Source organism: Panthera leo, chromosome B1, assembly GCF_018350215.1.
Source record: "Panthera leo isolate Ple1 chromosome B1, P.leo_Ple1_pat1.1, whole genome shotgun sequence".
In the NCBI taxonomy this organism is placed as follows: Eukaryota; Metazoa; Chordata; class Mammalia; order Carnivora; family Felidae; genus Panthera; species Panthera leo.
In genome coordinates, this window is record NC_056682.1 from 144,906,946 (window position 1) to 145,195,303 (window position 288,358).

At 39.3% G+C, this 288,358-nt stretch overlaps 4 protein-coding genes and 2 pseudogenes across 9 annotated transcripts; 2 read left to right on the forward strand and 4 right to left on the reverse strand.

The window, feature by feature from the left end:
• Positions 1–55,291: 55,291 nt before the first annotated feature.
• Positions 55,292–61,183, reverse strand: EPGN (epithelial mitogen). Of its 5 annotated transcripts, none has more exons than XM_042934000.1 (5): positions 61,141–61,183; positions 60,504–60,566; positions 57,651–57,771; positions 56,884–56,910; positions 55,292–55,346 (listed from the first exon to the last, which is right to left on the reverse strand). In XM_042934000.1, exons 1-5 carry the CDS (start codon positions 61,181–61,183, stop codon positions 55,292–55,294), a joined length of 309 nt encoding a protein of 102 aa, XP_042789934.1. The 5 variants fall into 5 exon arrangements, with proteins under 5 accessions (XP_042789934.1, XP_042789933.1, XP_042789932.1 ...); XM_042933999.1 differs by having other exon boundaries at positions 60,477–60,566; XM_042933998.1 differs by having other exon boundaries at positions 56,758–56,910; positions 60,477–60,566.
• A 6,381-nt stretch (positions 61,184–67,564) lies between these two features.
• Positions 67,565–212,458, reverse strand: MTHFD2L (methylenetetrahydrofolate dehydrogenase (NADP+ dependent) 2 like). 2 transcript variants are annotated; one of them, XM_042936196.1, is made up of 8 exons: positions 212,299–212,458; positions 194,979–195,163; positions 193,842–193,964; positions 163,979–164,131; positions 162,676–162,783; positions 141,908–142,000; positions 95,891–96,016; positions 67,565–68,282 (listed from the first exon to the last, which is right to left on the reverse strand). In XM_042936196.1, exons 1-8 carry the CDS (start codon positions 212,439–212,441, stop codon positions 68,170–68,172), a joined length of 1,044 nt encoding a protein of 347 aa, XP_042792130.1. In that variant the 5' UTR covers positions 212,442–212,458; the 3' UTR covers positions 67,565–68,169. The 2 variants fall into 2 exon arrangements, with proteins under 2 accessions (XP_042792130.1, XP_042792129.1); XM_042936195.1 differs by lacking the exons at positions 67,565–68,282; positions 95,891–96,016; positions 141,908–142,000; ... (2 more) ...; positions 193,842–193,964; positions 194,979–195,163 and adding an exon at positions 210,115–210,457.
• Positions 96,342–98,541, forward strand: LOC122217220 (annotated as a pseudogene).
• LOC122218148 lies at positions 116,619–117,268 on the forward strand (annotated as a pseudogene).
• Positions 212,459–245,412: 32,954 nt separating the features above from the next.
• Positions 245,413–247,589, reverse strand: LOC122218150 (growth-regulated alpha protein-like). Its single transcript, XM_042936197.1, has 4 exons — positions 247,414–247,589; positions 247,173–247,296; positions 246,982–247,065; positions 245,413–246,154 (listed from the first exon to the last, which is right to left on the reverse strand). Exons 1-4 carry the CDS (start codon positions 247,499–247,501, stop codon positions 246,139–246,141), a joined length of 312 nt encoding a protein of 103 aa, XP_042792131.1. The 5' UTR covers positions 247,502–247,589; the 3' UTR covers positions 245,413–246,138.
• A 10,259-nt stretch (positions 247,590–257,848) lies between these two features.
• On the reverse strand, positions 257,849–259,322 carry LOC122218151 (growth-regulated alpha protein-like). The gene is made up of 4 exons (XM_042936198.1): positions 259,149–259,322; positions 258,896–259,019; positions 258,700–258,783; positions 257,849–257,927 (listed from the first exon to the last, which is right to left on the reverse strand). Exons 1-4 carry the CDS (start codon positions 259,234–259,236, stop codon positions 257,912–257,914), a joined length of 312 nt encoding a protein of 103 aa, XP_042792132.1. The 5' UTR covers positions 259,237–259,322; the 3' UTR covers positions 257,849–257,911.
• Between the last annotated feature and the right edge of the window lie 29,036 nt (positions 259,323–288,358).

Sequence of the window (288,358 nt, forward strand, 5' to 3'; positions counted from 1 at the left end):
ACCATATTTAAGCCTGGGTGTTTTATTTTCTGTCTCTCTTTCTCTTTCTCTCTCATTTCTGTTTCTTTCCTTTCCCTTCTTTCTCTCAATCTCTCCCTCTGTCTTTCCTTCCTTCTTTTTTCTTCCTTCCTTCCTTCTTTGCTTCCCTCCCTCCCTCCCTTCCCTTTCTTCTTTTTCCCTTCCCTTTCCTTCCCTCCCCTCCCTTCCTTTCTCCTTCCTTCCTTCCTTCCTTCCTTCCTTGGTTCTTTCGTTCCTTCCTTCCTTCTAGAAAACTAGTATGTGAATACCATACTACATCATTACATTCTATCCATCACATTGATACAATGTTATCACCAAAAGCAATTAGAATAACTTCTTATTATTTATCAAGCACTAATTAGTGGCTGACAATGCCCTAAGTGCTATACATTCATTACTCATTCTATTCTCACATTCTCACATTGCCATTATCATCCTCATTTTATAGATGATGACAGTGAAGTACAAATGGGTTACATAAGGTCAAGTTCTGCCAGCTAGGATTCAGAATCTTCATTCATTCATTCGTTTGTTCAAGCTATCCTCCTAATATTTTGAGTTCATTTTCTACCCATTTTGGAGATGAGGCATGTAGCCTTGAGGAAACTGCACGTGTATGCTTAGTGGAAGAATACAATTTGAAAGCTTTTGTTTAGACACAGACACAGTTCTGCCACTTGCCAACTATATGAGCTGAGGCATGTCAAATGACCTCTCTAGGTCTCACTTCCCCAATCTTTATACAGGAAAGGATTGTAGTCAAAGATCTTTTAGGGGTATTTCAGTTTTAGTAGTGTTCAGTTCTGTGATCATAACTAATTAGGAAGGCGTTTTAATTTGATGAATACTTAGAATCAATCATGGGCAAAATAAATTTAATCTTATAAAAGTAGCACACTTTCCGACCTTCACAAGTAGAAGCACATTGCTTTCAGCAAACAAACAAAATGATATCCACTCAAATCTTCACTGAAAAATTTGTACCAGCTCCAAAATAAGAAGGATTTCATGGAGACAGTTCAAGGCAGCTATTATTAACTAATTCACCCTGTTCCCAGACCCTGGTCTTAAACCCTAAAACACAACCAACAGTCTGATACACTGTCAGTAATTTCAAAACTCATTGTATTTTTTTTTTTCTCAGTGATCAGCCTCCGTCAGTATAGTATTATACAACAGGGTGAGGTGTGACTGTTCTGGGAGATGGGAAAAAGTAAGCTCTTAACAACTGTCTGGAAATTCCTGTCTACAGGTCTGCCTTAAACTTTAAAATCCTAAGCCTCTAGGGTTATTAATTTACAAAGCACATGCTTTATGAAATACAAATTTTAACCTAATAATTAAATACAAATGGTTAAATATAACATTGACATCATGCCTTATGGTTTCTTTAACATGCGTGATAATACTCAATGCTGAAAATGGTCCTGTCATTAATGTGGAAGATTTCTATCTGTATATTATAGAAGAAAGAACTGATACTCTAAGCTTGGCTTGTACAGCTTATAGAGACTATAAATAGCAGAGCTAATATTAGAGTCAAATCCATATGACCTGCCACTGAAAGTTCTTTTTTGTAAATATCATCAGTGGGGGCGCCTGAGTGGCTCAGTTGGTTAAGCGGTCGAACTTTGGCTCAGGTCATGATCTCACAGCTTGTGAGTTCTAGACCCACAACGGGCTCTGTGCTGACAGCCGAGAGCCTGAAGCCTGCTTCAAATTCTGTGTCTCCAACTCTCTCCGCCCCTCCCCTCCTTAGAAATAAATGTTTTAAAAGATTAAAAAAATATGTATCATCTGTGCAGAGTCTATCGTATCCCTCTAAGTAACACTTTGTCCATAGTCTTACCCAGTTTGTTAGCCTGCATTGTATAAACATAATACGGAGAAGCAGAGTGCAGAAACCACCGGCTTACCATCTGCAGAAGTAGTACATGGAACCGGCAACGATGACGAGAAACAAGAAAACGAGAATCACAGTCAAAGCGACATATTCTTTGCTCAAGGGCTGTTGGACGGTTAAAAAGAAGTGCTCGCAGCGGACCCCAGTGTAACCCACTTCACACCTACAGGAACATGGGAGAAAAAGATCGGTTATTTAAAAAAGAAATTATCATTAAGAATTCGTTTTGTAAGGAGTCGTCTCACACTGTGATACAGGAAACCGACGAGGGTTGCTGACAGCTGTAAAGAGGAATTCAAAGACTGGCCTCAGAGCGGGGCCCACATTGATATCAGAGCTCCACACAGCTCTCAGCTTAACTGTGGTGCTAAGTGACAGGCTGGCCCAGCTGCCAGGGTGGCTGACAACCCACAAGGGGGTTTGGTAAGTTTTCATAGGGTGGAGGTGCATTTTGTCTAAATCAGTTCAATCAATCCTTAAAACAGGGGCTGATGTAGAAGTCCAGTGGAAAGACTAAAAGCAGAACCACCTTCATGGTCTATGAGAAGGAGGCATCAAAGCCTACCCGACTCTGTAGCCTGGAAATATCGGTACAATTTGAGAGCTACTGTTTCTTCCAGAACTTAAAAAAAAAAAAACATGCTTAATAACGTTACTAATAGCACATATAACTGCATGCTAATAGTATGTATAAACTACAGCCCCTGGAAACACATCAACTTCAAACAATTAAAAAAAAATAGAGTATACATCTAAAAAACACTTTTTTTTTTTTTTTTTGCGTATTACCTGCAATAATTTTCACTCATGTCCACCAGGTAGATGCACTGTCCATGCAAACAGAAGCCATTCATGTCAGAGCCACACTTTGTTATTGACACTTGAGCCACACGTGGATTGTCTTCTGTCTGAACTGTGAAGGAAATGGAAAGTTGGGTATATTCCGCTGCCTTCTTCGAAGCATGAATCACCCTTTCATATAGTCATTGCTGAGCTACTGTAGCAAAGCAGGGCAGGTACTAATCAGTCGAGGAGACTTTTCAGGACTAAGTCCCTCTAGTTATCACAGTTCCTAGGCCAATAAACAAACATTTGACCCCTAAGGAGAAAGACCAACAGACTAAACAAACAAAATAAGACCTAGGCATTTAATTCACAAAGGATAATCTCAAAGGATAGAAAAGGAAAGTTTACGACACACAAAAATCATTACCCTCCAAAGTTCTTCACTTAACCCGAGTGTGTCTGATGTTTTTCAAATCTCAAAATAATTCTGCAGTTCATTACTCCAAAAGCAACTGCAAACTGAAACCATTAATTAGTTCAAAGAGCAAAGTTTTATAGTGGGTTTTCTTTATTTTATTTATTAACTAACTCACACTGTTCCCATACCCTGGCCCTAATCCTAAAACACAGCCAACAGGCTGATATACTCTCAGTAGTTTCAAAACTCATTGTATTTTTTTTCTCAGTAATCAGCCTCTGTCAATACAGTATTGTACGACAGGGTGGGGTGTGAGTGTTTTGGGGGACTGCAAAAAAGTCAAAGATCTTTTGGGAAGGCATGTTTTGGTGTATATTCCCAAATTTTTGAGGGTACCATCAAAGAAATCAACCAAAGCCTCCCCAACATCTGTAACCATGAGAACTGAACTAGACAAATTTTGACTTCCAAATGCCCGGGGCTGGGCAAACACAACAGTGAAAATAGAAGCCTTTTTAGAAATAGTGTTGCAACCTGTATGTAAAATTCATTTTAGGATTTTTAGTTACTGAAATGTGAAGGATGCTTATGAAATAAACAATAGCATCTTGATTGTAATACTCCTGCTCAAAGAAATAAACAAGCAAACAATAACAAAAAAAGGGAGGGAGGCAGACCAAACTTCTAAAGAGTCCAGTGATGAAGGAAGAAAAGAGAACAGAAATACTAATCCAAAGGAATGCATACGTCCCAATGTTGAGAGCAGTGCTATCTACAATCGCCAAACTATGGAAACAGCCCAAGTGTCCATTGACTGATGAATGGATAAAGATGCGGCACGCGCACACACACACACACACACACACACACACACACACACTGGAGTGTTACTCAACCATAAAAAAGAATGAAATCTTGCCATTTGCAACAACGTGGACAGAGCTAGAGACTGTTATGCTAAGTGAAGAACGTCAGTCAGAGAAAGACAAGTACCATATGAATTCACTCATATGTGGGATTTAAGAAACAAAACAAATGAGCAAAGGGAAATAAGAGAGAGAGAGAGAGGCAAACCAAGAAACAGACTATACAGAACGAACTGATAGGAGGTGGGTGGGGGATGGGCAAAATAGGTGGTGGGGATTAAGGAGGGCACTTGTGATGAGCACTGAGTGTTATATGGAAGTATTGAATCACTATATTGTACACCTGAAACTGATCTTACACTGTATGTCCACTAACTGAAATTTAAATAGAAACTTAAAAAAAAAAAAAACCCTAAATAGTGGAGGCATAACAAAAAGGAGGGTAAGAGAGAAGGTAAAATTATTGTGGGAAATACCCTGGTTCCTCAGGATAACCTTTGACTCAATATTCAGACTGAGTCCAAAGAGCTCTCTTGAACCACATCCAGAGTCCTCAGGCGTCCCCGAGGAAAATAGACTATGCGTGACTTCTCTCTGTGTTCCTATGCCTATGCACAGTGTTTGGCATGTATTAAGTACTCCATAAATGTTTTCTAAATGAACGTTGTAACTGAAAGAAAGGACATCATTTGTTCCTTTTACAAAGAAAAACAACAAAATATATTGATTATCTACTGTGTACCAGGTTAAATTTGCCTACTTTGCCTGGGATCTAATCTCTAGCAATGGTTTCACAGCATAGTTCTAGGGAATGGCCAAAGGGCATCTGATTTTCCTTGTCCTATCTCTTTAAGATCCACTCATTCCAGAGAACTAGATGCCCAATCCCTCTCCCACCAGTTATTCTTTTATATCATTTTTCCAGATCTAGTTCATAAATAAGGTGCTAAAAAATTATCAGTATTATTATTTAAAAGTTTATTTATTTTTGAGAGAGAGAGAGAACACAAGTGAAGGACAGACAGAGAGAGAGGGTGAGAGAGAATCCCAAGCAGGCTCAGCGCTGTCAGCACAGAGCCCGACTCAGGGCTGGATCCCATGAACCAGGAGATCATGACCTGAGCTGAAAGCAAGAGTCAGACGCTCAAGTGACTGAGCCACTCAGCCCCCCCCAATTATTTTGTTAACACAGAAGCTGTTCCTCTCCCCTTTTCTCTACACTGTCACATATTCATAGTCTTTGAGTTCAGTTCTGTTAAATATGTGTGACCGTCCGGGCAGCACTGGCAAAGCCGGGCTCACCTAAAGCTGTACAGTTATCTTCGGATTCTCCTGGGATGCATGAAGGAATCACGGTGGTGCCGAAAACTGCTTGGAGAAGATGGCAACCTAATAACAGGGGAAACCAAATATATAAACAGTGCTTCAAGAAAAGAAACCTTGATCAGAGTTTCATGTAACCACACTACTTATAGGGTTGTTTTAATGATTTCAAGAATTTGATCCATTGAAACCATAAAAGAAACTGATTTGTAAAAAACAGGAAATAATTGAAAATCAATGAGCCCCCAGCTCTCGGTCTAGGGGTAAAAACCTTGGCATGACATTCCTAATTTCAGATTTGCCCTGTTCCCAGGGTCAAAGACCTGATTTTGAAATTTGATTTCCTAGAAGCTTAGCAACAGAAATTGTAGAAACTTTCCACTATTTTGCTCCATGATGTGTTTGGAGCAATGCTCCAAGATAGAGCTTATTACACACACGCATACACACACACACACACACACACACACACACACACAAAGGCTTAACTGACAATCAGTTTCTATTTACAGTAATAACTAAACAGGACTCTCAACCATCGATATGTTCCTTTGTTGATTTAAGTGCCCAGCTTACTGTTTGCATTGTATTATGCACAAAAGTAGATTTTAATTAATAAAATGTAATCTAAGTAAAGTCAGAATATATCTTATCTAACGTGGGAGCAAACAAACACGCTAGATGAAGCACTGAGCCCTAGAATCCAGTTTCTGTCAGCCCAGTAAAAGTTTGAACAAGGCATTTCATCGTGCGTCCCCACTTGATAGGCCAATGTTGGAAAACAGGCTCCGGAATGACTTAAGTAGTTTCTGAATTCCATAGAAAGTGTAAGAAGAGTCCTTTCCATTGCACAGATGTTTACTGAAGAGGGTTTAGCTGCTTCTGTTCAGGAGTCAGGCATTTGCGCTTCACCCCTCTTCTAGGCTAGACGAGTAACTTATACAATAAATACTAATGGTAGTGATGCAGTTGTGGATAGCAGTTAACATTTCTTGAGCATGTACTATATGCAGGCATGGCTCTTGTCCTCTTTATCTATATTATCTCATTTAATCCACCCAGTGACTCTTTGAAGAAGCTACTACGGTTATCCCCACTAAGCATATGATAAAACTGAGACTTAAAGAGTTTCAGTAACTTTCCCAAGGGTACATAGCAATGTTGTTAATGGGCCACATTATACAACCTGGAAAGGGGCAATAATACAGACATCACACAGACAAACCAGGGTAAATATGATTGAAGCAGAGTATTTTAATGCTATAGGGAGGCAACCAAGTGTGATGGAAAGGCAATCCTGGGGGAAAACTTGGGTTATGTGATTTTGGACAAATTAATTAGTTTCTCTGGCTCTAGATTTCCCCCACCTTACAGAGTTTGGGGGCGAATTAAATTAAATGATCTTTTTCCAAAATGCCTAACACACCAGAGACTCCCACAAATGCCCCAGGATACTCAGGGTCTAGCCTCTAGTTTTAGCAGTATGTGTGCGTAGTGCCCTCTCCTGGTCTATAACAAGATTACAAATCTCTTTGTAATTTGATATTTTAAAGTATGATTTAATCCAAGTAATAAAAGATTTTATCTTATTTTTTTTTCTCGATCAGAGGAGACATGGATATGTTAAACATACTGCATATTATTGCTAAAAACTACATTACACATCTGCATCATAAGTTTCAAACTTGACCCTTAGAACAATCCTATGAAGTAATTAGTAACCCCCCCCCCCAAATTTAACATCAGGGAAGTTAAATTAAATGTCTTGTCCAAGACCGATTACATAATGAGCATAGAAAATAAGAGTTGGAATCTACGTTTGGACAGCAAGTCTCATAATCTTCCAATGATCTGACAATGCCTTTTTTGAAAAGTTTAGAACTATCTCCTTCCCACCCCATATTTCTCCTACAATATAAATAACTGCTTCAGTTGCTCATAAAGGAAAATAAATCATCTTTCTTAAATAACAAAAAAATCCTAAAGTCTGGATTTCATTGTCATTTGAACAGAGATAGAAAAAGATAAGTTGTTCCACACAGATTTTTTTTTTAATATTTATTTTTGGGAGAGAGAGAGAGAGAGAGAGAGAGAATGCACTCGCGAGGGAGGAGCAGACAGAGAGGGGGACAGAGGATCCAAATGGGCTCTGTGCTGAGTGGCTGGAACTCAGGATCCCTGAGATCATGACCTGAGCTGAAGTCAGACGTTTAAACCGACTGAACCACCCAGGTGCCCCTCTCTATATATCTTTTTATGAAGATGAGCCATCATCCAGGCCAGCTTTGTTCCACTTCTCAATATAATTTGGCCATGCATTTTCCTATGGCAGAATTAAACCCTTTAACTTATACAGTCCGCTCAACACAAACAGGAGCTCTAGCTGTGTGTTTTTACACTCTTGGTGCCGGTCTTCCTCCATGCTTCTTCATCTGAGGAAGGCTTTGGAGAAAACGTTACCAGTGCTCCTACCAAGAATTTCGCCCGTCAGCCCCGTCCACTGTGCAAACACACATTTGAAGCTCATTTCTCTATCCTTTGTGGAAATCAGAAACTAGCCTTTCCTGTTTGGATCTGCCTACACCTGCAATCTGCAACTATTAGAGAATTCAGCTAATTGTTTTGGGGTGTTGCTTCTTAGTCTTTTTTTTTTTTAAGGTTTTTAGTAGTTGTTAGTTTTTCCACTGTTGGAAACTTTGTTCCACCTGGTCAGGCCACAGGTGACATATTTGTCTTTGTGAATTAAAGAATGTTCAGTGCAGGGCGTGTCTCCACAAAAACTGGGCTCTGGTAACCTGTGACGCTCCCTTGGACATAGTCCATCGCTTGGGATGGTTTCTGCGAGACTAGCTCTCGCTGCATGAATTGAACATCCGGGTCTTTTACAGATGAACTGGTAAATAATTTTAAATGTTTTCCTCAAATGAAAGACTGCAGCTCCATCATGGATGTACATAGCCAATAAAACAGCAAAATTGGTTCTAAAGCTGTGTCCCTCTGCATAGCTCTGTTTCTTTAAAAGAATGATTCTCGAGCTTCTGTCAAGTTCGTCTCTGCCCCAGGCCCTTGCAAACTCAAGTAGAGTAGGTGGAGGTGATCAAAATATTTAAAAAGGGAACCCATGGAGAATTCTGATATCCACCACCTTGTCACCCTTAGGAAACACTACTCATTACTTTAAAGTCAGACAGGGAAGGAATAGACGCTAAAGTCATATACATACATTTCCTTAATCTTACAGGTTTATTCCCTGCCTTTAGTGTTATTTGAACAATGATGGTCTATGATTCTATTGCAAATATTGTATTTGAGTTTTTGATTCTTGACCATGGGTCTCTGCTAAGAAAATATTTCACTAGGATATTAAGGATTTTGGATAGTGTCAGTGTGTCCAGAAAGCAGATCTGGTGACAAGCCGTACGTCGGTAACTGAAGTATAGAGGAACTGCGTGCAAGGTGGGATGGGGCAGACGATCTGTAAACTCAAAACGGGCTCTTGGCACTCTGTTTCAAGAAATGCAATAAAAGTCAAATTTCCATCAGAGGCTACTATTTCTGTCAAATTTCCCAAATGAGTTTTAGGAATTTGATGCACACCTGCTCCTCTCTGTACCTTCACCTTTCAGAGATTGTGTTTCAATGAAATCTCGAAGGTGCCAGCAGGAAGTGGTGTAGGTGATTCACAGGATACAAATCACCTCTACTCGGTGAGTCAGGGCCGAGCCCACATCCTTACACAATATTGGGGCACCGTGCGTGGGAGAAGAAGTTTGAGGATCATTATCTGAATGGGGGTAGCACGAAATGCCATGGGCCCTGAGGCGCTAAGAAGTGCTTGCCCAACAGTCAGGACGAACGCCAGATGTAGAAAATGTCTTTCTTATTGCATGGGGTTTCCTTCATCTTGCTTCCTTACGGCTACACCGAGGGGCTCAATTAGAAGGAGGCTGGGGTTTGGGGATTGGCTGACCAAGCCGATACTGCAAAGTCAAGGGCAATTCTCCAGGAGAAAATGGCTTTCCTGAATAGCAATGAAGCAAAGAAAAATGACCCCAAATAAAATGAGGCAGGTTACAGAATGAAAGAAATCATCTTATTTTCCCAATTTAACCTTTCAGAATATTTAGACCAGAACGGTAAACTCATAATGAATCATGATATTTGCCCATCCCAAGCAGGTATCAAAATCCGCTTTGTTCACGTTTTTGATGTGATCAGTGCCTACCCTGCTCACGGACTGTTAGTTTTCTACCTTCTTCCATGGCAGTCTATAATTTTAGAATTTGTCTGTAACATAGTAGGCTTGTTAGGTCTTGTATAATTTCAAAGAGTGAATATGCTTTCACCATTTCCAGATGCCTTGTTGTTTAAAATTAAAATTTACTATTAGATAAGGTGTGGCTTCACCTTGGCTAAAATAACTATAAACTCTTTATCACCTCAGATCCCAAAAAGAACTCTGTCAGTATTTTTGAACATAGTCTCCTTCCCAGATAACTACATGAAAAGAGAGAGAGACAGAGAGAATATAAACCTTGCCTTTTTCCAGAAATCATTCTCTTCCTACAGCTTTTCAGTGCTAACCTCATAACTAAGCTTCATTAAAAAATAAATGTAGGGGTGCCTGGGTGGCTCAATCGGTGGGGCGTCCGACTCCAGCTCAGGTCATGATCTCGCCATTCATGAGTTCGAACCCTGCGTTGGGCTCTGTGCTGACAGCTCAGAGCCTGGAGCCTGCTTCAGATCTGTGTCTCCCTCTCTCTCTGCCCCTCCCCTGCTCTCACTCTGTCTATTTTTCTCAAAAATAAATAAACATAAAAAAATAATAAATGTAAAAACCAACTATAACTGTTCAAATAAACAGGATGAAACCAGAAGTTGATATATAATAACAAGTTACAAATAAGTATTTTTTTAAGTTTATTTATGAGAGAGAGAGAGAGAGAGGAGGGGAGAAAGGGGGAGAGAGAAAGAATCCTAAGTAGGCTCCATGCTGTCAGCACAGAGCTCAATGTGGGGTTCAATGTCATGAACTGTGAGATCATGACCGGAGCCGAAACCAAGAATCAGGAACTGAACGGACTGAGCCACCCAGGTGCCCCAAATTAGTATCTCTTTTAATTTTGAGTCTTAAAAGGTCGCCATAGGATCCTCCTTGCCAAACGGCAAGAAAAGATTTATTAGGCCATGCTTTTTAATTCATAGGCATGAAATAACACTCTTCAATTCTAGTAGTAATTCCTAAATCATACTTCAATGTACTCATATATTTTAGTCATCATACAATACCGTACTTAAAGCTATTCAATTGAGAAGCAGTGAGTTAAAATGTGAAGGTATAGTTTACTTCACCCTAAAAATGGATTTAAAGATGAATATCTTATTCACAATGGAAGTATTCTCATAATGCAGGAGAATGCATATCAACTCTTGTGGAAAAGGTACAATTTATACTAACCTGGGTGTTTGGAATTTTTTGATGAAGAGCTCTAAATGTGGGACTTGCATTCCTTAAAAGCCAAAGTTTCATCTCTAGAGTATTTCAAATCTCCTATTGAAACAATTTTTTGTTCTTTAAGTTGTTACGTGGGAAGTATTTTTATGACCCTGTCTGCCTCTACTCCCTTTCATCTTACTTCTCACACCTATCCCTACTGATCCAATTCAGAAATTTAAATTACTATCACATTACTGTCTCAGAAGAAAGACCTCGGAAAGGAACAGCAGTCTGTACTGTAACTGTTCGCCATGAGCCTTCTTTTCATTACGGCCATATTATGGCCTGAAGCTTTGGATGCTTAATGGTGTTTTTAAATTTTTTTTTTTCAACCTTTTTTTATTTATTTTTGGGACAGAGAGAGGCAGAGCATGAACGGGGGAGGGGCAGAGAGAGAGGGAGACACAGAATCGGAAACAGGCTCCAGGCTCCGAGCCGTCAGCCCAGAGCCTGACGCGGGGCTCGAACTCACGGACCGCGAGATCGTGACCTGGCTGAAGTCGGACGCTCAACCGACTGCGCCACCCAGGCGCCCCATTAATGGTGTTTTTAGAAGCACGTTGGCTATCATATCATTCATTCTTTATAGATGCCTACTGCCAAAAATGAATTTGCCAAAAAACAGAGTTTTAATAAGTGACCATCAAGAAAGAAAGGAGAGAACAAATACATAAAAGGTAATTTTTAAAGCCTCAAAGTTAATTATACTTCATTCACAGGAACTGTGTCATGTAAGCAGCACATAGAAGCTGCTAAGAAATTTTATTTTGTGAAAATACATGGTTTTTTTTGGTTAACTTGGGGGACTTCAACTTCAGTGAAAAGCCCATTTGCATCGGTAGTCTGATAGGAAGGTGGAAAGGGCTTAGTTATACTCTATAAATGGAAAAGCAGGGGGTAGCTTACTTACTTTTAGTAACCATATATGTCAAATTCCATAAATATTGAGATTTTTCTCTATGCAAGGGATTGGACAAAATGCTGACAGGAAAATGAATGCAAAAGACATAGTTTCTGTCCTCAACAGAGTTAATAGGCTAGAGACCTGGTGGGGAGAAGCAAGGAGAGAAGTGAGAGGTGATGCCAAGTTCCTGAAAATACCAAGGATGGTGATGCCATGAAAAGAGTAGAAAACATAGGCAGGGCAACAGTTTGTGGTGGCATTTGTAGCTAGGGGACATGAAGGGGAGACAGAATGAATACAGGAATTTGAGATCGTATTTCATATATTACCTGTTTTTATTTATGAGGCATTTGGGAATACAGTTCTTTTTTTAAAGTTTGTTTATTTATTTTGAAAGAGAGAGAGAGAGAGAGAGAGGGAGGGAGAGGGAACACGAGCAAGAGAGGGGCAGAGAGAGAGAGAGAGAGAGAGAGAATCCAAGCTGGCTCCACACTGTCAGCACAGAGCCCAAACCCATGAACCACAAGATCATGACCTGAGCCAAAGAGTCAGAGTCTGATACTCAACTGACTGAGCCACACATGTGCCCTGGGAATATAGTTCTTAGATAAAAGAATAAGAATGGATTTGTGGAGTCTATTTGAAAGTCATATGTGGAAATACGACCTTTAAAGGCATAGGAGTGATTCAGATGTTCCAAGGTAAATCACATGGAATGGAAAATAATAGCACTTTGGGAAATGGGTGATGAGGAATGGATAGAAATGGCCAAGAAAACTGGAGGAAAAAAATAAGTTCAGTGTTGTGGGATCCAAGAGAGCACTGAGTTTTAAAAGGAGGCATGGGGTGGTCAGCAACACAGTGATTGTAGAAAGTCATTCATTATGATGAATGGCTCCATCGTAAATAAGATTCACCTTTATTCAAGGCAACTGGTGCTAAATCAGCAATAAAAATTGCTAACTTGATTTTTTTTTTTAAAACACTAGCATTGATTTTGTATTTGCACCTACCATTAATATTAATTTTACTTGTCTTGGCAACTCGAGCACTAATTCAAACTGTGAATTATGAGTGGCAATGTATTATAGCAATGGAAAATACATTAAGCTTGTGGTTCTCAACCTGGAGTAATATTGTCACCTAGGGAACATTTGGCAATGTCTGGAGACATTGTTGTCACAACTGCATAGGTGCTACTGACATCTAGTGGGTAGAGACCAGAGTCGCTGCTAAACTCCCTGCAATGCACAGGAGAGCCCACAACAAAGAATTAGCTAGTCCATAATGTAAATAGAGCCAAGGCTGAAAAAAAAACCCTGCACTAGACCTGTTAGGTATGGAGTCCACCTCTAGCTCAGATAATACTTTTATCCCACTGTAGCTCCTGCAACTGAGTTTCCTTATCTCTGAAAACAGAGACCTAAGGAGTGGAGTGGACTGGGGAGGGGGTGGGGGGAGATGGAACTTTTAGATTACTCTAAGGTTCCTTTCATTTCTAAAACAATACTTCTCTTTCTCTAACTATCCATCATCCAGTCATATACTGCTCAGTCCCTCTCTCTTGTTCTCTCTCTCTCTCTCTCTCTCATACACACACACACACACACACACACACAGTGCAGATATACTTAAATTTTATTAGGTATACCGTCAGCGAACACAGACTATATTAAGTGTTAGAAATGAGAAAAATAGGGAAGAAAAAATACTAAACTTTATTATTAAACACATTGAATTTTCAAAAACTATTGCATAGTCTCCAAATATTTTGCTTCTCAGACACATTTTCAAAAGACAGCTTCGAGTTCGACACACAGTGATGAGAACTTTGAATAAAGTACCATCCCAATTGTCCATCTAACAAACCTGTACTGAGTGTTGAAAATAAGTCAGTCATGAAGTGGATAGTCAAAGAGGAACATGGTAGCAGTAAGGCGACTTGGGGCTGACACAGACTTACAATGGGACTTGAAAAGGGCAGGACCCAGGATGGGCGTGGTGCAAAGGAGACAGAGGTAGGTTGCACATTTATTTTGGAGTGGTGGGAGGAAGGAGGAGGGGGGTAACTGAGAAGGTTTGATACTTCTCTTCAGTCTTTTTTTTTTAAGTTTATTTATTTATTTTGCGAGAGAAAAAGAGAATATGAGCGAGGGAGGGACAGAGAGAGGGGGAGAGAGAGAATTCCAAGCAGACTCCGTGCCACCAGCATGGAGCCCGACATGGCACACGAACCATGAGATCACGACCTGAGCCCAAATCAAGAGCTGGAGGCTTAACGGACTGAGCTGCCCAGGTGCCCCACTTCTCTTCAGTCTTAAAAGGTGAGGAAAGCTTTCGCCAAAAGGGAAGTGTGAGCTGGGGCACAGTAGAGGGCACAGCATATTCAAGCATGGAACCTTACACACTGGGTTACTCACTTCTTTTTAAGTCTGTTTTCTCACTTGGAACTGGGAATATTAATACCTTTCCCAGCCTAAAGGGAGTTATTGTAAGGATGCAACGAGCCTTTTTCTAAGAAAGCACTTGATGATGGTGATAATGGTGATAACAGCTTTAATTTTAAAAGTGCTTTTTATTATTTTATAATATCAGAGTAATTAAATTTGTATACAATTACCTGACAACATAGCTGCTATGATCTCCATTTTACAGATGAGAAAACTGAGGCTCAGAGAGGAATAAATCTTTCTGAAAGTATGAAATAAAGGAACAGGGGTATGGAAACTCTTCCATACACAATGTCTCTTGACTCAAAACTATAATGTTTGACATATGTAAACATGTGTGTTTATATATAAGTATGAGAGGGGGGCTTTTTCCCCTTCTTTGGGGGAAAGTTATATTTATATTCAGGATATATATATATAATATATATATATATATATCAGATATATATATATAATATATATAACATATATATATATATCTGATATATATATATATATTATATATATATATATATCAGAATATAACTCAGTTATATTCAGGAGGAATTATATTTAACTCACTTTCATGCCTCAAATTTAAAATTCAGGATTTTGGGGCACCTGGGTGGCTCAGTAGGTTGAGTGTCTGACTTGGGCTCAGGTCACGATCTCGCAGTCTGTGAGTTCGAGCCCCGCGTCGGGCTCTGTGCTGACAGCTTGGAGCCTGGAGCCTGCTTCATTCGGATTCTGTGTCTCCCTCTCTCTCTCTGCCCCTCCCCCGCTCATGCTCTGTCTCTCTCTCTCTCTCTCTGTGAAAAATAAATAAACATAAAATTTTTTTTTTAATTCAGGATTTTGACCTAAAAAATTAAGGGTTAATATTTTTTTTCATGACAATTATCAAAGCATCTTGCATATTGTAAATAGTAGCCTGGTTAACGAAATCATGACTTTAAACTAGAATGTCACTGAATCTTCATTGGCCCTATAATTAGACACCCAATTTTACATAAACCGTGTCACCAGAGGACACGGAGTCTGTTACGTTACTTCATTTTTTGCAAAGGTTCCAGAATTGCCATGCCAAGGTGATGGCTGCGAGGATCATTCTCCCTAAGAATCCCTCCTATTACAGCTTTGGGGAATCTTCCCATTCTCGTCCAAAGCAATGGTCCCCACGGCAGTTGCAGCCATATTACTTAAACAATTTGCGTAGGCCAATACCCAGAGCGAAGACTGACAGGTGTGGAAACCACACCTTCACTTCCAGTCTCTGTGAAGGGGATTTCTTACATGTCATTTGCATCTCTCAGCTTATCATGAACTAGGAAATGGAAGATTCTTGGGCAAAAATGGACAGAAGGCATTCAAGTTCATTTTTTTCCAAAACGACTTGGTGCGTATTGTACTTTTTTCTTCCAAGGAAATATGTTTATTTTCTCACTGTTGGCAGAGATGTGCTATAGATTAGATTAGATTCCATCTTAGTTCCTTATTAGTATTATGTTAAATTCACTATAATATAAAAAGATACCAGGAATGAAAAAAGGCATAAGTACCCTTCTCCTTACCTATACGTCTAGGTACATGCAGAAATAAGGCCTCAGTTGATTGGTATAATGACTCCTTGGGAATAAAAGTCATTTCCTAGAAATTGTGTTCATTAAAAATGCTGAATGTAGAGGTAAGTAAAAATTCAACATATTTTAGCACCGCTTAGGAAAACAGTGACATGTTTTCTGAGCTTGATTTTGAGTGACACCTTACAGATAACCATCTCTGTACATATGCTTGTCCCGATAACGGATTCTAAGCCTTGGGGCAGCCTCTAGACTACTCTGAAACATCTTTACTAGAACCTGTGATTTTTATTATGCTCCTGATGATCCTGAGACCCTCTGGGTCCTCCCACATCGCTCCCGAAAGACCATGCCATTGACTATCATCTCTAAGTCCTTGTAAGGTATTTGACTTCACTTAGGGTTAGTCTCTTCATTTGTCACAGGGCTAATCACACCTACCTCGCAGAGTGATTTTAAGGAATAAATGAGATGATTGTGCATGAAGCACTCAACACGCAACGTGGTTAGCTCACAGGTAGCATTTGGTAACTGTCCGTATCTTTCCCAACTCCCAGATTTGGGCCCCGGTGCTGAACCACACACCCCAATTACCCAAATTGTTTATATGGTAAGATGATGGAGGAAGGCAGACAGGTGATGCCAATACTCAGGCAGTTCATAAACTCTCAGGGTCAACAGGAAAGATCTGAGACAAGCCAATGTCTCACTGAGACGTGTGCTGCTTATATTTTCAGGAAAGAATGCTTATTCTGCTCAATTCTGTGGTTGTGCAATGAAGTAGGACTAAACTATCTTAGAGATGGCATTCGGGAACATGCTCAAAAGCGCATCTGGGTATCAGTGAAAATGCTGGATTTTAGATTAAGAGCCTTTCTAAACATTAGCTGCAGAACTCAAGATAAAAATTTCTCCTCTTTGTTCTGGGCCAATCACAAGATTAGAAATGATAGTTCAGCTCTAAAACGGCAGATTACTTATAAATGTGTTATCTAGTTTGGGGAATCTCAACCATGTACTTAGTATTCAGTAAGCTAAAAATGCTGGCAAATCCAGGTGTGACCTTCCTCAGTTGAGCCCTGCTTTTCTACAAGAACTTGGGTCACACTTTCCCAGTATATAAAGCAAGAACATCAATATCAAATATTTATAAAATTTAAAAGTAACCAATTGATTGTATGAATGTGTAGCAGTTTAAATCTGCACGTGTTGGAGGCAGAGGAGGAAACCGAAGGCATCTATATTTTTTCCACAGTCATACACATACTTTCCACCAAAAAAAGCAGGAATAAAATATTTGCTTTAGTCTGAACTATTCTTTGCAAGAACAGACATTTGGGAAAAGTACTTCTAGGTAATCTTTCATTGGGAGTGGGAGTCAATTTCAAAAATACCAGGTGGCCTTGTCTTTTGTTACATATGCTTTAGAATAAGACTATCGGACTTGCATACCTGATTAGAGTATAGAGATATGACAGAGAACTTCAAACAGGAACTTTCCTAGTGGCAGAGAAATATCTAAACAAACTGGGAAAACAGAAACTGACCTAGCTCATTTGGAAATGGGCTTGGCGGCTGATGAAATAGGTGAACTATAATTAAGTAATGCAATAAAGGAGTTAAACACTTTCATGACAACAAAAACACACACAACACACTCTCTAGGTGGGTAGTCACCAGGTTATTCATAGGCTCTTGCTGTCTCAAATTAGAATATTCAATGAGTGGCCCAGAACAGACACTTGCATTGTTCCCCAGGCAGCCCTACAGGTGGAAAGAAAAAAAAGCACGGAGCCTTTCTGACCTCTAGGTTCATTTCTAGCTCTAGGAAGACAGTCCCCTTTCCAACTGTATTTTTTTCACAGACCCTTCAAAGCAAAGATAGCCAAGCCAAATCATTTACTGAGAATCTTCTAGCAAATCACTCTTAGCACAGTTTTGGCAGAAACCACAGACCCAGTTTCTACTTCAGTTCCTAAACTTGTACAAGTAACTTCCAACTATGCATAAGTATGCATGTCATTAGGTCTCCCAAGCCCTGAGATAAGGTGTGTCGAAATAATAATTTAACTGTCACATCCTGCATAGGTAGAGTTAATTTGTTAGGGGAATTTGCCCCATTGCAACCCCAGAAGGAATGTGTGGCTGGCAACTTTTATTTCCTTATTAAGGTTTTCCTATACACCTCCAAATCCCTCTTGAAATTTAAGGAATTAGAGAGAAATGATATTTTTTTTTTGAAACCAGAAAGTTTACAAAGGATCCCCTTCTCCCCCCCCCCCCCCCTCCATCCGCAAGAACTAAATCATCTCAAATAGACAGGCATCCAACTCATCAATTTCAGGCTATGGGGTGCAATAAACAGCAAGAGAAAATTGCCTGACCGGTCTCCCGCGGTGCAGGCTGGGGGGCAGCGGGGATCGGAAGCCTCGGGCTTGGGGGTCCAAGGGCTGGTAACAGCTCCAGGACCCGCCCATGTCCCTCCAGCTGCTTGGACGCCAGACCACGTTTTAATTCCGTGGCGTCTGGAGCTCCAGCAAAGCTGCCACCTGCGTGCACCAGCGCCCCCGTGAACAACCAGACACGACAGAGAAAACCGAGGGCGAGACCGGAGGAAAAGCGCTTCTCTCCAAAAGGTCTCTTTTGCCCGGGTCCGGTCTCTACTCCCGCCCTTTGCCCCGGTCCCCACCCGCCCCCCTCCAACAAGAAAGAACAGAACTTGAAATGTTAACAGTGCTTTCCCGGCCTCTGGATTTCCAGAACTGGCAACGTTTCTAAAGAAAGAAACAAAAACTTTGCAACGTAGTCTGTGGCCTGTTAGGGAGCTGCATTAATTCAGGCATAACATTTGTGGCGATGGTTAATTCATCGATGACAGGCATTTTTAACACCGATCCCCCCCTTTCCCATCCCACCCCACTCGGTCCCCGGCTTGAGGACAAGACGGACTCGCGGAACCTCAGACGTCATTTTAAACGGGGTGCACTTCACCCTGGGGGGGAGGGGGGAAGCTCCCGGCTTCAGCGAGCCCCGCGGAGGGGAGGCGCGGGCGGGGTCTTACCCAGGCACAGCAGCAGCGCGGGGACGCGGCCCGCGCGTCGCGCCTCCATTGTCCTTCCCGCCGGGAGCAGGGAGCGGCGGCGCGGGCGCTCGGGCCGGGCAGCGGGCGGCGGCGCGGGAAGAGCGCGGGGCTGCGGCTGGAGCGCGTCGGGGAGCCCGGAGCGGTCGCGCGCCACGGCCGCGTCCCTCTGCCACCCGGTCTGTCCGGCAAGTGAGCTCAACCGGCCGGCGCTGCCACCTTTATAGTTGTGGGGAGGGCCCTCGGGCCGGAGGACACACTAGCGGGGTGAGGTAGAAAGAGTCCAGAGTTTCATAACAGGTCCGGGGGAGGAGCGGCCGGAGACTGTCCGGATGTCATCCTGTCATCCTCCCTTTCTGAGCACCTGAGAGTGCTTGAGGAATTAAAAAAAAAAAAAAAAAAAAAAAAAGCCCTTCTGCTTAGCCGGGGACTACTCCCCAAACTTTTCCATCCCCATCTCCGACCTCTGCGGGAGGAGGTGGGGAGCGTGGACCAGATGGATCGGTTTGCTCGGTGGGGTCACCTGCCCAGGAGCGGGTGGTGTTAGCCGCTTGGGTGACAGGCCTAACTTGAATCAAAGTCAGTCTTCCAGCCAGGGCTGGCGTTGGTCCAGCGTGCGCTTTTGGAGAGCCGCGCGTGCCAGTGAGTGACTTGTGGTCATCCTTGAGGTTTGTCAGTGGCTCAAGAGTCCTCCTGGCCTGTATTCGCCACTGCCCGGAAGCGCCTTTCGTGTCCCCACTCTCCTTCCCTGCAGCTCCGCTTCCAGCGTGGTGCCGGCATTTTCAGCTTCCAAGTCTAGTCATGAACAGAAACCCTAAATTATCCGATCTCTGTCCAGTTTGCTGTCCATCAGGCTGCCGCTTTTGATTTTCCTTCAGCAGATTGTGCCTTACTCCTCTCACTTCCCTCTACAAACTCTTTGCGTGACGCCAAAGAGACCTGCCGCAGTGTGGACCAAACCAGTCTTTTCAAACTCGGCTTCCCGCTGGTATACCAGACAATTGTCTCAGCTCTGCTGGGCTGCAAAACTCTCCTCCTGCCTCTGCTGATGGGGTCACAGTTTGGGGCAATGACGGCCTTTTACTGGAGCTGGCCAAGTCCTTCGCATCTTGCTGTTTCTCCAGAAGGGCCTGGACTTCCTGCGCCTCGGGGGATCTCTTTTCGCTCTGATCTCTTACAGCTTGTATTGTTTTTCTTCCCCCGGAGGTTCATAGAATTCTAGATCTCATACTTTACACGTGGTGAAACTACTTCGTGTTGGGTTTTTGGTTTGTTTTCTTGTTTGTGAGTCTTATGTTTAGATCTGTATGCATACATAAATTGTCTTACTTTTCCTTGTATTTCCCCGTAGGGCATAAGAAGTGAGTCAATTTAGCGGTGATGAAAACATATTTGAATAGAAAAATGGAATCTGCTGGATGGTGAGAGCCCCTTACCTTTCTACGTTTTGTTTTCTTGTTGTTCCTTTCCTTTTTTGTTTTGTTTGTTTGTTTGTTTTGACTTTTTTCTTCCTCACCCCAAGGGGTGGCTGGTAAGGTCCAGAACTCTCCTGTTGGCAACAACTACTTCGTCCTACAGGAATGAAGCTCACGGGTCTTGCATTTAGGCTGTCTGCATGTGAATCCCTGGACAAGTTCTTTAATCTCCCTCAGTTTCCTCATATGTAAAACAAGGATAATAATAGTATCTAACTCATAGGAAGATAATGAAAGTGCTTCCCACAGTGCCTAGCACAGAGTTCACATGTGTTAAAAATACTTATGATTGCACGTAAATACTGATGCATAGGATGATAGTACTTGGACAGTATTCATGACTTAAATGAATTAATGAACAGTAGGATAGAGATAGGATTTGGGGTTCCTAAGTCTAGCTTCTGAATCTACCAAGAAACGAGCAGTAAGTGACCTCTCACTTAACTCGTCTTTGGTAAAAGAACTCGTGGAACCAAGAAAGATGATCCTGGCAATGCGTTAATTTTATGGAGCGTTGAGAGTGATCCCAAGTTCGGTAAATTAGAATTTGGAAAAGGGACCACTGGCTACATAATGCCTTTTCAAGTTTTCCACCTAGTCTCTGGAAAAGAAATAGCTCTAATGCCTAAAAAACTAGAGCAAAACTTGAAAGAATGGGGTGTCACCTGGAAATGTTTCCTTATTCTGCACACAGATGCTGTCAGATACTTGCAAGGAGTGACAGGAAGAGGAATTTTATTAGTCCTGATTAATGTCCTGTTTCATCAAATACAGTGTTGCACTTTGTGCTCAAAAGAAGGATGGGGTGGGAACCCGTTGGGGAGAATGGGGTCATGCTGCAACAGTCAACTCTGTGGCATTGACACGTGGGGAGGAATTTTTTCACTTTGTAGCTGATGCCTTGCACGCATGAGATATCATCGTGAAAAAATCCCTGTGCTTATCCCAAAATTTTCCATGGCAGCGTGCTCTTCTCTGCGCTGATTTCACACGGCGTGAAGAAATCTCTTCTTTATTGCTTCTATGTTTACTCAATTTTCTAGCCATTAGTTTTTGAGAATGACTCCATCATGACACATCAGGGAATATCTGCCACTGCCTCCGCAAAACTGTCTTCTTCTTTTTTTTTTTTTTTTAAATAATTGGGAACAATTTTCATTAATCGTTCATTTAAATATATATACATGGTATGAAGTACAATCATGATTCCTCTTAAAGGCACAAGACATATTTGAAGATGGAACACTTTGGGAAGACAATACTCAAGTCATAGGGAGTGTTTTTAGCTAGGAGGTGACTTACAGACATCAGATCAGCAATTCTCAATCTGAGAGTCCTCGTGATTGTTTTTCCAAGGGGCTGGTAAATCTAAATAACATCTATAGACTAAATATATAGTATATCTATCTAAAGCTGTTTTAATGTATTGAGGTTCTATTGTGATTTTTAAAATATATTCATTTTAAATTGATCCTGAGTTCAAGGTGGCTTGATGCCATATGTTTTTCAGTTGACACATAACAATCATGTAACTGCCATCAGGCAGGGAATATGTTACAATAATAATGTCTGTACATGAGAAGGGGATCCTTTTAGAAGAAGTGAGGACATCTGGACTGACATCCACACACAGGCCCAAACTGGTATTAGGACTACAGACTGCAGCCAGGGCGAGTCCTGGGCCCAAACAGAGAGCCAAATGTCTAGCCTCAGACAAGAACTTGGAAAATTCGCAATTCTTTGATCTCTTGCTTTTTCCTTCAAGTTAGGGCTGTCTGGGACTGCAACTGGGACTTGTTTATTATGAGATCACTGCTTTTCAAACTGACAACTAAGGATACCTACTCTGGCGAATTAGCTTTTATATAACACAGGATGTTTAAAGTTGTTGATTAGCTAGTGCTTGGCAAGAACCACTGGGATGGGACGGTATCGGATTGCTTTTCTACAGGGAAGGCATTGACAAATACAAGAAAGTGTCCAAGATCTGATTGTTAAGTTTAATATTTAAAATTGGAGGCATCGAACATGAATTCTCTTCTGTCGGATGCCAACTTTTGGAAAAACCGATTTTATTCTAAACTTAATCATCTGGGGCCTTTTTAACAAGTTCCATTTAAATGAAGAATTTATGTTTTTTAATGATAAGTATTTAAATATACGTTTAAATTAAATAATATAAAGTACAGAAAAAGCACAAATTTCCAATCAAAATTCTGGTCTCCCTATTTCCCCATAACCTTCACAAAACAGTGACTGCTTTGCTTTTCTCCTTAACCAAAAATCAGCGGACTACAGTGCTATTTAGGGACGTGTCTCATTTGTTTTTGTGTTCAGCAAATATTTACTGAACATCTCTGTAATGGTATGATTACATTATTACATGATATAGGTAGATAGAGATATAGAGATATATCCCTAAATCCAAAGAACTTTTAATCGACTTAAGAGATAAAAAGAGGGGCGCCTGGGTGGCTCAGTAGGTTGGGCGTCCGACTTCAACTCAGGTCACGATCTCGCGGTCCGTGAGTTCGAGCCCCGCGTCGGGCTCTGGGCTGATGGCTCAGAGCCTGGAGCCTGCTTCCAATTCTGTGTCTCCCTCTCTCTCTGCCCCTCCCCCGTTCATGCTCTGTCTCTCTCTGTCTCAAAAATAAATAAACGTTAAAAAAAAAATTAAAAAAAAAAGAGATAAAAAGAGAAAAGGAGGAACATATATTGAATGTAGTGATATTCTTTTTTATTTAAATAGCCTCTATCATAGACTTTTAAAAAAGTGTCTTTTTCCTCTGGATTAATCCATTCTTAATAGAGAAGTAGTGTAAGAATTCAAAATGGAAAGTTCCCTTGTTTATGTTTCATTGTATAATTAAAGAAGTAGAAAAACTTAGATATTAAGGCATTTGGGTGGCTCAGTCAGTTAAGCATCCAACTTCGGCTCAGGTCATGATTTTGCAGTTTGTGAGTTTGAGCCCCATGTTAGGCTCTGTACTGACAGCTCAGAGCCTGGAGCCTGCTTTGGATTCTGTGTGTGTGTCTCTCTCTTTGCGCCTCCCCCTCTCAGGCTCTGTCTCTCTCTCAAGAATAAATAAACATTAAAAAAAATAGATGTTGGGGCGCCTGGGTGGCTCAGTTGGTTAAGCGTCCAACTTCGGCTCAGGTCATGATCTCACGGTCCGTGAGTTCGAGCCCCGCGTCGGGCTCTGTGCTGACAGCTCAGAGCCTGGAGCCTGCTTCAGATTCTGTGTCTCCCTCTCTCTCTGCCCCTCCCCCATTTATGCTCTGTCTCTCTCTGTCTCAAAAATAAACATTAAAAAAAAAAGAAAATTAAAAAAAAATAGATGTTGAGAACATTTTAAAGTCTACTAAATAGTAAATTATATTTTCTCATTGATTGACCAGATAATTTGAGGTTTTTCTTAAATTAAAAGTGATTTTGCATTTGCAACTACATGGATGGAACTGGAGGGTATTATGCTAAGTGAAATTAGTCAGAGAAAGACAAATATTATGTGACTTCACTCATATGAGGACTTTAAGAGAAAAAACAGATGAACATAAGGGAAGGGAAACAAAAATCATATAAAAACAGGGAGGGGGACAAAACAGAAGAGACTCATAAATATGGAGAACAGAGGGTTACCGGAGGGGGGGTGGGAGGGGGGATGGGCTAAATGGGTAAGGGGCATTAAGGAATCTACTCCTGAAATCACTGTTGCCCTATATGCTAACTAATTTGGATGTAAATTAAAAAAAATGTAATTAGGGGCGCCTGGGTGGCTCAGTCGGTTGGGCGGCCGACTTCGGCTCAGGTCATGGTCTCACGTTCCGTGAGTTCGAGCCCCGCAGCGGGCTCTGTGCTGACAGCTCAGAGCCTGGAGCCTGTTTCAGATTCTGTGTCTCCCTCTCTCTGACCCTCCCCCGTTCATGCTCTGTCTCTCTCTGTCTCAAAAATAAATAAACGTTAAAAAAAATGTAATTAAAATATTTTTTTAAATGTGGAAAAAAAAATAAAAAAAAATAAAAATGATTCTGGGGCACCTGGCTGGCTCAGTCAGTAGAGCATGCGACTCTCTTGATCTTGGGGTTGTGAGTTCAAGCCCCACGTTGGGTGAAGAGATTACATAAAAATAAAATTTAAAAACAAGTGATTCCAACATATTTGAAAATGTACATGTCTTTTAAATGTTGAATGGATGGTGTGTATGGCTAATTAACTGATTAGGTGAGTAGAGTCACTAAAAACAATGTCTTCTGTTTGTGGTTTAACTTAGATTCAGAACTATAGGTGGAAAGGAACATGAAAGGAGTTCATATTTGCTCTTAAATCTAAATGAGATGTGCCTAATAATGTTACTAATAATAGCAACAAATATTCATATCTAACATTTTTAATTCACTAGGGAGCTTAAAATATACTTGCTTACTTATTCCTCAAAATAACCCTATATTTTATTTCCATTTTACAGATGAGACTAAGGCAAAAAAAATATTAAGAATTAGTCCAAGGCCCTTCAGCTTATAAACAACAGAGACAGGATTCAAATGAGACTGACTCTAGCCAGCACTAAACTTCACCACACATTACGTTGGTTTTACCTGTAGCCAGTGCACCGAAAGTGCAGGGTTTGCTCTATGTGAGATGCTCTCATATATTTTCATTAAAATCGACGTTTCTGGAGGGCGCCTGGCTGGCTCAGTCGGTTACGAGTCTGACTTTAGCTCAGGTGATGATCTCGCGGTTCATGAGTTCAAGCCCCGCATTGGGCTCTGTGCTGACAGCAGAGAGCCTGCTTTGGATCCTCTGTCTCTGTCTGTCTCTCTCTCTCTCTTTTGCTCTCTGCCCCTTCCTGACTGCCTCTCTCTCTCTATCTCAAAATAAGTAAATAAACTTAAAAAAAATCCACATTTCTGGGGTTCTCTAGTCTCAGATTACTTACAAAGAGTATTCATATCCCTTTGTGGATAGTTTTGATACCCTTCCATTAGGAATAACATTCTATATTGTCATTCGCCCGTTAAGAAGAAAATCATGTGTACCAGTCTCCCAGCATCCAATGCCAAAGCATTTGTTAATCTTACTTTTTTATTATTCATTGTGCTTATGAAAAACATTTTATTCTAAAAATGTCACATTAAAATGCCATCCAGGAATCTCATCAACAGAATCCTCTGAAAAGTCGTTCAATAATCACAGAATGTAAAAAGTTCCAGATACTATTTGATCTTAGGAACCAGCTGTTTCTGAGGCTGCTACTTCTCGTTTTTGCCCCAAGTTGTGCCCTAATAATGGAAGATCTTCCCCTCCCATCACTTATGCATGCCCACAGAGCATTAATTACACACGTAGTGATGATGAATTAGAAATGCAGCTATCCTATTTAAAGCACTGCTGTTTCATGTTTGGCTAACACCTAGTTGCAGGGAATGATACGTTGCCTACATCCAGGCTGCTATTCCCCTTCAACTTTTTAGCGTCAAAATGTTAACTTTCGTAGTCGTTGGTTCAACAATCAGTTTATATTTGGTCATTCAACAAACATTTTATGTCTCTTATGACCACAGATCAGCCTTTGAGGAACTTTGCATTGTACTGCTAAGCCATTTGTGTGATTATTGCATGATTACATACAGGTTTACATGGTTTTATGAGTTTCTAATGTTACTGTTCATTGCAGATGTGGAAAGAAAGACGAAATATACACAAGAGACATTTTAGCTTGAAACTCTCTTGTCTTTCCATCTCCCAAAGACACCTGAATTACGTTCTAAATTGAAGTCTCCATAAACGTTACCTAGGATGGCCGAATTTATGTAGACCCTGGGGGTAAACATATCTAGGAGGCAGAGTGGAATGCCTCAAAAATCCTGGGAATGTTTTATGATTGGTACTTTTTTCTCTGTTTAGCACTACCACTAACAGACAAGTAAAAATTGCTGGTAAAAGCAATAAAACAATAGCTATTAAAGTCTTTGATTTTATTGTATTGTGTGTCACTGGGAATATTTGACTTAGAAAATATCACCAATAAAACCATAAATAAGATTATATTCTATCTTGCAATGCACCTTTTCTATAAAGAATTATTTATGTAAATTGTTAATATTTTGCTGTTTGGCTGGCTAGACACACATTCTCACCCATGGCTGTACTTGAAAATCACTTGGTCAGGTTCAGAAAAAGTAGATGCTAAGGCCTTATCTTCTCAGAGATTCTGATTCATTTGGTTTTGGAAGGGCCTCAAATAAGTGTATTTTTACAAACAGACAGCCTGAGGCTTTAACTAAAACATGGAAAGAGAGAAATAATACCAAAGCACATATTTTAGACCCAGGTTCTCGTCCTGACTGAAAATAAACTGTTGAGTGGTCTTGTATAGGTAATTTAACTATTCTGGACCAGACTCTTCTCATCCTTAAAATGCAAGTTTGAACTTCAGGATCTCTAATGGAATGGCTTTCTATGACCTCTGAAATACGGTACTAAGATGTAACCACAGTTTTATTATCTCTGGATTATATGTGCCTTTTAGCATTGAGCAATTTTAGGCAAGTGTGCAAAGGCATTGGCTTAAATATCCTAGAGTGATAGCAGAGATAATGTCCTCAGGATATGCGAAAGTAGTTCATCTTATAAACAGGCTTCTCCAGATTTCTAAAATCGTGTCTCAATCTCCCCTGGATCTTTGCTTAGGCCTTGTTTTCCTTTTATTAAAAAAATTTCTTCCTCCTTTTGCTCACAACTTAAGAATCATGAGCTCCACCAAAACAAAACAAAAACAAAAACAAAAAAGAGTGGGAATTTAGAAACTAGAAAATCTAGACTATATTCATATAATTTCACTGATATGTGGAATTTAAGAAACAAAACAGATGAACATAGGAGAAGAGGGGAAAAAAGAGAGAAGAAAGCAAATGATAAGAGACTCAACTATAGAGAACAAACTGAGGATTGCTGGAGGGAGGTGGGTAGGGAATGGGCTAAAGGGGTGATGGGCATTAAGGAGGACTCTTGTTGGGATGAGCACTGGGTGTTATAAGTTAGTGATGAATCACTAAATTCTACTCCTGAAACCAACCTTACACTATACATTAACTAACTAGAATTCAAATAAAAACTTGAAATAAAAAATTTTGTAAGTAGTTTTCAAAACAATAAAAAATAAAGGGGACTGTATTGTTTTATGACCCCAACCCTATATAAAGAAAGTTTCACCCTTTCTGTTGAAAAAAAAAAACGTAAAACTTGGAGACAGTTCTTCCTGTCTTTCGCTCATCTCAGTATCTTCACGGGACTCAAATGAGATACTGTTGAATAAAATCTTGGCATTAATTGTTAAGTTTAATAAATATCAGATATGTATTTAGTGCCAGGGTATATAGCAAAGTCACACGAGCTTAAAGGACGGCCACGCCAGTGCTGCATTCCCAAAGCAGAAGGAAGTGGGAGTTACAGAGACAACGCAGATGCGTGGGTGAGACAGTAGGAATGGAGGAAGAGATTTGGCAATAATGAGGTCACTGGTAACCTTTCAGGAGAAAGTTCAGTAGAATGGCGAGGACAGAAGTCAATACCAAATATTGCTCTCGGAAATGTGTTGTCTGTGAGTCTCAACATGGGAATACTTACAGCCTCTTATAAGTCGTCAGAACTAAGCGTAAAAGCCATGCGGTAGAGATGAATCATTCTAACATGTGGGCCTTTGTTTAATCCCCACGGTATTCCAATGAATGAGACAGAGAAGCTGCTGCTAGTGGGTTTCACTCTGACACACATTTCTTATCTTTTCCTTACTGATTTTGGATGGAAACATCCCAAATAATTTTTCTTTCAATATTACGTAGCTCTAAGAAGCTCTCCTTATACGTTGCAATAGGCAGTTAGGGACAAAGCGATTTTCTGCGATGCTGAGATTCTATACTTATTGTCTCACTCACTCCTTATTTAAATTTATGGGTCTCGCTTCTTATTTCCTTTTTTTGCCCACCTATCCCTATTCCACTATTTGTGTGTGTGGGGGGGAGAAATATACAATGGATATTTTATATACAAATATATTTATATGCATATATAGTATTCTGTTTTATCTTCAGTAGGGGCAATAGTTGCCTCTAGAGAAACAGACATACGTCAACATCCTCAGTCTTTTTATGATGCTGTGGAATATAAACTGATTCAGATTTCAGAATGACGTAAGATCAGAAAAATGATGACATGAAAGGAATATCAGTTTTATGACTGTTAGATGATACCCTCAAGTTACTGTGTCTTTTGGGCCATAAATCTAGACTCTGTATCCTTCAGAACTCCTGTCATCTCACCAAGCAACCCTACAAATTCCCTGGAACAGGATTAATTTTCCTTCCTCTAAAGATACCTCCTAACACATACCTATTTGTGAAATCCAGTTATCTTTCTGCCTTTGTACGAGAGGAAATAATATTTCAGATCTTCTCTTCTTGGCTTAATGCAGCTTCTGTGTGCCTAAGAGTTTATGAAAAATGAAGTTAAATAAAACCCAAAATCTCACCAGAAGAAAACCTGAGTTGTGTGGGGTTTTTTTTAATTTTTAAATTTGTTTTAATGTTTATTTCTGAGAGAGAGAGAGAGCGAGAGAGCACAAACAGGGGGAGGGGCAGAGAAAGAGGGAGACACAGAATCTGAAGCAGGCTCCAGGCTCTGAGCTGTCAGCACTGAGCCTTAGGCGGGGCTTGAACCCACCAACTGTGAGCTCATGACCTGAGCTGAAGTCGGTCACTTAACTGACTGAGCCACCCAGGTGCCCCGAAAACCAGAGTTCTACATGAATCTTGAGCCAATTTCCTAGGGGCCTGCTGTACTCCTCCTAGACGACAGAGTGTGTCTTTGGATTTGGAAAGCATATCACCCACATAACAGTAAGGTTCCAAAAGGAATGGCTGCAAACAGCCCTTCTCTCGGCAACTACCCTGTGCTGCTAGTCCCCTAGTTGACATTATGGCACCCAAAGACGAAACCTTCTGGTCTTTGTTACAATATCTGTGGTACCACAAACATTGTGGTACATGCATTTGCTTCTTTGCTTCATGCATTTGCTTCTTTGCTTCTCCCACTAAAAAATAAATTCTATGAGCAAAGGATCAACAATTATGCTTATTGAGTAATTCACATGCCAGGTCATGCTCTAAACACAAAGTTAAAAATTTTAGAACATTGCCTGGCATGTATAAGTTACTCAGTAAATATTGACTACTGTTATTCTTAGTGGTGATTCAAAAATTGTATTCTCCTTTTTAATTTTATTTATGTATTTTTTAATGTTTATTTTTGAGCAAGAGAGACAGAGTGAGAGTGGGGGGTGGGGCAGAGAGAGAGGGAGATACAGAATCTGAAGCAGGCTTCAGGCTCTGTGCTGTCAGCACAGAGCCCAATGTAGGGCTCAAACTCATGAACCACGAGATCATGATCTGAGACGAAGTCAGACACTTAACCGACTGAGCCACCCAGGCCTCCCTTTTCTATTTTATTTTTAAGTAATCTCTCCACCCAATGTGGGGCTCAAACCTACAACTCCGAGATCAAGAGTCTCATGCTCTACTGACTGAGCTATCCAGGCCCCCCATAAAATGTGTATTCGCAATACCAAATTCTGATACTCTTGAAATCAAAATGATGTCTAAGTTGTGTTTGGATAACTTGTTGTCTCTAGTTTAGTGTCTTGCATACAGTAGGGACCAAATACATACTTGCTGAATGAATTTGTTGATTACCAAACCTGAATTCCACATTATACATTATAGGAAGAGAAGGAAATTATGTTGGGACTCAGTTGTCCTATATTTGGTAGTGATCAGCCATTACGATGTTAATGATTATTGCCATTGCAATTCCTATTATATTAATGATGGGCATATTATCTCAGCTAGCTCCTGGACCAGTTTTGTTAGACATCTGTGAATCAGATTTAGGGCTGATGGTAAGGAAGACCTGACCATTAAACAGGCTTCTCTCTGCTTTCATCAGTACCCCTCACAATGCCATATGATGGATTAGGTGTGAACAACCAAAAGCCTATTGATCAGAAGAAATACTGCAAGCAATCTTCAGAGTCTGCTGCCTGTTGAAGACTCTGTGACATCTTGAGTCACGCTGAAAACGGGTCAGAGACGAGATGAGCTGTTTTCAGAAAACACTACAGCTTAAGGAGCCAAGGGACCGCTTCTATTGGCACCCTACCAATTAGGAGGTCCACCGACACAAGGTCCTGTGTTCCATATTAAAAAGACCTGTTGACATTTGGAGGCCCCCTACTATGAAAATTCACAGAGGAATGATTCTGAGACCGAAAAGATGAACATATCTTCAATGTTATTAAGAGAAGTGGCATCACTAATTCCATGGATTAACCAACTTATTGTTATTGCCACTTTTTACATTTTTCCCTACTTATAACTGGAAGCAATAGGATCACCATGTTTAAAAGATATTGTGGGTCTTCAGTAAGCATGTTTAGAACTGTGCTGGGCTCACTGTAAGAATTCTGTCAAGTTTAGCCACTTGGAATGTAGCAACTTGGAAACTGTAAAGCGTGCACAGTTTTTATTGTTTTTAAAAAGACCGAGATGGGATAAAAGGCTAATGTGATACAGTAAACCCATGGTATTTGATTGGTTAATAATTTAAGCGTGACTGCTAATGTTCAGTCCCAAAGGTAGGAACTCGGAGTAATTTGTAATTTTACCTATTCATGAGTTTCAATTGCTAGTACTGTTGGTCTTGCATTCGAGATGAATCTTTTCTCTGGAGAGTGTGCCCCAAAACATTGCCCTCAGCATCTGACACCTCCTGCAATTACATAGTCATTACCTCTTTTTCTAATAAGCACTATAAGGACAAGGATGATGCCTGTCTTATTTCTAGAGCCCAACACAATGTTAAAAATAGCTGGGGCGTCTGGGTGGCTCAATTGGTTGAGCGTCCAACTTGGCTCAGGTCATGATCTCCCGGTTTGTGGGTTCGAGCCCTGCGTCGGGCTCTGTGCTGACAGCTCGGAGCCTGGAGCCTGCTTCAGATTCTGTGTCTCCCTCTCTCTCTGCCCCTCCCTGGCTCATGCTCTGTCTACCTCTTTCTCAAAAATAAAAACATTAAAAAAAATTTTTAAATAGCTACAAATTATGGCACATGGCAGCTTCTATGCTAAGAGCTTATATAATTGACATCAATTAGTATCTCACCCAATACAACATCTCTTCAAAGTTGGCACTATTATTGTAACAGATTATTGTTCAAAAATGTTCACTCCCTTACCCCCATTTTCATGTGTAGAAGGTACTTGCCTTTTGATTGTGGGTGCAGCCATATGACTTGCTGGGACAAATGGGATGGAAGCAGATGTGATTCAAGCTGAGGCTCAAGAAACAGGCACACGGATGTACTTGCTCCCTGGCCATCTCTGCCATTATCACGACAAACAATTCTTGGTCTAGCCACTGGTCCCAGGAGAAGGGTGACAGACATGTGGAACAGAGAGCCAAGTCCCCAGCCAAAACCACTCAGGATCATCCCACCTCCCGACAAATTCCAGATATTAGGGAGCCCATTCCAAATCAATAGAACTTCCCAGAACCCCATAGAGGCACCGTAGCCTGCAAATTTTAGTAAGTTTTATTTTTATTTTCACTTAGTTCAAAATTGTTTTAATTTTACCTGAGACTTCTTTGACTTGTGTGTCATTTAGAAGTGTGTTAATGGGCACCTGGGTGGCTCAGTTGCTTAAGCATCCATCTTCAGCTCAGGTCATGATCTCATGGTCTGTGAATTCGAGCCCAGCATCAGGTTCTGTGCTGACAGCTCAGATCCTGGAGCCTGTTTGAGATTCTGTGTCTCCCTCACTCTGCTCCTCCCCAGCTCACACTCTGTTTCTCTCTCTCTCAAAAAGAAACATTAAAAAAAATTTTTTTAGAAGTGTGCTATTTAGGGAAGCCTGGGTGGCTCACTTGGTTAAGCGTCAGACTTCGGCACAGGTCATGATCTCACAGTTCCCAAGTTCTAACCCTGCATTGGGCTCTCTGCTGTCAACGCAGAGCCTGCTACCGATCTTCTGTGCCCTTCTCTCTCTGCCCCTCTTCTGCTAGCTCACAAGTGCTCTCTCTCTCTCTCTCTCTGTCTGTCACAAAAATAAAAATAATTAATAACATTTTTTAAAAAGTGTATTATTTAGGGGTGCCTGGGTGGCTCAGTTGATTAGGCGTCAGACTCTTGATTTTGCCTCAGGCTATGATCTCACAGTCTTGAGATCAAGCTCTGCATGGACTCTGCAGTGCTGAGCATGCAGCCTGATTAAGATTCTCTTTCCCTCTCTCTCTGTGCCTCCCCTATTCATACTCTCTCTCTCTCTCTCTCAAAAAAAGTGTGTTCTTTAATTACAAAATATTGGGGATTTTCCAGCTATTTTTCTGTTACTGATTTTAAGTTTAATTCCACTGTGCTCTGAAATCATTCTTTGTATGATTTCTAGTCTTTCAGATTTGTTGAGGTATGTTATAGGGACCAGTATGTGGTCTACCTTGGTGAATGCTCCATGTGAACTTCAGAATAATGTGTTTTCTGCCTGTGTTGGATGCAATGTTTTATAAATGTCATCTATGTCATGTTGATTGATAATGCTCTTCAAGTCAACTATATCTTTCTGCCTGCTTGACCTATTAACTACTGAAAGAGATGTTGAAGTTTCCAACTATAATAGTGGGTTTGTTTGTTTCTCTTGTCTATTTCTTCTATCAATTTTGCCTTACATTTTTAAATACAGTTATTAGGTGCATACGTATTTAAGATTGTTTTGTCTTCTTGGAGAATTGAACCCTCTATCATTATATAATACTCTCTCTATCCCAGGCAATTCTCCCTATTCTGTAATTGGCCTTTTCTGACATCAATACAGCTCCTCCTGCTATTTTTCATTAGTATCAACATGGTATGTCTTTCTCTATTTCCATACTTCTAATTTTTCTGAGTCTTTATATTTAAAATGAGTTTCTCATAGACAATGTGTACTTGAGTCTCTAACAATGTCCTTTAATTGCTCCATTTAGACAATCCTCATTTAAATTGATTTTGTTTATAGTTAATTTAATATCGACCATGCTTGTAGCTGTTTTCCATTCATTGCGTTTGTTCCTTGTTTCTATTCTTGGGTTCTACTATTTTTCTGTCACTTGCTTTGTCTGTGTTTTTCTTGCCTTTGATCATACCTCGTAATTTTTTGTTGAAAGTTGTACATTATGTATCAGGTAACAGAAACTGAGGTGAATAAACCTTTAGTGTGAGGTTTTATGTTACTCTGGCTAGGAGTTGGGGTGTATATAATGTTTGCTGCAGTGGTAGGAGTAAGACACTTAAAAATTCTTCTAGAGTTTGTGTGTGTGTGTGTGTGTGTGTGTGCGCGCGCGCGCGTGCGCTCATTACTTTGGGCTTCCCTAAGTACTAGAGTCTGTATATCTTTCAGCTCTTCCAGCTATAATCTTCTCTTTTATACTAGAATCCTACTGCATTGGTATAAGGCATATGAGAAGAGACGTGTTCTATAATCTTATGATGACATCTGCTTTTTCATGAGTCTTTGTCTCTGGTCTGTGAGCTTGACAAGTGTTCCTTAGCTTGTTTTTTCCTCCTTCGGATGAGTTAAAAGGACTAGAGGGAGCCAGAATGGTTTAAATGCCTTTGCCCCAGGAGGGATAAGGCTCTGGTAAAATATTTCCTATGGAAAATAGGTTTTTTTAATGGAGAATGCTCTATGCATATTTTGTAGGGTTATGCTTCTTGTCCCTAGTCAGAGCCAGGAAGGTCTCTTCCTTAGCTCTTCACCAGGAGAAACCTAAGACTTCCTGAAGATAAAATCCATTGAAGTATGAAGACCTCCACCCCCAAGACTATAGCCCCAGATGTTTCTTGCTCCCATAGTATTCCACACTCAGCCTCTAACAAGTCATCAAAATTACCATCTATTGACTATTAACATTTGATGAATTACCTGTTCATCAAAATTACCTATCAGTTTATGGCTCCAGGGTCTTGTACCTCAGATAGAAGCAGCAGATTTCAGCAGTGGTTCTCTAAATTTATTTGTCTTTTCATCTGTTTTTTTAGATTTGGGGGTAGCAGTTGGTCCTGCGACCTCAGTTCTCTGCTCAGTCAAGAAAATTTGTTGACTTTTAGTTTGTTTGGCTTTTTCTTATTGTCAGGATGGATGTGATACCTCCTAAGCTCTTTACATGTTGTAGCTGGACCCAGATAACCATCCAATCATTTTTCAAATAGTGAAGATGTTAGTCATCAATTACCTTCTGACTTGAAATAGATTAATCTCATTCTTAAAATTTTTTTTATGTTTATTCATTTTTGAAAGACAGAGAGAGACAGAGCACAAGCAGGGGTAGGGTGGAGAGAGAAGGGACACACAATCTGAAGCAGGTACCAGGCTCCGAGCTGTCAGCGCAGAGCCCGACATGGGGCTCGAACTTACGAACTGTGAGATCATGACCTGAGCTGAAGTTGGATGCCCAACCGACTGAGCCACCCAGGTGCCCCAGATTAATGTCATTCTTAACAGCATCCCTCAAGCCCTACTCGTGTATTTTCTAATTTGTAAAAGACCCATTAAAAAAAATCTGGGACTCAGCAATTTTGCCATTATCAGAAGACTATGTGTATTCAACTTTTATCTGTGAACTTTTTTTTCCGCTTGGGTCTTCCCCCTACCCAAGATAGAACCTGTGAATTTAATTGTGTGATAAAATTGTACAGTGACATCAGAGACCAGATAAAGACAGCATCCAGAGAAGAAGTGCCTATGAATCTACTGTTTGTACCTGGAAACAAAGACAACGTTGGACATTCTAAGAAACCATGTAAGGGGCGCCTGGTGGCTCAGTCGGTTAAGCATCAGGCTTTGGCTCATGCCATGATCTCATGGTTCATGAGTTCGAGCCCCACATGATGTTCTCTGCTGTCAGCACAGAGCTCCCGCTTTGGATCCTCTGTCTCCCTCTCTCTCTGCCCTATGCACTCTTCTCTCTCTCTTTCAACAATAAAAATTTAAGAAAAGAAACTATGTAAAAACGATTACCCTTATCATCACATCAGAATGAACAATAATTATGTCATAGGTATGGTTATAGGAATATCCTGGTAAGGATATAGGTAAAACTCATTGGATTTCTTTCATTGATCTATTTGGGGAAATTTTTATGTGTTTAACCTCATCCTATTATTCCTGTTCATCTCCTTGTTTAAATAGTCAGTCATGCAGGTATTTGTGATAGCCTGAGTGAGCTCCAAGAGAGCTAGCCCAACTTGGAGTCATTTCCATTGGAAATAAAAGCATGAATTAAGGCTGGCAGTTAGTCTGTTCATGTGAGTACAGATGGACTCCAAGAGTTTGCTGGAACTGTGATTTGACAGCAGGATCACCCAGGGAAGCCATGACAAAACCTGAGAATACACTCAGATCAGTGTCCATTTGGGAATTTCAGGGCTGAGCAGAAAATCAAGCACAGCCACAGGAATGGGGTGTGTTGAATGGACAGAAAATCTTTACGTTTTGAGTGGTGGTGAGCAGACTTTCCCTCAGCTGAAATGAGACAGATTGGGTTGTTCTCAAAGGCTAAGATGTTTCCGGGAGGTACTCAGGCCTATAAATGTGGAGACTGGAGTAGATCACAAAGGATCGGTGTAGGGTTGTCTTAGAAGACTAAGGTAGGGTGGGGGAGTCAGACTGCTATCTGTGGTTGAGGTGTAATTTTGTCAAACGACAGCAAAATGGATCAGATAACTTCTTGAGGGGATTGACTCTGCTAATAATGATTTTCACTTTTTTTTTAAACTTCATTCTTGAACTCCAGCTCCTACAACTTAGCTTGGGGTTGTTTAATGATTTCGAATCAGTTTTATCCATAGAATGGAGTTAACAAGTTACAAACACTCATCCCAAACAAGAGCAACATTGTAAGCAACCTGAAATTTATCGGTAATCGATAAATTCTGTGGTTATCTATAAAACTGCAGGTTAAGGGGCGCCTGGGTGGCTCAGTCGGTTGCGTGTCTGACTTCGGCTCAGGTAGTGATCTCGCGGTCCATGGATTTGAGCCCTGCATTGGGCTCTATGCTGACGGCTCAGAGCCTGGAGCTTGCTTCAGATTCTGTGTCTCCCTCCTTCTGCTCCTCCTCTGCTCTCTCTCTCTCTCTCTCTCTCTAAGAAATAAATAAACATTAAAAAAAATCTAAAAAAAACTGCAGGTTAACTAATATTGGCTACAAATACTCATTACATTTTTTTCACTTAAACCTTAGTCACAGACCACATAATTTTATTGCTGGCTTTAAAATATCACAATTTTTACAGACAATTATTTTACATCTACAGGGTCACTATTTTTGCATACCTTTACCATCTCTACCAGTTAAACTAATTGTGTTGGTTTTGTCAGTTTTGAGTGAGAATAATTTTGCACTATCAGGATAAAAAACGATATCATTTGAAACAGAATAGATCATGATGTGTGTCATGGGCTAAATTTTGTCTCTTCAAAATTCATTGCGCTGACATCCTAACCCTCAGGACCCCAGCATGTGACTATTTGGAAACAGAGTCTTTTAAGAGGTGATTAAGAGGAGGCCCTTAGGGTGGGCCCCAATCCAATCTGGCTGGAAGCCTTACAGGAAGAGGAAGTTTGGAAACAGGGAGAGACATCAGATATAGCCATGGGCACAGAGAACATGTGAGGACATGGCAGGAAGGCAAGCCCAGGTCAGAGACCTCAGAAGAAACCAAACCTGCCAATACCTTGATCTTGGATCTACAGAACTATGAGAAAGGAAATTTCTTCTGTTGAGCCTACCCAATCTGTGGTATTTTGTTATGGCAGCCTTAACACACAAATACAGATTTGATTCCTACAAACCACTAAGAGGAAGGTACAACTATAATTTTTTTATTTCTTGTTATTTTATAGAGAAAAGGAAACAAAACAAAACAACTAAAGCACAGGAGCCAGAGTTTGAACACAGCAGGAAAGGATCAGAACCTTGCCTTTGACCTCCAAGCTTTCTTCCCCGTGGTGCACTATACAATGCTATTAAAATAATATTTATATTATACGTATTTATTTTATTGTCTCATTGAGTATATTGTTATGGGAGGAAAAAAACATATAAGTTATGGGAGGAAAAAAAACAAGAAAAGCAACAGAGAAAAAAATGCAGCTTTGGAACATCCATAAGAAAAATATTTCCACTGAGCAGATAAAAACCATGACGATACATTGCCATAAACTTGCATTGCTTAGAGTAATAATCAAAGTTCACATAGATAACATGGAAGGCCTCAGGGCCTGTGTTGAGGCAACAGAATGACTGGAGGCATGTTGTCAGCACTCAAGAAAAATTACAGAAGATAAGTAAACTTTTGTATGAATGAACACTTTTTTAAATAGAAAAAAAGACAATATGCTTAAAACACACAGGGGACATAGAGCACAGAATTGAGAAACAAAAGTAAAATAATCCTTGTAATATATATATATATATATATTATATATAATAATATATATAATATATATTATAATATATAATATATATAATAATATATATAATATATATAATTATATATAATTCTTGTGTATATCAACAAAATTAAAATAATTACTGAGCAGAAAATCTTCATTTGTTTAAATTTTACATTAATGATAAAGAGTAGAGAGATTATGGTATTTTGAATTAACCTCTCCACAGAGAATCACTAGAAAAATTGGAGCAAAATGAAAGAAGGCATTTATCTGAAGGCATCAGACAGCTGGCCAGGCAGTAAGGAATTGATCCCCACTTATGAGGGAGGGTGGTGAGCCCCACTTTGGACTGCTCTTCCCTCTGGATGATTCCCGACACAGAAAATAGAGGATGAGGGACTGAACGGGGCTATTGACATGCTTACAAGTACAGGAACAAAAATTAGACTTTAGAACCAAAAAGGAGGTTCCTTGTTACCACATGTCCAGACTTTCATTTGAGACTTGAAGAGTTACATCCTACTAGTAAAGAAAGAACCAGAAATACACCAGGCCTCATATTTTACAGTCAAAGAAACCAGTACACAGAGAGGTTAAATAATTTGCCAAAGGTCTTACAATTACTAGTAGCAGAACTGGTATTTGAACCTGGGTAGTTGGGCTCCAGAGGTCATGCTTTCTATTATTATATTACAGAATTAAGTCTGCATAATATTGATACCCAAATCCAACAACGACAGCAGAAATAAAACTTGAGACCAATTTCACATAAAAGTTTTGATACAATAATCTCAAAACAACCCAGAAAACAAAATTCAGCAGCACATTAAAAGAATGTTATAAGACTGGGCACCTGGGTGGCTCAGTCGGTTAAGTGTCTGACTTCAGCCCAGGTCATGATCTCACAGTTTGTGAGTTCAAGCCCCGCATCGGGCTCTATGCTGACAGCTCAGAGCCTGGAGCCTGCTCTGGATTCTGTCTCCCTCTCTCTCTGTCCCTCCCCAGCTTTTACACACACTCTCACTCTCTCTCTCTCTCTCTCTCTCTCTCTCAAAAGTAAACAAATAAACATTAAAAAAAATTTAAAAAGAATGCTATAAGAGAAGCAGGTGTGATTCAGACTAACAGTGCAAAGAGGATTTACCATGAAGAAAAGTATTAATTCAATTCAAAATATTAATACAATAAGGGCAAAATCTCAATAATATCCGTAGGTATTGAAAGTTATTTTTATAAAACGTAATATCCATTTTTATTTTGAAAATACTCTTACTAAAACATAAATAAAAATATGTTTTAATTATACATAGATGAACTCAAGAGTCCCTATCATGTCAATGGAAAACACAAGATATATTCATACTAAAGTTGTAAATGAGACAAATTATTACTGGCTAGTATAATTATCAGTATTAGATCAGAGAAAGAAATAAGAGGCAAAATATTTGAATAGTGAGAGGTAAATTATCATTATTAATAGAATAAATTCTTTTATAGTTTTAAAAAACAAGAGAGTTGTCTTATAAATTATTGTGATCAAAGAGACATTTTAGTAAGATGGCTGACACAAATATGATATACAAAATGTTATGGCCTTTCTATATAGAATCAACAAACAATATGAAATGGGAGAAGATCCAAGTTATAGTAATACCAGTATGATTTTTAATGTTTATGAATAACTTTAACAAGAAATGTGCAAGAGCTCTGTGAACAAAATATGAAAATGCTATTATTAGATATAACAGAAGACTTGAATCAATTGGAAGATGCATCCTAATCTTGGATAGAAATACTCAAGATCATAAATACATAAATTCTCTCTAAAATAAGGCTATGCATTTGATACAATCACAACAAAGTAACAATATTGCAATTTTTAAAAGAGACTAAGTAAATCAATGACAGGAAACAGAATCCAAAGACAGGAAGCACTATGGGAGTAGTCTAGAACATTAAGGTAACATTACAGATCAGTGCATAAGAACAGAGATTACTCAATAAATATTGAGAAATCCAAAAAGGCACTTAAATAATAAATGACTTTATTTACTTACTCCTTGCACTAAAACAAGTTTTAGATGGATTAAGTTTTAAGCCATAAGAGTCCTAGAGAGCACCAGGGAAACTTTTCTTTTCTTTTCTTTTCTTTTCTTTTCTTTTCTTTTCTTTTCTTTTTTCTTTTCTTTTCTCTCTTCTTTTCTTTTCTTTTTTTTCTTTTTCTTTTTCTTTTCCCTGGTTGTTTTGTTTTGTAACCTCCAAGTGAAGGCTGCATTAAGTATGAAAAAAGAAACAGAAATCATAAGATAAAAGATGGATAAATTCAACAACATGGAATGTTACAGGTATCAAAAAGCGCCATAAATATTTTAAAGACAAACAACAAATATTTGCAAGATATGTCTAAAACAAAGGGCTACTTTTCTATAAATGGTGCCTATTGCTGACTAATGGTGTGGGCCCTTGGGCTGATAAAGAAATGGAAATACTAATATATTTTAAATATAGGAAGAGATGTGCCTTTGAACTAGCAATCCCACTTTTAAGAACCAGCAACTTCATTTCCAAGAACTTATCCTTCCATATTTTCCATATGCTTCCATTTCTGTAACCAGGTGTGCATTCAAGGATGGTCTTTGCAGCCCTATTTGTTGTGATGAAACTAGAGGCAATGTAAATATTCATCGAGTAAAGACTCGTTAATTAATATGGTGAAGCTCTGGAATAAATGATGTAGGCTTAGATGTACTTGCATGAAAAAATCTGCAAAGATATAGCGTTAGATAAAAAACAAAAACTAGTATATATAGTATGGTTTGGTTAACTTGTAACCTAGAGATCCAAAATGTTTGTTTTAAAAACTATACTTGTTAAAATATTTACTGCAGCAAACTATTCACTTATGCTTGTCATAGAAAACTAATGTGAAATAAACCCATTATGTAGGATATCATTGAATTTTTGTAATCTCAGTTATACCCAAGTGGTTTGAGTACACTTTTTAGAAAACATTAACATCTTTTGTGGCTGAGTGTCTTTATTTTGTTCTATTAAATGGTGTAGAGTTCCATGGTAACATTGATTTTACCTAATTTCATTTCATTTCATTCCATTGTATAATAATCTGTTTCTCTGATGGGAAATTTGCTGGAATTCTGATTGACTTCTTTAGGCAATCTATATTCTTTTCTTGGCAAATTTGAAGAGTTTTTGGTCTTTCATGTTCTGTAGCAATTGTGATTTGTTTAGGTGTGGATTTGTTTTCACTCATTATCTAAAGAGCAGGCATACATCTTCAATGTGAAGGTTCATGTCCTGCTTTAGCTTTGGAAGCCTTTAGCCATTATTTGTTGAATATTTTCTCTGACCTATTCTTTCTTTCTGGAACTCATATTAGACTTATTTTGAAAGTTTTCATGCCTTACGGATCTTTTTTTTCTCTGTGCTACATTCTAGATGATTTCTTCCAATCCTCCCTCCATTTCACTGATTCTCTTTGATGTGCCCAAACTACTGATTACTCTAGGATTGTTTTTAATCTCAAAGACTGTATTTAAGATTTTCACTTGTCTAATTTTTCAATTCCTGGATCTTATTTTATGATTTCTTTTATTTCTTTGAACAATTTAAGCTACGTATTTTAAAAAGCCTTTTAGATCACACATCCTCTACTTAGGTATTAATTCTACATTTTGTGGTTCTGTGAACTCTCTTCTCTGATATTCTTCATATGTTTTATAGTTTTGGTGCATGAGGTCATCTTAATGGAAAATATGTTCTCTAGAAGGCCATCATATACAGCTGGCTATGAGACCTCTTTGTAAGGCATTATGATGAACTCTGCTTAGGTACAATTAGGGCTCTAGGTTTTTAGTCTTTCTCTTTTGTCTTACACTCAATTTCTCGGCTTGGGATTCCCATACTATATGAGCAATGTGATTTCAGGCCCCTGTACCTTTATTTAGTATATATTCAAGCTCTGTTTTCTTGAAATTGATTCTGTTTCTACTCACAGCCTAAATTGGATATTTTTCCATCGACCAAGATCCTGGCTGTCTGGTGGAACTTGTCTAGTCCTTGTACATAAATTGAGCAAAGCTTTTCTAGCTCAGGGCTCTAAACATTTACCCAGAAGATCTTAACATCCTAGGCCCTAAAACATATATCTATTATAGATACTTATCCTTTTCTTCCCATATAGCTTCAACTTCTGCTCCATGGCTCTGAGATCACTCTCTTTTTGATACATAATGGTAACCATTTCTTTCTACTGAGTTCAGTGATGCAACAGCAATTTCTGACACTGAACTCATTTTCCAGGTTAAAATATAAGCATAACATGATGCATTTGTGATGATACCGGAAACCATAGGAAAATAACTTTACAAAGTTATGCTTTGAACCCCAGTGATGGCATCAGATTCTGCCGCTGTGCTAAGTGAGAAATATAGCAGATCTGTAATGCATACTTTTGTTGTGACAGAGTTGTATTAATGGTAAATGATCATTCTCACTGAGAGGATATTATTGAAGTTCAACTTGTCTCACTTTGTACTTCAAAGTTTTCAAAGTACTTCAAAATAGAACTGATTGTTGAATAGTCACCTGTATTTTTGAAAAGATTTGACTTGGATAACATGATATGCAATGAAGGAGAAATTACCAAAATGAATAGGCTGAAAGGCAACAATTCGACACAAAAGAAAGTGTAGAACATTCTCAGTGCCGCACAACAGGATTTGACATTGATTTACATGTCAGCACATTTTCAGATCTATTCTGAAAAGGAAAAATTTTCCCTCATTTATTGTGGTGAAAGTGACACTAATCACATTTTATTTGGCCTGACAGTCCCACATTAATAAGAATTAGCATATGAAAAACTTTACATAGATGACACATAGGAAAAGTCACGATACATAATTTTTACCTCAATAAGATTTGTTTCCTGTTTTATTCATGCTGCTACTCAACAAGTTAGAACAAATGTACTTATGTAATTTTGAAGCCAAAAAAAATAAATCCTGTGGTTAAATTTTACATAAACATCTCTTTCCACATCCTTTGAACAAGAGGTTTTAAAAGCAATCTGTTTGAGGGGTACCTGGGTGGCTTAGTCAGCTAAGCAGTTAAGCATCTGACTCTTGACCTCAGCTCAGATCAGGATCTCGTGGTTCATGGGATTGAGTCCTGTGTCGGGCTCTGTGCTGACAGTGTGGAGTTGATAGGGATTCTCTTTCTCCCTCTCTCTCTCCCCTCCTCCTGCAAGTAAATTTAAAAAGGAAAACATTAAAAACACTAAAACATTAAAAAAGAACAACCTGTTTGAAAATCTTTGATGCTAAACCTTTCAAATTTGTTCCTATTTTCTAAGAACATAAAGAAAACATGACAGAGTTAGAAGCAATAGTCTCCTTGCAAAGAAAATGCTTTTATTTTCTGTTTTTCATCTCTGCTACCAAAGATCTCCAAGATGCCTGGGTGGCTCAGTCAGTTAAGTGTCTGACTCTTGATTTCAGCTCAGGTCATGATTTCATGGTTCTCAAGATTGAGTCCCATGTAGGGGCACCTGGGTGGCTCAGTCGGTTAAGCAGCCGACTTCGGCTCAGGTCATGATCTCACAACTCGTAAGTTCGAACCCCGCGTCGGGCTCTGTGCTGACAGCTCAGAGCCTGGAGCCTGTTTCAGATTCTGTGTCTCCCTCTCTCTGACCCTCCCCCGTTCATGCTCTGTCTCTCTCTGTCTCAAAGATAAACAAACATTAAAAAAAATTTAAAAAAAAAAAAGATTGAGTCCCATGTCAATTGGGATTCTCTCTCTCCCTATCTCTCTGCTGCTCTCTCCTGCTCTCTTTTTTCTCTATCCGTCTCAAAATCAATAAACTTAAAGAAAAAAGATCTCTAACAGTGTGTTTCTATGACTAAGTGGGACTGGGGAGGGGTATGTACAGTACCATTAAAAGTATCGATTGCTATGCACTGCCTCCTGGAATTCTGATTCTCTTAATCTGTGTTGGAGTCCCCAGATCTGCATTTTAATGAATGTCTCTTCCACATGATTCCTGTGCTCACTAAAGTTTGAAACAAAAATACTAATTCGAAGGGATATATGCACCTTAATGTCTATAGCAGCATTATCAATAATAGCCAAATTATGGAAGAGCCCAAATGCCCATAAACTGATGAATGGATAAGGAAGAAGCGGAATGCACACACACACACACACACACACACACACACTGGAATATGACTCATATAAAAGAATGAAATCTTGCCATTTGCAATGATGTGGTCGGAGCTAGAGTGTAATATGTTAAACAAAATAGAGAAAAACAAATACCATACGATTTCATTCATATGTGGAATTCAAGAAACAAAACAGATAAACATAGTGAGGGGAAAAAAAAAAAAAAGGCAAACCAGAAAACAAACCCTTAACTGTAGAGAACAAACTGAGGGTTGCTGGAGGGGAGGTGCGCAGGGGGAAGGATTAAATGGGTGATGGATACTAAGGAGGGCACTTATTGTGATGAGCACTGGGTGTTGTATATCGTGCACCTGAAACTGATATTATACTGTATGTTAACTAACTGGAATTTAAATAAAAACTTGAAAAAGAAAAAAACAAAAAGACAAACAATATCATCTTGCAATTTAAAAGTCATACACTATAGGGGCACCTGGGTGCCTCAGTTGGTTAAGCGTCCACCTTTGGCTCAGGTCATGATCTTACGGGTTTGTGGTTTCGAGCCCCAGTCGGGGTCTCCGCTGACAGCAGGGAGCCTGTTTTGGGTCCTCTGTTTCCCTTTCTTTCTGCCCCTCTCTGCCTCTCTGCTTGTCCCCTGCTCACGCTTGTCCCCCCAAGCTCACGCTTGTCCCCTGCTCTCTTTATCTCTCAAGAAATGAATAACAATAAATAAATATTTAAAACGAACTAAGTAAATGAATACATAAAATTTATATGTTATATGCTAGGTCTGCAAAATTGAATTAGAAAAAATACCAAGAACATTTTTTTCAGAGGGAAACGGTGCCAAAGAAGTGATTAAAATGTGAATGAATATAAAGAAGTATGTGTGAACCACAGGGATTTTGATAATGAATCAACCCTAACATATCTGATGGGAATAATTAACTGATGGATTAGGTAAAAAAAAATACACAAATTACTAGAATTTATAATTTACTTGAATTCAAGTAATATGATTCCTAGAATATTATTGGCAGAAATTAACTCATAAAGTAAATGGTTGAAATTACACAATCAAATTTATTATTCATGAAAGCATTTATATTGGGTGATTGAGCAGTCTTAAAAATTTTATTTGTCAAATAAGCCAGCTTTTAAACTTAATGTTATTAAGATAAGCCATGAATTCACTTCCTCTTTTTAGCTTTTAAAAAAATTCATTGTTGCAATATTATTACTTTAATCATTATGGTTAATAGAGAAAGCAAGTATTCAATTTTAGGTTTGAAAATTGATAGGCACCTCTGCTCCTCTGTACTGCATATGAATAGAACAAGTTTTCAGAGTCTTCTTATTTTATTGCTTCTTAATTAATTTTTATTTTCTTACACACTTGTTGAAAACAAAAACATTAAAAGCACTGTAATTTTATTTATTTATTTATTTATTTATTTATTTATTTTCCAAAGGTTATTTATTTTTGAGAGAGACAGAGACATGCAAGCAGGGGAGGGGCAGAGAAAGGAGAGAGAGAGAATCCCAAGCAGACTCTGCACTATCAGCACAGAGCCCGATGGGGGACATGAACTCACGAAACTGAGATCGTGACCTGAGCCGAAATCAAGAGTTGGACGCTTAACTGACTGAGCCACCCAGGCGCCCCTAAAACTACTGTAATTTTAATAAATGTCAGCATTTATCCGCACCCATCAGTCACATGTAGAGAAGCACGAAGCAAACACTTTAAGACAAGGGGAGTCCAACTACAGTGCACAGTGGCTTTGAGGTGGGACATCCCATCAGAAATTCTGCATCATCATCTTTATCCGTACATGTAAACATTGCACGTTTTTCCCAATCAATACCAAGGATACCAGAAAACTCTTTAAAATGTCTTCAGTTGTTTTACCATAAAGAGTTCACAAATGTGTATCTTTACAAACATCATCCACAAATTTCGTAACAATGTGCAGCAATTAAATTCTCTGCTTCCATCCAATCTTAAGATTAAACAAAATTAGATTGAGCTCAATCTTTTAATCGTTTGCTTACTATTAAAATGTGAGCTGTTTTATGAAGGTACCTTCATCAGCTTGGCCTCAGTTTGTGGCTGCATGAGCAATGTGGGGGCTCCATAAAATATTCTCTGGTTGTATCCGATTTACTGTTCAATGTGGCTCTGAAATTGACTTTGAAGGCAACGTTAAACAATTGTAATTTGGTCCTCTGACTGGGTTTTCTATTCTACTTAGTTAAGACTTCTTTCTTTGAAGCTGCGAAATAAATGGAGGATTTTTTTCAAGTGCGCATCATGGTTTTGAAACACACAGTAAGGGGCACCTGGTGGCCCAGTCAGTGGAGCATCCGACTTGAGCTGGGGTCATGATCTCAAGGTTCAAGAGTTAGAGCCCCACATTGGGTCCTCTGTTGTCACCTCAGAGCCTGCTTGGGATCCTCTGTCCCTTTCTCTCTCTGCCCCTCCCCATTCATGCTCTCTCTCTCAAAAATAAAAAATAAAAATAAACTACACAGCAAGATGGATGATTTTGTGCATTTGTATCTTCCGGTTTTCTTTTTCTTTTTTTTTAAATTTTTTTTAACTGTTTATTTTTGACCAAGCGAGCGAGCGAGAGAGAGAGAGCTGGGGAGGGGCAGAGAGAGAGAGAGAAGGAGACACAGAATCCGAAGCAGGCTCTAGGCTCTGAGCTGTCAGCACAGAGCTTGACGTGGGGCTTGAGCCCAGGAACCGTGAGATCTGACCTGAACCAAAGTCGGGTGTTTAACCGACTGAGCCACCCAGGCGCCCCTCTCTTTGGTTTTTCTCACCAAAGAAACACCAATATTTTGGATCATTTGCAGCTTCACGGCAACAAGGCTGACCTTCAGTTGAGCATCTAAGTGCCTCTTACACTTTGTAGATGTGCTGCTCCCGCTTGCCACTGTTGGTTCACAGTTTGTGATTGACAGCCTGCTCTCAATGGCTTCACTTTCAAGTTCAATGCAGGAGGCAAACTTTTTTTTTTTTCTTTCTGCATCATTTGAAGACTTTTGAACAAAAGCAACAGTCTCCTCAGAGGGTGAAAAAAAAAAAAAAAGGAAGAGAATAAATCACTATGAAAGGAAGGAAAATCGGAACTCTTTTCCCATTAGTACTACAGTAAGTCAGTAATGTTTGGGGGAAAGCCATCTTAGTGTTAATTTAACATCAGTGTTAATTTAAGAAGAGTCATGAGGTCTTCTATCCATTTAGAGCCCAGCAAAGGAAGGAACAAATGTTGTGATACCAAGTTGGTCTGAGAGAACTTGGATCCACAGTAACATGGGCCCTTGGAATTATGCCCTTTTTAAAAAAATTTTTTTTAATGTTTATTTATTTTTGAAAGAGAGAAACAGAGTGTGAGTGGGTGAGAGGCAGAGAGAGAGACACACACAGAATCTGAAGCAGGTTCCAGACTCCAAGCTGTCAGCACAGAGCCCGATGGAGGGCTCAAACTCGCAAACCACGTATCATGACCTGAGCCGAAGTTGGACGCTTAACTGAGCCACCCAGGCGCCCCTGAATTATGTCCTTGCCACTGCTGTAAAATTTTACTTGGGGAAATGAGGGCTTTCGTAATTCGCCTTTAGTGCCTAATATAATCAGAATACTTCGCGTGCCTGATAATTATAATTCAGTTTTAGTTTGATAGACAAAAGTTGTGATAATTTCAAGGTAGTTCTGTTTGAAAGCGTATTTTGAAAACATCCATTTGTTCCAACATAAACGGACAATTCGACCATTATAAGGATTTTGTGTTTGCTCACGCATGATTTCAGCTGATAGAACTGCTAGGTGAGCAGTCCCTGGGTGGCTCAGTCAGTTAAGCAACTGACTTTGGTTTTGGCTCAGGTCGTGATCTTGCTGTTCTTGAGTCCGAGCCCGGAGGCAGGCTCTTTGCTGATAGGGTGGCTCCTGCTTGGGATTCCCTCTCCCTCTCTCTCTGCCCCTCCGCACTCATGCACTCTCACACGCGTGCTCTCTCTCTCTCTCTCTCTCTCTAAATAAGTAAAGTTAAAAAGAAAAGAAAAGAACTGCTAGATGAAGCCACAAAGCCACTGCGTGAGCTGCATGGGCTGCTCAAAATACACACATGTGCCTGGATCGCAAACATCAACCGGCTACCTTGGTTCACGTTTGTGTCACAAGCTACCCTCATCCGCATCTGCTGGTACAATTCTCTGTCCCGTTTCTATGACACTTCCTCCATCATTTGACAATAATTCACCATCAACTCTCCTGACACCCACTTCCGCAAGCAACGGCTTATGTTCTTCGAGATAGAGCACCCTATATACTGAGCCGTTGATTTCTTAACCATTTAAAATGTAGGAACTGCGCTGTGGTTTTTGGTGGATTTCTTTCTTTTTTTTTTTTTTTTAAATGTGTCACTGACAGTTTTCGAGCGTCATACCCCTAACCTCAGTTTTCCTGTGAGCCCTATGGTTTTTGTTGCTCAATTTTACAGTGTGAGGATTTTTAGGAAGGCATTTGTCCCATTATAATAAAACCAACCGTAATGAGTAACAATACAAGCTTCAACAGAAGTTACAAATATTAAGTAATTATAAGTAATATTTATTGAATGAGCTCTGTGTCCTAGATTTTTACATATATTAGCCATCTAATTTAACTTAGTCTTAAAATGACCCTAGGGAGGTGTAGTTGTTATCCCCATTTTATAATAAGATTTAGTGCAGTTAAATAATTTATTCCCCATCACAGAACTAATAAACAGTTGGGGTTTAAAGCCCAGCTCTCTTAGGTTGCAGATCCTGCTTCAAACTACAGGGCTAAGCGACAGCCATGGTCTAAGTCGTGTGCCTAGGGAATAAGGCCTTGAAATTGGCCAGCCTTGGGGTCAAATCCAGGTTCACCACTTACTAGCTGCACAGTATTAAACAAGTTACGTCAACTTTCTAAATTCAGTTTTCTTTTTTCTTCTTTTTTTTTTCAACGTTTATTTATTTTTGAGACAGAGAGAGACAGAGCATGAATGGGGGAGGGTCAGAGAGAGGGAGACACAGAATCTGAAACAGGCTCCAGGCTCTGAGCTGTCAGCACAGATCCTGACGCGGGGCTCGAACTCATGGACCGCAAGATCATGACCTGAGCCGAAGTCGGCCGCTTAACCGACTGAGCCACCCAGGCGCCCCTCTAAATTCAGTTTTCTAATCTGAAAAATGGAAGGCAATCATAACAAAATAGCTAATATTTATTGAGCACTTACTATTTCTCCCAAAACACTTTAGGAGATAAATGTCATCCCCTTTCTACAAAGGACAAAACTCAGGCTTAGAAAAGTTAAAGAATTTGATCACAGTGGCACAGCTAGTAAGGGGGTGGAGCTGGGGGGTAAGCCTCAGTCTGTTTTCCCGAACCACTCTTCACTGTAACCCCCAACAAAACCTTCCTCCTGGCTGCTGTCTCTGAGGGTTAAAAGGGAGGCTGTAAATAAATGACTCAACACTGTGCCCAGTCTAAGGCATGAACTTAGTGAATGAAGTCAGTTATTATTACCACTGGCAGTTAGCCAGGAGCAAAAATCATTATAAAACAAGGTAAAATGTAATCGCTGCTTGGTTTGGGACGCGAAAACGTTGGGGGAGGCAGGGTGTAAATATCCAGGGAGTTCAAAGGAGGAAAATGGGGTATCTGTGACTAGGCAGACAGAGATGGAGAGATAATATATGTCGAGCAAACGGCAGAGACTCCCAACTAACATAGATAGGAACTGTGAGTCTGTTCAGGGAACAGAGGGCAGCTGAGGGATGGTCTGTGTAAGGAATGCTGGAAGGTAGATGAGAAAGAGAGACCACCTGAGCGTCCCTAGGGAGGGCCTCCCACTGCCAGGAGAGGAGTCTTGGCCAAACATGGGGCACACTGGGGAGTCAGTTTGGTCTTTGAGCAGGGAGGTAACATAAGCAGGGTTGAGCTCTGAGGAAACAAATCTGATTAGGATTACAGCAGAGAGTGACCGAGGGCGTGGGCAGGGCAGAGTGTCTGAGTCATCAGACGCCTCCCCTGCCAGCTTCCAGGTGAGTGTGGGTTCTCCTGACAAGCACATTCCTAGGCGACCTGGCCTCTCGTGTTCCTTTATGGCTTGTTCGGTGTGCAGTACAACAAGGCCCTCTGCAGGCAACCTGCCGGCTAGACTCAGAGGAACTGAGATGAGGCAGGATCTTACAATTCATCCAGTCGAAGAACCAAGGTTGCAGACCGTGGAGGCCCATAGAAACCCTGAAGAAGCAGCACTGTGACAGAAGCAGGCTAGGTGTGGAGAGCACACTTCTGACCAAAGCAATGGAAGCGTGGGGGACCAGCGCTCTGTATCCTCTGTTTTCCAAAAGCAGCTTAAAAAGCTAAATTCTTTTTATAGGAAAAGATCTCGTTCTCTAAATGTAATCTTGTTTTAAAAGAAACACCATGAAGGTCAAAGGAAATGAATCTGCAGGCTGAATCTGCTGTAGAGGCTGCGTGTTTTTCACATACCACTTTCAACCAGGGACGTGATGGAGAGATGGTCCTTAGAGTCTAACAGACAAGAATATCATGTGTGGAGGTTCCCAACAGAGTGAAATAAGCAAGCAGCTGGACCAGATCACAGGTCGTTCAAGTGTCCATCCCCTGCGGAGGGTTTTTTAGTGGTGCTTCCAATTTTTGCCCCTCGCTTAGACTGCTGCCATTGGCCATCTTTCTTCAAAGTGTTCGTGGGACTCGGGGTAGGGTTGTGTGCGTGACATGGCGGGAAGGAAGTTGATGAGATTTGTCTGTGGATGGGAAAACCAAGACCATCCAGTCCCCATCCCCTCACCAAACCAAGCCAGGTGTGTCCCAGTTAGGGGACCAGTGCCAGAGAACCCTTGTTCACAGCCTGGGGTCAAGTGTTTGCAAGTAACCTCTTCATCCCCTGAGTCCTGAAGATAAACCAGGGTCTATTTACAGTCCACAGTCTCTCCCTGGAACGTACATTCATCTGTCAGCGGGCACTTAAAGGCTGTTCTGGCCCCACCCTCAGGATGGTATGCATATCTTAATAATCAGCAGATGACAGCAGGGAATTTTTGTGGTTGATCCATGACCAAGGTTATTATTTCATACATTCTAAAGAAAGGAGCTTTTTTTCATTTGCATGCAAACCACTTGGGTATTATCTCTAAGCTCATCAAGAAGCCAACTATTAACATTAATATTTTCCATAACATTTAAGGAAGCATTATCAGACAGAGTTTAGATGAGGGACTTGAGCATAAGACCTACCTGGCTCAGTTCTAGGCTCTGCCACCGAAAGGCTAAAGTGACCTTGAAAAAGGAATAGCCTTTTCTCTGAGCCTCAATTCCACACAGGTGTGGATTAATTAAAATAATGCTAATAATGCTTTTCAAGCATTGTAAGTGCTCATAAGTGATTGCTATATTACACCATTTAACTTGATTTGTGAGGAGACTTAGTATTGAATCAAAATTTTCTGGTAATTTTAAAGATCTGTAGATGCCATTCTTTCCAGAAAGATGTAAAGCCTAATTACCATCCTCTTAAAGATCAAAAGCACTGCTAGTTTGATACCTGCTTGACTGCGGTCCTAACCAAATTTCAGTCTAAGTGATTTATGCTCCAATAATATCCAAGACACAAAAATTATAAAGAAAGGTCATGAGATATACTGGCGATAAGACCTGACGAAACAATGCGATTCCCCCTCGTTACCATATAATCATATTCTTAATCTTTATGGGATGTTTCTTTGGAGGCTGTGGGTGTTGCCCACAATTTGGAATATCCATCATGTTTAGTTTTGGCAGAGGAGTGAAGTAGAAGGGTAGTACTCGTTTATTCACGTGGATATTCTCCAGGGGGCCTAGCCTTTGAATTCCGAGGAAATGAATGGCTTAGGCTCTCGTAGTCTGAACTGTGCATTCCTGAATTGAATAATTAACAGAAATTTGGAGCTGAATTTGGAAGATCTGCTTCTGAACGTGCTACTGAATAGAGCCGCACCAAGGCTTGGACAGAAATGTGGACTCACCCAGATTAGCAGTGCCAGACTCTGACAAATTAAATTTCAACACCTCCGGTTCATCTTGGCAGATGCTAGTAACCTGATGTCATGCAGCCATGATGTAAGCCAGAAAGAGTGGTATTTTGCAATAGAGAGATTCTGGTAACCCTTCCCATGAATGTGGGTTGCAGGATATCAATATTTACATCACACTACAGAGAGTTTGTTACATTTTGCAACGCAAGAAGTTAGGTGGCTTACTCATGGTCTTCTGCAGAGACAAACTGCCCTTACGTCCAACATCAAAAGCTTAGATTGCTGATGTTTGCCTTTTTATTTTCTGAAGACACTTTCTCAATTACATATAATGAATGGAAATCTCCTTGACATCACGAAAATGGACATTTCAGAATTAAAGGATTAGATTTGCATTGTGGCCAGAAACACTAAAAGATAATCTATGTTATAATTTCATCTACTTCCGGGATTATAAAAAATATAACATACAAAAAAGTAATTTCGGATGGGGTACCTGGCTGGCTAAGACAGTAGAGCATGTGACTCTTGATCTCGGGGTCGTGAGTTCAAACCCCATGTTGGGTATAGAGATTACTTAAAAAAAAAAAAGTAATTTGGGGAAAGAAGATACAATAACAAGTAATTATAATTTTCTCTGTGAATTTACTGGCTCACATATGTTTGAAATTATGGTGTTTGCCCTCACCCTTATCATGCTCCAAATACTAATTAATGAAGCACTTATGAATATTGATGACTTAAGGACATGTTCTCAGAGATTGAAGGGTAGATATCTAAAGAAGACAAAATGTGAAATGAATGAAATCGGTGAACACCTTATCCTGCTTGATTTAGTCAAAGGTGCCAGAAACATGTTTTCCTTACTTTCCTGAATGATCCATACCACCTAATAATTCATGACTGATAGCTGGAAATGTAATCTTGATGCCAAGGGCTTCCCTGGCAGGCTTTTCTCAGGGCCTTACACAGGAAAAAAACAGAAGATAAAGAAGTTTGCAGAACATCTTGTATTTATATGCATTGTCTCACTTAAGTCCTACTTACATGTGTAAATATTGCCATAGGAATGCCAGAGATTCCTCTCTGCAAAATGAATTCTAGGCTTCAGGGGACCAGACGATTACTTTGTATGACAGACCACCAACAGATGGCTTCTCATAAGCCACATTCTAAATGTCTGTATGGTCTCACGGGGGGGGGATTTTATACTGTTAATGCACACCCTTCCACACTGAAAAACTCAGAATCCCTATTGGTTTCTGTTTTGGTTTGGGAATCTGGACATTTTAATTCTCTGTCTGGTGTTTCTTAATTTCATTTACATTGTGTTTACAGTTTAGAAATATTTATAGACAGCAGATATTTGTAACTTTTTAGGTTATCGCCTCTCCAGGCTCCAGCATTAGTTCCTCTTTCCTTTCATCAAAAGGCAGTCCTTAATTAAGCTTTATTGTCTCTTCCTGGACTCTCCCCAGCGCTTTAACACCTTTTTGAAAAGCTCGGGAAGATCATAGCTTTCTAGGTGCGGTCGCTGGAGTCACTGGGAGGAAACTTCACCTCCCCACTTTTTGGTATGATGTAACCTTTGCATACTTTGTGGGGACAAGCAGAAAATGCTGACGTGTAATTCATCGGCATTAAATTCCTTATGAAGGAAAAACAAAGCTGGCGAAATGCCTTCTACTCAAAGGAAAGCAGAATGTAAAGTTTTGTTTAGGAGCGAATGGAAAAGTCATTACAGAAGTGAAAGTCTTGTTACCATTGTAGGAACATTCACGTTTGATCCTCCTTTAACCCATCTTGTGATCAGAATTGTTTTGCTTATCTACATCGCAATGGAGAAAAAATAAGGTCCATAGTTTTAGATTGAATCCAAGAGAAAATTGGTAGATATTATTCTTCTTCAATTCCATGTTTCACTTCCTCTAAAGACAAAATTTTAAACGATTGTTTTGCAAACCAAACACTCAAATAGACACCTAAGATGATATCCGGTGGTGTGTTTTGGGGTTCGATGGGGCGTGGGGGACAGAGGTGGTGTTGAGAATAATTCCACTTGCGGGACAAATATGGAAAACTTTCTCTTGACCCACAGTCAAACTCTAAAAACTAGCAGGGCCTTGTAGAAGATAAAACCAAAGCCTGAAGAAATTAAAGGACCTGCACGAGGATAATTCTACTGATGTGGAAGAAGTATGATTAAAGAGGAAGGGACCCTAATTCCCAAGTGGGGATTTCTGTCATTGTCCCATTTTCTCTCGCTATGTGTAAATCTGCTATCAAGCGTTCAGAAATGGCGGAGAAGTTTCCACAGGTTGTCGGCTGGTGAAACAATTCCTATGTCCAATTCTTCAGTTTCTATTTCAGGGCCGATGGTAGAATTTTATTTATTAGTAGAATTCTAGAATTTCAGGCCAAATGGATAGTCACCAGGTAATTCCACTAACAATAGGAAGAGGTGATGAACATAAACATTAGGGGACCACTGAGTCCGACACAAGGTTTTATAATCCATGCAGAAACAGAAATGTTTCACCTACTCAGGGCTCAATATCCAGATAGCTTTTAGTCATCAAAAACTCTTCAACTTATTCCACATTTCACAGATACAGGCTACACAGTGTTGTCACGAGCTGGGTATGATTTATGTTTGCCTTGGACATTCCATTTTCTTTTCCCTGGTTTAGGCTTCAGGCACTCGCTTGCATCGCTGGAGGTGCCATAACACTGACCTCATCCTAGCATTAGACACCATGAAAGCAGCATGTTTGAGACTAGGTCCGTAGCGCAGTGATCTAAACGGCCGGTGGTAGCCAGCACGTGAAGAACCCAAGCTTGGCATTGCTTTGGCTTGCTGCAAGGTTGGTAATTATTCCCGTGAAAATTCACATCTGACGTGGTCAGAAGCATGAAGCTCAGTCTTTCTGCAGTAAGAACAATAACCACACAACAACAGCAACAAACCCAGAGTAGGACTATGAACTTGACTTCTGTCACAGTAGCCTGTTCACTCGATTCCCATGGCACCCTAACGATGGCAAAGTCTGAAGACCAACGTTGAAGTTTATTCTCTCATTTCATCACGATCCCAACTTCCTTTATTTTCGAGTCCAGTCAGCTTGGGAAGTTTTGTTGTTTCACTGGAAGATTTCGATTTGGGGCCCACTGATTTTTATACACGCCTCACGAAAATTTCTTATGAAGGCCTCACAGTGGTCTTCCTCCAGAACAGATGTTGTAAGGTGATTTCAATTTTAGACACCTAAAAGAGAACATTGGTTTCCGTGTGAATTGGACGGCTGCTCGTATGGTTTATTGAGAATGATATATATGCTCTGGTACAACAGTTGCTCTTGGTTCCCCACCCAGGTCCCCTTTCCCCACTGGTGGGCCCATCCCCCATTGGCTATGCACGTTAACTGGCTCAGAGCCAGATCCTTCTCCAGAGGATTGCCCTTGGCCAACAGAGCACCTAGTCTGAAGATCCCTGGGAGATTCCAAGCTCTCACCTCCTTTCCCATGCTACCCGTACCCTTTCCCATACTGCTACCCATGCTTGATGACACAGGGCACTAAAACCAAGATCCCTCACCTTCTTGGGAAAGGTCTACTGTGCCATCCATATCCTAGATCTCCCTGTGGAATCCAGCTGAGGCCACATCTTTGCTCACTGTCTTCCTCTGCTCTGGTTTTCCTGACTCCATTACAGGGTTCACCTTTAGAGCACGCCCTCAGCCAATGACTTGCACAAGAATCCCCATCTTAGGTTTTGCTTCTAAGGAACTTGACCTCAGACAGCCGTCTTGTTAGCATTAAAAGGCCTGACTTCCTTCCCCCCCCCCCCCCCCATTCTTGGTCTCTTAGGTAATTGATGTAACAGATTTTATCTCAATTTATCTACAATTGACATAACAGAGGTTATTCTAAGATACAGTTATTAAGCAAGCAAACCTTTTCTTATTTTGCACACTCAGTCTTGGTCATTTTAAAAACGACAACTTACTTAGTAGGCTACAACAAAGGAAATGTGTTTGCGCTTTTTCCTCTAATGTATCTCACATTATTTCTTGACTTTTTCCAAGTTACATGGATTTCAGAAAAAATCACCAGTGTGGATAAAATAGAAATTAGAACACACAAGTAACTTACACTTGTGGATCAAGCTTATTGTCTTAGGTTTTTAGCAGTAGACAGAATCTCCTGTATAAACACTCAGCGGATGTCTGAAACGAAAGTGCCCCATGTTTGTCATCCATTTTCATTCATTTAATACTCATTTCTAGAATTGTTCGTTCAACACATATTTGCTGGGTGTCTACTGTGTGCCAGACATGGTATTTATCACTGATACATAACTGTGAACAAGATACACTTAATCTCTACTCTTGTGGGGCTTGCTGTCCTCCTTACTCATGACTTCGACGTAGGCAGAGAGAGACGAGGTTGAAGGGAAACTGTAAATTGGAGCTATTCTATTGCAATTGCAGGTAGATTTTTACTGCTTGGCTATGTTTAGAAGAAAAAGCACCAAAACAAATCTATGTAGGAAGTTGTCAAATTTGCCGCCATTTTTCACTAAAAAATTATACATGTCAGTGTTTGGTACGATGTAGGGGCTCAATAAATATTCATTAAGTGAACAAGTGCCCAGTGACTTCATATTTTTTTCATACCTCTTTGTTATGTAGCAGTAAAAAATAGCAAGAAAACCACTTAATAATAATCCAACACCAATCCCAATTGCAATGTATTTTTCATAAGAATCCACAGCATATGAAGTTAAGGTCAAGTGTTCACACCTTTCTCCAGTATAACCAGTAAAACACCTTTAAAGAAAAAAAAAAAAGAAAAGAATGTATAATTTGAAAACTCAGAGTGATAGAAATTCAAAGAAATGGCCAATTTCAAAGAATGACACATTTCAATAAAAAGTAAGTAATTTAAAGAGGAAAACACCAAATGGAAGCCAACTGTTAAATGTATCGAAGAAGCTACGTATTTTACAATAATCAATTCATTAAAGCCCCATAGTAATGTAACTTCCCTCATTGGTAGAAGGGAAAGGTAGCTGCTTGCATGAGTTGATCCAGAAAATTATTAACCTACTCTTTCGTAGGAGATTGCCCAGAAACCAATGATCATAAAAATAGTACTTATTGTTCTAGAACTTTATATTCCTGAAGTGTTTTTGCTATAGTCTATTTCATCTCATCCTGTAATCAACCCCGTGATCAACTCAGAATCCTCTTTGCAGGTTGCTAAAAACACACGTTTGCATTCAGGAGTCTTGAGGTAGGGCATAAGCTTCTGCATTTCTGACAAGCTCCCAGGTTACACAGAAGCTGCTAATGTGGGAACTGTATTTTTGAGTAATGTGGGTTAGGTAGTTTGGAAAAAGACTCCTTAGATATTCAAATATAGTGAGTCATGTTCAGATGATGTACCCTTTTTACAAGATAAGAGAGAGGTGTGTGGAAATGTACTAGGTGAAACACATAGAAACACTTGGTGAAACACAAATGCATCTCCTCCCATCTCTAGGACTTGGAAAGTTCTTTGCAATTACCTGCAGATGGCTTTTTCCAGCTCATGGTGGAATGCACAAACACCATTGATGCAGTAACTATTGTGGTCTTCCAGGCAAGGATGTGAGAACTTCAAGGCTATGGGCCCTTCTGTGTAGTCAGCTAGGAGAAGGACATACAATATGAACAGATGAAGGGGGTCACACTTTTATAGTAGGTTTGTTACACACGTGTAAAGAGACCTTTAATTTGAAGAATATTCTTTGGGTGCTCTGCCATTTAAACTACTGGCTGATTCCAACCGCAGGCTATATTCACAAAGGTTAGGTTAATATCATTTGGACACATCACTAATTAGGGGATGTAGGTGGATTGATTGTTCTATTCTCTAGAAGCTACATAATAAGGTAGAGATACAAGGTGGCCAAAAGGTGGCAGCATTGATTCTCATTTTAGCAGGATGTGTTGAGCAAGTCTCCCCAAAAGTATGCCCAAATGCGAATAAACGTAGAAGATCGCACCCAATTTTTTATTCTCCCCTTTACACCCGAGAGTCAGCACTTAGGAAACTTGGATTTACAGAGCTAACGAACTTGATTTCTCTTCATTCCCCAAAGAAGACGAGAATTGCCTGCTTCTTCTTCTGTGGACTACCACTGAGAAGGTAACTGAAAAGGAAGCACTTCAGTGCCGCATTTCAGAAGAGGCATTGTTATGACCTATACAAGAACCAGAAACAAGTTATGGCTCAAGCTTCACATAGTTGAGACAACATCTTTGAATATTAATTGGCAATTTTACTCAGTTAAAGATACATTACGAGACAGTGGGAAATGCCCTAGAAACAGAATGAGAAAATCTGGGTTTTGACTTCTAACACTGTGCAAATGACCACATCTGGCAAAACTTTTGTGCTCAAGTGTCCAGAAGCCTCTGCATGGGAAGCTTCCTCTTGGGAAGCTGTGTTTTGGCAAAACGAATACATTTCAGGATGTTTACTCCTCATCTCCTGATATACTGAAGACATATACCTATGCCACCCTTGGGGTATATTCAGTGGGGATGACCCTTGGTTAAAGCACAGTTAGGTCCTTTTTGGTAAAAATTGAATTACCGATCTTCAAATTTGTCCCAGGCAGAATCAGTAGTGTTTTATTTTGTCGTTATTATGAATAAACATACCTCCCTGTCTTTAGTTATCATGTTATATCATATTTGCCTTTGCTAAGTAGATGCACAGAATCCTACTTATTTGTTTCAAGGGGAAAAAGTCTAAAAAGGCATGTATTTTTTATATTGAAAATACTAAATCTTAGGTACTAAGCCACCAATAAGACACTGTGTCATATAACTCCATGTCGATTAAGAACACACAATATTACCTTAAAATTTGCCTTTATCTTGTTGAGTGTGGCGTTGTGAATCTAGCGTCTCATTTTAATAATTAACTCTCAGCCCGTGAGAACTTCCCATGATAAACTGGGCTAGGTTCTTCCTGCTTCAAGACTAAATTAATTGAATTAGCCAAGCCTGAACCAGGATTTGCTAGGAAATGTGAGAACTGGAAGATACCTCCAAAGAAAGAATGTGCCAGAAAGACTCCTCTTTCCTCTAAAAAGAATATTAGTTTTAAGTTTATGAAAAATTTCCTAAGACACTGGATGCAGATGTTTGGAGTAAATTTAAAAATGGACAAACTGAGGTTCTCTACCAAGAAAGCAAAGGACAACTGTAGAGATGATGTACTTGATCCCCTGTTTTCCATTATTACTATCTGTAACATGGAAATCTTGCCTTGCATTTCATTTTTAAGGACGTAAGAAGGTGGTGCTGTGTGCACTGTTCCTAAGTCAATCACTGAGAGGAAAGTTTACTTGAATTTTCTACCGTATTATCTTCCAATGAAGATCTTTTCCTCTTTGCTCAGAGGCTCAGAAGACATGAAGACGTTGGCTAAAAATGATCCTAAAGCTCACACGGAGTTTGTTTTGCAAACGGATAGACATTTAAAACTCAAACTGGCAAAATATTTTAAGTAAATGTTTTAATTTAAAATTATTGGTAAAATGAGGCATGTTGAAATATTACTATCTTTCATATTCAGAAACAAAGTATCTGACATGATCTTCTTTTATTTGCCTGGCTCTGAGCATAAGCTATGGCGTTTCCTCTGTCCTGTCACATCACCAATTTTCACAAGAGGCGGTGGTGATTTGGGTGAGAATCATAACCACCCGGTACACAGGTCTTGGCAGGTAACAAACCTTCCAAGTTCACCTCTGAGAGTTCAAACAGGTTCGAAAAAAATACTGATGCTCAACAGCAGCCAGAAGCTATTCTAATAATAACAGTAATAGCAATAATACAGGAAAAGAAACACACCATCACCATAACAACAAAAATTGGGTACACATGATTAGGAAACAGAGCATATGTTAAAACAACAACAAAACCCCCCCAAAACAAAACAAGAAAAATGATCTTTCCAAAGATGGATTAAGTCTTCGCCTTGTCCTAATTTCTTCGGCTGCAAAGTCATAGTCACAGATTAAAATATGATACCAAAATATCAGTCATCAAAAATGCCCAAATGGAGACAAACTGCCTCGGGACACATATGGATTATTGGGGACGAAGCTGGAGTCAAGCAGAAGGCAATTTTTAAAAGGCATGTCTTTGCTCGCACTTTTACCTGTCACTTCTATTTAACAGCATCCTGCTTAGAGAGTTGAATGTCTAATAATAAAATACACATTAAAAGATTTCCAGTGTTGCTTTTGATCACAATCCAAATTTCTCACAAAAGGTAAAAAAAAAAAAAAAAAAAAAAGAAATTCACTGAAAATACAAAAGTGTGAAGAAAATACCTTCTGTTTTGTTAACTGTCCAGTTACTTTGCTGGGTTGTGTTTGAAGGTGTTCCAGTCACGGCTGCCTCTTCAGTCAATGCTGTCATTGCTATATGAAGGGGTGGGGGGGGTGGGGTGGGGGGGGTGGGAGGGAAAGCATGTTTAGCAGGTGAGCCTCCTTCTATGTGTAAGCAACAGATGGAAAGTTATGGACAAGCAACAGATCAAAAGTGATTCTTATTCTCACTTTTGTTCTTTTCCCCATGGATGTACATTTGAAAACCATAACCTGATTAGGACAGTTTCCTGACAGTTTCTCATCCATACCTACTTCCCCGACTACCTTATCATTCCAGAAAATAGAAATACATTCATTTTTAAGAGCACGTGGATTCATTTATATACTAATTCAATCGCAAGGATGCTATGGCATAGTGGTTAAAATGTATCAACTGCTCTTCGGTTACAGAAAGCAAACATACAGGTCTCAAAAAAGGGGGTAGCATAATCTGTTAAGAGTCTGTATTACATAATAAAACTCAATTAATTCACAGATGGCTTGTGCTGTTCTTTGTCGTGAAGAACGCCGGTTAAAAGCCAACTTCTCACTAAAACAGAGAGAACAAATCCTATTCATAGTTTACACCGATACAAAATTAACAAGACAAAAACAAACTTCCTACCTTTGAATAAAAGATAGACTGATATTGGCACTCCGAAAGCCATTTCCAGCTGTTGTTAAACAGTATCTTTCTTATCCTCCCAGACTGACGGGTGGAAGGTTTTTATTGAGCTCTCCCGAGTCTTTCTTGCATTTATATTTCATGAAGCGTCACCTGCCGTTCTTACCAATCAAAAAAATATGTACTTTTGGCAGGAGCTGTAGGTAAAGCCCTTGAGGCGCTCACACACTTATTTAGGATACCTGTGTTATCTAGCAATGTGATCAAGTTTTCTTTTGAAACACTGGTTTCCTGTTACCTGTGGGCATAATCGTGTATGTAAAAGTACTTAAAACAACAAAAAAGAATCTAAATTCAGGAAAGGCCCCATTGCTGGGAACAGAATTGTACCAAGCTCCAAAGTTACTAGGGATTTACATAGGATGCCAACAAGGGGGAGTTCTGATAATTTGCAAACCAGGAAACAGCATAACCTGTAAATGAATCAAACATCTCTGAAACTGCAGTCAGTTACACCACCTCTCAGTACAGACTGTGTTCTATCGCAAATCAAGATATTTTGTAATTTAGCCGCGGGGGCGGGGGGGGGGGGAATTAAACTTGTGTTAAAAACAGAGGATTAATATTCCATTTTATTTTTTGCTACTCCATGTTGCTATTTTCAAGCTCTGTAAGGACAATTATTTTTAATAGCATAACATTTGCCTTTATGTCATTCTGCCATTTAAGATTTTTCGAATAAATGGAATGTGCTACCAATCTCCTTAGGACTACAATGCTCCAATTTGTGTTCCAATGATTAGGCTAGATAGAGCCAGTAAAGTACCAAGATGATGGTGATGATGTCTCCACTAAGATAAACTATTTAGGTTTTGATTTTTTTTTTTTAACGTTTATTTATTTTTGAGACAGAGAGAGACAGAGCATGAACGGGGGAGGGTCAGAGAGAGTGGGAGACACAGAATCTGAAACAGGCTCCAGGCTCTGAGCCATCAGCACAGAACCTGACGCAGGGCTTGAACTCACGAACCGCGAGATCATGACCTGAGCTGAAGTCGGACACTTAACCGACTGAGCCACCCAGGCGCCCCAAAATATTTAGGTTTTGTATGTCTAGTGAATAAAAATTTTTATTTGTTTTTTTACTTTTTAGAGAGAGAGAGAGAGAGAGGAGTGTGAGTTGGGGAGAGGGGCAGAGGAAGAGAGAGAGAGAATCCTGAGCAGACTCCACACTCTGTGCAGAGCCCGAGGCGGGGGCTCAATCCCACGACCCTGGGATGGAGACCTGTGCCGAAATCAAGAGTTGGACGCTCAATTGACTGAGCCACCCACAGGTGCCCCCAATGAATAGAAAGTGTTAAATTCAACACAACATTCAAATTGTTCTCACTGTTAATCTAGCTGTAATTATGAAAGTGCCATTTTAACGGCCAACACATGTGATTATTGCTATTAGATTTTGTGACTGTAGGAGCTTCCCATAAATTTTCACCTGCCCCAGATTATTATGAAGAACTTATGTAAATGTGTTGTACTGTGGTGTGCTTTTTCACCAGGAATTTCAATTGCTCATGTTTTCGGTACCTTGAAAACCCGTTTAAGATAGGTTACCACTTGCATTGTGTCCATCCAGCAAATTTGGTTTACCAGAACAGATTTGTTTTGCTATTGAAATATGAATTTGGCTTTAGAAATCACACAAGAATGAGCTTGTTGAACTCATTATAACTTGGGCAATCACCACAGGAGTCATCATTTTAAAGTTAAAAGAAGATACAGCACTCGGCTCACTTTAAATGGGCCTGCATTTTGTATTTCTACTTTTGTGGGGTTTTTTTTTTTTTAACGTGATTATTAAGATAATTTCCGGATACATGTTTTTCCCGGGACAATAATATTTGAGTTATAAATCAAATAATCATGCTCTGCACCTCTGGTGTGAATTTAAGATGAAAACATTTACAAGGGGTTAAAGAAGCATTAGAACCAATAGCAGTTTTTGGAGGGAGATGCTAGGCCCAATGTGAAATATCTTTATTTGTAAGGTTGGGATATAGGACTACAGCCATCTTGGTTATAACCGTTAACTGGAGTTTGCATAGAGCTTTGTGTTTTGCAGGGTTTTCACGCACATCTCGAGTATTTCTTCAGTGGTCCTGGTCCCAATAAATTCAGTGCCTAACATATAGCATGTACCTAATGACTCCATCTTGAGTGAATAAAATAATAAGCAGTAGGCCTTCTATCTAGTCCCTTGTGACAACTGAGGAATGGAGACCCGAAAGAATTGACTTACCAAAGGACATGTCCTAGAGTCAGGACTGGGATCCATGTTCAGATTCCAGATCACATGTCCTTTCTATTTTCCCAGCCGTGTTCTCTGGTAGGAATCCGTAGACTGATCCCAGAGAAATTCTCTGAATTATGTCCTAAAATCAAACCTGAAATAAGTTACCTCTATCCTAAGAATCTAAATATGAAATGAACTGTGACTTTCATTCACATTTGGGCTGAGAGGCATGGACCATGCTCTTTCCTGATGTTTCCCCGCTCTGGTGAATCAGGCCATATAACACAGGCCTACCACTTTATTGAAGGCTCATAGCAGAAAATAGCTCTAGTCACCTCACATGGATCTTTCCTCCAGGACTCATACTGATGGATCCCACTTACACTCTCTTCAGGAGAGTCTCCTGCCTTGGCTTCTTCAGTCTCCTCACAAAAAGTCCTTTCCCCAATCCTGAAGAATGGGGAGATGGGTATTGTAAGGTGGCCTCACTGATGCCTTCATTCATTCTTGACACACAGTGGATCAGGTTGGAAAGAGAAAGGGGAAAGAAGGCTAAGCACTTCAGCACCCCACCGTCAATTTTCCCTCCTTCCATTTTTTCGGTCTTTTTAATTTTTTCATCTCTCTCCTCTTGTCATACCATCTCTGAAAGTGTCTTCTCTTCCCCGCCCTTCCTTTCTTTCCCCTCCCTTCCCCTCCCTTCCTTCCCTACTCCTCCCTTCCCCTCCCTTCCTTTCGTTTCTTTCCCTCTCCTTTCCTTTCCTTTCTTTTTTTTTTCTTTCTTTCTTTCTTGCTCTTTCACTAACTCCACCAAAATCTGTTGCTAGACATTGGCAGGAAATGCTCATCAGGCCATTGTTTTCTCTCTCTCTCAACTCATTCTGTTCATTCTCATGGATGCAGTTGTCATTCATTCAATCATTCATTTATTCATTCATAAAATATTGAATGCCCACAACATCCATGGCCCTGGGCTGGGTGTGATGTTAGCAAGAAAACTGGACAAATCATTCATGGACTCTCACCTCAAGGACCTAAAGGGAGTTAAGAAAGGCACAGACATAACTACAGGACTGGGTAGGAACTGATAAGTGCCATGACTGTGTGCAGAAATGGCTATGAGAGTTCAGGGATGGGATTGAGGCAAATTCTCAAGGCAGTTTCATGGACAAGTTTCATGTGAATTTTAAATATCAAGTGAGATTTAGATGTGTAATAAGAGAGAAGATTCCAGGTGGGGGAGGGCACTGACAGAGGCAACATGGTGGAATGAAAAGAGTGAGGTCTAGCTCCCATCATCCCAGACCTTGCTTCGAATTCCAATTCCACATCTACTCTCCATTTAGCTCTGGCCAAGGCTTTTTAATAACTCCAAGGGTCAACTTCCTCATGTATAAAATAGAGATTGTCAATAACAACAACAACAAAAGTAAAGCATTTAGCACATGATGGTGCTCTCTTAAGGAGAGCTTTTATTACCAAACAACAGTAGAAAGACACAAGCTATGTATAATGGTCAAGAAGATCAGAGTTTAGTGATGAACACACTTCACGAAGTCCTGAATTTTCATCACTAGTCATGAGTTCTTATTCTCTTCCCAGACTGATGTTAAGTCAGGGCTTCTACTTCTGGATTCTGTCATCACCTCACACTCAACGTGTCTTAAAGTGAACATATCTCTTCTCCAACATCAGCTCCCCTTTACAACTTCCTCGGGTTAACCAAAGAAAACATCTTCCAGGCTCTAATTACAATTCTCCTAACTTATGAAACATGGTCTGAATTATCCAGCCTGTCTCTAATCTATCTCTGCATACTTATCCAGCTGTATTTCCACCACTCTCTTAACCTCTCTAACACACACTTTTCATTTTAGTCTGACTGTGACTCTTGCTTTCACACACACACACACACACACATATATGTATATATCTGCTAAACCCCTTCTCACCTCTATCTTTGTATTACTATTTACCCCCCTTAATTCTTCAGGGTCCTTTTTACAGATAGTTGCAGAAGAAAGTTACTTCTCCAAAGCTCCTCTACATGGCTAACATATGTCTACCTTTTATGCACCCCAAATATCCATAAATAAGGTCATGGTACAAATGAACCAACTTCATCTCCTTTATGTGTTGACAAAGGCTTCCTTCTTGACTGTACTTTAATCAGTCGCCTGTGAGTCCTCTTCTCAACCAGGCCTGCTGAGCCCAGTTGTAGCAAAGGATTCTGCTAAGTGAGTTTATAGAGACCCCCCCGCCAACCCTATATATTATCAAGTTCCCCATGTTCCACCCTTGATATCTGGCCCGCCTTTAGCAAGAATCCTGGTAAGCTAGTTTAGCAAGAATCCCCCACCCTTGAAATCTAGTCAAGTTCCTCTTATAGTAATTTTGTACCTACTGATCCCTCTGCTCATTGGATATAGATCCATAGCTACCTTTGCTGTATTTGGAGCTCAATTCAATCTTCTCTGTTGCAATAGTCTTTTTTCTTTCAGTGTTTATTTATTTTGAGGGGTGGGGAGGAAGCACAAGTGGAGGAGAGGCAGAGAGAAGGAGAGGCAGAATCCCAGGCCCACTCTGCACTATCAGCACAGAGCCTGATGTAGGGCTTGAACTCACGAACCGTGAGATCATGACCTGAGCCGAGATCAAGAGTTGGATGCTTAACTGACTGAGCCACCCAGGCGCCCCACAATAGTCTTGATCCCATTACAATAGTCTTAGATAAAGTCTTCCTTACTATTTTTAACAGATGTCAGAATAATTTTTCTTTTACGGTATTTTAGTCTCTAGAAAGTCTCACTCCTGGATTTTAGCCCAGCCAAAGGGTAAAAACCTTCCAAAATTAATTCCTCTTGCACTTTGAGGGTTTGGGGCAGTACTCTCAAAACCACAGACTTCACCTTTTCCCATGTACATGTATTTTGGGTCATTTTGTCTGTTTGGGGGAATTTGGGGCCCATATGAATAAAACAGGCCCTTTCTGAAATGTTTGCTTGGGAGCTTTCAATTTAAACTTCTGTTGGGGTTATCCGGCCAAGAGTGGTCTGGACTGATGGTAGAATGGGCTATAGACCCTTTTCTTGCATGTTTAAAAACTTGTGCATTTCCCCAGCATGCTGCAAAGAAATAGGTAATAATTCTACTCCTGAAACCAATATTACACTGTATGTCAACTAACTGGAATATAAATAAACACTTGAAACTACAAAAAAAAAAAAAATAGGTAACAAATATATGAACAAAAAAACTTATAAATATCTTAAGGAAAAAGAAGACAGGTATTCTTCAAATCGCTTTTATTATACAGTTGAAATATTAATTATAAGCCTCTAGTCTATTTTCACACAATTGATCAGGAGCACACACTGATAAAGCATGCACTGGGTAAGAATCATGGTTGGTACATTAACACACTGGGATAAGGCATGAAAACAATACAATTATGTGCTTAGGGTAGTTTCAAAATCGCCTTCAACTGACATTCAGTGTATTTCCTAATTTAAATTGTGTTAGAAATATGGTATCTACTTTGAAAACCAAATGCTGTAACAGAAGAGGGAAGAACTATGGGCAAGAGAGTGGTAGATTTCTAGTTATAGGCTAAGGTTTGGCTTCGGCATATTGTGTCATATTTTCCTATTACTTTCTGAATCTGTGAACAGCCATTTGTTCTTTAATGACGTCCTTGCTCATACTATATCATATTTTTCTAATATTTGTGGGAGAATACAACCATACTTTTGTTTTCTATGTCTGTTTTGGGATTTTTTCCATTATTCCTCAAGGAAGAGATTATCCAAATATTTTTCTGGAAGGAGAAAGAAATTACACCTTAACCTAACTTATTCCTATTAGGCTTTTACTATCGCAAGCAGTCATTTACAGTTTGAAAGGATCATTACCTTTTTTTAAAAATTTTTTTAAATGTTTATTTATTTTTGAGAGAGAGACAGAACATGAGCCGGGGAGGGGCAGAGAGAGAGGGAGACACAGAATCTGAAGTAGGCTCCAGGCTCTGAGCTGTCAGCACAGAGCCTGACGCGGGACTCAAACCCACCAACTGTGAGATCATGACCTGAGCCAAAGTCAGACACTTAGCCAACTAAGCCACCCAGGCACCCCTGATCATTACCTTTCCAAGTAGCACTGCGTATTTTGCTTTCTTCGTTTATTTTTCTTTCCTTGAATAGAGTGTCATTTCTCATTAAGATACCTCATAGGATCCATTCATGAGATATACAAGATCAAGATTTTATTTTTACTGTTTTATCTTTCTTTTACAAGTAAGCTCTTTTTCAGCATATGAGACACATAAAATATATAAAAATTGAGCATGCTTATGTCCAAACCTAAATTACAATTTATGAGGGCACCCATTTGGCTGACAAGACATTTGTTGAAAACATACTTTGTGTGATATTTGTGTCAAAAATATATTCATTTATTATGAGCCCTTTATTGATTAATATTATGAACAAATAGTATTCACAAAATAAACCGTTGTTACCAAAGTTTTCATTGGAATTATTTTGTTTTATCCTAAAACTCAAAATCTGTTAGCAGGAAATGCATAAAGTTGTATGAATCATCTGGTCCAGTATGATTCCATCCATGAAAAAATAAATACAATGTAGAAATAAATAGCTTTGTAGTAAAATATAAAGGTGTTTACACCCTTTGTCAAATAAATAAATAGCATGACTTCAGTTTGCTTTATTCTTTCATGTGAATTAGTAAATGAGTTTTTTAGCTGCCAGAAGGGTGTTCTTCAGAAGCATTGCCACTGTCATGGGTCCGACGCCTCCTGGAACTGGGGTGATATAGCTAGCCTTCTTCTTAACAGCTGATGGAGAAAACAGAAAGCCATCTTTATTTTTAAAATTTTTTTTCCAAGAATACGATATTTTTAAACATACTGAACTATTAAAAGATAAACTGAGATACATAAAAAATTTTTCTCAGATTTTATTTTTTGGTGGGGGGGTGCACCTAGGTGGCTCAGTTGGTAAAGAATCCAACTCTTGATTTTGGCTGGGGTCATGATCTCAAGGTTGGTGGGACTGAGCCCTGCATCAGGCTCTGTGCTGACAGCATGGAGGCTACTTGAGATCCTCTCTCTCTCTCTCTCTCTTTGCCCCTCCCCGACTAGCATGTTGCTCTCTCTCTCTTAAAAAATAAATAAACATGATAAAAAGATTTTATTTGAAATTTTTAAAGTAATCTCTACATTCAACGTGATGGCTCGACCTTACAACCCTGCGATCAAGAGTCATACTCTACCAAGTGAGCCAGCCAGACACCCCTAAAATTTTTAAAGTTTATTGGAGTATTTACCAATTCGAATTGGACAACAACAAACTGGAAGTGGTCAGGAGTGCTCCACCAACAAGGAGCTAGCTAGAGATTTGTAACAGAAGAGGCAGAAACAAAGCAAGGTCATTATTGATTGGCTACAACTTAAAGCCTAATCGGTGTTGGTGACTGGTCGTTCTTAGGTTTTGATTTTGTAACCTGGAGGCGTTTATAGGCTTAGATTTTGGTTTGCTTACACACGCTGCCATGGCATTAGAGCCATATGAGTCTAACAGCCTCCTTGTTTAACTAATTAAACAGAATAGAGTGGATTTTTCTGCATTACACATATCACTCTAACAACCTCAAAACATTTTTAGAATGAAGTAGGCTAGAAACACTCACACACTTAGATAAACAATCCTGTGTATGATGTCTAATCAGCCTAAGACTGTAAGTTGAATCTCCATGCAGTTGGTTTGACATGATAAAAATCCATAATCCGTGATTGACCCAACTACCTGTAATTCTCATTAACTACTCCTAAAATACATGCTATTGGTCACAAAGGGGGAACAGGACATAGACAGTTCAGCACACGCCATTTGTTAAATTGGAAAATTCCTGTTGTAACAACAGCATCATTTATGTGTGGATAATACATTCCAGTGCAAGTCTAATAAAAATCATCAAACATATCTGAACTACTGAGCATATACACATAGTCCTGTTCTAAGGTATGCAGACTTCTATTCAGTGAATAGACTCAAAGAAAATGACAGAGAACTTTCAGCAAGTTTTATTTAAGAATGTTTTCACACCCACATTATTACACATGAATGGCTCCATACTTTGACCTGCTGGTTTAGTGCTTCACCATGTGAATATGAACAATGAAGTTTTCCCAGATAACTTACAAAATTAGCATAGACAATGCTTCTTCAATGCACACTCTGGCATTCTTAATCACATATTATTTAAGATATATTGCCTTTTACAAGTTTGCTCGTATGTGCTTCCCATATGAATCAAAAGTAACAGATCTTAAGTATTATTTATTATTATAGTATTAGACTTTGTAGACCTTAAGTATTATTTTTGTACAATTTATATTGCCTTCTTGAAATAGGGTTTGTAAAATTTACATTTATCTTATTTGAAGTTAGTAGTATACAAGAATTTTTTTTTTTAATCAGAGGAAAAGCAAAGGAATAATATTCTTTTACTTGAAGAAAAGTCCAAGTAGGCTTAAAGACATCACAAAAAGAAAAATAGTCTAGCTAGTATGTATTATCAACCTTCTCATGGTATGTAACCAAGAGGAGATAAGAATACTTATGATTTGGAAAGTAGTAGATTAGTTTTCCAAAAAGCCTCTCTACACATGAACGTGCCATTTCCCTCACCACACTTCTATCCAACGTCAAACACTCGGCTAGGTCAACAGCCATTTCACAAATAGCCATGAATTATCAATACTTTCTTCTTGCACTCTAGCTATTCCTTCCAACTGGAATATTCTTCTACTTTATCCATATAAGAAAAATCCTTACAATTCTTTAAAAGCCAATACAATGTTACCTGTGCATGATTTTTCTCAAAAACTTCCCCCTCCAACGTTGACTTCAAAGCCCCACCATCTGGGTTCCCAGTAACCTTATACGTTACTCCGTTATGGAACTTAACACACTGTGGTGTCTGTCCCCTTAACTAGACCCTAGCACCTGGAAGGGAGAAACCAAGCCTTGACAGCTGTTGCTGTCGCCATTGTTTTTAATCTCAAGAGTCTCTCCATGCACAGATTAGCCATTTGGTAAATTTTGTTAAGGTGAACTCAATAGCCCTTGAAATTTAAAATCTAAAATCAATTTGCAGGAATGTGTCAGAGGATGCAAACAATTTAGTTCATGCTAATTTACTAAAAAACTCAAGCTACTAATTTGCTTGATCGTGACAAACTCCATTTTTTTTACTATTTTTTAAAGTTTATTTGTTTATTTTGAGAGAGGGAGAAAAAGAATGAGTGGGGGGAGGGTGAGAGAGAGAGGGTGAGAGAGAGAATCCCAAGCAAGGTCCGCACCGTCAGCGTGGAGCCCGATGCAGGGCTTGAACTCACAAACTGTGAGATCATGACCTGAGCTGAAATCAAGAGTTGGATGCTTAACTGACAGATCTACCCAGTCACCCTTACTTTGTGATAAGCTGACTTACTAGCATGACCAGTCCTTCCAGGACCTTTTCTATAGATTTGGAAAAGCCATGCCTTTAAAATATCAGCAGATCTCTAGAAGAAATGTACTATATTACTACTATTTACACTGATTGTATAGAAAATCATGTATTTGTAAAGTACTAACTTTGAAACATTAATGGTTAAAAATAAAAGACTACTGAATGATATGGTAAATGAAGAATCAAGTAAAAACTAAATCTTCAATGGAAAACAAAATGGTTCATTTCACAATCAACAAGTGGATAAAATTCATTGTGTCTGGGAATCTGCTGTGGGTAAATAGTCATTTTTATATAATTTGGTTTTCAACTTGGAAAGGTAAAGCAGCTTGGAATTATGTGTATATAAAAAATAGTAATAACCCTCAGTTATTGAGTAATAGTGAGTAATACTCTCAGTTGAGTACCTACTTCTTGCCAAAAACTTTATATATATTATTTGAATAATTCACATTGAATTATTACTTCATTTTAATAGATGGAGAAAGTATGTCTCCCGAAGTTAAAGTGACTTACCACTCCCTTGTATGGTAGAGACATTATTTACAGCCAGGTTTGAAACATCCCACGATGCCATCATTCCACCCCATAACCCCGTGCAACTGCATTACCATGACCCGAATAAATATAAATATCCCAAGAAAGACTCAGGTGCCAAAAATGAACTCAGTTTTCTCACAGGGGGAGGAGGATCGTCTGAGAAAAGAAACAAAGCGGAAAGTCCGAATAAAACATTTTCCTGCATATTTCCCGTGAGTCCTCACAGCTCGTCGTCTTTGAATTACGTCCAGCACATCAAATTACACAGCTGGCTTAGCAGTCTGAACTGCTTTCTTCCTGGGCGTCAGATCAGATAAACCACGGGTCTGCTCAGGTATCATGACACTCCTCTTCCAAATTATGTTTTTCACAATATGCTTACCATTGCATTCTTCTGCTCCAAAAAGTGAGGTTTGGAATGTTGGGAGAGGGAAGGGGAATAGGCTGTTGCGCAAAATAATACCTGCTGGAAATCTGGAGCTTATGTCTGCTTTTTTTTTTTTTTACACGTTTTCCTGGCAAAAACTAACACACACGTATCTTGTCCTGCCTATTACTTCATAGAAATACACTACGTGATGGGTAATGGGCCTTCACCTGATGTGGGCTAGGGGTTCTCTGGACGTTCATAAGCATTCAGTTGCATCAGCTCTGTACATTACTCACTAAGCAAAGGATTATGATATCACTATGAACACACACCTGACTATCCAAGTCCTTGCTTCAAATATTTTTTATCTCTGAAATAAAGTGGATGAATATGAAAATGAAGTCGGTATGGTCACGACAGGCCAACTGTGAGGAGTTTGATTGAAAAAAAAAATCTTGGGTGTTTATCCCTTTTGATTTGATTTTCATGAGGATCTACATCTGAGAAAGAAATATAACTGTATCTGCTGCTGGCTAGTGTTAATGTATTGCCTATTTACGTAACAACCAGGATATGGAAATATTGATTTCTCAAGAAAGGTAGGGAATTTTCATTGGCAAATGCCAGTGGGTACAGATGCCAATGCTTAAAAGCATTTCTATAGTCTAATGATTTTGCATGACTATTCCAGGGCTGTCCTACACGACATATTTATGAAGTGTCAGAAGTGGCTTCTGAGCTAAAATTAGTCATGTGAGAAAGAGTTAAACTCAATACGCTTGATGCTCTGAAAAGCATCTTCCCCAATCTTGTCTGCAAGAGAGTAAGTTAACAAGCATTACATCACCAGAATAATCTCTCATTGGCTGGTCTTTCCCTGAGGGCAGACAAAGGTTTGCACTTGCTCATAGAAGATGATGCTTTTAAAGATTAATCCTATTCTGTGTGTGTGTGTGGGGGGGGGGGGGCGTTCTATATGCTCTATTGAAAAGAATTATAGAAGCACTTTAAGGCAGTAATTTCCTTCAGAGACTTATTTACTCTGTGTTTAGGTGTGAGGGAGTATGTGTGTATGTTAAGGGAAATGCCAAATATTCTGGATGTATGAGAACAAGGTTCAGGCTCCCCCTCTGCTATCCAAAAGTAGAGCATTCCTATGAAAACTTTCATAAGCCAAAATGGTATGAAGCTGAGGCAAATACTATTAATTTGTATGGAAAAAAATGTGAGCATTCCCAGACCTAAAAACAAACAAATGAACAAACAAACAAACAAACAAACACACCTCTCTGGCTTTTCTGACACCTTAGGACATATTTTGCTAACAGGTGCACAAAATAAATGAAGATAAGCATAGATGCTCACAGACACAGTTCAAAGCTATGGCGGCTGGATGTTGCATTGTTCCCGACGAAGGAGCTTGGTGGGGCCGCTCTCCCAGCTCAGGGTGCACACTGCCTCTGTAATGCTCACTGCAAAACAAATGCTGAACGCTTTTCGTTTTGCACTTTGTTTTTTTTTTCCAGAAAAGCTAAAATCCTCGTTGGATTTCTTTCACTTAGGAAAAACAGATACTAACGTAGGTTTTTTTGTAAAAGCAAAGTGGCAACATGAACATTCAACCAGCGGGGGAGCACGCATTAGATCTTGATCAGTATCAGGATTTTCATGAGAGGCTCAGGGATGGCAAAACCAGGTTGAGATTCAATTTTGTGAAGTTAACACGATTTCAGTTACTGAAACTGTTGGACAATGGAGGCAAATAAAACAATCATCAAATCCTATTGTTATCTGCATGGAATTTGCCCTGGGGAATGAGATTCAGATGGAAATGAGTTGGTCCGGGTTAAAGCAAGTATCTGAAAATAAAGACTATTTTGAAGAAAGGCAACAATTAGCATGACAATCTATTTGAATGACTTCCCTATAAACTTCAGACACTGCAAAGGAAATGCTATAGATTTCCTTGAGGATGATTTAGAATATTAGAGAGTCTACATTCAGTTGTATAGCAAGAAAAGAGATGACCATTTAAAATCAGTTATTTGAAATATGGAAAGAGCCTAAATGTCCATCAACTGATGAATGGATAAAGAAATTGTGGTTTATATACACAATGGAATACTACGTGGCAATGAGAAAAAATGAAATATGGCCTTTTGTAGCAACGTGGATGGAACTGGAGAGTGTGATGCTAAGTGAAATAAGCCATACAGAGAAAGACAGATACCATATGGTTTCACTCTTATGTGGATCCTGAGAAACTTAACAGAAACCCATGGGGGAGGGGAAGGAAAAAAAAAAAAAAAAGAGGTTAGAGTGGGAGAGAGCCAAAGCATAAGAGACTGTTAAAAACTGAGAACAAACTGAGGGTTGATGGGGGGTGGGAGGGAGGGCAGGGTGGGTGATGGGTATTGAGGAGGGCACCTTTTGGGATGAGCACTGGGTGTTGTATGGAAACCAATCTGACAGTAAATTTCATACATTAAAAAATAAATAAATAAATAAATAAAAATAAAATAAAATAAAATATAAAAAAATAAAAAAATAAAAATAAAAAAAATAAATAAATAAAATCACTTATTTGAGTTGCAAGATTTGCCTCTGTACATACTACTCTCTTTCTTTGACATACCCTTTCTGCATTTCCTCACCTGATGAATATTTATTCTTCCCTTGCAGATTTAGTTAAATGTCACTTCCTCTGTGGTGCTCATTAACTCCCCAGGCTGAGTTCACTCATCGATCCATGAAACTTAGCAGTGATTTTCAATTCGCAGTCACAACGTATGCTGGAGTCTCCTGAGAAAAGCAGTCAAATTACATCTACTTTCTCCCACCTCATGATGTTAGGGCACACCACTGAGAATCGTTGGTGAAGTGAGAGAGATTTCTAATAGTGGTTGTGTGAGGGAGAGGGTGTCACACATGTTAACAGCAGCAAAGAGGAAGTTTAAAACACGGTTGAAATTCATTGCTTCATTAAGGATACTTCACTTGGGGACCTCCAGGTCTCCCAGTCAGGCCCCAGGCAAACCCTGATGTGCAAATGCTTGAATCACAGTTGCTAATGCCCCATCGGTCAAAGCAAGTTACAGGGTCAAACTCAGATTTGAAAGTCTCGGGATAAGGATATTGGTAAAGTTGCGTCGCCAAAGAGATGAATATATGGGGACAGAAGAAATGTTTATTCATTTTTTTATAATCTACTGTAGTAGTCTTTTGGTTTAGAAATGAAATCTCTAACCTGCTGCCAGGTTTATTCTTTAAAACATAGAGTAGATCATTTCAGCTTTGGAACATTTGATGAATCTTCACCGTCTCCAGGATAAAGTATAAATTCTTTGTTGTGGCTGTTAAGGTCCTTTATGATCTGGCCCTACATCTGTGTCTTGCATTATTTCTGAATACTTGCATATTTTCCTAACTTATTCACTATTCCCACACTGGCTACAGACTGGCCCAGACAGAATCACCACAAACGTTTCTGGAGAAAGATGGCAGCCATAGTCACTGTCCCTTGGAACTTACAGTGTAACTGGGTGAGAGATATTAAAAATATAATCACCTAAATGATCACTGAACTATGGCTATGAAATGTACTACAAATGTGAATGTTAGGAGGGAGGACCTAACTGAGCACTACACGCATTTGTGGTATTTATCTATGCCAAGTCCAGAAACATGAAGGATAAATCAATGTTTCCATGGGAAATGGAGAGGTGGGGAGTAGACAGTGTTCTTGGCAGGGGGGAACCATGTCTGTGACAAAGGTGGAAAGAAGCCTCCCTCGGGTTGGAAACATGGCAAGAAGGCCGGGGGGGGGCTGACATGTAGAGTGAAGAGGAAGAGTCCTGCTCATGTAGAGCCTAGAATAAAATGTTAATAATTTTAGATATTAACCTAAGAGAAATGGTTAAAGTATTTTTAAACTTTGAGGAAAAAATACATTCTGAGGCAAGATAAGATCAGATGGGGAAACTGTCTGTTTTGTATTGGCACATTTCTCAAATGAGTTTATCATCAGGGGTGGAGGAAAGGGAGATAAACAAAAAGTAGGAACATCAACTAAAATGTGTAGGATGGTAATAAATGCTGGTTGTATGCGAGTGACTCAAGGAGGGAACAGGAATCAGATATGGGCATCAGAGAAAGATTTGTAAAGTGACAGAAAAGCTTCAAGATCTGATGGATGCCAGCATGTTAAGAAAAAGGAGAGAATACAATGCGGACATAAGGGAGTAGTAAAAGCAAAGGAGGTTTGATCCGACAATGAATTTGATGCAACAGAGGAGCTGACAGAAGTTCGTCACGATGGAAGTACATGAGGAAAACAGAGTAGATGAGGCAGGGGAGGTGGACACGGGCTACGTGACCCGGAGGTGAGGAGTCAGGACACTTAGGTTGGGTGATGACAGCTGTAGTTATTGTGTCCAGATGAATAAGCTTTTAGGAAAGACCGTGAATGAACACACTTCTATATGTAGGAATAGCCAGTTCTGCAAAATGAGAAGTCGGGAGTGAAAAATGTATACAATTTAATAGTTTTTCAATCAGGTAACTAAATTACAGAGACATTCATGTTGTATTTTCATAAAGTTTTAGGTCCCTGAATGTCATTAAATTATTATCCAAGACATCTTTTTTTGTTTTTGAAAGAGAGAGAGAGAGAGAATGGGAAAGAGGGAAGGGCAGAGGGAGAGGGAGAGAGAATCTAAAGCAGCCTCCATATCCAGCATGGAGCCCAACATGGGCTGGATTTCATGACTATAAGGTCATGACCCGAGCTGAAATCAAGAGTCAGACACTTAACCGACTGAGCCACCCACGCGCCTCCTCCCCCCAAGAAATCCTTTTGTAGTCTGAGATCTGGAATCTGACCTGTTGTGTTCCTTTTTCTCCACCATGTGGATGACTGCTTTTTTTTCAGTCTGGCTTCAGATTTCTAAAGCAAAGAATTAAGATCGGCGCGCTTGACATCTTTTCCATTATTCTTACTTGAAGACAACCATGCTTCAAGGTCAGGACTAGAGCCAGAACTATGGAGCAGAGGTTGTTTCATGTTTCCAATTTGAGGGGATGACAGGGATGATGGAAGAAACTAGGTGCCCAGTCCAAGGTGTGGAAAGATTACTCACGAAGGATACGAGTAGCAACTTAAGAGACATCAAAATGCCCTTTAACAACTTAGGTAAGAATAAAAGAAAATGTATGGGATCATTAATCTTTGGTACCAGCAATGCATGCCTCATGACAGTTTTCTCTAGCTTGTATGTTTATTTCCCCTGGAAACTTTATGTTCTCAGGTTCCTAGCGTCTGGACTTAATAACCCAAACTCTCACCTAACATACTTTGTTAGGAAGACTCAATAATTCTTTGGCAGATAGTGAATTTCTGCTTCAGCACATTATATACTACTCCAAAGGTTCCAACTAATAGAGTTTCCGGATATACCTACACCATTAATTTTGCTATTATGGCTTGGAAATTGTATATTCTGGCAAAGTCAAAGAATATATTTGTGCTTTATAAATGTATTTTTGGGTGGAGGATGAGAAACTGATTTCTCAAGTTCCTGTAATATTGTTTTATCTTTGTATTTTGTCCAGTTCTCTATCATTCTTAAGGAAGTACTCTATGGCCATGTCAGATTTGCAACAATGCCACAAATCATTTAAAACAATTTTTTTAATGTTTATTTATTTTTGAGAGAGAGAGCATGAGTGGTGGAGGGGGAAGAGAGAGAGGGAGACACAGAATCCGAAGCGGGCTCCAGGCTCTGAGCTGTCAGCAGAGAGACTGACACGGGGTTTGAACTCATAAATTGCAAGACCACGACCTGAGCCAAAGTTGGATGCTCAACCGACTGAGCCACCCAAGCACCCTTGCCACAAATAATTTTTAAAACCAACTTCCTTCCCCAAAAGGAAAAGGAATGATTCCTTATGTGTGGCAAGACAGCAGATGGAAATTTTCTTGTTTCTCTCATATGAATTTCACCTGTCTAGTATACATGTGTAATTGTCTAAATTAAATGCTTAGAGAATTTTCCCATGCTTCTAAATGCAGGCCATTTAGACATGACCTCTATACACATCCACTATAATGAAGTGGAGACAAGCTTCAGGAAAATGAAGTACATGAATAACAACCAGAAAAACCTGACTGGCATAGGACTGGAAAAATAGTATGACTCAGGCGGTAATATGGAAAACACTCCACTTTCTCATATAGTTGATATAAAAATGACACTTAAGAGCATTTGATGATGAACCAGAGAGAGTAAAGGGCTCCTTGACAAGTGAATGGCTCACCATTGAACTCTTGCAAGGCAACAAGGAATCAGATGCCCCAAAGGTAATTTACTATGCTTCCTCTTGCATTTATCTGGTTGGCTGATTCTGGGGTTTCTACAAGATTTCTACATGTATGAGGACATTCATTATCACAGCACCCTTTGGGGCACTAATGGGATGGACAGGATTAATGTCCTGATGGATTACAAGAGAAAGAGACTCTGATCCACATTTCTATACAAAGTGCATTGGCTTCAGTAGTTTGGTGGGCTGCATTTAGATCAATGCATCCCTCACCTATTTATAATGCTATCTGTATGTGTAGGGTGGCTAAGCCTTTTTTTTCCTTTACTTTTCTCCTCACATTAAATCAAATCTCTATATATCCAGCGACCTGTCTCACAGATGTGAATACCAAAAAGTACTGCTCAGACCACCCAGAAGGCATTCGATGGGACCAAATAGCAAATCAATCACCAAATGAAAATTTGAAATTGCTTTCTGTGAACTCTGTCTATGACCCATCAGTGGAACCTCCTTTCTGACCATGGAGGGTGTCAGCTACCATTGCCAGTTTCCATTTTGGTAGGCCAGAGTAAGGATCACTGCCATGTATGTTTCTAGTACTCTACCAAAAAGACTAACAATATGTCCTTTTCATGACTTCTTTAAAAGAAACATAATCGTCATTTACTCCTGTCATTCTTCCCAGTCCTTTTTCCTCAAACCACTGAACATTCCTATCATACAGTGACACATCTGTAAACTAGATGGGTTGTTTGGAGCATCCTCCAAATCTCCTGGCAAGGCCTTAATGTTGGTACCCTGCCATAATCAACCCAAGATAGCAGGAGATAAAATATCCTTCCATCGACATTTGTATTGTAATATGGGGTCCTGACAAGCAACTACAAAAAAAAAAATCTCATCATTAGGTGTAAAAGAAGAAGAGAGACTTACAGAATCACTGGGCACTTCTCTTGTTCCTGTGGATGTCCTTTTTATGTTTCGACTTTATTCTCTATAAAGGTAGGTTGCTCGATGTCAAATACAACCTTCTAAAAAGATCTTTAAAGCTGACCTGATTTCAAAGATCTAGACTTTGCAATGAGCATTGTGTCGTAAAATGTAAGCATGTTGTGAGCCACAGTGGGGGCAGCTGGCTCACTGATAGAGATCTCACAGTGACCATTACTACTTGTTTTATGAAATGAGCTGCATGGGCACTATGACCACAGCATTAGTAACAGTCTCTCTCAAAGAAGCTTTTGCAAATTTCCATCAACTTTTTCGAAACGATTGGAAGAAATCACCTCTGGGTTAAAGTGTTAGGCCTTCCCTTCTACTTGAGCCGGATTTGGGGGCTACCTTGTAATTACCTACCACAAAAGTTGATATCTTGAGTCAGACTGACCATATTGTTATGAACTGAATGTGTGGGTACCTCCAAAATTTCTATGTTAAAATCCTAATCTAGGATGCGATGGAATTAGGAGGTGGGATTTTGGGAGGTGATTAAGTCATGAGGGTGGAGCCCTCAAGAATGGAACTCATGCTTTTATTGAAAAGACTCCACAGAGCTCTCTCACTCGTTGCACCAGATGAGGATACAATGAGAAGTTAGCTGTCTGTAACCCAGGAGAGGGTCCTCATCCGAATCCGACTATGGTGGCACTGTGATCTTGGACTTACTCCATCCAGAACTATAAGAAAATAAATGCTATTGTTTCAGCCACCCAGTCTGTGGTAATTTGTTATAGCAGACTGAACTAACATACGTATCATCAAATTAAATGATTAACACTGAAAATCGTGTTGGTAACTTTCTTTTTACAATAGTAATAATAATAATAATGATAATAATAATAATAATAAAGTGATCAAGTTGTTCAAAACTAGTGCCATTTCCTTAGAAACTGGCAATACTCTCTGACTTTCCCATCTCGTATAACACACACTTGGTAGTAAGTAGTGCCAAAGCATTTCCAAAAGACGCTTACTTTAAAATAAAACAGATGAGGGGCGCCTGGGTGGCTCAGTCGGTTGGGCGGCCGACTTCGGCTCAGGTCATGATTTCACGGTCCGTGAGTTCGAGCCCCGCGTCGGGCTCTGTGCTGACAGCTCAGAGGCTGGAGCCTGTTTCAGATTCTGTGTCTCCCTCTCTCTCTGACCCTCCCCCATTCATGCTCTGTCTCTCTCTGTCTCAAAAATAAACGTTAAAAAAATTAAAAAAAAAAAATAAAACAGATGAACATAGGCGAAGGAAAAAAAAATTGAGGGAGGCAAACCATAGAGACTCTTAACTACAGGGAACAAAATGAGGGCAGCTGGAGGGGAGGTGGGTAGGGGATGGGTTAGATGGATGGTGGGTATAAAGGAGGGCACTCACAATGAGCACTGAGTGCCAGAAGTAAGTGACAATTTACTAAATCCTACTCCTGAAACTAATATTGCACTGTATATTAACCTACTGGAATTTAAATAAAAACTTGAGACATTACTTTTTTTTTTAATTTTTTTAAATCTTTATTTATTTTTGAGAGAGAGAGACAGGGTGCGAGCGGAGGAGGAACAGAGAGAGAGGGAGATGCAGAATCTAAAGCAGGCTCCAGGCTCTGAGCTGACAGCACAAAGCCCGATGTGGAGCTCGAACTCATGGATTGTGAGATCATGACCTGAGCTGAAGTTGGACGTTTAACCGACCTGAGCCGCTCAGGTGTCCCAAAAGAACCTCACTTTAACATGTAATCTGGAGAATATAAATTCCATGAGAGCAGGAGCTTTATATTGTGCATGGCTATATCCCCAGTACCTTGAAGATACGTTGAATGAGAAATGGGTGTTGAGTAAATCCACGAATGTCTCAGTGGACGTATTATTACTGGATCTGGATTGATGTAGGTTAATAATATGTTTGATGCCACCTCAAGTGGCAGCTTTTGTTCCCATTAAGGCAACTTTAAGGAATTACTCCTGTAATGTAATTTAACACTAGAGATTTATAAGTACAGAGGATGATCATACATGTGACCCGTGGTAGGACTAAGAAGGAGAAAACCTGCTGTGGGATGGAGATACAAAAGGAATACAGGGCAAGAAGCTTACCTTACAGAGGCATACAAGGCAGGAGTGAACAACCAAGTGAAAGTACAAGGTAGTACAGAAGCAAGAACAAAATGAACAAGGCAGGTAAGACCTTCTATGGGAGTTTCGAGAAGATTGGGATAAGCATGAGTGCCTTCGAGTTGATTCATACGATATTGGGGTGAAGAACAGACTTGACCAGAAGAGAGTGGAGGTCAGAAAACCAGTGAGGAGCAGGATGGTAACTGCAATGCGAAGTTAGGTGCTTCTGGATTAGTACCAAAGTGAGACTGGAGAGAAAAGGCAAATAATGAGCATACACACAAGCACACACACATACTGTCTTCTGCCAAGGACCATACTCAGCAAGCTACATACATTAGCTCATGTGAGGTGATTATTTCACATAATCTTCATAACAACTTTATAAGATAAGCATTATTATCTGTTTTTCAGATGATAAAATCAAGTCTCAGAGAGGTGAAGGGATTTGCCTAAGATCATAATTGTTTTATGCAACAGAACTAGGATTCATACCTAAGTCAGCCTGACTCCAAATTGAAATCGTTTTAAGAAAGATTGGACATAATCTACGAAGAGCATGGAGAGAAAAGGTAACCCTCAGGTTTCAAAGGTGACATACTAGGCATACACAAGAGATCTATGGTAAAAGAAGGGAAAATGTAGATTAAAAGCTGCTTTAAAAGCACTCCAAGGTTTTAGTTCCACATCTAATATTTCTTAGAAAATGGTACTATATAATTCTAGACCCCTGTTTGTCCTCATATTTTGACTACAGGGTTGGAAGTTTGAGGAATAATTCTGACCAGATAGAGTCCCAAATTATAGACTCCCTTTTGTTGTAGGAGGGATTTCCTGTCAAGTAGAGATGTTTTGAAAAATGCAAAGTAAGCCTCCAGCTGCTTGGGGCACAATTCACAATTGTTTACAGTGTCATACTTCCCTACTTCAACAATGTTGAGCTACTTTTGAGTACAAAAGACCTTTTGCAATTTTTCTTCTTTGCCTTTGATCCGCTATTTCTCACCTGGAAAGAGCCCCTTCTTCTCCCTCTGCCCCCTCTCCACCTTATATACGCACACTTAGGTGAAATTCATTCATCTTTTCAGACTCATCTCAAAAGGGTTCTAGAACTGGCACCTTCGCTCCTGCTTATTTGAAAACTCTTAGAGTCATAATTGATTCTTCTCTTTCTTTTATATCTAATCATTCAGCCAATCATTCCGACCCTTCCTTTAAATTATATCTACCATCTAATCACCTGTTAACACTTTCACCCATTACCACGCTGGTCCACACCCCATCTTGGATAATTTCTTTCTTGGATAATTACAATAGCCTCTTAACAGGTATCCTATTTATATCCCAGCCTCTCTAAGGTCTACTTGATATTCAGTAGCCTTGCTACTTTACTTTACTTTACTTTACTTTACTTTACTTTACTTTACTTTACTTTACTTTACTGTAAAATCCAAATTCCTTTCCATGGCCTCTAAGGATCTACATGATATGGCATCCCTGCTGCTACCTCTTGGACTTTATTCCCCCCGATTCTTCCCCTTATTTACTCTGTTCCAGTTACAATGGTCTTATGGCAGCTCATGAAAGCCATTAGGCATGCTGATCCTCTAAATCTTCACACTTTCTGCTCTGCGTGGGGGGATATTCCTCTCCCATAAATCCACAGCTCCCTCCCTCACTTTGTTCAGGTTGGCAGCGAGTCTTCCCTGAACACCCTCTTTAGCGACCTTACTCTATTAATTCTCTAGCCTCCCTTATCTGGTTTTATTTTTGTAACACCAAACACTGCTTAATATATTACATGGATGTGTATGCATTTGTTTATTATCTGTCTTCTCCAACCTGATGTAAGCTACCTGCGGGTTAGGACTTTGCCTATTTAGATTATCGTTGCATCTCAAATGCCTGTCACAATGCCTGACACATAATATCCCTTCAACCCCTACTGCATCCCAGCCTCAGCCCTGCTCTGGCTTCCAGGAATTCCTGAGAGGGCCATGGGTGGCTCCTTCCCTTCTCACTGTGCTCGTCAGTGCTATTTGCAAAGGGCTCTTGTGAGGGGCCAGAGAAGCCCCTCAGACTGTACAGTGCTGGGAATCACGGGACAAGAACAAAAAATCATTGGCAGGAAATGAGCTCAGCTGTTGGGACCCCTGCAAGGCTAGGGTGTACCATTCTTGATGTAGTTTAAGAAAAGAGCAGGTTGTAAGATGGACAGATGAAACAGCCCAAGATCTGGGCCTTCTCCTTTTCCTTAATGTCCAGGGCAAGTCAGGTTAGGAGCTCCCTTTCCCTCCCTCCCTAGGACCATCCTCTCCCCATCCACACATTTCTCCCAAAGTTTGAGCACGGACTCTCATGAAAATTGTTCCCTCCAGTAGTTCAATGAGCTGGTGTTGGTCCTGTGTCATCCCTCTACTGCCTACAGGGTGGGATAATCTAGCTCCAGGAGGACACTTGGCCACAATGCTCTCCCAGCCTATCCATGGGAGGGTGCACACAGAACGCCATGGGAGGCTCCAAAGAGCAAGCAGGGCACTGAGGAGCGGACAGCAAACAAATAACACTGGGAGGGGAAGGCCCTACCCATGCCCTAGTCCCCACTGTGTCCCAGCCTGAACTTAAGATCCCCCGCACTGTCGTTTGTTTTTTTTTTTTAATTTTTAAAGTTGAGATATCATTTATATAAAACATTGTGTAAGTTTAAAACGTACAACAGATTAATTCGATACATTTATATACTGCAATATGATTACCATCATAGCTTTATTTAATACCTGTATCACACCACATAATTATCATTTCTTTTTTGTGGGAAAATATTTAAGATCTAGTATTGTAGCAATTCTGAAATATATAATACAGTATTGTTGACTAGATTCACTATGATGTGCGTGAGTTCCAGAACTTATTCATTTTCTAGTTGCAAGTTTGTACCCTTTAACAGCATCTTCCCAGCTTCCCCCCACCCCCGCCCCCAGCCCCTGGTAACTACCATTCTACTCTGTTCCTACAAATTTGGCTTTTTCAGATTCCACGTATAAGTAATACCACACAGCATTTGTCTTTGTCTGACTTATCTCAATAAGCATAATGCCCTCAAGGTCCATCCATGTCGTCACAAATGGCAGGATTTCCCTCTTGCTCATGGCTGAAAATATTCAATTGAATATATATATATGCCACATCTTCTTTACCCTTTCATCTACTGATTGACACTTTTGTTTCCATATCTTGGCTATTGTGAATAATGCTGCAACAAACATGATTACATAGATCTCTTTTTGATATCTTGTTCTCATTTCCTTTGGATACCCAGAAGTGGGATTGCTGGATCATAAAATCAACATGCAGAGGGGCACCTGGGTGGTTCAGTCGGTTAAGCCTCTGACTTCGGCTCAGGTTATGATCTCATGGTTCATGAGTTCAAGCCCTACATTGGGCTCTCTGCTGTCAGCACAGAGCCTGCTTCAGATCCTCCGTCTCTCTGTTTCTCTGCTCCTCCCCCCCTTGTGCGCGTGCATGCTCTCTCTCTCTCTCTCTCTCTCTCAAAAATAAAAATAAAACATTAAAAACAATTAAAAGAAATAAAATCAACATAAAGAAATTGGTGTTATTTCTATACACTAACAGTGAAATATATGAAAAATAAATAAAGAAAATGATCCCATTTGCAACAGCATCAAAAGCAATAAAATACTTAGGAATAAATTTAACTCAGGAAATGAAGAATGTTTACAATGGAAGTTACATGACTTTGAAGAAGAAAATTGAAGAGGACACACGCAAAAAATGGAAAGATATCCCATGTTCATGGACTGGGAGAATTAATAGTGTTAAATTATCCATATTACCCAAAGCCATTTATAGATTCAGTGGCATTTGTCACAGAAATGGAAAAAAAAAAAAATGTATGAGACCACTAAAGACATTGAATAGTCAATAGCAATACTGAGAAAAAAGAACAAAGCTAGAAGCATCACACTTCCTGATTTCAAACTATACCAGAAAGCTAGAGTAATTAAGACATTATGGTACTGGCATAAAAACAGACACATAGAACCAGTGGAACCAAGTAGAAAGCATAGAAATAAACCCCTGAATGCAAGGTCAATTATTATTTGACAAGGGAGCCAAGAACACTTAGTGGGGAAAGGATACTTTGTTCAGTAAATAGTGTTGGGAGAACTAACTATATGTAGAAAAATGAAATTGAACCCATATCCAATACTACTTATAAAAATTAAGTCCAAATTAATGAACTTAAATATAAAACCCAACACTATAAAATTTCTAGAAGAAAACATAGGGGAAAAGTTCCTTGATATTGGTCTTAGGAATGATTTTTTTGGATATGACACCAAAAGCAAAGAAAACAAAAGCAAAAATCAACAAGCAGGACTACTTCAAGCAAAAAAGGCATCTGCACAGCAAAAGAAACAATCAACAAAATGAGAAGGCAATGTACAGAATAGGAGAAAATATTTGCAAATCATATATCACATAAGGGGTTATTACCCCCAAATACCTTATCAAAAATACTTGAGGAATTTAAACAACTCATTACAAAAAACAAACGATCCAATTAAAAAATGGACGGAGGACATAAAAAGACATTTTTCCAAAGAACACATCCAAATGACCAACCAGTACATGGAAAGATGCTCAACATCACTAGTTATCAGCGAAAATACCTGGCTGGGCATACATACAAAAACTTTAGTACTCGAACCAGGAGACATGCAGAGTCTATGTGGGCCCTGAGCCCAGGAACAGCAGATGGGACTTTCTAATAGGCTTTCCCCTAGTTCCTGCAGGTTTCACTAGAGCTTACTTAAAGTACCACTGCCCTCACTACTGGAGTCTCTCTGGGGTATGCCTGGCCAAGGCCCTTGGTCTCTAGCTGAGCCCCACAGCAGCAGCAATAGCTCCATTTCTTAGGGCTGGGGACCCTGGGTCCACTGCAGATTCCCACCGTGAGGCGTTCAGCCCTACCTCTCGTTCAAACAACCCAATTTAGTCAAGGCTGGCCTGTCTCTGCTATTACCCTATCTATCTGGAATCAGTATCACCCACTCTGACCTACCCTGGGACACTTTGGGAACCCTTGCTCAAGAAGCAGGTCACCTGGGGCCAGTTTGTGCCACAGCAAGACGAGCAGGGGCAGAAGGAAGCTCAGGGACCACCTAGCTGGCTCCCTTCCCAGCAGACCCTAAGTAGACCTCATGCTCTCCTGCCATGTCTCACTTTGTGGGTTTCTCTTTCTTTTCTGGTCATAGCAGGTGGTAACTTGCATGTCTTTCCTATTCAGGATGAGCTGCAGATGGTGGCTGAGTCAAGGCAGGCATCTAGATCTTCTTCCCTAGCTATGTTTCCAAGTCGTGAACATATTGTATGACATACATTTCAGTAAAAAAGTATGACTCAAAGAATTTGAAAGGCTATACTGAAAACATCAGTCATGACCAGGAGATCAAAAGTAAGGTCAGTAAAGAGACATGAAAATGGAAACCACAAAGGGACCTGATACAATTTTCAATATTGCATGAAGTTGTCAAAAAGTGTCTTGTCTTTACCGATGATTGAATAATAAAAATGAGTTTAATTAGAACTGAAGACATTTTGGTGAGATTGTACTATCTACACTTTGCAACAAAACAAAACAAAACAAAACAACAACAAATATATATATATATATATATATATATATATATATATATATATATTTCGAGGGCGCAGGCAAGCAGGGGAGGGGCAGGAGAGGGAGAGAGAGAGTCTTAAGTAGGCTCCACACTTAGTGTATATATTTTATATACAGAGTTCAGAGTTAATATTGTAAGATCTGACCCAAGACACGACTTCACTGACATTAGGCATCCACTGACCCCACAGGAAAGAGTTAATACGTGGATCATGTTTTGAAACTGACTAAAAAAGCAATGAGGTATTCACAACTAAAAGAATTCAGGGTAGACTGAATTGTATGTAGATGCTGGATGAGGAAATCTCTCTGTGTCTTTGTCTCTGTCTCTGTCTCTCTTTTGTCAAGAGATTAGTCTTCAAGTTCTTATGCACAGAATGGATCATTATTCATCCAAGTATGACTTCCCATCTAGAGCCTATGGATTCCACATCCTTTTTGCTCCCACATAGAGTAGCCATGTGGCTATATTCAGGTCAATAGGATGCTCACAGGAGTGATGCATACAACTTTTAGTTCAATTTTCTTAAAGGTAAAGTCACATGCCCTCGTCTCTCTTTTACCTTTCAATGGAAGAAAACATGGATGAGCAGGCAATTCAATTTCAACTGTGTGGATAAGAAGAGGGTTCAGGTGGAAAAGTGTTATGGGCTGAATTATGACTCCCCCAAATTCATATGTTGAAGTCCTAACCATCAGTCCTTCAGAATGTCACCATATTTGGAGATAGGGTCTTTACAGAGGTAATTAAGAGGAGACCATTAGAGTGGACCTTAATCCAAGACGACTAGTGTCCTCACAGGAAGAGAAAATTTGAACACAGACATGTACAGAGGAAAGACAAAGTGAAGACAGGGAGAAGTTGGCCATCTACAAGTCAAGGAGAGAGAAGCCGCAGATGAAATAACCCTGGGGACACTTTGATCTCTGACTTCTAGCCTCCAGATTTGTGAGAAATAAATTTCTGTTTAAGCCATGCAGTGTTTGGAACTTACTTATGGCAGTTTTATCAAATGAACACAAACAGCAAGATGGATGAAAACAGTCTCCCTGAATGAAGAAGGGCTGTCTAACTCCATAGACTTTTGTAGAAGACAGCTAAGCTATCTTGGAGTTCAGGTATTTTGTCATTCCTTTGTTACGGCAGCCTCATCTATCATCTGGTATAATACTGAGAGAGGGGAAAAATAGAAACAACTGATCATTTAACAAAGAGACAGAGTGAGGCAAATTATGATATATTCACTAAACATAACCAGGAACCAGGACTTCTGCGTGGAAAATGGCTGATAAAAATCTAAGGGTATAAGACATATTCCTCAAGCAATGTAAAATATGCAGACGCAAAACATCTGGAAGCAACTATAGTTTAAAAAAAATTGCTTGTGTTAGAGTAGGCCCTCTTTTCCATATAATGTGGCTTCTTTACTCTTATAATTTAAATTGGTTTCATCAACACTGTAATGTACCTTTAGACTTAGCTCTGTAATTTCTATGTAGTCCTGTACCTGCAGGGCAGCAGAGAGGATCACTCTTGGACATCAGCCCCACCTATTCGGACTCTGAGAAAAGAGCCTACATGTTGTTCCTGCCTCTCTCCTTCCTTTTTCAGCAGTTCTTTCCAGCATCATTCTATTCCCTGTTTTGGTACAGACCAGTGAGTGGAGAGGTGTGGTCAGGAATGGAAGACAGGGAGGAGAGATGGTAAAGAACAAGGAGCAGACAATCCAGTCCCTTTCATTCCATTGCAATCCCTGAAGAATTCATCATAAAACTGATGCAAAGCTATTAAAAGCTTCAAAAGATTACAGAAACATCTGTGTGGTAGCTAGGAGGTGCAAATGGGGCCTGAGAACTCGCCAATGTGAACCAGGTTAGCCTGAATTAACAGCACGGGAAGTCATTAATTAGATTGTTCAGTTCACCAAATCCATTCAGAGAACTGCTGTCATAAAAGCAGCATAATTATGAACTTGTCCAAGACTACAGACTACTTTCCAGTCAGAAGAAGCAATTTACAACTCATACCACATAAGCTCTCGTTTCCATCTTATGAGGATACAGTCTTATTTGTTAGAAATGTATGAAGTTTCTCTCAAAGCTACTAATGGAAAATGACCAGGAGAAGGTAGATAGGTTCCACTGTTGTTATTATTTTTTTAATCTGTATAGGAAATCTAAATTTTTCAGATAAATTACTTGTTGCATGATTGTTAGTTATTACAAACAATTCTTAGACATACAAAATAATTTTTATCACAGATGCTTTTTAAAATACTGCTCTTCTTTTACTGCCTTAAATTAGAAGGGAGAGGCATATTCAGGTAATGGAAGGGGAATGGTGGTACCTGTCAGAGGCTGGAAGCAATGAGGTACCATCTTGAATTCTATGATTGAGGATCAATTCAAACCAAAATAGCATTTCAATTCAGTAATAACTTTAAGGCCCCATTAACTCCTCAAGGGACCCAGAGAGGAATGGTGTTGAAGAAAGGTCCTAACTTGGATCTATTATCAAGAAAAGCACCAGTGTGGATTTCCTAGGAAAGGTGCTAAGCCAAGCATACCTGCAACCCTCAACAACATACCTGGGTAGTAATCCTGAGACACTATAATCAAACACAATTGAACAGTCACATAGTAGAGGCGATCATGGCATTGGATCTGAATTTGAACTCTATGACCACTAATTTCCCTAGACATAGAGATAAATATGGGCAGTGCTCACTTTTCACAGTAGCAGAAAAAAAAAAAACAACATACAAATGACTGTGCAAGCTGAAACAGCGCAGAGCAGTTTTAATAATCATTGGAGGACATTACATTTGTTCAGTAACCTTTAAAAATGTTGGTGAAAACATTAAAAATTCTCTCTCTATGGTTTATAAATGTATAGGGAATTGAAAATAGTAAAACATTTATTTAGTATGCCATAATTTATTTAAAACACTAGAAAAATTGAGTATTAAAGCCTTTTATTTATTTGTAAAAACTTATCAAGAGTAGTTTGAACAGTTTTTGTGTTCTTCTGGTCACATACCATGCAGTATACGGTGAGCATCTTTCCTATGCCTTGGTGAATTTCAGATTCCTTTCCAAATTTGGATCAGCTTCTAACATTTTGTATTTGCATGTTAATGCCATTAAATATATCTGAGAGTTCTTTTATTTATTTTATTTATTTATTTTAAATGTTTAATTATTTTTGAGAGAGAGACAGAGCACGAGCAGGAGAAGGGCAGAGAGAGAAAGAATCTGAAGCAGGCTCCAGGCTCTGAACTGTCAGCACAGAGCCAGACGTGGGGCTTGAACCCACAAACTGTGAGATCATGACTGGAGCCAAGGTCAGACACTTAACCGACTGAGCCATCCAGGCACCGCTCTGAGAGTTCTTTTTATGTGAAGTTTTATGCCAGTGTCACTTCCTCTGGGACACTGTTGTCCTTTTAGCAGCAACTACTTTTCTCATTTACATGGAGAACTTCACCTTTGCTAAGTTCCTCTGGCTCCATATCCAGAATCTTTCAGCATTATCACTTTTTATATCTTTGCTGGCAATTCCCTCTGTTTGTGATCTACTTTTATAAAATGTCATGTGGTTTATTAGTGGGAAAAAAAAGAGTCAATAGAACTACACACTTCACTGAACTGAGTAAGATGTCCCATGAACAATCACCAACAGACTTAGAAGAAGTGATGTCATTGGCCGCAGATCACTGTGCATATTTGTTATTTGCATAATGATTTCTACATTGAAGAGCTGGCAGAAAAGTGTGCACTTAATGCAGTTACAGGTAATATAGCAAACTAACTGAAATTCAAACCACTCTGTTGCAGGATTGGTGTTATTTAACTAAACTATGGTAACTGATATCTGTGCATATCAGAACCACATAGAGTGAGGGCTGACATACACTGATACTCTTGTCTAGACACTTTTAAAACTTGCTATTGTATATATCCTAGGGGAACATAAAAGAAATAACTTCATGTCTTAAAAGGAAGTATTGGGGCACCTGGATGGCTCAGTCAGTTAAGCATCTGACTCTTGGTTTCAGCTTGGGTCATGATCTCATGATTCGTGGGATTGAGCCTCTCTGACAGCACAGAGCTTGCTTGGGGTTCTCTCTCCTTTCCTGTCTCTGTCTCTCTCTCTCTCTCTCTCTGTCTCTCTCTCTCTCACAAACACACACACACACAAAATAAACTTAAAAAAAAGAAAAATGAAAGTATTAACATAGTTAAATACAGAATAGTGAAAACAAAGCAGGGTAGAAATTCCAAATGCCTGGCTATGAACACACAGTGTCCCATTATGTGTCATCTCTGGGCAAAGATGCCCAGGCTTTGTGTGCCTCTGTAAAATGGGGGATAATAACAATACTTTATACGGCTATCTTATAGGGCTATCATAAGAATTAAATGAATAATTTAGGGGTATAAAAGGCTGAGAATGGTAACCACCACTCAAACGCCAACTACTATTATCACTAAATAAAGAATAATTCCAAATGGCCTGAGAAGAGGGTTTCCCCATGTAAGAAATCCTTTCCTACCTTCCTTACTCTCCGCATAATTTTCTACTAGATTTGCCTGCCTCTTCTCTAAGAATATTGGCAATTTTGTGACCAAGGTGGAAGGGAGTTGTTGGAGGAATGGTGGAGGGAGGGACAATTATTTCCCTCTAGGCCACCAGCTCAGGAAGGGCCATTTGACTCTATTCTGGGCTCAGGAGAAGGAGAATGAAGAAAGAAGGAAGCAGAGAACAGAGCAGAGAAAAAAGTGAGAACAGGAAACCCTAGAAGATGAAGGAAGATGTAGTCTGGAGACAACTGTATTTACACCAAACCAAAACCTGATATTAGCAACAAAAGGAAATATTTAGGATGATTTATGTCTCCTTCCATCAAGAACTATAGTAAAGGGTGATGCAAGCTTCATGCTGTATCTGATACAAAATAGCACTCAGAGGAGAGGTGCCTGATTCAAAACTGAGGCCAAAACATCTCATAATAAAGATTACACGTAGGCATCCATATTTTCTTAGAAAGAAAATAGATACAAACGACTCCTGGTTTCACAAATCACTGAATTTGCAAATATTTATATATTTCTAATATTTCTCAAATGGGGTCCATGAATGAAATTTTTCTTTAAAAATCATTCCCACCAACGGCCACCCTGTTTCCTTTATTCGAGAGCTGAAAATGTCTGCAAGGACAATTTACTTTAACATTTGACTTTACCTACACCCATTTGTTTATCTTGGCTATACAGTGAGAGGGAAATGTTCACCGATACTCACAAAGCAGCCACACTTTCCCTCTGGCAACCTGCAGCCACGGCTGCCTACAAGTTTTACGGCATAACCCAAGTTGGAGTTCCTCCCTTGCAGCCGAGGGATCATCCCTCACCTCAGGTTAAGTCCCGATGAAGAACCTGAAGAGCAACATGTCAAAACCTATCACTTGCATGTTCCTCCGGGTGGCTGAGTCACGGCCTCACTGGCAAGGTCTTCTTTACCAAGTCCAGGTCTTCCTTAGGGCCCTGGTTCTGTGATCCAGGGGGTGAGCAAGGGTAATATTATCAATAAGATGGGCGTGGCCTTATGACAGAAGCAGAAAAGCCTGACCTACCCAAAGTTTCTGTGTTTCTACATAACCGTTTGGTAGCACTCAGCTGGATGTCCAAGATGCAGCACACACAAGGGCTGCAAGGAGCCACTCCTGTCACTTCTACCATTTAACCAATAACACCACTGACGGCCAGGGAGGCTGCAAAGTTCCTGGGTTACGATGCTAGGTCTAAAACACCTCTCTGTCTCCCAGCCCAATGCACTTGCCTGTTTATCTTACGTCTTTGTTTCTCTTTGTCATTTCCCTTTTTTATTTCATTACATACCTAGATATGCATAACTGCAGTTCAGTTTAATAGATTGTGCCAAATGGAATGGTATGCGATCTGAAGTGCATATTCGTGTGTGACTAAGCATACGCGCACACCCCCAAAAGCTCATTTTTAGTGTTTTTATAATACCCCACAAGCAAAAAGCATTCTTAGCTAAACATAAGAATGCGTGGAAATGCTTTGAGACCAATGAACAATTATACGAGAGAAGGGTCTCAAAAGATGTGTTGCACTGCTGGGTAAGTTTGCTCTACGAGCAGAGTCAAGGTTGCAAACTGCAAACATCTCTGCTTTTCTTGCCTCGAGCTGGCTATCACGTTCTGTCTGTGCCATCTGGGTGCACCAGAAGCGTACGGTGATTTTGCAATAAACACGTGGTAGCTGTAATGTCACCAAGAAGCAGAATGACAGTGCAAAAATAAAGAAAAAATGAGGTCAGGTTTTAAAACAAAATGTATCCTTACCCTTTGAAGTTGAGAAATTCACATAAATTATTGATATCTGATATTACTGATTGAACATGACAAGTGAAATAAAGAAATGAGGTCACTTCCTGAGGAGTTCAGCACGTACACGTAACACGCACCTGTACACAGACAGCCGTGGTTACCCGCAGAGATCCCCCTGCTGACTGGAAGCTCCATCATTGGCAGGGAACTTGCGAACGACCGCCTACGAGAGCAGTGTGCTGTCGGTACTTTGCTCTTATTCGCCATTCTGTCCCCAGAATGTATTGCTGCACATGTGTCCCCAGGTTTTCCTTCCTTTCTTTTTTTTTTTTTTTTTTTTTTAGCACCAGGTTCAGATTGTCTACGTGATACAACCTGCAATCTCACAAACATGGGACCAATACCCTAGAACACTTGGCTGCCTGCATGTTAGGTTTCATTCAATACCATGCCAGGACTTCGGTAAATCATTGCCTGATGACCAGATTCCAAGAGGAAATGTACAATTGGAATTATTTTAAAAATCACATCATCTAGGGGTGCCTGGGTGGCTCAGTCAGTTAAGCGTCTGACTTCGGCTCAGGTCATGATCACACGGTCCGTGAGTTGGAGCCCTGAGTTGGGCTTGTGCTGACAGCTGAGAGCCTGGAACCTGCTTGGATTCTGTGTCTCCCTCTCTCTCTGCGCCTCCCCCACTCACACTCTGTCTCTCTCAAAAATAAACATTAAAATTTTTTTAAAAAAATCATGTCATCTATTATTCCTTTTAGTTTGTCTATAAAGACACACCTATGGCTGATAAAGTTCTTGACATGGCCCTGCTTTTTTGGCAAAATGATTAATCTAATATATATGTATATATTAGATTTCTAATATGAAAATACCTCCATTTACTAAATTTATATCTTATTGGACGACTAAGGATTCCTAGATTATACTGAAAATCTGAATGCATCCAAGTATCTGACAAAGATATGTAAGTAAAATTGGATTAGGGGTCAGGTATCTAAAACTATCTGTGTAGGGGCTCAGTAGATAAGGCATTGAGTTACAACTGTTTTTTATTACTACATATTTGCTGCCTTATCCCCTTCAATGGCCATAGAAATGTTATCCTAGTTCCTCTTCCTCATCCTCTTTAAAATACAAGTGAGGAATGTTGACTTGAATTATCCAGGTAACTCTCCAGATCTGAAATATAGTTAGGATTAGCAAACACACCCCAAGGCTTTAAGAGTGAATGGCTGAAATTGTGGAAAAAGCCTAAATGTCCATCAACTGATGAATGGATAAAGAAATTGTGGTTTATATACACAATGGAGTACTACGTGACAATGAGAAAGAATGAAATATGGCCCTTTGTAGCAACGTGGATGGAACTGGAGAGTGTGATGCTAAGTGAAATAAGCCATACAGAGAAAGACAGATGCCATATGTTTTCACTCTTATGTGGATCCTGAGAAACTTAACAGAAACCCATGGGGGAGGGGAAGGAAAAAAAAGAAAAAAAAAGAGGTTAGAGTGGGAGAGAGCCAAAGCATAAGAGACTCTGAAAAACTGAGAACAAACTGAGGGCTGATGGGGGGTGGGAGGGAGGGGAGGGTAGGTGATGGGCATTGAAGAGGGCATCTTTTGGGGTGAGCACTGGGTGTTGTATGGAAACTAATTTGACAATAAATTTCATATAATAAAAAAATAAAAAATAAATAAAATGTGCCTCAAAAAACAAAAAAGAGTGAATGGCTGAATATATAGCATGGATAGCAAAGTATAGAGACACTCCAAAAAAAGTAAAAATAATGCCTGGTACAGAAGGCCAGCTGCATTCTTTCACTAAAAACCTGCAAAACCTATACTATAAGGAACTTAATTTTTTTTTAATGTTTATTTATTTTTGAGAGAGAGACAGAGCATGAGTGGGTGAGGGACAGAGAGAGAGGGAGCACAGCATCTGAAGTGGGCTCCAGGTTCCAAGCTATCAGCACAGAAGCCAACACGGGGCTCAAACTTGCGAACTGAACCGGGAGATGGTGACCTGAGCAGAAGTCTGATGCTTAACCGAATGAGCCACCCAAGTGCCCCTAATATAAAACTAAATATTAATGGTGTAATTGTATTTTCCTCCCAAGAAGTGAGAGAAGGAAAGAAGGAAGAAGGGAAGAAAGACAGGCAGGGAGGATAAGAAGGAGGGAGGGAAGGAGGGAGGGAAAAAGGGAGGGAAGGAGGGAGAAAGGTAGGAAGGTAGGAAGGAAGGTAGGAAGGTAGGAAGGAAGGCAGGAAGGCAGGAAGGCAGGAAAGAAGGCAGGAAGGAAGGCAGGAAGGAAGGCAGGAAGGAAGGAAGGAAGGAAGGAAGGAAGGAAGGAAGGAAGGAAGGAAGGAAATATGGAAGTGACTAAACTTTTGCCCAGAGGAAAGAGGTGTAATGATTATCAACTTAATAATGCTTGCATCAAATACAAAGTTTCTCTTTCTACCATAAAAACATGCAAAGGAGAATCTTTCATTTTCTTCACTTATCAAAAGAGATAGTTTATTACCTTCAAAGTCCACATCTCCAACCAGTTTTGTCTTTCCTGTCACTGGGTCATGGACATAGTTGATACCCACATCAATTACAGCAGCACCTTCTTTAACCATATCAGATGTGATCAACTTAGGAATACCTGAAAGCAAAACACAGTTGTAAAACACTCTGGAAAATATTTAAACTTTGTCCTTGAGCATACCAAAGGTTTATACAGCTAATGTTTTGTTGTCATGGCTTTAAAAAAATATACAACATACACTGTTTCTAGGAAGAGACCAACGGCACTTGATCATTTCCAATGAAGCAGAAGAATAAAGGCAGCACATGGGGGCTTCTGTGCTTAAAATCCTACCTGGATTTACCCTTTCACCTCAGAGATTGCTATCAGATTTCTCCAGATGGATATCCACTGGAGTCGCATCCTTGTATATTTCACATACTATAAATAGCATAGGGACATCATGGCTATGAAACAGGCTCCTGTTGAGGTTGGGTGGAAAGAAAACTACTTGGAAATTGGACGTAGAGACAAAGAAGGGTGAGGTGGGGTGGGGGTGGGTTGGATAAAAAGAAAAAAATGAAGTGAAAATAATTTAAATGCTCAGGGTGGTGGTAAACTTTAAAGTGCCACACACATAGTGGTATCTTATCAACTCCAAACATGAAGTGTTATTTTGAGCTTTCTTCTTATTTTGTCTTTGCTTCTTTGATTCATTATGTCTGTATATGACTTGGAAAGGTATAAGATATACTAAACTCTACTATTTCTCCATTGCAGTGGGAAAGATCGCTCTACAGAGATCTTACATCACCATGCATTTTCTATAATTATTTTCAAACTTTATTTCAAGTACAACAGTACCAGCTAACAATGGTTAATGTTCCAGTTATTTTTGTTAATAATTAAAAACCATTCCTAAGCTTAGTGACTTAAAATATTTTATTATTACATTTCGTGGTTCTGTGGGATGACTGAGCTCAGCTGGATGGATCTTCACTGGAGTCTTTCACATAGTTGGACTCAGACAGTGGCTGAGGCTGGAGTCACCTCAAAATGTGACTAGGCTGGTTGTCCAAGATGGCTCACTCACATGGCTATCGTTGTTGCTCATAGTTGGCGGAGCTCAGTTGGGGCTGTCAACTGGGGCATACAGGCATGGACTCTCCTGTGGCTTGGGCTTCCCACAGCCTAGCGTCTGGCTTCCAAGAGTGAGTGCTCCAAGAGACAGGAAGCAGAAGTTGCCGGTCACTTAAGCCTAGAACCTGGGAGCTGGCACAATATCATTTCTGTCATATTCTATCAGTCAAGCAGTGACAGAATCTAGTTAGATTTAAGAGGACAGACAGAAACTCCATTTCTCAGTGGGAGGAAAATCAAAGGTTTTGTGGCCATCTTTAGTCTATCACAATGCTTCTGGTGGACACTGTGTCTAGCAGGTGATTTACTCATTTTCACATTCTACATCCTTTGCATGAAAAGGACTCAATGTTGTGTTGTCAGAGGCTTTCTTCTACCTAAATTATCCACTTATGCATTCCAGATGGCATATGATTTTTAGTACAATTAAGATTTTAATGGCTATAAAGAAACAGTGCTAAAATAGATGTAGCTACCTGATACATTCCTTAGTCACATAATAATATAACCAATGAGGCATCAATGTTTGAAATATGTTTTTTTCTCATGCTTTCCTACCCTAGCCCATAGAACTTCTTTTTATCAGTTCTAGCATAGATATTGAGTATTGTTCTAAAGATAGTAATAAAATCCCATTTTTTCTTGGAATCCAATAGAAAAAGAAAACCTAGCCTTTTGGCTCCCTGAGTAGTGCCATGGCAATCTGAAGAACAAGCACCTTAAGAAAGGCAGCATAAAGGGAGCCAAGAAGAAAGTGATTGATCCATTTTGTAAGAAAGATGGGTATGATGTGAAAGCGCCAGCTGTGTTCAATATAAAAAATATTGGAAAAACACTAGTTATAAGAACTCAAAGAACCAAAATAGGATCTGATGGGCCTCAATGGTCATGTTTTTGAAGTGAGCCTTGAAGTGAGCCTTGCTGGTCTGCAGAATGATGAAACTGGATTTAGAAAATTCAATCTAATTACTGAGGATTTTAGGGCCCAAACTGCCTGACTAATTTCCATAGCATAGATCTTACCCGTGACAAAATGTATTCCATGGTAAAAAAAAAAAAAAAAAAAAAAAAGGCACACCATGATTGAAACGCATGTTGATGTCAAGATTACTGATGGTTATTTGCTTCATCTACTTTGTGTTGGTTTTACTAAAAACTGAGACAATCAGATTCGGAAGACCTCTTATGCTCAGCACCAACAGGTCCACCCAATTCAGAAAAAGATGACGGAGATCATGACCCGAGAGGTGCAGACAAATGACTTGAAAGAAATGGCCAATAAATTGATTGCAGATAGCATCAGAAAAGCCTTATCAGTCTATTTATCCACTCCATGATATCTTTGTCAGAAAAGTCAAAGTGCTGAAGAAGCTCAAGTTTGAATTGGGAAAGCTCATGGAGCTTCATGGGGAAGGTAGTAGTTCTGGCAAAGCTACTGAGGACGAGACCAGTGCTATATTGAACGAGCTGATGGATATGAGTCTTAAACAGTCCAAGAATCTGTTCAAAATTCAGACATTTAATGGTGACAAAAAGTCTTATGTGTGATGTTTAATTATCGATCATTCTTTTTAAATAATCTAAGCTTGGTGAATTCGATGTTCTGATGTGAACTTCTCTGAGTTGTTGTTTGGATTTTATCCATTGCTCTTAGTTACTAAAGAGCTCTGACAGGGTAGTGATCTATTTTAAGCTGTAGTGATCCGGATGCAAATATTATAGATGGTTAATAAAATCTTTTCTTTTTTTAGAAAAGCCGTAAGTTGATTATAGATAGCTGCAGAAAATATTTTTAAGATGAAAATGTTGACGAAATAGTTACTAAAATCCAGCTTTTGAGAAAGATCCAGATTTCTCTCTCGGTTGTAATAGTTCATTACATTTGCTCTGAGGATATCAGACTGGCAATAACAAATGCACAATTTTCAAAATAGACGTAAATGCGAGCTTGATTTTAATTGTTAGGAAAATTAAAAAATAGAAAAACCTTAAATATGTGTTTATTTTTTTCTGATGATGACATCACATATGTCCACTGTAGAAAATCTAGAAAAAATCTAAAAGTTTAAGATAAAAATAAAAATCACTATAATCATGCCATTCAAAGATAATAAGTATATTTTTATTGTATTTCTTTCTAGGATTTCAAAATACTTATATATTATATATATATATATATATAATGTATATATATAATATAATATCATATAAAATATGATACCTATAACTTTGCTTATATTGTGACTATAAATCCTACCATTTGCCATTAAAGTTAAATTATGAACATTTTTCCATTTTATCAATTATTTGAAATTTAAAACCTACATGAAATAATTTATCACATGGATTATCATAATAAGTTATGCAGTCCTGAACTCTAATATTTTGCTATCATAATTAAATGTGGTGATGACCACTTATGTCCAGAAAACTACAGATCGTTTCTTAGTTGCAGCATCAAATTTGACAAAGTGTTTCACTGAACCCTTATTTACACGATGGAAAACTGTGGGTTGGATGAAAGCTCCAATTGGTACAATCCTGGATAGTTAAATAATGTATTCCAAAACTATTGGTCAATGCATCTGTAGGAAGGTCTGCAGAGGTCTTCCATGAAAAGTATTTGTCAGTACCATTTTCCAAATTTTTAATAAAGAACTTGGAAGAACACACTGGCACTGTTATGGTTATTTTATCTTTGTTTTCCTCCAGGTCTATTTTCTGCCTTTCTCTGCTCTCATCTATGCCAGCGGCAGGGCTAATCCTTAAAGAGGTCTTGTGTGCTACCTATATCTCCTGGAACCTTGTGACAGCCTTGAGGACAAGCTCAAGCTAGCCTACTGGAGGATATAAATCCTGTGGAGGGAAGCTGAGTCATTTCAGCTGAGGCCATCCTACACGAGTCAGACTCTAGCTAACCACCAGCTGAAGGCAGATGCTTGAGCAAGCCCAGTCAAGATCAGAAGAAACAAGCCACGGTCACTGTCACTGACCAGCTGAACCCAAATTCATGGGAAATAAAAAAAAAAAGTGATTCTTTAAGGTGATTGAGTTAGGTTTGTTTTTGTTTTTCTTAACACAGCAATAGCTGCATAGCCCTATATTTGTAAATGAACAAAATTGGATAGAATAGCTAATAGGTAGCCCACTTTGGAATGATGGACTATACAAGTTGCAAGAAAAATTTAAAAGGGGATAAATGTATAATTCTGACCAGGTGCTTTACTTGACTAAAAGCTCATTAAAAACTATTAGGCTACTCTAAGACAAACAGTGTCCAGATATAAGGATATAATGTTTTCCTCTATATTTTTAGCAGACTCTCTGGAGTCATTGGTTACATCCAGGGGCTGGTCTAGAGAAGGATAATTAGAATGTATCTAGAACTCATGCCATATGGAGCAAGTGCTATCGAACTAGTTGGTTTAATTGCTTACTACCAGTCTGCAACAGGGTAAAAAAGCTTCTGCACAATGTAAAACAACTATATCACTAAACACATTGTTTGATTCAGGTAGCTTTATTTATTCATAGCAATGTTTTTTCAGTGAAGTATGTTGATTTATGTTCTGGTGCAGCGCCTTATCTTATTGTGGACCTAAGGTTCCCAGAGGTAAGAAAGAGTCATGGACTAACACTGGTCCACACACTGAATACCTCTGAAATGGAATGGTTGAATAAATTCAGGTTGCCTATCTCAGGAAAAACAAAACAAACAAAAACAACTGAAAACGAAAGCAGAACCCAATAATCGTGGTCGTGTTGTCAATATGTTAAAGAGTAGATTTAGTCTACATGTTTGCAGAAAGAAAAATGAAAGAATGAGGGAACAAAGGAAATAGCTTTCAGCTCACTATAGAGAATATTTTAAGAATAAGAAAACACTACACAAAAAGAAACTGTATACTGCCCTTATTCCTCACTAGAAATATTTACTATAGGGTAAAGGAAGAATTAATTAATTAATTGTCTTCCATTTCTATGATTTAAACATTGTCTTTTTGTGTCATCAAATTAAATGTTCTTTTCTTTCTTCTCTCAACTAATTCATTTCTGATCCTTGCAGACTTCTAAAAAAATTTTGTAATGTTTATTTATTTTTGAGAGAGAGAGAGAGAGAGAGAGAGAGAGAGTGCGGTGGAGGGGCAGGGAGGGAGACAAAGAACTCGAAGCATGCTCCAGACTCTGTGCTTCAGCCCAGAGCCCCATGCCAGGCTCGAATGAACTCATGAACTGCAAAATCATGACCTGAGTCAAAGTTGGCCACTTAACCGACTGAGCCACCCAAGCACCCCTGATCCTTGCACTCTTCTGACCCTATCATAGAAATAATACAGATTTTACTTAATACTGGAATTATAACAAATGGACATTCAAAATCTGTTTTAGATATCTTAAATACTCTAAGTCATCCATCTACATTGTTGTCTTGTAGAGGAAAATGATTGGAAGTATAAAGTTGTTCATTAATTACATTTTTAAAGGCACTGAAAAGAAATTTCTTAGACATGATATATTTAGTTCTCCAAGTATACAAATGCAATATATTTACATTCTTACTGTTTGATAACAGTGAAATAGAATTAAAATCCATTTAAATATTTAGTAAATATTTAAATATCAATAGGTTTTTAATGCCATTAGTATGTGGAGTCAGATCGTTCTTTTTTTTTTTTTTACATTTTGTTAAATTTGCAAATGAACAGTGATTCAAGTAACTATTTCCTATGAGATTTATTTATTTACTTATTTCTTACATTTTGCCAAGATAATTCCATGGAAACCTATCCTTAAATCTTATATAATTTGAAGGCTCAAGCATTATATGTGAGAACCGAAACCACCCACACCCACATAGCTTACTGTATACATTAATATGACTTTACTATTCCACTGTTTTCATCAACATGACTTTATTATTCTAGAAAACCCTTGCTCAGAGAGGTAGAAGCTACAGATAATTTCACTGTCTCTGGAAGTTACTAAAAAACTCATTTAAATTATCATCAAGTTGTTTGACTTTTCCGTGGGTAGTCTCAAATGGCTGTTTGTTCTCCAAGACTCTTGAAACCCCTTGCTTCAAAACCCTCTCCCTGTTGTACCCACCAATCCCTGTTATGCTCCTTACCCAATCCTGAGCAAGTCTCTGCATTAAAAAACTTGCTTTAAAACAAATTTTCAACCTCTAAGCATCTCAGCTTTGCTTCTATGCCACAAGACACTACTCAGATAAATAGGCTCTTGGGGTGGGGGTGGGGGCGGGAATCGCTGATTTGAGGAATTTGATGATTTCTGTGGCATAAATACTCCTCTATGGCATAAATATCCCTACCACGACTGACTTCAAGATAGCAAGTGACATCACTGAACACAGAGTTGGAAAGAGATGCTCAGAATCAACCTTCACAGGTTGGCTGATGGTAGAGAGCTCTGGTGCACACAGCTCCTAAAAGACTGCCAAGACAGTGTTTTTCCATGCTTCTGTAATCATAAGCTCAGATTTGTCTTATCAATGGGCTGTTTGGGTGTTCAGGGAGAGCCAGTATTCAACAACATTGCGGATCCATGAAGATTTCCTCTGTTACCACTCTTAACATTCAAGACCTCAACTCAGAAACCACAGGTGCCTCTGTGGCCCCTTGAGTCTCTTGCTACGATAGGAAACTGTTAGTCTCTCTAACTAGAATGATAAGGTAAGTCTAGTAATAAGTCTGAAATTTGGTTTATTTTATTAAAGCTCCCCAAAGGCTGAATTTATTTCATTTTTTTAATGAATAAGGAACCCTTTTTAGGAATCCTTTGATTACCCAATCAGTTAAAAATCTTTTATCCTTAGTGGAAATTGGTCTTATTACTTGCAACACAATCTGTCTATATCTCTGTAATTTTTTGTTGTATGTCTATATGGGAGAGGTTCACAGGAGACGTGTGAGTAACCTGGACAAATCCATTCTTCAAACTGACCCTGAGGACTGAAAAATTCAAAATATGTCTTTTGAACTTTGGAAAATCCTATGGAAAAACGTTGCCTCAGGTCACTAAGCACAATTTTATGGGAACTTTCCTCAGTCTTGTTTCATCTGTGAAATCTCCTGAAACCTTTCTCTCTGGGGAGAATGGCCTATTGGTCAGGTTTGCAGCAGGAGATGGGCCAGCCATTAGACTTGGGGGGCTGAGGCATGAGGCATATAAGTCGTACTTTCAACTGGCCAGTCCCAGACTCTCCTGGATTTGCCTCAGTCTAAACCCACACCATCTTCCCCATTTGATGTACACTCCTGCTTCTTACACGTGTTTACACCATATCCCAAATTCTTTAAAACAGAAATTTTTTAACGTTTATTTATTATTGAGAAATAGAGAGAGACAGAGCATTAGCATGGGAGGGGCAGAGAGAAGGGGAGACACAGAACCTGAAGCAGGCTCCAGGCTCTGAGCTGTCAGCACAGAGCCCGACAGGGGGCTCGAACTCACAAACCATGAGATCATGACCTGAGCTGAAGTCAGACACTTAACCGACAGAGCCACCCAGGCACCCCAACCATATCCCAAATTCTTATACTTACCTTTCTAGATGGCATCATTTCACCAAGGATAATTTAGAATCATAATAGCCATTCTGAAGAACTTTTGAGGTGAATAAAAGTGTTCATTGGAGAGGTGTCTTAGAACATACAGGGAATACAATTCCACACATCCAGTGGTTTGCATTTTTTAATGTTTTGAGGAAGTATCCAAAGGTATTCAGATTCCAAAACTGTTCCCTTAAAAGATGTCTTCACCATGACAAACAAAATGGAAAAACCTAAAAATGGTCTCTCTTCTAGATTCCTTCAAATCTCAGCACAAACCTAATAGCCTTCAGCCTATTATTCCTCTTTCCTCAGCTATTTCCCCCATTTTCTTCTGACTTATTCCTTTCACTCCTGGCTGGCCAGAAACCCCCAAAATGCAGTTGCCTTGCAAAGTTAAATCCCCCTCAGAACAGGGAAAACTGCTTTGTTTTAAGATCTAGTCTTATTCTGAGCTGAAAGTCAATGTTAAAGATTTTCCAAAACCTAGTCAGCTAACATTTGCAGAGGATTTAATAATAGTTTTAGGAACAAATAATTCAGTATTCCCAAATATATATCAAACAGTACATATATTCATATACAAAAGAAGTGGAGGGGCACCTGGGTGGCTCAGTCGGTTAAGCATCCGACTTCAGCTCAGGTCATGATCTCGCGGTCCGTGAGTTCGAGCCCCGCGTTGGGCTCTGTGCTGACAGCTCAGAGCCTGGAGCCTGTTTCAGATTCTGTATCTCCCTCTCTCTCTGACCCTCCCCCGTTCATGCTCTGTCTCTCTCTGTCTCAAAAATAAATAAATGTTAAAAAAAATTAAAACAAAAAGAAGTGGATAGAAAGGTAGAATTCAAAACTCTAAATCGCATAAGAAATCAAAGGAAATTAGATAAATTGTATATATTTGACAAGGTCTTCTGGAAACTATCCCTAAAATTATTCCTGTGAACATAGACTGGATTCTTACCCAGTCTTATAAGTAAAGAAAGGATCTGTCCATTGGGGAATTCAGAGACAAGCTCTTTGTCTTTAGACAGAATTCAGAAGTAACTCCTGATGCAGATGTAGGGAGCTCTCTGTTAACTTTTTGTGAATAACCTTAAGCTTGAAATAGGAGATTTAAACACAGGAAAAACCACAGTGGGAAACACTTTAATGCCAGACTTCCAGCACCTTTCTGAACATTTTGGAAGGGCTGAAGAACAAAACCAGAATAAGACTTGGAATAAATTTATAGCCTTACAAGGAAAACAATCAGACACTTCCAATCATTAAACACAAAGAGGGAGTCACTTGGTAAAGACATCTGTAGAGACGATAAACAGAAAAAAAAAAACCAAAACATTGACAAAAAAAGAAAAAAGAAGAGAAGAGAAAAAGAAATCTTAAAGAAAGGAAACAATGTACTTGGTTATTTGAGGAAGAGGAGGAGGAGGAATCAAATTCCCAATCTCCCATTTTCCCTCAAATTCGCAAGGAGAAAGTTCTCACGATTGTTAAGGGACAATCTTTTGCTTGATCTGAGCACTACTTTACTAGCCTGAACTCTGCCATTTTTATTCAACGTCTCCCTTGGAGTAAATGAATTACTCAGGTGGTGAGCGTCTAATAATCCTCAGACATTCGGCACGTCCTGGCCCAGAGCAGGGGTACAATCTTTCCTCTGTGACAGCACACCTGCTAACTTGATAAGGAGGGATGCAGTCTGAATATGGACTTTCCGGCAGATTAATGACATTTTGATAGTCTCTTTCTTAAAACCCCTGAAAACACCCTATTCATAATGCGGCCACAGTTCACTTGAATATTGACTTAGATTTACTGGTACCTGTGTGTCTAACTCAAACCCAAACTGAAGATCTCAAGGAGGTGCCACAGTTTTCGTGGATGACACTTCTATGACATTGGCACGATTAATGAGGCTGAGCCCACCAAGGTTCACACTGACCTCTTTAAATCTCTATCTAAATTTACATAATGCTCTTTAAAATTTTTTTTTAACATTTACTCATTTTTGAGAGAGAGACAGAAAGAGAGAGAGAGAGAGAGAGAGAGAGAATGAGCGAGGGAGGGGCAGAGAGAAAGTGGGAGACAGAATCTGAAGCAAGCTCCAGGCTCTTAGTTGTCAGCACAGAGCCCAACACTGGGCTGAATCAAACCCACAAGCCAGGAGATCATGACTTGAGCTGAAGTCAAACCCTTAACCAACTGAGCCACCCAGGCACTCCACATAATACTCTCTTAAAGCACAAGCTAAAGTAATAAAGTAAGTGAATAAACAATTAACTAATAGAGAATGGACTGATTTTTAAAATATTCATCCTCCTAGTTAAAAATCCCAATGGGTGAGGATATAGATTCATTCAGGATTTTAGAGTCATAAGCAGAATATTCATTCCCTGGTCCCTGTAGTAGCAAACTCAAATTCTATTTTGTCTTTGTGCCTCCTCAAGCAATATATTTGAGTTTTAGATCTGTATTGTGTTTTCTTGAGAGTCCCTTTAGATCACAATAATCAATACTTATTCGTCTTCTTCTGAAATTATCAACACTATACCTATCTGGGCCATTATGCCCAGGGTTTACTAAGGCACCTCACTTTTCATTAAGTTCTCAACCAGGGCCTAAAGAATTCAAAAATTCCCTGGAATTCTGCTCTTTTATTCAGATGAAGATTCAGGGCAGTACATATATGGCAGAAGATATGAGTCAGAAGCTGAATTTGAAGTTTCTAACAGTTCAAAGTACTTTTACATTACGCTGGTCCATCAGTGCATGTATTCCTGAAGTCCATACGACAGAAGAAACATTGTAAGTACAAAAAGCAGCTGTTGGAATTTACAGAAGCATTTGCTGTCGTGACCTCCCACCTTGATACTTAGTAGTTTTCAAAACTCATATGGGCCGGTCTGAGTTCCTGAGGAAACATTTCAATTCTCTATTCTGGGGTATTCAGTAAAAAATGAAATTTAATTGTTATATACTTAAAATGTCATCATTAAAAAGTTCTAGCTTTCAAATATAATTACACACCAAAGCCCAAGGCAGGTTTGGAAGCCTGCCAATTAATCCCAAGCCAATCAATCCATCTATGAATAGATTTCTGACAGAAAACAAGACCTATTATTAATACAAATTTTCAGAAATAACTGGGATAATTATTTTAGGGGAAGTATTCCCATCAGAAAATTTAGTGAGAGGATTTCTGATTTATCTAAGATTTCTCAGTTGTGGATAGAAAATCTCCTTGATTGATAAGTAGACTAACCCATGGGTTATCTACACAGGATCATGATATTTCAAAAGTTAGGGCTTTCTTATTAGGTGACCGCAAATCTGTTATTGTGTATTCCTTATATGACAGACATGAAATAAATCACCAGTGTTATCTTACCAAACTATAATGACTAAACATAACATCTTACAAACAATGCCAATACCTAAAGCACACACAGAGCATACCAGTATACTCTAGGAGCTAAGTTCACCCTGATATATAAGCGTAAACATTACCCTTTGCGCAAGTCTGAGGCTATATCCTTATTAATTAGAACCCCAGCTGGGTATTTTTGGATGCCTATTTGACAATCTCAGAATCGAGTTCGCATGAGTTAAAAAAAAAAATCCTTTCCTTAGGAATCCTATCATGGTCATCTTCAAGTCTTTATAAAATGGCTCAGTCAAGGCACCCTGATAAAAGGAAGCACCATATTTACACATCCATTTAATTAGTAGAGTTCAAAGGGCTGTGCAAACATTATCTAATTAAACTTCACAACAATTCAGTGAAGCAAGAGAAGGTTTACCCATTATCCTCATTCACAGAAGAGAGATTTTGAGGTGCTGAGAGGCCAAATGATTTCTTAGTTTCACAATGATGAGTCAGAGGTGAGGCTGGGAACAAAACCAGAACTCTTTTTCAGATATAAAAGTAACACCATGGAAATGCTTATTCAGGTGGATTACTCCTTCAGCTGGAAGCTGTCCTACTACATGAATAACAAGAGTAATTGCAGTGGAATTTGTATGGATGTATATGTTTCTTTGTAGATTAGAAAAACTTTCTTCAGCATTATTTGCTTTGGAGACAGTCCTATGATGGCTAAATGCATCCTTACTAAATAGAACCTATAATACTAGTAAGAGGACTTCAGTATCTTCCCCCCAGAAGTCCCCCTGTTATTTCTAGGAATCCTCAAGAAGTATTTATAAACTAGTGACTCAGTGGCAATGACCACAGAGTATATCTTCTTTTTCTCTGGTTTCTTTGTTTCCTGTTGGATGTTTGTTTGGCTATGACGCCTATCATTAGAATACTGTCCATAACAAGAACAATTTCTGGATGCTTGCAAAGCTTCTTGGGATGCCAGAACAGTGCCAGATTCCTTATAGCACTGAGGGCCACCAGGGAGGGCCCTGCTCTGTGCCATACTTGATCATTTAGGAGGATGGAATCCCTTTGTTCCCAGAAATTCACAGGATCACTCTTGAGTAGTTCCATTAGCTTCTGCCTTGGATCTTTTCTCTGCAAAATCCAGTGAACCTGTGAGGGCTGGATGCATGCTTCTCTTCCTTTCACCAACCGAACCTTGTTCCCTTCAAATAGACATTGGTGCATCCGGGGCATGAGCAGGGACTGGAGGGCAGTGGGGGTAATAGGTGAGGGTCTACATTACTAACCACCATGCTGTAGACAGAGTATTAAAGTCAAATGAAATAGGTTTCAAACATTTGTAATCCTTTCTTTAAAGGAAAAATGTTTACGAAGCTCAGTATGTAAAATGATCAAAGCAAGGAGAGATGTACCAGTTGAAAAGAGCAGATGGAGGGAGGGGCTCTACCGCCAGCCAACAGCCCCTTAGGTTTCCCAGAGTCAAATGTGAAAACCAGTGAGTACAATTCCTTTGCTTTAAGGACGTAGCTCCTGAAGGCCACATGGTCTAGATAAGGCATACAAATGACCCAACATTCAGGAAACACAAACCATTTTTTCACAATCCCTCTAATTCCCTTTGTCTGTAGCGCTGATCTTCCCTTCTCCTGTCTTGTTATGTACTCGTCTCCGCCTGTCAGTAGCCAATAATGTGGCTGGACGAGCCCTTGTGGATTTTATTATGACTGTAAGACACCCTCAGCAATAACCATCATGCAACTTCGAGAAAAAGAAAAGTGTATTATTTGTAAGAGCTGGAAATTGCATAGCACACCAGGGGGCACACGCTGAGATCACAGGCAGGGAGAGAATGCACAGGCCTGGCATTCTGCTTTTATTGTGATCAACGGTAGGGGCCTAGGGTTTCCTGGGCTCACTCTTTATCGGAAGTTAATTTGCGTTATTGTTATAAGTTATTGTGAAGTTAAAACACAAGAGTGGGAATTCAAAGTTCTGGAAGAGAAAATGTAAACAGCCCAAATGCTCAGTTATCAAGGTCAACCAAGATCTCTAAAACAAAGAAGTCTGGCAGGGAGAGGCAGCCTGGCTCTTTATCTAGTAGCTGGCGAGGTGTTTACTTGAGATAGCCATCTTTGAAATGGATGCCTCTTTGAATCAAAGCTCTTGGGCCTAACTTATTCGGCACTTGTATTACAAAAAGAAAAGCCAACTACCTATCAGGGCTTCTGCTACACACCTCCTTTGAGCATTCCAGCAGCAGCTGAGACAATCTGTGCTTATTGATTCAGAGAAGTGATGCAGACAAGAAAGGGAACAGAGAAGAACTTCCTCTCTGGCTCCTGGATTTCAAAAGACTAACACTTAGGGAGGACAGAGGGACTCAAGCTAGAAAACGAAAGGGCCAAATATAAAGTCAGGATAGTTGGAAGAGGTGATGAGAGCTTAGATTTAAGAGGTTCCAAGGGAAAGGAATGTGCCTTGGGCTGTGTCTTGGACGGTTGGCAAAAAACCCAGTATTGGTTTGGGATGTCCAAGAACAAACGAATCTTTTCCTCATAGTCTGGGTAGCGGGTGAGACGGTGTCATGGCCCCAAATTCTTAAATGGATGCAAGAGGAGCCTAGGAAGATACCTTAGATACTTTTTAAGAGTTTCCTAGAGCAAAGTTATAAAGCCACTGGAAACAAAAGGACCAGCCTATGTGTAGACAGTTGGCCAAGGACCAGATGAGATGAAGCTCACCGGCCACATGTCCCAATTAGGTAAACTGCATTTCTTCCTCATCTACCACACAAGGTACTGCTCTAGAAATCTTGCTGCTAGACAAATGTTGATAAAGAGAGTATTCAACGTGGCAGATGGTACAATATGTCAAATTACTAGTTTACTAACCTATATATTTAGGATTACCCATGACAAAAATACTAGCCACGGCAAATTTTAAGTGCTTGTCGAGTTTCCTCTGTTGCTTGGCCAATATCTAAGACTCAGGTTCAAATCCCAGGCTGTACAGATAAAACCTAGGGAACCTTGGAGAAGTGCTTATTTCAGTCTCAGTTTCTCTATCTACATATGTAGAATGATAACAACTTCATAAAAGTGGCTAGAGAAGTAAATGAAATGATGTATATAAAGTACTTAGCACATTGCCTGGCATATTAGAAAATACCCAATACATGCTCAGGATATGCCAAAGTTATTCACAGATTATCCTGGACAAAAAAAAAAAAAAAAAAAAAAAAAAAATTGGAAGAAGAGAAAGCTACTGTATATGCACATGTTATGTTTAATGTGATATTGACAGAGCAGGCAGTTAGTTAGACATGAGCTGGGGGCCAGGACAGTGATCAATAGGTTACATTTTAGAAGCCTGGGGGGCACACCATCATACCTTAAATGCTTGGGTACACCACACCTTGACCTTGTAGCTTCCAAGACCCCAGGGCTAAGAGATCAAGAGCCACAGGTGCAAAAAAAAATACGCGCTCTCTTCTTCCACCTCTGCCAAGGTAACCCTTAGACTCATTATAATGCATTTGCATTGTGATTTCAGCCCCCACCCAAGGCTGTCATGACAGTTGCTGTACAAACCTTTTAGGGTCAGAAACTCTGGCCTGCAACCTGCAGGAGGGGTCCCCCAAGTGATTAGAAGCAGCCTCCATTACAGATGCCCCATCCCTGACCTGAGACCCTGTTCACTTAAAAGGAAAGGACCCCTATAGCCTCAGAGAAGTTGCCACCCCAAGTGGGTGTGAGCAGTGGTGGGGCGGAGAGAGGGACAGAGAGAAAGAATCCCAAGCAGGCTCCATGCTGCCAGCCCAGAGCTGGACTTGAACCCACAAACCGTGAGATCATGACCTGAGCCAAAACCAACAGTCAGACGCTTAACCCACTGAACCACACAGGCACACGGGACTCTCCTCCTTGAGAGTGTACAGTCCCTAATAAACTCTTTGTGCTTGCTACTTTCCTTCTGGCTGTCTTTATTTGAGTGCAAATCCTCACGTAAATCTTTCCTGGGGAATCCAAGGACGGAAAGATCCATTCACACAACACAGCCTATCTCACTGGTAAGAGTATTTTTCAAACTGTGAGTGGTGACCCATTGAGTCATGAAACAATCCAGGGGCAATCAGCCTTTTTTTTTTTTTTTTTTTTTAAAAAGGAATGGCATAGCATGATGTGGCACTACATCAATCAAAGAGCAAAACACACAGTAAGGGTAAGTAATCCATCATAAAAATTTGTCTTATTTTATATATACGTATGTAAGTATATATTAAGTCATGAAATGTATTATATATTGCATTAAAGGCCCTGATTCTTTATCCCCATTCCCCCTGTATTTGAACTCCTTACCATGTGACTTTGCAGTTACTTCATTTAAGAGGTGAAGTCTATTTTTCATGCTCTGGACCTAAGCCTGGCCAAGGGAATCAATCTGACCAATAGAATGAGATAGAATTGACAATGTGCCAGTTCAAAACCTAGCCTCAAAGGTCTTCGTATTGCCACTTGTGCTTTGGCAACCTTGCCATCACTGTGAGGTCACATCTGGGCCTGTTTGCTGGTCCTAGGTTAAGGAGGAGACACGCATGGAACAGCTACAACACATCACTCCAGCCCAGAGTAGAGTGGAGCCTTCAGCAGACTTGACGACACATAAGTAAGCCAGTCAACCTAGAAATACACGAATGAATCAATCTGAGATCAGATGAGCCTCGTCCAGCAGATCAGGCTCCCAGCAAACCACAGACTTGTGAGTGAAAATAATGACTGTTGTCTTAAGCCACTGAGTTTTGGCATGATTGTTCTGCAGCAATAGTGTGAACTAAAACAAATAAATTGGTCGTAATTAAAATGCTTGAAAGACACAGGTTAGAAATGGATGCATATTCTATCAATTATAATGGGCACTGAATTTTTTTCCCAATGGCTCAGGTCATGATCTCACGGTTGGTAGGTTTGAGCCTGCATAGGGCTCTGCACTGACAGCATGCAGCCTGCTTGGGATTTTTTTCTCTCCCTCTCTCTCTGTCCCTCCCCCACTCATGTGCTCTCTCTCAAAATAAATAAATAAACTTCAAAATTCTTTTAGGGGTGCCTGGGTGGCTCAGTCGTTTGAGCATCCGACTTCAGCTCAGGTCATGATCTCCCGGTTTGTGAATTCGAGCCCTACATCGGGCCCTGTGCTGACAGCTCAGAGCCTGTAGCCTGCTTCAGGTTATGTGTCTCCTTCTCTCTCTACCCCTCCCCATCACGCTCTGTCTCTCTCTCTCTCAAAAAAAAAAAATAATAATAAATAAACATTAAAAAAATTTTTTTAAGTGGTCAGAAGGCAGTCTTTGCCTTATTCTTGATCATATGGGGGAATGCATTCATGCTTTTACTGGAAAGTATGATGTTGGCTGTGAGGTTTTGATAAATGCTATTTACCAGGTTGAGGAAGTCCCCTTCTCACTCTGCTCAGAGGTTTTTTGTGTAATGAATGATGGATTTGGTCAAATGTGATTTTTGAGAATATTGAGATGATGATGATGATGATGATTGTTTGGTTTTAGTTTGTTAAAATGGTGAATTACATGGATTGATTTTCTAATGTGAGACCAATCTTGCACTTTTCTGTGGTAAACAAAACTCAAATTTGTCATGATGTATTATACCCTTTAATATATTACATTAAATTTGGATACGTTTTGTTCAGAATATTTGCACCTATATTCATGAAAGTTATTGGTCTGTAATTTTCTTGTGATATATTTGTCTAGTTTTGGTGTCAGAGTAATGGTGGCCAATTGGAAAGTGTTCCTTATTTTTCAGTTTTCTGGAAGAGTTGGTATAGAGTCGAAATGGTAATATTTGTTCCTTAAATGCTAAGTAAAATTCACCAGTGAAACCATTTGGACATCAAGATTTCTTTGTGGGAGGAACTTTATAAATGTAATCCTTTTGATAAATACACAGCTATTTTAGGTTCTAGATTTCTTTTTTTTTGTTTTAATATTTTTTTAAAATTTATTTTGAGGGAGAGAGAGACTGAGCTGGGGGAGGGACAGAGAGGGAGAGAGAAATCCCAAGCAGTCTCTGCACTGTCAGCATAGAGCCCTATGCAGGGCTTGAACCCACAAACCGTGAGATCATGACCTTAGCCGATGGACGCTCAACTGATCGAACCACCAAGGTGCCTTAGATTTCTTCTTGTGTGAGTTTTGGTGTCTCATGTCTTTCAAAAAATTGGTCCATTTCATCTAACTTGTTAAATTCATTGGCATATATTTTGTCATCATACTCCTTTATTATCCTTTTAACATCTGTAGAATTTATAATTATATTAACTCTCTTATTTCTACTATTGGTCATTTGTATTTTCTATTTTTTCCCCCAAATCAGTCTGGCTAGAGGTATGTCAACTACCTAGATTTTCTATGTGTTCTACCCAACACACTGTGAATCTTGAGTTTTTCCAGTCTGGATAGTAGAAATAGGTACTACTCCTGGTCCTATGTAGGTGCTGGGCACTATTCTCTCTATTCCTTTCAGGTGGTACCTTCTCTGCCATGGATAGTTTCCTTATATACATGCACCCTGAGTACTTAAGAGTGACCCTCTGAAGTCCAAGTTCTCTCTCTGTGCAGCCTCTCCTCTTTAGTATTGTGTCCTGTGAACCTCAGCCGTGATGGTCTTCCCAGACTCTCAGCTCGTTCTCCTCTGCTCAGAGAGTCCAGCATGCTTTGCCGGGGCCACCCCCGTCCCATCCCATGGCACAGCCTTGAAACCCGCATGCCAGTCAGATGGGGCAATCAAAGAGCTCACCTCATTTGTTTCCTGCGTCTCGGGGATCACTTTTCTAAGTTGCTGAATGTCTAGTGAATGTAAATTGTTTTTTCATATATCTTGTCATTCTTTGTTTTTGTTTTTGTATTTCAGTTGTCTCAGGCAAGAAACAACCCCTGTTCCCACGTCTTGGTCAGAAGCAGAGTCTCATGATTATATGACTATAGGTGAATACATTTTTATAAGGAAGGTTCACACCAATACCTATAAACCTAGATTATTCCTTTCAACTGTCATCCACTGTGTGTATGCACACCATTTTATTTATCTATTCCTCTACTGGTAAACACTTGTGCCATTTTCAGTTGTTCACTATTAAAATAAACAACAGGAAACATCTCTGTATGTATAGACAGATTTCCCTTTAGACACATAAAAAAATGAGATATCTAGGTCATATGCAATGCACATTTTGAGATTTACCAGTATTTTCAAATTACCTTCTGGAGTGACTGAAGTGAAACACACCTTCAGCAGTGTATACAAGTATATGCTTTCCTACATTCTTGCCAACAATTAACATCATTAGATTTTTTTTATTTTTTGCCAATCTGATGTGTGAAATAGTGTCTCATCTTGTTTGGGTCTGCATTTGCCTGGTTATTAGTGACACCGAGCAATTTTTCATGTTTACTGACCATTTAAACATCTTCTATAAATCACCTTTTCAAAATGTCCATTTATTTATTTTGAGAGAGAGAGCATGCACGCAGGTGGGCAAGCAGAGGACAGGCACAGAGAGAGAGGGAGAGAATGAATCCCAAGCAGGCTCTGGGCTATCATGGCAGAGATGGATGCAGGGCGTGAGCCCATGAACTGTGAGATCATGACCTGAGTTGGATGCTTGCCCAACTGAGCCATCCAGGTGTCCCTAAATCACCCTTTTTATTTTTTATTTTTTATTAAAAAAAATTATTTTTTTAATGTTTTATTTATTTTTGAGACAGGGAGAGACAGAGCATGAACAGGGGAGGGTCAGAGAGAGGGAGACACAATCTGAAACAGGCTCCAGGCTCTGAGCTGTCAGCACAGAGCCCGACGCGGGGCTCTAACTCACAGACCGCAAGATCATGACCTGAGCCGAAGTCGGCCGCTTAACCGACTGAGCCACCCAGGCGCCCCTAAATCACCCTTTTTAAAACTAGGTTTTTGTATGTTCCATAATCATTAATTTTTTTTTTAACGTTTTTATTTATTTTTGAGACAGAGAGAGACAGAGCATGAATGGGGGAGGGTCAGAGAGAGAGGGAGACACAGAATCGGCAGCAGGCTCCAGGCTCTGAGCCATCAGCCCAGAGCCCAACGCGGGGCTGGAACTCACAGACCGCGAGATCATGACCTGAGCTGAAGTCAGACACTTAACTGACTGAGCCACCCAGGTGCCCCACATTAATTTTTTTTTAATGTTTATTTATTTTTGAGAGAGACAGATACAGAGCATGAGGAGGGGAGGGGCAGAGAGAGAGGGAGACACAGAACCTGAAGCACGCTCCAGGCTCTGAGCTGTCAGCACAGAGTCGCATGCAGGGCTCTAACTGATGAACTACAAGATTAAGACCTGAGCCGAAGTCGGCATTTAACCCACTGAGCAACCCAGGTGCCCCCATAATCATTTAAAAAAATTATTTATGAGACTGTTCCTTGCCATGGTAAATCCTTCTGTCACCATGGGCTACAGGGGGGCTTTCTGAGAGACCTGAGCTCACTGGCCCCATGCACTACATTGTCTTCTCATAAGACTCAGGATAATGCAATTTCTGGCCAGGAAACAAGAGCAGGATCATGGCAGTCCCCAGTGTATTCGGATGGAAGCTGGTAATAAAATCAGGTACAACTCTAAGAGGAGACATGGGAACGGTCTATAAGCTGGGTCTATAAGGAATCACACAAGAAATGGCACATGTATTTGTGCTGTATGAGGTCCCTTGCTCCTATCATATCACTCTGTAACATCACGTCTACCTGGATGATAGAACATGTTTTATTGGGAATACGATTTTCCTCTATTTCTATGCTTTTGCAATAGTAGATTGGTTTAGTGATAAACACGTGAGGCCTTTTGTTTGGATAATAAATAAAATTTAAAAATGTATTTGCATATGTTGGATATAATGCAAGTATTTTGTTACAATATAATTCTTGTATTTTAACTTTGTTTAATGGGCACCTTGTTCTATATGTTTTAAAAATTTAATGTGTTGAATTGTGTCAAGATTTTGCTGATTTTCACTTCTGTTTGTATCTGTGTGTTTGTGTGTATCTTTTCCAAGGAAGTTTTACCTGCTCTTAACTCATGAAGATATTTTCCTGTTAAATTCTCCAATAACTTATTTTATTTATTATTATTACTTTATTCTCCTATTCCATCCGTAATTAATTTTTACGTATAGTGTAGGATAAGAATCTAATTGGAATTTTTTTCCTAAATGGGAAGTCAATTGTTCTAACACTATTATATTGAATTATTTCCCTCAGTGTTTAATGACCATACCTTATTTCATACACGTATATGTGTGTGTTTCTGGGTTTTTAAATTTCCTCTCCTCTTCTCCTTTCCCTTTCTTCTCTTCCCACAAATCAGTTTGTATAAGACACAATTATGTATTCTTTAAAGAAGAGAAATTTTCTCAAAATCATTTACTACTTATATTTTTTAATATGAAGAACTCTACTATTTCTATTTTTTAAATATTTAATAGCTTAATCAGAGTTCCTACTCCTTGAGTTAGTTTTGGCCATTTTCCCCCCTTAGGTTTAAAAATAGTATCTAGGGGAAGAAGGGGCCGGCCTTCGAGTGACAGCGATGCAAGATGGCAGCCACCACGGGCTCGGGAGTAAAAGTCCCTCGCAATTTTCGACCGTTGGAAGAACTGGAAGAAGGCCAGAAAGGAGTAGGAGATGGCACAGTTAGCTGGGGTCTAGAAGATGACGAAGACATGACACTTACAAGATGGACAGGGATGATAATTGGGCCTCCAAGAACAATTTATGAAAACTGAATATACAGCCTTAAAATAGAATGTGGACCTAAATACCCAGAAGCACCCCCCTTTGTAAGATTTGTAACAAAAATTAATATGAATGTAGTTAATAGTTCTAATGGAGTGGTGGACCCAAGAGCCATATCAGTGCTAGCAAAATGGCAGAATTCATATAGCATCAAAGTCGTCCTGCAAGAACTCCGGCACCTAATGATGTCTAAAGAAAACATGAAACTCCCTCAGCCGCCCGAAGGACAGTGTTACAGCAATTAATCAAAAAGAAAAACCACAGGCCCTCCCCCTACCCCCCTCCCATTCGATTTAAGCAGTCTTCATTTTCCACAGTAGTAAATTTTCTAGATACGTCTTGTAGACCTCAAAGTACTGGAAAGGAAGCTCCCATTCAAAGGCAATTTATCTTAAGATACTGTAAACGATACTAATTTTTTTGTCCATTTAAAATATATAAGTTGTGCTATAACAAAAATAAATAAATAAAAATAGTATCTAGGTTTTAAATTTAGTGGCATAAATTTATATATATATATATTTTATTATAAAATGTTTCACAATCTCATAGTTACACACAATGAAAAATTTTCCGATGTTATTTTCTGTGCCATTTCTCTCTCTCTCTCTCTCTCTTTTTTTTTTCCTTTTCTTGCCCCTAACTTTGCTCCTAATGACTACTTTACATATGTCCATGAAGATTTTGGTGTATTCTAGTACAGATTATGAATTTATTTTAGTCAATCTTCCTCTCTTGGTATCATACCCAGTTTGTGGGCTCCACTAATTGTCAATTGCTTGCTCCATTGTCTCAAGAATACCTTGGGGGAATGAATTGCTCTACAGTCTGATTCAGTTAGATTTAAACTTCTTTAGAGGGATAGTCTTTGAGGCCAGTCTTTTGTTCTACTGGCAGGAGGTGTTCTCTTTGCTTTATTTTTCCTTGTTTTTCTCCATTAAACATAGAGCTGATCTGTGGTTTAACAAGTTGCTCTGAAGGACTATCAGCCTCCTCTCAAGTTGTCTACCACCAAAATCTCCACAATTTTTAACAGTGCCTTTAGGCTTGAACTTCCTTACAATCACTCCAGATAAAGTCATTTCCCTTAGAAAGAACTATGTTGCTCTCTGTTCTTACAGCCTGACTTTCCCCCTAGACAAAATCTCTGAGCCACTCCTCCAGACCTGAGGGTGGGGACAGTGAGTTTCAAAGAAGAGCCAGACACTCTGAAGATCTGAACTGATGTGGTTTTCTTGGTCCCATACTTTTACTCACCTTTCACAATCTTTCTCCACGCAAATCCTGTAATATTGTTGATTGGAAATTTTATTTCCAACTTATCAACCACGTTAAATTGAATGATTAATGTTATTTTATACAGTCAGCACTCAGACAGACATATTTTTAGAGGAGAGTTCACTTTTACATCTTATCTTCTACTACTGTCTGGGAGACTCATTCTAAAGGAGATAAACTTTCTGAGTCCTTATATACCTGGAAATTTCTTTATTTCACTATCACTTCTGAGTGATAGTTTGGCTAGGTACAAATTTCTAAATTAAAATATTTATTTCTCCTAAAATTTTTGAAGATATTACTCTATGGTTTTCTGGCATCCAAAGCCATTGATAAGTAATCAGTCTTCAGTCAGATCCTTGTTCATTTGTAGATACTCTCTTTTACCCTTGTAAATCTTAGGATTGGTAATGTACTGAAGTTTTTTTAATTTTTTTTTTTTAACATTTATTTTATTTTTGAGACAGAGAGAGACAGAGCATGAATGGGGGAGGGTCAGAGAGAGAGGGAGATACAGAATCTGAAACAGGCTCCAGGCTCTGGGCTGTCAGCAAGAGCCCGACGCGGGGCTTGAACTCACGGACCGCGAGATCATGACCTGAGCCGAAGTCGGCCGCTTAACCGACTGAGCCACCCAGGCGCCCCGGTAATGTACTGAAGTTTTAATACTACGTGTCTAAGTATAAATATTGTGCTTTAATATTTCTCATCACTTAGCAAATTTTTTCAAACTCCTATCTGTCTTTAGATTCATAAAATTATCAATCTTCCTTTGAGATGTTGTCTACATTATGCCTACTGTCCTTTCCTTGAGGAGTTTCTTAATTTATAAGCCATACTCCAAGCCATATTTTCTAGCTCTTTAATTCTTTGTGTTAAATTGTGGGATAAGTTCATTTTATTATCCCAGTGGGTTCATTTTTCTGCTATGTTCGCTGTATTCAGTCTACTTTTATAGTTTTATTTTTAATTTCAATAACTATATTTTTATCTTCAGTGTTTCTAATAATTTATTTTTCACAATTATCTGTTCTTGTTGCATAATCCCATATTCTCATTTTTAAAGTTTCATTCTCCTCTCATGGCTATAGTCTCTTATCTTGCTAATGGCATCAAAAGTGCTTATTCTGCGGGTGCCTGGGTGGTTCAGTCAATTAAACCTCTGACTTTGGCTCAGGTCATGATCTCACAGTTTGTGAGTTTGAGCCCCATGTCAGCACAGAGCCTGCTTCAGTCCTCTGTCTCCCTCTCTCTCTGCCCTTCCCCTGCTCTCGCTCTCTCTCTCTGTCTCTCAAAAATAAAATGAATACATTAAAAAATAAAAAAGTGCTTATTTTGAAGTCCTTTTTTGGTTGTGCTCATATGTCTATTTTCCTCACTGTCAGCTTTTCTGTTCACCAAGTTTGCTGTCTGTTCATATTGTCTTTGTGAAGTGCCTATGTAGTCATTTTCCATGGGATATCTCCTCCGAGGGCCTCCTAGGGCATCTCTTACATCAAGTCTGTGGTGGCCTCTGCATAGGCTCTATTGGCAGTCTGACTCCCCTGCAAGCCTGGCACTCAGGGCTGCACTCTTCAAGTTCCATTTCCAGACTTGCTCCTGCTAAGGCTCAGCTCCAGACTCCCATATCTATACAAGCTGTGCCACAAGAGACCCAAGCTAAATGGCAGGAGGTACTGCTATCCTAAGCTCGGCTGCGAGAGTAGAAAGCAGGTGGCATCTTTCCCAGCATGCAGTTTTACACAAGTTGCACACATGTGGCCCTGAGTTATGTACACAACTTGTGTGGGCATAAAGATGCCAGAGTCTTTTCCCCAGCATTCACCTGGGTCCCAACCCTTTCCTGCCTATGGACTGACTTCATAGCTCAGACTGTTCTGAACTTCATTTGTTCCCCATTGCTTGTTTCTTTTAGGGAAATATACTTACTCCAGTCTACAGAAATCTCTCTTTCTTGTTTTCTAGAAACACTATGTTTATTAATTTAAAAAATGTTTTGCTCTGATGTTTGAGCTTGTAGCAGATAGGATAAGGTGACTTTCAGCATGTACTCAATGCACCATTATCGACTAGAAAATCATACAAATAATTTCTTTACACAAAATGTTCTATATTATCTGGGGCACCTGGGTGACTCAGTCGGTTAAGCGTCCAACTCTTGGTTTCAGCTCAGGTCATGATTTCATGGTTTTGTGAGTTTCAGCCCCGCATTGGGCCCTGTGCTGACAGGGCAGAGCCCGCTTGGGATTCTCTGTCTTTCTCTGTCTCTCTCTGCCTCTCCCCCACTCACGCTGCCTCTGTCTCTGTCTCTCTCAAAATGAATAAACTTTTTTAAAATTTCTATATTATCAACAATATAATATATACAGCATCTATAACATATAAGTCATAAAATATGCAGAAATATAATTTCCCATACATACAGAAAAATCTTACCTAATGGAGAAGTAGGTTTTAAAATGAAAAAAAAATTTAAGGGTACTATGCTGGAAAACAATCTACTGCCTCTCAGTGAATCCAACATGACTGGTTTTCTCTCCAGTACTTGATCAGATCAGTTTCTCTGGTTGATAACAGAGGTGATGGCTGGCTCAGGTTTAGGGGACATACTGAATGAAAAATAAACCATATCTTTCATCTCCAAACTCACATACAATGCAGCACGATGCCTGAGTTCTAAGAGACACATAGGAACTGAGACTGTATGAAGGCAGAGCATATTCATATTTCTATTTTATGTTCACTCTTAGGCATAACCTAATTAAATAGAATGCCAAGTAACATAGCCTGCATTATTTAAAATACTATTTCTCACTCATCTTTTTACTCTTTCTGTTGCTTTAAAATTTTATATAGGTTAAGTGCAAGTACTATGCAATTCACCTTACCATATGTTGTGCTATATTAGTGATCTCATGTATTTCAAAGGAAATACTTGAGCATTTACTATGGAATGTCAGTGGGCATGGTTTCAACCATTAGGGAGATCGCATGAGTTGTGGTAACTGGACAACCCAAGAATGTAAGCACTCCCTGCAAATATCTGACTTATATTCAGGAGAGTACTTTGTCACATAGCAGCACCTAAACCATTTTTAACCAACCAAAATCAAAGTCAAGAAGCACAACATCAACAAAAAAACCTGCAGAAAATTCTAAACAGCCAGGGCACTGAATTAAAGTCAGGAATTCTTAGATCTGGGATGTGGTACATAAGAATGTATATATATGCATGTAGGAGTATGACCCAAGATAAACATATGACTATTTGGATATCACATGCAAAATACAAGTTATGAATATCTACTCCCTAAGAACACTTTGGATATAAATATTTCATAAAATATTCACTAATTAATTATTCCCAGCATATAATATGCTTATTCACCTGTCATTCATCTACTTAACAGGCACTTAGTGATGGTTTGTTATGCATTATGCTCTGTATGGATGCTTATCATTCAAAAATTAAGAAAAATACATGGTCTGTTTTTAGGGGTTCATGATCAAACAAGAGAGTCAGGCAACTGTAACAGAATATGGCACTGTGATGTAGAAATGTGCAGGATGCGGAGGAAAATCAATCAGGGAGGGAACCTCTACCCTCGCCTGTGGTAGTGAAGGTTTATTTTCCAGTGGACTGTGATGATTCTGAGATGCCTTGAAGTGTGTAAGGCAAAAGGGTGAGAAAAGCTGTTCTAAAGAGAGGTACCCAGCTCTACAAACAAATATGAACTTCCAATGAACTTCATAGGTTTAAGGAAATGGAAAAGAGTTTAAGACTGTTAGTCTAGGGTGTGTGTTTAAGGCAGTGACTGGAGATGATGCCTCAGTTTGAATATGACCACCACATGATACAGAAGATATTTTATTTCCCACTGTGCACTTAGGAGAAGAGAAAGGCTGATTCTCATTCAATTGATCCCATTCCAGTTCAGGTATATCCTGAATTAGCAAGAGACTTGTTTCTCCATTGAAATTACCAGAAGTAGTAATTACTAGTTTCATGAAACATTCAATTCTTGGGGGAGGGGAAAAACTATGGCTGGGTGTATCCAATGATCCAGAGGGATAGGCATGACAGAGTCCCTGTGGAGAGGACTGAGGAGCCTCTGAGGGACAACCCACCCAGGTATGCACATTAGAATCATCTGGGGAGCTTTAAATATTCTCACTGATGAGGCTGCTGTCAGAATTTCTGTGGGTGCAGCATAGGTATCAGCACTTTGAAGTTCCTCAGTTGGTTCAAATATGTGGCCAAGGTTGAGGTCCTGCTCTAACGAAAGAAGTCAGGTGTACAGATGGGCTTATGCCAGCACAGCATTTATTGTTAGGGAAGAGATGAGTCTAAGTAGATCTTCGTGTTCTTAATTCAGATTGGGCTCTACATTCTCCCACAGAGTCCATTCAGGGCCACTGGAGAGGGAGAAGCCACAAATAAACAATGGCAAGGGCTTTTTCCTTAAAAATTCCACAGTAGGCATGTCTGGGTGGCTCAGTCGGTTAAGCCTCTGACTTTGGCTCAGGTCACGATCTCACGGTTTGTGAGTTCAAGCCCTGAATCAGGCTCTGCACGGACAGCTCAGAGCCTGGAGCCTGCTTCAGATTCTCTCTCTCTCTCTCTCTCTCTCTCTCTCTCTGCCCCTCCCCTACTCACACTCTGTCTCTGTCTCTGTCTCTCTCTCAAAAATAAATAAACATTAAAAAAACTGTATGGTAAGTTTTGTGCCCTCTCAGAAAGAGTGCTGCAAAGAGGCATTCTTTTCCATTTTGCAATAGAACATCACGTAATTCTCCCTTGAGGGCTCCAGCATACCTAGGATGAGATGTGCAGTCAAGAGACCATGTCTGGCCATGGTGGCAGCTGTTCTTGGCAGGAAATATGGAATCTCATACCCATATGAACGTGTTGTGGGAAGAGGGTGATAAGGGGGTTGAAGCAGAAGAGAACACTGTGTAAAAACTGATTGGATGTGTTCGGTAGTATAAAAACCCAAAAGAGACTCAAAACAACGGCAAAAGTGTGAGGCATAATCAAAAAGAATTACACATGGCATCTCTAAAGCTTTAGTACTACGGGGAAAATATCCACATAGGAAATATTTTCATTATTTCAACAGATAGTTGCTGAATAGCCACGATGTGCCAGGTACTATAGTAGGTGAAGGAGATAAGGTAATGGACAAGACAGACAAAACTCTCTTCCCTAATAGAACCTACATTTTCATAGAGAGAATAGCTAATAAATACATAGATACATAATACAACGTCTGCTGATGATAAGTGCAGGAAACAAAACTAAAAGATTGCTATTTTTAGATAGGGCTCTCTAAACATATGCCATTTGAACAGAGACATGGGTGGAAAGGGTGTTACTAGGCAAATTAGTGGTTTGAGAAACTTTTTGGTTTCAAGACTACTTTCCATTCTTAGAAATTACTGAAGACCCCAAAGAGTTTTGCTTATACAACTTACATCCATTGATTGTACCACATAAGCAATTTAAACTGATAGATTATTTAAATATCTCTTTAATTCTTTGAGAAAAAAAGACAATAATAAACCTATTACATGCTAAAATAAGCAATAAAATTTATTTAAAATAACTATATATCCTAAAACTAAAAAAAAAAAAAAAAAATTAGTGAGAAGAGAGGCACTGTTTTATAATTTTGATAATCTTTTAACGTCCAGCTTAGTAGAAGACAGCTGGATTCTCATATCTGCTTCTGTATTTGGCCCCACACCCATACATAGTTGGAAAAGGGAGAAGTGTTGTATTAGCCTTTTAAGATGATTGTGGTTGTCTTTCTTTGAATGTATAGCAAAACATGACAAGGAATAATTTCTCAAAGATCAGTTTCAATGTGGAACGGAAGCCATTTCAATAAGCTCTCCATACTCTGTAATACTGAAGTCCGATAGTGGTCTATCTTGCATTTTGAATGGATTTAGTGACATCATGCAATGCTTATTTGGAAAACATTACTTCATGGAGTTAGGCAGATCCTCCAAATGTTGTCACCTATTATTATACAATAAAAATATCCTATCTGTTAATATCACCATTGATCTCATGAGAAGAAAATGTTATATTGGGAAGCTGTCAAGCTTACAGCAGAAACACTCTTTTTGCCACATTTTGATTTCTATCAAACTATCACCTAACCTAAAGGGCTAGTACATAACTACCATAACTACTATAACTGCCCTGGGTGCCTTTTGTACCCACTGTTAGTCTTTGCTTTGATATCTCCCTTCCCACTAACAAGAGCAGACCGTTGATTCATTTCCTGCAAAGCTTTCCATAGGAGGATCTAGCTCTATCAGTAGGCACAGACCTCCCCACCCTATCCATCTTTCTGGTCTAAAGTTCATATCACTTCCCAACAGATTGGAAAGACTGTGTTGATAAACATAACTAATGATCGCACCCTTCACTGGAGACCCCACCCACCCCCTACAAATAAGGAGTGGCCTTAATCATATAATCATGTAACAACAGTTGAAACAAATAGTAACAAGACTGTTCTGTCACGCCTATCAACAAACTGAATGGTGTCATTTTTAATTCTGGTCCTCCACGAAGCATAACAACACTATCATTAAACAGTGACCAAGGCCAAACCTCAGAGAGTCCACTGCCATAGAGGAGCTTGGGGTGTAGGCCAAAGTCAGGAAAGGATGAGCACTTTGAGAAAATGAAGAAAGCTCTCTGTTCTCTTAGGGATTTAATGGGTGGCTCTGTTTCCCTGCCTACAGCTTTGTTTTCGGAGAATTGCTAGTTGTTTATTACATGCTTTGTGATGTAAGGACCAAACAAAAACTAGGGGCAACGTGTTCATATTTGTTTAGAAACACTAAAAATATGCAGAGCGTGGTGCTCTGAAAAGGTCTGAGATGAAAGCAAGGAAATCACAGGGATCTTTTTTTAATAAAATAAAAAATGCTCATTAAAAACAAACAAGATGACACTACATACCAAAAAAGGGCCAACGTTCATTTTAAAGAATGAACAAAATCCACAAAAGCGGGTTTGAGAAAGCTTCAAGACTTTGTGGGAAAGTTCCTGTGCTGCCATAACAGCCCCCTCCCCAGGCAGTCTACCAGGAGCGAGAGGAGACATTCGGCTGACAATTGCAAGTTCGAGGGTCACTGACAGAGCCCCTGTCTCCAGGGGACACGAATGCACTGTGTGGAACAGACTTGTAAAACTGAAACACACTGTAATAAAAATGTACCAGATGGGGCACCTGGGTGGCTCAGCCAGTTGGGCATCCGACTTTGGCTCAGCTTGTGATCTCGAGGTTCATGAGTTTGAGCCTCACATCGGGCTCTGTGCTGACAGAGATCCTCTTTCTAGACGCTCTCTCTGCCCCTCCCCTGTTCACCCTCACTCGCTTCCTCTCTCAAAATTAAATAATAAACATTTAAAAATATATATATATACCAGATGTATGCAAGGTGCCTAGCTGAAGGTGGTAAACAAAAAGAAAACTACAAGGGTCTTTCTTGCCAATTATTAACAAACCCTTGAAAAGCATATGCCGGTCAAATAGCCACTTCCTCTGGGATGTCCTCTGGGGCCACACTGATCTTGATAGTAGGTCAAGTCCTTCTCTATATATGCATCTGTGGCCCTGCACTTCCTCACCAATTTTCAAATTTTGCCATTACATTTGCATGTTGTTACTTGATTTATATCTATTTAAACTATCAGCTCCGTGAAGGTAGAAACTAAGTAGTTTCGTTGTGCAACCAGCACTTAACAGTTCCTGGCACTACTAGGCACTCAATAAATGTGTTGGGTTGATAAAGGGAGGGAGGTAGAGTGTAGCTTTACACCAGCTTGATGTGTCCATCCTTGGAGGTGGCACACTAATCTAATTGGGAGAAAGACAAAAGGGAAAGAGTCCCATTGGAAAATAGGAGAATTATCAAGGCTTCCGTCCTGTATACCTGACCTTGGTAAAGAGGAGTTAATAGGAGAAGGCAATTGAATACAGTTCAGTAATCACATATCTGACATCTTCAGATAACAGATAAATCCTCAGAATTCAAAGTATTTTTTTAATGTTTATTTATTTATTTATTTATTTATTTATTTATTTATTTAGAGAGAGGTAGAGAGCTAGCAGGGGAGAGACAGAGAAAGAGGGGGACAGAGAATCCCAAGCAGGTTCCGCACTGTTAACGAAGAGCCCCAGGCAGGGCTCAAACTCAGGAACCGTGAGGTCATGACCTGAGCTGAAACCAAGAGGCGGACGCTTAACCGACTGAGCCATCCAGGCGCCCCTCGAAGTATTCTTTATGAGATAAATTTCTTTTCTCTTGGTAGTCGGGAGGAAAGAGCCTCCAAGAGGACAGTAAACATTGAAAAGTTTCTCTCATTTGTGCCTTATCATTTAATTGGCTTGGCTGGCACTGCAGGGCTATAGAGAAGGAACAAGAAGGTGAAACAGCTCGAAGTGTCTCTGCAAGTCTTGGGAGTGTCTTACCGGGCTGCCACAGCAAGGACAGCAGGAGGGGAAAGAGAAAGGAGTGGAAATTCCAGGAGTTCCAAATCCCAAATCCCAGGGGGAAATGTGGATGTATGCTAGTTACTCCGCTCCATGTGGCATAACAGGACTCAGTAAGGTCTGAGTAATTCTTCATGTGGGAAAACAGAATGATATTGACAACTCGACATTGGGAACTAGTAGTTACCCTGCAGGTCGTCAGCTTGGCCATCTGGTCTGCACAAGCATGCCATCTGACTCATTGGAAAGAACTTAGACCCTGGAGGCAAACAGATCTCCACCGTGACAACTATCAATTGTGTGATCTTACACTAATGGTAAGACTATATTCCACATCTACAAAAATAAGCACCATAACACTTCCTACCCCTTGGCCTAGGTTTGCTGTAAAAGTAAAATTAAGTAGAGGAAAGCACAGAGCATGCTGCCTGGCATACAGTAGCATTCAATGAATGACAACTGCCTTTGGCTTCTCAGTTTTCTAATGAAAATCTCAAACACAATACGAATCTTGTGTTATACACAGCTTTACTAACAATAAATTACTGTAAGTGACCTTCTTTCTATGTAAATAAAACGTCTGTCTTTTTTCATGAGTCACTTCAAACCTCTTATTTTTTCTCCAAAAAAAAAATCAAGGTATAATTAATTTTCAAAAATAAATGTCATTGCTAATCTCCTTTTGGCAATTCTAGCCATTCAATTTAGTTTCTGAGTATCTCTAGCCATTACAGTTGGGTAAAAAACAAATTTTGCTGAAAGGATCACATATAAATGAACTAAAATTGCCCTGATTTGACCTGTTTTAGCCACTATTGTATTGGGACAATGATCTCCGCTAATTTTAGGAAACCAATGTCATAATTAGTGAATCATTATTTTTTGTCTCTTTGAGGTTGGGGGGAAGCTTTCTTTTCTTTACATAATTATTCTAGGATTAGCAATATACCAACTAGTTTCCGTCTAGAGTTTATAGGCCAGAATCCCTGATGAGGTACATTTGATGATAAGAAAAGATAAGCATTGGGTGTTATATGTAAGTGATGAATCACTGAATTCTACTTCTGAAATCAATAGTGCACTGAATGTTAACTAACTAGAATTTAAATAAAAATTTGAAGAAAAAAAGGGAACTATTTAATGAATATGCAAAAATAAATAATGGGTAAAAAAAAATCTTGACTTGATAAATTAATTCCTTGGACATCAGAGTCATACAAAAAATGTACCAGGAGGTTAAGTTTTTCCAGTGGAAACACATATTTTACTAGAAACAAATATGGGTCTTTGACAAAAAAAAAAAAAAAAAAAAGGAGATGATGGGGGGATAATTTTGCCGTTTTTAAACAGGTTATTAATTTCTAAAGAATTTAGCATCACTCCACGAGAGTATATTCTTCATCATGACCACCCATGAAAGGGACATATATGGCAGGGCTGTGTTTCACAAAAGCAGAACTAGAAAAAAGATGTAGTGATACTCGACTCAGCTGAGGAAAATGCCAAGGTTTTTTTTGTTTTTTTGTTTTTTTGTTTTTTTTTTGCTATCTGAATACATGAATGTGAAATGTTATTTACTCCAGAGGCTTATAGAATTATAGCCCCAACTCTGCAGGCTTTGCAAATTCAAACACATGCTCGATTTTTGTCTGCCTTAAGTTCGTCCCTTTGGTTTTATTAAAAAAGTGTTACTTATAAAACGTGGAGTGTGACCAACATAATGACAAAGTCTCGAGAAACTGCTCTGCATGCTGGATGCCTGCTCTTGCAATTACTGTAGCACCTGCATGTAAGATAAAGCAAATAAACAAGGAAGATAAAAGCATGCCCCACTTCCCCAAATCATGGCAGGAACAGCCAAAAGCAGAATGGAGAATCAGGATTGGAAGCTCTAGGGTAAGATGTGGTTCGCTGTCTTGGTTCATATGACCACGGACAAATCAATTCACTTGAAGTCTCAACTTTTTGCATCTATTCTACAAGGATAGTAACCTTACTCACCTGCTAGGGATGTTGTGAGATTCAAATAATATAATGTTTCAGAAATGCTTAAGAAGTATTTGCCATTATTAATATTAAAATAAATATTATGAACACTGGGGCGCTGGACTGGTTCAGTCGGTGGAGTATGTGACACTTGATCTTGGGGTTGTAAATTCAAGCCCCGTGTTGGGTGTAGAGATTGTGACTAAAATCTTAAAGGAGCGCCTGGGTGGCTCAGTCGGTTAAGCGGCAGACTTCGGCTCAGGTCATGATCTCGCGGTCCGTGAGTTCGAGCCCCGCGTCCGGCTCTGTGCTGACAGCTCAGAGCCTGGAGCCTGTTTCAGATTCTGTGTCTCCCTCTCTCTGACCCTCCCCTGTTCATGCTCTGTCTCTCTCTGTCTCAAAAATAAATAAATGTAAAAAAAAAAAAAAAAGTAAAATGAAATAAAAATTATAAACACTGATTTTTAAATAAATAAAATGATGAAATGTCTATATTGAAAACTTTCCATTCAAAGATTATTTTAAATTTCTTTTTGATAATCACTACATTAAAAAAAATCTCAGAGGGCCTGGGTGGCTCAGTCAGTTAAGTGAAGGACTCCAGCTCAGGTCATGATTTCAGAGTTCATGAGTTTGAGCCCCACACTGGGGTCTCTGCTGTCAGCACTGAGCCTGCTTCAGATCCTCTGTCTCCCTCTCTCTCTGCCCCTCTCGTGTTCTTGTGCACTTTCTCTCTCTCTCTCTCTCTCTCTCTCTCAAAAATAAATAAACATTAAAAAATATCATAGGGGTGCATGGGTGGCTCAGTTCGTTGAGCATCTGACTTCAGCTCAGGTCATGATCTCATGGTTTGTGGGTTTGAGCCCCGTGTCAGGTTCTGTGCTGACAGCTCAGAGCCTGGAGCCTGCTTCATATTCTGTGTCTCCCTCTCTCTCTGCCCCTCCCCCACTATGTTCTGTCTCTCTTCAAAAATAAATAAACATTAAAAAAATTTTTTTAAATATCATAATACTCAGAAACATGAGAATGTGTTAATTATTTAATGTTATAGAAAAAAATCTGTTACTATCCTTGTACATCTTTTTAAGAAACATCAACAACTAGCTAGTGCTAGAGATAAATCTGATAAATTTGAAACTTGAATAGGTTTTCCTAATGTTTAAAATATTTATATAAGGGGAATGGGATGCCTGGGTGGCTCAGTGGGTTAAGTGTCTGATTCTTGATTTGAGCTCAGATCGTGATCTCATGGTGGTGAGATCAAGGCGGGTGTCGGGTTTTATGCTGAGCGTAGAGCCTGCCTGGGATTCTCTCCCTGTCTCTCTGCCCCTCCCCGACTTGTGTGTGCACACACTCTCTCCCTCAAAATAAATAAACATTTTTAAAAATAATAAAATATTTATACAAGGGCAAAAAAAATATGAATAAATGTGCCCGCATTTATTGCAAAGCTTGCTAGAGTTAAAAATCTGGATCTGCCCTCAGCTGACTATAGCAGAAGGACGTATTGATGATATGTGAGTAGCCCCGGGGTCATGAGGCAAGGAGAACTTCAGCAGCAGGGAATGTTCAAGACAGAAGGTAGGAACTACAAGGAGGGCAGGAACTACAAGGAGGGCAGGGAGAGCTTTTCTGTTCCTATCTCTTTCCCTCGTATTCTTGCCCCACTCCTTCCTCTTGGTGCTAATTGAAAATTAGATGACTTGTTTCTACTATATATTTGAAAATGAATTTAAAAGCCACAATCACCCTCAGTTTCAGCATCCCCAGCTCTTTCCATTTCCCATTTCTCTTTTTTTAATACACCTTATTGAGTTATAATTTATACCTCATACCATTCATCCAGTCACATCTCTTTTCATTTCTTCTTTTCTCCCACAAAAAGCCACTTAATGAGCATATGTGGCACTTTGTAGGAGATGAGCCATTTCAGTTTAGCAAAGCTGCTCCTCCGTTCCTCCACAGTAAAAGGTCAACAGCCTCAGAAGACAATCGGACAGCCGGCAGAATCTTGCGAGGAACAGGTAAGATTCTCAATCATGTCAATATTTTTATTTCCTTCATAATTATAAAATCGATATGTCTTGAGGATAATTTACATGGAGAATTCAGAGAAAGCTGAAAAAGGAATCCACATTTATCTATCACTTATTAACCATTCGCCAGAAGTAACTACTCCATTCAAATTGTACTTTTTCTTCCCTCTTTGTTTTTCTGTCAGTGTGTGTGTGTGTGTGTGTGTGTGTGTGTGTGTGTGTGTGTGTGTGTTCCTATTTGGATTTCTATCATAGATGCAATCTAATATAATTATTTTCAAGTATAATTGCCCATAAGAATTCCCTTTTATAAGTAGACCATCATTCAGAGTAAATATTCCCATGTTGTTGGATGCTTAGGCTGTTTCCAACTTTTGGCTGTCAGAGATGAATCTGTGATGGAGATCTTTGAATATCATCTCAGTAAGCCTCCTTACAATTCTCTTTAGGATATTCCTACATGCAGTGTTTTGGAAGCTGAGATAATGTCCATTCACAAGCTTCTATCCAAAACAAGTTTTTAACTCTATTTATTGGTATTTGAAGAAATTTACCCCAGTTTACTATCTAGTGCCCATGGTAAACAAGTGGCATTTTCTGAGTTCTTTCCAAGCCACTCAGTATTCCTTTGCAGAGCTTCCAGTAAAAAGTCAGAAAATTTATAAGAGGGGGGAAATGCCTTCAAATCATTTTTTACTCAAATAAAGTAAGTTTGAAGTGATATCTTAGTGACCTAAAATAACTCATGGTACTCTTAGTATACAAGAGGCAATCTTCATTCATTTTGACATGGAATACCACATTATTTCACCACAAATATCTTCACCAACTATCCTGGGAAGAATGTATATTATAATGTATCCCTTGTGTGTGTGTCTATGTGTTGTGTGTACGTGCGCACGTGTGTGTGTGTGTGTGTGTGTGTGTGTGTGTGTGTGTGTGTGTTTTATAGAGACAAGAAACCATCCTGGTTATTTTAAAAATAAATGTAAGTATGAATTATGTAACGCAATAGAAACTCAATAGAAGTATTATTGAAATGCACCTGCCTTTTTTTTCGCAGTGTAATATCTGATCCCTGATATTGATGACTACCTTGATTTAATGGGCACATGTTAGGATATTAAGGCTGAATTACCTGCAATCGGCACACTCAGAGAAGGACTATGACGTATTTGAATTTGTTCCAACCACAGGCATAAAGCCCACATTCATGCATAGTACTCATTAATCCTCAGGTTTTGTAACAAGGGTAAGTCATTCTAAAATAAGCAATTATTAATTAGCCAAGTCAGAAATAAATTTGGGGTAAATGCACTTAGGTGTGGGATGAAGAGCCAGGGCCAGAAACTTTTCTCTGACCACATAAATGGGTAAAAAGAAAGGACTTTCATAGAAAGCTGCCTGAGGAGATCTATGCCAACAGGGTGCTTCCTTACTTCTTATCGCTCCCCTTCGGAAACGAAGCCACACCTAAAGCAGGTAGCCAGGCGCACAGTCAGATCACCCGTTTCAAACACCACCTCTGTGTGGATTATTACACGAGTGTTGACGTGTGACATTTTGATCCCGGAATTTTTTTTTTCCAATTTTCGCTTTTCCTGGATGAGGTGAATGGATGTTATTGCAAAGCCACAACGAATAATGACCGACTGTAGATCTAATGAAATCATTTCACTTTCTGCCAGTCAACACATGTTTGGAGGAGACATCCCACAATACCACACACTCGGAATCTACCACAGGAATGATGACTTCACCAAAGAAGGGCTCATATTGTTACCCACACTAGAAGGGAAAGCTGCAATATTTTCTTGTTCTTTCACTGAAGACAGTCATCGTTTCTCAGTTGTCTCTCTGCCTCCTCCCTGCCTTACCTTTGAATTCTGCAGGTGCAAGCTCTGAGTCAAGGGTGCTGATGGAATGCCATATTAAGCCTTCGTGAAGTGGAACAGCCCCAAACAAGGTATTAAGGAGAATCTAAGGCTGCATGGACCTGAAAGAGATCATCTGCTTCTATGAAGGCCCTCCTCGACTTCTAGGAAAAAGGCTTTCAACCAAGCACTTGAATTCTAAAGAAGGAAGCTTATTCATTCCACAGCGAGTTTTCTAGTCCCCAGTGCAAAGCTCTTCACTAGGTACAAAAACTACAAAGGTAAATAAGACACGGTCCTGGCTAATGGAGGTCACAATACAGCAGGAGTCACTTGCAATGCTGTCCCTGTAATTCTCACTATTCTGCCCTCATCACATATCTCATCGAGGTCCTCTGTATTTCGATTCCCTTTCTCCTCTTTTATTATCCTGTTACACTTCAAAACTTGTGCCCCCCACCCATCTTCAACTCCTCCCAAACCTGCTTCCTCTCTATGTGCGCTCCCTCATCAATGGTCACACCGTATGCCCAGGATACGAAGACAGAAAAACTTTCTCGTCTACCTTCTGTTTCTCTGTCTCACTTTCAGCTACTGCTGTATTAGTTTAGGGCCACGTCAGTGCTACTTCCAGCCTCATCCCTGCCCAGAGGCTACCAGAGTAACCATTCTAGAATTTAAATATGATTATGTTACTCCAATACCTACAACTATTTAAAAGTTGCCCCCAGCCGGTAGGATAAAATCCAAATCCCTTCATTTATTCTGCTCTCTGGCCTTTCCTAAATAGTCAGCTTCATCATTCACCACTCACAGACAGACATCTATCATTTTGACAGGCATCGAATATTTTCTTTGATATGTGCATAGTGTTTTTCAGCTCTAAGCTTCCAGAAGTCCCCTTCTCTTAGATTCTGCCCAGTGACTTTCTGTTCATGCTGTGGCTGGGGCCCAGCTCTACCCGTTCATCTTGAGAACCAGTGAAGCAGGGCTCATTCCTCCTCAGTGGTGCTCTCTCTCTGTCGCTCTTGTCTGGGTCTCAGTCTTGGTCTCTTCCTCTATATCTGTCTCTGTCTTTCCCTCTCTCTGTGTGTCTCCATCCTTCTTGGTCTCTGTCTCTCTATCTCTCTGCCTCAGTTTCTATCTCTCTTGGTCTCTGTTTCTCTCTCTCTCTTTCTCCATTTCCCTTTTTCTAGATGATGGATAGACAGACAGACAGACAGACACACACACACACACACACACACACCCCTCTAATATTATGTTAGTGAACCGTACTTTGCTAATTTGTTTGTACATCTTTTCCTCTGCTAGACTCCGAACTTCTCAAGAGCTGGAATTATATTTTATGCATCTTTGTTTCCCAGTACCTGATGTAGGGCCTAATATATGCAGTGGCAAAATATGTGTTGATATATCAGACTTACATACCACAGCACTGTTTGTAATAGCAATAAATTAGAAGTAACATGCATATCTATCAACAGAAAATGGATACTCAGTCAACTGAGTATCATACAGATAGTGCTACCTCTAGAACATAACACTAATAGCATAACATTAATTAATAATTAATTAATCAATAACATTAATCAGAACAAAACAAGTTGCAGAAAGGTACAGCATGTAGAAATTAAAAAACATTTCTAAGCCAAAACAGAAGAGACTCTTAAAAACTGAGAACAAACTGAGGGTTGATGGGGGGTGGGAGGGAGGGAAGGGTGGGTGATGGGTATTGAGGAGGGCACCTTTTGGGATGAGCACTGGGTGTTGTATGGAAACCAATTTGACAATAAACTTCATATATTGGAAAAAAAATAAAAAAAAAAAAACATCTCTAATGATATTCAGGTTTGAAAATCTGGTTGGTAGGTGTTAACGTTGTTCTTTTGCTCACTTTGATGTGCAATTTTTAAATGATGCGCATTTTTAATACTTCATAATGTAAATTTTTTTAAAGACCTGGCCATGAAAACCTAACAGAGATAATGCCAATGGCTAGAGACATTATCTTGAAAGGATTCTTCCTCCCTGTGATCCACATATATGCAACCCAGTAGAACTAGCTCTAAATGACATTATCATTTAACAATTCAAGATATATTTCAAAGAAAATCTCTATTTCTCCATAATAAAGATAGATCTTTGATCTAATTGCTCTTTACTGAAGTACCCTTAGATATTGCTGCTCCACACTTGTTTTGCTCAAGAAAATCAGGAAGTAGAAAAACATGTAAAGGAAAGAACCTCCAAAGAAAGATCAATCTCTGCTTCCCACATACTGATATCAGCTAAAAACACTTGGTGACGAAAGGATCATAACCCCTTTTTTCACAAGTCCGTGCAATCACAAGTTGAGAAAAAAAATTATAAGGGCCTCAGGAAAAATGAAGAAAAAGAAATAAAGCCTTGGGATGCTTCTTAGGTGCTCAATTTGAGGGGAAGGGCATTTTTGCTTATTTGACGATAACACGGGTCAAGGAAAAATTTACAAGTTCATACGCACCTTTTACAGTCTACGTGTCAAAGTAACGGCAACTTGACCTTTTGGTGCTGCATGACAAATTTTCATTTAAAGCATATTGTAATTTTAGTCAGAGGGTCACAACAGAAAGTCAGACTGAAGGGAAGGGAAACTCCATTTCTTTAGCACCACTTATGTGCTGGGCACTTAATTCTTATGGCACCCTGTACCATTGGTATTATTACTTCCATCTTACAATAGTTTCAAATGAGGCCCAGAGAATTAAATGTGATTTCTAAATTCGAACTGGGTCAAACTGGATTTGAACCCAGATCCTCCTGACTTTAAAGGCCATGCTTCGATGCACATCCTGCTTCCGATTCTTGTCCCTTCCCCCTTACGCCACACCCTGCCATCCTCCTGTGTGCATCCCTAAGGCCTGGTGGCATACTGATGTGTAATGGCCGATAGGCCTACAGAGGGGGTTACAAATAATACATGTCTATTACTTTTGTGTGTGGTAAGGCTGTTTAACAACACCCATGAAAGGCATAAAATATCACTTGGTATTACATGCACATATATAGTTTTTGTTATACACAAAGCTTTAAATATTAGTTTTGTTTTTGAAAATACAAGTAACCATTTGTTAGCAAATAAAGCACTTAAGACCAATATAATAGATATTACAGGTTCCTTGTGCAAATAATCACAGGGGCTCACAAAGGTGTTCACAGTTGTTTACTACAATGTTCAAAATAGTAAAAACTGGGAATAATCTAAATGTCCCCCCATCAAGAACTGAATAAATAAATTATACCCAGCAGCAGAGAATACTATGAAGCCATAAGAAATCACGTTTCAGAAGAATGCATTTTATGAGGAAACAGGTACACAGTGTGGAACTGTAAAATGCAAATGGTACAGGCAGGGTGAAAGAACTATGTAAATATTTACATTTGCATGCAAATATAAAACAGTGGAAGGCCAAACACCAAACTGTTAACTGTGGTTGACTTTGGCTTATTGTACATGTTTGCTAGGTTCTCACGGTAGGGATGTATTACTGACGTCAGGAAAACAGTCAATAGTCAAGCACCCTCTCACACTTTGAGGAAGCTTCTGTATTGTGCATCAGGGAGGTTCTGGGGATGGCTTAGTGGACAAAACGCCAGCTTTCACCAACTATGACACTCTGTATCCAGAGGTTAACATGCAAGTGGAATTGATGGTGTGGGCTAGAATGGGAGAGGGAGACTGAAAGGGTGGGCAGAGGTCTGAGAGAATAAACCCCTTCAGCTAAGTGTCTCTCCTTCCCTAACCTCTCCTAAAGTCACATTGTACCCCAAGAGAAAGGCCATGAGGGACTCATCCGGGGAGAACAGAATGCACAGCTATGAGCAAAAGGCAGTATCCCAAGAAGCCATAAATCTTAAGTAAAAATAAATCTTTTATGAAGTTGGTCTCTTCTCTGTAAGTCACTTCATTCATTAATTTATGTTTATGATGACCAGTCGACTTTGATACTATGGTAGCATCAAAAGTAACCAAAAGTCTTTTCCCTTAGTTATATCAGAGTTGTAGCTTGCTAATCAACTGATTTCTTATTTCCGAATCACTGTTTAAATTCATATGCAATGGCCCGAGAAGGGCCAACAGATAACATATTAGCATATGACATGTATTGGGCATTTGCAATATGTTAGGCACTGTGCCATGTTCCTTCCCCGGCCTGGCTGGCTTCACAATACAGTGTTAGAAACCATAATTCTTTACACCAACGATCTGAGGCTCAGACACATGGGGTGACTTAACCAAGGTTACACACTTAGCAAGTGGCAGAGCTGGGATTTAAATTCTGAAAATTCTTACTCCATATCATTGAAGATAACTGACAAGATTGAGATAGATGACACATTTAGGAAGGCAGGAAGGACTTCTAAGTGGGGGAACTGAGGCTACAGGGGCAATATGGAGAATAAGAAATAGCATATGGAGGAGCGCCTGGGTGGCTGAACTGGTTGAGCATCCGACCCTTGATTTCAGCTCAGGTCCTGATCCTGTGGTTGTGGGATTGAGCTGAGCATGGAGGCTGTTTGAGATGGTCTCTCTCTCTCTGTCTCTCTGACTGTCTCTCTCTCCATCTGCCACTCTCCCCTGCTTGTGCGCATGCTCTCTCATTCTCTCTCTCTTTCTCTCAAATGGAATAAATAAATAAACAAGCAGGGGCGCCTCGGTGGCCCAGTCTGTTAAGTGTCCGACTTTGGCTCATGTCATCATCTCACGGCTCATGCCGGGTTCTCTATCTCATGGTTCGTGGGTTTGAGCCCCACATCCGGCTCTGTGCTGACGCTCAGAGCCTGGAGCCTGCTTCAGATTCTATGTCTCCTTCTCTCTCTGCCCCTCGCTCACTCGTGCTCTGTCCCTCTCTTTCTCTCTCTCTCAAAAATAAATAAACATTAAAATGTAAAGTAAATAAATAAACAAACAAACACACAAACAAATAAGATAGGGAAAGAACACTAGCATTAGTGAAACCATGAAATGTGTGGCATCCACTCAGAAAGCGCCCAGGGCTGTAAGGAGGCAAGTTCCACTCCTGAGTTGCATGAGCTGTGGATATGGTGGAACAGAGAGTTTCCATGCCCCACCCCTTGGAATTTCTCAGTGTCCTGGCATCCAGAAAATTACTAACCCTGCTCCAAGGAAGAAGAAATCCACCAGAGGGAAAACTCCATTGAGAACCCAAGATGATGTTTGATGGGAGTGTATCCAAAACTTGATGATATGATGGGAAAAGTCGTGAAAAGAAATTGGTTGGTCACCTTTATTTTATGACGAGTAAGTATGAGTACTCCAAATTACTCTACTGAATTGCCTATTTATCCTGTTTTATATTACAGTGTCTATCATTAAAAGTGTTGCAATAGAGACGCTAGAGTTATGACTGTGAAGGTTCATTCATCACGCTGGAGGGGATGGCTTAGTGGACAAAACGCCAGCTTTCACCAACTATGACACTCTGTATCCAGAGGTTAATATGTAAGTGGCATTGACTCAGCAGCTCATCTTCTGCATGAGGCTAGTTCAGTTTACTCACATGGGTGGAGGGTCTTCTGGACAATGTCTGGAAAATACCTGCCTCTCCTGCTTGAATAATGAAGATTCCTAGAACTTTTATAGACTTAGGGTTTCCCCCAGTCTCCTGGAAGCGTGAGATACAAATGAGTCAAAGGATCTTCTAACACACTGTTAACATCGGTGCCCTGTCCTGGCTGGCTTTCCCTTCTTTAGCCTTGCAGAGCCAATGAGGCCTTCCCTTAAACCATTTCTTTCCATTCAACGGTTTAACAGTCTTACTATATTTTAGATGTCTACGACAGTCTCTTTACTGTCTTCACCCTGCTCAGAATTTCTTAATCTTAGTATTTCAAATCAAATCAATCCAAACATCCACTTAATGATACAAACTGCTCTCGTATGAACAAATCTTTCACCTTTATGACTTTATCAATTTACTTTACGATGACAAACTAGGAATGTTTAGTAGTTACAAAAGTCATGCTACCACTGTGTGATGCAATCAGTAACTAGAGAGATGATTCATTCCACCTTTATAAAATTATATTCTTAAAAATTCATCAGCTAAATTTGTATCAGTTTGACGAAGTCCATGCTCCAGTTGTAATTTCAAAATGAATACGGCACGCGCTCATTGAGCACCCACTATGTGTCAGATTTTGTCTGAAGCACTTATATACCAAGTTAAAAAAAAAAGAAATACCAGTCCCATCCCTGCTAGAGTCTAGTGAAGGTGACAGACAACCATAAACAGGTGATAAGTGCCATAAACACGGTACAGTAAAGTGCCCTAGAAACAGATTCATTCTCTCTGTGAATCTGGAGAGTAGTTTTGAGGAGGGACCTGAAGCTCCTTATTTCAGAATGCATAGTTTGACAGGATCTGATTTTCAGATCTGGGCTTTGAAATTAAATCTCAAATGTGCGGAGAGGTGTTTAAAAAGTAAGTGATTCATCGTTAAACCTATAAGGATAGGACTATGGGAATTTGAGAAGCTAGAGGGGTGAGATTGTTATTAACATAAGCTAGTTTTATTCATGCCTCCGGATCTTTACACAATGATTTCCTTTTTTAACTTTTTTCTTCTGCAAGCCCATTCCAAGATTTCATCACTCACTACATTCTTTTCCGTCATCCCTCATTGTCGAAAGACATTATCGATCTCTCTGATACATCACACACCACTCCTCCTTCTCTTCCTGACTTGTAGATGGGACTGTTTCCATATATGCTGACATTCTAGTTATGACAACAATCCAGCCCTCCCTGTTCCAGCTACCTCTGCCATTAGATCACTATCTTCTTCTTTAATACCCACTGCTAATTGTAGTTGTTTATTTCCCACACATAATGCACGATGTGGTCATTTTTGTAAGATTTCATTCCTATCGTCCGATGATATGGAGTTTCTTTTCTATGCTAATTCATGCTTTCTTTAGAATTTCACTGTAATTTGCCAATATCTACATATTTTATCCTTCAGTTCACCAGGTGATTATTAAGGACATGGAAATGTAGCAATCTTTAGTTATTTTTTATGAACTCTCAATTTTCCTTCTCCAAACTTCCCACTATCCAAATATTTATTTCTTCAGGACAACTGCAGGGTTATCTACGGGGCTGTCTTCTAGCATTCTACAAAATGCCTTTGTTTCTAGTTACAGGCATTAGAGCTGGAATATGAGGCAGGCACAAGACCTGTTCACACTATCTTCATCCAAAATGTCCTCCATGACTGGGATGGAGCGTGGTAAACTCCACGGACTGTGGATGGAGTGTGGCTGTCTATAATAGCTGGCACCTGACTGGTGCCCTCTGGTGGTAGCAGGATGCCTTGACTGGGATGGTTGCTAGACAGAGCCTCAATACTGTCTCCACACCTAGGAGCCTGAGTACCTCCTGGCTCCTCTCTTGTTAATTTTATAGAGGCTTGGTCCTCATTTCCCTTCCCTTCCTTCACTTCCCTTTTTCTTTTCCCATCTTATTTTTTAACACCTTGTACTCAGTGCTGATTCAGGCCTTTACAAAGGAGCAAACAGTGAGTCTATAAGAGACACTGACGGATGACGACATAGATGGTGATAAGGACTGTGACATAAAGTTTGCTTTATTCACAAGAGAATGTCAGTGGTTCTTGAAAGAGGACCACCCATCTGCCATTTCTCATGGCAAGAAAAACATAAGCATGAATGTACATTGAGGAATTTTTGCCCCACTAGAAAAAAATATTCATTCAATATTTTAATTGATAAATAGAAAGTAAGATTGATTGTGAAACATTCTTTACCAGTTAACATTAGAGTCAAGTAGCACCTTGTAAAGAGAACGTAAATTTCACTCTGTCTAAAGTTTGAGATGAATGAGGATGACCAAATTCCTCTCTACTCACTGAATTCTGACTCTTGTAGGTAAATCCAATGTTTCTAAAAAGAAGTCAATTTTCATAATCTTCTTTCATAAAAGAAGTCAATATTCATAATCTTCTATGCATATATCAGTTGCTGCAGCAGTATTTCACTTAATGTTAACTGTAGTCTGAAACTTTTTATTGCATCTCTAAATATCTGTCTTACTCCTCTCCATCCTGTTAAAAAGTTCTCATTTAATATTACCTGAATGTAATTTCTCAGAAAAACTGGAAATGTGGTTAGCTGTACCAGCTTACTGGGGACTTCTGGAAAAGGGAATATTTCTTTTTTTTTTTAATTTTTTTTAATGTTCATTTTATTTTTGACAGAGAGAGACACAGCATGAGCAGGGGAGGGGCAGAGGGAGAGGGAGACACGGAATCTGAAGCAGGCTCCAGGCTCTGAGCTGTCAGCACAGAGCCCGACGTGGGGCTCGAACTCACGGACCGTTAGATCATGACCTGAGCAGAAGTCGGACACTCAACTGACTGAGCCACCCAGGCGCCCCTGGAAAAGGGAATATTTCTATGTTTACTCTATCAGGAGGCAAATTACTCTACCTGGAGTGATCACATGTATATTCTGATTTCCTGAGAAGGGCCTATAACAGAATAAGAAAGTAAACTAAATTTGGGTGAAACTAATTTAAATGACCATTATCCGCTTCATCAAACTGTTTCTTCTGGAACTTGTGCTCTGCTTTCATAGTTTGTAACTACTCAAAAATTCAGATGTAAAGTCTAGAAAATACCAATAACATCTAATTGATAAAATACAAAAGGCTCTCGTTCAGCCTTGGATAAACAAGAAGATTCACAATTGTCTGCAATGTAGAAATCCTATGTGTATGTGGCAAGAGGAAAGGTAGAAGCAAAGGGTAGAATCATTTTTGTACGTTTGAATAGAAAATGAGGAAAAATCCTACATCCAGTAAATGAAAATGCAATAACTGTCCTCTGTTCCTACTCTTGCTCCTCTCGAATACTCCTTGACATAGTGTAAGCGCTCTTCTAAAAACATAAGCCAGGCCATGTCAACCTCCTGCTCTCAGCCTTTCTTGGCTTATATCAAAGTCCTTCCAAGGGTCCCACAGGAGCTAGCCCTAGCTATCTTATCAAGAGCATTTCCTACCAGCCTCCCCATAACTCATTCACGTTTAGAATCAACCATGTCTATGAAGGAACTGGCAACCTGCACATTTGTTCTTGTGCTTAACCTGTCATTCCAAAGGCTACTTGGGTTTTCCATAATGAAGTGACAAATGTTAACATAGGCACAACAAACCACTATAATAATTGCCAGGAGACAGAATCCAGCCGATGGAAGTTAGTCATACATATACCGAACTCTCCCAAGAAGCTGTTTTTACAGACATGTCAGCAATTAGGGCAGGAATTACTCTGCTGATGACATTCCACCAAATAACAGCCACCAAAGACTTACCGGCAGCTACTATGATAACATCTGCCAGCTGCGTATGGATCTTCAATTGTTCTTTGGGAGTGTATCTGTGAGCTATTGTCACGGTTGCATCACCTGGAATGGAGAAGAGCTCCCATTAATAGTTACTGAGCTTTTTCAAAAGTTATGGATGCTATCATTCTAGGGGAGATTCAGTTATATCCTAAGAGTAGGAGAATTGCTTTCAAATGATTACAACACTTTAAGAACAAAAGCTAGATAAGAAAACTTAGATGACCGAAAATATTATACCCTTCAATTAACCAGTGGAAAATCAAATAAGACCAAATGAGAGCATGTGCTGACCATCAAAAGAGAGATCTAAGTAAGGTCCTAGAAACCCAGCACGTGAAAGTTCTGTATTGAGGTTAATATGTAAATACGTGGGATACTTGTTGGCTTGATAATTAGGTATATAAGCTCTGAAAACAGCAAGTAAGTGCATCCAAGATAGGGCAATGCATTGTGGGAGCACAGCTAAGAGATTAATTCTGCCTCCTCTTGGGGAGGTGTCAAGGAAGGGTTCCTAAAGGAGGCAATATACTTTAGGTCTCAAACCAATTCAAGAAAGAAGAAAAGGGCATTCCAAGCCAACAGAAGAACAGGAAAAAAATGGACCAACTTTGAAATTATGTGTTTAGGAAATAATGAAGAGGCTTTAGATATAACAGGAAATATTCATACATGCTTTAATGACGTGGTGTATGAATAAGAGAGGTTACCAGCCTGACGGCTTCCAGTGCTTTAAGTGTGAGCCAAGGAAGAGAAGTGAAAGAAAGGCAAGGATGAGAGTAGTCAGAAAAGGACTTCCAGTCAGAGCGTGGCTGTGTGAGACAGTACCTTGTCTCTTCTCCTAGATAACCTACAAGTGCTACACATTTAACAACAACAACAAAAACTATATAACCTCCATTTTTAGCAAAACCAGAAAGACATACTTTCCATAGATTCCAAAAATATGTGCGAGTTACCCAGAAGCAGCGGAGTTAATATATACACACAGGAAGAAAGGCGGCAAAGAAATGCAGAGAATAACAAGATGGCCAGTAGCAGGAGATCTCTGAAAATGACCGCGAAAATACACTGTTCGAAGGTGCAGGGTCCACGTCAAAAATACAAAATATATCTCTTATCTGTAGCAGAGAAGATAGAAATAGAGGCAGAAGAGGCCCGCTCGGACCCGGGATGGCTCACACTGCCTCGTAACAGAAAGACTCAAGTGGAGGGGCCATTTTAACGGGAAGCGGTTTGACTTTGTGTAAGTGGTGAAGAAGGGATCTGAAGGCTGCCCAGCACCTCCTCCCCAGTCCCCAGCAGAAGTACCCGACCCACAGGAGGTCCAAGAGATCTAACTCACTCAATGATAAGTAAGCAAAAAATACTTGACACAGAATTAGTAAAAGAATGCTATGTAAAAATCAGCCCAGGGAAATTTTGAGGGTGACGGAGCTGTTCTGCTTCTAGTGGAGTTCCTTGACTGTATGCATTTATCTAAATTCATGGCACTGTACACCGAAAAGAGTGAACTTTACTATACTTTTTAAGTAAATAAAAGAATATATTTTAAAACTGGCAGCCCCCTCCCCCCCACACACACACAAAAAAAGAAGGAGTTTTTTTTTTTCAAGAATTTTCCGACGTACTGGTGGGCCCGGGGGGCTCAGACAGTTAAGTGCCTGACTCTTGATTTTGGCTCAGGTCATGATCTCAAGGTTAGTGAGATCAAGTCCCATGGCAGGCACTGTGCTGACAGTGAGGAGCCTTCTTGGGATTCTCTCTCTCTTTCTTTCTCTGCCCCTCCCCTGCTTGTGCTCTCCCTCTCTCTCTCTCAAAATAAATAAATAAACCTTTTTTTAAAAAAATAATTTACCAACATACCAATACACTCAGCAACAAAAAGTGTCGCAATGGAAAAGTTGAATGTTATGACCAAACATTATGCCAAAAATTTAAAAATTAAGAATGTAAAGGCACAGGACCTGGGGAAAAAGAAGACTTTGAATCCATACAATTGACCATAATGGTCAACATTGAGAAAAATTTCAGTAAAGTAGCTGGATTGTAAACATCAAAGAAGAAGAGTATTACGAGCAAAAATTCAAATTTGTATCTTCAACTCCAGAAAACAGAAGAGCAATATTTGCAAGAGACTCATGCAAAAAAAAAAAAAAAAAAAAAAAAAAAAAAATGGGAGTCACAGTCAAATCATTCTCCAAGAATAAAGGTAACAATTTTGAAATTGTAAGAACTCAGGGAATACTGTTCCCTTGTGTTTTTCCTAAAGAACTTGTTAAATGATTAACTTTAATGAATCAATATCATGTATCTGAGGAAAACAGCAAAAGGACTATTAGAAAGTTTGGAATATATTTAATCATAAAAGTAAGACTAAAAAAAATGAGAGCTGGGTGACGGACAAAATGTAAATCCTATTTGGTCTAAATATGAAAAAAATGGTATAACTAACAAAATTGGAATGGGAAGGGCAAAGATGAGAAAGGTTGCTGATTGCGAACTAGATTAACATAACATTAATTATGTTATCTAATGACTAGGATCAAAAAAACATTTAAAACTGATCAATCAAATAATAGAAGAAGAAGAAGATTTAGAAGTACAAGGTAAAAACATTACAAAGATAATTTTTACTGGCAAATATCAGGTTGGAGACAAAAGAAATGGAATCAGGGAAGAAAAATAAAAGCATTTTATCATTTTTATTTATTTATTTATTTTGAGAGATAGAACTCACGTGCATGCACACCACACACATGTGCAATTGGGGGAGGGGCAGAGAGAGAGACAGAGAATATGAATCCGAGGCAGGCTCCACGCTCACTCTGGAGCCCGACACAGTTGGGGCTTGATCCCGACCCTGAGATCATGACCTGAGCTAAAGTCAAGTGTTGGATGCTCAACTGACTGAGTCAGCCAGGAGCCTCCATTTTTTGAATTAGATTATCAATAGATACCATATGAAGAAATAGACAACTAAGAGTACTGCATAAAGTTATAACTATTAGAGTAATGACTAACTTTCCTAAATATCAGAAGAACCATACATAAAAAAAAAAAACAATGTAAAAAATAAGTAAAAGCCATAAAAACAACAAACAGAACAGAAACTAATACACAGTTCAGATCAGATATATTTATCTTCATAACAAATTTTCCTAAGTTATCTATTTTTAAAAGAATCCTATTTCCAAATTGGCTTGCAAACCAAAAACAAAATCTAACTCTATACTTTATATAAGGTACATCTAAAACAAAGCTGTTTGGATGTCAAAAATAAAAGATAGGCAAATGCGTAGCAGGAAAAGGACAAAAAAAGAGATGATGTTCTTATTGTCAAATAAGGAGAAATTTACCATTAAATAGGACAAAGAAAGTACACATTATAATGCAAAGATGTGATTCAAACGAACTCACAACAATGAGAAATATATAAGTAACATGTAAGAGAAATATAATTCATACAGCAGAAATTATAAGGGATACAAATCAAAAAAGAAACACATTGTATTTGCTAAATTTAATTCACCTTTCTCAATCCACAACAGATCAAAGATATAGAAAAGGCAAATAACATAATTAATGTTATGTACCTGATTGCAATATACCAAATTTTGAAAGCAGAACATACATTTTCTTTTCATGTAGCCAAAGAATATTTTTTAAATGGCATTCTCTTTGGCTACAAAGAGAATTTTAATTAATTCCAAAAAATAGGTTGATAAACTTCAGATATTTTCTTTCATCACAAGTCTATAAAGTTATAATTATTGAAAAAGTCAGAAATTAAAAGGTTCTTTCTGGACTCCTGGATGGCTCAGTTGGTTAAACATCCAATTTTTCATTTCAGCTGAGGTCATAATCTCATGGTTTGTGAGTTCGAGTCCCGCATCGGGCTCTGCACTGGCAGCAGGGAGTTTGCTTGGGATTCTCCCTCCCTCTTTCTCTCTTTCTCTCTCTCCTTTCTCTCTCCCTCTCTCCCTGCCCCTCCTCTGCTTGTGCTCTCTCTCTCTCTTTCTCAAAATAAACAAATAAACATTTAAAAAAAGAAATCAAAATGTTTTTTCAGCAGGATTTTTTTAAACCCTATTTTAAATAATTCTTGGGTCAAAAAGAAAACACAAAACAACAGTGCAGAAATTCTAGAAACATTTATAATGAAATTACTATATATTAGATCCTATAAAATAAAGATAAAACAAAGAACTAAAATAATTGAATCAATAAAAGAAAAGAAGTGAATCAATCACTTAACTTAAAAAAAGTAGATAAGGAACCAAAAAGAAACAAAAGAAATGAGAAGATTAGTAAACATAAACTCAAGATGTTAATATTAAATAGGTCTGAAAATTGTAATATAAGCAGTGAGAGAATTCAACAAATTGCCAAATAAAAAGTAAATATACAGTAATAAATAGCTTTCATATATAACAAGACATTAGAAGATAAAATGAAAGAAAAGACTCCATTAGAATAGCAATACAAGAAGTAAAATACTCAGAAATAAACTTAACAAGAAATGTGCAAAACCTATGTGGTAAAAGAAAATCTCCAGAACAATACCAAGAGACATCAGTAAGACTGAAGAACTAGAAAGATAAACCATGTCTTATGTAAAAGACTCAATATCCTAGAGATAACAATTCTCCCTACGTTCATTACAAATGGAATACAACTCCAATAAAAACTGGTAGTCTGCATTTTTTTGGAAGAATATAATTTCATCCTAAAGTTAATAAGGAAAAAGAAAAGTCAATAACCAGGAAAGCTTTAAAAAGGAAGAACAATGAGAGACAGCAGTACTTGATAGCAGTCTTTTTTTTTTTTTTTTTAGTGAGAATAGGCTGGGGTTTTTTATTTTTATTTTTTTATTTTTAGGTTTATTTGTTTATCGAGAGAGAGAGAGAGAGAGAAAGAGAGAGAGAGAGAGAAAGGGAGTGCATGAGCAGGGAAGGGGAGAGAGAGAAGGAGAGAGAGAATCCCAAGTTTGCTCCACACTGTCAGTGCAGAGCCTGATGCAGGGCTCAAACCCATGAACCATGAGATCATGACCTGAGCTGAAATGGAGTGTCAGGTGCTCAACCAACTGAGTCACGCAGGGGCCCCTGTTAGCGGTCTTTCTCCTTTCAGTTCATGACACCACCTTCTGCTCAGCTACACGGAGCAGAATCTGTTTACGAGCTTCCCTTGTGTGTTTCCTCTTCTCTTTGACTTGCTATAAACCAGTAATAAATAAACCATCTCTACCTTAGTACAGCTTCCCTATATGCAGAAAGGTCCTCTCAACCATGGAAGTGTGTCTTCTTGCAGGGGAGCTTCCCAAATCCCCACAAAACCAAAACCAAACAAAAACTTCCCACTTTGTCAGTACTGATGGTTTCAGCAAGGAATTGAGGGATACATAATAATCCACTGAGTTGTATATACATACAATGAACAACCTGTAAAGTGTCAAGCAGAAGAAAAAAATATTAAGATGAATTTCAATAAGCATATAGAAAGATCTTTTAGGTAATTCCACTCCCCCGTCAATAATATCTTGTGAACTTGTTACTCCTAAGTGAGTTGGGCTAGTGATACCCATGGGAAATATCAAACTCATACTTAGACTTGATCAATGAGTTTCTGATTATAACACTATCCACCCAGGGAAAAGCTTTCAGCCTACTATGCAGGAGACCACAGTGTGATAGCAAAAGAGAGATAAATCAAGGGAATTAAATACAAAGGTGTTCAAATCATGCCTCAGTCTCTTCTGCCTTTGCCCCTTGCAGATGAGCACCTTGATACCTGTCCCTGCTCCTGAGAGCTGACTATCCGGCACATGATATGCTAGTTAACCTGTGAAAATTCTTGTCGTTCCTGTTTTCAGTTCTGGTGCCCTATTACTTTTCTCCCTCGAATCCTCTGGCTTGCTGTACCTAATCCTTTCTAACTCCTCAACTCTTCCCTGGGTAGCCAGTACTGACAAGTCGGAGCAGCTACTCTGTAGAATGATGCATATCTCTGACCCTCAGATGACTTTTTCCCACACTCAGTTTTATCCTCTTACGGTGCACCTGCTATCAGCCTGGGCGAGGGCCTAATTTTTCTAACTATCACACGGACCCAGATAAAAACGTTTATAAGCAGAGTCTTAAGCAACTTCTCGGTGCCCAGTGCTTTACATCATGTTTGTAAGATAGAGCAAGAATAAAAAACTTAGAACCTATCTCCTAGAATCTGAGAGTTCTGTTAGAACTTAATAATTAACTGCTGGGCAAGATAGGCTTCTTACTATACAAGAGTCCACAGTCAGTCACGAATGGTCTACTGGGAGCTGTCTGAGCAGTTTTCTAGGCTATCATTACACTGTAATTTATGCAAAATTGCAGATTGTAGCGAAGAGTTGCGGGCAACTAATCCAGAGTGCCAATTTGAGGGATAAAAATATTTGCTATTTAAAAAGAAGCTAGAACAAACAGCACAATATGCTTCATAATAGAGTAGCAGTTTTTGCTTAGAACAACTTAAAATGAGGAGTTTCTTTTTGTTGGACATTTCTAGGTCATTCCCTACCTTCATTTATTCAACGATCAAGAAAGAATCCCAGAGCTATGTGAAGCAATGGAGACACACGATTCCACACTTTCATATGAGAAACAGATATGTAAATCAGAATATGAACACAGAGGGGGAAGTTCCACGCTAAAAGGAGTTTATAAGTTTGTAAGTTACATGTTGGCACAGAGCATCTCTCTCTACTCTGGCTGAGAACAGCATAGGGGAGTACCGCAAATTCTTAGAGAAGACAGATTTTGATGTGAGTAGGAATTTATTTTGTTTCTGTATGCTTTCTCCATCCTTGCCCATCTGTAAATTATTTTCCATAAGAATGTAAGAAAAGCATGTCATTTAGCCCAGATGGTTAGAAACTTCTTCCTCGCAAGAGCTGAGGTCTACCTTTTGGCAAGATCTACCATAATTCTAGATCTAACTTGGACAGCACCACAGAACAAGTCTCAACTTCCTTTTCCATGAGACAAGTCTTCAAATACCTGCTTGTACCTGCATCCACAGACGAAGCAAAATGGCAAGTCCAGTAGGAGCTAGAATCTCACAGGTAAGGTTTTGCTTAGTCACTTTCTCTGGATAAGACAAAACGGCATCATTCTCCATACATTAACTCATACCATGGTCTGTTTTTTTTTTTTTAAGTGTTTATTTATTTTTGAGAGAGACAGACACAGAATGCGAGTAGGGGAGGGGCAGAGAGAGAGGGAGACACAGAATCCGAAGCAGGCTCCAGGCTCTGAGCTGTTAGCACAGAGCCTGACACGGGGCTCGAACTCATGAGCTGTGAGATCATGACCTGAGCTGAAGTCGGACGCTCAACCGACTGAGCCACCCAGGCGCCCCCATGGTCTGGTTTAAAGGAACAATCACTGAGGACATTACAGGCAGGAAAACTCAGCATTCATCACCAGAACAGCACCCAAAGCAAGAAAGAAGCCTGAGTTCTGTTTTTGGACAAAGGTCTCCAGAGGCCTAAAGACTCTGGATTAGAACGTGTGTCTCTTATTCTCTTGTAAACTGCTGTTCCATCTCGTAGCATAAAACAAACAAACAAAAACCTCTCTACAGGGAAAATCTCTGTGGAAGCTAAATGGACAGAACCTAAATGTATGTGATCAAAATGGCCCTTATGTGAGAATTTACCACATGTCTATCATTGTTTTACACCTTACGCATGTTATCACACATTTTCACATCATACAGTCTTCACAAAACACTGCGAGGGTATTTTTTATAAGGTAGAAAATAATGCTATTTGCACTTTACAAATGAGGAAACTGAGGACACACACAAAGTCCAATAGTCTGTCCAAGCTCATACAAACCATATAAGGGTCAGAATTCAAACTAGTTTAGCCCAGCTCTAATGTCCTGGCTCTTAATCATGTCACTCTAGAGCCCCCATCTACACTGGGCACAAACAAAAAAGCATTGCTGAGTTCACAGATGTAAAAGCAGAGCTGGCCAACTGCTACATTTTCACTTCAGTCAGCAGAGCAGCATTTCTGGACCACTGTCCTGCCTCTTTTAGGAAGCCAGGGAGGGATCTTCCATGACACTCTGCCTTCTGATCCTACCTGGTGTGCACCGGCAGTACTGGTAAGAGACCAGCTAAGGACTGAAAACACACGTGCCTCTATCACAAAATTTAATTTTTACCACTTGTAAAATGATCAAGGGGCCCATTTCCCAGATCTGGAAACAATACTGCATTCTCTTGACTCCTGCATTCCATTTACTGTAAGTTTTCTATTTCAACTTGAGCTGCCTTTTCTGGATTAAATCACTTAAATAATTTTGGATATACTTACAGAGCACTCAGATCTAAGCTCTCCTTTCATGCTTAAAATGGGCCAGGCTTTAAATGTGTTTGTATCTGGTCAAGACCTGCTTGGTCTGATTTGCTGTTGATCAGTCCTTCTGTTACCTTCCAAACACCTTGGGCCATTAGGCAGATGACAACTAAGGAATATGGCTTCACTTTTAATTAGTCAAATGCCCTTTCAAGCTCACTCCTTTTAGACAACTATCTCAAAGTAACTTTGAGAGAAAGTATTAGGGAAGACTCACTGAGTCCTGACAACCAGTGCCTCTAGAGATTTAAAAAAATCTACCCCTGGATTCGGCCAAAAATTATTGAACTGAAGTCACAGACTCATTTGTTCAACAAAGACAATATGTAAATGAAAAACACACATATAATAAAATTCTATGTAGTAATAAATGTCATGAAGAAAGAAATGCAGAGTGAGTACAGAATAATAGCATGAGTGCTATTTTGATAAGATAGTGAGGGACGGCCTTAGGAGATAACATTTGGGCAGAAACTCGAAGGTAGTTAGAAAAATAATTTATTGTAAATAGCTTCAGAAAAGAGCATTCCAGGAAAAAGGAAAACCAAGTCAAAGACCCAGATACAAGAGCATGTATGATGTGTTCTAAGGAAACAAAGGGCAGCCATGGCTGGAGGGCAGTGATAGAGGGTTAGAATGGTAGGAACCGAGCAAAAAGATGCAGCCCAGGTCAGGTCCTGTAAGGTCTTGCGTATTGTTTCAAGGAATTTGGATTTTATTCTGATGTTATGTGTTTCTGAATGTTATGGGCACCCGTGGGTGATTCAGAACGACCGTGTGAAATATAGAGTACGTATGGGAGATAGGACCAGGGTGAATGCAGAGAAACTAGTTTGTAAGTTTAGTAGTGCTCCAAGTGAAAGATATTGGCTGTCTCCACTAGGATCTTTTTGGTGGAGGTGATCATGGGTATATTTTACACAGACTGCTAATGGATAAGACACAAGGTGTGAGAGACAGAGGTCAAGGGTGGCCTAAGCAACTAGGTTGCGTAACAGTGCCACTTCCTAAAACAGGACAGATTATAAGGAGTAAAATTAAGATTGAAGATTTGTATATGGTACATTTGAAATGCCTACTGGTCATCCAAGTGGGCTGACATGTCAAGTGGACAGTGGTTACATGGGTCTAGAAACATGGGAAATACTGATGGTATTTAAAGCATTGGGACTAGAAAGGATGACCTAGAAATGGCTCTGGAACGAGACGTGAACCCCGAGTTTATTCCAATGTTTTGAGCAGTTCTCCTCAATCCTGACTACATTAGAATCTCCTATGGAGCTTTCCAAAAAATACTGATACTCTGGTCCAACTCAAAAGATTCTGATATAATTGTTCTGTGTTGGGCTCAGGCAGCTATATTTTTAAAAGTCCCTAGATAATTCTAGTGGGCAGCTAAGGTTGAGAACCACTGGTTTAGAAATTGGGAAGAACAGAATGACCCATAAACAGAGAATGAAAAGACATACCTAGTGAAATGAAAGATACACATGCCAATGGTGGCTTTATGCTTAAACAATGAAAGAAATAGTCCTATTAGATGTGGCCATTTCCTGAAATTAGAAAGCATGTTATGAATATTACTCAGTTCATTGTATAGTTTCCTGCTTATAAGACCCCTCAGGAGAAATTATTTTTCAGTCTTAATATCAGAAAATGTTTTCTTTATCCTGAGCATGTATTTATTTTTAATCCTAAAGCCATTTAATTGGGTAAGTAGTCTCTCTTTTTTTTTTTTTTTTTCCTGCTAAAGAGCTCTCAAGATGAAATTTGTGACCCAATCATAGAAAGTATAGTTTAGGCTCAAATAAATAAATTCACCAAACATATATTCAGCACTAGTATACGAAAAGCAGTGTGCTTGGCAGTGGTAGTATATCCATGAAGATTTAATGATATGCCTATTTTTAAAATTTTTAAAAAGTGTTTCTTTTTTTTTTTTTTTTGAGAGAGAGAGAGAGAGAGAGAGGAGGGGAGGGGGAGAGAGAGAGGGAGACGCAGAACTAGAAGGAGGCTCCAGGCTTCGAGCTGTCGGTGCAGAGCCTGATGTGGAACTTGAACCCAGGGACTGTAAAATCATGACCTGAGCCAAAGTCAGATGCTCAACTGACTGAGCCACCCAGGGACCCCGATATGCCTATTTTTAATAGCTTTATTCTTGGCCCTGTTTTAGTTCTAGGCCTTGCTTCCTCCTTTTCTTAACTATTTCTCTTTTGCATTGTGTTTTATACATTGCTGTGACCCACCTTAAATACTCTTTAGAATAAGCTAACATGTACTCAACACTTAGAATGGATGAATAGTAAACTCTTTATAGGTATTAGCTCATTTAACTCTCCCAAAAACTGTACATACATGTGAGATAAGGGACATGCACGAACGTAATGTGCAGTCAGGCAAAATGACCAAAGAGTCAATGCTCATTAACAATAGGTTTTCCTGCTCCGAGAGTCAATCTTCATCAATCAAGACTGCAGCTATGGTGTGAACAACATGGCAGTCATAAATGAAGATAAATGGCTTTGAAGCCTTACATTTCTAGGATTACTTTCTTATGAGTAGGGATGAAATGTTTTGAGTCATCTACATGAATCAGTTCCCCAGGTGGCCAAATTTCCCATGGTACCAAATTGTCAAGTCATGATTGGTAGTAGTATTTCTGACTGTGAAACAGATTTTAAACTACGCAAAGCTAACTAAGGCAATCAGACCCTTTCAATTCCTAGCCAAAATGAGCTGGCCAGCTCAGCCATGAGACAAGGGTGTTAGCATGAGTCAAAGTATTGCTTTTCCTTTCTAGTTGCTTTGGCTAGAAGGAATGTGTGTGTGTTGGTAGGGGAGGATCTGTTTGTTACAGCTTTATGTAAGTTTTGCATTTATGTTGTGCTCTTCAAGATCAACAGTTGAAACTAAACTCAGGGATCTTACTACAATTGCAGGATTCTGCAAACATGCTTGAAAGAGCATATTCAAACACTAAGTATTCCCAAGGTTTCTGTCTGCATTTGAGAGTGAAAATGCAGACATGTCAAAGAACAATGTGCTGCTTACTGTCCTTTCTATTCTTCCTCTCTGTGGAAAAAGGCTAGACCTCTGGGGGTATACTAATACGAATATAGCAAAAACATAGATATAAATATACATACTTTGTTAGGGAAAAAAAAAACAACTTCCAGAGTGAAATACTAAATATGATTACCTTCTCAAAGATTCACAGTGCTCAATATGTTAAAGGCTATGCTATGCTATATTACTATATTAAAGTCTCCAAGAAATATCACAGTCAAGTTGGATGTTTGATTTTGTTTAATCCAGATTTCCCAAATTTATTTGATCAACTAACTCCTCTCCTCTAAGAAAAGAATCAAACCCATTTAAGATTTTGCGGTGCATCAGTGTTCCTAAGAATACGTTTTATTAATAGTTGTATTAAAATTTTCATTACAGAGGTGCCTGGCTGGCTCAGTCCGTTAAGCATCCAACTCTGGATTTTGGCTCAGGTCGTGATCTCATGGTTCATGGGATCAAGTCCCCTGTTGGATTCTGCACTGACAGTGAGGAGCCTGCTTGGGACTCTCTCTCTCTCTCTCTCTCTCTCTCTCTCTCTCTCTCTGCCCCTCCCCGGCTCATGTGCATGCTCTCTCTCTCTCTCTCTCTCTCTCTCAAAATAAATAAATAAACATTTTTAAAAAACGTCTTTCATTAGAAATCAAAACCACGATGAGATACACATCACACCTGTCAGAATGGTTAAAATTAATAACACAAGAAACAAACAGGTGTTGAAGAGGACGCAGAGAAAGGGGAACCCTCTTGCATCACTGGTGGGACTACAGACTACTGCAGCCACTCTGGAGAACAGTATGGAAGTTCCTCAAAAAACTAAAAATAGAAATGCCCTATGATCCAGCAATTGTATTAGGTATTTACCCAAAGAAAACAAAAATACAGATTCAAAGGGATACATGTACCCCAATGTTTATAGCAGCAATATCAACAATAGCCAAACTATGGAAAGACCCTAAATATCCACCAACTAATTAATGGATAAAGATTTGTATCTATCTATCTATCTATCTATCTATCTATCTATCTATCTATCCATACAATGAAATATTAATCAGCCATCAAAAAGAATGAAATCTTGTCATGTGCAACAATGTGGATGGAGCTAGAATGTATTATGCTAAGCGAAATAGTCAGAGACAAATACCATATGATTTCACTCATTTGTGGAATTTAAGAAACAGAACAGATGAACATACGGGAAGGGGCGGCGGTCGTTGGGAAAAGAGGGAAACAAACCACAAGAGACTCAACTTGTCTCTTGAGACAAATAGAGAACAAACTGAGGTTGATGAAGGGAGGTTGGTGGGAGATGGGCTACATGGGTGCTGGGTATTAAGGAGGGCACTTGTGATGGGCACTGGGTGTTGTATGTAAGTGATGAATCCGTGAATTCTACTCCTGAAACCAATATTGCACTGTAAAATAAAAACAGAAACAAACACAAAAGCAAAGACAAACCTTTCATGACACTCTTGGTCTACAAATAAAGTAAATTTATCCATTCATTTGTTGAACAAAGACTTTCTAGGCAGCCATTGTGTTAGGTGCTGGAGATAAAATGGGAAGATACACAGATGTGGTCTTTGCTCTGGTGGGGTCAACAGTCCAGTGAGTGTGGTGAACATTAATCAAATATTGACGCGAAGAAATGCTCATCACAAACTGATAAATGATGTGAAGGAAGAGTTCTTCAGATTCTCCACAGTGGGGTGTGTGAGACGGTAGGAGAGGCTATCAGAGAAGCCTGATCAAGAGGCTACATCTCAGTTGAGCTGTATATACGTGAGGAGGAGGGAGCACTCCTATCTGCAAGGCTGAAGGATGATAGGTAAGGGGTTAAATCAGAATAAGGAGGGAGGGAGCAAAGAGAAGCAGTGCTGGAAAGTCCAGAGAGCCTGAAGAAACGTTCACGATGGGAAATAGAAGAAGACCTCAGAATAAGAAGAGCAACATATTTTAAGAACAAAAAATTGGGGAAACTTCAGAGATATTTACTGATCAAACAGAATAGAGCTGACACTCTTTTAAGGATATTTAGTACCTTTGTACGAGACTCTTGGCATTGACTTTATTTTTTTATTTTATTTTATTTTATTTTTAACGTTTATTTATTTTTGAGACAGAGAGAGACAGAGCATGAACGGGGGAGGGGCAGAGAGAGAGGGAGACACAGAATCGGAAGCAGGCTCCAGGCTCTGAGCCGTCAGCCCAGAGCCCGACGCGAGGCTCGAACTCACAGACCGTGAGATTGTGACCTGAGCTGAAGTCGGATGCTTAACCGACTGAGCCACCCAGGTGCCCCTGACTTTATTTTTTTTTAATCACCAAAGCATCATTTATATTCATGGTATGAATTATTTATTTTGAAGAGAATGAAGTTTTTTCTTCCACATTTTGGAAATTTTTAATAATTTCAAGTAGAAGATATTTTTGGTTTTGCCTCTTAGGTGGGATTTTTTTGGTCTGAAGGGAAGAATCGTAACAGGAGGGTAGACAATAAAAGGGTATCGAATTCACACAATTAGAAATATAATTAGAAATCATTCACTCCTTCTTACAGCCAAATTTTTCATTATAGAAAGCTCTACCTCTCTTTTGCAGCACTTTGCACAATTATAGTGATTAGTCATCATACCTAACTGTTTCATGGTTGTCTTTCTTACCAGATGGTAAGTTCAAAAGGACAGATCAAGAGCTGGTTTAATCGCCTTCTTATTCCCCACACTTAGTAACAAAGAAACCAGCTCCTCTGTAAGAAAAGGCAGTATCTGTCAGTTAGCCTGAGGCAGGGGGAAAGTTGGTCTAAAGAAAATGATACATCCTAAATGTTTTCCCTGGAAAAACACTGTGACCTCTTTCAATTAATGCTGTCAGCAATATCCTCTCCTCCCTTCCAGTGACAGGAGATCTCTCTCTTTCCCCTGACTCTTCCGGCTATGATCTGATTCTTGGGGGGGAAGAGCGTCTTAAATTATATTTTCATATAAACTCCTCTAATTTTATTTTTTATTTTTTTATTGTTTTTTTTAATGCTTATTCATTTTTGAGAGAAAGAGTGAGACAGAGTGTAAATGGGGGAGGGGCAGAGAGAGAGGGAGACACAGAATCGGAAGCAGGCTCCAGGCTCTGAGCTGTCGGCACAGAGCCTGATCTGGGGCTTGAACCTAGGAACTGTGAGATCATGACCTGAGCCGAAGTTGGACGCTTAACCGACTGAGCCACCCAGGCACCCCTAAACTCCTGTAATTTTAAAATATGAAGGAATTCAGGTGTGGTAAGCACCTATCCACTTCTCTCTCCTACCTCTTCCTTCCCAATATACAGGGATTTTCTTTTTCAGTAAACAACAAGGTTTTATTTTAAATTCCTAGCCTGTAATTTTATTGTCTACAATATTAGCACAGTACTTGACACACAGGAAACACTAAATAAACTTTTCTTGGTGGACTGCCCAGTTGCCTTATTATATGCCAAGCCCTGTGCTAAATTTCAGAGCTACAAAAAGCCAGAGACAAATATTTGTCATTAAGAAGTTCATGTTTCCCAGGCCACCCGGGTGGTTCAGTGCGTTAAGCGTCTGACTCGTGATTTCAATGCAGGTCATGATCTCACAGTTTGTGAGATGGAGCTCCAGGTCGGGCTCCGTGTGGACAACGCAGAGGCTGCTTGGGATCGTCTTTCTCTCTCTCTCTCTCTCTCTCTCTCTCTCTCTGCCCCTCCTCTTCTTGCACGTGGTCTCTCTCTCTCTCTCTCTCTCATTCTCTCTCTCAAAAAAAAATAATAAAATAAACTTCAAACAAAAAAGAAGTTCATGTTTACTATGCGTGTGTAGGAAAGGAGAATAAGTAGACGATCAACATGCAAGAGGAATAGTATTGTGATGGCAGCATATACAACATGCATACAGTCAGAATATTTGGGCTGCACCTTGTAAGGTGGCGCGGGGGGGGGGGGGGGCGGGAAAGCAGGTGAGTGGTGGGAAACAGCGTTCCCTGCAGAGGGAACAGGCGATATGAGGGCAAGGAGGCATGGAAGAGATGGCATGTTTTTGGGGACCAGCATGTAGTTCTCTGGAACTTCAGCATCAGGTGCCAGGAAGACACCAACAGGAGGAGTGGCTCGACAGGCAGTGTGGAACAGACCACAATAGCCTTACGAGTGACTGAACAATCAGGCTTACAGACACTAGAAAAGGGACGCTTTGTTCTGGCAATAAAACAAATGTCTCGTACTCTGAAGTCATGGGGAAAGAGAGAAAATGAAAGGGAAAGAGAAAGTTTGGGATGCCACTTTACATTTTAAATAATGTTTAATGTTAGTTGCAAGAGTGTAACTGTCCCAACTGTCCGATATAAGAATACATGATATTTTCCAGGAGCACCTGGGTAGCTCAGTCGGTTAAGTGTGAGTTTGAGCCCCACGTAGGGCTCTGCACTGACAGCTCAGAGCCCAAGCCTACTTTGGATTCTCTGTGTGTGTCTCTCTCTCTGTGCCCCTCCCCTGCTCATGCTCTGTCTCCCTCTGTCTCTCAAATATAAATAAACACTAAAACAAAACAAAACAAAAAAAGAACACATGATATTTTCTAAATACAGTGCTTTCCATATAAGAGCTGGCTGAGTTAAGGAGATATTAAAAATGAAACAGTACTCTCATTATCCAGCTTAGAAAAGGAGACTAGGGGTTACCTGGGTGGCTCAGTGGATGAGGCGTCGACTCCTCATTTCGGCTCAGGTCATGATTTCACGGTTCATAAGACTGAGCCCCACATCAACCTCTGGGCTGACAATGTGGCCTGCTTGGGATCCTCTCGCCCCGCCCCCTCTCTCTGCCCCTCACCCCTCACACTCACTCTCTCTGTTTCTCTCTCTCTCCAAAAATAAACAAACTTTTTTAAAAAAGAAGGAAAGGAGACTAGAAGAAGCATCTTTTTTTCTATGGCTTTCCACTGTGCAAGCACAATGCTGGAATTCAGTCAAGCCTAAACAACACAGAGGCAACACAAGACATAGTATATCTCCAATAGCTTACCATGGGTGTTTCTAACTCAGGGGTAGTGGGACGGGAGGATCAGAGACCGAAATGCCTGCCATTCTCCCTGCCCCAGTTTGACAATGGTTCATTCCACGGAGATAGGGAGCACCTTGCTCTACTCTACTGCTGACAAGACTTAGAGTCTCACTCTGTGCGGTGTGATCCTTTGTATGACTCCTGCATTCCTAGGCGTTCCTGTTTGGCTCTTCTCTTTGAAACCCGGGAGTTCCTGGCCCAACCTGGCACTGGACTGAGCTTAATGACGCATACCACTCATAGTATGTTCCGGCTGCACCGCCTGGGACATCCCCTCCTGTATTACCGCCTGAAAGCACTCCTGTAGGTGAGAGATAACGCTCCCAGTCTGGCAAAAATATTCATTCTCACAACGACAGCCAATCTTCCCAAAGGAAGGGCATTCTCTTGGCAAAAGGTCTTGTGGTTTTCTACTCAGGTAGGAGGCGCCTTGCATGACAATTATACCCGAGGCACGGAAAGTTGCAGCACAAGGACGGCGTGAATTCAAACACTGAACACCAATGCGGAAGCAATGCTTTGAGAAAACACAGTTTTCTTTCGGAAGAGGAGCCCTAAGGATGCAAACTGTCATCTTCCAGAAACCAGAGAACTAAGTCTTTTCTACCACTGTTCCCCACAGCGTTTCACAGAGAATTGAGAACTGAATGCGTATTGCCTGAATGAAATCAAGAAGATCTCTGGGCCCACAGGACTCTAAGCAGGGCTGATTTCTTTCAATATGCTCTTTGAAAAGGTCCCTGCACCAATGCAGGCACTGAAGTGACACCACAACCTTTCAGTTAAAGGAGAAGCATGTGAGCCCATGCTGTGGGCATTTGGGGGGATCTGTTTGGATGAGATGCCCTACATAAGAATTGAAAATATGCAGAAAGAAATTTACCCTAAAAAATGTTGAAATAAAATCCAGTTCTGCATTCTTTTGGCGACAAGTTAATCATCTTAACACCTGGTCACTAGGGTGCTTTGTTATCTTGAAGGAGTTTCTGTTTTAGCAAAACTGAAGAACTCTCTCACTTCCTCACCATAAAGCTAAAAATCAAGACGCTGGGTTGAGACCAATGGTAATCAGTTTTCATTCTGAAAGAAGGTGAAACGGGGTAGGTTACTACGCACAAAGAAGTTAAAAGAACATGCAGTGACCTACAGGCGGTCGCAATGGCACTTAAGCATCCTTATAAGTAGTGGAGTTCCTGAGAAGAGATTGTCCATTGTCAGTATCTTTATGCCCCTTCAATTAACCATAGGCTTTCCTAAGCAAATGGAATGTTTGCTTAGAGATGCCAAATCTTATTTTGTGCCATTGAATATTTACAATTTAAAACAACTTGTGTATCATGCACCTCTGTATCTACGCCCCCTATTAGTACCAAGACTATAAGATCCCAAAGGACAGGAACCATCTCTCACCCACTCTCTATAAACTACAGAGCACCTCAGATGCCATGTCCTCTGTGATAACATGTCCTCAGCAGAAGGTAATGTCCCTGCAGCATCCTGCTGTGTTGAGCATCAACACTACCCCTTACCCCAAGATTGTAGCGCATTCTCCGTCTAAATATTCCAAGCCATTCTCCATCTAAATATTCCAAGCCGTTGAGGAATTAAAAGAAGTTTTTTCTCACCAAACAGCTGGGATTTATGTCCCACATGATCAAGACTGAAAGCTAGCCAAGAGTAGACACATATTAATCAAGTTAAATTACAGTATGGCCATTTTTCTTCCAGGACAATTATCGTTGGCTTTAAGACACAAATGAATCATTAGAGTTCTGAATCTCTTCTGGCAAAGAAATACAGCGTGAGCTGAATGCTCAACACTGTGAGTGTCATCAGAACAGCTCTATAGATATGAATTTGCCGAGTTAATCCCCCTTCATTATCTCCATTAGCTAACAATGCACTTGTAGTCACCGCACATAATTACTGCTCTAACAGACAGGGACGTTTGAAATATTAACTTTCCCACAGACTCCAAATCTTCAGTAAGCAGCTCTCAACAATTCATTATATTAATCATATATGTCACCATACTCCTATTAAATATGCATGAGATTAAACAACACCCATGTTGCAAACTGCCCAACATCATTTTTAATATAATTTATTACTTTTTGGATACTGTAATTATAACGGCACCTAGGTGCTGCTATGAGAAATGTAAATTTAACTACCTGGCTTGTAAGTAACCGGTATTATAACCAATTCCACTTTTATTCAATTTTTAACATGCATTCCAGTGAGAATATTTTAAAACACAAAGTATAAAATATTTATGAAGTTAGTATGTACTAGGACATACTGATGTCCAATTTAAAATTGCATAAAGAAGGGATAAATTGATTTTCATAGACTTAATTTTATAGACAAATAAGTAATTCAAAATGGAAATTTATCCAGAAAGCAGCACATAATATATTGATATCTAAGAGAAAAAATGCAATGAACTATATGATTTGGAGTATTATGATGTCATATTTCTAATCAAATACTTTATAGACTTTATAAATTCTATGTTTATACAGATTAGTACAACAAAGACTAGATTTGATCCAAAAACAAAAGGCAAACATAAATCCCACCAGAAAAATACAATAAAATTTCAAATGAAGGTGAAAAATACATTAACCTTGGATCATATTACTCTAAACTCTATAGTTAGTATGGTCACAGATTATTAAATTAAGCACATAATGGAAATAATAGTAATAGCCACAGTCCACATGGACCAAGCAAGCTCTTACTTAACTTATTGTGTCAGGCAATGTAATTAGAGCTTTCCATTCTTACCTCATCTAAAATTCACAATAACCCAGTGAAAGAGATATTAATATTATTTGCACTTTACAGATGTGAAAAGTGGAGACTTGCATGGATTAAATGTCTCGTCCAAGGATACAGAGCATATGGCAGGAGAGGGATCTGACTCCCAAGTACATCCTCTCAAACCCGGTCAGCACCCAGCTCCCAGCTCCCTGCTCCGGATTCACTACTTCTTGAGTGGCCTTGGGCAGGTCACCTGAAGTCTCTAAAGCTCATTTCTGTTAGCTGCAAAATGCAAATACTATTAATATATGCCAAAATTACTGAGAACGAAATAAGACAGTTTATTAGAAAGTACCATACGAGTCGTGGAAAAACATAACGCTGATTGTTATGTTATTGATGAGACTGGAAAATAAAGTGGTGAAAAGGAAGAAAAAAACTCCATGTACCGACACAGACTCAAAATTTTCCAACAAAAACGGTATACCTAGGTAAAAACTTCTGGTTGGTTTACCTTGTTTAACATAGAAACAATTGCATAAAGGCCAATATGAATCAATATCTTTATTATACCTAAGAGACAGATGGATAAGCACTAGCAAATTAAGTTACAAGTGAATAGTAACACTAGAATTGTAGGCGTTCACCACAAAAATGATGTTCACACTATAGATTTGGCCTTTCCAAGAGTTTCTTGAAACCAAGGGTTTTAAACTTACCTGGAGTCATTATCAGGCCCTAATTTACTATGATCCCGATACCCATTTTGATTTGTGGTGATATTTAAATGCTTAGGCCCAGGAAGGAAAAGTAATATTCAAAAGTCTCATCAATCATCATTTTAGATAAATGATACAATATCACTGGGCTTCTTTTTCCATAGGGCATTGTGGCTTAAAAAATTATTTCATAGGCCTTATGACAACAAAGATCCTAAAAGAAATCTTTAAAAATTTAAGGTCAAGAAAGTGGAATTCACCAAGGTTAACAATGAGAAATAATCTATATATTTGTACACTGAACCCTAAAGATGCAGACTGTGTGTGTGTGTGTGTGTGTGTGTGTGTGTGTGTGCGTGTGTGTGTGTGTGCACGCACACGTGTGAGGCAGCAGAAGGCTATTAGCATGTGATTGTTATGTATTTAGTGGCTTTCCACTTTTCTTAATGTTTATATTATCAATTATTTAAAGAAAGTATATAAGGCCAAAATAATAGTAGTAATAGGAACAAAGGGGCCATATATGTCTAGCAATTCTTTTGTTCACTTTCAAGGTGCTCATGTCACTGGATGAAGAATAAGGGGAGATTTTATCTGCATAAACCCACAAATATGCCAAATCACATTTTCAAACATCCTTACTTGATGATTTTAAGAATGAAGAAAATTATAAGAATACACGGAATCTCCAAGGTCCTACCTACCTCCTGGCCGTTCGTGCTCTCCATCAGTGTGTAAAAGCATGGCAATGGGCATCCCTACATTCTTGGATCTTCCAGCTACAACCACATTTTTCCCAAATGTTTCAATCCCTTAAAACACAGAGTTTGATTTAAATGAAGAATCAACAACAAGAAGCAAATTAAACATGTGAACAGCCAACTGAAACATTCTTTAAAAACTTCTAATTAAATTTGAATTACTGTGTGGCTTGTCTATAATGCGCCCACATTCATTATTTATAAATATTCTTTTTATGCTTCTTGGATTTGTCACTTCCTCTGTAATTGCCCTCATTAAAAAACTACATTTTCAAGTTGCCATTAAATTACTTTTAAACACAGAGATTCACATGAAGATTTAGACATGCAAAGACTTACTCTATATTAACTACTAATTATGAAGTAAGCAAAGTACAACAATGGCAAGCTTAACTGGCAATCAGACTTTCAGTGAATCTGGAACAAAATGAGGTGGGAAAAAGCATATTTTTTACAAAGTTCATGCACTTTACCCCATAGAGAGCTGCTGAACTTTCAGGGACCCGGAAAGGATGAAAGATACAACCTGCAGATACAATGCACTCTACCTCCTTGGGTATGGTTTCTTCATAAGTACAATGAAGAAGTTAGAATTAAAGTTTTCACAAGTACTAATGTCCTAAGAGGGAGGTTCTAGGATCCGCTTTCTCTTGGAAATTTTCAGGTTAAATAGTAGGTTAGAAAGGAGAAGATGCTTTCAGAAATGGAAGGGACAGCGATGGAGGTGGGGCAATTACAAACATAAGGGCAATTTGGCCTTGCTTAACATAGCGGTAAATATCTCTATACACCTCAAGGGCCCAAGAGAGTATCACTGTATTTAGAGCCCAAATTCAAATGCAAATGTCTATAGTAAAAACGTAGGGCATTAGAGATGGTTCATATATGTTCATCAAATTTTGTTTCTAAAAGTAAGGACAAACAGAACTCATTTTGGAAACTGTATACCAAAATACATTAAGTTTACAATTTAAAAGTAGGGAGACAAACCTACTAGTTGAAAAATTCATGCCCAAAAGGGGCAACAAAAGTTACCTACAACCTGGCACATATCTCTCATTTTATTTATTTTAGATTTGTTTTGTTTTTTTTTTACTTTTGTCACTTGATAAGTTTCTGTACACCGAAGTTTTATAGCTGATCATTTTCTTTTACTCAGTAGGATGGAGATGTTTCCAGCAAGGCAATGTACACGTGTTCAGTTTGGAATTTAGCACCCCCATCCTGCAGACCACAAATTACCAACCTGTTCTTTTGATTATTTCCCAAACAGCACTGGCAGTGGCCGGTATGAGAGAATTCTGGTCAAGGCACAGTCTTCCAATATTGATAATATGAAATCCATCTACATCTTTTTCAGGGGCAATTCCATTGCATACTGTTCGCTCATCCACGTGGTCTGAAAAGCAAATAAAATCGGTCTTAATTTTAAAATGGTCAGTTATTTGGAGGTCTGGAAAATGAAATCTGAAGACCTATATTATGATTCAGTATCAGGAAAGGTGTAAAATTATTACTCGATTCCTTTTTCTTTCCACCAAAACAGTAAGCCAAAATGCTTTTGACTGGTGGTTATAATTAACCAATCATAAGAGTGTATGCGATTACAGGGCCAGAAGTGGCTGGCCTGGTGAAGGGGAAAAAACTGGTATTTCACAAGTTTTATTTTGAAACAATACCAATGAGATCTGGAAACAGGCTCTAAGTCTTTGCCTCAATAAGTTTACCTACGTATGGTTTAAATCTATGTTTTCCCCATATAAGACACTTATACAATAGTCCTCTATTAAATATTTCTAGCATTATAGATTAAAAGGACTTGTTGGTGCTAAAATAATCATAACATCATGAATGCCTAAGTTCCTCCCAAATGACATAATAAAAAACAAATCACACACACACACACACACACACACACACACACACACACACACACCTCCTTTCTCTAAAGAACTAGCACACTGATATCCAAAATACCATTTTGGTTTTCCATTTGGAAGGAAAATAACATAGTAAGAGTAATAAACCAAGCAAAAGAGATAGGAGATGGTAATCATCATCTCATTTTGAAAAGTAAGTAGTAACAGTAAATATTAAAATCAGGGGCTTCTGGGTAGCTCAGTCAGTTAAGAATCTGACGTCCGCTCAGGTCATGATCTCACAGCTCTTGGGTTCAAGCCCCGCATAGGGCTCTGTGCTGACAACTCACTGCCTAGAGCCTGCTTTGGATTCTGTGTCTCCATTTTTTTTCTGCCACTTCCTCTCTCTCTGTATCCCTCTCTGTCTCTCAAAAATAAATAAACATTAAAACATTATTTAAAAAAAATAAAATCAGAAGGGACCCCACATCCATTCTAATCAAGACATTTGATAACCTTAACGTATCCCAAGGAACGCACTGTTTCTTCTAGGCCTCCAAATACACACTATTCCTAAGTTAACTAATATGTGCCTAAACATATGTAGAAAAGCATCAGGTATTTTACAACCAATACTTTCTTTCCTTATAGGAGTAAGGGAAATAGATTTCATGTTTTTGACTGACTGCTGCTACTTAAAGTCCCCTAAAGTTTCTCCCTTGGAGCCATGACTTGAAGAAACAATCATGAGATTCAATAGCATCAATTTTTTCACAATGGTTGTAAAACATTTTTGACCCATAGAATATATGCAAATAACTAGCCACTTAAAATCCTACCCAAATGAATAGGAAAGCTGGTATTATTCACTTTGTGTTTCACCTCTATTTACAACATGAGGTAATTAAATCATGCCAGGAAAAAAAAAAAAGTCCTCAAATTATAACCATAACATTACAATAGAACAGCTCAGGGACTGCCTTGAGAGACCAGTCTATAGAACAACAACACTGTGTGCTGGGTTGTATGTATGTGTGTCCATATATGTGTATGGGTTTATATGTATTTAGCATTTAATTGCCTTTGGACAATGAACAAGAAAAAAAAAAAAAAAGAACAAATTATTGGTTTACTTTCCATCCAAGGATTTTTACATGACTATTTAAAAATACCTCCTTCCACTGCCTCAATGCCTGTTGGCTAAGTGTAAGCTCATTAGCATAGTAAATAATCACTTCCTCAACCTGGTTATATCTTCTTCCTACAGCCTCCTCTCCAAGCACTCCATCTCTTTCCCAACCACCATTATGACTTCTTCTTCTCTACTCACACTAAGCAGTGTCCCATTCCCAAGCCCTTAGCATTAACTTTTGCATTTTTGTGCTATTGTTCGTAAAATGCATGATGACCTTTCCATAACTAATTCCTTCCTCCCTGTTCTTTCCCACCCTAGTCATTCCTAACAACACATTGATCGATTGCCACCTGTTCCTTCATCACAAATTGAAATGACACATTTTCCTCCTCTGCTCTCCCACAAAGCTGCTATAAACAGTACTTACTGCATGGGGCGCCTGGGTGGCTTGGTCAGTTAAGTGCCCCACTCCTGATTTTGGCTCGGGTAATGATCTCGTGGTTCTTGAGATAGAGCCCCACCCACATCAGGCTCTGCACTGACAGTGAGAAGCCTGCTTGGGATTCTCTCCCTCCCTTTCTCTCTGCCCCTCCCCTGCTTACAAGTGCTGTCTCTCTCAAATGAAAGAAATAGACTTAAAAGAAAAAGTACTTAGCACATTATTTCAGTTAGTTGATAACGTTAGTTATTAATTATCTCTCTGGCTTATGAGTGTGAGCCTTAAAGGGCACAGACCTCGTCTTATTAAACCAATTCACCCATAGCTTTCTCCACTCAGTTGATGGCAATTCCATCCTTCTGAACTGCTTGCCAAAAAAGTCTGGAGTCATTTTGACTCACAGTCAACATCCACTCCATTGGAAAATCTGTTGAATACTCCTTTATAATGTATCTAGCACCTCATTAGTCTCGCCGTGTCCACTGATACTAGTCTGGTTTGAGTGGCCATTAATTCGCCTGTGAATTCTTATGACAGCGTCCCGATTAATTCCCTGCTTCTACATTTGCATCCATACAATCTAGTCACAGAATAGCAACATGATTACACTTCTGAAATGCACATCGTATCACAGGAGTCTTCTTTCCAAGACCCCGCATGATGTGTACTGCTCCAAAACTCTGGTTGTCTGTCTGATCTTATACTGGTTACTCTTCCCTTGTCTTATTCTTTTGGTGTCACTCTGCATTTCTTGCTATTCTCCAAATATATCAGGCATTTCCCACATTGATTATAGTTCTTCTGTCTGCCTGGAGGCTTCAAAACAAACAGTCACTTTGGCCAAAACCCCCCCTTCTTTCAAATCTTTCCATAAATTCTATGTTATATGTAAGGACTATTCTGACCACATTATTTAAAGAAGGCTCCGCTTCTGAGGATGGTGAAGTTGTTTATCTTGGACCAAACTTCTCACAGACAATAACTGTAAACACTGGAAAACACATGTAAAAAAACAATGATCTATAGTTGTAATGTACACCATCGTGCACTGTACCTTGCTGGTGTAATATACAGCACGATCACCATAGTTAATAATATTGTATTTCATATTTGAAAGTTGCCAAGAGAATAGATCTTGCAAGTTCTCATGACATGAAAAAATATTTTGTAACTACGTATGGTGACAGACGTTAACCAGACTTACTGTGGTGATCATTTTGCAATACGTACACATATCGAAGCATTGTGTTATATACCTGAAACTCATAGAATGTTACATACCAATGATACCTCAATAAAACTTTTTTAAACAACTACTACTTAAAATGAGCCATCTGGAAAACCCTGGAGAGTCACCAGAAGCAGGCAGATTTGGAGGAGAGTGGGCCTCTGAAAGAAAGGAACGCCACTCAAAGAATTCAAAGGACAGCTAGAATTTGGATAATAATCTGCAGTCTTACCTGCTTAAGGAATCAAAGCACAAAGTTTGTGGCTACCAGAGCAGCTTAAAATTGAAGGGATATAACCAGAAGAGGAGAAAGCCACAGAGTGGAGACTCAAAATGTATCTATAAATTCTGCTCAAATCTCTGACTTCTGCACAATAAAAACAGGAGGAAAAACTCCAAGAAGCCCATCCAAGGCTAAGAGAACTAAACACAAATTGCAGCTGTGGTTCAGCAAAGGCAAAACAAAAAGCTTAAAGTCCTCAGTGTGATAGGCATTTATAAAAACACAAAACCGGGGCGCCTGGGTAGCTCAGTCGGTTAAGCGGCCGACTTCGGCTCAGGTCATGATCTCACGGTCCGTGAGTTCGAGCCCCACGTCCGTCGGGCTCTGTGCTGACAGCTCCGAGCCTGGAGCCTGTTTCAGATTCTGTGTCTCCCTCTCTCTCTGACCCTCCCCTGCTCATGCTCTGTCTCTCTCTGTCTCAAAAATAAATAAACGTTAAAAAAAAAAAAAACACAAAACCTTACAGCAAATATTACACTTAATAATGAAATATTGGATCCCCCTCCCCTCCCCAAGACAAGAACACGAGGGTGTCCACTCCCACCACTTCTTTCCAGTGTTTTATAGGAGATCCTGGCAAGTGTAATAATATAAGGAAAAGAAAAAAGAGGCCTAAGATTAGAAAAGAAGAATTAAAATGCGCTAGTCACAGATGGCACGGTTATTTATGTAGAATATCTTAAAGAATTTACAATACAACAAAACACAAAGACTAATAAAGTGGATTTAGCAAGGCCAGAGAGTGCAAAGTCAAAATTGATACCAAAAAATCAACGGTATTTCTGTATACAAGCAGCAACTGTTTGAACATGAAATTTCAAAAATACTGCTTACAGTAGTTTACAAATCATACCCTACTTAGGAGTAAATTTTTAAAATTTGAGGGTGACACCTATCATGAGAACTATGAAACACTGTTGACAGATGACCTAAATAAGCGGAAGGTATGTTGTGTTCGCGGACTGGAAAACTCACTAGTGGTAAGATGTCAGTTCTTCCAAATTGATCCCTACGTTCCATGTAATCTCAATCATAACTCTACGAGAACTTGTGGTAAAGGTTGACTGCTGCTTGAATCCATATGACTATGCACAGGAATATCCAAAGCAATCTTGAAAGTGAATGAAGTTAGGGGACTTACGATCCCTGACTTCAAGACTTGCTACAAAGCTACAGTGGTCAGGACAGTGTGGCACTGGTGTAGGGACAGACAAATACATCAACGGAACAGAATAAAGAGCCCAGCTTCAGATTCACATTTATATAGTCATATGATTTTTTACAAAGATGCCAAAGCAATTCAATGGAGAAAGTACAAACTTTTCAATAAAAGCTACTTGAACAACTTGTTAGCTGCATGAGGGGAAAAAGTGAACCACAATCCCTACTTCAATACTATACAGAAAAATTAATTACAAATGGATTATAAATCTAAACATAGAAGCCAAAACCGAATAGTTTCTGGGTGAAAACTTTAATTTGTGTGCCAGGTACAGGCAAAGTTTTTCTTAGAATACAAAAGCATAAAGTACAAAAGAAAAAAAAACTGATCAATTAGGCTTCAGAAAAATTAAAATGTTATGCCTCTTAAAACACAACATTAACAAAATAAATACCAAGCCAAAGGCTGGGGGAAAATATCTGCAAAATACATCCCTGACAAAGAACTCGTATCCAGGTACATAAAGAACACTCAAAACTAAATCATGAAAAGATAAATAACTCAATTTTTAAAAGTGAGCGAAATATATAAACAGGCATTTTACAAAGGAAGGTATTCACATGGGCAATATGCATGTGAAAAACACAGACCAGTGGATCCCCGCGGGTGAAGATGAAGGTAAGGACAGGGTTGACTGGGAAGGAATCGGAGAAAACTCTCTCCAGTGATAAAAAACATTCTATATTCTGATAGGGGTTTAAGTTACAAGAGAATTCACATTTTTTTTAAACTTACAAAATAGTACACTTATGATGTGTGTGCTTCAAGGCAATATAAATTTCACATAAAAACAAATATTGATCTGCAGTGAATGGTATGCACCATGAAGTTTTAGGATACGTGTGTGTTCCTACCTGTAAATATTTCAAAAACAAGATGGAGTGATGAATGAATAAATGGATAGACATGTGACAAAGCAAAATAGCAACATGTTAACGGTTACGGAATCTAGGTTGGGACCATCTGGGTGTGCATGTGCCATTCTTTCAACCCTTCCGTATGTTTGAAAATTTTTCATAATCAAATGTTGAAACAACAAACATCCCACCTGTCCCCCAACATCTTGATCCTCTTTACCATGCTCTACTTTTTTTTTCCTCATAGCACATTAACTTCTAATAAATATGGATGCATATTTATTATGTTTACTTTTTATTGTCTGTTTCTCCTGCTACTCCACAAGGACAGAAAGTTTTGTCTTTCTTTTTTTTTTTTTTTTCTACTGTATTCCTAGCACAAAGAACAGTACCCGGAAGAGGAGGGACTCAATACTTGTTGAATACATGACTATTAGCCCTGATTTACAGATGAAGAGACTAAACCAAACCAGTGGACAACTAGGAACAATTAGAACATGCTACCATAAGGATTCTTCTGCAACCTCTGACATCCATCCTTTAAAAATATAATGAGGGGCGCCTGGGTAGCTCAGTCTGACTCTTGATCTCGGCTCAGGTCATGAACTCACGGTTTGTGAGTCTGAGCCCTGCGTTGGGCTCTGCGCTGACAGCCTGCTTAGGATTCTCTCTCCCTCTCTCTCTGCCCTTCCCCCACTTGCACGTCTCTCTGTCTCTCTCAAAATAAATAAACATTATATATATATGAAAAATGAAAAACCAATTAAAATCATTAAAATCTTTATTTGTCAGTATCTTTACATCTACATTGTTATGTATCTGGCATTTTATATCTTCAAATATAAATTTGAAGTCAAAAATTCATGTTTGTTTTTCGTTGATGTTTTCCTTTTAGGACTTGAAAAATTAGAAATTTCAGGCAAAGCTTTATGCTCATAGGTTCAAGTCCACACTCTGAACATAAATATAAGGCCCTTGAAAATTCACTCATTTATTCATTCAGTAAATATTTACTGTGCATCCACCATGTGCCTGGTACTGTTCTGAAGATTCATGAAACACAGTGAACCAAAGAGACACAATTCTTACCCTCTGGAGCCTTCTTTCTAATGGAATAAATGTCTGCCTAATCAAATTATTTGGCTATAGTCTCTTAAGGAGTTAATTATTTTGTAGGAGTAAATAAGAGAGATACTTTTGGAAGTGGTGTTTCCTGTTCTCAAGCCAATAAGTAATATTTAAATTACACCCTTTGGGTTCCACATCAAGGTTTCCAGACAGAAAATACTTATCAGGTGCTTACCACTTACTTGCCCAACATCATTTAAGAGTTGTTTCATCACTGAGGAGTGAGGGGACAAAAAAGGAATGGGAAGTGAGTCTAATCTCGCTGTGCTACTCCACCCCCAAATTTGGGAATTAGTAGAGCTTGGAGGTGGAGTAGGAGGTGTTGTCGAGGCCAGAAAGGGGTGGATCTGGCCCTCCACCCTTCCTTAGCCTCTTTCTCCTATAGCCACAGAAACTGAACAGGACATTGCTGGGAAGGCTTACTTCACTGGCTGTGAACAAAAATGTAATGGAGTGGGAACCTACATATAACACAAAAGTTGCTACCTTTGCCCCTCATAATTCTCTTGAGTGACCTGAAGAGTACATGCAGATCCAAACGTTGCCTTAACTCTTCACTAGTGGTATTGAAGACACCCTGGTTTATTAAGCCCTCGGCTTCCTAGGTGTTAGACACAGTGACTTCTGTCTAATATGCCATACTGCCCTCAAAGCAGTGTATATTCCACAGAGGAAGACACTCGGATGAGCAAGCAGGTCTATTCTAATGAGCTTCTCTTACACACAAAGGAAAAGAAGAGATGTGTTTTGGGGCCCTTGCCTGCCAACTTCTCAAGGACAGTTCGTCTCCACTGTTTCCTAACTACCTCTTACCCCTGGTGCCCAGCACTGAGTTATGTGCAGATTGGAGAAATGCTGTTTGAACTGGTAAATGAGTGAAAAGGGTCAGAGAGCAATCATATAAGCAGATCTTTTCAAAGGCTTTTGACAAAGAAATATTCGGATGCTTCAAAGGGTCTTTTGATTTTGGTAAATTCTTTACCAGTGCTGAATGTGTTCAAAAATAGATGAGGACATCAGGGTAAAGGAAAAAGAAAAAGGTGAAAAGTACAAGAAGTAATTACTCTTGTTTCAAGAAATTCTGGATTTTGAAGATACTCTGAGTGTCTTCAAGTTACATCATATAACCTACTTATGACAGCAATTGCTCAAAAAGAGGGAATTCTATAGATCTCAGGGACCTCTGGAGGGTTTCCACCTGGGAATGAATAGGAAAAGACATACATGGCTACAGGGATCAACCCATCCTACTAATATGTAAATCATATCAAAGTAATTTACTCAGCTTCCAGTATAAACCATTAGCCTTTTTAAAAAATCACTGCTTGCTCAATGCTGCCACCATTTGGTTAACATACTCCACTTGCAGGACAATTATCTTCCACTTTGTTCACCTTGCACATAAGTTTGTTGATAAAATGTTACCTATAAGAAAAATTTTTTACGTAAGTGATGAACCACTAAATTCTACTCCTGAAACTAATATTTCACTATATGTTAACTGACTGGGATTTAAATGACAACTTGAAACAACGAAAAAAAAATTTTTTTAAGTGTGGGGAATTTAAAATTTAAATTTTAAATTTAAATCAGAAATCAATATTGTTTGAAATCTCTTTTTTCCATATGAATAAACTTCAAATGCCCAAATTGGTTACACCATAATTCATGGTTTGTGACACAATCTCAATATTGATCCAAGCACGGTCCAACTTTAAAAAAGCTAGGCATATGCAAATCCACTACCCAAAACAAAAATTATGGCCTTGATAATAACCTATATTTAAGCACACAGTACATCCATTAACCCATCCCTTTTCGTGCTCCGACCTAATGGAAACTTCAGCCCTGTGTGCTGGGCTTATCATTCCCTTGACTTCCTTTCCTTGACAGTTTTATTGCATTTATTTGTATTCCCAATAGATTTGTTTTTCTAAACACAGCTTTAAGAATACTTGAATATAACAGACCTCACATATTTAAGGTATATAATTTGATAAGCTTTGACATATGTATACGCCTATGAAATCATCACCACAATCAATGAAAACATTCGCTACCCTGAAATTTCCTCATGACCCTTCCCTCCCTCTCTTTCCTCTCCCCTCACCTCCAACCACCAGTAACCATTTGCTATGGGCTGAACTGTGTTGCCCCAAATTTACATATTGAAACCCCAAACCCTATTGTAATAGTATTTAGAGATGGGGCCTTTGGGAAGTAATTAGGTTTAGATGAGGTCATCTAAAGGTTTAGATGAGGTCATCATCAGGATAAGGTCCTCATGATGGAATGGGTGGCCTTATGAAAAGAGATACCAGAGGCAGTTTGCTCTCTCTCTCTCTCTCCACTGTGTGAGGATACAAGGGGGGAAAGGGGGCTGTCTGAAAGCCAAGAAGAGAGTTCTCACCAAATCCAACCATGCTGGCTGGCACTCTGATCTCAGATTTTCAGCCACTAGAATTGTAAGAAAATAAAGCTTCCATGAACATGCATATACAAGTCTTTATTTTAATATGTATTTCCTTTTCTTTTAGGTAAATATGTAGACATAGAGTGGCCGCACCATATAATAGGTACATTTAAGACACTACCAAACTATTTTCAGAGTGAACCATTTTGCATTCCCACCAGCAACACATCCTCACCAATATCTGGTATGGTCAGCAGGCTTTCTAATTTCAGCCACTTTAGCAGGTGTGTAATAGAATCTTCTTACAGTTTTCATTTGAACTTCCCTAATAACCACTTATGCTGAGTATCTGCTCATGTGTTTATTTCTTCTGTGGTCAAGTGTCCGTTCAGATCTTTTGACCATTTTTGGTATTTATCCTACGAAGTTCTTGACAGTTTGGTGTCAGTCACTAATTTTGGAAAGTTTCAGCCATTATTTCTCCTGCCCTGTTTCTCCCTTTTCTTGGAATTCCAGTTGCAATTGTGATGTACCTTTTGAAAATGTCTTACGGTTCTTGGATGTTCCAGAGGGTTTCCCCACACCCCCTTCTTGTTTATTTCTTTGCATTTCAATTTAAGAAGCTTCTCCTGGCATATTATCAAGTTTACTGATTCTTTTCTTGGCATGTCCAGTCTACAACTGAGCCCATCAAAGCATTCTTTATGTCTGTTAGAGTAGTTTTGATTTCTAGCATTTCTTTTTGATCATTTCTTAGAGATTCCATTTCTCTGCTTTCATTGCCCATCTGTTCTTGCATGTTAGCTACGTTTTCTACTAGAGCATTTTATATCTTCATAGTTATATTAATCATAGTTATTTTTTATTAATCATAGTTATTTTATTAATATTAGTATATTAATCATATTAATATACTATGTTATTAGTATATTAATTATATTAATCATAGTTATTTTAAATTCCCTGTCTAGCAATTCTGAAATCTTTGCCATGGGTGAATCTTGTTCTGATGCTTGTTTTGTCTCCTCAGACTGTTTTCATTTGCCTTTTGGCATGTCTTGTGATTATTTTGTTGAAAGCCACACCCAAGACTAGGGGCCCAGGAGTTTCTCATTCTTATTACACCTTCTGCCTCCAAAAATTCATCCAAATTCCATTTAAAAGTTCCTATCAGTTTACAGCTCCAATAGCTTCTATTCAGTGTGAGTAGATCCTGGTTGTGAGTCTCTGAATTTGCCTCTCTCCAGATTTTGGGATGCTGGTTTGCCCTACAAACCTCAGTTCTCTGATGAGTCAAGAAGAGGACTGATCTTCAATTTGTTCAGTTTTTTCTTGTAAGGACAAAAGGACTTACATTATTCTGGCTAGGACTTGGGTTTTATTTAACTGGGTTAAATAAATGTTGACAGTGATTTTTGAGAGCTCTTCTTTTTTAAAAAAAATGTTTATTTATTTTTGAGAGAGAGAAAGAGAGAGAGAAAGAGCACGCACACACACAGGTGAGGGGAGGGGCAGAGAGAGAGGGGACAAACCCAAGCAGGTTCTGCACTGTCAGCACAGAGCCCAACTTGGCGGGCTCAATCTCATAAACCGTGAGATCATGACCTGAGCTGAAATCAAGAGTCAATGCTTGGGGTGCCTGGGTGGCTCAGTTGGTTAAAGGACCGACCTCAGCTCAGGTCATGATCTCATGGCTTGCAAGTTCAAGCCCCACATCAGGCTCTGTGCTGACAGCTCAGAGCCTGGAGCCACTTCGGATTTTGTGTCTCCCTCTCTCTCTGTCCCTCCCCTGCTCATGTTCAGTCTCTCCTTCAAAAATAAATAAACATTTTTAAAAATTAAAAAAGGTGTATCGCGTCCATGAAATATAGCCAGACCAACACTAAACCATCCTGCATACCTAGAAAACTGATTGGAGGATTAACACAACAATCTGCACAATCTGAACCACAGAATTCAGCAGGTATGCGGTGCAGAGAGGTGAATTTGGGGAGAGGCCGCGGAGGGTAGGGAGCCACTTTTGCGGGTGGAGAGGGCGCAGACTGGGGCGGGGGGAGAATACGGGAAAGGCACCCCTCTCCAAATGCAGCTGGAGAGAAAGTGGAAAATTAGAAATAGCTACAGGGACTAAACTAAAAAGGGAGAAAGGAGAAAGGAGAGGGTTTAAATTTAATTAAGACTGTAAACAAGGGGAGCGCAAAGTCTGCACCTCCACAGCTCGATACCTGGTGGTGCTCTGGTGTGAAGCGTGAATCCCCAAGAACAGAGCGGGGTCCGGGAGGTTCTCAGGCCACACGGGGAAAAGCGGTTCCACTGCTGGAAGGACATTTGGTAGAGACTGTTGAAGCCACCTGGTCCCAGCAGACCCCTGAAGGCGGCCACATTTGCTGGTGCTGGGGCAAGGTCGTTGAGGGTGAAGCCTGGTGCCAGATGTGTGTTGTAATTTTCCATAATCCCTGAAACGCTGCTGCTACACTATCTCGCGAACTTTTTCTGGGGCGGCTGGCGTCTGGCCGCAGTCTGGGGCACCAGCGGCAGCAGGGTCCAGCAAGCGTTCCTGGGAGCAGCCAACACTCAGCCATTGCTCATTTGGCCACTGGTTGAGAGACCCTCCTGCAGAGGGGCGGAACAGGTCAAAGCTGCAGTCCTTCACAAGGGGCCAGGGAAAACAGCCACATCTGAGACAAAACTCGGGAGAGAGGTACTGCCTGGGGCCTGGTCATGGAGAGTGAAAAAGCATGGAGTGGACGAAAGATGAAGACAGACAACGGGTGCACAATTGCTGATCTGGGAGAACAGACTGGGTAGCTGTGTGGCACCATTTTCCCCACTCCCGCGCATGCGCATACGCACCTATGAGCACAGCAACAATCCACCCCAGGAGGCTAGCAACGCCATCTAGTGGAGAGTAGAGCCATTACACTGAGCCCCGCCCAACTGGGCCAACTTGGCTCTTCAGGAACACAAGTCTCACTGCCGGCTTAGTTTATGGACTATAAAGTGCTACATAGACTGACTTCTAGGGGAAAACCAAGTAATTTCATTCCTACTTCAATCTGTTAGCAGGTCCATCTATTCAATTTTCTTTCTTTCTTTTTTTCTCTTTTACACTTCTTTTCATTTTCTTGAATACAGAAAGAGAAAAAATTCATTTTTATTTTCAATTTTTATTAAAAATATTTTTCCTTAATTTATATTACTATATTTTTTACTTTTGTGTAAATTTTTCAAATTCTATTTTACTTCCGTCATTGTATTTTAGTCTACTTCAGTGTAGTCACTCTTTCAAATTTTCAAACAATTTCCTTTTTTTCTTTCTGTTTCTCTTTTCTCTTTTTCATTTCTCTTTTTCTCAAATGCAGAAAGAGAAAAACTTAATTTTTACTTTCAATTTCTATTAAAAATATTTTTCTTTAATTTTTTTACTATATTTTTTGCTTTTATGTAATTTTTTTCAAATTCTACTTTACTTCCGTCATTTTATTTTAGTCTACTACAGTGTATTCACTTTTTTAGATTTTCAAACGATTTCCTTTTTTTTCTTTTTTCTCTTTTTTGTTTCTTTTCTTTTTCTTGAATACAGAAAAAGAAAAAAATTATTATCTATTTTTAATTTTTATTAAAAATATTTTTCTTTAATTGTTTTCTACTATATTCTTTACTTTTATGTATATTTTTTCAAATTCTATTTTACTCCCATCATCTCATTTCAGTCTGCTTCAGTGTATTCCTTTTTTTCAAATTCTCAAACGATTTCCTTTTTTTTCTCCCCCTCCTTTTTTTTCTCTACCTGTCAAACCACTTTCAACACCCAGACCAAAACACACCTAAGGTCTAGCATCATTTATTTGATTTGTGTGTGTGTGTGTGTGTTTGATTTTTTAATTTTAATATTTTTAATTTTAATATTTTTTAATTTTAGTTTTTTTAATTTCAATTTTTCTACCTCATTAATTCATTTTCTCCCTTCAAAATGACAAAATGAAGGAATTCACCCCAAAAGAAAGAGCATGAAGAAACGACAACCAGGGATTTAACCAACACAGATACAAGCAAGATGTCTGCACCAGAATTTAGAATCACAATAATAAGAATACTAGCTGGAGTTGAAAATAGATTAGAATCCCTTTCTGCAGAGATAAAAGAAGTAAAAAATAGCCAGAACAAAATTAAAAATGCTATAACTGAGCTGCAATCACGGATGGATGCAGCGGCGGCAAGGATGGACAAGGCAGAACAGAGAATCAGCGATATAGAGGACAAACTTATAGAGAATACAGAAGCAGAAAAAAAAAAAAAGGAGATTAAGGCAAAAGAGCACGATTTAAGAATTAGGGAAATCAGTGACTCATTAAAAAGGAACAACATCAGAATCATAAGTGTCCCAGAAGAGGAAGAGAGAGAAATAGGAGTAGAAGGGTTATGTGAGAAAATCAGAGAGGAAAATTTCCTAACCTGGGGAAAGACACAGACATCAAAATCCAGGAAGCACAGAGAACTCCCATTAGATTCAACAAAAACCGACCATCAACAAGACATATCATAGTCAAATTCACAAAATACTTAGGCAAGGAGAGAATCATGAAAGCAGCACAGGAAAAAAAGTCCCTAACCTACAAGGGAAGACAGATCAGGTTTGCAGCAGACCTATCCACAGAAACTTGGCAGGCCAGAAAGGAGTGGCAGGATATATTCAATGTGCTGAATCAGAAAAATATGCAGCCAAGAATTCTTTAGCCAGCAAGGCTGTCATTCAAAATAGAAGTAGAGATCAAAAGTTTCCCAGACAAGCAAAAATTAAAGGAGTTTGTCACCACTAACCCAGCCCTGCAAGACATTTTAATGGGGACTCTCTGAGGGGAGAAAATATGAAAAAAAAAAAAAAAAAAAAAAAAAAAAAAAAAAAAAAAAAAATATATATATATATATATATATATCAAAAGCAACAAAGATTAGAAAGGACCAGAGAACACCAGCAGAAACTCCAACTCTACAAGCATGATAATGGCAATAAATTCATATCTTTCAGTATTCATTCTAAACGTCATTGGACTCAATGCTCCCATCAAAAGACCTAGGGTAACAGAATGGATAAGAAAACAAGGTCCATCTATATGCTGTTTACAGGAGACCCACTTTAGACCTAAAGACACCTTCAGATTGAAAATAAGGGGATGGAGAACCATCTATCATGCTAATGGTCAACAAAAGAAAGCCAGAGTAGCCACACTTATATCAGACAATCTAGACTTTAAAATAAAGACTGTATCAAGAGATGCAGAAGGGCATTATATCAGAATCAAGGGGTCTATCCACCAAAAAGACCTAACAATTGTAAACATTTATGCACCAAATTTGGGGTACCCAAATATATAAATCAATCACAAACATAAAGAAACTCATCGATAGTAATACCATAATAGTAGGAGACTTCAACACCCCACTCACAGCAATGGACAGATCATCTAATCAAAAAATCAACAAGGAAACAATGGCTTTGAATGACACACTGGACCAGATGGACTTAACAGATATATTTAGAACATTTCATCCTAAAGCAGCAGAATATACATTCTTCTCCAGTGCACATGGAACATTCTCCAGAATAGACCATATACTGGGACACAAATCAGCCCTAAGTAAATACAAAAAGATCGAGATCATACCATGCATATTTTCTGACCACAATGCTTTGAAACTCAAAATCAACCACAAGAAAAAATTTGGAAAGGTAACAAATACTTGAAGACTGAAGAACATCCTACTAAAGAATGAATGCGCTAACCAAGAAGTTAAAGAGGAAATCAAAAAGTATATGGAAGTCAATGAAAATGATAACACCACAACCCAAAACCTCTGGGATGCGGCAAAGGTGGTCATAAGAGGAAAGTATATAGCAATCCAGGCCTTCCTAAAAAAGGAAGAAAGATCTCAGATACACAACCTAAACTTATGCCTAAAGGAGCTGGAAAGAGAACAGCAAATTAAACCCAAAACCAGCAGAAGACAGGAAATAATAAAGATTAGAGCAGAAATTAATGCTATCAACACCAAAAGAACAGTAGAACAGATCAATGAAACCAGAAGCTGGTTTGAAAAGAATTAACAAAATTGATAAACCACTAGCCAGTTTTATCAAAAAGAAAAAGGAAAGGACCCAAATAAATAATATCAAGAATAAAAGAGGAGAGATCACAACCAACACAGCAGAAATAAAAACAATAATAAGAGAATATTATGAGCAATTATATGCCAATAAAATGGACAATCTGGAAGAAATGGACAAATTCCTAGAAACATATACCTACCAAGACTGCAACAGGAAGAAATAGAAAATTTGGACAGCCCCAAAACCAATAAGGAAATCAAATTAGTAATAAAAAATCTGCCAAAAAACAAGAGTCCAGGGCTAGATGGCTTTCCAGGGGAATTCTACCAAACATTTAAGGAAAAATTGACACCTATTCTCTTGAAACTGTTCCAAAAAATAGAAATGGAAGGAAAACTCTCAAACTTTTTCTATGAAGCCAACATTACCATGATTCCAAAACCAGACAGAGACCCCACTAAAAAGGAGAACTAGAGACCAATTTCCCTGATGAACATGGATGCAAAAATCCTCAACAAGATATTAGCCAACTGGCTCCAACAATACATTAAAAAAATTATTCACTATGACCAAGTGGGATTTACACCTGGGATGCAGGGCTGGTTCAATATCCACAAAACAACTAATGTGATTCATCACATCACTGAAAGAAAGGACAAGAACCATAAGACCCTCTCAACAGATTCAGAGAAAGCATTTGACAAAATACAGCATCCTTTCTTGATAAAAACCCTCAAGAAACTAGGGATAGAAGGAGCATACCTCGAGATCATAAAAGCCATACATGAATGACCCAACGCTAAAATCATCCTCAATGGGGAAAAACTGACAGCTTTCCCCCTAAGCTCAGGAACAAGACAGGGATGTCCACTCTCACCACTGTTATTCAACATAGTATTGGAAGTCTTAACCTCTTCAATCAAACAACACAAAGAAATAAAAGGCATCCAAATAGGCCAGGAGGAGATCAAACTTCCACTCTTCACAGATGACATGATAGTCTATATGGAAAACCGAAAATATGCCACCAAAAAACTGCTAGAATTGATTCATGAATTCAGCAAAGTTGCAGGATATAAAATCAATGCACAGAAATCGGTTGCATTCCCATACTCCAAAAATGAAGTGACAGAAAGAGAAGTCAAGGAATCGATCCCATTTACAGTTGCACAAAAAACCATAAAATACCTAGGAATAAATCTAACCAAGTAGGTGAAAAATCTTTACACTGAAACTATAGAAAGCTTATGAAAGAAATTGAAGAAGACACAAAAAAAATGGAAAAAGATTCCATGCTCCTGGATAGGAAGAACAAATATTGTTAAAATGTCGATACTACCGAAAGCAATCTACATATTCAATGCAATCCCTACCAAAATAACACCAGCATTCTTTACAGAGCTAGAACAAATAATCCTAAAATTTGTATGGAACCAGAAAAGACCCCAAATAGCCAAAGCAATCTTGAAAAAGAAAACCAAAGCAGAAGGCATAACAATCCCAGACTTCAAGCCATACTACAAAGCTGTAATCATCAAGACAGTATGGTACTGGCACGAGAACAGACACTCAGATCAATGGAACAGTAGAGAACCCAGAAATGGACCCACAAACATATGGCCAACTAATCTTTGACAAAGCAGTAAAGAATATCCAGTGGAATAAAGACAGTCTCTTCAGCAAGTGCTGCTGGGAAAACTGGACAGCGACATGCAGAAGAATGAACCTGGACCACTTTCTTACACCATATACAAAAATAAACTCAAAGTGGACGAAGGACCTCAATGCAAGACAGGAAGCCATCAAAATCCTTGAGGAGAAAGCAGGCAAAAATCTTTTTGATCTTGGCCGCAGCAACTTCTTACTCAACACGTCTCCGGAGGCAAAGGAAACAAAAGCAAAAATGAACTACTGGGACCTCATCAAAATAAAAAGCTTCTGCATAGCAAAGGAAACAATCAGCAAAACTAAAAGGCAACCAACAGAATGGGAGGAGATATTTGCAAATGACATATCAGATAAAGGGTTAGTATCCAAAATCTATAAAGAACTTATCAACCTCAACACCCAAAAGACAAATAATCCAGTGAAGAAATAGGCCAAAGACATGAATAGACACTTCTCCAAAGAAGACATCCAGATGGCCAACCAACACATGAAAAAATGCTCAACGTCACTCATCATCAGGGAAATACAAATCAAAACCACAATGAGATACCACCTTACACCTGTCAGAATGGCTAACATTAACAACTCAGGCAACAACAGATGTTGGTGAGGATGCGGAGAAAGAGGATGTCTTTTGCATTGTTGGTGGGAATGCAAGCTGGTGCAGCCACTCTGGAAAACAGTATGGAGGCTCCTCAAAAAACTAAAAATAGAACTACCCTACGACCCAGCAATTGCACTAGTAGACATTTATCCAAGGGATACAGGTGTGCTGTTTCGAAGGGACACATGCACCCCCATGTTTATAGCAGCACTATCAACAATAGCCAAAGTATGGAAAGAGCCCAAATGTCCATTGATGGGTGAATGGATAAAGAAGATGTGGCATATAGATATACCATGGAGTATTACGTGGCAATCAAAAAGAATGAAATCTTGCCATTTGCAACTATGTGGATGGAACTGGAGGGTATTATGCTAAGTGAAATTAGTCAGTCAGAGAAAGACACAAATCATAGGACTTCAGTCATATGAGGACTTTAAGAGAAAAAACAGATGAACATAAGGGAAGGGAAACAAAAATAATATAAAAACAGGGAGGGGGACAAAACAGAAGAGACTCATAAATATGGAGAACAAACTGAGGGTTACTGGAGGGGTTGTTGGAAGGGGGTGGGCTAAAATGGTTAAGGGGCACTAAGGAATCTACTCCTGAAATCATTGTTGCACTATATGCTAACTAATTTGGATGTAAATTTAAAAAAATAAAAAATAAAATTTAAAAAAAAAACCTAAAAAAAAAAAAAAGAGTCAGATGCTTAACAAACTGAGCCACCCAGGTGCCCCAAGAGAGCACTTTATATATTCTGTATATTCATAAGTTAACAGATATATGCTTTGCAAATATTTTCATCTGGTCTATGGCCTATCTTTTCATTCCTTTAACAGAACACAAGTTTTACATTTTGATAAAGTCTAATTTATTAAGTTCTTGTTTCATATCTGTAAGTAGTCCAATTTTTCAGCACCCAGAATCATACCTTCCTGTGTTACTTTGTCTTCCCACCTTGTCAAAACTCACATATTGATAGAGGTCTGGACTTTGAATTTCTCTGCTTGATCTGATGATTCCAATAATATACTGCCTTGTTTATTGCAGCTTTATAATTAAGTCTTTTTTTAAATTGTTTTTATTAAGGTATAATTGACCTCTAACATTATATTAGTTTCAGGTGTACAACATGATTTGATATTTGTATATATTACAAAATGATCACCACAACAAATCTAATTAAATCTATCACTATACAGTTACATTTTTTTTCTTGTGATGAGGACTTTGTTTTTGAGAAGGAAAGAGAGAGAGACATTTGGGGAGGGGAAGGTGGAGACAGAGAAAGAATCTTAAGCAGGTTCCACTCCCAGCACAGAGCCCAACACAGGGTTGGATCTCATGACCCGAGCTGAAATCAAGAGTCAGACACGTAACCAACTGAGTCACCCAGGTACCCCAAGAGATGAAAAGTTTAAGATATACTCTCTTAGTGACTTTCAAATAAGCAATATAGTATTATTAATTTTAGTACATGTTGTACATTATATCCCCATGACTTACTTATTTTATAACTGGAAGTTTGTACCTTTTGATTTTAAGATTTTTGATTAATCTTCAAATTGGGTGGTGTTAATCTTCCAACTATGTTGCTCATTTTCAAAGTTATTTCAACCATTTTTTTACTTTTTTAAAATTTACATCAAAGTTAGCTACATTATAGTGCAATAATGATTTCAGGAATAGACTCCTCAGTGCCCCTTACCCATTTAGCCCATCCGCCACCCACAACTCCTCCAGCAACCCTCTGTTTGTTCTCTATATTTAAGAGTCTCTTCTGTTTTGTCCCCCTCCCTGTTTTTATATTCTTTTTGCTTCCTTTCCCTTCTGTTCATCTGTTTTGTCTCTTAAATTCCACATGAGTGAAGTCATGATATTTGTTTTTCTGTGACTAATTTCGTGTTCTGACTATTCTAAGTATTTTGCATATCCATATAAATTTGCCCATCAGTTTGTCAACTGCTACAAAAAAGCATGATGGGATTTTAATTGGGACTGCCATGAATCTACAAATCAATGTAAAGATGACTACATCTTAACAACATTTAGTCTCCCAATACATGGACGTTGTATATTGATACACTTATTTAGCTTTTATTTAATTTATTTTAGGAATGTTCTGCAGTATTCGATGTATAGATTTTTCACATCTCTTGTCAAATTTATGCCTAAAGATTTCATTTTTGGATGTTATCTTAGTGTTTTTATTTCAATACCTGATTTTTGATGCTATTAAATGACAATTGCATTTTGCATATTAATCTTGTATCCTCCAATCTTGCTAAAAATCACATCACTATTAGTTTTCTTTTTCTAGATTCCATTGGATTTTATACATAGACAGTCATATTATCTGCTTTTTATTTTCTTTCTCTTGCCTTATGGTGCTGCTTAGACTCTCCGATACAATGTTAAATAGACATGGTAGGAGTGGACATCCTTGACATCTTCCTGATCGTAGGAGGTAAATGCTCAGTTTTTCATGATCAACTCTGATGACTGTAAATTTTTCAGATGTGCCCCTTATCACCTTCAGGATATTCCCTTTACTATTAGTTATATGACAGCTTTTTATCAGGAATCAATGATAGTCTTATCAACTATTTTATCTGTATATAATGAGTTAATTATATGGTTTTTCATATTTAGTTTGTTAACGTGATTAAATACATCGTTCGATTTTCTAATGTGAAAGCAATGTTGCATTCCTCGAATAAAACCCTTTATTTCATGATGAATGATCCCTTTTCTATATTGTTGGATTTTGTTAGATTTTGATCATATCTTTTACATTGATGTTCATGAAAGATACCGGTCTATGGTTTTCCTTCTTTGTAATGTCTTTTGTAATGCCTGGTTTTTGATATTGGGGTAATGGTGGCCTCATATGAGTTCAGGAGTACTCCTTCCTTTTTAGCATTTTTTGTTTCCTCAAATATTTGGTAGAATTCACCAGCAAAGCCATCTGAACATGGAACTTTACTTGTGGAATGGATTTTAAGTACAAAATCAATTTTTTAATAGAATTCTTCATATTATCTACTTCTTGAATGGGCCTTGGTAGTATGTGTCTTTCAAGAAAGTCATTTATTTCATCAAACTTGTCACATGACTTGCCATAAAGTTGTTCAAAATATTCCCTTTTATCCTTTTAACAGCCTTAGAGTCTATAGTGATGTGACCTCTCATTCCTGATACTGGTAATTTGTATCTTTTTTTTTTTTTTTTTTTTTTGCCTTGATCAAACTAGCTTGTGTTTCATTTATTTTCCTCATCATTTCTGTTTTCTATTTTCTTTCTTGTCCTTCCTTTGTCTTTAACTTGCTCTTTTTTCTAGTACGTTAAGGTGGAAACTGAGATTATTGCTTTGGCACCTTTCGTCTTTTCTAAGATAGGTATATAGTGCTATATATTTCCCCCAACTACTATTTAGCAGCATAGCATAAATTTTGATATGCTGTGTCTTCGTAAAAAGTTAAAAAATGTTCTAACTTCCCTTCAATTTTCTTATCTGATGCATGTGTTACTTAGAAGTGTGTTATTTAGTTTCTAAATATTTGGGAACGTTCCAGATATTTTTCTGTTAGTGATTTTTAATTTAATTCCACTGTGGTCAAGGAAAACACTTTAGGCAACATGAATCCTTTATATTTGAGATTTGTTTTATGACCTAGAATATGCTATTTTTTTGGTAAATTTTCTACGTAAACTTGAAAAAAAGGTGTGTATTCTGTTGTTTGCTGGGATAGTGTTTTACAAATGTCAATTAGGTCAAATTGGATGATACTCTACTTCAAATCTCTATCCTCACTGATTTCCTGTCTATTTGTTCTTTCAATTATTGACAGAGAGGTATTAAAATGTATGATGATAATTTTGGATTTGTCTATTTTTCTTGTAATTCTATTAGTTTTTATTGAAGGTTTCTTTTTAGGTATATAAGTGATTAAGACATTTCGTTTTTTAAGTTTACTTATTTTCAGAGAGAGAAAAACAGAGAGAGAGAGAGAGAGAGAGAGAGATACCATGAGCAGGGGATGGGCAGAGAGAGAGGGAGAGAGAGAATCCCAAGCAGGCTCCCCACTGTTGGCACAGAGCCCAACATGGGGCTTGATCCCAAGAACCATAAGATCACCACGTGAACTGAAATCAAGAGTCGGCCACTTAACCAACTGAGCCACCCAGGCACCCCAAGACTGTTATTTCCTTTTGACAAACAGATCCCTTTATTACTGGGGAATGACCTTCTTTATCCCTGGTAATATTCATTGCTCTGAAATATACTTTGCCTGATATTGACAAAATCACTCCAACTTTCTTTTAATTAGTGTTAGCATGGCATATCTTTTCCATTGTTTTGCTTGTAACTTCTCTGTGTCTTTATACTTGAAGTGTGTTTTTTGTATGCAGCATACAGTTGGCTCTTTTATCCAATCTGACAACCTCTGACATTTTATTGGGTTATTTGCAACATTATGTCATGAAACTTATCATCTTGCTATGTGTTTTCATTGTTGTCTTTGCCCCTTTATTCTTCCTTCCTTTGGAATAATTGAATATTTTTAGTGATTCCATTTTATCTCCTTGTTTTATTAGCTATAACTATTGCATTTTTTAGTGGTTGCTTGTGGTTCTATAGTATATACCTTGAATTTATCTCAATCTACCCTCAAGTGATATATCACTTCCCATATAAGAATCTAACATTAATACCATTTCTTCTCTCCCAATGTTTGTGTTATTGTTGTAGATTTTACTTATATATGTTACAAATCACATATTCCATGGTTTTTGTTTTTGATTAAACATCAATTATATTCTAAGATGATTTGAATGCTAAGAAAAATATCATCTATATTTACTCATGTAGCTACCATTTCCAGGGCTCTTTATTCCTTTGGATAGATACATATTTTCATCTGGTATCATTTCCTACTGTCTGAAGGACTTCCTTTAATATTTTTTGGTAGTATGTGTCTGCTGGTGATTGTTTTCAGCTCTTTCTGGGTTCTCCCCTCCCTAAATTTCTGAAAAAATACTTTGTTTTGCCTTTGTTTTAAAAGATATTGTTACTGAGGATAGAATTCATGATTGACAGGTTTTCTTTTAATACTTTAAAGACCAAGTTATTCCCTTGTCTTCTAGTTTACATTGTTTCCAGCAAGAAATTTGCTTCCTTCTTTGTGTTCCTCTCTATGTAATGTGATTTTTCTCTCTCTTGTTACTTTTGATACCTTTTCTATCACACTGGTTTTGAACAATTTGATTATGGTGTTCTTTGGTATAGTTTTCTTCCTATTGCATAGGCTTAGACTTTGTTGAGCTTCTTAGATGTGTAGGTTTATAGTTGTCATCAAATTTGTGCATATGTATGTGTGTGTTTTATTCTGAAATCTGAGTCACTTATGAAAGGATAGTTAATTCTTATTCATGTAAAGCTCCATAAGAATCCCACTTCCCAGGGCACCGGTGTGGCTCAGTCAGCTAAGCATCTGACTCTTGGTTTCAGCTCAGGTCATAATCTCGCATCAGGATCTACGCTGACAGCACAGAAATTCCTTAGGATTCTCTCTCTCCCCCTCTCTCTCTCTGCCCCTCCCCCACTAGCACTGTCTCTGTCTCCCCCAAATAAATAAATAAACTTAAAAAAAAAAAAGAATCCTACTTCCCTCCCTATAATTTAAAATCATCTGTAACATCTAGCTTCCATAATAACTGCAATAAAAAAAAAAAAAGGAGGGGCGGTGTAGCACAATAGCTTTTAACCATCTCAGTCAAGAAATGGCTCACAAAAGTCACTTCCCCTCACAATCCAGCTGAAGGTAGTCACATGGCCCCAACGTAACTGCTCTGAAAAGCTGGGAAATGATGGGAGCATGTAGATATTGGAGAACTTTTCCTGCCAAAGAAAAGGCAACTCTGAAATAGAGAATAACAGAATTAAAATAATTTCAGAGGATGTGGGTTGGGAAGGGTTCTCTGAGGCAGTGTGGCATTTAAGCTAAGACCTGATGGTTGGAAAGAAGTCAGCTCTGGTATGTGTGACAGATAATCAATATAGTTAAGAGGTCAGAGGCTAAAGCCATATTCCATTAATAAAATATTCCATGCAGAATTGTTCTGAACACTCAAACACAGAACTGGGCTTTCTTCTCCCTAGAGAAAGAGGGAAAATGTTATAACAAAGGTCAAGTCAAAATTTGGAAATCATTTAGAAATAAACAGAATAAAGGGTTCTACAACCATGAAGAAGTCTAGGGTGATGAAAATTTCCCACTCTGGTCAAGAACACGAAAAATACAATAATAAGTATTCTGCATACATACATTGCATAACCTCTTAAGAAAAGCAATTATGGCAAAGACTTTTTTTCTCCAAATGAGGAATTAAGATTTAGGAAATACATATATCTATATGCTAATTAATTAGGTCAATCTCCCCATTTTGATGCCTACTAATTATTAGAAAAGTTGATCTTTGCTAAATCTACACACTAGACTTTAACTCTTCTTACTCATTCCCTCCAGATTCAATCCTTTGTTCCAATATTTTATTCTAATATCTCTTTTTAACCCCCTTACATAAACTGGAAGATGTTGATATTCAAAGATGTCACATTCAATAGCTGAAAAATGATTTTAGAAAATGATGGATAAGATGGAATAAGTCTTCTCCTTCTACCTAATCATTTTGTTTTAGAAATAAATGAAAACTAGACTTTAGAAAGCAAGAAAACACGAGATGAGCAAACATCTCCCTTGGTATGTGCCTTGAAATCTCCATTGTAGGACAGTGATGGCAGCTGAAAGGACAACATCATTGCTTCTGCCGGCATTGTTCTGCTACTTACTACCTCCCTGATCACATAAGTTACTCAGTTCTTTTACTATCCTTCACTACAAACCACAGATTGAAAGGCATAGCACCTACCGGTAAGAGTTGTTGTAAGCATTATACAAGTTACCATATATAAAGCACTTTATAATTTCTCTTTTCTGGCTTTAGTTAGAAAAAATTGCTTCCGAATTTTTAAAGATCACTATTATACCTTTTTTTTAACACTATAGGCTGATACATATTCTACAAATGACATAACTTTTAATATAATATCACTTTAATAGATATAACTCAATAAAAGCTAAGAGCAAATAATACATGACTAGGAGAAAAAATACATAGAACGTGAATAGCAGACATCTTTCTGGCTTGACAAAATGACCACTTATTGATACTAATAGACTCTGATCACAGTCAGGATGGGAGTAGGGAAGCATTGCATGTGGTTGTTTTTATTTCTCTGTGGTTTGAGGGTCAACTACAGGAAAAACAGCCAGGCTGCGTGACTATGGACACACGGTTATATCCTGAAGACTTCCAATCCTGACCCAAGTTGCAGAGCTCCTGAACATAAACACAGGTTTAGCTTGAAACAAACTTATTACCATCAAATAGGGAAGAATTCTATCCCATTTCTTTGGTTTTTATCTAAGTGAGAGGCATGGAAACTATTTGTACATTCCGATTCATCCCATGCAAACTTGTCCTGCAACATCAGAATTATAATTCTAATTCAGAATTTCTTTTACTCAAGATATTTCCCTAATTGTGAATAATAATCCCCAATTTCTAATCATGAGACAACTTGGAATCCAAATTATTAACCAAATGATATAAAATGCAAGGCATGATCAACTCGAATCACCTCATTTTCTCATTTGCTCATTGTTTCACTGGTTCTTTCTAACAATTTTATTAAGACTGGGACAGGAGACATTATCTCAACCTACTTCCACATAGCCAATCTACTGCCATGACACAAAGAGTTCCATTTCTTCTGTAAAACATGAAAGCTGATGCTCAGAGCTCACAGAACAAATCAGAAAGTAGTTTAACTATGCCTGCCCCTACCAGTTGACCTTCATGATAATCAAGTCTTTCCCAATCTGTTTTTGCTAGTTCTTTCACAGTAAATAATGTAATGTAATTAAAACAGTATAAACATGACAACAGAGTGTGAGAAGAAAACAGCTGTTATTTCTATAAAAACTAAATTGAATGTTCTGGAAAGGCTCTTGAGAACTAAAATGAATTAGTAAGGATTTAGATATGAACAGGACAATCATGAAGATTGGGAGATTTTTTTTAAACATTTATTTACTTATTTTAAGAGAGAGCTCATACATGCACATAGGTTGGGGGAGGCGATGGGCAGAGAGAGGGAGGGGGAATTCCAAGCAGGCTCCACTCTGTCAGCACGAAGCCTGATGTGGGGCTTGATCCCACAGTGAGATCATGACCTGAGCCGAAATCAAGAGTCAAGGGCTTAACCAACTGAGCCACCCAGGCACCCTGGGAGCTATTTTAAAAAGCAGTAAGAATTTTCACTGAGATAGTTTCACCTCAAACTGAAAATCAGAGGCAATGATTCATAGGTATTATTAATACCAGAAGATGATTCAAAATTCCAATCAGTAAGTTCCAAAGATCTGTGGACCCACATCAAAAGACTGATGAATAACCGAGTATTTAAATGATTTATGTTATAAAACAATATTTAAGGTAAATATGCATTATTCTATAATTTTCTACTTTAACCAATTGTTTTCTATTCATCAACACGCCATATGTCCCAGTATAACGTAGGTTAAGTAATATAGACGAGTCTTCTCATATGTAAAATAAAGAAAACAATTCCTACTCATAAGGCTGCTTTGAGGAGTAGATAAAATTATCTGTATCAAGGAATACTTGCCACATAGTATGATACATTACTCACTAGCTACCACCAATATGCTGGTGAGGGTAACACGATGGTTAAAAGTAATGGCACGAGGAACCAGTCTTCCTTCCATCCCAGCTCAATTACTTATCAACCCGGTGACCTTAAGGGAAGTTACTTAAGCTTTCTGTGCCTCAAATCTTAACACCAGTGAAATGTCCATAATAAGAGCTCCGACTACCCAGGATTAGTATCAGGATTCAATGAAGTAATAAATGTAAAGTTCCTGAGACATAATAAATAAATGTTTAATGTAATAAATTTTAGCCATTATTATTTTGCATATTATTGGCTTTTCGGCAACATAGAGAATTGTTCTTTCTTAGAGCATCAAGATATTTGTTATTACCACAGTCCCTTTGGTTCTGTGCTTCTCACTCTCTAGAAGGAACACAGGACACAAGCAATTTTACTACAGACAGACCAACAGTGCCATCTAGTGGCAATTTTCTAATAAATTCGCCAACAGAGAAAGGTTGCCCAAAACAGGTAAAAATCTCTACAGATACGAATTTAATTTTTTTAATTTGTTTATTTTTGAGAGAGAGAGAGAGAGAGAGAGACAGATAAAGGTTGTGAGTGCAGGTTAAGGGCAGAAAGAGAGGGGGACAGAGAATTCCAAGCTGGCTCCGCTTTGATAGCAGAGTGGGGTTCGAACTCCTGAACCGTGGTATCATGACCTGAGCAGAAGTCGGATGCTCAACTGACTGAGACGCCCAGGCGCCCCTGCATTTAATTTTTAAAACAAACTAAATGTAATGTTTTAGATTTGTAAATTTGGAAATTTGTGATGTGTTTTTTAATAATTATTTGAATTCAGTACAACTACAGCCGGAAGAAATTTTTTAAAAACTACAAACCACAAGAAGACTGCTTGGCAACTATGGTACAAAGAAGACTGTTTTTTGTTTTGTTTTGTTTTGTTTTTGTTTTTTTTTAATATGAGCCAAACAATTGGGCTTAAACCCACTGCCAATTTTTTTTGTACAGATTTGCAATGCTAATAAATCCGTATGAGAATTAGAAACGTGAATTTTTGGTACAATTTAAATAGCACGAAAGTTATATACCAAGGAATTAAGTTATATTGTTGGATAAAGTATAATCAATACCATACAAGGATCTCATGCAATAGCACCATTCACTTTTTACTTTCTGCAAGTCAAAACTTATAGAAGAACTCAAAACTACTGTAATCTAGGGGCGGCTGGGTGGCTCAGTCAGTTAAGCATCTGACACCGGCTCAGGTCATGATCTCATGGTTCGTGGGTTCGAGCCCCGCGACAGGTTCTATGCTGACAGCTCAGAGCCTGGAGCCTGCTTTAGATTCTGTGTCTCCCTCTTTCTCTGCTCCTCCCCCACTCACACTCTGTCTCTCTCTCTCAAAAACAAATAAACATTAAAAAAATTAAAAAAAAAAAACCTTCTGTAATCTATACTATATGGCAGTCCTCACTTCACTCTGTTGAAATACACATGAATTTCAGAGCCACAATTTACTTAAATAGCACCAATCGTCCAATAGCACAGTTCAAAGTTTAGTTATCATGGTAAATTAACTGTGAGTAATTATGTAAGAACTGCTGGCCCTCTGGTTCACAAATCACCGTGTAAATAAAGATGAGCATCATGTTCCCTGAGCAACACGTTTGACACTTCTTTAAAAGTCCGTTGATGATTGATCACTGCACATTTGTTATTCAGGTCAAACATCAACAGCAAATCATACTTCCTCCTGGTCTCCCGGTGGTCAACTCACAAGACATTTCACAAAAGTAGATAATCAACAGAGGGAATTAACCTGTAAAGGTGACAGGGCAGCAAAAAAAAAAAAAAAAAAAAAAAAAAAAAAAAAAAAAAAAAAAAAAATGTGGTGACACTGGAAGTGAAATGAGATGTGAACAGAAGGTCTGAAAGTGGCAACAGCAAAGCAAAAATAACAGAAACCAACAGAAACCTGTGCCCCCAGGAAGGGAAGAGTTATGATTAAGTGCTCCGGTAGGACGCTGATTGAATGGAAATGGGTTGTGCACGAATGAGGTGACCCTGGAATGTTGTCTCTGGGCCCTTCGGAGCAATGTGGATATGCAGTCACAGAAGTTCTAATGAAGGTGGACTGTCTCCGTACATGAAGAAGGTTCTTATGACAAAACGATGACAACATCCCAGAGGAAGTGGCACCAGCATAAACCATCCCATAAAAGAAACTCTCAGAGAGATTTCAGAACCGTGAAAAAACTACGAACCATAAGAAGACTGCTTGGCAAATGATTACAAAGGACGAAATGGAAACTGATCCAAACTTAGAGAGGAACATGCAGTTGAATTCACCAAGGCCCAGGAAAGGCGCTTGCTCCATATTGTAAATTACATGATGAGAAGGCAAGCTCCCGTGCAAGCTCCTCTGAACAAGTTTTTTGCAAAGAAATAACACTTTAATTCTCGATGTTTCTAATGTTTTAAATTATAGTGTGCTGAACAAATACTAGCTTCCCTCTTTTTTTGTGTTCCATTTCCCTATATGTTTATGAACCACAGAGAGAGAGTTTTTAATGTTTTGGGAGAACATTTTAAAGGTCAGAGAACGAGGGGCGCCTGGGTGGCTCAGTCAGTTAAGTGTCCAACTTCGGCTGAGGTCATGATCTCACGGTTTATGAGTTTGAGCCCCACATCCAGTTCTGTGCTGACAGCTCATCCTGGAGCCTGCTTCGGATTCTGTGTCTCCCTCTCTCTCTGCCCTTCCTCCCACTCACGCTCTGCCTCTCTGTGTCTCTCAAAAATGAATAAACATTAAAAAAATTTTGTTTAAGGGGCGCCTGGGTGGCTCAGTCGGTTAAGCGTCCGACTTCATCTCAGGTCATGACCTCACAGTTCGTGAGTTCGAGCCCCGCGTCGGGCTCTATGCTGACAGTTCAAAGCCTGGAGCCTGCTTCAGATTCTGTGTCTCCCTCCTTCACTACCCCTCCCCCACTCTCTCTCTCTCTCTCTCTCTCTTTCAAAAATAAGTAAACATTAAAAAATATTTTTTTAATTTTTGTTTAAAAAAATAAAAAAATAAAGCTCAGAGAATGACTGTTGTTTTTCCCATTGGGTTTTTAAGGTTTCTTTGCCTGGTTTCAGCGTGCACAGTCATTGTCACGGTCTTGGGGCTATTGTACAAAGTAAGGACTACGTGTAATTTTTGCCTACATTTTTCCTTTACACGTTTCAGTCATTGCAAGCAGAAGTCATCCAGGCTTTGCCAACAATTACCTGCTAGTGTGAGAGCTAGTCCCTTCGTGAACGTATTTCCTAAATTACTTGCAGTGTCGTGATAGAATGTTGAAAGACGCCCTTTGTCCTCACCAAAGCAGACATATACAAGAGCCTTAGGTACCTGGTAGTGGTAACTGAACCAATATACCACTGACTCGTGGGTCCATATTCAATTGATCAGTTATATCCAAAAGTTCTTCCTGAGAAACATCCTTTGGTTTTAGAATGATCTCACTACGGATCCCTGGAAGAACAACAAACACAGAGAGTCATTTGACCAGCAGAGATGTGGTTTTTCAACAATGGTGTCTTACACGGTGCGTAAAAGGTTTCCTCTGCGCCTTGCCTCCTTGGAAGGAAAGGACCTTCTACAAAAATGATGTTCAAACCACCACTAAAAGGGATGTCTCAAAGAGTACAGATGTTTTCTCATGATTCACACGCAATTTTTGGCCCAGTATCGTATTGCATTTATTTGTGATAAGCTACTGTTAGGGGATGTGAATCTAGTAAATATGTTAATACCCTTCACCACCATTATCAGTTCAGCAGAGCGAACTGGCCAGGTTTATTATCTGATTAAAGCAAGTATAATAAAAATAGGCCTTTTTAAAAAAAAAAATTGAAATACAGCTGACACACAATGTTACACCAGTCTCAGGTATACAACATGGTGATTCGACAAGTATGTTCATTTTGCTAGCTAGGCTAATCACAAGTGTAGCTACAACGGTCACCATACAATGCTATTACAATATCACTGACTACATTCCCTATGCTATACCTAAAAATGGGCCCTTTAATGTTTATTTCGTTTTGAGAGAGCGCCAGTGGGGAGGGGCAGACAGAGGGGGACAGAGGATCTGGAGTGGGCTCTGTGCTGACAGGCTGATGGCACAGAGCCCGATGTGGGCCTCGAATTCACAAACTGCGAGATCATGACCTGAGCCAAAGTCAGACGCTCAACCGACCAAGCCACCAAGGCACCCCTAAACATGGGCTCTTTAAATGTGCAGTGTTCCTCTGACATATCACCATAGGATCTGAAATCACATCAAATTAATTCAGTAAGAAAGCTGGAGAAAAACATTAAGAAATGAATATAAACTTGGGTAACTCATCTCTAATAGTAATGGTAATAATGATAAATGTTATTCAAATGGCACTTATTTGGCAATTCTCAGTGATAATTACTGCACTTTGAAGGAACACAAGAAGACACGACTTAGTAACAAGAACAACTAAAACGCATCCCTACCTACGGCGGACGCAGCTCTGATCTTCTTCCTGACGTACGTGTGGCTTGCTGGGTTATCACCCACTAAAATGATACTGAGGTGAGGTCTTCTGTTCCCAAGGGAAATCCATGATTCCACACCTCTCTGTATTTCTTTCTGGATTTGTTTGGCCATTTCAGTTCCTGAGATAATGATGGCATCATGTCTGTGGAAAACAAAGAATAAATATAGCACTAAAAAGACAGTAAGGAACATTCAACCGCATAATCTTAAGTTACAAGAGTGAACAACACATCTGTGATTCTCCAAGTGAGCAACCTTAAATCAACCCCCAGAAAAGCAGAAAGAAATACATATATTGAAAAGGCTTTCTTGCTCTCCGTGATCTCAAACTTCAAAGTGGTGAATTAATGTTGCTCTTACTGTGTGTTTGTTTTTTTAAGGTACCTGATAAAGTGTAAGATGGTTCTTTCTTCCTGCTCCCCCTGTCCTTTCACTATTGAAAGGCCTGGTGGAAGCAGATCGGTATGTAGCACATGATTATTACACAAAACCCCAAATGCAGGTCAATGAATATCGTGAAGAATGGAAAAGGAGGCGGGGGAAGAAGCAGAAGAGAAAAAAGAGAAAAGGAAACCTTACAGCACCTGAATTCTTTCTAGTACCTGTACACTTTTTATTTTCTAACAAGAGCAGGCAACATGAATATCAACCAAGACACACAAAAAAATGCAAATTTGCTGCCCCTTTCAAATAAGTCAACTGTCCTTTATAAGAGGACATATATATACAGGGGGAGGGGGGCAGGGGGACAATGAACTAGATCAAGAATACTCCTTTTCAATCGGGCACCAGTGGTCCAAAGCGTCTATCCAAGTTTGCACCATTTTGACGTGAACATTGTTCTATTAAGAAGTGATGCTGCAATGTGGTCTATGGATACATACACCAAAGTTGCCTGGGAAGCTTGCTCAGGTTGCAGATTCCCCAACCCATGATTGAGAACACCCTGGAAATCTGCATGTCTGACAAGTTCCCACAGGTATTCATGTGCACGACCATGTTCGAAAACTACCTGCTCAATTCAATACAAAAGTATATTTTAAAAATAATCATTACCATAGGTAAACAATTAATTGAGCAAGTAAACAGACTAGAGAATACAATTACAACCAGACTTTATAGCTGTAAGTAAACTCAACTTTTGATTCTGACTTGTCTACGTTTCACCAAAAACTTGATAGCTTTCAAGACAAGGAAAATCATGGCAAATTTATTGATCAGTCTTGCTCCACTGTCCTAATTTTGTAATAGCTGTATTGAAGTATAACTGACAGGGACGCCTGGGTGGCTCAGTCAGTTAGGCATATGACTCTTGGTTACGCTCACGACATGATCTCATGGTTCATGGGTTCGAGCCCTGCATTGGCTCTGCATGAGCAGCGCGGAGGCTACTTGGGATTCTCTCTCTCTCTCTCTCTCTCTCTCTCTCTCTCTCTGCCCTTTCCCTGCTCTCTCTCCCTCTCAAAATAAATAAATATATTTTAAAAATAATAAAGAAGTATAACTGACATAAAATATATTGTACATATTTAAAGTGTGCAATTTGATGTTGTAATATATGTATATACCTAGGAAACTATCACCATGATCAAGCAAATGAAACCCCTGTAAGAATTCTGGTACTCTTTTTTAAATCTCACCATTCCCCCTGTCCTGGCCATGTCCCTCCTCAATCAACAGGCAACCACTGGTCTGCTTCTTGTCACTATATCTTAGTTTGTATCATCACAAATTTTGTACAAATGGAATCATGCACAACATACTCTTTTTTATCCAGCTACTCTCACTCAGCATAATTAAGATTCATTCATGTTGTTGCATGTATCCATAGTTCATTTCTTTTTATTGTTGAGTAGTTTTCCATTGTATGGATATACCAAAATTTGTTTATCCATCCAATTATTGATGGATATTTGGGTTGTTTCCAGCTTTTACTCATGGCAAACAAAGCTGTTATAGACATTCATGTATAAGTCATTGTATGCACAATGAGCAAATACCTAGGAGTAGAATGGCTGGGTCATACAGCAGGTATATCCAAGTCCTTTATCAGAAAAGTGATTTGAAATATTTTCTCCTACTTTGTGCTTTGCCTTTTCATTCTCTTAACTGTGTCTTTGGAAGATCAGCTCTCAATTTTGATGTATTTCCATCAATTTTCCTTTTCCTTTTATGGTGAGGCATATAAGAAATCTTTGCCTAACTTAAGGTCACAAAGGTTTTCTTCAACGTTTCCTTCTAGTTTTATGTGTTCAGGTTATACATTTAGTTCTGTGATTTAGTTTTACTCTTAGTTTGATGGAACTTTATTTATATCAGGATATTGTCAAAGTTTTTTTAATGTGTGTGTATAGAGATAATCATATGACCACATGATTTTTTTTTTTTTTTTTGGTTTTAGTCTGTTAATATGATGAATTATATTGATTGATTTTCAAATGTTAAGCCAATCTTGCATTCCTGGGATAAGCCTCACTTGGTCACGATGTGCTTATCCTTTCCAGATATTCAGGATTTTATCTAAAATTTTGTTAAATTTTTTGCTTCTATGTGCATGACAGGTATTTATTTATAGTTTTCTTTTCTTGTAACGTCTTTGTATGATTTTGGTATCAGGGTGATGCTGCCTTTATAGAATGAGTTAGGATATATCTCATCCTCTTCAAATTTCCAGAAGAGTTTCTGCAGAATTGGTATTATTTCTTCCTTAAATGTTTGGTAAATTTCACCCATGAAGCCATCTGGTCCTGGGACTTTTATTCTGTTAAAGTTTAAGATCAAGTTTAAATGAAGTTAAGATAACATACTTACTTCTGAGTTTAAATGTTATCTTTCAAGATTAGGTAACAAACTTTTTTGTTTGTTATAAAGTAAACTTTAACTTTATATATATATATAATATAATATTTATAATATTTATATAACTATAAATATAATATTTATATATTTATATATTTATATATTTTTTATATATATATATCAGAAAATATATAAATATAATATTTATATAACTATAAATAGTAAACTATTTACTATGAACTTCTAGTGCTCATTTTTTATTAATTCATTTAAGTGATCTTTTAATTCTAAGAGAACAAGGAGCTCTTCTATTATAAAATACTAAAGGCTGCAGTAATCCCAGAATGACTCATTTCTAAGAGTCATAAAAATAATAAGTCAATAAATAAATCAATAAATACTTTCCATAAATTAAACTGTGCCAACATATTCACTTAGGGTAAAATACCTAAGCTTATCTGCTGATACACTAGAATTCACTCTTGTAACAAAGAACATGCATTTGTATTTTAAATTACAAAATCACCTGAGCCCTATGTTACATTTTATAGTATATGAATAGAAACTGCTGCTGCTGACATGTTTTATTAGTTGATTCTCTGTTACAACGATTTGTTCATAGATTACCGTGAAACTGGCAGTCACTGAACATAATCCACGATAATTATGGTTTAGATATTACAAAGCTGTGTGACTCTGAGAGTGTCAGAGTTGACCGTGGCATAAATGGACTCATGACTTCCAAAGACAGACAATCTATATACAGATTAAACTTGACTGCACCATGTTGGGGTCTGAGAGAAGACAGGGCTTACTTTACAGCACAGATGTGCTAAGTGAGTTTGCTAACTATAGCTGACATGTTATAGCCTGGTCTAGTTGATATTTATGGGTAAATACTCAGAAGACTGCCACCCAATTATAAAAGGAACTTTGAGGATTTTTCGGTAGCAGCTGGCTCCGCCTATTGGTTCCCTCAATCCCTGCAGAGCCTGGGCAAGCCTGGATTTGTGGGAGATATGATATAAGGATAAATGAGGCAACCTGGAATTAGTGGAGACTCAAAGGAAGGATGCCCCTATCAGCCTATATGCTGGAAGAACTGGTAAACACACACATTATCTAGCTCAGTGCAAAAACAAATGAGACTTTTCAGCACGCATACTGTTGAAACATGTTAAATATCAATAATAGTGTGAATTTCAGCCATAGAAGCCCACGGCTCCTAAGAGTTTCCCCGGCTCAAGTCAATCTCTGCCATCCATCATCTGCACCTCAGCCAGAGTGATTTTCCAAATCTAATCATGCCACTTCCTTGGTTAAAACGCCTCACTTACAAGCCCAATGTTTATTGACTTAATAAATACACACTGAAAACCTTATATCTGCCAGGCACTATTCTAGACACTGGAAATATAAATAACAGTGTACAAAACAAACTGCCCACTTTTATGGGAACTACAATCCAGTTGAAGAAGACATAATAAGCAAGTTTTTTTAAAAGGCGAATATTTATATCATGTGTGAAAAACAGAGGGAAAGGGCATATCTGGGGGCCAGAGCTGTCATATTATACAGATGGGTTAAGGTGTCTCTTAATTCTGATTAATCAGGTGATATTTCATCATAAATGAAGGAAATGGGTGGCTGAGTCAGTTAAGTGACCAACTCTTGGTTCCAGCTCAGGTCATGATCTCACAGTTTGTCAGTTCGAGCCCCACATCTGGCTCTGCACTGACAGTGTGAAGCCTGCTTGGGATACTCTCTCTCTCCCTCTCTCTCTCTGCTCCTCCTGCTCTCTTTTTCTCTCAAAATAAATAAACTTAAATTAAAAAAAAATGAAGGTGAGCCAGAAGTGGCCGTAGCAGGGATAGAAACCGCAGCGGGGGCAATCACCGCGCCTGCTGTCAACCCGGGTATAAAGCATCACCAGGAGCCCACCCAATGAGGATGCCTCCTCCATTCACAGGGGGCTTTAGGGAGCCCTGAGGGGCAAAGCGGCAGGGACACCTCTCTTCAGATGCTGCCAGAGGGCATGGGAATGGAGCTCAGAGGCTGCGAGGAGTGCCTGCTGGAGGAGAGCAGATTTTTCTTTTAAGTACTCTGTACACCCATTGTAGGGCCTGAACCCACAACCCTGAGATCAAGAATCACATGCTCGGGGGTAGGAGTTAAGATGGTGGAGAAGTAGGGGGACCAGGATTTCCCTCGTCCCTCAAAAACAGCTGTATTGAGGTTAGAACACTGGGAACGCCCTGGAAATCAATCTGCGGAGTGGCAGAAGGATCTCCACAGGGGGAGGGAGACAGCTTGGCAGAACAGAAGTGCATGTACGTGAAATGGGTGAGATAAAATAGCACAGGCACGGAGGAGGGGAACCCCTTCTGCGGAGAGGCAAAAGGGAGAGCAAGAGAAGCTGTGGACTGCGGTCTAGTGTCAGGACAAGAGGAAACCCTCTCCGGACCGGGCACTGGGGAACGAGAAATACAGTGCATTTCTCCTTTGCAAACTTGTGACAAATGCTGGCTTTCTAGGAGTGAAGCCGCTGCCGTGTGTGAACGCCTGGGGAGCAGGGAGCTGGCCCCAGGGTGCGGTAGCGATCTCAGGGGCACACTGGGAGAGGGCAGTCCCCTCCCTTGAGTACTGTGGGAAGAGGGTTTATTGCCCCCCACCCCCCACCCCCAAGGACAAAAGACCCTGCAGGAGCCAGCCAGAGATGGAGTGGCGCTACCCCAGGATCGGTTCACGCAGAGCGGGATCCAAGACTTCAGGTTTTGAATCCCGGCCGAGCACCTAGGCGGCGGGGGAGACTGGAGCAGGACAGGCTGACCGCCCAGGCTACTCTGTGAGGGCTGCCTGGGCAGCGTGCTTTGAGACACCCATCTGGGGAGGAGAGATTGGGGTGTCCCCATCTATCGCCACCCCACCAACACAGTGGGGCTTCAGGGAACAGGACAGCGGCCCCCAGTGGAAGCGGGATGTGCTTACACCAAACCCCACCCCTCCGAGCCTGGCAACTGCTTATCTACCAGACTGAGACTGACACTGAGTAACCCAGATGGCCTCTCTGCCCGCCCCCCCCCCCCCCCCCCCACCAGCACAGTCACGGGTCCCGGCAGGTACCCGGCACCAAGAGACAACTGTTTTGTGTTTTTGCCTGTTAGTCTCTCTTTTCTTTTTCTCTATCTCGTTTCTTTCCTTCTCTTCTTTTTTCACTTCTTTTTCTTTCTACCTTTTTTCTTGTTTTCCCTTTAGAATCAGGCTCATAGTCCCTGATTTGATTTTTGGTCAATTCTTATTATATATATATTTTTTTCGCTCTTTATCTGTTTTATTTTGTTTGTTTAATCAGGCATTTTTACTCTATTCTTTTTACACCTTTTCTGTATCTCCTTCTTTATTTTCCTTTCACTCTCTCTGGATTAAGCCTTATAGTTTCTTTGATTCTTTGCTTGGTGTCTTTTTCTTTTTTCACCCCTTTCATTTTTCTCTTTGTATTGGATCGGGTCTCCTGCCCTTTCCTTTTTTCCAGGTTATTTCAACGAACACATCAAAGCACACCTGATTGAAGCTCCAAACATTCCACCACTATGAGCAAAGAGAAGCTTTGCAGAGGACTGATCAGTGGGATAGAGCAGCCAAATACGCAACAACAGAGAGGATGTGACACATTCCAAAAACACCTCCTGAAGGGCCAGGCCCTGGACAGTGTGTGACCCATTTTTAATATAGTAGTGTTCACATGTACAGGATACATAACCAGCTATTAAAACATGTAAAAGACAAAAACCTACCCAAAATGATGAAACGGAAGAATTCTCCTCAAAAGAAATTCCAGAAAGAAATGACAGCCAGAGAATTGCTCAAAACAGATATAAACAATATATCTGAACAAGAATTTAGGATAACAGTCATAAGACTAATAGCTGGGCTTAAAAAAAGCATAGAAGACAGCAGAGAATCTATTGCTGCAGAGATCAGAGACCTAAGAAATAGTCACAATGAATTGTTTAAAAATGCTATAAATGGTATGCAAAATAAACTAAATACAGTGACAGCGAGGATGGGAGAAGCAGAGGAAAGAAAAGGCAAAGAAGTCAAACGTTCACTCTTCGCAGATGACATGATACTCTATATGGAAAATCCGAAAGACTCCACCCAAAAATTTCCAGAACTGACATAGGAATTCAGCCAAGTTGTAGGATATAAAATCAATGTACAGAAATCGATTGCATTTCTGTACAACAATAATGAAGCAACAGAAAGAGATATCAAGGAATCGATCCCATTTACAATTGCGCCAAGAACCATAAAATACCCAGGAATAAACCTAACCAAAGAGGTAAAAGAAATATATGCTGAAAACTATAGAAAGCATATGAAAGAAACTGAAGAAGACACAAAGAAATGGAAAAACATTCCATGCTCTTGGATAGGAAGAACAAATATTGTTAAACTGTCAATACTACCCAAAGCAGTCTACACATTCAATGCAATCCCAATGAAAACAGCACCAGCATTTTTCACAGAGCTAGAACAAACAATCCTAAAATTTACATGGAACCACAAAAGACTCCAAATAGCCAAAGTAATGGTAAAAAGAAAACCAATCCGGAAGTATCACAATCCCAGACGTTAGCCTGTACTACAAAGCTGTAATCATCAAGACAGTATGGTATTGGCACAAAAACAGACACACAGACCAATGAAATAGAATAGAGGACTCAGAAATAGACCCACAAATATATGGCCAACTAATGTTTGACAAAGCAGGGAAGAGTATCCAGTGGGAAAAAGACAGTCTCTTTAGCAAATGGTGCTGGGAGAACTGGACAGCAACATGCAGAAGAATGAAACTGGACCACTTCCGTACACTACACACAAAAATAAATTCAAAATGGCTAAAAGACCTAAATGTGAGACAGGAAACCATCAAAATCCTACAGGAGAAAATAGGCAGCAACCTCTTTGACCTCAGCCACAGCAACTTCTTATTTGACATGTCGCCAAAGGCAAGGGAAATAAAAGCAAAAATGAACTATTAGGACCTCATCAAGATAAAAAGCTTCTGCACAGCAAAGGAAACAATCAACAAAACTAAAAGACAACTGACAGAATGGGAGAAGATATTTGTAAGTGACATATCAAATAAAGGGTTAGTTTCCAAAATCTATAAAGAATTTACCAAACTGAACACTGAAAAACAAATAACCCAGTGAAGAAATGGGCAGAAGACATGAATAGACACTTTTCCAAAGAAAACATCCAGATGGCAAACAGACACATGAAAAGATGCTCAATATCACCCATCATCAGGGAAATAAAATTGAACCCACACTGAGATACCACCTCAAACACGCAGAGTAGCTAAAATTAACAACTCAGGAAACAATAGATACTGGCGAGGGTATAGAGAAAGGGGAACCCTCTTGCACTGTTGGTGGGAATGCAAACTGGTGCAGCCACTCTGGAAAACAGTATGGAGGTTCCTCAAAAAATTAAAAATAGAATTACCCTACGACCCAACAATAACACTACTAGGAATTTATCCAAAGGATATAGGAGTGCTAATTTGAAGGGGCACATGCACCCCAATATTTATAGCAGCACTGTCAACAATAGCCAAATTATGGAAAGAGCCCAAATGTCCATCAACTGATGAATGGGTAACGAAGATGTGGCTTATATATGCAATGGAATACTACTCAGCAATGAAAAAGAATGACATCTTGCCGTTTGCAACAACATGGATGGAATTGGAGGCTATTATGCTAAGCAAAATAAGTCAGTCAAAGAAAGACCGGTATCATATGAGTTCACTCAGATGTGGCATTAGAGAAACTTAACAGAAGACCATGGGGGAAGGGAAGGAAAAATAAGATACAAATAGAGAGGGAAGCAAACCATGAGAGACTCTTAAATACAGAGAACAAACTGAGGGTTGATGGGGGTGGGGAAAACGGATGATGGGCACTGAGGAGGGCACTTGTTGGAATGAGCACTGGATATTGTATGTAAGTGATGACTCACAGGAATCTACTCCTGAAGCCAAGACTACACAGTATGCTAATTTGACAATCAATCAATCAATCAATCAATAAGAAGGAAATGAGGGAATATGTCATGTGGCTATGTGTACAAAATACTTCTAGGCCAAGGGGAGTGCACAGCAAGTACAAGGGACTCTAGGCAGGAGCATGACTAGCATGTCTGATGAACAGCAAGGCCAATGGCTGCAGTGGAGACAAGTGGGCCAGGCCAGGACATAAAATCAGAGAAGTCACGGAACTTGAGATCACATAAGGTCCTGCAGACTTTTGAAGGGGTATTGGCTTTTACTGAGCTAGAAAGCCATTTGATGATTCTGAGGAGTGCTATGACCCAATTTTCATGATTCAATAGCTGGTTAAATGGGGAAAACAGACTCTGGAAGCAAGGGGCTTAGAGTCATGCAGCTATAGACCAAGGAAAAGTAAGAATTTCCAGCAAGAAGAGGCGGGGAGAGCACAGCTCTGCAGATACCTTCATTTCAGACTTCTAGTCTCCAAGAGTCTGAGGATCCATCCTGTTGCTTCAAACCATCTAGTCTTTGTTTACAGTGGCCTTAGTAAACAAATACATGCATAATCCTAATTTAAAATATTCAAATTTGTGGGAAGAATCTTTTGATGGAGCTGTTTTTCATCGAATAGATTTATATTTTGGAATGCAATGGCATAGAATTGAGAAGACCTGTATCTACTGTATCTAAACATGGCAAGATATTAGAAAAGTCATAAATAGAAACAACTTATTTGATGACATGTAACAAGTATTTGTCAAAGAAAGGTACTATGAAAGAAGACACTAAACAGCAACTGTGAAAATATTTAGGCTAAAATATCTTCACATTTCAATATGAAAAAATCTAGAATTGAGACCATGTTCCATTTAGCAGTTTGATCTGAGCTTGCCAGGTGCTTTGGTATCTGTAGGGAAAGTACTTTCTTGAAAGCTAAAAATACTATTGTCTAAAGAAAAAATAATAAGGGAAAGTACTTTCTTGAAAACTAAAAATACTATTGTCTAAGGAAAAAAAATAATAAGGTTTGCAACTTAAACAAAAACTGCAGCAAATTTAATTTTAAAATTAAGTGTAAGATCTTTTTCGTCCAGAAAATGATCACTATCGACATATTAAAGATAAGGCTAGGAAACTGATTCAAGTATATGTACCAAGAATTCAGCATGTGTTAAAAGTTAGTAATCACATAATTAACATAAAAAATTAAACATATTATAAAATTAAGATCAAAATTTTCAATTGTCTAAATGCATAAGGGTATATAAATTACCACTTAAAATGTGAATTTTGAAGATACTTTTGAACAGGACTCTTTTATAGGTCCTAATATATTTACAAATCAATAAATATTCCAAATATGTCATTTTCACTACTTTAACATCTCTTTTTCCTCCTAAAAATGTGGTTTGGTCAAAAAATTATTTAGCCACATTGCCATTAATACACACCAAAAGGGCAATTTGACTTAGGTATTTTTCACAAGTTGCACCCTGTCATTACTTGCTCAGGCAACATTTCCTGAAAAGGTAATGTTGCAAGTGACCCCCAAAGAAGGCAGGACATAGAGCTCTCTGTTTCACCATTCTCCCCTCATTGCTGGGCTGGTACTAACATGTGACTTCATTAAAAAACAATTAAGTCATAGTGGGGGGCGTGGTGAGCAATAAGGGCAGGATAATGCTGTATAAATTACTTCCTCCAAGCCAGAAGTCAGTCCTGGTTCACCATTAATAGTGTAAAAGATTTCAAAATGGAGCAAGTGAGCCTAACTCAGTCTTTTCACAACTGGATGGAAAAGCCACAAGGGAGGAGGAATTTATGCAGGTCCTTATTGGAGGAACTATGAACTTTTTGTCAGTTAGAAGCCCTCTGCCTAGACTTAACTTCCTCCTCACCCAGACACCTGAATTGTTCCATTCTTTACTTTGGAAGAAGCCAATGGGGTTTAACAAGCATCAATCCCTTATTTGCATATTAACCCAACCAATCCAAATTAACCTAGTTTCAATCTGTTTTGTATCAAGGACCCAAATAAGAGCTGCGCTTGTGACTTTTAGTTTTTGTAACTCTGTCCCCTCTTTGTCTTCCTCCAAACAGGAGTCAGATTTCTACCTGAATCTGGGTTTCCCAAACTGCAATTCTAATTGCCCAAATAAATGTCCATTTGCTTGCATTTCCAGTGACAGGAGCTAGAATATGGTAGCACAAGTCACTTAACGGCTCTGAAAGGAATGCAATTTCCTCATCTATATAATGGAAATGTTCTCTGTTTAACTTACAGAAAAGGATTTGGCTAAAAGTTGACTGGCTGATTTGCAAAAATTGCTTTTAAGTGACGGATGGTGCCAATACTCAAGTACCCGGCAGCAATAGGAGACCAAAAAGCCACCATTTAGTGTTGTTTCCAGGAGCCTGTTTACTCATCCATATTTTCCAGGAAGTAAACTATAACCATCCTAATCTATGGTTACTAGAACTAAATGTAGTATTTAAGGGAAAATAGTAAATAGAAGGAAAAAAAAAAATCACTACTTTTCCTGGGTATCAAAATACTCCTTCACAAAATAGTAAAATAACAAATAAAGTCCACCCAAGATCGAGTGTATTTAATTTGTATACTTGGCATCTTGTGTCTGCATCTAGGTTTCAATCTCATTTTCGGCCACAGCTGTAATTAGAGCTGCAATGGACTGTTTTATGATCTATAAAGATGAAAAGTCCAGTACAATCGTTAGCAGTTAAAATTTCTCTGGTCATACCATAGCTTAATCGCTGTGTATTTTAGGACTCCACCTGGAGATTTTGAGTTTGAATTAATAGAAATGAAACGCAAGGGAACCAGGCCAAAATTATATATGGAGTAAAACCAATCACTAAGTACTAGGGAGCCTTTTGAAGTAAATAAAATGTTTTTAAGTGAATGAATACTTAGGAATGTTAAGTTTATGGTCTTTTACAATCATTTCACTTCCCATCCTAAATACTATACTTACACCTTAAAGTTATTTTATCAGAAATTACGCTTTGGTAAGTCAGTAAGAACATACCTAAGAGCAAGTTCTTTTCATCATGCATCATTCTGTTATTCAATTTTTCAACTCAACTCTTTCAGGACCCTAATGTGTAAATCAGAACATCAGTAGCTACCTAAACAACATCTATGCTTATTCGGAATCTTAGATGCTAAGTTTTGTAACATAAGAACCCTTGGGCAGTCTGCTCAATCATAGATAGGGATAGCTTCTCAGAACAACCTTTTGAATGTTTAATATAAAATACACAAGTTTATAAGGAAACCAGTTTTACTGAAATATTGTTCTCACTTTTTTTTAAGCATTAAATAACAGCATGTGGTGGCAGGTCTAATAACTACCATAATAAAGCAGTGGTGTGTATGATATTTTGAGATCTTTGCATCAACTCTGTAATATTAAAGTATCTCCGACTTTTATTGGCAATTATCTGAAATACTGCTAATATTACTGTGGTTTGTTGCCAACATTCACAACTGAAGAAAATGCTAAATTTGTTAGAGGTTAGTGATGTCCTATCTAAGTTTATGGATCCCCTAAAATCTATCCAGAAAGTCTCAGGTTAAGAAATACCCTTCATTAGAGGAATCTGACAAGATGATTTTTCTCTGACAAAATATTTTTAAGATTTATATGCAAAATTAGCTTTCCTGATTCACAAAAGTTCTACAACATTTGATAAATGTTTTCAAGAAGAGGAACAACAATAGTGATATGTCAACAATGCCAAATTACTTACAGAGCAAAGCACTGGGTAGACCATTCAGGTTCAAACCCGGTCTTCACCATTTATTTACTGTTAACATGGGCAAGTTATTTAATTTCTCTAAGCTTCAATCACACAATCTACTAATTAGGAATACTAATAGTCTACTTCAGCTGTTGTGAGGATAAAAGGATATACTTATGCAAAAAATCTCAGCACAGAGTAAAGGCTCACTAAACACTAAGAAGAATTTGTTTTTTAACAACACACTGGATTACTTAAAGGCAAGATGATATTCATTGCAGGTTTTCATAACCAAAGTGGGGAAGACAGCTAATTTAAACTATATATACCCTAACTTTAGAATTATGAATCTTTGGATAGTCTTTTGGTTCTAGGCACACTCTGTAACGTAATTACAGAAACCTACATAGATCATTTTCAGATCATTAAGTGAACAAACCTCATTGGTATGATGTTGACAAGACCATGACCTGAATCTGAGAATAAATGATTTCCTATGTTCTAAGAACTAGACATTAAACGATAGCAAGATGGTCATGTAAGTTATGACCAACGGACTTAATGTAATAGAATGTAGCCAATAAAATGTTAGTAAAAACAGTAGCAACACAGGAATGCACTGATGTAATGTTAAGTGGAGTAGCTGGATAATACCCAACCCTGAGTTCTTGGACACTAATTTAGGGTTAGATTATGTTCCATTCTGACCACAAAGTTTCCTACCTTTTAGGTGTATTTTTCTCTGGTCCAAATTGCACTTCTTAATAGTTAATCTCATTTATTCTAATCATTAATTTATCCCACTCATTTGACATTTCAAATTTCTCCCAAGTGCCTCCCTCCCTATACCTCCCTCTCCAAGCCAAGCTATCTTTAAAAACTGTCTTCGGCTCTATGGAATTTCATTAAGAGTCTGTGACCATGGAAAAGTAAGTGTTTTTGTCTTTTTCCTACTGTTTTTATCATCCCATCAAGGTATTAACATGAAAAAGATAACATTCGAAAAAGAAAGATTCAGATCATTAAAGAAACTGCTAAATTATCCCTAAAACCATGACTAAGTAACAAGATCTGGGATTAATAGTAGTGTTTTCTCATCTATTGATCCATTTTAATCAGAAAACTTGATTTTGGAGATACTACATTAGAACACATTATCTCTGAACAGCTGGGATACAAAGAACTCAGATATAAGACAGTAAATGGTGAAATATTTAGATTCTAAATTTAAAGTGACATTGAGAACTGCTTAGAAATCAATACTGTAGCAACAGCTATCTCATTAAATAGGTAAGGCATTAAGACAGGAAAACCGCACAATCACATTTTCCAACAAAATAGGATTTTGAGAAACTGCTTTTGCTACTCGTTGGAACTCTTATCCTAGTTGAAATCAGTCTGTGGAAAATCAGCTTTAGTAAGGGTCCTAACTGGAGTCTGGGTCCTTCAAGCTTCCCACAAGGGTAAGAGGATCTTTAAATCAAATAATTCTATTGCAGAGATGGAAACACTGAATAAGTACTAGAGGGGAGAATCTGAATAAAAATGAACAGCCTTACTGATAAACTTGAGCCTGTTTTTCAGTTATTAAATTCAACTCCCCCCTCTACGAGCCATGAATATTCAACTAACATAAACCAGTATCTTTTACTAGCTTCAAAATTGTGTGTATATATATATATATATATATATATATATATATATATATATATATATATATATATTTTAATGCTGGCCTAGCTGCAAAATTTATAAAGCCATTGGCAATGAGACATAAAGAAAGGTGAGGTTTCTGTCAAGAGCTGTAGGCTGGTACACACAATTTTACAAATACTAAAATAGCATTTTAGCAGGAGGGGGTGCCAAGTTTATGATTTTACGATTTTAGGAAATCACTTTGCAATAGCTTAGGATACCCATTTAATTACGAAAATGAGTTCAGGGGGGATGATCTAAAGCAGCATTTGGGAAGTCCCTGTTTCAGGATATCTGCAAATCTGCTTTGACCGTGGCATTAACATATAAGGTCTGTACCTTCCCCTCCAAATGGGAACCGCTTCTGCCTAGCTCCATACACGGAAAGCACTGGGCCAAAGACTCATGTGGTATTTATAATCCGACATGTTGAGTTGTACACTCACACAGCAAGGCAAAATAGTACAAACTTAATCACTAAAAATTCTTTATTTTTAACTTTTTGGCTGTTTGGGTAATTCATTTCAAGGAACAATAGTGGGCAACAAATAGAAGGGCTTATTTATTTCTTTGACAGTAAATATATTTTCTTCCAATTAATAATATCTAATTTCTCATGAGTTACTAAGAAAAAAAAACTCACTGTAAATGTTAAAAATAAGAGAAAACTCAAATGATACTTCAAGATTTTATAATTTTCAAATTCTGTCAAAGATTACTTCTTGAAATTCCAATTAAAAAAAACTTAATTAAAAAAGCATTATATGTTCCGCTATCATAGGTATCTAGTCAAAAATATGAAAAAGAATCAAAAATGTTTTTTCATTTTCATTTAAAGCTCCATAGAGCTCAGAAACTAATAAATCTGTTAATTTAGAAGAGTCAATACTGGGGAAGGAGTTTATCAAACTCCAAGATAATTTTCAGTAAAAATAACACTAAGGCTCAAATTTCAAGTCAATAGAAATGATATCAGATATAAAGCACATTCACTACGAAGAACTAGACAACTAATAAGTAGCTATATATTTTAAAAAAGATGACTGAGGATGGGGACAAGTGGGGAGGCAGACAGTGGCGACCTCTGGAAGATGGAATCTCTTCTCTCTGCTGGTCCTAGAAGAGAAAAGAGACACCAATAAGCATCAACACACTGTCCGAATTCCTCCCCACCCGAGACCCAGCAGTCCACAGGTGTTTCTCAACCTGACAGCCAACTTCACCTTCATAGATGGTATTCAGTGCCAAGAGGATGTCAAAAACACCACCCTATCCTGACTTGATTACAGCTGCCTTAAGAAAAATAAAGACTACCCAAAGTACTATTTATAGCTATTATCTATATCAAACGGGGCCTAAAGCAGCTGGGTTGAAAGTCATACTCCTTTTTATTAAGACTAGCTTTCCAAAACTATTGCACTCAACTATTTTAAATTATAAAGAGACAATTAAATATAATCTAAAAGATCTGAATTATCCCTTTGCTTGCACACATTTGTACAAAGCAAGTGGCTACAAGCAGATGTTTGGGTTATAACCGTTGTGACTCTCAATCAACGCACATGGAGAGGATTGGGGTGATGGGTCCTTTACACCAAGTTGACAAAGGGAAATTCAACAACTTATACAATTTGGAAAAGATTATCCTCACTCCACAAAGAAGCTCTAGAACAAATGAAACTCAAAACATAATTACCTAGAGTGACTAGAGTACATAATACCTTCAGTTCTGCAATTCAAACAGCATTCTACAGAATCTGCTTTCCCTAGGGAGTACAGCTGGTAATTCCAAAACAACTGGCAAATCCTTGCAGACACCATACAGCTTTCACAACCAGAACTCAGAATCAGTTACTTTCTCCTGTCTTTGTGGAAGAGCTAATCACTGGAAACACGTCTAAAGTAAACCCAATATGAAATATTCTTTATTATTTTAGTCACTCAAGCCTGAGGCAAATATATGTATAAAATGATGAGTTAATCAATTAAAATGAAATAAGTACTAGCTATGTTTCCACATTATTATTACTTTCTCCCAGGTATTGTGCTGCTCACTGGGGATGCAAAAAATAAGATACAATCTCTGAGCTCATAGAACTGCCGTGAACGTGCAATACTGGAAGCCCTGAAAGTCTGAAAACTGAATCTCTTGTCGACTCGCTGGCTCTGGGTCAAGGGAATATATTTTTAGATTCTTAAGCCTAAGTCTGCAACTCCAACAAGTGGATGACGGCAACGCGAAGAGGCCGGGGCACCACTGTGTAGAAGAGTTAAAACCACAACACGTTTCGTATGCGCAGTGTACTAGCTGGCAACAGGGTCCAAAGAGATGCAATGATTCTAAGACTGACTACTTCAATGTTAACATTGAAGAAGTTCAGGAAGCACCACACAGAAAAAGACTGAGAAATCAAGATTATGTTTGATTTTGTGAAATCGCTACGAATTTTAGGGCTGAAGGAGACCTCGGAGTTCCCATCAACAAAGGAATTCAGAATCCCAAACACGAGCAAACCATCTGAACAATGCCCACTCCTTTGTTTACAAAACACAACAATAACCAAACCAAAGCAACCGCTAGAAACGAGAAGACCACCTGTTTTTAGGGCACCTTTCCTGAGGGCCTCCAATGTCTTCCTAAATCACTCCACTGTACCTGCTGCAAAGTAAGAATATTCTTGGCGCCAGAGCCCAAAGCCGATCTCGTCCGAGTTGCCCGACTTGAGGTCGACGCGACCAGTCCGCGAGGCCCGCAAGGTCAAGTTCGGAGCCTAGGCAGGCCTCGCCCCCCAGCCCTGCGGAGGCGCGCGGCCGCCCGAGCCTCTGGCCTGACGCGGGAGAGCTCGGCCGGCGCCAGCAGCCCGCGCCTCGGCGCCTCGCCGCCCCGCCCGCAGCCCGCGGCTCCGCACGCGTGGGCACCCACATCCGAAGACAGCGAGCGTCCGGGGCGCTCGTACCTCACGCCGCTGCTCCGAAAACCCCGGGACGCGCAGCCGGTTGCTCCCGGCGCCCCCAGGGGCAGCACCACGCTCCCGCCGAGCATCAACACGCGGCCCAGGCGACGGCGGAGCAGGGAAAAGCCGCGGGCCGGCACTGCCATGGCCGCGAATCGCCGGCTTCCGGACGGAGACTCCACCTCCCGCCGCTGCGGTCCTTGCAGCTGCAGGCCGGGCTCCGCCCCCACGCGGCCGGGCCGGAGAGCGGGTCCCTGCGGCAGCGGGTTCCGGGCGCCATGCCGGGGCGGGGCCCGGAGCCAAACTCAGGGCTGGGGGCGGGCCCGAGAGACACTGGGAGGCGGGGCCAGGAACCAAGCTCTGAACGGGACGGGGGCGGGGCAGAAGAAACTCCGGGACTGGCAGGAGCTGGGCGAAGACCCTGGCCGCGGGCTGTGCGAAGTGTGTGGGAGGGGGGCGGGAGGGCAGTCTCTGAGACTGGTGGCTTGCGATGTGGCTTCTCACCCACCTGACACACCTTTGATCTTCCCTTTAGACACAGGTAAGGCGTCTAAAGTAATCACTCTAAGCAGCATGCCTTCTTTTTCCGTAGCCAGACTTCTGGCCTACCACCTCCGAGGCTATGTGATTTAAAGCCAGAAGGATGTTACTGCTTGTTTCGTACCCCACTTAGTACGATCTTGGGATATCTGGGAACTGGAGAGAGAAAAAAAAAAGGTGTGAGTGTGTGGAGGGAGGAGGGGGACCTGGCTGAAGAAGGCCTGAACTTTAGAATTTCTGTTGTTCTACCTTATCTCCATATTTGGAAGGAAAAAACCGTTTTCCAGAGTTTATGACCAAGTTAACATAGCCTGGGAACCTGCATTGTCTGGTGAATGGACAGCCACTGAGAAAGCAAAAATATCAACTACCTCTGGAAAAGTAAAAATCAGACTGGCCATTCACTATGCTGGGATATGTTAAAAGGTAAATTGAAGCAGACTTTTAGAAACTAAGAGTTTCTTTGAGCAAAAAATCAGTTTGAACCAGGCAGCATCCAATCTAGCGGACAGAAAGGCACTCTTGGGAGCTGTACAAAATAAAAGACTTTTTTGGGGGGCTGAAGGGAACAGGAACAAGAAAGTTATACTAGCAAAAAAGTGGGTTCTTTGTTGCAAAGTTACTTTCCTTTAGGGGATGGCAGGGATCTATCAGGTACAATACCCGACTAGGGCTGATCAGGTGATTCCTGGTTGACTGATTTAAGATTCTGTTTCTGGGAGAGAGGAAACTAACGGGGAGGAAGAATTTCCTCTGCCCTTTAAGGTCCTAGTTGTAGCTAGATCAGAATCATTTTTTTAAATATGAAATTTGTTGTCAAATTGGTTTCCATACAACACCCAGTGCTCATCCCAACAGGTGCCCTCCTCAATAGCCATCACCCACCCACCGCTCCCTCCGACCCCCCATCAACTCTCAGTTTATTCTCAATTTTTAAGAGTTTCTTATGGTTTGGCTTCCTCCCTCTCTAACTTTTTTTTTTTCCTTCCCCTCCCCCATGGTCTTCTGTTAAGTTTCTCAGGATCCACATAAGAGTGAAAACTGGTTAGATCAGAATCATATTGACATGAGATAGATTAACAGAGGAAAATCAAGTTTAATAGCATACATAAGGGGAATCAAAATCAAATTTAATAGCATTCAATGGGGAATCCACACAGACATTGAAATTCCAAAGATAGGCAACATGATGCTTATATGAGTTAAGGAGAGGGGTAGGGGTCTGAGGATACAAAAGGGAGAGATATCATGAACAGGAAAGTGAAAGGAGATGTTTGGAAAACAAAGATACCCTGTTATTCAGATAAATTTCTCAGGTAAAGAGGAATTTCTATTAATAGCTCTCTTCCTGGTAAAGCAAGCAGTTGAGGGGGAGGTAAAGAACTTTTTCTGACTCTGCTGGGTTTGGATTATTTTTAACTCAAAATAATGTTCATGCCAAAGTGGCCCATCTAAGGGTGGCCTTCCCTTATCCTCTACAGTGATTAGGTCTCAGTTTGGTGAAGTGGGGCTTAGCATAAGTGACTCCATTTTGGATCTATTGTCTTGTTTTTTAACAGATAACAAACACAGATAAGAGACAGATAGAACCAGATGCAAAGGTAAAGGAAACAATATTTCTCCCAAGGTCAGGCTGCAGCTGTGAAGTATCATCGCAATCCCTTTGACCACTGCATTCTTACTTAAAATCCTTCTTCTCTAAAATCATAACTGTCAGAAAGTGTGCTCTTTAAAATCTCATCAATAAGAATGAAACGTCCTATCCGTCCTATTCTGTATGATGTAAGTCAGTTTCACACAAAGAAGCAGCCTTTATTTCCAACGTAGGTAAAAGCTTCAGATGAGGGATTCCTGAACACATTCCACATCGATCTTAACTTTATCAATTCCAAGGAATAGGCCCCTGGATCCCCTTTGCAGTTCCACTTCATGTTGACCCCTTTACACACAGCTCTTTCCTGCTTTGAGCCTCCCAAAATGTTGCTTTATTTAAATTTCACCTAACCTCTACCCTTTCCCAAATCTTATAATAACCCCATATCTCCCCTTAGTTGATGAGACATTTCTCAGGTTTCCTCTGGTATATAGTCTCCTTCATTACAAGGAACCAGTTATTCTAATTTTGTCTTTCTACAGTTTTATCCCTGCCAGTTGAATCTGATTAGGCTAGGATAGCAGCCAGGAGTGATGATCGAGGGGATTTGCAGCCCAGAAGTGGTTATCATTCTAGCAAAGGCAATATCGTGTCCCCAGGGTTCAGCAGTTTCTTGAAAACTAGTTAATTAAGGTTTACAAGGAATCCTAAATGGATACCACCACATTTCAAAACATAACCACATCAATTCAAAGCTTTCTTTAATCATCTGGCCTTGTCAAGAATATGTAACGGTCTCGTATGGAGATACGTTGATCATTTCTTGTCCCCATCCTCTGTGTCTCATACTAGACTCTAGACAGCTCTCTTTGCACATAAACTTCATGTACTTCCTACTAATGGAACCTGAATTATTGCACTCAAAATAAGCCATGACTGTGACAAGAAGGAAAAAATTGCCTCTACCCTCAAGGTTCTCCAGCAGGACTAAGAATTAAATTTATATGAGACAAATTAACAGGAGAAAAAAAACCCACAAAGTTTTATTATGTGTACACGAAGGTCCAGTTACAAAATTGAGACCTGAAGAAATGACAAAGTAGGGTTTTTGAATACTTTTAGACAAAGAGATGATACATTTATTTAAAAAAATTTTCTAACGTTTATTTTTGAGAGAGAGAGCATGAGAGGGGGAGGTGCAGAAAGAGAGGGAGACACAGAATCCAAAGCAGGCTCCAGGCTCCTAGCTGTCAGCACAGAGCCGGACGCAGGGCTCAAACTTACTAGCCGTGAGATCGTGACCTGAGCTGAAGTCGGATGCTTAACTGACTGAGCCACCCAGGTACCCCAAGAGATGATACAATTTTGAGGAATTTATAGAATAAGGAAAACAGGTGTTTGGGCTGAAATGGTAGATTAGTAAAAAGTAATAAGACTTATTTCTGCAGCTTTTTGTGCTTTTATTTATTTTTTATTTTTTATTTTTTAATGTTTATTTATTTTTGAGACAGAGAGAGACAGAACATGAGCAGGGAAGGGGCAGAGAGAGAGGGAGACACGGAACGTGAAGCAGGCTCCAGGCTCTGAGCTGTCAGCACAGAGCCCGATGCGGGGCTCAAACTCACGAACTGTGAGATCATGACCTGAGCTGAGGTCGGATGCTTAACCAACTGAGCCACCCAGGCGCCCCGCTTTTTGTGGTTTTAAAGTCATTACCTCTGGTGATAAGGATATCTTTCTTTATTTATTTATTTTAGTTTACTTGTTTATTTTGAGAGAGGAAGAGAGAGAGAGAGACAGCGTTGAGTGAGGGAGGGGCAGGGAGAGAGGGAGAAAGAATCCCAAGCAGACTCCATGCTGTCAGCACAGAGCTCAACACAGGGCTTGAACTCACAAAACTGAGACCATCACCTGAGCTGAAACCAAGAGTCTGATGCTTAACCGACTGAGCCACTCAGGCTCTTTTCACTTCTCAGTGTAGGGAGGATATTTTTCCTATGTGAGATTTGTTTCCTGCTTTCAAGGAGACAGAGGAAGGGCTGAATGTCCTTGTACTAGTTGTTACTTAAGTAATTTTTATTTGAAATAATGTGCCAGCCCCGACAGCTGTTTCTGAGTAACTCATTAAAGTCATCTTGAGGTAAGAGCTTGCATCAAGCAAAGGAAAGCAACTACCCTCTGTCATCTAAAGGTAACCCTACCCACAAGTCTACCTACTATCTAATCTCGGTGTGACCTCCATGGCATTATCTCCAGAGCCTAGTCCAATGTGTGGTACACATTAAGTGTTCATGAAGCATCTGTTACATGAGTGAGTGAATGAATTGAACCTATACTCAGCAGGAATGGAATGAAATGCCCAATGAACTCCGAAAGAGCCACCTCTGATGAGATGTGGGCAGAGCTGCTCGTCCTCCTAGAGACGTGGAGCATATAACTGAACCTGTCCCAGAGATTTTAAGTATACCAGAAAATGTATACGGTGGCCTATTGCCAGGCTTTGGATGACTATAAGTTTTCTGACACCCGTTGGATATCCTTTCAATAATAAAATACCCCTGTAGAACATTACACCTACTATTCTTGCAAATGGAGAAGTTAATGTCAGTCTACTGGGTTGTACCATGAGAAATTTTCCCCATGTTTCTGGATGGTGCCCTGGTCATCAGAAATGTAACTCCCATGAAAGTTAATCTAGATCATCGCTGGACTAGAGTGACATTTTTAGCTGTTTGAGAAATGTGTATATTAATATTGATTTTTATGAATCTGAGGTATCACAGAGGACATGAAATGTTTTTCGACATGATTAGAGGAATTGTTTGAAGAAGAGACTTTTCCCCATAGCACTGAGTATGAAAGATTGTGACCCTATACTCAAAAACAATTGGACTTGGTTTTTAAACTATAAATTAGATTTTCTTATATTTTGCTTTTCTAAGCTAACTTTACCTGCAAGCATAAGCTTAATTCTGGCCACTACCTCAACAACATTAATCATTAGGGAAATGTAAATCAAAACCACAATGACACAACATCTCACACCCATTAAGATGGCTACTATAAAGAATAAAACCAAGCAAAACCAAAAAACAGGTGTTGGTGAGGATGTGAAGAAGGTGGAACCCTTTGGGGGTTCTCTTGGTGGAACTGTAAAATGGTGCAGCCACTATGGAAAATCAGTGATTCCCGGGGTTAGGGGAAGGGGAATGGGGAAACTATGAGTACATAGTTTCAGTTTTGCAAGATCAAAAGAGTTCTAGAGACTGGTTACATAATAATGTGTTTGTGCTTAACACTACAGAACTATATACAGTAAAACCTTGACTTGCCAGCATAATTCAAGCATAATTCGTTCCAGAAACATGTTTGTAGTCCAAAGCACTTGTATGTCAGAGCGAATTTCCCCGTAAGAAATAATGGAAACTCAGATGATTCATTCCACAACCCAAAAATATTCATATAAAAATGTTTATACTACTGTAATATAACACAAAATAATAAAGAAAATACAAAACAAAAAGAAAAATAAACAAATTAACCTGCACTTACTTTTGAAAACCTTTGTGTCTGGTGTGAGTGAGGGAAACAAGACAGGAGGGTTATTGTGGAGGAGGACTTTCGCTATCACTGATAGAATCATCGCTATCCATTGGCTCAATGGAATCTTTTTCTGCATGGGCGCCATTGTACATGCTATCATGGATACTGACTATAGTACAATATTAATAAACTCTTGTCATATACTGTATTTAACGTAACTGCAATAAGACAGCAGAGAAAAGGGTCTATATCCACAGGCAGCCTAATCTAGAATGAAGCAAAGCATTCCTAAGCTTACTCATTCCTAAGCTTACTCTTATATGGAAAAGTAAAGGACTGTCCATAGGTGCTTTGGAGTCACAAAAAATACACGAGTGCCAGTTGTGGGCACCTTCCAACATTCTGAAAAATCACTGATTTCTGCCAAACACCACGGCCTGACACAGGAGCATCTCGGCATCGGCCTGAGACTGAGCATCTGAGCATGGGAGACGATCACCCACAATCCCACAGTAAGAGAGAGAGAAAGAGAGAACCATTGTCTCAGTTGTGATTATGTGATGTTCGGTGTCACATATCACTCATACTGAAAGACATGGCTCATTTTCAAGTTAAAATTTATTAGAAATGTTTGCTCATCTTGCAGAACAGTCGCAGAACAAGTAACTTGTAATCCAAGGTTTTACTCTACTTATACATGGTTAGGATGATAAATTTTATGTCGTATATTTTACCACCATTTAAAATTCCTTTGAGGGGCGCCTGGGTGGCTTGGTCGGTTAAGCGTCCGACTTCGGCTCAGGTCATAATCTCACGGTCCGTGAGTTCGAGCCCCGCGTCAGGCTCTGTGCTGACCGCTCAGAGCCTGGAGCCTGTTTCAGATTCTGTGTCTCCCTCTCTCTCTGCCCCTCCCCTGTTCATGCTCTGTCTCTCTCTGTCTCACAAATAAATAAACGTTTAAAAAAAAAATTTAAAAAAATAAAAATAAAATAAAATAAAATAAAATTCCTTTGATGTAAACATTAGTGACAAATATTTTATTATTAATTTAGGAACTTTTACTTCCAATGGTAGTAAATAAGACTTACTGGGCCACATCCTTAGAAAGATTTTGTATTATCAGTCTTTTATTTTTTTATTTTTATTTTTTTAACGTTTATTTATTTTTGAGACAGAGAGAGACCGAGCATGAACAGGGGAGGGGCAGAGAGAGAGGGAGACACGGAATCCGAAATGGGCTCCAGGCTCTGAGCTGTCAGCACAGAGCCCGACGCAGGGCTCGAACCCACGGACCATGAGATCATGACCTGAGCTGAAGTCGGACGCTTAACCGACTGAGCCACCCAGGCGCCCCTATTATCAGTCTTTTAAATTTTAGTCCGTTTTGTGAGCAACAAATAGAATTCACTGAAGTCATCATTTATATTTTCCTGACTATGAATGTGTGAAACATCTGTTTATTAGCCATTTCAATTTTCTCTTTTCCAGTGGGTTTGTTTTTTATTGATATAGGAATTATTTCTATTTTCAGTATCAGTACTGTTTTGTCACTTGTGTGTGTGACAAGTAGTCAGATTTATCAATCTATTCTTTTGTGGTTGGAGTTTAATGTTTATGCAATCTCTCCATAATTTATGATTATAGAGATGGAGTCCTGTTCATTTACTCTAGAGCTTTCAAAGTGTTGCCTTTCACATTTAAATCTCTAATTAAGTATTGCAATGTGCACTGTGAGGTAGAGATAAAATTTCTTTAAAAAATGCACCAGAAGCACTTATTACTAATCCATTCTTTCTTCCTTATCTGCAGTTCCACCTCTTTCTACTATGAGCTTTCTATATGGACATAGATCTGTCCCTTCTCGCTGGCAGGGTGATGTGGCAGACATCAAGACTAGTGAACTTGAAGCAATAGAAACTATCAAAGGCGAAGTGTATTTTTTGAAAAAGGCTAAAAAATATAACAGTAAGGAGTATCAGTGAGCCTTGGGACAACTTCAAGACACCAAAGATAATATAATTGGAGTTCCCAAAAGAGAGGGGATGAGGACCAAAAATTTTTTTTAAAGAATTCATGTGAAATATTTTCCAAATTCGGTGAAAAGTACAACAAACCTACAGATCTAAGAAACTCAGTGAGGCCAAAGCAGAAGAAACATGAAGAAAACTGTACCAAATTATATCATAATTAAATTGCTCAAAACCAGTGACAAGGTGAAAAAAAAAATTTTAAGCAGCCAGGAGGAGAAAAAACATTTTAGGACAGAGGAATGCAGATAAGAGTAGCAGGTTTCTCAACAGTTTAGCACAGTAGTAGGATGTAAAACAACATACCCAAACCCAAGTTAGCAATATGCCATATAGTAAGTTTTGAAATCAGAAAGTGTGAGACCTCCAACTTTGTTCTCCTCCTTTTTTCCCCCCCAAGATTATTTGCCTATTTAGGGTCTCTGGAGATTCTGTATGGATTTGGGGATGGGTTTTTCTATTTCTGCAAAAAACACTTTAGGACTTTGATAGGCATTTCATTAAATCTAGTAATGTAAATTGCTTGGGTATATTGGCATCTTAGCAATACCAAGTTTTCCAATCCATGAACTCAAAATCTTTCCATTGATTTATTTCTTTAATTTCTCTCAGAAACATATTGTAGCTTTTTAGTGTACAAGTCATCCTTGGTTGGATTTATTACTGTGTATTTTATAAGTTTTGATGCTATTATACATGGAATTATTTTCTTCATTTTCCTTCTGGACTGGTCATTTTTGACAACTACTTTTGCCATAACAAGTTTCTTTGTCTGGGAATCTCATGTCTTCTGTAAGTGTTTCTGAAACTGTGGAAAGCTAACTTAGTAGATTGTGGGTAGGGTGAAATTAACTCCATCATAAGCTCACAAATTGTCATGATAGGACAGAAAGAGGGGATATCACTATAGATGCTAAAAACACTAAAATATTAATAAAGTAATAATACAAACAGCTTTAATGCAGTGTATTTTACTACTAAAATAAAATAGACAAGTTTATTGAAAAACACAAATCATCTTAAACTGACCCAAAAAGAAATTTAAAAATTTAATAACTCTATATAGATTTTTAAAAACAAACTAGCAATGAATAACTCTCTGACAAAGAATCTTCAGTCTTAGTGGGTTTCACTGATGATTTCTCTCAAATATTTAAGAAAACAATAATAACAATCCTATGCAAATCTCTCAGAAAATAGAAGGAACACTTTCCAACTCACTTTGTAAGGCCACCATTGCCCTGATATCAAAACATTACAAGGAAAGGCAACGACAGACCAATACCTCTCCACAACATAGTAACAAAAATCTCCAAAACAATAGCAAATTGAATAGCAATATGTATAAAAGGTAATCTATCCTGATATCCTGATCGAGAGGGGTTTATTCTGGGAACGTAAGTCTGGTTCAACATTCGATTAATGGAATTCACCATAGTAACAGATTAAAGAAGAAAAAACAATGATGATTTCAGTAGATGTAGAAAAAGTATTTGACAGAATTAAACATTCATTCATGATAAAAGGAACTTTGAGAAAACTAGAAATAGAGGGATATTCTTCAAGCTGATAAAGGACATCTATGAATAACCAACCCACAGCTAACATTATACTTCATGATGAAAGATCCCTAAGATTAAGAACAAGGCAAAGATAACTTTTCTCACCATTTCTATTCCATATTGTACTGCTCATCTGGGTGATGGAAAGGGGTACAAAAGAACTTTGGAGGGTGATGGAAATGTTCTGTATTTTGATCGTGGCATGGCAAATGTGTATACAATTGTGAAAACTCATCAAATTACATACTTAAAATGAGAACATTTTATTATATGTAAATTATACTGAATCAAAATTGATAAAACACAGAACTTAAGCATTTGTTGGTTCTCTTTAGATGTAATCCACATCCCTCTCTCACTAAGAAGCCTCTTTTCTACAAGTATGTATGTATCACTTTGATTTTCTCTTATTCATTTGGCCTCTAGAGGGAACCCATATTTCATGAACTCAGAAGCTTGGCAATGATTTAAAAAGCACATCATCTATGGATATAAATGCACAGAAAAGAATGGTACAAATGAAAATTTTTCATTAGCAGATTTTTAAGAATTTAGTAATGAAATTTCTTAAAACCCTTGTTGGCCATAGTCATACGGAAGATAAACATGTTACTTGTGAAAGAGATGAAGCTTCTTTCATCAGTGTATTTAAATAGTGGACTCAATCTTGACTTTCATGTAGATGGTGTGGGTCAATTAGACATAACCTTGGTATTTTTTTTTAAATAAAGGTTATATTTTTGGTTACAAAAGTTATCAATGCTCATTACAGAAAATGTGATGAGAAATTTTTAAATACCATTATATAAATAAATTAAAATAATAATATATAAATATTATTATATTTTATATATTTATATATTATTTTAATATATTTATATATATATTTATATATAATTTATAAATATATATATGTAAATTATTTTAATATATTTATATATTTATATATAATTTATAAATATATATAAATAAATTAAAATAATATATAAATATATAAGATAAATATTTATATATTTTATATATTATTTATAATATATTTATATTTTTATATATTATTTATATGTATAATTTATAAATATATGTATATAAATAAATCAAAATAATGCATAAATATTATTATATAATATATATTGTATATATTTTCCTTTATTATTATATAAAAATGTATAAATAAAATATATAAATAAATTTAAAAATAGAGAAAATTTTTAAATACCAGGTTATACTTTTGGTTACAAAAGTTATCTATATTCATTACAGAAAATATGAAAGTTACAGAAAAATTGAAAGAAGAGAAAGAGGAAGAGGAGAAGAATCCATAGAAGCCACTATTGTCATCATAATCACTGCCTGCAGACATGAATACTGTCAACATTTGGGCATATTGCCCCAGAGGTTTTATTTATACATTATTTTTACTTGATTGTAGTCACATATAACAAGATGTTAGAATTTAACTGCTCTTTGATATCTAACCATGAACATGAAGCATAAATTAAATACTTTTTTGTAATGTAGAACGTTCATAATTAATTAATTATGTCCCTTTGAAGTGCTTTTAATAGTACTCAACTAGAAAAGTTACAATAAAATGTTATTAATATTTAGTAGTCACATTAAATTGTCCATATTTCTTTGGCGGTTCTCTCTTATGCAGGAAATCTACTTGAAGAGTCGTTACAACTGGAAAGAGCTGGGCAGTGGATGGCAGAATTTTTTTTCCTTATCCTAAATAATCTCCACTTAAGTCGGTACAGGAAAAAAATGTAATCTATGAGCAGTAAAAAGTCTCAGATGAAAAGAACATTTTTAAAAAATAATTTACCTGGTGGTCTTATGGTATATTCCCAAAGGGAAAAGAAACTATACATACATTCCAATTCAGCTTTACCTTGTCACATAACAATAATGTATTCGTGTTTAGGTAGAGGGGACAATGAAATAGATGGTAAACAATGAGTTTTGAGCCTTGTTTGTGGAATTACCTGTACTTTTATTTTTATTTTTTTTTTAATTTTTTAAAAAGTGTTTATTTATTTTGACAGAGAGAGACAGAGCATGAGTGGGGAAGGGGCAGAGAGAGAGGGAGACATAGAATCCGAAGCAGGCTCCAGGCTCCCAGCTGTCAGCACAGAGCCCGAGGTGGGGCTGGAACTCACAGACCATGAGATCATGACCTGATCCCAAGTCTGACGCTCAACCTACTGAGCCACCCAGGCGCCCCTGCCTGTACTTTTATTAAAATCCACTTGGCACAGATGAATTGTATGTAGATTTTAACTGACGCAAGTGATAAAGGGAAGAGAGTTAATGTGAATGTTAACAATTATACTTAAACGGGATTTACTAATATTTATTGAAGACATAATATTTCTGGTACTGTAGGTATCTTATTACATGAATCACCTTTTCTTTATTTAATCGTTACAACAACTTTATGAAGATTTACAGGGAGTAACTATTTTCTTTCTCATTTTACTGAGACAGAATCTGAGGCTCTTAGAAGTCAAATAACATTTTCAAAGTCACACAGAGGGGTGCCTGGGTGGCTCAGTCGGTTGAGCTTCCGGCTTTGGCTCAGGTCATGATCTCACAATTTGTGGGTTCAAGCCCCACATCCGACTCTGTACTGACGGCTCAGAGCCTGGAGCCTGCTTTGATTTCTGTGTCTCCCTCTCTCTCTGCTCCTCCCCGCTCATGCTCTGTCTCTCTCTCTCTTCAAAAATAAATAAAAACATTTAAAAAAATTTTTTTAAAAAGTCACACAGCTAATACATGCCAAAGTTGGGGTTTGCACATAGGTCTATGTTGCTATAGTAGTCCTATCCTTAACCCATGCCCTCTTCTTTCCAGGAATTTCACATATATGACCCTTTCAAGGCAGGACTTCTTTTTTCCACTTAAGTACCTTATTGCCATCATCATGTTGTGTTCAAAAAAACCTCAGCCTAAAGAATTAATTTAAGGGGTGCCTGGGTGGCTCAGTCGGTTAAGCGTCTGACTTCGGCTCAGGTCATGATCTCACGGTTCGTGAGTTTGTCGGGCTCTGTGCTGACAGCTCGGAGTCTGGAGCCTGCTTCAGATTCTGGGTCTCCCTGTCTCTCTCTGCCCCTCCCCTGCTCATACTCTGCCTCTGCCTCTGTCTCTGTCTCTGTCTCTCTCTCTCAAAAATGAATAAACTTAAAAAAAAATTAAGAAAACAAAAAGAATTAATTTAAAAGAACGAATATTCAGCCCCTGAAAAGAACTCCAAAGGGCAATTTCATTCCTAATACAAACCACAAATGAGGTTCTTGGTTTAAATCTACTACTTTCTTAAATAACAAGGTAAGGAGTGGTTTGCTCTTGTACTTATGATTGTTATTATTTCATCCATTGTCTCCAGGCTATTATATTCTGATAGCTATAACATTATTAGTATACACAAGTAATTGTAGTATATCAATTGGTTCTATGAGACACCTTTGGAGTAGAAATGAAACCCTTTCTTAGCATCTAAAACTAGAAGAGAATAAACCACATCCCCATGATGCTCTTTATTAAAGGCCTTTAACTGATATGATGTGAAAATGAGTAATTTTGGGAATCATACCTGAAAGCACCTAACGGTGAAGACAGTGTTGCATTTACTTATGAATATATAAATACAGTGATTTAAGATGTAATTAAATAATTATTCAGCACATACTAGGCACCTATATCAATAAGCTGGCAGTTGATTAAATTGTCCGTGGTCATTGTTAAAAATGGATTAAACATCCATTCTAGATTTTTTAAACTTAAAAAAAATTGTTTTAAGTTTATTTATTTTGAGAGAAAGACAGAGAGAGTGAGCAGGGGAGGGGCAGAGAGAGAAGGAGAGAAAGAATCCCAAGCAGTCTCCCCACTTCTTCAGTGTGAAGCCCGATGCGTGGCTTGAACTCACGAAACCGTGAGATCATGACCTGAGCTGAAACCAAGAGCCAGATGTTTAACCAACTGAGCCACCCAGGTGCCGCTAGATTTTTAAGATTTGTAATAAAAAAGATCACACACTTACTGTTATGGTGTCTAAAAGGCTCAAAAAAAAAAAAAACCACTAAAAAAAAAATAAAGAAGAAAAGTGAAATGAGAAATGAGTGGTGTTTGGGATAAGACACCAGTATGTAATATAATAGGATTACAAATGCATTGGAAGATGTAGCTTAGTATATGAGTCAAAAAGACTGCCAACTGAATGCCACAAATAGGCAACCACTAAGCATACATGGAAAAGATGACCATCTACAAGCCAAGGAGAAAGGCTTCAGAAGAAAACCCTAAGGATACCTTGACCATGGCCCTCTAGCCTCCAGAACTATGAGAAAAACAAATTGCTGTTGTTCCAGCCACTAATACTCAACCTAGGCTCGGTGATATTGCCTGCACGTGATGAGCAGCCACTGAAGAATCTCAAGTAGAAAAACCACTTTTTAAGGTCTGCTCTGTAGAACAATCACCTTGCAGTGAGTAAGATTGACTGGGGAGACTAGTTAGGAAGTTACATCCAGTGGTCCAGGGACAGCTAATGAGGGGCATATTTAAGGCAATTTCACAGGGAAGGGAGAGGAGGAAGTAAGGGAGTAGACGTTACAGGGTCCGGAGCCCTGTTGGATGCAAAGCAGAGAGAGGGGGTCAATGTGTGATGAAACTGAGGTCCCTGGCTTAGGCAGCTCAGTGAATTTGCTTAATAAAGCAAAACAGAGAAACAGAGGAGCAGTGGGTTCCCCATGTGAACTCTGGGAGAGCTAACTAAATCACAGTGGTTACATGTTAATACTGGCAGCAAGGGGAAAATACAGGAGATAGGCATCAATCCAGATTAAGATCAAAGCATTTGATGACCCAGTGAGGGGAGGCCCATAGAGCTGGCACGGAGTAGCAGTCAGGATGTCTTAGATGGCCTGGTGAATTACCATGTCATGGAGAAGAAATGCACCTCACCCAGAAATACACACTGGAGGGTGTCTTTGAGGAGGGAAGTCTCCACATTCCACAGAGGCAGGTGCAATCAGGGTGTAGCTGGCCTTGCTAACTGAAGCAGAAATAATGAAAGGAAAAGGAGATAACAGCCCTGGCGTCATGCCTTAGCTCTGCCCTTAACAGGCCTGATAACCTTGAGCAAATCAGTGGACTTCCCTTTGCCGCATTTCCTCTCACTAGGAAGTCAGGGTGAAAATGAAATGATTGTTATTATGACACTTCATTAGCTAACTGATACTTTGAGGGCTCAGAATAAGCCTCCTGGAAGAGGTGATTTATAAACTAAGAGCTGAAGAATAAGTAAAAAGTGAACCAGATAGAAGGGCTAGGAGGTGTGGAGGTGAAAGATGTTCTAGTTAGAGGGAACAGCATCTGTTAGACCCTGAGCCCAAACAGAAAGTGGTATTTTCAGAGAACCAAGAAGTGATTTGATGTAACTAGAGTGTAGAGTTTCATCAGGACGAAGTGAGAAAACAGAAATTGCAAGCAGTTAAGTAATTTGTTCAAGTTCACATAGCAATGAGTCTGATCTGTGAATGGAGCCTGCCTGCACCAGGACTTGCATTTAAACTTTTTTTAAACTATTATTAATCCTGTACAACCTCCCTGCAACACTATACAAAGAGAAGACCATTGCCAAGGGTAATACAGGCTTAATATTTATGAGTGTGTTTAGAAAGTTACAGAATGAATATTCACTGAGCTTAAATAGAAAGATCCAAGTGAGAATGTTGGAACAAGTGTCATTAGGTATACAGAATGAGACCACAAAAGCAAGTAAGCTAAAATTAGAGAGAGTCTACTAACCCTTTTTCCCACTCCAGTCCTCCAAAAAAAATATAGAAACCATCTCAAAATAGATTTGTGACTAACACAAGATTTTGATGACTGATCTTCTATTGTAAATAATTGCATTTATTTTACAAACCAAACAAAACCCAGATCCGGATCAATTCGGTTTTATAATGGACGTAGCTGTTGGGTTAATTGTTATATACTATCCAGAGACTGGACTGAACTGGTTTGTCTATGCCTTTTCCCTGGGGCATTGATCCACAGAAGATTATACGTATTGATTATAAAATCTTCTCTTTGTTCTCCGTGTTCTCGTGTTTTGCTGTGAAGCGGTAAATTGTGGAATTCTTTCTGTTTGTCCTGCATGTGATTTGTTGGGATTCCTGAATCTGATGCTTGTTGTCTGATGCATGTTGTCTGATGACCACGGAGGTACATCCCTCAGATCTTCCAATAGAGGGAAGCTGCCAGAGGAGCTCAGTTGATGTCCCAGGGTGGCATCTGATTTAACAATGCACCATCTCAGTGTTGTTTTTGTACACTTCTCTGCTGGCCTCCCCTGCACCTCCCAAATGCATACTTGTACTTCAACCCTGGTCTCAGAGTCTGCCCTCATTATCCCATTTCTACCCAATGATTTGTCAACTGAGCTTGAAGTTGGACTTCCAGCAACACTTCTTGAAGTTAAAAGATTTCATCCAAAGGGGGGAGAAAAGAAAGGAAATTTTGCTCAGAATCTCTCTTAGCTGAAATACCTTTGTTTTGGTCTGCATAAGACCACGTATGGCCGTTTTAGTCACTTACATGTTCAGTAGGGTTAATTATAAGAGGACATGCCACATTACATGAAAGGTATAGTCACAATTCTTTCGGATCTGTAGCAGAGCTTTTGTTTAAATATTACCTACTTGGTGGGTCCATCGGTTGAGCATGTAACTCTTGATTTCAGCTCAGGTCATAATCTCAGGGTCATAGGATCAAGCCCTGCGCCATGCTCCACAGTGAGCAGTGAGCACAGAGCCCGCTAAAGATTCTCCCTCTTTCACTCTCTGCACCGCCCCCCCCCCCGTCCCCCGCTTGCTCACACGCTCTCTCTCTGAAAATAAATAAATAAATAAATAAATAAATAAATAAATAAATAAGCAAATAAATAACTAAATATCAGTCCTACTTAAGAAGAAAGACTTTTGTCTCAGGATACCTTGGCAAGCAGCGTAACCGTCTTCAATCTTTTTTAATACTATATCCACAGGAGTCAAGCATCTTTCTGTGCAACTCTGAAAGGAGACCATTTGGATTACTAAAACTGGGAGCACTGCGTTTTAAAAATTGGTTCATTTAAAATTCTGAAGTGATTTAATGTTATTTATTGGCTTTTAAAAATAATTATAAAATACATGAGCTTCCAACCAAATTTGTCTCAGACGTTGCACCAACCATATATTGAGGATACAGTGTTTTGTCTGCACTGTCACAATTTTCTACCATTCGCTATGAGTAATGTCAGTTAAAATGTTAAGACAGAGCCCTTTCAGCAATAAGCCATCAGAAAGCACTTATTACTATGTATGTAATATGTACATAATACATGTAGTTCTATGCACAAGTTTCCGTGGTAGGCTTGCTAACCTACACGTGGACCTCCCAAGCTGCCACCATAAACTATCCTTCATACATTGTTTAGCAGTCTTATTTGGTCTATTTCTCTTTGCTTGTTTGTTCTGCCTCCAGAATCTCACTAAGATCTAGTTTATTACTGAGTAGGGAGAGCCTATGTTGTCCAAATCACAAAGAAAGTGTCCTGTGTTCCTATTTAAGCTCCCATTTAAAGTAATGCTGAAGCCTCTGCTGCTGTGCACAGACCACAGGGCTCCACCTACATCACCAGAGTCCTCAGAAGTTCATTAAGCTCACACATGACCAGCTCACCATAGTTTGAACTCAGAGCGGAAATTCCAGGATTTAAAAATAATGTATTCAATAATCACGGTTTAAAAAGAAACTCTTGGGGCACCGGGGTGGCTCAGTCGGTTAGGCATCTGACTTTAGCGCAGGTCGTGATCTCACGGGTTTGTGGGTTCGAGCCCCGCAGCGGGCTGTGTGCTGACAGCTCAGAACCTGGAGTCTGCTTCAGATTCTGCGTCTCCCTCTCTCTCTGCCCCTCCCCCACTCGCACTCTGTCTCTGTCTGCCTCTCAAAAATGAATAAACGTTAAAAAAATTTTTAAAAATCAAAAAAAAAAAAAAAAAGGAAAGAAAGAAACTCTTAAGAAATAATTTGGGACGCCTGAGTGGCTCAGTTGGTTGGACGTCCGGTCAGGTCATGATCTCATGGTTCGTGGATTCAGGCTGGCATTGGGCTCTGTGCTGACAGCTTACAGCCTGGGGTCTGCTTCCGGTTCTGTCTCCCTCTTTGCCCCTCTCCCCCTCACACTCTGTCTTTCTCTGTCTCTCAAAAACTGAAAAATAAATGTTACATTTATAATAAATATATATATTTATATGTATAAAAAAAAGAAATTATTAATAGCAAGTGACTTCCTTGACCTCAAAAAGCTATAAAACATCCACAATAAGTATTACACTTAGTGGTGAAATGCTTAAGAAGTTTGTTGAAAAAAAACCAAAAGTACTTGTTATCATCACTTCTATATACAAGCTTGTACTGAAAATTTTAACCAGTGCGGTAAGGCTAGAAAAAAAAAAAAAACATAAACATTTATAATGAATGGGGAAAAAAACTGCCATTTGAAGCAGATGACATAATTGTTTATGTGAAAGATGGAAAATAGTTAAAAGATACATAATTAGAAGACTGATGGGCATAAAAATAATACACAAAACTCAGGAAATGCGATCTTATAGACACTGCTTAAACTAAATAGCACCTGGATGCAAATCTCTAGAAATAAGATTAACATGTAATGTGCAAGGTGAAAACTTAAAATGTTACTTAAAGTCTTCAATTTATGGTATGCCTGGGTGGCTCAGTGGGTCGAGTGTCTGACTCTTGATTTCGGCTCAGGTCATGATCTCAGGGTTGGAGAGTTCGAGCCCTGCGTCAGGCTCCTGGCTGTCAGAGCATCTGCACTGCTTGGGATTCTCTCTCTCTCTCTCTCTCTCTCTCTCTCTCTCTCTCTCTCTCCCTCTCTTCCTCTCTCTCTCTCTCTCCCCCTCCCCTAGTCATGTGCATGCTCTCACTCTCAAAATAAATAAATAAACTGTAAAAAAAAGACTTCAATTTATGAACTCTCCTAAGTTCTCAAAATGGAAGATTTGTTCTTTTAAAGATGCATCAACTACCCCTACCCAAAAGGATTTATAAATTCAATTGCACTTTCACTCAAAATTCCCAAATCTACAAGCTGATTCCAAGGTATATATGAATACATTAAGAAGGGCTAAGACACTCCTCAAGTAGAACAAGGTTAGGGAACGTGCCTTTCCGCTTATCAAGAACTTACAATGCTATAGTAATTAAGCCAGGGTGGCACTGCTATACGTTATGAACGGATGCACAAACGATGAGGAAAAAAATAGAGTCTAGAAACAAACCTGCATATGTTATCTTGATTTATGGCAGAGATTGGAAAATGACGGACTTTTTGTAAATGGTGCTGGCACAACTGGTTATGCATATGTGAAAGATAAAAGTGAATATCTACCTCACATTGTAGAGAAAACTCATGTCTGAGTTCTAAGCATAGAAGACAAACTATCCAACTTTTAGAAGGCAATACAGAGTATTTTTATGATTTTGAGAACAATAGACATCAGAAAAACATTATACTATAGAAAAGTTATTTTAAGAAACACCACAGATACAACTTTTTGTCGCATATATAAATGACAAATGATTAGTACACAAAACATGTTTTTAGAAGTTTTTATGAAATAACAAATAACATAATAGTACAAATGGGGAAAAAGTAGAATTTCACATAAGGCAAAATGCAAATGGCTCATAATCGTGTAAAAAGATATTCGCTCTCATTTGTAATAAGGGAAAGGCATATTAAAATCACCATAAGATACCATTTTATATTGTCAACAGTTTTAAAAGTATGACAATTACAAGTGTTGGCCAGTAGAGGGAGGAAGAGGAACATTCATAAATTGCTCATGGGTGGAATAAATCAGTACAACCATTTGGAAAATAGCATTGTTTGATGAAGTTGAAGATGTAGATACCTTATGAAGGAGTAATTCCCCTCCTACATATTCATTCCAGAGTTTCTCTTACACATGTGTAGCCAGAGAGTTGTCCAAAAATGTTGACAGTTGTATCGTTCATACTAGCAAAACTGACCACCCAAATTATCACCCAGCAGTGGACTGGATAGATAAATGTTGCCAAAAAATGAATAGCAGTCATCTGTAAAAATGAATCAGCCTAGATTAAACTCACAAACATATTTCTGAGTGAGAGAATTAATTCATATTTATACATCGTCTCATTTACTCACAATTCAAAACCCAGCAAAACTAAAGAGGATTTTACTCATAGGCATAAACTTACCAAGATAAATGATGAATGAGTGAGACTGAGTTGAGGATGAGGATTAAAGTGGGTGCAGGGTGGGGTCAGTGGCAGGGAAGGAGAGGGATAATATTTGAGGAATGTACAGAATGCTTCCGGTATCCTGGTGATGTTCCAGGTCTTGGGCTTGGATATGACCATAGTTGTTCATTTTGCTACTGTTCCTAAAACTGTACATGTCTGTATGTATATACACACACACTTATAGTATACATATGCATACATATATAATATTTCATACTATCTTTTATATTTTATATAAAACATGTATACATGTATTTTTACAAAATATGTTTTTCTTATAATCTTGTATCTATGCTATGTTGTACAATTTTAAAAAACCTTTTTAAACCTGATAAGTTATACTGCATCTTAGTTATACTGCCTGAAACTTCCTTTGGATTTTGTGTCTCCCTTTCTCTATGCCCCTCTCCTGCTCACGCTGGGTCTCTCTCTCTCTCTCAAAAATAAATAAACATTAAAATAATAATAATAATAATAATAATAATAATAATAATAATAATGGAATGGGACCTTGAAGAATACACAGGCTTTTTCATGCACTTAAATGTATAATGCCCAAAGCCTTGGTCTCCTGTATTCTCAGGCTGGCATATTTTTATAAGCATTTCAGCTTTGGAAATTCCATTATGAGGCTCTTATTTTCCCCCTAATGATTCCTACTTACATGATCTTTTTTTCCAGCTATAACAAGAAGCTTCAGATATAAACTAACTAGGCATTCTCAATGGGTTTAGGAGAAATAAAAAGTAAGCAGACATTAAAGGCATCCAAATCAGCCAGGAAGAGGTCAAACTTTCACTCTTCACAGATGACATGATACTCTATATGGAAAACCCTAAAAATTCCACCAAAAAACTGCTAGAACTGATTCATGAATTCAGCAAAGTTGCAGGATATAAAATCAATGCACAGAAATCGGTTGCATTCCTATACACCAACAATGAAGCAACAAAAAGAGAAATCAAGGAATCGATTCCATTTACAATTGCACCAAAACCATACAATACCTAGGAATAAATCTAACCAAAGAGGTGAAAAATCTATACACTGAAAACTATAGAAAGCTTATGAAAGAAATTGAAGAAGACACAAAAAAAATGGAAAAAGATTCCATGCTCCTGGATAGGAAGAACAAATATTGTTAAAATGTCGATACTACCCAAACAATCTACACATTCAATGAAATCCCTATCAAAATAACACCAACGTTCTTCACAGAGCTAAAACAAACAATTCTAAAAATTTGTATGGAACCAGAAAAGACCCCAAATAGCCAAAGCAATCTTGAAAAAGAAAACCAAAGCAGAAGGCATAAAAATCCCAGACTTCAAGCTATACTACAAAGTGTGATCATCAAGACACTATGGTACTGGCATGAGAACAGACACTCAGACCAATGGAACTGAATAGAGAACGCAGAAATGGACCCACAAACATATGGCCAACTAATCTTTGACAAAGCAAGAAAGAAGATCTAATGGAATAAAGGCAGTCTCTTCAAGTGGTGCTGGGAAAACTGGACAGCAACATGCAGAAGAATGAACCTGGACCACTTTCTTACACCATACACAAAAATAAACTCAAAATGGATGAAAGACCTCAATGTCAGACAGGAAGCCATCAAAATCCTCGAGGAGAAAGCAGGCAAAAATCTCTTTGATCTTGGCCACAGCAACTTCTTACTCAACACGTCTCCGGAGGCAAGGGAAACAAAAGCAAAAATTAACTACTGGGACCTCATCAAAATAAAATCTTCTGCACAGCAAAGGAAACAATCAGCAAAACTAAAAGGCAACCGACAGAATGGGAGAAGATATTTGCAAACGACATATCAGATAAAGGGTTAGTATCCAAAATCTATAAAGAACTTATCAAACTAAACACCCAAAAGACAAATAATCCAGTGAAGAAATGGGAAAAAGACATGAATAGACACTTCTCCAAAGAAGACATCCAGATGGCCAACTGACACATGAAAAAGTGCTCAACATCACTCATCATCAGGGAAATACAAACCAAACCACAATTAGATACCACCTTGCACCTGTCAGAATGGCTAACATTAACAACTCAGGCAACAACAAATGTTGGCGAGGATGTGAAGAAAGAAGACCTCTTTTGTATTGTTGGTGGTGCAGCCACTCTGGAAAACAGTATGGGGTTTCCTCAAAAAACTAAAAATAGAACTACCTCCAACCCAGCAATTTTACTACTAGGCATTTATCCAAGGGATACAGGTGTGCTGTTTCAAAGGGACACATGTACCCTAATGTTTATAGTAGCATTATCAACAATAGCCAAAATATGGAAAGAACCCAAATGTCCATTGATGAATGAATGGATAAAGAGCAAGTGGTATATATATACAATGGAGTATTACTCGGCAATCAAAAAGAATGAAATCTTGCCATTTGCAACTATGTGGATGGAACTAGAGGTTATTATGCTAAGTGAAATTAGTCAGTCAGAGAAAGACAAATATCATGTGACTTCACTCATATGATGACTTTAAGAGAAAAAACAGATGAACATAAGGGAAGGGAAACAAAAATAATATAAAAACAAGGAGGGGGACAAAACAAAAGGGACTCATATATATGAAGAACAAACTGAGGGTTACTGGAGGGGTTATGGGAGGGGGGATGGGCTAAATGGGTAAGGGGCACTAAGGAAGCTACTCCTGAAATCATTGTTGTGCTATATGCTAACTAATTTGGATGTAAATCAAAAAAGAATTAAATTAAAAATTAAAAAAAAAGTAAACAGACATTAATGTCTGAACATATTAACATTCAACCATTGGCTTTCACAGGCATCAGCTAAGTAAGATAAGTAGATCAAAACTCTGAATGAAGATAAAGACAGCCATGATTCCTAACCTTTAGGTTTTAATATTTTAAAGTAAGGTAGCAGGCCACAATATTGGATTAACAATTCAACAGTAATAACAAAATAATTCAGAATAAATCATAAAAGACCAGTTATTTGCCAATATCATATAATAAACACATTATTGAGCTGCTCCTATGGAACTGTGTTATGCATTGTATAACAAACATCTGTTCCTAATTTTTTAATGTTTATTTATTTTTGAGAAAGAAAGGTGTGAGTGAGGGACAGAGAAAGAAGGAGAGAGAGAGAAAGAGAGAGAGAGAGAGAGAGAGAGAGAGAGAGACAAGGCCAAGCAGGCTCAGTGCTGCCATCACAGAGCCAGACACGGGGCTCAAACTCACAAACCATGAGATCATGACCTGAGCTGAAACCAAGAATCAGTCACTTAACAGAGTGAGCCTCCTAGGCACCCCAGTTTCTAGACATCTTCAATGTTGAAAAGAAGAACAAATTCTTCTCTACTGTCAAGGTCTTCCAGCTGGACTAAGAGTTAAATTTACATGAGACAGATTAACAAGAAGAAAAAACCCAAAGTTTTATTATGTGCACAGAGAGGTCCTATAATGAAATTGAGACCTAAAGAAATAACCAACACAGGCAGTATTTATACTTTTTAGGCAAATAGAGAATAAATCTTTGAGGAATTGACAGAACAAAAAAAAACTTAACTTTGGAGTTTCAAGTAGGAAGAAATTCTAAACAGATTTTGGACTGGGGTAGTAAATTAGTAAAAAGTAACAAGGATTGTTTGTACAGCTTTCTTTCCCCTGAAATTCCCGTCTCTGGTTATAAAGATATCTCTTCACTTCCTGATACAGGGAGGGTACCTTTCACATGGGAGATTTATTTCTTGTTTTCAGGGTGCACAGCAAGTCCCATCTCTGGTGATAAGGATGTCTCTTCACTTTCTGGTACAGGGAGCGTACCTTTCACATAGGAGATTTATTCCCTGCTCTCAGGGTGGACAGAGAGTCTGAGTGTCCTGGCATAGGCTGTCTCCTAAGTAACTTTTATTTAAAATAATCAATATGCCAAAGGGGAAGCCTGCCCTTTGCTCCTACGGTGTCAATAAGAAAACCTATGTAAGCATAAAATGAACTGTTTTATTCTGAAAGTTTATTAGTATGATAATTAAATGTGAGATCTCAGATGAATAGAACAGTTTCACCTGAAACCGACATTAAAATAAATGTCCTAGATTGACTTGCAGTCATATTACTACTATCATCCATAATCAGAGAAGAACAAACCATTGTGGTCAGTATTTCAAGGTAATTAAATAGATTCTGTTCTGCCTTTACATAAACTTCTTTGACACTTGGCAATGTGCAGGTATGTCCTGCTTTAATATTTCACAGTTTTTTGTTTCACTTACAACCAAAAAAAAAAAAAAAATCTCCTTAGATCTGGGTTTCTTTTTTGTGAAATTTGACTTCAGACCTTGGTGGATTCAACATTATAATGTTTCTTTATGCACTGCAATCTGAAGATTAGTTTTTATTGCTTTCTCTTTCCCTGTTCAAGAATGCTTATCAAAGGGGTAGTTATCAGTTACAAGCCAAAAAGGAAGTATAATCTATTTATTTGGGAGGGAGGGGAAGTGTAGAATGTAATCAATTTGTTAACAGAGATTGAAACTTTTGTGCTTTATTATTTTGGGGAATGACACAATGCAAATTTGAAGGATCCGTTAAAACAAAACAAAACAAAACAAAACAAAACAAAACAAAACAAAACAAAACCATAGGCCCAAAATGGTATCACTTAGATTAAGGCCCCAAGTCAATAAACCAAGACTTACTATCTTACCTAATTGCAGTTTCAACTGAATTCCCCCAGGAATAACCTTTAACCAGTAGCATGGAATCTCCTGGTCAACACTAGGAAATTTACAGATAGACCCACTTTCCTTAGGACAGCTTTGTCTAAACAATGCATTCTTTACTAATAAATTTCTTTCTTTTTCTTTCTTTCTTTCTTTCTTTCTTTCTTTCTTTCTTTCTTTCTTTTCCTTCCTTTCTTCCTGTCTGCCTTTCTTTTTCTTTCTTTCTTTCTTTCTTTCTTTCTTTCTTTCTTTCTTTCTTTTCCTTTCTTCCTGTCTGCCTTTTTCTTTCTTTCTTTCTTTCTTTCTTTCTTTCTTTCTTTCTTTCTTTCTTTCTTTTCTTTCCTTTCCTTCTTTTTCCCCCTCCTCCCCCTCCTCTTCTTCCTTTTTTTCTCCTTCTCCTCCTCCTCCTTCTCTTTCTTTTTCTTCTTCTTCTTTATGCCCTCTTTCTGCCATTTTTGTTGTTGTTTAGCTCAATGGAGCTCCCCACTACTTGCTAGATGGAATGCTTCTTGATTCATGAATCATCTAAAGAAACCAATTAGAGCTTTGAATTTACTCGGTTGAATTTTGTTTTTTTAGCAGATCCAATGCCATTTTCAGCTGATGACGATTTAGAGAATATTGTAATGAGAAAGTCTGTGCATCTTTTTAATTTTTTTTTTAACGTTTATTTATTTTTGAGACAGAGAGAGACAGAGCATGAACGGGGGAGGGTCAGAGAGAGAGGGAGACACAGAATCCAAAACAGGCTCCAGACTTTGAGCTGTCAGCACAGAGCCTGATGCCGGGCTCGAACCCACGAACCGCGAGATCATGACCTGAGCCGAAGTTGGATGCTTAACCGACTGAGCCACTCAGGCGCCCCTGTGCATCTTTTTAAAAATCATGTTTGCACAAAGCAAGAAATTAATTTGCTTTAATGTATCTTTGCCTTTTATGTCTATTTCCCCAATCATATTTCAGGTCTTATTAGAATCTGCCATCACTTGATAAATTAATAATTCTTGTCCTATTAACAGCAGTATGTTAAGCTTCAAAGTTCTCAAAACTGAATTACTAACCATGGTTTATGATCTCAAGTTCTATTCATTGTTTTGTTAAATGGTCTTGGTTATGTCATATTTAATACCTTTTTTCTGCATAAAGAAGTCAAACCCTTTAACTAAATAATACAGTTATTGATACAGTGTCACTTTATGCATAACCTCAAGAATCACAATATCTCATTTGTCTTCACAAGGGTCGGTATCATTGAATTGTGTCTATAAAGATGAATAAAACCTCAGCATACAGAGAAAAAACTGATTAATATTATAGACAGAATCATGCTCCAAGAAGCACAGCTTTTTGACAGGGATTATTTATTTATTAGGGAAAAGTCTCAACATACAATAAGATGGAATGAGTCTGTAACATTGAACTGATTGCTGGGTTCTTGAAATTTATGCTAAATAAAAAGCTACCACAATGAATCAGAAACACTTTTCAGACATAACCTTGAGTCTCAGTTCTCTATGTCAAAGTAGTGAGGACTATATTGTAGGTTATTAGCATTTGTGGCCACCTTGATGACAAGAACATACATACACAAATATAAGATAAAAAAAAGGTGTGAAGAATCAAAATAAAGGGGTAGTTTCTGACATAGAATTACAGTTTAGGATTTAATGGAATTAAAATTAGTTATTATGGACTTTGCCAATGTCATGGTAGTTAAGTTTGCAGGGATCTTTACTTTTTTTTTTTTTTCAAATGTTAATTTTTTTTTTTTTTTTTGAGAGAGAGAGAGAGAGACAGAGAGAGACAGAGAGAGAATGAATGGGGGAGGGGCACAGACAGAGGGAGCCAAGGAATCCAAAGCAGCCTCCAGGCTCTGAGCTGACAGCACAGACCCAGATACGGGGCTCAAACCCACAAACTGTAGGATCATAACCTGAGTGAAAGTTGAACACCTAACCGACTGAGCCACCTAGGTGCCCCAAGGATTTTTACTTTCAAATATGGGTCTCTAATTTGAGAACTTTGACTCAATGCCAGATTGATATGATGGTATATTTTGTTTGCAATGAATTCCCAACTCTTAATTTTCTAAGATGATCAAATTCTCGGGTTTTTCTAACAATCTATTACATTACCATGGTCTTCCAGCTGCTGTGAGACCTATATAAGTTTCTAAGTCACATCAAATACTCCATTTTTTTTAATTTTTTTTTAAACGTTTTATTTATTTTTGAGACAGAGAGAGACAGAGCATGAACGGGGGAGGGGCAGAGAGAGGGAGACACAGAATCGGAAGCAGGCTCTAGGCTCTGAGACATCAGCACAGAGCCCGACGCGGGGCTCGAACTCACGGACCACGAGATCATGACCTGAGCTGAAGTCTGACGCTTAACTGACTGAGCCACCCAGGCACCCCTCAAATACTCCTCCATCTTGAACTGTGTCATATATTTCAAAAATAATGGTTTATTCTGACATAAGAAGCATATACTGAACTGATAGTAACAACCATTTGTAGAGTATTGTCTTATGCCAGTACTACTTATGCAATTTCAGTGTATTAAATGCTGCATGGATCATTTTTACTGTACAGATGAGGAAATTGAAATTCAGATGAGGTAAGTAATTTGGCAAGAAGAAGACGAGTTGTTGTTTTTTTTTTTTCAAGTCTGTTTGGCCACAGCGCCCATAACTTTCCTTTAGTCCACACTGCAGTGGCTCATTGTGAGGGACCCGAGGGGAATCTGCAGAAACGGAGGGAAACTGGTTCTACCACCATGTGCTTGTAGACAAGGCTAAAGTCGGAGTCAACCCACAGGCCTCTTTGATGGTCATGTGAGCTGGACTAATACTCAAAAATCTTGGTTCTCCCCCTTGTTTTGTATTTAGATAGCTCTGTGGGAGGCACTGAGTTGGGTGGTCTGTGCACTTGTATGTTTTGTGGCCCAAAGAGCGGACTTCTCTGAGCTCTAACTGGCTACAAGTCCAGGTTCATTTGATCTGTTCATGACTGCCTGGGCCAGCCTCATTTTCTTTTTCAGAGGACTGCTAAAAGTAAAAGGTATAATCCCAGTCACCTGTGGCTATCACTCTGAAGGCAGAGGATAAAAAATTTCACAGGGATATCCCGCACACAGGTATGAAGATAAGGTCCGGGAGGCAGGCTGGTGAACTTTTGCCTCAGGCTCTGCTTTATGGAAAACTTAAGGTAAGAAAGGACTCTCATCTTCTAATTTTTCTGTTCCAGCAGAGAAAACATTGCCCTGTCTTGGTATTACAGGACCTCCACCTCTCCTATCCTTCACAGCCTGTTGGTTTCTGGAAGTCTCTAGAGAGAGCTCATAAGAATTCACAAATAAGTAATCATATTCACAGAGCGGGATCATCCATCATTCTTCTTCTTCTGCCTCTGGCTTCTTTGCCCAGGAAACCTCAGGGACTGCTGCCATCACTGTTTCCTGATGGCCTCTCAAAGTCAATGGTCCTACTGGCTCTCACTGTTCTAAGACTGACCTGAAGGAAGAACATCTTTCCCGCCCGCATCACCCTGTGACCATCCTCTCAAATACTCTGCCCTCCACTTCTTGTCTTGAGGTTCCCAATGGAAGGCTGTCTTGTACTCCAAAGTCTCAACATCATGTGGACAACTTAATGTGATACCTTTCCTTACCATTTCTGTTTGCTCTGTGAATGCATTCGTATCTATGAGAGTGCCAACCGAGAAAAGGAGGCGAAACCGAAAAAGAAACAAAGGCTTTTATCTGGGGTCTCAGAATTGCAAATCCGGAAGCACGGATTCCAGTGTAACCAGAAAAGTATTGCACCTGAGCGGAGAGAGCAAAGAGTTTTTATGAGAGAGAGGAAGAAGGATGGGTAGTTATACGACTTGAATAAGGGAGGAGAAGGAAAAAAGAGCCATGACTGCTTCTAACACATTAAGCCATCTTTGTTTACACTCTGACAGACTAAATATATCCGTGTGGTCTAATGAGACCACTCTCGGTATGCACTAATCACTCTGCTGGCAGAAAGTCCATACTGGCAGTTTTATGGTCTGGCCGCCAAATGCCCTGCCGGTTTTATGAGCAACTGCTTGCAAAACAATCATCCTGACTGGCCCAGGTTAAAAGTTAATTTGGTGCAGTTCAGAAGTTCATTAGAAAGGAAAAGGAAGCTTTGAAATGGGGTTGCTCATGTCCAGAAATTTTATCCGGTCTCACAAGAGCAAGCCAGAAGACTTGGTTAATGCAGACCCAGACCCTCGTCTTGTTCTTCCAGTCATTCATGTCTTCCCTCCAGTTGTGTGATAAATATATTTAGGTTCACTTTGAAGCTTTCCAATAGTAGCAGTCTGGAGAAAAGACTCAAATCTCCTTCTGTTTAACTTAGAACATTAACTGTAATTGCATTTATTGAACATCAGGCAAATGTTGGTACCATTTTGGTTCCTCCCACAATCTCCAATGCCCCTTCTTCTTTTTTTTTTTTAACGTTTATTCATTTTTTTTGAGACAGAGAGAGACAGAGCATGAATGGGGGAAGGTCAGAGAGAGAGGGAGACACAGAATCCGAAGCAGGCTCCAGGCTCTGAGCTGTCAGCACAGAGCCCGACGCGGGGCTCGAACTCACGGACCACGAGATCATGACCTGAGCCAAAGTAGGATGCCCAACCGACTGAGCCACTCAGGCGCCCCAACTCCCCTTCTATAATATGTGCATCTTGTTAGCTTAATGAAAAGTGCTTTGAACCCTGAAATTCAAGTGTCCTGTGGAAGGCTGAATAATCATTCCCCAAGGATATCCATATCCTAATCCCCAGGACCTGTGAATACTTTTACCTTCCATTGTAAAATAAACTTTGTTCATGTGATTACATTAAGGGTCTTGCAGTGGGAAGATTATTCTAGATTATCCTGTGTGGACCTGATATGATCACAAGGATTCTTATAAAAGGGATGTGGCATAAGTCAGACTCAGACAGCAAGGGATGTGCCAGAGCACAAGGACAGGAAGAAAGAGATTGAAGAGGCTATCCTGATCACTTGGAAGATGCAGGAAGATGGCCGTGAGCTGGGGAATGTTGATGGCCTCCGTCCGGAAGGTGGAAAGATTAAGGCAATGGATTCTCTCCTGGAGTTTTCAGAAGGAACCAGCACTGAGGCCACCTTGACTTTAGCCCAGTGGAACTAATTTCTGTCTTCTGACCTCCAGAAGTGTAAGAGCGTAAGTTTGTGTTTAAGCTACTGCATTTGTGATAATTTGTTACAACAGCAACAGAAAACTGATGCACTGCCTCCACTCTCAGTCAGACTGCTCCCCCTTTTTTCCAGAAATTCAGGAGCCACTGTCATCTTGATGTGGTTGGAAGTGTTGGGGTTTGGAGCTAATGGCCAAGAAAGAATTCTTGAGATGTCTGGTGCAAAAAAGTGGTTTAATTAAAGCACGGGCCAGGACCCAGGGCAGACACAGCTACACTGAGATTGTCAGGGGTGGTTGATTTTATACTTAGGAGTCTTTAGGATATGAAAGTCCTTTTTGGAAACTTCCCCCAAAAGGACTTTCGTATGCTAAAGACTGTCAGGATCCCGGAGGCCTAGCTATTGTCAAGATTGTTTTTCCTTCTAGCAAAGCATTAACATTGAGACAGCTGGGAGTTCCTGGAAGAAATCATTCTCTGCCTACCTCAAGTATCTGTCAACGTGCTGTGAGTTGTAAGGAAATTAATTTTATCTACATTTCTTTCTGCCTTTGTTTCCCACATCAATCTCTTAGGCACTGCTTAGCTCTTTACTCAAATTATTGATGCTCAATTCTAGTAACAACTACAACAAGGAGATTCTATTATCATACCTCTTTTATGAAAGGGGAAATGAAGTTTAGATTAATCAAGAAATTTCACCTCAAGTCTCATAGAAGGCATTAGAACTGGAAAACTACAGCCAGAACAGTCTTAATTCTTCATAGCCTGTGTTCTTTCTTTTTTTTTTTTTTTTTTTTAATTTTTTTTTTTTCAACGTTTTTTATTTATTTTTGGACAGAGAGAGACAGAGCAGGAACGGGGGAGGGGCAGAGAGAGAGGGAGACACAGAATCGGAAACAGGCTCCAGGCTCCGAGCCATCAGCCCAGAGCCTGACGCGGGGCTCGAACTCAGGGACTGCGAGATCGTGACCTGGCTGAAGTCGGACGCTTAACCGACTGCGCCACCCAGGCGCCCCTTCTTTTCTTTTTTAATATTTTAATTTTAAGTAATCTCTACACCCAACGTGGGCCTTGGACTCACAGCCATAAGATCAAGAGTCGCACACTCCGCTGACTGAGCCCGCCAGGCGCCCCTTCATAGTTTGTGTTTTTAATCACCATGTGAACTAACTGCACCTCTTTTTTCCTGCTTTTCCATTCACCAAGTTAACAAGGCCTATGTTGAGTTTTTCATATTGATATTTAAAAATTTTTATCCTGAATGTATAAAGAGATGTTCTGGATCAGACAGATTTCTTATTGATTACCTCCCAGTGAATAAATGTCACTTCCTGCTTGCCTCAGGCCTCACTCTTGGGGGGTGATGTGATGAAAGCCAAGCCAGTTGTCCTATTCCAGGAGCGAGACACTCCATAGGCCAGGGAAGGGAGTGGAGGGGGGAAGGGGAGATATAATTGTCCCTGCTTACAAAAGGGAATGAGGACTTTGTCCCACTGCCCTCCTGAAAGGGTTTCCTTGGAAACACAATAGGTCTAAATCCCAATCATAACCCTTTGTCATATAACTAAATGTTTCCAAGAACCAGATTGCCCCTTTGTCTCCACTATTAAGACCTATGTGTATCTCTAAATTCTGTGGCTTTATCTCTTTTGACATGTAAATACCTAGGGAGATAGTATTCCAGTCTCCCCAGCACCCTGAGGCTTAGCCTGACACCTAGCCCTGGATATAACCATTGAGTCATCTTTCAGAAGATTAGAAAAATTGTGTTATCCCTCGGGATCAGAGCCATTAACTAGACAAATGACAGATTTAATACTCATGGTACGTGAGGAGGCTAAGACTTTTACAAGAACACTGAGAAATCCAAAGAAGTTTTATTTCCCACAGTCTAAAATATATTGCCCTTTGACTTAGAGTTAAAGGAAGGAGTCCCTACTGACATTCATAGAGCTTCCAGAATGGTTTGCGTTTGTTTACCTCTACAAAACTTAAAAAATTGCTGTTCCATGTTATCTCATTCTGAGCCAAGTACAATTGGAGTAAAGAAGAGGCTATTCTACTTAATTTTCAAGGGAGGACACAGAGGCTCAGAGTAGCTGTTGCTTGTCTATGGTTACCCAGCTGCTTAAGACAAGTGTGGGCACACACACTTTTCCTCCTGCCGAAGGTTATAAACGTGCCCAGGAACAGGTCCAGTGAGACAAGCACAAACCTTCCTGGGCCTTCCCCTCAGGAGCACAAACTCTCCTCCCTTTCAGATTGAGAATACATTATTTTCCAGGTGGTTCATATGGTTCCATATCAGGAGATAACAGTCTTTGTTTCTACTGTGGAAGCTGGATGTATTCCTGTTGTCTTGGGGCCATTTAAATTCAAATTTACAGGTTTAGCAACATTTCAACCATCACCAGACTTGTGAAGCCATTGGAACAGCATTACGCTGGCTGATTGTTTCTCTCCATGAAGATTATAAAATAAAGACCTTCTCATTTAGACCTTTGGACAGATGACACTCAGCCAACTCACTTTTTCCTTTTTTGCTCCCATTACACGAATAATGATTGAGTTCGAAGATAGAGTGCAATTTACAATTTAGCTCCCAGCTTCATGAAGAGGGAAAAGAATGCGGAATTGAAAAACCTTTTAAGATCATTTAAATGAGAGTGCTTTTGAAAATATGGGTAAACATTTGAAAAATTTTGAAGAGTTAGAACTAAAGAACAGTTGGTTATACTGAAACAAAATGAGTATTTTATGTAAAACAGAGATTTTTTTTTCAATATATGAAATTTATTGTCAAATTGGTTTCCATACAACACCCAGTGCTCATCCCAAAAGGTGCCCTCCTCAATACCCATCACCCACCCTCCCCTCCCTCCCACCCCCCATCAACCCTCAGTTTGTTCTCAGTTTTTAAGAGTCTCTTATGCTTTGGCTCTCTTCCACTCTAACCTTTTTTTTTTCCTTCCCCTCCCCCATCGGTTTCTGTTAAGTTTCTCTGGATCCACATAAGAGTGAAAACATATGGTATCTGTCTTTCTCTGTATGGCTTACTTCACTTAGCATCACACTCTCCAGTTCCATCCACGTTGCTACAAAGGGCCATATTTCATTCTTTCTCATTGCCACGTAGTATTCCATTGTGTATATAAACCACAATTTCTTTATCCATTCATCAGTTGATGGACATTTAGGCTCTTTCCATAATTTGGCTATTGTTGAGAGTGCTGCTATAAACATTGGGGTACAAGTGCCCCTATGCATCAGCACTCCTGTATCCCTTGGGTAAATTCCTAGCAGTGCTACTGCTGGGTCATAGGGTAGGTCTATTTTTAATTTTCTGAGGAACCTCCACACTGTTTTCCAGAGTGGCTGCAAGTAAAACAGAGATTCTAAAGATGGGGGGCACTGCAAGGACTTTGAAAAAAATATGGAAGTAAGGAGCACCCACTAGTGGCAGTCTCTACGTGGGTGTGCCCTACAGTCCGTTATAAATTTCCAGGGCTTGCATATCAAGAAGAAAAAACAAGATCAAGAAGAAAAAAACAAACCTAAGCAAGAAACTTTTGTAAAAATCTTTATTTTTATGCAGTTTGTAAAAATACATCAATAAATATTTAAACTTCTCTATTCCAAGACATAGAGAAACACTGTATAATTACCACTAAACAAGGCATTATGCCTTACAAGGAAGACATAAAATGTCCAAGGGATATTTAAAAACATTGTGGAGTTTTTAAAGCTTCAACATCAGAAGTGTTGACCACGTACTGTAAAACTCTCTCAATAAATAACAATTGGCATTCTTCTGAGCAGTACAAAAATAAATGCACACATACATTCCACAACCTTAACAGTGACCTGTGTGCTTGGATCCCAAACTATTTATCTCCAGCCTTTATCATAGGAATGACAGGGCGTGGTTTCCCCTCCCCTCCCCCCAACACATAATATAGTTTAATGAATGAAGAACATTTAAGACTCATCACTTACAAATTAAAAGGAACTGAACTAACTTTAGCATAAAAGTGACCTTTAAAAATAATAGTACAGCAAATTACCAAATTCATATCTTTAAATATTAGCTAGAACATTACTATGCTAGCTTTGAAAAATAAATAAATAAATAAATAAACAAATAAATACATATGTTGAAAATAGACGAATACTCATAGGGAACAGTCAAATAGATTGAACACAGTCCAGATGGTCCCTGGAGGCTTTGGTTTCTTTTCTTTCTATCCCATTCCACTGAGGCTGCCACAGTAAGCCATGAACTTCTGCCTTCTCTCTCTAGCTCAGTTGTTGCTGCCCCTGTGATTAAAAAAGAAAGAAAGAAAGAAAGAAAGAAAGAAAGAAAGAAAGAAAGAAAGAAAGAAAGAAATGGTTGCCATTAATAGGAGTCCATAAACTGCATAGTCCTGTGACATGTGGTTGCCACGTGGTTACCACCTACACCACTGCGATGGGCGGCAGGAAAATGCCGGGCTCCTGGATGGTGTTTAATTAGGAATAAGGTGCTGTCTGTGATCACAATTGTATTATTAGCTTCAAAAAGCTAGAAGGTAATGTCACAGTGGGCTAAAAAAGTACATTCAGGACATCATTTAAGCCCCACGGCAGACCTCGTTAGGTAGCTATTTTTATTTCTGCTGTATTACGGAGACTTGAACAGATTAAGTACTTTCCCTGGGGACATAGGAATAATCAGAGGTGGGGCCTCGGTTACAGTTAGGGCAGGGATTCACAGCAAAGTCCTTGCTCTTCACGACTAAGCTTCAGTGGCCCATGTTGCTCAAAACCAAGGGTGCCACTTTTCAGAGCAGAAGCTCACCAGGGATGGAGCTAAATACTGTGTGTTCCTCAATGGGTGGGAAGCATTTGAACATCACTGGCCAAATGCAATTCATCTTTTAGGAACACACATGCACCCACACTCATTTGCGTGGGGAGAGAGGGCACTGGAAATATCCTTCTGGCATAGGAGAGGCTTAATGACCTTAATAGCAAAGGTCATTGTGAACGAATAATTTTGTTTTTCAGCGAAACCTAGGTTTCCTTGATCAAACTTCCCGGACGCATTTGCCAGGATCCGTGACCAAGGACTCTAGCGGCACGCGTCAACAGAAAGCATAACTCACTTGCTTAGCATCTTTTCGATGATTCTCTTGACCATGGGGGCTTCGGGATTGAGACAGGCTTGGTGTCCGTTCTTGAGAGTGGCTCTGCGGAGACAAGGCAGAGTCCCCGTTGGCGGGAGGCCGGGCCGCGGGTGGGGGGCACGGGGGCGGGGGGAACGGCCAGGACGCCGGCAGCGCGGGGCGTCACTTACATGACTTCGGTGTGGGCGCAGTGGGGGCCCGACGGCGTCACCTTGACGCTCTGGATGTTCTTGAGGTGAATGCCCTGCACGGTCTGCAGGCACTGGCAGCGCAGCTCGGTGACGACGGGCGCCCCTGCGGGGAGGGCAGGCCGGGTGAGCGGGCGGCCCCGGGGCGCGCACCCCTCCCCCACCCGCACCCCCACCCGCACCCCCACCCGCACCCCGTCCCCCCGCGGGCTCCGGGCTTCACCTGCGGCGCGCCGGGCGGCGGGGACCAGGAGCAGGAGCAGCAGCGCGGCGCCGAGGAGCCGGGGAGCGCGGGTCGCGGTGCGGGCCATGGGGCTCAGCTCGGGGAGTCGCGGCGGCGGTGGCTGGAGCTGGACGGCTAGCGGGAGGGCAGGCGGAGCGGACTCTGGCTCCCCGAGCCGGGAGAACCGCTTTTATCCCCGGTGGACTTGGCGCGGCGCCGGGCGCAGCGGTGGCGGGGGCGGGGGGGGACAGGGAAATTCCCGGCGCCCCGGGTCATTCCCGGGTGCGGAAGGTTCGCGCGGCCCCGCCCGCGGGGTGGAGGGGGACCCGCGTGCCAGGCCTCCCGCGTGTTCCGGAGACTTGGGCGTGCTCCCTTTCCGCCCAGTCCCCAAAGAGGGCGTGAGTGGCCTTGCTTGAGTCTGTGCCATTTACGCGAGACAGGCGTCTGTCTTGACGAATGCTAGTTATCCGGATGGGGGAATAACGCCCGGAGAAGGGGTGACATGATTTTCTACTTCCTACTTAACGCATAAATGTGTTTTGGTTTGATTAGTTTACTTTCGTCTGCATAAGTAGACTCTGTTAAAATACATTTGTCATCTCACAGCAGACATAAGAACGTTCGCCGGTTCCTAGTATTTTACATTCACAAACAAATCATACTTTGTGTCATATCCTGAAGGAGTGAAGGGTTGAGGGGATGACCAGTGTCAAGAGGTCAATTTAATGTTTAATTTAGGACTGAGTGTCTTATCCCTACTTATCTTCCTTCCTCTGCAATTCTGGAACTTCCAGAGTTGGAGTAAATCCATGAACACCACCTTTTTGGTGTAGACGGTGTGAATTAATCCGTGAAGTATAATGCTGGTGGTCATATCCGAGCTGTTGGGGGGTGGGGGGGAGGCTGCGTTGGGCTCCTGGGGTCCAAAGGTCGGAGGGACCAGGAGCTGATGCCTAGTGGGAGTAGCACCCTGTGCTCACCTGAACAGCAAAAAGAGGTGTTCCTGTGAAATACTTAAGCGCTAGATCACCACTCCAATGGCACTTCCTTGTTTTATGTTCCCAAATCTCATTTCCTTTCCCTGTAGTGTGGACTTGCCTGCCTCCAGGGATTTGAAATGCTCTCTAGAGAAGTAACTGCAGTCCTATTTTAGTTTTGACTGACTTCTAATCAATCAGACCTTTCAAGCCGGTAACTCGACTGTGTCGTTCAGCAGCTCATTTTTCACCTCAGTGTAAATGACTTTCGTTGTTGCTGGATTCCATGTAGGTTTCAGATGGCTTCGGGGTGATTCCAGGTGCAGGTCTGTGAGGAGCGTGGGGTTACCCGGTGGATGGGCGTGGAAGGGAAGCAGGAGGAGAGAGGACTTGCTCTGGAGCTGCAAAGTGGCACCGAGCAGCCCTCTGCTTCACAATGCCAGGGTAGGAATTTCAGGTGTCGGACATTTAAACCGTCTCTGCCTTAGTTTCTCACCTGTAAAATGGACGCCAGAGATAGTATCTACTTCAGCAGATTGTTAGGAGGAATAAGTGTATGAACATTTATAAAACGCCAGTACATACAATGCATACACTATAAACCATTTTTAAATAAACGTAATTTAAATTGCTGTTTCTGCATTCTTAAGCTGGAACTCACCTGGGGATAAAATCCCTGTACAAAGAGAAAAAAAAAAATCTAAAAAGAAAAAACACCTCCTTCAACCAACATAAAAGTTTTGTACTATTTTTTTTTTCTTAAGAGAAAACTCAGAATGAGTTTTTTGTTGTCTAGTTTAATTGATCAGTAATTTTATAGTTCTAATTTCAGTAATTTCAACTACAACGTGCAAATAAAACTAAATATATTCTATCTTATTAGAAAAGATTATGAGGGTGCCTGGGTGGCTCAGTAGGTTAAACATCTGACTCTAGTTGAGATCCTGTCCAGGTCATGATCTCACTCTTGGTGGGTTTGAGTCCTGTGCTGTGGGGTTGAGTCTGTGCTGACAGCTCAGAGCCTGAAGCCTGCTTCAGATTCTGTATCTCTCTCTCTCTCTCTCTCTCTGTCCCTCCCCTGCTCATGCTTTGTCTCTCTCTCTCTCTCTCTCTCTCTCAAAAATAAACATTTTTTTAAAAATTAAAAAAAGAAGAGATTATGAATTACTAAATTATAAATAATGATTTGTCTTTACATTTTTTTAAGTAATCAGAACAGTCCTTTGTGGGAAGGGGCAAGAAATATAACTTTAAAAAAAAAATAAGTGGAAAACGAAAGATGACCTAAAGTTTATAAAATATGAATAACTTAGTAATAATTGAGAATTTGTGTAGGTACTACTGTCATTATCCTTATTTTTCTCAGATTCTTATTTTTTTATTTTTTTAATGTTTATTTTTGAGAGAGAGAGAGAGAGTGTGTGTGTGTGGGGGGGGGGGGGGGGGGGGGTTGGGGGAAGGTCAGAGAGGAAGGGAGACAAAGAATCTGAAGCAGGCCCCAGAGTCTGACGTGTGGCTCCAACTCATAAACTTCCAGATCATGACCTGAGTCAGTCAGTCACCCAGAGCCACTCAGTCGCCCCTTTCTAGGATTCCTAATTGAAAATACTATGGATTTTCTTTCTTTCTTTTTCTTTTTTCTTTTCTTTTCTTTTTTTTTTTTAGATAATCAGTAGCTCAGAATTATAATAGCTGAAGAGATTGCTATTCTTTCCATTATTCTTCACTATCTCCAGTAATTTACATATGTTTATGTGCTTATAAGATCAACATAAAGTATTACAGTAAATAACACTTTAATCTAATAGTCAATGTCCTCAATCTTTTGCATATACGAAACCCACTTAATCTTCTCAACTTCCCCACAAAGTAGTTACCAGCTTTGTCTCCACAGCTTTTCTCCACAAGGAAACAGGGAATTTAGGGAATTGGCCAAGGTCTCACAGTTAATAAAATTCACAATTTGAGCTCTAGCCAGTGCTGCTTTTAACCACTACATGTTAAGAAAAAAAAAAAGAAAGAAAAAAACCTTTTTTCTAAGAAAAGTAATAGATAATTCAGGAGAGCAGGTTTGTTTTTGTTTTTGTTTGTTTAAGTATGTTTGTTATTCTCACGGTTAAATAGTTCAATGCCACATTTCCTAAAGCTTAAAAATAACAAACTTCTCAAAAGTCTCCAGTGTTTTATTTCACTAACAGCAAGAAGTTTCTTTTGTGGAATGAATAGGATATACTTAGATTCAATAAAATTTACATCTATCTATCTATCTATCTATCTATCTATCTATCTGATTTTCCTCATCAATGGATTATGCCTCCAAAATCAAGTCAGTGGGATGAACACTCTACACTGAGATTTGCCCAGAAGGGAACTGGGCATTTTAGTTATTTGCTGAAATAAGGATCATGGTTTTCTGCCTGACCCTGTTTGCATACTTTATCATGACTTAATAATGGAAATATTTTGCCTTCAGCATTAACAGGAAGCTACCCAGAACTTTACTCTCTTTATAATTAAAAAAAAAAAAAGAAAGAAAGAAAGAAAGAAAAAAAAGAAGAAAAATATTGTCCTAATGCTTTCCAGATCCAATCCAAAGTATGGACATATGCAAATACTCAGGGTGAATGAATAGGGCATCAAAAAATTTATAGTAGTGGCCAAAGGGATGAAACATTTCAAGAAGCAGCTTCATATTTACAGAATTATCTATGATTTTATGTCTAAAACTTGCTTGATAATCATCACTTGCTAACAAAATAAAGTACAGAAGAAAGGGCTTTTTTCTACCTTAATATATCAACTCTCATAATTCAATCCCTAGCAGCCCCGTATTTATTTTTCAGAAAACTTAAAAAGCAATGACGTTCTGAAGCCTAAAAAACAATCCCCTTCTTTGTTTTTGCAAGTGTCTCCCCCAGATATTTACTCATTTTATGAGCTGAATGACAGATTTCTATGCCCAAACTTTAAACTAATGCAATCACCAATCTTAAAAGAAGAGAGCATCCTTAAAATAAAATGGGTTATTAAATCCCATTTAGAGCCACCATATTTACTGTCATCTTGTTCGATTGACACTATCTGATCTGCCTTTACAATCCAGACTTGGTGCCGTCTCCTGAGATGAGGGAGCCATCAGAATGGGCAGTGCAGGACTGCTGTCCCCACTGTGGCCCTGGGAAATTGTGACACCACAAATGCCACGTGTTGCGTTTACCGCTTCTGGTAGAATGACTCCGGCTCTGAGGGGAGAAGAATGAAAATGTCCGAATGTGGCATTAAATCGCTCAATCCACCCACTTCTTCAGTCCGAAGCGTGTCGTCCAGCGTTCATGTCATAAACCCGATCCAGTCTCTAGTACGGTGGTCATTTCTACCCGGCTTGAGCTCCTTCCTCCTTCTGGTTATGGAATCTTGGTTTTCTCTTGGGGACCATCCCTTCTTCCTCCCAGCTTGGGTAGTTCAGGGAGGGGGACCCTGCTCCAAAGCTCCAGGACTGTGCTGGAGACCCAAAGTACCATTGGTTGGTCTTTCCAGTCTGGGTCTAACCCTCAGGCAAGTTCTAACAGGTGCAGGGTGGGCAAGGGACCTAAGCCTGGCCAAGTCAGAAAAATGTCCTGGAGTCCTTGTTGTCAGGAAATGGTGGGAAAATCAGCCCTTGCTTCCTGTGGGGTTCCACCTGCTGGAACAGAAGCTTGAAGCATTGTCAGTGCTTGAGGGGAGCCTGCCTGAAGTGAAGCAAGCACAGAGAAAAGCAGCCTGATGTGGAGTGAGGCTAATTACTGGCGAGAATTTTTGAACTGCAACATGCAGTTTTAACGCATCCACACATCAGCTGTTTACTTTCAGAGGCCCAATGATTCTCCTTTTCTTTTTTAATTAAAACTTTCTTTTTTTTGTTTTTTTATATATGTTTTAAAGTTTATTTATTTTTGAAAGAGATAGAGTGCGAGTGGGAAGGAGGCAGAGAGAGGGAGGCACAGAATCCGAAGCAGGCTTCAGGCTCTGAGCCATCATTGGAACAGCTGTGTCAGCTCTGAGCTGTCACTTGAACTTGTGAACGGGACATTATGACCCGAGCCAAAGTCGGACGCTTAACCGACTGAGCCACTCAGCCACCCCATTCTTTTTAAAAAATTTTTTATTTGTATTTTTTAAAATTTATGTATTTGAGAGAGAGAGAGAGAGAGAGAGAGAGAGAAGCTCAAGCAGACTCCATGCTCTGCTCGGAGGTCAATGTAAGGCTCAATCCCACAACCCTGGGATTATGACCTGAGCCAAAATCAGGAGTCAGCATTCAACAGACTAAGCCACCTGAGTGCCCCCTCTCCTTTTTATGTAGCCATCTTATACCGGGTTTCGGTTACTGACTCCACTTACTGTTAGTTACCTTTCTAACCAGGAGGGCGGTTCAACTCGAATTGAATTCCTTTCTTTCTCCCTTTGTTTCAACATTGTCATCGATCATTTACTCAGCATTTATAAGGTGGGGATAAAGTTTGGCCAGGGATCCGGAGAGGAATAGGACTCTGCTACCCTCTGACTCTCCATGCAATAGGGGAAATGTGTGGACAAATAGAAGATTTTAGAAAAGGGGCACCTGGGTGGCTCAGTCGGTTGGGCATCCGGCTTCGGCTCAGGTCATGATCTCACAGTCCGTGAGTTCTAGCCCGCGTCAGGCTCTGTGCTGACAGCTCAGAGCCTGGAGTCTGCTTTGGATTCTGTGCATCCCTCTCTGCCCCTTCCCCACTCACACTCTGTCTCTCTCTCAAAATAAAATAAAAATATTTAAAAAAAAAAAGAGAGAGAGATTTTAGAAAAGCCTGTGAAAACCATGGCAAACCATTCCCAAGGTGCAGGTGTGAGGACTACCTGATGTAACACTTAAAGAGTGGGTTTATGAAACTTGTCAGAGAGGTTCCTGAAAGAGGTGACCATTGATGTGACTCTCAGGATGAGGAATTTTCCGGGGAAATGGGGGACAGTGATGGGCAGAAGACATTCAGGAGAGGGCCAGATGAGCAGAGGCATAGCAATGGGATAGAACATGGTGACTACTACTGGGAGCAGCAAACGGTTCGTGTAGCTGGAACTCACTCTGTGAACAGAGACTGGAGAGAGGCTGAGGCAGGAGGAGGTTGCAGGCCTCCGACACTGAAGACCATGTGCTGGAAGGACCCTGTTTGTTAGTCAGGACCCAGTTTGGATGGTATCTAACTGGGAGGCCTCTGTAGGCATTTCAAGGTGTTTCCATGGCCCTGTTGCCCAGACCACACTGTGACCTTTATTGGCTATCTACCATAGGGTGGTTGAGGTATAACCTAAGATTCAGGATATGTGCAAAAAACTGAGGGCATGGTAGATATTAAATTAAAAGACATTTACTTGGGGTGCCTGGGTGGCTCAGTCAGTTAAGCTTCTGACTCATGATTTCCACTCAGGTCACGATCTCACGGTTTGTGAGTTGGAGCCCCATGTCGGGCTCGGTGCTGACAGTATGAAGCCGGCTTGGGATTCTCTCTCTTTCCCTCTCTCTTTGTCCCTTCCTGTCTCTCTCTCTCTCTCGCTCTCCCTCAAAACAAATAAATAAACTTAAAAAAAGTAAAATAAAAGACATCTGTTAGGCACATGCAAGATACAAGGAACTGTGGTCCATTTTGCAAAAAATGTATAGTGGATAAAACTGAAACCCCAAATATGAAATTCTTCTTCAGTACTAACCTGCCAACTATCTTCTGCAACACAGCTAGTCCTTCTTTCTGTACCTGTGGTAAGGCCAACGTGACGATTTTAACCATGTATAATTACTTAAGTTCATTTCAGTTAACTCTGAAAAACATCCAATATATTAGATTTGGGCATTATTCCAAGGCTTAAAAAATAATATATTTCAATATAATGTTTGTATTTCCATTACGATTTTTGAAAAACTTTTGAGAAATAGTAATGAGTAATTAAATTATATTACATGCAATACGAATCAAAGAAATATAGAAATGCCAAAATTACAAAAGGATGTGTGAGGAAAAAAATATAGAAATTGAGGAAATGTCTTCAGGCAAATATTGTTTATCATACTTGGTTATAACAGGCATGAAAACAGCGTGATGACCCTGCTTTGATGTTTCAAAGTGTATTATGGAAGTGAAATTTGGGAAGTTGAGATGAGCTATAAACCACAACAAACATATTACACATAGTGTGTGTGGCTACATGGTCAGCCAGGGGACATGACAAACGGAGAAATTTTGATGATCAGAGAATGTCCTCTGTAACATTTCAACATTTTGAAATGTGTTATTACATTCTTTATGGCTCATATATGGTCTTTATTACAAAATGTTCCCTGTGTGTTGAAAAAATATACGTGACTTATGCAGTTTTTGGGTGAAGCATCTGTATATCACGCTCCGGCCAAGTTGCCGGGATCACGTTGGGGGATCATGTTGCTTTACTCTTCTGTACTGTTACTGATTCTTTACTGCTGTGACCTCCTAAGTCTTGAAAAGAGGCCTGTTAGAATCTTTAACTATGATAATCATTTCATCAATTGCCCCTTTTAGTTTCTCTCTTAATATAATTTGATTAAATATCAAGTTCTTGAAATTTAGAATTGTTTGTTTCTTGTAGAAGTACCCCCTTTTTATTTTGAATCGGTCTTTTTTTTATCTCTAAGACTCCTTCTTTCCTTAAATCCTAATATCTTCTCACCTAATGCATTGATTTTTTTTTTTTTTTCTTTTTAAGAGAGAGAGAGCATGAGCAGGGGAGAGGAGGAGAGAGAATCTTAAGCAGGTTCAAGGCACATCGTGGAGCCCAATGCAGGGCTCGGTCGCATGACCCTGGGATCATGACCTGGGCCTAAATCAAGTCAGATGCTCAACTGACTGAGCCACCAGGTGCCCCATTGGATTAGTAATTTGTATTAATAATAGATTAATAGTCATTAGCAAGTAATACATTAGTATATCCATACTGTTTCTTTCAGTTAATTTTAGCATGATATAACATTCTTATTCTTTTAATTTCAAGTTATCTAGGTCCTAATATTTAAAGTATGTCTCTTTTAAGAGGCATAGATTTTTTGGTCTTATTTATACAGTCTTTGTATGAAAAAAAGTTGATCTTTGACTTTTAATTAGTGTGTTTATTCCATTTAAATTTACTATAATTCTTAATATAGTTGGATCTAAGTCTCCTCTCCTGCTATTCTATTTGTCCTATTTTTTTAAAAAAATCAACTTTTGGTTTAAGAGTAATTTTAGATTAAAAAAAAAAATTGTATAGATAGTACAGAGAGTTCCTGTAGACTTTTTGCCCAGTATCTCCTAATGTTGATATCTTACATAATTATAATACACTTATCAAAACTAAGAAATTAACACTGGTACATTGCTGTTCGCTGAACTCCAGTCTTTTATTCAGATTTCACCAATTTCCACTGATATCATTCTACTGTCCTGGGATCCAAGTTAGCATAACTCACTGGATTTAGTCATCATGTCTCTTTTGTGTCCTCTAATCTATGACAGAGTCTCAGTATTGCCTTGATTTTCATGACTTTGACAGATCTGAAGAATACTTTTTTTTTTTTTTAGTGTTTATTTATTTTTGAGACAGAGAGAGACATAGCACAAGCAGGGGAGGGGCAGAGAGAGAGGGAGACACAGAATCTTTGACAGCTTTGAGCTGTCAAGACAGAGCCCGACATGGGGCTTGAAGTCACCAACCCGAGAGATCATGATCTAAGCCGAAGTCAGACGCTCAACTGACTGAGCCACCCAGGTGCCCCTGTGAAGAAAACTTCTTAAGTATTTTGTGGAATGTTTCTGGATGGGGATTTTTATGATGATTTTCTCATGATCATGCTAGGGTTATGGGTTTGGGGAAGAACATGATGGAAATGAAGTGCCCTTCTTACCATATCACATAGGGGGTATACATGATATTCATATGACACCAAGGGTGATAACCTTCATCACTTGGTTAAGGTGGAATCTGCCAGATTCTCCAGTGTAATGTTTTTTCCTTTTCCTAATCTGTTCTTTGGAAGGAACTCACAAAGCCCGGCCCACACTCACATGGGGAGGGGATTTAAACCCACCTTTAGGAGGAGACTTTTTATTGACAGGCCTGACAATAAAGAAGATTTTTTCCTTTTCCCCATCTGCCATCTGCTGTTTTGTTTCTTTATTCCTTAATTTCTGTATTCTTTTGTATTATTCAGATATTTTCTCTTATTCCATTTTATCTTCTTTTCAGATTTTTAAATCTAAACTTTTCGTTTCCCTTTTAGTGGTTACCCTAAAAATTGCAATATATATTCCTGCCATGTTACAATGTTCCTTCAGCTTACACTTTCTGCAACAATCGAAGACATCTCTTATAGTCTAAATCCATTTCTTTCCCTACCTATCCTTTGTTATTTTTGTCATGTATTTTACCTTACGGCATGGATTTATCTCCATAGATCATTATTATTATTAAATAACACAAATTATTCAAGTTCTTAGGAAAGAATCCACCTTTCTACCTTTTGGTCCCAGCCTCATTAAAAGGGAAAGAATTGCATAATTGTCTGAAAAACCACTTACCCAAAGTATTTAATAAGAGCTCTTATTACAATGTTTGTAAAAATCCAAAAGTTTATAAAGGCACTAATTTTTAATAATGAATCAGCGTGAAAAGCAGCAATATTTTATGTAAAACTAGGTTTCTCAAGCTGGTTGGGGAGGGTAGCGTGTCAAATATTCTTTAAGTAATAGAAATGTAAGGGAAGTAATGGCCAGGAGCAGGCATAAAGTTAGGTGCAACCTATAGTCTGTGTAATGGTACGATACCTTGAGCCCCCCAGTAGGAACCAAGGATCAAGAAGAATAAAACAAAACCTAAGCACGTGATTTTTTGCAAAACGTTTATTTTCATGTCATTTGTAAAAACATAACAGTAGTTTTAATGTCTCTGTTCCAAGACAGAGCAACACTGCGTAATCAACATGAAACAAGGCATTATGCCCTACAAGCAAGACATAAAATGTCCAAGGGAAGCTTCAACATAAAAATGTTGACTATAGAATGTGAAATAATTTTCATAAATGACAACTGCCATTCTTTTAAACAAGTACAAAAATAGATGTATACACACTAACTTCTTCGGCTCCCTTCCCCCCCTTCCGCCCCCCCCCCCCCCAGTGCTGTGCCCTGGCACCTGATGGAGTCTCCCAATACACAGTGGTTTAATGAGACCTTAAAAACCCATCATCTTCAAATTAAATAACAATCAGGACAGAGTTACGTCTGATTCAACACAGTCAGATCCTTAAATACTAATATGTAAAATATTAAAATACAAGCTTTGGAAAATAAATAAATACAAACATAAATAAATAGAGAACTCGTAATAGTCAAACACATTAAGGCCTTTCTAGGTGCCTGCAGAAGCCAGCTGTTCTCTCTTCATTTTCACTTCCTAGAAGGGCCTTTCAGGAACCACCAGCAGCCAGCTTCTTACTGGTCTCCAGGTCAGTTGGTGCTGCCCCTATGATTGGAAAAGGGTTACTGTTACAGGTGCTAAGGAAAAACTGCTCCTCTCTCACACTGGCCCCTAGGGCTAGAGGGAGTTTTGCTGTAGACCCTGGCCCAGCCCTGCACCCACAGAAGGTCCCACAGTACCCGCTGCCCCCTACTGCAGAGAACTTGCTCTTTACTGGCTGTGGACTGAACTTTATTGACTTGAAAGAGCTAAAACCTAGCGCTCAAAGACTGTCACCCTGGGTTAAAAGTTTACATGCAAGACCTCACTTGAACCTCATACATCCCATGAAATTGTTATTATTCTCTATGCCCATTTTGCTGAGACTCAAAAGGATTTGAAAACTTTCACAGGGATCCTAGACTTGAACTTAGGAGGATCACTCTGCAAAGTCCTTGCTCTTCACGACTAAGCTTCAGCGGCCCATGTTGCCCAAAACCAAGGGTGCCACTTTTCAGAGCAGAAGCTCACCAGGGATGGAGCTAAATACTGTGTGTTCCTCAATGGGTGGGAAGCATTTGAACATCACTGGCCAAATGCAATTCATCTTTTAGGAACACACATGCACCCACACTCATTTGCGTGGGGAGAGAGGGCACTGGAAATATCCTTCTGGCATAGGAGAGGCTTAATGACCTTAATAGCAAAGGTCATTGTGAACGAATAATTTTGTTTTTCAGCGAAACCTAGGTTTCCTTGATCAAACTTCCCGGACGCATTTGCCAGGATCCGTGACCAAGGACTCTAGCGGCACGCGTCAACAGAAAGCATAACTCACTTGCTTAGCATCTTTTCGATGATTCTCTTGACCATGGGGGCTTCGGGATTGAGACAGGCTTGGTGTCCGTTCTTGAGAGTGGCTCTGCGGAGACAAGGCAGAGTCCCCGTTGGCGGGAGGCCGGGCCGCGGGGTAGGGAGCACGGGGGAGGGCGGGGGGAACGGCCAGGACGGCGGCAGCGCGGGGCGTCACTTACATGACTTCGGTGTGGGCGCAGTGGGGGCCCGACGGCGTCACCTTGACGCTCTGGATGTTCTTGAGGTGAATACCCTGCACGGTCTGCAGGCACTGGCAGCGCAGCTCGGTGACGACGGGCGCCCCTGCGGGGAGAGCAGGCCGGGTGAGCGGGCGGCCCCGGGGCGCGCACCCCTCCCCCACCCGCACCCCCACCCGCACCCCCACCCGCACCCCCATCCGCACCCCGTCCCCCCGCGGGCTCCGGGCCTCACCTGCGGCGCGCCGGGCGGCGGGGACCAGGAGCAGGAGCAGCAGCGCGGCGCCGAGGAGCCGGGGAGCGCGGGTCGCGGTGCGGGCCATGGGGCTCAGCTCGGGGAGTCGCGGCGGCGGTGGCTGAGCTGGACGGCTAGCGGGAGGGCAGGCGGAGCGGACTCTGGCTCCCCGAGCCGGGAGAACCGCTTTTATCCCCGGTGGACTTGGCGCGGCGCCGGGCGCAGCGGTGGGGGGGGGGGGGGACAGGGAAATTCCCGGCGCCCCGGGTCATTCCCGGGTGCGGAAGGTTCGCGCTGCCCCGCCCCCGGGGTGGAGGGGGACCCGCCCGCGGGTGCCGGCGACTCAGAGACCGTTGTCAGCCCCAATGCGCAAAGGGGGCGTGAGTGGCCGCCACGTGGCGGCTGCCACCGCGGGGGAGGGTGCGGCGACCGTGGGCGCCCAGGGATCCCCAGTCGCAGGACCGGGAAGGTCGGACCCGTTAGTTAGACCCGTTAGTGGAGAGAATTGATTCTCAAAGACGCTTCAGTCGCTGGAACTGGAAGAGTTGAGGAGGAAATGGCAGCCTCTCTGATCTATCCTTTGGCTTTCAATTGGGCTTTCCGGGTGTTTTTCATCTCTGGAATAAATACACTCTTTTAAAAATGTCTGTCGTCTCAGATTGTATGTGAGAATGTTTGTCTTGTTTCTGTTGTGTGGACAGCTCTGGTAGGTCACACTTGGTACCACGTTTTTGCCCAGTGGGCATGGGGGTAGGGTAAGGGAATGGACCGTGGCGCAGGGTAATTTAATTCAGCGTTTATTTTTAGGTACAGTTTGCAATGTCTCATATTCCCTGTCTTCGAAATTCTGGGACTTCCTACACTCTAGTAATTCCTGGAGCCGCGCTGTTTGTTGTCTAGGAGACGGTGTTTTCATTCATGGCAGTGGTTCCAGAGCTGCGAAGGCCGTGCTGGGATCAGGGGCCCTCCTCTGTAAACAGTCCGGGGAGAGAAAGGATCATGGACACAAGAAATCGGGTACCTAGCGACTCTCACCTTTACTTCTCTAGGTAGCAAACAGATGTGTTTCCAAATGTGTAAATACTAGATTACTAGCATGTTCCACTCGTGTCACCTGAATATGCCTGCCTCCTGAGAGTGATTCTCTTGAGAAACAGCTAAGCTATCAATTACTTTAGTTCTCTAAGAATGCCAGCCCATAAAGCATTTCAGTCCGTGTAGCTTGAGGACTTCTCACTGAGTAATTCACTTTTCTTCATCAGTTTCAATATCTCTTTTTGGATTAAACTGGGTAGTTTAAATTGATTCTCCAGGGTAGTGCGGATCTCGGGGATGTGTGAGCTATTCTGCCGGTGCCGGGAGAAGAGCTGGATGTGGAGGATGCTGGTCTGTCTCTGGCACAGAGAGTCTGCTGAGGCTGTCAAGGCTGGAGCCTCAGCCACACCACTTACTTGCCCCATGACCCCTGCTTGTGGGTACTTTATTTCCTCTCTCTGGGCTCCTGTATTTCCTCTGTACAAGAGAGCAAATAATGCCTGCCTTGCAGGGTTGTTATGAGTATTAAATGTGTTAATATTTATAAAACATCAGCACATGTTGTGTTGCATAAATATTTGTTAAATAAAATAGAATTAGTGTTCTAATACAATCTTACTGTTATGGACTCAGTATGCTCTCCAAAAATTCAGATGTTGAAGTCCTGTACCCCATTGTGATGATATTAGGAGATGGGACGTTTGGGGGGTGATGAAGTCTATATGAGGTCATGAAGGTGGGATCCTCATGATGGTATTAAGCGCTTTTATAAGAGGGGACACCCAGAGGGCTTGATCTCTCTCTCTTTGTCATGTGAGGGTACAGCAAGTCAGCGACTATCTACAAACCAAGAAGAGGGTTCTCACCAGATACTAAATCTGCAGCTAAGTATCTTGGACTTGGACTTCCCAGCCTGCAGAACAATGAAAAATAAACGTTTATTATTTAAGCCAGCCAATGTACGGTATTTTGTTTTAGCAGCTTGGACTGTTTAAGATGCTTACCTGAACAAGAACACCCGGTGGTGAATCCTTGTGTAAACAGGAAAAAAACAAAACACAATCTTTTCATTTATCTCTTAAAATTTTCAGCGTCCGAGGTTGTAAAAGGAGGACACATCTGCATTCTTCAGAGATCCTAGAACAGATTTTTCAAATCCAGTGTTTATTTGCAATTTCAGTTTCCCACGTAAAATGGAAGTAAGAATAAAAATTTTCCCCGATCCTTATACAGGAAAATATTTCAGATGTGACTGTCTCTCTGCCTTGGGCATTAACAGCTGGCTCCCAAAACAATAGTAAGTATTAGTTGTAATGATTCCCAGACCCAACCCAAAGTATTGACGTTAGCAATCATACAGGAAGAGTAGAATTTCAACTTTCCTACGATAGCAGCCAAGAGGATGAGACGAGTCAAGAATTAACCCATTGTCTGTGGAATTATCTACAACATGACTCCTACTACCTGTTTAATCAGAATTATTGACTTTCAGGAAGTAAGTAGAAAGGTAACTTTTTTCTTTCATAATGTACCACTTTCCATTATTTCATTCATGACAGCCCCATACTAAGTTTCAGAAAATTTTAAGAGTTTCAGAAAAATTTAAGAGTTCCAGTGTTACAAAGCCCGCCATGATAAACAAATTGCTTCTTGTTTTAAGATGTGCTGAATGCTACATTTATTGTGCAAGCTGTAGATCCCTGCAATCACTAACCCAATGAAATTATCTCTAACCTATGTGTTTCAGTTTACTAAGTCCTGTTTTACCCTGTCATTGTTTATTGTATCTTTCAGATTTGACGAATTCTTTGCAATATGTCTGTAAAATCTTGGGTCGCTCTTCCGTGCTGAGCACTCATCTTGCTAATCAGCCAGCAAGAATGAGTGGTTTACCTTAAGCTTTGCCGGCATAATTGCCACTCCCTGACCCCCCTCCTGTCCCTTCCACTTCCCTAACATCTCTAGTTTGTTGTATAATGGTTCTGCTCAGAAAGGAGAAAATTAAGATGCCTAAACATGTCGCTAAACCCTAAGATCACCTATCCTCTTGTCTAAGGGCACTCAGTTGCGCATCTGTGCTAACCTCTTTAAATCTCTACGACATCTGCTTTTTCTACCTGTCTGCCCCCAACTCTTTCTTAAAACAGAATCTTAGATTTCCTTCGGAAATCCTTATCTCTGCCCTTATAAGCCCACATGATTAAAGCGAGGTGACTTCGCTTCTGAGCTCAGGAGGGGGAGCTTTCGACCCTATGGCCGCGTGGGTACCTCCTTCCTGCCTGTGCCCTTCGTTGTCCAGGCCTGTATGGGTCCAGCGTGGAGCCAGTGATTTAAGACTGGCCATCAGAGAAGATGCTGGTCGTGCTGGAACAAAGGGAATTGAGAAGCTCTTGCTTCTTACCAAAATTGCTAAATAGGTAGGATAGAAACTTGGAGTCTTGCCATTGCTTGGGGGAGCCTGCCTGAGAGTGGAGCCGCCACAGAGGAAGGCACGAGCACACTCAGACTCAGAATTACTGGGGACGTTGTTGGAGCACGTGGGTCTAGCTTTGCTCAACCTAATCCACTGACTTTCATTGTCATACAGCAGTTGATTTTCTTTCCTTATTGAGCCAATTCGAGTCATGTTGCCATTCCTCACAATAAAAGAGCCCTGAAAAATATGTGATCTTTCATATTGCTGCTAAAATTATCAAACACAGATGGATTTCTTCACCATTTAAATCCTTCCCTCCCTTCCTTTCTCCATCTATTCATTTGTAAGGTAGCATTTATGAATTTGGAATCAAATTAGGTCCCAGGAATGCAAAAAAGCATAAGATGCAATGTACTACCACCTAAGTTTTAGTCTCCTAGGAGAAGCAGACATATAAATAGAATGCTACGAAGTAGTCTGGTAAATCACATGTTAGAGTATGCCCAGGATATGATAGCAGCATATGGAACCCCTAACATTGGTTCTCAATGGCATGGCCTGAATTCTCAGAGAAGATATTCTGAGATGTCTCTAGGAAAGGTGTCCCCTCCAAGCCAAACCTGAAAGGATAGATTTTCCCAGGTGAATGGGGAGATTAAAAGATGGGGAAAACATTCTAGAAGGAGATGACCAAATGCACCAAGTCACAGAAGCTACAATGCACATCGTGTCTACTGGAAGCACCTGGCAGTTTATATATCTGGAGTTTCACCAGTGAGGCAGGGAGAGGGGAGAGAAGGAGGCAGAATCCAGTCACTGAAGGCTGTGCGTAGACCCTGCTTGTTGTTCAGAAACCAGTTCAGATGTTACCACCATTGAAATGCTCTTAAATCCATCCAGAGGTGTTTCCAAGACCCTACGTGTGCAAATTCACCATTTACTAAGTGGCGTGTGTGAGGGCAGAGTGTATAGAAATCACAGGACGTGGCCAGACCGGAGGAGGTAGTGAATATGAATCCAGTGGACCTTTACCGAGCACTCATGGTGTATAAGGTGCTACGACAGGTTTTACAAGACCTGCAAAATTGGAGAAACGTCAAACTCTTAACTGGACATTATTTAACATCTATCCAATATACTCCCTTATGTATGTTAATTTCTGTTGTTGCTGTGCAAGTAGGGAAGATTCTAATGATCTGAGCAATTTGTAGTTATTTAAAATCATTTCGGGGCGCCTGGGTGGCTCAGTCGGTTAAGCATCCGACTTCAGCTCAGGTTACCATCTCGCGGTCCGTGGGTTCGAGCCCCGCGTCGGGCTCTGGGCTGATGGCTCAGAGCCTGGAGCCTGCTTCCGATTCTGTGTCTCCCTCTCTCTCTGCCCCTCCCCCGTTCATGCTCTGTCTCTCTCTGTCTCAAAAATAAATAAACGTTAAAAAAAATTTTTTTTTAAATCATTTCAAGTTACACTAAGGGACATTACAAAAATACTGACTTTGGCGGAGATTTAAAGGATTTTTAAAAAGTTGCTGTCAATTAGGTTTTCACCTCTAGTTTCTTGAACTTGTTTTCTAAATGTTTATGGAAGTAGTCCTGGTTATGTAAACACTAACGCAACAAGAAGAAATGGCGGTATGACAAATTGACAAAAGGGAAGTAAACACAGGAAAGAGGGAAACTTCCCCATGGAAATGGCTAATGCTACAAGAAGACATTTTTGGGGCACAAAAACATCATGACTTTGGCTTTATGGAAGTAAAATTGAGGAAGTTGGCAGATGACTGTATAAACCACTAATAAAAGTGTCACCCATAGTGTCATGCTAGCATTATGAAAACAGAGTCAAAAACTTGATTTTTAAATGTTGCCTATTAGAGTACATCTTTCAATGTTTTTTCACTACAGTTTGACATATATATATATATTTTACCAGAAACACTTTTTAAAAAAATTTTTTTTTAATTTTCTGAGCCATCAGCCCAGAGCCCGACGCGGGGCTCGAACTCACGGACTGCGAGATCGTGACCTGAGCCGAAGTCTGATGCTTAACCGACTGAGCCACCCAGGTGCCCCAGAAATACTTTAAGTTTTGTTTCTATTTTTCTTGTCTCTGTGCATGCATTTTTTTATGGAGATATACAGAGATGTGCATACGTACACAGGATTGCTCACAAGTAGCTGGAACCTTATTAAACCGACATGAGCAACAAGAACGACAAAACAACAACAGCAACAACAAAAGGTCTTGTGTGCCAGGGTGGTGGTGGTATTTAGTATTTATTTGGTATAACCAGCAGGCCCCAAAGGCCATCAACTGAGGGCCAGAGCAGGAAATAACAAGTTACTACAGAGGGCTGGCACTGAGAACTAGAAAAGCAGGAATAGAGCTTATACTCTCCGTTTTTCCTGGACCATGCCATCTCTCATTGTGGCTTTTCTATGTCTGCTTCATATTTTGTCCATTCTGTGTCCCATGAGCTTAGCCAAACTAAATATTTGTACTTCTTTAAAGCCTTGAAAATAGTCCTCATAGGATTATTCTGGGAATCAAATCCATTTACATGTGTAAAATGTACCAGAAAATAAATTCTATATAAAATATTGTTAAGTAAAGAAAAAAATAATAAAATAATGAAATACTTAAAATTAAGAATAGGTTTTAAAAGTAAAGTGAGTAAGTTGTGCAAAAATATGATTTCCGTTTTTAATCAGTATTCTTGACTGCTTATATTTAGCAAGTGGGGTCAAGGTGGGTTAATATTCTTCTGTATCAAGGAGATAGACTGGGGCACCTGGGTGGCTCAGTCGGTTAAGCATCTGACTTCGGCTCAGGTCATGATCTTATGGTTCGAGCCCTGTAGCCGGGTCTGCACATTTGAGTGCAGAGCCTGCTTCAGATCCTCTACCTCCCTCTCTTTCCACCCTGCCCTCCAGCTCTTTCCCTCTCTCTCTCAAAAATAAATAAACATTTAAAAAAAAAAGGAGAAGGAGAAAAGGTAAAGATGCAGGGAGATGGAGTATGAAGGGAGGTAATTTAGGGATCATCATAGGAAAATGGGAGAAGAGGTCATTTCTTGAGTGGCCAGAGCTAATGACAGGGCTGGGTATTCGATTGAAGTGACAAGGATTTGGGACAATAGTTTGTGAAAGTCCAAAGGTAGTTCGATTTCAGGAACAAAAGTGTTATAAAATAGGAAAGCTCGCCTGGAACTAGAAGGCATTAAATCACACTGATACCAACTCACACGATTTCATTTCTTCAGCAATATTTTATAGCTCAGGGCCAAAACAGAGAAAGACAATGGGAGTGAGCAACAATGAGGGATTAACCTGGTTGAAACTATGTAGAGAGTAATCTGCAGATGTGACGAACCACAGAGTCCAGGCTGAGCTGGAAGGGGAATGAAGCAGAATAAGGTGGGAGAAACTGAAAAAATGATGGTGGGGGGGGACTTGTCAGTCCCTCAGTAGAGAAGCCTGAGAGTAGGGGCACCTGGGTGGCTCAGTCAGTTGAGCATCTGACTTCAGCTCAGGTCGTGATCTCACTGCTCCTGAGTTTGAGCTCGAGTCGGGATCTGTGCTAACAGCTGGGAGCCTGGAGCCTGCTTCAGATTCTGTCTCCATCTCTCTGCCTCTCCCCTGCTCACGCTCTGTCTCTCTCTCAAAAATAAATAAACATTTAAAAAATTTAAAAAATTAATAAATAAAAAAAATTTAAACGGACTGTTTTCAGGGTGCCTGCTTGGCTCAGTCAGAAGAGCTTGTAATTCTTGATCTCAGGGTCATGAGTTCTAGCCCCACGTTGGGTGTAGAGATTACTAAAAAGTAAACTTAAAAAAAAAAAGGTTTATGGGTAAACTTTAAAAAACAAATTAAAAATATAAAATATTTTCTAAGAAGGCTTATATAATGAAATACACTTAATAGAATTAACATTAACATGGTCTCCTTCTCAATTGTTTCTTTGTGCAGAAAAAAACACTGGCTTTGAGTCAGTGGGCTTCTGAGTCAGACAGTCTTGAGTTTTACTTTTAACTCCACTTTTAAGATCTCTTATTCCTGTTTCCTCATCTATAAAATGAGAATAGGGTGCTTGAGTGGCTCAGTCAGTTAAGTAGCCAACTTCAGCTCAGGTCATCATCATCTCACAGTTCACAGGTTCGAGCCCCACGTCAGGCTCTGTGCTGAGAGCTCAGAGCCTGGAGCCTGCTTCAGATTCTGTGTCTCCCTCTCTCTCTGCCCCTCCCCTGCTCACACTCTGTCTCTCTCTCAAGAAAGTAAATAACATTGAAAAAAAATTTTTAATAAAATAAAATAAGAACAAGAATATCAATCCCATAGCGTTCTTGAAGTAATTAAAAGGATATTACAAAGAGCTCAAGCACAGCATCCAACCCAGAGTTAGGGCCTGAGAAATATTACTCTCCTTATCTTCCCTCCATGCTTACCCTCTGAATACATATTTCCAAACAGCAGTGGCCACATCCCTGAGCTAACAAGCAACCCACTAAGGGCACCACAAGCAAGCAAGAATTTTTCTTCAACAGAACCACAACCCAACGCTGGGGTCCTAGAGTCAAGAAAGAAACATGTAACACAATGCATATAAGCCACATTTCCAGAAAAATCAAATAGAAAACCCTGCAAAGCTTGTCAACCACTATGTTTATAAGACTATGAAGTATACAGAGTATCTGGTGATTGAGATCTGGTCTTAACTTTCCCTTTAGTGAAAAGAAGAAGAAGAATGAGAAGGAGAAGGAGAAGAGGAAGAAGAAGAAGAAGAAGAAGAAGAAGAAGAAGAAGAAATAAACACAGTATGCAATCATATTGATTCTTTCTTTCTTTTTTTTTTTTTTAACGTTTATTTATTTTTGAGACAGAGAGAGAGACAGAGCATGAACGGGGGAGGGGCAGAGAGAGAGGGAAACACAGAATCAGAAGCAGGCTCCAGGCTCTGAGCCATCAGCCCAGAGCCCGACGCGGGGCTTGAACTCGTGGACCGCGAGATCATGACCTGAGCCAAAGTCGGACACTTAACCGACTGAGCCACCCAGGCGCCCCGATTATTTATTTCTTGACTGAGTCAGACACGAAAAGGGATTTTACCAGTGTCCGGTTTCATGTGGGTGGCAGCAAAGCTTGAAAGCAAAGGACTCACCAAACATAAACAGAGTTAGGACTATCAAGTCTTAATTATCAACAGCCTTGGGTAATTTGTCTTCTACTCTGTGATTCCAAAGCACCATCTCCCAACCTCCCTCAGATCTAACTCTAAAATCTATTGTAATTATTTGTTTGTCCTTCTGATTTGTTCCTCTATAGGATCCAATTTACCACCCTGCCCTCCACCGTAGTATATCTACATTCTAGGAAAATGCCAACCACAATAAATGCTAAAACGTATTTTTCAAATCTTAACCACAAGGAGGAGAACAATGTGATTACTGTAAAAGTTTTGGGTAAGGACTTTTCTTGTTGCTGGGGTGAGCAACTCAACTAACCAAGAATAACACAAAATGGGCTCGCTAAATAATATTTAGGTGTATACATACATATTTAATGTAGAGTGTATCATATGTGATATATAACCAAACTATTCTCCCTCCCTTTTCCTCTGTATTTTCCACCCATCGGTCATAATGGGATCTCATGGTTCCTTAATGTCCTCTACTCCAGAATAGTCTTATGACACTAGCTTATCATCCACAAACAGAAGTTCGCCTTTAACACCATCATATTCAGAACAATGCCACAAGATTATAGACAGTGAAAGGCCCTTCTGAGACCACAACTTTTTGTTCTTCTAACTCTTCTACTCTCAGGCTTTTCTTTCTTTCTTTCTTTCTTTCTTTCTTTCTTTCTTTCCTTTCTTTCTTTCTTTTTTAATTTTTTTTTTTTTTTTTTTTTTGAGAGAGAGAGACAGAGAGACACAAAGAACGTGAGCAGGGGAGAGGCAGAGAGATGGAGATAGAATCTGAAGCAGACTCCAGGCTCCCAGCTGTTAGCACAGATCCCGACTCGAGGCTCAAACTCAGGAGCAGTGAGATCACGACCTGAGCTGAAGTCAGATGCTCAACCGACTGAGCCACCCAGGTGCCCCTACTCTCAGGCTTCTCTACCGAGGGACTGACAAGTCCCTCAAAAGTCCCCCCACCATCATTTTTTCAGTTTCTCCCACCTTATTCTGCTTCATTCCCCTTCCAGCTCAGCCTGGACTCCGTGGTTCGTCACATCTGCGATTACTCTCTACATAGTTTCTACCAGGTTAATCCCTCATTGTTGCTCACTCCCATTGTCTTTCTCTGTTTTGGCCCTGAGCTACAAAATATTGCTGAAGAAATGAAATCGTGTGAGTTGGTATCACACGATTGTAATTTAATGCCTTCTAGTTCCAGGCAAGCTTTCCTATTTTATAACACTTTTGTTCCTGAAATCGAACTACCTTTGGACTTTCACAAACTATTGTCCCAAATCCTTGTGACTTCAATCAAATACCCAGCCCTGTCATTAGCCCTGGCCATCCCAAAAACTGTCCATTTTTAAAGACTCAATCTAGTTTGCACTAGGAACCAAACAGAAATGTTGGGGTAATGACAACTACTGGTCTCCAGAGTTTCAACAGCCCTAAGATTCTCCTATTTTCTGTGTCATCTAGCTCCAAATGCTCCATCCTATGGAATGCTCAGAGACATCCAACGCTAGGTGAGGATCTGAAAATCATTTATTCTGGAAGCAGACAATAGGCAGGGTGTGCAAAGGGCCTAGCCAGTTTAAACATTCTAACCTCTACCGACTCTTCTAACATCTTGGGACACATTGACAAGGACATCGACTCTACCGTGGAATGTCAGTTGGCTCTGGCATCAGGAGATTATCACAATGCTTGTAAATTATAAGTTATGATGCAAAATCATACATCACAAAATCCATCTTGTGGGTTATAACTAACCCATATAATTATAATTTGAAAATATAATGGAATTAAATATGATAGGATAGAATATAAAAAGAGAATATACCATAATGCATCGCTTATGATTAGCTTGTCTTATTTTGTGTAACTTTTGTTGCTTATATACATGGGTCACTGTAAAACTAATTCCTTGATGCACAAGATGTAGGAAATGAACCTCCATAAGCAAAGATATCCCTTTAGTAATTCTGTTTCATGAATCCAGTTTGTGACTATGTAAGTCCCTAGTTTGTAGATACTATCTGCTGAGAGTTTCGAGTCAGAAAAAAAAATAAACAATCGAAATAGGGCCACTTGAATTTCATCACTCCCTGAAAGTTTGCACAACAGGGAGCTACAGTAAATTGCAATACAACCTGTGCTTTTCCCGACAGAGACTCGGGCTTTAGATGTTCTTGCTGATAAGGTGACAGCCATACAGAGCTCTCAGCAGAGTTAATCTAAAACAAAGATTAATGTGGAGCAGAATTTGCTTTGGTCTTTTGGCCTGTTGGGTCATACTCACTGATTATTATATCCAACTAAAGATGTTGTGTGTGGCAGGCATCAGAAGAGAAATAAAGAAGGAAGTTAAAACCGTAATACCTTACCTTGCACCCCACTTCCTAGTATGTTCGGTTTTCAAAAAATTTGTTGAACTACTTGCATTTCAATTCCAACACTCTGCTTATGTCTGACTCAACCCACCAGACTATGATAGTACAAGGAATAGCAATCATAATAACATAAATATTATAATCATTAATAATCACTAACATTTAGTAAAAACACACCATTTTATATGCTTTTATATATGACACGGGGCTGAGATTGTGTGTGTGTGTGTGTGTGTGTGTGTGTGCATGTGTGTGTGCATATATGTGTAAAATCTCCTTATAGTAACCCAAGAAATAGCTATTCAAAATATACCCATTTCAAAGACTAGGAAAACCTGGTCTTATAAATTTGCTGCTTATAAATTTGGGCCTTATACTGGGGGATAAAGAGAAACCTAGAATGTTTGTACATAGATGAGTGATATCGTTGTTATCTGTATTTTAGCAAAATAATTCTTGTGGCATGGAAGTAAAACATTAAGAGGGAAACACAAAATGGGGACAAAACTCTTCAAGAAATGATTGTCTACTGTCTCCAATATATCTCTGCCCCTCACATATATTCTACCTACACAGAATGAGAAACTCTTCTCTAAATATGCAACGATTTTTCACACTTGAATGTGTCTGTACTCATTTCTCTCTCTTTTTGAAGTTCTGTTCTTCCCTTGGCCACTAGTAAATTCCAGCTCCTTTTTCATGATCAAGCTCATCGGTTCGTACCTCTATGAAACAATTACTTCCATATTATTTTCCTGGATGAGTGTCATGATATAGTAGAAAGACTAGAGGGCTAAGAATGAGCCAGATTTTCTCTGCCTCTTACATGTGTGAACTTGAACAAGTTTCTTAAGGGTTTTTGTGGTTGCTTTCTCATTTGTAAAATGGAAATAATATTACCCGCCTTGAAGTTATTGGGAGGATTATATGATCGTTGGCATCTAGTAAGTACTTATATCATGATACCATTTATGATTGTTTTTCCAAAGTTACCCAGAGTGAATCCTTCTCTTCTCTATCTTTTTATGGTTTATTATTCCTAATCTACACAAATATCTGGCACATTAGAATGGAATTCTATTAGCCCAAGAGCAAGCACAGAGCCTCATTTTGAATCCCAGTATATAGCACAATGTCTGGCGGTGAGTGAGATGCCTTCCACAGACAATTTGGTGAAATGAATGAATGGGCCTTTCCTGAGGGTAGTGATAGAGAGAATGGATAAGTACCTGCCAGATATATGGGCAGACCTATAGGAGCTGATGATTGCAACACTCATTGCCTAATCAGCATCAATAGTCTGATACTCAGAATGAAAATAAAACTGATGAGACATAATAAGCTTCACTGAGCATTACATTTGTTTAGCTTTTAGTAAGAACACAGGACGGATTCAACACTGCATGTGAACAGCACTATGATCAATGAATTGTGGATCTTTTCATAAGCTTTACTGAAATTTTATTTAAATAGATGACATTGATGAATTTTAAGTGAAAGATTTTATGATTTTTGCCAAAAATACCGCTTTTAACAACCGTTATTACACATTTATGATTGTTATATTCCCTTGAATACTTGACCTTTTATCATTACCAATTGACTCTCTTTACTCCTAGCAATATTTCTTGCTCTGAAATGTACATATGTCTACCCATTCAGTTTTACTTTGATTACTTGTTAATATGGTAAATCTTCAATCCTTTTCCTTTTGAGTCTTCGTATTTAAAGTGAATTATTTTAAATAGCATATGTTTGGATTTTGCCTTTTTATAGTCTAGTAATCTAAACCTTTAATTTGGGTATTTAAATTTAATACGATTCTCAATATGATTGGGTTTATATTTACCATTGGGTTATTTTTTCTTATTTGCCTCATGTATTTTCTTTTCTTTTTACCTCTTTTCCAGCTTGCTATCTTTTGGATTAATTGAATATTATTCTATTATTTCATTTCATTTCTTATCATGCCTTATTGGCTATACATCATTTTTTTTATTACTCTAAGATTTATCAATCTCTATCTTCCTATGACAACCGCACATATAGTATAATAATCTTACAATGGTGTAGTTCCATTTCCCTCTCCCTGCCTTTATGCTATTGCTGTCATACATTTACTTCTTCATATGTTATAAACTCCATAATATGTTATTGCTATTTTGCTTTAAATGGTCAATTTTCTACTAGAAAATTTACTATCCCAGATATTTATTCTTGGAACAATCCAAGTTTTTATCTGGTATTATTTTATTTCTGCATGGACTTCTTTTAACATTGCCGATCAGCTGGTGATGATTTTTTTTCATTCTTTGTACATCTGAAAAATATCTTTATTTTATAATTTTTAGAAGTCTTTTTTGAATTTATGGTTTTAGATTAATAAATATCTTTCAGAATTGTAAAGCTTCTATTTCATTGCATGGTTTCTGATAAGTCTGCTCTCATTACCTTTGTTCTTCTGTTCATACTGTGGCTTTTTTTTCCCTCTGGTTGCTTTCAAATTTACTCTTTGTCACTTTTTGGGTACAATTCGATTATAATGTGTTTTAATTTGATTTCCTCCATGTTTTTTTCTGCTTGGGGGTTATTATGCTTATTGATATAAATTTCATCAGATTTGGAAACATTAAAAATTTTGGTTATCATTTTTTCAAATACTTTTTCTGGCTCTCCTTCCTCCTCACCATTTTCTGAGACTCCAATGGTATGTATTTTAGGCTGCTTGATATTGTCCCATATCTCACTGATGGTGTCTTTGTTTTTTAGAAGTCTTTCCCTTCTATAATTCATTTTGTAGTTTCTATTGCTATGTCTTCGAGTTCACTATTTTTTTCTTCTGCAGTGTCTAATATGATAGTAATTCATCCAGTGTGTTTTTTATTTTGGTTATTGTATTTTTAATCTCTAAATGTTTGCTTTAGGCATTTTTTGTTTGTTTTTTCCATTTCTTTCCTCATTATGCTTATCTTTTCTCCTATTTTCTTGAATATATGGATTACATTAATAGTAGCTATTTTAACATCTTTGTCTACTAATCTATTATCTATGCCATTCCATGTCTTTCTCCTATCCTAGTTATGGTGATAGTTTCCTGCTGCTTTTATTATTTAGTATTTTTTTATTGGAGGTCAAATATTGTGAATTTTTTGTTGGGAATGGTTTTTTAAATTACATATTTTTATATTACTTTATATATTTTTGCACTTTGCTCTTGGATGCAGTTAGGCTATGTAGGATCAGTTTGATACTTTCAAGGCTTTATTTAAACTTTCATGGCATGGATTCAGAATACCCATTAAGCAAAAATTAATTTGATGCCCGTACTGAAGCAACACCCCTGTGAGAATTCTACCTTTGAGCCTAAATTGTGCTTTGAATTCTTCAGGATAAATTTTGATCCTATAAAATAATAAATATATTGGTATTCTCGGTTTCTGTTATAGAATTTTGTTACAGTAAATATAGTTACACATAAATTGTCATTGGAAGCAAGCTGAAAATCTTTGGGTCACAGAAGAATTTCTTTAGTAATACGCTTATTTAGGGTGAAATCCTTTTGGGTCACATGTTTATAGCGTTTTTTTCCCCTGTACCTTGCAAACATATTCATAATAAAAATATATAAAAAATAGGCAAATCTTTACGAGGTAAGAGGCAATTTGCTCTGTTGTATGCTTATGACAATCACAGTTAAAACGAAGGCAAGGTCAGTGGTTATATTTTAAATTCTGAGCTCCCAACATGCCCTTATAAAAATTCAATCTCTACTGCCTTTCAAGTCATTTTCTTGTGTCTTCAAACATTGAATGGTGAGTCTGAATTTTGCTCCATAAACTCAAGTGTTCAGGAACATTTACATTTATTTTCTTTAAAACTGATTAAATTTGACCTTATGCCTTCATTCCACCATGGAGAAAATTACTTAATCTCAGTTATTATTGTGGCTCCTTGCCCATACTTCTTTGTATTTCCAGAGATTTATGCAAAGCAAAACATCTGGGAATGTTCCTCTGTACTTTAAGTTTAAGCTTATTTTCTATAAAAGGACAAAGATTAGCATTAAGATTATGCTTGTTTTCTATAAAAGGACAAACAGAGGAATGGTCATTTGAGGTACAGCACTGTGTAGTTTTTTTTTTTTTTTTTTTCCTATTCTGTAGCACAGAAATTGTTGCTAAAGTTGATAATACCAGTGCTTACTAGTCTTCCAAGTACCAATTACAGCCATTCTTCCATAGTCCTGTTATCTTCTTGGAAATAGAGAGAGCTGAGAGAAGGAATAAAATTGTTAGTCTTGGCAGTGTGTAAAAAACACTGTGACAACCCCTTCCCTTCCCACTCTTCCATCTCTGTGAAATCCAGCAGGGAACTAGGTGGAGGTGAAGAGTTGATCATGAATTCAAAAAGAAGGTGAGGAAAAGAGAACAAAAGATTCAGGAATGGCAACTATGAAACAGAAAATGAAACTGAGGATAGCCAAAATGGTGGAATGGAGCTAGGAGCCACTTGTGTATTCCAATGCCCTTTTTCTTCTCTATTTTAATCTTGCCCTTGTTGGATGTTTGCTGAATTCATATTAATACCATGTGGGACATGGATTATACTGTTTTCTCTCTTCCCAGTGAGGGTACAGTTCTAAGGTTACACATACATTAATCAACGGATTCTTTTATTAAGGAGTCACCAGAGTGACCATGTTTCTAGGATTGGGTGAGGCTCTGATATCCAGAAATCATTCTTCCTTCCTTCCTTCCTTCCTTCCTTCCTTCCTTCCTTCCTTCTTTCTTCCTTCTCAAGAGCTACAAGGATGCCAACAGGCAATAAGAACACATTAGGTATGCCAGATATTATGTATGTAAAGAAATAGGGATTAAAGAGAGGAGTAAAATACTGTCCTTGTTCTTACAGGGCTTAAATTCTAACAGATAGAATAGACAAAGGAAAAAAAAAACATATCAGGAAACTCTACATGCCCTTACGCTTGGGGAAGAAGGGCCCCTTCTTAGCCAAACTGTCAGGAGAGCTCTCTATTACACACATATAGAAAAATAAATGTACCGAAGAACATATGAGCACTTCTGCCACATGAGGAACCAGGGACCTGTGTGGACATCAAATGACCTTTAACATCTTAAACGTCCTTGCCCCTAAATATCTACTCTCTTGACCAACAAAGTTTAGTTCCAAGGCTGGGTGTCCCAGGCTAAAACACTGGGGAGGCTAATGAATAATAAAAGTGGTAGTAAGGCTTTCTTCTATTCTCTTCTGCTCCGGAACACTATGAAGAGCCGGAGGTGTATTAAAAAACCAAAACCAAAACCAAAACCAAAACCAAAAAACTAGAATATTCGCAGGGGATTTGACCTAAGATGCTTGGGAGAACGCTTATGACCCTCATGACCAACAATTTCCCTGTCCTCTCATTCAGAGATCAGTTAATAAACCTTAAGGAATATATTTGTCAAGGTATATTTGTCAAGGTAGAATTTTAGAACTATTTTATTCAACATTTTGTTAGCTTGTTTGGAAAGTTTTAAACATTTAGACAGAGGAATGCGGGTCTCTCTTTGCACTCTTCCCCAAGACCTCACAACTGTTAGATAAGGGCCTGAGTGCATGGACACTGGGGACACACATTTGGGGAAGGAGTTTTGGAAAGGTATCCTAGAACAGATGACTGGGAGATGAATTGTGGAAAAAAGTTGAGTATTTTTATAACATATCTATATTTGTGCTTATTTTGATAACCCCTCAGGGGATTTATTGCTTTTTGGAAACAAAAACTATTTATTTTCTATTTATGTTTTTTCTACACACAGCGTTCATTTAATAGTGCTTGGAATGCAACAGTGCTTAATAACTTGAAATAAGAGATTTGGGGGAAGGAAGAGAAAGAAATGGAGTGTAGATAATAAATTTTAATGGTTAAGACCTAATGGGGAAAAGGCATACTAAGGGATGAAATGCATATTTTTCTTTCAAGTGTAATTTCTTGACCAATTAATAAAATGTTATTTTAACTATAATCAATTCTTGATAACATAATACAATGTGGTATTGTTAGGAAAAGCAAAGAATTATCATCTGGTCTTCAGTGGTTCCTCAAACTATCCTTGAAAACTTGTGCAATGAGAGATAGGCCTATTATTATTATTTTTTTAGTCGTTGAATGGTCTAACTGACTCTACTCACTTGTTCTAAGACAGTGAATTTGGTCTTGTTTTAAGCAAATCTCTTTTCATTATTAAAGTAAAAAACACTAGCTACTTCCGTTTATTGAAGTACTCCAAGGTGTAGGAATTTCGACAGCAGGAAGTTCATTTCTCAACTTGTTCTTATTACTCAAGAGACTTCAAACTGCTCACGAATTAACAGCAGGACAGCAGCAATGGTCATTTCCTGGTGGAGGACTTTCACAGCGAGGACAGAAATCTGAACTGGTCATCCTGTGTCTTGGGATATGTAGTCACCCCGCTAAGCCTCATGTGAAATTCAAAGGAACAATGTTAGGTAGAGAGGAGTCTGGAGTTTACAACAAAAATGTGGAGTCAGATGGTCCTACCAAGTGCATCGTTGGTACTTAACCTTTGACCGCAGCTTCTCTCTGACTGGCACTGCCACAGGAAATGCTACTTCATGGTTTGAACAATTCGTCAGGCTCATGGCTCAACAAACTGAAAATCAGCAAAATGAAATTTTATTGCACAATGTGCATTACTTAGAGCACACAGTTTTGGGGGGAGAAAAATCAGTAGGATTCAGCCTGCAGACTCAGATCTGCCAGGTTTGAGCCCACAAAGAACAGAACTGAAACAAGAGAGGAGATAGTCTGACTTCAGTTGGCTGCAAAGGGCAACAGGACTCCAGCCAACTCAAGGTCATGCCATTTTTTCCCTCTTCAGTTGAAATGGCAGGCCCAAGACAAATTTATGCAAATACAACATGGAAAATAATTTCTCCAAGACAACTTCCTTGTGCCAAATATTTTTTTGTTTTTGTCCTGGACTGTGAACAATGTCAGCTTATTTTAGAGCCCAGCTCTTCCAATTTTCCTTCAAGCTAGGGCCAAGTAGTATTTATTTCATAGAAAGCCAAGACTTTACAAGCAGGGCTGGGAGTAAGAGGGCTGGGGTCAAGGGTGAGGCTAAGGAGGACAAGGTGAGGACACAGAATGCTTTCCCTGATATTCCATTTCTTTTTTTTTTTTAAGTTTATTTATTTATTTTGAGAAAGAAAGACAGCAGGGGAGGGGCAGAGAGAGAGGGAGATAGAATTCTGAGAAGGCTCAGTGTTATATAAATATATATTTAAATATATATGAGGATCATTTATTTTCTTTTTCAAAAAATATTTTAAAATAATTTATTGGATTATAAATATAATGGGGTTTTTTTTTGGTTTTCACCTTTATTTTTAAAAATTTTTTTAGGTTTTATTTATTTATTTTGAGAAACAGAGAGAGAGAGAGAGAGAGCATGAGTGGGGGAGGGAACGAGGTATCTGGCACTTGAGGGGTAAAACCACCTTATTCAAGTCTTCACTCAAAAAACTCCTCTTGATGCACAGGATACTCTAGAACACTGATGACCTAAAGTAAAACATAGTCATAGTTTCATTAAAAGAAAAACGCAGAAGAAGTTAAATCTTCTGTAACTGGAGAGTTGTCATCCCAAGGGTCCCATAGGAACTCATCCTTAATCAGCGAGTGGTTCCCAGTCATTTACAGTCATTGGTGTGCTGAGATCAGCTCTTACTAGTACAAGAGCTGAGTGTTGAATTGAAAATTCTGTCAGCCAGTTGTTAATTTTTGGTAGCATAAATTTGGCCAAAGCGGGAGTGTTTGCACCATGGAAATTAGCAAATGCTACAAATCTGGGCTTTATTTATTGTTTTGAAAGCTGCTTTATCAACACACTAATATGTCTAATCTTTCTTAACTCTGTATGAGCATGTTCCCCTATTCCCTCCCCCTTCCTATGGTCTCTGTCCGCTGCCCCACTGCCCCACTGCCCCACTGGCCTCTGCTCAGATCCCTTGGACACTTTTTTTCCAGTTAGTTGGTTTCCTCTTTGATTCTTGATTTTTCTTGGGCTTCACCATTTAGAGAATTTTAGGGCACAGAAGTTTTTTTTTTTTTTTTTTTTTTTTTTTAAGGCACAGATTCTTTTTTTTTTTTTTTAACCTTTTTAAAAAATGTTTATTTATTTTTGAGAGAGAGACACAGAGCATGAATGGGGGAGGGGCATAGAGAGAGGGAGACAGAATCTGAAGGAGGCTCCAGGCTCTAAGCTGTCAGCACAGAGCCTGATGAGGGGCTTGAATTCATGAACCGTGAGATCATGACCTGAGCCAAAGTCTGATGCTTACCTGACTGAGCCACCCAGGCCTCGTGAGGCACAGAAGATTCTTAAGAGTTTGTACTCATTGGACTGATGGAGAAAACCACTTTTTTGGTTTTTTTTAAGCCAGAGAAGACATTTTGAGCACATTTAAATATATATGAGGACCATTTATTTTCTTTTTTAAAAAATATTTTAAAATGATTTATTGGATTATGAATATAATGGCTTTTTTGGTTTGTTTTCACCTTAGTTTTAAAAATTTTTAAGCTTTATTTATTTATTTTGAGAGAGAGAGAAAGAGAGAGTGAGCACGAGTGGGGGAGGGGCAAAGAGAGGGAGAAAGAGTATCCCAGGCAAGTTCTGCACTGCCAGTGCTGAGCCCAATGAGGCTCGAACTCAGGAACCGTGAGATCATGACCTGAGCCTAAATCAAGAGTCGGATGCTTCAATGACTGAGCTACCCAGGCACCCCTGCTTTCACCTTTATTGAGATATAACTGACAAAATTGTAAGATTTTTAAAGTGTACATCATGATGATTTGATGCATGCAAACATTGTGGAAAGATTTCTCCCATCAAGTTAGCTACTGTATCCATTACCTCACATATTTGTCTTTTTCTTTTTCTTTTTTGAGAGCTTTTACATTCTACTCTCGTAGTAAATTTTAGTTATATGTAGCACAATGTTATCAACATAATCACCATACGGTACATTAGATTCTCTGGACTTTTTCTTTTTCAACTATTTAACCAGTATAAAACTATTGTTTGGTTATCCTGAATACTTAACAAATATAAGAGAGACCACAAGAGAAATTCCACTAATGGATTTGAGATTGAGTTCAGAACGTTACTTTAAGTAGATTTAAATCTTGCAAAAGTAATGCAGAATTATTGTATGTGAAAAATATGATGGAGTTTCTGTTACACCTTAATAATGATATCTTTCATGTAATTGATCACATATTTTGTGTTAGACATCGGGATAAGTGGTTTCCAAAAATTTGCCTTCATTAGCCCTCATGTCTCTCCTCTGAGTTCCTTCCATTTCTCTTGTTTTACAGGTATGGAAATGGGGGCACAGATAGCCACCAGGTCTCCCGGTGAGTAAGCTGTTGCTGTGGTTCAAACCCAGGGAGAACTGCCTTTTCCACGGGCTCCTCTTGAGTGCTGGGTGATGCCAGGTGACTCCAAGTGAGGAGACCAGGACCACTCTATGGAGGACAACGAAGGGCAATATACACATGAGACTTAAAAAAAAAAAAAAAGAAAGAAATCATGACTTAGGCAGCTCCAGGTTTTGTAGAGCCTCAAGTTCATGCAATGATACTCTACAAGAAATGCTCTACAAGAATGCTCTACAAGAAAGAGTGCAAATTTTAGTGTAAGAATAAACATTTATTTTACTATTTTTTAAATGTTTTTTTTTTAAGTTTGATTTATTTATTTTAAGAGAGACAGAGACAGCATGAACAGGGGAGGAGCAGAGACAGTGGGAGAGAAAGAATCAAGTAGGCTCTGCACTGTCAGCACAGAACCCAACACTGGGCCTGAACCCAGGAAACCACGAGATCATGACCTGAGCTGAAACCAAGAGTCAGACACTTAACCGACGGAAACACCCAGGCGCCCAAGAATAAACATTTATTTTAAATAGGAAATCATAAATCATAAGTAATTATAACATAAAGTTATCATGACATATCATAACAAATTATGAATTTATAAAGTAATCATAATATTATGAATTTATAAAGCTGGAAAGTACCACAAATAGAAAATCCAATAAAATAGACTATCCTTATGAAGTAACTGCCAGCAACATTTCTAAAAGCTTTGACTCTACATTTGTAGTTACAATACGCTTCCATGTCTCCTTCATATAATGATGATGTTCAAGATAATCATCTATGCAAGTAATAGAAAATAGTTTATTCTTTTTATTAGGGTGGTTGACCAAAATTTCCTTTTTTAAAAACATCTTGGGGCGCCTGGGTGGCTTACTCGGTTAAGCGTCCGACTTCGGCTCAGCTCACAATCTCGCGGTCCGTGAGTTTGAGCCCCGCGTCGGGGTCTGTGCTGACAGCTCAGAGCCTGGAGCCTGTTTCAGATTCTGTGTCTCCCTCTCTCTCTGACCCTACCCCGTTCATGCTCTGTCTCTCTCTGTCTCAAAAATAAATAAACGTTAAAAAAAACAAAACATCTTAAGTTTACTTATTTTGAGAGAGAGAGAGAGAAAGAGCATGAGCAGGGGAGGGGCAGAGAAGGCGGGGGTGGGGGGGAGGGGGGGTGGAGAATTCCAAGCAGGCTCTGCACTGTCAACACAGACCCTGATGTAGGGCTCAAACCCATGAACCGTGAGATCAGAACCTGAGCCAAAAGCAAGAGCCAGACGCTCAACTGACTGAGCCCCCAGGAACCCCCAAATTTGTTTTTTTTGGTAGATAGTTGGATGCATAAAGCATGTGACTGCATGTACAGCTGTATTTACTGTTTGTCATGCTGTTACAATTGCATACTCTACAAGATCAAGAATTCTGATAGATTCGGGGAGCCTGGGTGGCTCAGTCGGTTAAGCCTCCGACTTGAGTTCAGGTCATGATCTCACGGTCCGTGAGTTCGAGCCCCGCGTCGGGCTCTGTGCTGACCGCTCAGAGCCTGGAGCCTGTTTCGGATTCTGTGTCTCTCTCTCTCTCTCTGACCCTCCCCCATTCATGCTCTGTCTCTCTCTGTCTCAAAAATAAATAACGTGAAAAAAAATTAAAAAGAAAAGAATTCTGATAGATTCTATGACACATGATGCCAGCCAAATAGAAAAAAATATATGAAACATTTTTAATTGTATACCTTGCATTATTAAGGCATTCCTGAAATGGAGGGGGGGGGGTGGTTATTTTGTCTAGTATTGATGTTAACTGAATCCTCTGGTGCAACTTTCCATTTTGATGACTAGAAGAATTTTCCCCAGACTAGCTCTGTCGCTGTGTATTTCAAGCTTGTTTCTCCCTTACCTGCACCATTTTGGTGTTGTGTACCTTAAGACCCATTCTCCACACCAGGAGTTCAGGGGAATAGGCATAGTAAGCAGAGGGATATTCCTAGAAGCTATTCTCATGCCAGGATGCCTAGTAAAAACAGACCATTGATAACATGACTGTGAACCAGTAAATATGTCACTAAATCTAAACGAATACCCTCATCTTAACTTCCCCTTAGCCAGATAGCAAATGCACAACTACATCACATCATCCAATACAAGGAGAAAGGAAGTGAGAGTGAGAAAAAGAAACACTCCTAACCAATGTGGTTAAAATACAAAATACATGTTATGTAACAAATATACATAAATAAACATTATATAGAAATGTAAATTATAAAAATATGTAAGGCTTGCTAGGGTCCCTGCCAAGGCCTGGAAAAAAGGCTAAACTACTAGGTCCTGGAGCTCAAACTAAGTAGCTTCATGATACATCCACCCATGGTTGTGATCAAGTTCCCATCTATCTGAGTGACATCATTTCTTAAAACACGTACCAATGTTCATCCTTATGTTTAAGGTAGTAACTGTGCCCCTAGTAACTGAGAACATTGACAAACATAAGATGATTCTTTGTGCGTTCAACAAATGGTGAATCAGATCTAGGTCACCAGATGATTTTATGACAAAGTATCATCAGGTTTGGTTCAAAGAGATTCTTGACCCTAAAATGGTGTTTTGAACAAGTCATATGGGTTTCTATCTGTCTTTCTGGATCTCCACCCAAACCACTCTACATTTGCTACATTAAAATTTGCATGTTAAAATTTTAATTTATCATATTTTTAAACAAACTCGTTTGGTTTCCTCTTTCTTATCTCCTAAATGCAAAATTAATGTGGGGGATTTTTTTCAATAGGTGATTTATGCTCACGGTAACAATGCCCTATTATTCTTTTTCTCTGGAGACATCTATGATAGAAATGTTGGAAAAAGGGATTTTAAAGGGAGATTCTGAAATCCTGGGGAAATTCCATAAGTGGACTTGGCTTTATAGCTATGTCAACAAATGACATTGTCCAGGAATCCATGAGTCATGCATTAAGCAGGAGATGTTAGGATGGGGTCAAGGGAAGGAAACTGGCCTCAGACACAGGAACTTTTGGCTGCCGAGCCAGAATAAATATGAAATGTTTCCTCTTTTCAGAAGATCTGTCTCGAGTGTTTACTCTCTGTAAGATGCTTGGGATTCGAATCTAGCTCCTGTTAATAAAGAGAAAAAAAAAAACCCCAAGAAGTCACTTAGAAAATGGCACAGTCAGTTCAAGGAATGCTCACAGACAGGGAAGAGAAGACCTTGAGATCTTAACCCATATACTGTGATGGAGATTGAAAGAACTTTCAGCAAGTTTCCAAGCGGTGGTACTATCTGGGTTGAATTTTACAGGATGCATAGGTTTTGTCATGTGAAGAAATGGAAAAGGTATCCCAGAGAGAATAGTATGAGCAAAGACTCAGAAGTATAAGAATTTAAAAGAACAAAGCCAAGCAGGGAGGAGAGACAGATCTGAAGAGGACTCTGGAGAGGCCGGAAGGGGCCACTCAGGAAACACTTTCATCAGTGTGAGAATGTAAAGTGTATTCAAAAGACCATGGCGAGGGGGTGGACGCTGGGGACCGAAGTTGGGAAAAGACATAATCATTGATGCTGACAACACAAGAGAAGGTGTTATAAGTAGGACATAAAATTGTATCATACATGTAGCACGCAGGATTGAAATGGAATCTATGAAAACCTTAACAGCCTTAATCTCTGGATAGTGAGATGAGAGAGAATGTTTACTTTCTTTTTTCTGCTTTGTTATACTCAAAAGGAATCATATTTGTAATGCAGAACTATGTCAAATGCTAAGAAGAAAAGGATGGGGGGGGCAAGGAGGAAGGAAGGATGGAAGGAAAAAAGGAGGCAGATTTCAGAGCTGTGAAGATGTACTCAATGGTGTATGAGAAGTAAGAATGGTTCCGTAAAGAGAGATAGAGTTATGATTCCTACAGGAGCTTCTTTTTCCTTTCTCCCTTTTTTAAAAATGTTTGTTTATTTTTGAGAGAGACAAAGCACACACATGTGTGATCATGGTGGGGGTGGATTGGGCACTGGTGCGGGGGTGGGGGGGAGGCAAAATCAAGAGTCAGACGCTTAACCGATTGAGCCACCCAGGAGCCCTGAGGAAAGCTTCTTTAACTTAACCTATTCTAGAAGTTTTGACAAGGTGAGCATTATGGGGTGTGGCACTCAGCCTGAATGTATAGCAGGTGAGGGAGTAAACACAAGATGGCAGCTGGGGTAGGAGAGTAATTGAATTGTGTTCTCCTGACTGTCCATTGGCTTAGCTGTGACTACTGAGGAGGCTAGAGGGATGTGAGTGGAGGAGAGCTGCGGTCTTTGGGGTTGATTTCTTAGAGAGGGGCTGTCCTGCTGAGGTCCGATCTGTGACTGGTTACCCAACTCTGCCCAGTCCCTGTCCAGCCCTCCTCCGACTCCAAGAACTTGATGCCCTGGTTGTTTAGACATGTTGAGAATCTGAATATGTTATAACTGAACATTATGGTGAATATTCATTAACTGTCTTGTCAGCTGCTTATTCTTTTCTGAGGCTCTTAGAAAATGAACTATAATACCCATAATTATATTAATAATACTAGTGAGTGTGATGATAAAAAAATGGGCAATGCAATATATCTGCCAGAGTTCAACAGCTTCACTGAGTGTTCAAAGGTTCAAATTTTGGGGGTTGTTTACCTCTAAGAAGAGTCAGTAAGTGGCCTGCAATATTCTGCAGTAACTTCCCTTATGAGAGCTGCCTCTGAGGGGGCACAGGGTCTGCAGGGGGAGAGAACATGGGTCTGGGAACCTCTCTTCTCTCTAGCAGTGCCCCTTCTCCTCTCCATGCCACGTTTGCCTTAAGAACTCCACACTCGGGGGCGCCTGGGTGGCCTAGTTGGTCAAACGTCTGACTTTGGCTCAGGTCATGATCTCGGGGCATGATCTTGGGGTTTGTGAGTTCCAGCCCCACTGTGCTGACAGCGCAGAGTCAACTTGGGATCCTCTCTCCCTCTTTCTCTGCCCCCTTCCCTGCTTGTGTGTGTGTGTGTGTGTGTGCACGCGCTTACTCTCTCTCTCTCAAAATAGAAACATAAAATAGACATAAAAAGGGGTGCCTGGGTGGCTCAGTTAGTTAAGTGTCCCACTTCAGCTCAGGTTATGATTTCATGGTTCATGGGTTCGAGCCCCGCATCCAGCTCTGTGCTACAGCTCAGAGCCTGGAGCCTGCTTTGTGGATTCTGTCTCCCTCTCTCTCTGACCCTCCCCTGCTTGTACTCTGTCTCTCTCTCTCTCTCAAAAATAAATAAAACATTAAAAAAATTAAAAAAAATAGACATTAAAATACAATAGACAATAAAAATAAACATAAAAAAGAGCTTCACGTTCAGACTGAGGTCTCAGTTTATAAATCAATTCCTCCAGAGTGGCTGAAAGGTTCCACTCATGTGCTCCCAGGGCCTCTGCACTTGCCTGTTACAATGCTACCCACTGCATTTTACTTGTCCGTTCTCTCACCAGACTGTAAGGTCTGGAGAGGAAGAAAGGAGATCTCACTCTTGCTGTAGTCACAGCATGTACCATAATGGCTGGCTCATAACATGCTGGAAAAGTACTTGCTAAATAATTAGCAGCACTGATTTTGTTAAGTGACATTGTTAAATTCATAAATGATTAAATTCAGACAAAATACACAAATTAAAAACATGAGAAACCAAATGCTTGTAACATTTGCCCTGCTTCATTAGGGAGCACTTTTATATTTATTTCACCCCTCCTCCCCCAAATACACACACACACACACACACACACACACACACACACACACTCACACACACACACCTTCTGTAAGCAGCTGCTTTTTGTTGCATTGGGCTCTGGAAAAGAGGCAAGGTACCATCAAAATAATTTACTTAACTATTACTACTGCAAGGGCTCTTGAACAGTGCTTATATACCCAGAAGTTGACATTATTCTTATAAAACAAGAACAGTAGTGGGAACAGATCAAGGGAGTTTCATTCAGTAAGTGCTTTTCTTCTAGAGCATAAATTGATACTTTCATGTCCTGTTTGCTAGGGTGCAAAATCCTTTTAGCTATTACTTAGATAAGGATATCTTCTTCGAAGATGTACTGAGAAGTGCACAACATCACACTGAAATATTGCTGCACAAAACGAATCTAATCATGAAGAAACAGCAGGCAAATCCAAACTGAGGAAATTCTGTTCCAGAATAAAGGAGACTAGATATTAGATATAACAACTAAATGCAATAGGGGATCTTCGATTTAAATCCTGAAATAATTTTTTCTCTGTATGTTTCTATCTATTTATCCATCCATCCACCTAGCCATCTATGTAAAGAATATCATTGGGACAATTGTCATAAATGGAGCGAAGTCTGTAGATTAAATAATAGCATTGAATCACCATGAATTTTCCATTTTTGATCACTGTAACTCTGGCTATATAAGAAAATTGTCTAGGACATTGGGTAAAGAGTTTCCTAGAATTCTTTATACTCTTTTTGCAACTTCTCTATGACTTTAAAGTTATTTACAAATAAAATATTATAAAAATTAGATGTATAAATGCAGATAACCAAATTGAGAGATAGGTACTGTTATGAGTTGAATGTTTGTGCCCCACCCCCATTCATATGTTGAATCTAGTCCCCAGTGTGATGGTAATTAGAGCCGGGGCTTTTGGGAAGTGATTAATTAGGTCATGAGGATGGAGCTTTCATGGATGAGTTGGGTTTTTTTGTTTATAGTTGGGTTTTTTTGTTTATATTTTTTCCTTACAAAAATGGATGAGTTTTTTTTTTTTTAAATAAGTGTCCTTTTATAAGTGCCCCAGAGAGCCCTCTTGTGCCTTCTGTCACTGAGGGCACAGCAAAAGGAAGGCCATCTGTAACCCAGGAAGGGGTTTCTTATCAGATACACAATCTACTGGCACCTTAATCTTGGATTTGTCAGCTCCAGAATTCTGAGAAATAAATGTTTGTTGTTCAAGCCACCCAGTCTGTGATGTTTTTGTCATAGCAGCCCAAATAGTGTAAGACTCGCATATTAAACAAAATTGTTTTTATACTAAATCAGGTTAATATTTAAGCATGCCGAACATTTGTTAAAAGACCTGAGAGTGTTTGCTTCTCTTAGCATTAGTTTCAAAGGGCAGGGGGTCATGTTGGATTTGGTGTAGCTTCCAGGAACATAGTGCAAGGATGAGGGTCTGTGCACATTTAGTGTTGCAATGATATAAAAAGCCTCTTCAGCCGGCACATGTCCTCAGAGGCAGCTAAATATGCCAGTGTCTAGGGGCTGTGGGGATCGGAAAGACAGGATCCAGTGTAAACATAACTTCCAAGCTGACCATTGCCCTATTTGCTCTCTTGGCAGTTTCTTCTTTCTGTTTGAAGGTAGGCACATCTCCTGATCCATAGAGTTTTATTTGGTCTAATGCTTTGACAACAAACATTATTTTTATTCAAACAAAAAAAAAAATCTCTGTTTATGGGGCTCGTGGGTGGCTCAGTTATGTATCCAACTCTTGATTTCGGCTCAGCTCATGATATCGCAGTTATAGCATCAAGCCTTGTGCCAGGCTCCATGCTGAGCGTGGAACCTGCTTGAGATTCTCTCTCTCTCTCTCTCTCTCTCTCTCTCTCTGTCTGTCAAATAAAAAAATAAACTTAGGGGCACCTGAGTGGGTCAGTCGGTTAAGCGTCCAACTTCAGCTCTGGTCATGATCTCGCGGTTGGTGAGTTTGAGCCCCGCGTGGGCTCTGTGCTGACAGCTCAGAGCCTGGAGCCTGCTTCGGATTCTGTGTCTCCCTCTCTCTCTGCCCCTGCTCCACCCCTGCTTATGCTGTGTCTCTCTCTGTCTCAAAACAAAACAAAACAAAAAATCCACACACCCACACACACACACACACACACTAAATAAATAAATAAATAAATAAACTAAAAAAAAAAAAAAGAAAATCTCTGTTTGCATTCATTCCATGTTGACAGGGCCGTAAAATGACTCTCATGGGCCCTGGTCACTTTTACCTTCATGGGGCTTTCCCATCATAATCATTTTCTGAAGGTCGTTTCTTTAATGATGAGATCATAGCTTACCTCCTATAGCGTTATGATATCACAGAGGATTCTGCAAAATCAAATGGAAGGAAAAAATGCCAAATGGAGTTTCATGTTAATTTTTAAAACTACAAATATTAGTCTTTATATAGAAAAGTATTCAAGGGTCCTCTGGGTGGCTCTGTCGTTTAAGTGTCTGGCTTCAGCTCAGGTCATAATCTCGTGGTTTTTGAGTTCGAGCCACTCATCTGGCTCTGTGCTGACAGTTTGTGACAGTTTGTGACTTCGAGCCCTGTGTAGGGCTCTGTTGTTGACAGCTCAGAGCCTAGAGCCTGCTTTGGATTCTTTGCTTCCCTGTCTTTTTGCCCTTCTCCCCGCCTCTCTCAAAAATAAATAAACATTAAAAAATGTTTTTAAATAAAAATTTAAAAAAAGGAAAGTATTCAAAATGCCCAGTGAGAATCACTTTTTTAAAAAAAGAAACTTGAAGTCAACTGCTGGTCAAAAATGAAGTCTTTATTTGCAGCAAAGTCTTAAAATTAAGACATTTCCCACAGTCCTCAAAATCATCATATTAGATTTTAAAGGGGGTCTGATAGAGTTGTGCCCATTGATAAAACCAGTCCCTGTCCCCCCTTGCTGTTTTCACTCCTTCCAATGTGCCAGGCATTTGTGTGGAGTT

Bases quoted from the DNA above. Each gene is read 5' to 3' on its own strand.
- EPGN (XM_042933998.1), bottom strand. From the start codon at position 61,183: ATGGCTTTCGGAGTGCCAATATCAGTCTATCTTTTATTCAAAG. The intron at 57,772-60,476 runs GTATTTTCTTCA...TCCTTCTCCTAG, and splicing joins GACAGTTAACAAAACAGAAG to CTGACTACACAGAAGGGCCC. The intron at 56,911-57,650 runs GTAATTGCAAAG...TTTTCTTTAAAG, and splicing joins CTGGAAAAAGCCATCTGCAG to GTGTTTTACTGGTTATACTG.
- MTHFD2L (XM_042936196.1), bottom strand. From the start codon at position 212,441: ATGGCAGTGCCGGCCCGCGGCTTTTCCCTGCTCCGCCGTCGCCTGGGC. The intron at 162,784-163,978 runs GTTGGTAATTTG...CTGTGTTTTAAG, and splicing joins GGAAATAATCAAAAGAACAG to GGATTGAAACATTTGGGAAA. The intron at 142,001-162,675 runs GTAGGTAGGACC...TCTCCATTCCAG, and splicing joins AGAGCACGAACGGCCAGGAG to GTGATGCAACCGTGACAATA.
- LOC122218150 (XM_042936197.1), bottom strand. From the start codon at position 247,501: ATGGCCCGCACCGCGACCCGCGCTCCCCGGCTCCTCGGCGCCGCGCTG. The intron at 247,297-247,413 runs GTGAAGCCCGGA...CCCTCCCCGCAG, and splicing joins CGCCGCCCGGCGCGCCGCAG to GGGCGCCCGTCGTCACCGAG. The intron at 247,066-247,172 runs GTAAGTGACGCC...TTGTCTCCGCAG, and splicing joins TGCGCCCACACCGAAGTCAT to AGCCACTCTCAAGAACGGAC.
- LOC122218151 (XM_042936198.1), bottom strand. From the start codon at position 259,236: ATGGCCCGCACCGCGACCCGCGCTCCCCGGCTCCTCGGCGCCGCGCTG. The intron at 259,020-259,148 runs GTGAGGCCCGGA...CTCTCCCCGCAG, and splicing joins CGCCGCCCGGCGCGCCGCAG to GGGCGCCCGTCGTCACCGAG. The intron at 258,784-258,895 runs GTAAGTGACGCC...TTGTCTCCGCAG, and splicing joins TGCGCCCACACCGAAGTCAT to AGCCACTCTCAAGAACGGAC.